The sequence below is a fragment of the Passer domesticus genome, chromosome 2 (genome assembly GCF_036417665.1).
Source record: "Passer domesticus isolate bPasDom1 chromosome 2, bPasDom1.hap1, whole genome shotgun sequence".
Classification (NCBI taxonomy): domain Eukaryota; kingdom Metazoa; phylum Chordata; class Aves; order Passeriformes; family Passeridae; genus Passer; species Passer domesticus.
This window is the reverse complement of record NC_087475.1, coordinates 18,916,610-19,196,412: the sequence shown is the minus strand read 5'-3', so window position 1 is coordinate 19,196,412 and position 279,803 is coordinate 18,916,610. Positions and strand designations below refer to the sequence as shown.

General features: G+C 40.8%; 6 protein-coding genes across 36 annotated transcripts; 3 read left to right on the top strand and 3 right to left on the bottom strand.

The window, feature by feature from the left end:
• Nucleotides 1-8,387: 8,387 nt before the first annotated feature.
• TCEANC (transcription elongation factor A N-terminal and central domain containing) lies at nucleotides 8,388-20,403 on the top strand. 7 transcript variants are annotated; one of them, XM_064407675.1, is made up of 3 exons: nucleotides 8,905-9,064; nucleotides 10,686-10,786; nucleotides 19,076-20,403. In XM_064407675.1, the coding sequence occupies exons 2-3, from the start codon at nucleotides 10,774-10,776 to the stop codon at nucleotides 20,164-20,166; spliced, it is 1,104 nt and encodes a 367-aa protein (XP_064263745.1). In that variant the 5' UTR covers nucleotides 8,905-9,064; nucleotides 10,686-10,773; the 3' UTR covers nucleotides 20,167-20,403. The 7 variants fall into 7 exon arrangements, with proteins under 7 accessions (XP_064263743.1, XP_064263747.1, XP_064263749.1 ...); XM_064407673.1 differs by lacking the exons at nucleotides 8,905-9,064; nucleotides 10,686-10,786 and adding an exon at nucleotides 8,388-8,514; XM_064407677.1 differs by lacking the exons at nucleotides 8,905-9,064; nucleotides 10,686-10,786 and adding an exon at nucleotides 8,521-8,649.
• Nucleotides 8,494-35,421, top strand: RAB9A (RAB9A, member RAS oncogene family). Of its 4 annotated transcripts, XM_064407680.1 has the most exons (3): nucleotides 26,234-26,374; nucleotides 29,538-29,625; nucleotides 34,343-35,421. In XM_064407680.1, exon 3 carries the CDS (start codon nucleotides 34,377-34,379, stop codon nucleotides 34,980-34,982), a length of 606 nt encoding a protein of 201 aa, XP_064263750.1. In that variant the 5' UTR covers nucleotides 26,234-26,374; nucleotides 29,538-29,625; nucleotides 34,343-34,376; the 3' UTR covers nucleotides 34,983-35,421. The 4 variants fall into 4 exon arrangements, with proteins under 4 accessions (XP_064263754.1, XP_064263753.1, XP_064263750.1 ...); XM_064407684.1 differs by lacking the exons at nucleotides 26,234-26,374; nucleotides 29,538-29,625 and adding an exon at nucleotides 8,494-8,514; XM_064407683.1 differs by lacking the exon at nucleotides 29,538-29,625 and having other exon boundaries at nucleotides 26,210-26,374.
• Nucleotides 35,422-38,974: 3,553 nt separating this feature from the next.
• Nucleotides 38,975-44,836, bottom strand: TRAPPC2 (trafficking protein particle complex subunit 2). 3 transcript variants are annotated; one of them, XM_064407685.1, is made up of 5 exons: nucleotides 44,703-44,836; nucleotides 43,780-43,890; nucleotides 42,036-42,178; nucleotides 41,231-41,318; nucleotides 38,975-40,376 (listed from the first exon to the last, which is right to left on the bottom strand). In XM_064407685.1, exons 2-5 carry the CDS (start codon nucleotides 43,870-43,872, stop codon nucleotides 40,278-40,280), a joined length of 423 nt encoding a protein of 140 aa, XP_064263755.1. In that variant the 5' UTR covers nucleotides 43,873-43,890; nucleotides 44,703-44,836; the 3' UTR covers nucleotides 38,975-40,277. The 3 variants fall into 3 exon arrangements, with proteins under 3 accessions (XP_064263755.1, XP_064263757.1, XP_064263756.1); XM_064407687.1 differs by lacking the exon at nucleotides 44,703-44,836 and adding an exon at nucleotides 44,132-44,271; XM_064407686.1 differs by lacking the exon at nucleotides 44,703-44,836 and adding an exon at nucleotides 43,992-44,109.
• On the top strand, nucleotides 44,187-79,900 carry OFD1 (OFD1 centriole and centriolar satellite protein). 4 transcript variants are annotated; one of them, XM_064407653.1, is made up of 23 exons: nucleotides 44,187-44,327; nucleotides 45,005-45,106; nucleotides 46,889-47,089; nucleotides 47,861-47,929; nucleotides 48,015-48,042; nucleotides 48,839-48,946; nucleotides 49,666-49,802; nucleotides 51,824-51,997; nucleotides 53,891-53,997; nucleotides 54,884-55,003; nucleotides 57,333-57,406; nucleotides 58,063-58,154; nucleotides 58,300-58,489; nucleotides 59,153-59,283; nucleotides 59,672-59,783; nucleotides 61,209-61,844; nucleotides 64,029-64,164; nucleotides 66,938-67,038; nucleotides 70,461-70,580; nucleotides 71,686-71,840; nucleotides 72,441-72,605; nucleotides 73,229-73,299; nucleotides 74,251-74,437. In XM_064407653.1, the coding sequence occupies exons 2-23, from the start codon at nucleotides 45,011-45,013 to the stop codon at nucleotides 74,294-74,296; spliced, it is 3,069 nt and encodes a 1,022-aa protein (XP_064263723.1). In that variant the 5' UTR covers nucleotides 44,187-44,327; nucleotides 45,005-45,010; the 3' UTR covers nucleotides 74,297-74,437. The 4 variants fall into 4 exon arrangements, with proteins under 4 accessions (XP_064263723.1, XP_064263724.1, XP_064263725.1 ...); XM_064407654.1 differs by lacking the exon at nucleotides 44,187-44,327 and adding an exon at nucleotides 44,784-44,889; XM_064407655.1 differs by lacking the exons at nucleotides 44,187-44,327; nucleotides 74,251-74,437 and adding an exon at nucleotides 79,102-79,900 and having other exon boundaries at nucleotides 44,896-45,106.
• GPM6B (glycoprotein M6B) lies at nucleotides 74,850-181,111 on the bottom strand. Of its 14 annotated transcripts, none has more exons than XM_064407658.1 (8): nucleotides 180,619-181,015; nucleotides 98,974-99,093; nucleotides 88,707-88,893; nucleotides 85,281-85,437; nucleotides 82,018-82,189; nucleotides 80,060-80,133; nucleotides 79,677-79,742; nucleotides 74,850-78,988 (listed from the first exon to the last, which is right to left on the bottom strand). In XM_064407658.1, the coding sequence occupies exons 1-8, from the start codon at nucleotides 180,998-181,000 to the stop codon at nucleotides 78,908-78,910; spliced, it is 1,239 nt and encodes a 412-aa protein (XP_064263728.1). In that variant the 5' UTR covers nucleotides 181,001-181,015; the 3' UTR covers nucleotides 74,850-78,907. The 14 variants fall into 14 exon arrangements, with proteins under 14 accessions (XP_064263728.1, XP_064263727.1, XP_064263731.1 ...); XM_064407657.1 differs by having other exon boundaries at nucleotides 74,850-77,352; XM_064407661.1 differs by lacking the exon at nucleotides 180,619-181,015 and adding an exon at nucleotides 134,879-134,987 and having other exon boundaries at nucleotides 74,850-77,352.
• Nucleotides 181,112-196,048: 14,937 nt separating this feature from the next.
• Nucleotides 196,049-223,976, bottom strand: GEMIN8 (gem nuclear organelle associated protein 8). Of its 4 annotated transcripts, none has more exons than XM_064407648.1 (5): nucleotides 223,887-223,976; nucleotides 223,077-223,126; nucleotides 219,517-219,556; nucleotides 216,283-216,748; nucleotides 196,049-198,063 (listed from the first exon to the last, which is right to left on the bottom strand). In XM_064407648.1, exons 3-5 carry the CDS (start codon nucleotides 219,517-219,519, stop codon nucleotides 197,813-197,815), a joined length of 720 nt encoding a protein of 239 aa, XP_064263718.1. In that variant the 5' UTR covers nucleotides 219,520-219,556; nucleotides 223,077-223,126; nucleotides 223,887-223,976; the 3' UTR covers nucleotides 196,049-197,812. The 4 variants fall into 4 exon arrangements, with proteins under 4 accessions (XP_064263718.1, XP_064263721.1, XP_064263722.1 ...); XM_064407651.1 differs by lacking the exon at nucleotides 223,887-223,976 and adding an exon at nucleotides 223,687-223,771; XM_064407652.1 differs by lacking the exon at nucleotides 223,887-223,976 and adding an exon at nucleotides 223,546-223,562.
• Nucleotides 223,977-279,803: the final 55,827 nt, after the last annotated feature.

Here is a 279,803-nt window from a genome sequence, read left to right as displayed (position 1 = left end):
TTCTGTGTATCCCCTTCCAGGCTGGTTGCTCACTGTTTATTATTAGTGACCTTCTTATTTTGGTTTTGTATGAAGAAGAGTACATCCAAAATGACTGAATAGAATTTTGTACTCTAACACTGAAGAATTTTGAAGAATTCAACCTTTATGAACCCAAGCTTTCTAACAGAAACACTACACCGGTTCAAAAACCTTGAATTCAACCCATGAAGCAAGTCAGGAATGCTTGAGAGATTTCTTGTTGAAACAGTATTTTTGCACTGTGCACACAGCTGAGGATAAGGGTAGGCAAAACTGAAATATCTGGAAAGTTTATAATGGCTATGCAACCAGGAAATGCGGCTTTTTTGTTAGAACTGGTTTGTGTTACAAAACAGATGCTCTGGGAATTGTACATGCACTTCAGCTTTGACATGGGAATCTGTTTCCTAGTGTCTTTGGAGTTGCTGAGGAAATTGCAGAAAAAGGACTTGGGTAAAGCAAACTCTTTATGTTAAGAGCAAAGACTCTGGTAGCTTCAAAATGAGGGAAAAGTTTCTTCAGCATCAAATTGAATGCTGACTGTGATTATGTCAGAATGCCTGAAAAACCTGGTCACAGTGAGGCAGAAAAGTGAAACAAGTGTTTTTCTGGATTCACTCCTCCTTGTCTGACTGAAGATCAACTATTCTTACTGAAGAACCAAAAAATGAAAGTTCAGTTTTACTGAGGTAAAATTCTGTGTCTAGCTTCAAACAGCAATAACTTATGCAGCACCTATATAAAATACTAAGAAGCCTAAGAATCATTCCAGTCTTGCTGCAGTGTTTGAAGTGCAAATGATGTATATATGTGGAGCAAACTGGGTCCACCTAAAAATGCATCTGGGCATTTCTTGCATGGGCAGTTACTGGGCATAGAAAGATAAATACTGCCTGTGGAAGGCATACTATCTAAAGGGTATTCGCTCAATACACAAACAACAGAGAGAAAACACAATTAATATGGAGCTGATATTTATTTATTTATTGGTTGAATCATAGCCCACCATGAATTATCACTTATACACTTTAGTGGGACCAATACTTCAGTGGTAGAATTCTATCCAAAAGTCAAGTCAACAAGATTTTGTATTTCATGGAATGAGTAAGAAAATTATTTGCACAGATCAGGACCAACTAACTGCAATAGCTGCCATAAGGCTTTCTGTAGTAGATGCAGAAGTGATTTCCCATTTGTTTGCAATGGATTATCATTCACAAGATAGCTTGCATCATAGCATAATTCTAGCATGATAAGACCTGAATAGAAAAACTGAAACCTTTTTTTGTTGTGAATAAATTCAAAGATGGCTTCTGCAGAAGCAACAAAATAAATCCATTTTGTACAGACAGTCATACAAACCACATCAGTGCATCAGCAAATTAACTGGTACTGTTTGCAACATTCATTCTGAAGATGGAACTGCTAAGAGCAAAACCTACATGTTTCTCCTTCAGATGAAAAGAGCAAAAGGACATATTATGCCTATAATCATTAATGCCTCAAAATGTTCCTGACAGTTTTCCATTACTGTGAAAGCCATTATCTGCTTAATTATTTCAGAAAGCAAGGAAACTGCACTGGGAGTATTTGAGCAGGTTAAAGTTATGCTGTAATCAAGTGGCTTGAACTTTGATAGCATCATTTGTAACTCTCAAGTCTGATAACACACTTTAGAGACTAGGCTGCCTGCAATTTAATGAAAAAAAAAGAGCTTCTAGCTAATTGCCCAAATCTATACTGCATCCTTCAAAAGCTACTCAACAGATGTGATCACTTAATCTTGAATGTTGTAACAAAAGGTTTGAATCACTTTTCTTCAGCTGCCAAAAGAACTAACAGAGGCATTTCATTTTGACCACGGTGAATACATGGAAATGCTGAGGCATGTTCCCAAAAGATGGTTATCTTTTAACCTGCAGTTGAAAGGAACTTAAAACATTTTCCAGCAATTAGATGTTATTTTATATATTAAAAAATTATTCCCAAATGCAATTTTTCAGGATCAAAAAGATCAAGATAATTAAGAGAGGTTTTCAATAACTGCTGCTCCTATTTACTTCATAATTGGTATATTGTTAATGACAGATTCATACAAGTGCATGTACTGGAGGTATTGTAACTCATGACAATATATTAATGAAAAGGTAAATAGCAATGAAGCGTGAGTAATTTACTTGGTCATACGTGCAACTGTTACATTAAAGCTCATCACAGCGAAAGACTTTTAATAGCAAAGAATTTCTAATTTTAATAATAACTAACCTCTCAAATACCTGATTTTAAAGCTTGATTTCAACAAAATTAGACATATAGTCTCTCTGACCCTCTCCAGTTCTTCAGGAAGGGTACATTATACAACTGTTGGGAAAACTGATTATTAATTTTTTATTTGGAAAATACGAAGCTGCGGAATATTTAGCCTTCTGTGATTCGGTGATTTTTTTAACAGCCTGACACTCTGAAAACCTCTCCATTTCTCAATATTTCTGTATTGCCTTATACCAATTTCTATTTCAGATATACACTGAGCAGAAACTTCTCTTTCAACAGATTTGCGAAATCATTTAAAAAGTGATCCTTTGAGGTCCTCAGATAAAAGTTAACTTCAATCACACATTTAGTGTTTGATTAATTAATCTAAAACGAAAGGGAAATATTTCAAAGCCAAACATTATGTAAAATAATAAAATATATTATAAACAATTAGTGTATTAAATTCTGACAGAAATAAGGTCTGAATTAAAGGAAACAGCATGTTTCTAGACATGCCGCAAAACAGCATTTAATTTTTTTTTTCATATGCTTCCTTTTACCTCCATGAAAAGATATTGCTTCTCCAACACAGAGGATGGTTTGCAGGAGCACGAAATAGCTCCTCAGGTATGTTCTGACAGGACCCAAGCTCCAGCTCTCCCTCAAATGATTCCCATGAAGAACTTGGAAGTCAAAATGCTCCAAGACTCCCACTCCAAGAGGGAGTTCATGTCCAGAAGTGCCACTTTTTTGTTGTGTAGAGGAGGTGACATGTTTATTTTTCTGCTGTTTGCTCTTTAGAAAGACAGAAGCAAAGTTAGCAGCTCATTCAGGCACTTGAACTCTTAGTCCAGAGCTGACTGCCCAGCTCCATTGCTTTCTGCTGCTGTACAGTGCTTAACTGTGATGCTCAAAACCTGCTTGCTGAACTGGACACCTCTGGGGAGCATTCAGTAAATCTGACTTGGGTGGATAAAGCAATCAACCAGAGTCTGGCTTTGATTTCAGGTTGATAGCAGTTTAATGTTAAATCCCTGGGGTTTGATTCACTGCAGGTTATGACAATTATTGTAATCTCTGTGCTTTGACTCACTGCAGTATTATATTTTCTTGCTATATTTGATATCTTAAATCATAGTATTTTTGTGTACTGCACAAGGATTTGCCTTCCCACTTGAAAAATTACTTAATTTACAATTATACAATACCATAAAAACCAGAAGTCACAAATGGGATAAAATGGTACAAAATAATGATAAAATCTTTTAGAAATACATGCCATAAAGTAATCAGAAGCAATATATTTAAAAATCATCCACAAAAAAAATATCCTTCCCTCAAGCATTAATTTTATTCTAAACTAAGTAATGTTAAATGCTGATTTTAAAAGTGCTAGAAGAGATACTGTACTCAAGAAAGCTACATGTTCACTTTCAGTGAGTTAATCATTAGCATCATCTTCCTGCCCAGGATGTAAATACATGGGAGTCCTAATTTTCCCCGTCTTCTTTGAAATTGCCAGGATTTTAAAATAGTCACCCTTTTTAGAGGCAAGGGGGCACTTGTAGACTGGTTCAAGTATGTGCACTATTGGAAATGCATGTGAAGGTGTGAAAAGCAAGATAATAATGTTTGCCTTTATGGTTCAAGAGAGTTAATTTGAAAGGTGGCTGCAAAGAATCTTGTGATACTGAGTGACTGCGCAAGCAAATGGGATATGAAAATTAATTGTGGGTCAGCACAAGTAATGGAATAAGAAAAAATAATCAATCCTTTTTACATCAACACAGTCAGTGGCTCCAAATTAGCTAATACCTCTAAGGAAAATGATCTGAGAATTAATGGATTTTCTTCTGGAAACTCACTTGCACTGAAAAAAATCCAATATATTTTTCTCATATTTTCTGTACTGGCATTGCAGTCCACCAAGTTGTGTAGTGGTGAAACACAGGATCACTTTGTAGTTGATCTACTTGCTGGTTCCTTCAGAAGTAACTATTTCAAGAGCACTGTGTGTATATAAACAACTCCAGGGCTGCCACAACAAATTCATATTTGGCTCATCAACACCAGACTGGTTCACTGCCTGTGCATAGCATAAAAGGAGACACAGAGAGAGCTGCTTGTCTCAATTTCCCTCAAATGAAGTATTCTTCAGTGCTTAACTAAACAAGTTACTCAGATGGCTTCATAACACTCCACTGACTCTGACAGAATTTCTTCATAATCCTCCTGGCAATTCAATTTCGAGTGTTCCAGGTGGTGTGATACCCCCACCATGTACTGGAACTCCTGCCAGGAGGAAGAGCCAGGAAATACATGGGAAATATCTCTGATCAACACTACCCAGTCAACTTTATGTGCATCATCCTCATAATCCTAAATTCAGCACATTCCAGTGTTACAGAAAATGCACAGGAATCTCAAGACATGGAAATAAACAGCATGGGCTGCCATATCAGGAGAGCTAAGCAGCACTACTGCCAAGCTGCTCAGTGCTGGAGGCTTTATCTCATCACACAGAAGCTGCATCAGTTCAACACCAGCCTTAGGAAATCCAGCCTCTCATCCACCTCCCTCTCAGAACTGGATCAGAGCCTGAAAATGTGGAAGTGACTCTTGAAAGGAACAGCCACCCAAGAAGTCTGTCTTTGTGTATCAACAAACTTCAGTGTGATTGAAAGTGCTCTCGTGAAATGAAATCTGAGTCCCAAAGCATGGCCCAATTCTTGGATTTTCAGAGTCTATGAAAATGACATTTATACAGGATTCCATTCCACATCTTATTAAAGATGGAGGGAGATGACTCTTCAAAACACTTTGATCCCTATTTGATTTAATTTTATTTCTTTATAATGCTTTGCTTCATGGTTCATATTATGTTTTTTGTTTTTCCTCACTTGCTAGTAGGTAGGATGCCTTTTCAAAAACAGAATTGCATTTCTAAATTTTGGCTTTTTTTCTGGGAACTCTATAATCAATACAAATTCAGACTTATTGACAGGATAACCTTTAAATAAAGAAACCTTAAACTGAAGAAAGCTCTTCAGGAAGAATTACAGTGGTGGACCATGAAATTAATGCCATAGGTCCTATTATGGCATTAAGATAGGACACAATTTTAAAAATAAAAATATAAATAAGTATTTTTATGAATAAATAATATCCATGCATTTGGTTTTATTGTTTTGTTTTGGTTTGGTTGGGGTTTTTTTTGGGTTGTTTTTTTTTTGTTTGGTTTTGTTGTTGTTGTTGTTGTTTTTGGGAACAATTGTTTTAGGAAAAAAGCCAAATTACAGAGGCTTATTTGAAGCATATACTATTCTCTACAGAAACTTTATGATGGACCAACATTTTTCAAAATAGTTCTCTGGATACTCAATATTTTACCAGCTGGTGGAATATCTCCACTTGTTGAATAGAAGCCTATGTTTCTAGAAATGCAGATACTTATCACAGCCAATACTGAAGTTTCAAGGAAGTTATCACTGTTACAGTAGCACTGATATTATCCTGGAAAACCATACAAACACAAAGACATGCACATATATCATTACACATGTATACATATATGTGTGAATTTACTGAGTGTATAATTTTAATAATTTTTAAAAAATATTTGCTTTACTTCAGAGGTAATTGAGAAGACATTATTGCATCCATTCTATAAACGGGAACTTGGAATAATGATCTCTTATTCATTAGATCAAAGACAATTTAATGGAGATGCCTGAGCAGTCCTTTGAGTGAGAAACCAGTCTCCAGGAGGGGCATCCTCAGTTTTGATCCCATCTCAAAGGAGGGCTAATCACAAGGAAAAAGCCATGCTTGTTTTTGCCTCCCTGCCAAGGGAGCTCTGTGCCTGTGTAGTAGGCAAGGCACTTTCAGCTGAGGACATAAGGAATCCAACGTGTACTGTTTCATGATCACACAGAAAGGCTAAACAAAACCGGCATTTAAAGACTTGGAGCCCCAAACTGAAATGAAACTGCAGACTCCTGGATATTGCAAGGACAGCTGCTGCTGAATTCCTGACATAGGCAGGCTGCAGAAATGCTTCAAAATATGTAACACAGGCCACTGGATGACATGCCACGTTTGAACCTGGAAAGTTCTGATCCTGTTCTGCTAGTATGTTACTGTGGACAGTCATGCTTCAAATTCTTAATGTCTTGTTTCATAAAGCCTTTGGCATAGGGTTTGTCCCACACTTTTTTTTTTTTTTGTTGTGTGAGACACAAAAACAAGGCAAAAAGGAAGCCTGATTTCAGCTGTGGCCTTCAGCTACTCAGGGCTAACCATTGTATCACATGTTCAATCACTCACGAATTCATGAGTCTGGCACAAACACACTGTGAGTGAAGAATTGAACAGCACTAGCAATCAGTGTATAATGCAACCACTGCAGCACTAGCAAGGAAAGGTTTGAGATCATTCAGAGCACTGATAACATGGTTCACTACAATAATTTAATAAATTGTTTATCTTGGTTTTTTACATCCTATACAACAATGCAAGACTTTTTCCCCGTGTGGTTAGTAATAGTGATGTTCATTATGTCAAAATAAGGAAAAAGAGGTCTGCAGTACATTATATTCATGCCAAAACACATTTGCTGCCTTCAGGTAGGTAAAATCAGATTCCTGACAGCAGAGGGCAACACAGACCTCATTAGTGAATAAAACCACAAACATCATACCAGCATTTTACTGTATTGGAGTATAAAGCCCAGCATCATCTACAGATTTAGAGACAAAATTCTGGAAGTAGTAATCTCTTAAAAAAATCATTTTGGACACCTATGTGAAATACATGAAAGAGGAAATACAATTGAAAGAGGAAAGCACTACAACAAAGGCAATGACAAACACCTTTAATTTGATTAAACTACATTTACTTTTAGATGTTTACTGCATAATGACACGTCCAGCAGATTTCATCATATCAAAAAGCTGTAAACTTGTGAAATTTTATATTTATTTTCTTCAACTCTGTGTATACCAATAGTCCATTTAGCATCCAAAAGACTAGCTGGTTATACCAAAAGTAAAGCAGTACTATGTTGAAAACAAGAAGCTTTTACACTGATTTTTTTTCTGTTCTCTGTTAGCCTTGGGCGTGATTTACCTTGTGTGTCATGTTGCCTTTCCAAGCCCTGTTTGTTCAAGGACCATATCATGACTGAAGTTAAAGTTTAAAACCACATGAATATAATTTATTTTTCATTCATTTTAGGGCTGAGAGGAGCATGGTGGGGCTCAGCCACACAGACAGATACCAGAGGAAGGCCATGCCGTGCACAGGAGTCACAGGGCAGCATCATGGTGTCCCTTTCACCCACGGCCACATTATCTGCCAGATCCATGCCCAAACAGCTGGCAGCCTCAGTGGAAACTGTGCCCTCCACCTGAGGCTGCATGGGACAAAAAAGTTATTTCCATGGCTGCTGCCCTCTCGGGAGTGTTTTCACCATGCAGCAGCCCTGGGGACAGCACAGGAGCCCACAGCGAATGCACCTGCCGCGGTCATCCCACGGCAGAACCACAGGATCAGGTAAATTGGAAAAGACCTCCGAGATCCAGCCCCTGACCCAACACCACCACCAGCCAGACAATGGCACGAGTGCCATGTCCAAACTTTCCTTAACACCTCCAGGGACGGTAACTCTGCCACCTGCTCGGGCAGTCCATTCCAGCATCTAATCACTCTCTCTGTGAAGAAATTCTTACTGATGCCCGACTAAACCTATCCTGGCACAGCTTGAGGCGATATCCTCTCATCCTGTCACTAGAGCGGGGAGCAGAGGCCGATCCACAGAAAGTGATAAGGTCACCCCTAGGCCTCCTTTTCTCTCGGCCAAACAACCCCGCTCCCTGGCCGCTTCTCACAGGATATATGCTCCCAACCCCTCCCTGGACTCGCTCCACCACCGCAGTGCCCTCTCTGGAGCGAGGCGCCCAGAACTGGGCACAGTACTCGAGGCGGCCTCAGCGGTGCCGAGTACAGGGGAAGAATCGCTTCCGTGGTCCTGCTGGCCACAGTATTCCGGGTACAACGGGACGTGGTTTCTCTTTCCTGGTTTCTCCGCGGAGCCCACCGCGGAGCTGCCCGAGCCCGGTGTCCGCCCGCGGCCCGGCAGCGGCGGGAGCAGCGCGCAGCCGCCTGGGCCGCGCCGCGCGGCGATGGCGGCGGAGCAGGAAGCGGGCGGGCGGCGCCATGCCGGGCCCCGCGGCGGAGGTGAGGGCGCCGGCCCGGCCGCCGGGGCGCGGGGCGTGCGGGAGCAGCGCTGGGTCTCCGCGGAGGGCAGTAGGAGTGCGGCTTCTCCGCCTCAGCAGTGTCCGGGGAGCTGCCGCCCGTGCCTTGGCGCTGGCGGTGAGGTCGGGGGAAAGTCGCAAGAGGCACGAACCGCCCAGCTGCTCCGCAGCCCTGGTTTGCCCTCTGCAAGCCCCGGCTGCCCTCGGGACAGAGGGGAACGGGGAACAACGGGAAGAGCGCCCTGAGAAGAGGGGGGTTGGTAGGTAGGGCTGTGCTTGCTTTTCCTCCCGCCCCGGCTGTGCGGGGCAGCATTTCGCCCCTGAGCAGGACAGCAGCGGGTCAGAATTAAGACGGGTCCGGGGATGTGGAAGGGGTGTGAGGAGCCAGGGGAGGTTTAGATTGGACATTGGAAAGGATTTCTGCACCAGGGTGATTAGATTCTGGAATGGACTGCCCAGGGAGGTGGTGGAGTCACCGTTCCTGGAGGACTCCAGCACATGTTTGAGGACATGTGCTATGGTCTGGTTGACAGGTGACATTCGGTCATAGGCTCGACTCGATGATCTCAGATCTTTTCCAACCTAATTCCTTCTAAGATTTTGTGAAGTTTTAATGAAGAATTTGGAAAAAACCCCACAGAGTTAGCATGGCATTCTGGATCACAGTTAGAGTGTGTGCGGGCCCGCCCGTGTCCTGGGAAGCAAACACGGGCAGATCTGCTGGCTGATGTCCCCCAGGTTTTGTGGCCTGCTGACCGAGATGAAGGTTCCAATGGGGATGCTTGGCTGCTGGGGGCATGAGCCTGACCCCAAACCCTGGCCAGACAAGCTGTCACCTGTGGCTGGCTTTGATGCCAAGTGAATGCGAGCTGCTTCCAGATGCACACAGCTGGGCTGCTGCTCCCAGGTGCCCTAACTTCCCTTCTGATTTGTATGGAAAGGGGCTGTAATTCCACTCACAGGAGAGGCTGACCTTGGAAGCTGCAGGATGGATATCTGTAACGGTGCTATTATGGGAATTCTTTATGTATTTTTTATATTGGTCTCCATGCAGCATTAATGTCTTGAAATAAGATATACCCTGGCATAAATATAGAAAAGAGTTAGAGTTCACACTTTTAAATGTAGTATTATTTTAATAGTTAAATATATAAAAATCCATTTCATTACAAGTGTGTTTCACCCTTTGCTTGAACCAGTACATCATGGGTCTTTGATCAAGACTGTAAAGTATTAAGAAATTATGTACTTTCACTTTTAAGTGTTCATATTTTAGCATAAGGAATGTCAGCAGACACTATAATACTTTACAAATACCATTTGTTTAAATCATACTCTTTTATCAATTCAGGATGGATGGCCTTTTCCCAAGCATATGTACTCTCCTGCATACAAAAGATTTATTTTTAAAGGAAAAATGTTTTATAATTTTTGGGTGGAAAACCTGTAAAACAACAACAAAATGATACCTAATCTAAGTATGGTCCTGGCAATGGAATGACAAATAGAAATAGTGTAGCACCAAGACTTAACTAAAAAAATTAATGTTAAAGCAATGAACAGACAGTGTTCACCTGATAAATGATGAAAAGCTTGCAGAAGTTCATAAAACATCTTTTTATTACTTACATGTTCCATTTTTACATTAATTTGTCAGCACAATTTTCCATAAGAAGATATTGCAAAGTAAACATTTACCTTTGCTTGTAGTGTGCTAGAATTTAATTTCTTGCTAGCTGCAGATGATTAAGAACAATCTTTAAAGCTATTTTGTCAAGAAAATGTGTTCAAGAGAAAGCATTGTGTATTTCTCTTCAAAATTATTAATATTTTTGTTCTGAAGTATTAAGTTAACAAATGTACTTTGGATGGATATGTCTTAAGTACATTTTTCCTCACTGATTTAGGCTTCTGTCTTGAAGATAGTCTGTTTTGTTGGACTTCTGTGGCAGTGCAGAGCTCAGTGAAGCAAGGAAGTGTGATCCACCTTGGGAAAGCTTTGTTTAGATTGAGGTTGTCCAGGTTTCAAATAGGTACATCTGCAAGAGGTTATAAACAATATTTATGGAGACTAAAAAATAGATGGAAGGAAGTTTGAGATCTCTCACTTAAAAGCCAATGTTAAACCTGCAGCTCACATGTTCTTTTCTGTAGGTTTAAAAAGTGCTAATTCTCCTTGGGTAAATGAGCAAAAAATTTAAGATGAAATTACACAATAGCGGAAGAAAGCTGTAAACCAAGAATGAACATGAAAGGTAACATCTTTATAGGGAAACAGGAAAAGAATTTTCAGTGTTTTGTAGTTATAATAGAATATGTAAAAGTCTGAATTTTTTTCAAGTACTGGCTGTTGGAACCATGTTGTGCATAATACTGTAACCTTTCCTTTTTAAAAATGGTATGAACTCCCAATCATTTTGTCTGCGGTGGAAAGATGAGAAGATTAGAGGTTTACAACTTCAAAAGACGTGCAGCACAGTTCCCATTTTTTTACTTCTAAGAGCATCATAGTGAATTGTCATATACCCCAGTCTTTGGGGGACAATGTTGCAAATGCTTCTTGTGCACAGATACTGAGTAGAGGGAGCAGAGCTGAGTGATACAATCCCAGTGGTGTTGAAAAAGCACCAAAACATAAAATGAACTGAAACTGTTACCTGTATAAGGCAATACAGTTAAAGTATGTTGAAGGAACTGGCTTCTACTTGGAGATACCAAAGCCTTCCTGAAATGTTTTGGCTGGCTTGGTGTCTGAAGTGATTGGAAATATGAAAATGAACATTTGCATCCATCCAGATGAACAGTTAGGAGAGTAAACTATATTGTATAAAAGTAGTTATTTAACAAATGATTACACAGATCCACTTAGATCATATTTCTATTGCCAGGTATGTTTCTTGAGTGAGGGACAATGTTTATAAAACCCTCTTGCTGTGGGAAAATACTGAAACATTGTTCATGTTGTCTGTCTAACAGCAATTCTTTTTTGTTCTAAAATCTGTTACTGTTGAAAAAACAGGAATGTTAGGAAATGAGGCAGTAATTTCACAAAGTGCAAAAAACTTTTTCACAGAGTGAAGTTTTGGTTCAGTACTGAGGCAGGTGATGTTAAAGGATTGATATTAGCATTTTCTGCTTGGCTCAGCTTAAGTTTTGCTCTTCATAGAGACATGTTGGGAAAATGCCAGATGTATTTCTAACAAGCCTGGATTTTTATGCAGATGATAAGATGTACTCTTTAGCTCTCAGGAGATTCTATTAATATATAATCACTAAAGTTACTGTATGGTTTGTGGAAAGCTCTGTGCAGCTGCACCAAAAGCCTGAATCTCATGATAAACTTTACTGTAGCAGCATTGTCATGTCTGAGTCATCTGCTGAAATTCCATTCAACACTCTTTTCCTATGTACTGCCACTTGAAGCCAAAATGGGAGTTCATATTTAGAAAATGTGCCTTGCATGTCAAAAGCCTGACTTTTGACCTGCTTGAAGCCCCAGCTAGCACCTCATACTGACAAGTAGTGGAAAGTGGCTGAGAGAAAAGGGATTCCTCTGCCAGCTTTGCAAGGCTTTGTCATGAAAATTTGAAAAACCAGAGAGCTCCATGGAATGTTTCTGTGACCTTGTGCCCAAACTAGGAAATGGATTTTAGAATAAAGTTAGTTAATATTGAAAGTTAGTTAACTTAAAGTTAGTTAATATTGAAAAATAATACAATAGAGAACCATGGAGAAACCCCACAAGTGTTTCTTTATGTGAAATGGTACAAATTTTAAAGCAAGTAGACATCCACTTTATTTATACATAATTGCCAATAAAACTGTTGATAACAAATCCCTCAGAACGATATATACATTTTATTATTGCCCTCTGAATCATAATGTATTAAAATGTATTGTGAGTCTGTATATCTGTCCAGTTGTGGAAGAGATTAACTAATATCTCCACTTGAGTCTTGTAACCTGTAAAAGTAAATTTTGTGATTTTTTTAACTCCATAAAATGATTTTACTAACAAAGTCAACAATATCAATAAAAATAAAGATTTCATATCAGTGGAATAATGCATTACTTGTAGCATTTTCAGTGTTTCAAGTAGTTAACTACTTCATTCAGTAGAAAAATTCACATGGCTAAGGAAGACAGGATATAGGAAAAGTGAAAATATCTTCAAATGTGAATCAGTTTAACTGTAAATGAAGTTATTGAAAGGAGCCGTTAGCAAGGGAATGTGTGCTGGGACAGACATTCTCTAACATCAGCAGAGCATCCTAGAACTCGAAACAGCAGTAACTGTTCAATTTGTAAAGTATTTTCTCATTTTGTTTTTGCCATGGAGCTAGTCAGGGTTTAATTTATCTGGTGTAGCTGCAATATATTGAACCTTTTCATGAGCTCTGGCTTACATACTGGTGTCAAACGAAGCCAGTGGCTGAGCAGTCTGGTTGGGACAACAGCTTTTCCTATTCCATTCTCATTAAATCCATGCATGTTTGATCTTATTAAAAAATGTGCTGACAGCTCAGCATTGGGATTGATCCCTGAGGCTTGAGAATTTCATTATGTTCTCTATTGATTGTTTAATCTTTTTTTTTATTAAGAATATAAGAATTCAATTTTAATTAAAAATTGAGGGGTCTAGAAGAAGCAACTCCAAATAAGGATTAAAAATTGGCCTTGTAAAAGAGGATACTCTCTGCATCTTCAGATGAATGAAGATGCCATCTCTGCCTTCTCTCCTCTTCGCTTGCTAATTTGGGAGGAAATCTGTGGGAGAATGATTTCACTAGGAGAAACACAAGGTCGAGACAGGATAGCTCTAGATTAGTTGAGAGTGCTGTAGTTCAAGCAGTCACTGATGCAAAAGATGCAGAAGAAAGCTACTTCTCCATATTAGTGCTGTGTACTCCAGTGCTTCTGGATCTGTGAGTGAGAGGTGACTCTTGGTCAGTGAGATGTCAGTGGTCATGGACAACTGGAAATTATAGTGTTGTATTGCCTCAGTTCTCATTGTATTCACTTAGCTTTATTCATGTGGCTGTTCTTTGACGATGAACTTCTGTCTAGTTCTAAATTTTTTTAGGTGTGGGAGGCAGTCCTGGGGAGAGGCAGGAAGAGCTCTGATTTTTGCTCAGATAAAATAAAAGCTCCAGTAAAGGGTTTCTTGGTGACATTGTTGATATCTGCTCTCCCACTGTAGACAGGATGAAAAAATGTTTTTGAGGTTGGAGACTGGCTGGGAGAATTCTCTGATTTCTGCTTAGGCTCCTGAATTTAAAGTAGCATATGGTAATTTTTATTGTTTGTATGGGATTTAGGTGCCCAAAGTAAGCTGGTGTTTCCAGGACATTGCTATGCACCATCTCTGCTATAGCATTAAGATTTTTAAACACAACATCTGCAGACCATTTATTCCCCTGTGTCATTGTTTAACCCCAGCCAGCAGCCAAGCCCCACAGAGCCTCTCACTCACTGCCCCAGCAGCGGGACTGGGGAGAGAATCAGAAAGATAAAAAACAGAAAACTCATGGGTTGAGATAAACACAGTTTAATACGACAAGTAAAAGCTGCACACATAAGCAAAGCAAAACCAGGAATTCATTCACTCCTTCCCACAGGCAGGCAGGTGTTCAGACATCTCCAGGAGAGCAGAGCTCTACCATGTGTCACAGTGACTTAGGAAGACAAACACCATCACTCTGAATGTCCCCCCCTTCCTTCTTCCCCCCACTTTATATACTGAGCATGATGTCAGATGGTCTGGAATATCCTTTGCTCAGCTGGGGTCACCTGTCCCAGCTGTGTCTCTGCTCCCAGTCTCCTGTGAACCCCAGCTTCCTTGCCAGCATGGCAGTAGGAAAGGCAGAAAAGGCCTTGGCTCTGGGTAAGTCTTGTTCAGCAATAATAGAAACATTTCCATATTATCAGCCCGTGTTCAGCACAAATCCAGAACACAGCCCCATACCAGCCACTGTGAAGGAAATTAACTCTACCCCAAAGGAAACCAGGACACATGGTTATGAGTACTTGATTTCTGATCCTTGTCTGGGCTGTGGTCTGGATTTTTTTCCTAATTACATAGAATTTCTTGGAGAAAAGCTCACCTACAGTGGAGGTTGGGATGAGGGAGAAAAGGACAGGTATTCACCCTTTGAAGACCTTCATACTCACTTTCTTGGGTGCATTCTGAGTTTGTCTTGGTTTTTCAGGGACTATGGCTCTGTGCAAGGTAAGGTGTAAAGCAAAGACAAAGCATTTATCCCAAATGCTTTTGGAGAGGGCAGTGTTTTTACCAGGGTCTGAATTTGCACTTAACAGCAAGTGTCTCCAGCTGGGTTGGTTTTTTTTGTTGTTGTTTGTTTGTTTGTTTGTTTTCTCTTACGTAGTCTTTTACTGTTTAAAAATGTTCTGATTCAACTTGGCATTATTACAGGCCATATTTTTAAACCTGAGGTAGTCTGATGTTTGGGGTTTTTTTAGAAGCAAACTGGCTTACAAGGTTTTTATTGATTGTCATCATTTATTCTTGTACACACAAGTGACTCATTATACCATGCAGCCAGAGTGAGAGCTCATAATGATTTGGCAAGAAAGTGCCTCATCAGCACAGCATTACCCAGTCTCATTGTAAATATGAGCCTTGTAACCTTCTGTGTATGCTTGGAATTCAAACTGATGTTCTCATGTATATTTGGAAAGTCACAGCAGTTAGGTGAAGTCCCTGCTGACTGGAAAAAGGGAAACATCACTTCCATTTTTAAAAAGGAGAGAAAGAAAGATCCAGAGAACTCCAGACCGCTGAGGCTCACCTCTGTGCCTAGGAAGAGCCTCCTAGAAGATGTGCTAAGGCACATAAAAGACAGGAGGGTAACTCAAGGTGGCCAGCAGGGCTTTACTAATGGTGAGTTGTGCCTGATCAATCTGGTGGCGTTCTGTGATGGAGTGACAGCAGGGTTGACAAGGGAAGACTTTACCAATGTCATCTATCTAGACTTCTGTAAGGCCTTTAGTATAGTTCCACATGATGTCTTTATCTCCAGATTGGAGAGAAATGGGTTTGATTGGTGGACTCATTCATATTCAGTGGATAAAGAGTTTGCAGGATGGACACAGAGAGTTGTGGTCAGTGGCTCTATGTCTAGGTAGACGCTGGTGGTGAGTGGTGTCCCTTGGGACCCTCATGGCACTGGCACCCCTTCATATTTTCATCAGTGATGTGGGCAGTGGGATCCATGCACCCTCAGCAAGTTTGCAGGTGACACCACAGCAGGACAGGATGCCATCCAGGAGGCCCTGGGCAAACTTGAGGAGTTGGGCCCATGAGCACCTCATGAGGTTCAACAAGTCCAGGTCCAAGGTGCTGCTCCTGAGTCAGGGTGATCCCAGACATGAGACTGGGAGGGGAAGTCACAGAGAGCAGCCCTGCAGAGAAGGACTTGGGGGTTCCTGTGGGTGGAAAGCTGGACATGAGGCAGCAGTGTGCTCTTGCAGCCAAGGAGGGCCATGGCACCCTGGGCTGCATCCAAAGCAGCCCAGCCAGCGGCTCAAGGGAGGGCATTCTCCCACTCCACTTTGCCCTCATGAGACCCCACCAGGAGTGCTGCATCCAGCTGTGGGGTGCAGCACCAGAAAAACCTGGACCTGTTAGAGCAGGTCCAGAGGAGGACCACAAAGATGGTCAGAGAGCTGAAGCACCTCTCCCATGAAGAGAGGCTGAGAGAGCTGGACTTGGTCAGCCTGGAGAAGAGGAGGCTTTGGGGAGGCCTTACTGTGGCCTTCCAGTACCTTAGGGTGTTTATAAAGAGGGAGAGGGACTTTTTATATGGGTAGATAGTGCCAGACCAAATAACAATGGATTTAGATGGAAAGAGGGCAGATTTATATTAGATATTAGGAAGAAATTCCTTATGCAGAAGGTGCTGAGGCACTAGAACAGGTTGGCCAGAAAAGTTGCGACTGCCACATCCTTGGGAGTATTCAAGGCCAGGTTGGATGGGTCTCTGAGCAACCAAGTCTACTAAATGGCATCCCTGCCCCTTGCAGGGGGTTGGAACTAGGTGTTCTTTAAGGTCCCTTGCAACCTGAACTATTCTGTGATTCTGTCATTGCTAAACTGAAATGCCCTGTGCAGTTGTGGGAGGGTTGAGGATGCTTGTTTTCTATTGCACAAAATTGTGACACTGTCATTTGTTCATTCTTTTTCTTACAGCTCCAGGTTAACAAAGGTGCATGATTCTTTCATAACTTAAGAAAAAAACTAGTCTTTCTCAGATTTCTTGTCTCTTAGAATTAGGAACACAGCTGAACAGTGCTGACTGAGCTCGATTCAGTTAATTTTATAAATATTTGCTCAGCAGCATTTGTCAAATTGCATTAAATCAGGTAGAAAAACAGTCAAGCTCCCAATTAAAAAAAAAAAGAATCAAAGTGCACTGTGCAGACAATAACTGGATAAGGGATATACTCTTTTCCTCCTATCTGTATCCCAGGATCTATGGACTCTGTATGGTTTGTTTGCCAAAGTTAGGCAAATATGTACCTTAAAAATGTGAAGTCTCCTAAAGTTCTTAGTGTAATTATTTTATCTTTTCACAGGCTGGAGTTTCTCATGCACATTTCAAAAGATTCCATGGGTTTGCTATGCCACAGCTCCCTCAAGTGGTAGAATAATTTTTCATTTGGAATTGCAGCTAGATTTCTGTGACACTTGCATTCTCTTCAAAAGGCTTTGGCTTCTCCCAGCTTACTGTTCCATCTTATAACAGAAACATCGGAGTTCAAAGAACAGGAGTCTGAGCAGGGAAGAACTTGGGCTTGCTATACTTGGGTTCCCAGTGAGCTTTGGCTAGAAAATGCACTGCGGTATTACCATGGCATCAGTAATTTCAATTTTCTCCCTATAAGAATATGAAAAACATGTTTTCTACAGTTGTCTGACATAATCATGTTGTGCCTTGATTAGGAAAGTAGAAAAGGTGCTTGGCATTCAGACTATGTGAAATGCAATGAACATTCCCCAATGTTAATGAGCTTTGCTTCATCCTTTGAAAGAAACCATGGTAGTAAAATGAACTGTTGGATTACTTTGTATGTTCCTGATAAGTTTAGGATTCATCTTTTCTGATGTCAACTTCTTGGTATTCTGGAGACAGGGAACTGTTCTTGCTTTGTGATGGCTCTCCTTCATGACAAAGCTCTTCTTTCTGTTCACAGCCTCTGTGTTCCTGTAGAAGAGCAGAGGAGTGGATGCACTGACATTCTTTTTAGTGTGATGATGCAGAGGGCTCAAGTATATGAAAACTGCATCCTGTTTCTCTGAGTTTGAAACTTCTTAAGTAATAAATTGGTTTCTGAAATTGCCATTCTTGAGGTTTTGTAGGACTTCAAAATGTAACATGATGTATTTATTAAATACAGCTTAAGGAAATGCTGAGAACATTTACTGTGGAGGATGGGTTGGTTCTGTTCTTATAGGAAAAAGTGAAGTCTTATCCTCTCTGTCCTTCTCTTTTGTGGAGCTCTGAGGTCTTACCTAAAGTTTGAACTTGTTTCTGTCATGTAAAAGACAAGTTAGCTGGTGGTGGTCATAGAAACAGCAGTGTGTAAATTACCCAGCTGTATCTCTTGTCCCTTCTCTATGTCTCAGGAGTTTTCATCATGGAAACAATGATGCTGCAAGTAACCAGCTTATGACTTCTTCCCACAGGGATGTGTGTAGCCAGCCTTGTCTCTGTCAGGCAGAGGAGTTTTTCTGGAGTAGAATCAGGATGGATGCAATTTCAGACAAAACACTGATTTCATGCATAAACTTAGAAGACTAACTGCAGAAACGAAGAACGCAACACTTATAACACAGTATTCATTTCTGCATTCTACATTTAATTCTCCTTTTCAGCAAGAAGAAAAATAATGCTAGGAATATAAATTTTTTTTGCATGTGAATTTGCAATAACAATGCACTGAACATTTTTTTATCAAAGGGCTTAATGAAAATGAATCAAAAGGAAATACTATTGAAACCAGGAGATTCTGCATTCTGAAGACCCCCTTTGATTTTCCTTTATGTGTGAGACTATAAGGGAGCATGCTTTAATAATGCTACAGCTGCAAGAAAATATAGAGGGATCTGTCTTTAACCTTTAAGAATTTTCAAATTTGTAGATGTCAGTGTTTTGAAACACTGCAGGTGTCATTGTTTTTGAGCTGTCCCATCTTGATAATCCATCTGTAATACAATGCCAGAGCTAGCAAGGGGAAGGGCAGCAGTGGGAGCTCAGGTAAAAGTCATGACACTGACCTGCTTCTCTGATAGCTGTAAGGAGAAACTTCTGAAAGAGATGATCTCTTGTACAGCAAGTGAAAAGTTGAGGGTCATGTAGGAACCAGAATGGTGTTTTTAAGAAAATGGTAGGAAACCCTGTGATATATACAAATAAAATAGTGTAAAATAACATAAAATGAAAAGAAGACCTTGTGTGAATATACAGAAGATGAATTAATATCATAACTGCAGGAAAGGTGATGATCTTTTCTTTTGTTTCCAGGTTTAAAGATGTCTGATCTGAAAGATATTGTACACAGAACCCATTGTATTGAAACACTGCTGTCTGAGAACAATTTGCAAGATATTGAGGATCATCTTAAAGAACTTGCAGATGTTGATATGACTGTAGAATATCTTCAGGGGACAGAAGTTACCAAGGCTGTATATAGAGTACTCAAGAGCTGCCCTTCAGGAGAGTTGAAAAAGAAAGCAAAGCAGTTATTGTCAAGGTGGAAAACACTTTACAAGAATAACTGTGCTCAGTCAATGCAAGTTAAAAAGTCAGTTTCTGTGTGTGTGAAAGAAAAAATTGAGCATCTCAGTGTAGTTCCTAGGGAGCAGTCACTGTCTGAAGGACCATGTCAGCAGGAAGCATTAGATGGTACTACTTCCAACACTTTGGTCCCATCACAAACTGTTAAAAATGTGGTACATAACAATGCAGAAGGCAGTATTAATCTGCATTCTTCTTTTGAGGAACAACACACTGTTCATGAAGATTCTAAATCTGTTGTTAGCGAAGCAAGTCTGCAGCAGGATCTGATGAGAACTCTGAGGTGTAAATGTGTGGATCTTCTTTACAGAGCTTTGATTGGTTCTGCCGAAGATGAAGAAGAAACTGTTAAATGGCTAGAGTTAGCTAAAGAAATTGAAGAACATATTTTTGCTCTTCATGCTAAAAATGACAAAAAGTATAAAAATTGCATCAGAAGTAAAATCTCTAACCTTAAGAACCCTAAAAGTTGCCACTTAAAGCATAACCTTTTTTCAGGAACTTTGAGCCCAAAGACTTTTGCTGAGATGACAGTGATGGAAATGGCCAGTGATGAACTGAAACAGCTCAGGGCTCTGTACACAAAATCATCTGTTCAGGAACATCAGCTTCCACAGGTGATTAATGGCACACAGACAAACAAAATAAAGTGCAGGCGCTGTGAAAAATTTGATTGCACTGTCACTATGATTGCCAGAGGAACTCTCTTTCTTCCAGCTTGGGTGCGAAACACAAATCCAGATGAACAAATGTTGACGTACGTTATTTGTAATGAATGTGGAGAACAGTGGTATCACAGCAGATGGATTTGTTTGTAATATTGTCCCTCTATAAAAAGGGGCTTGGAAACATGTATGACAACTTACCTCTGTTGAAACTCTGTAATTTAAAATTCTGTGCTGATATTATGTGGGTGCTGCCATTAAAAACTGCAAAATCAGTTTGAAAAAACTGCTAATGTGTTTATAAAGATGGCTTGAATGAATAATGTTTTTTTAAGTAATGTAAATATGTAAAGAAATAAAAGGGTAAAGGGAAAAAATGGTTACACTGTATCTGAGTGGAATATTTGCTAGTAAATCCATTAAAATTATTCCAAGTGCTGAGTTTTTTCCTGAAGGGTATGGATACTTGGAAATTTTTTTTAACTTGAAGAGGATTTCTTTCATGGAAGGTAAGTTTCATTTACAGTAAACAAACTGTTTCCAAAACTGCACTTCACATACTTATGTGCATTGCAGAATGTTCAGCATGGATTCACTCCTTAATTAAAACACTTTTTGCAAGCAAGTTAAGTTGGTTTGAGAGGTGATTTCTAACAGGGAAAAAAGAAACTAAAAGTAGATAGTTAACGGGGTAGAAAGCAGCTAGCAGATGAAAGCAATAATGAGATTCTGCTTTAGAATTAGTTATGAGTAGGAAAACAGGACTTGAGACAGTCTATCAGTATGCAGGTTGGATTTACAGTGTAAGATAGTGTGTCCTGCTGCTGCAAAGAAATTAATGCAAGATCAAACAATGGATTATTTCAGAAAATGAGAGTCAACAGGATTCTTACTCATCATTCACTAGAAGTATTTATTAAAAAAAAATCTTCTCACTAAAGTAAGTGACCTGTATCTTTTACAAATGCACTACAGACATTTAGCACTTCAAGGTTAAAATACATCAGCAGAGAAACCTGCTTGAGTATTTGCTAGAGAAATTGAGGACAGTTCTGCACCCATCTGACTGTGACATAGCTGAGGCTGTGACATAGATGCATGACCTCTCAGAGAAAGGAGTTGGGGCCATGAGATGAGAAATTAGATATTGGTGAACTAAATGCCAGCTAGGACTGAAAGACAGGCCTTTATCTGCACATGGGGAATTTTATATGTAACCTGACATTGCAAAGAGACACTTAAAGTATTCTACTGAAAAAAAAAATAAGAAAAGTCTTTCTATTCTGTGAAGGGTTAGCAATTACATTTCAGCAGCATTAGTTAGATTTTTAGCGTGTAAAAACCTGTGGTTTTGGGGAATTGCACTGGTGTAAAATACACATTAAAGCTTTAGGCCAGACCCCCAGTGTTCCTGTGTAACCAAGGAGTTACTATCTGGCCTTCCTTCCCAGCCCTTACTTGTGTGCTGGAATTGATGCTTATGAGTAGTCCTGCCTAAGTGACAGTACTTTTGTGCAAAGTATTATTGTTAGCTTTCAGTGAAACTACAGGAAAGCAAACACTCCTGTGTTAGTGGATCACAGCAAGCACAGGATTGTGTGCAGTCATTTTGAAGGTCATGGTCCTGTTGAGGAGAGCTTTATCCAGCATTGTGCTGTGTCAGAACACCATGTAGCAGAAGACTTTATTTTAGCTCTGAACAACTTATAAATAATTTCTGCCTGCAGTTGGTTTTGAAGCCATTCCAGTAATGTAAAGCTCATCCAAGTTTTATCTTGGAAAAGGGAAATATTACAAGGCATGGAGGGTGTTTCTGACAGAATATATTTCAAGGGTAAAATTTGTATCTGTAACACTAACTACATTTGTGACATAACATGTAACATCATTTTCTTTTGAACTGCCCATCACTAAATGTGTAACTGTGCAGGTATAAAATATTTGTCTGGCTAAGATTATATGCTATATTATATGCTTTGTCTCAAGATGTCTTTAAAAAGAAAACTTGCAACTACATAGTGTGTACAAGAGCAGGAGGGTGTAGAGCACTGGAGTACAGGAAGTAGAATCCAGAAACAAAGGAAAAGCTTTGAAACATGAGATTCTTTTATACTGTTGACGTCTTTTTTTTTTTTTCAGTTCATTCTGGGTGAGAAAAAGATCTCTGAACTTTTTTAAGCAGAGACCATTAATGTGGGTATGATGTTTAGCATGTCTGTGCTGCTACTCCTACAAGGAGTGTGTTGGTAGATGTGATCCCCACAAACATAGGACAAATATATGCTTAACCAGGCTAAAGTCTGTATTTGTCTCCATGGGGTTTTCCAGAAATGCTGTAAATTCAACTTCTTGAATCCTGTGATTTAACAGCAGCAATAAGGTCTTAAACATAAATTGCTCTCAAAGATCAAGCAGCCTGTAGCTGCAGAACTTGTGATACATATTTCAAGAAGAAGAGAACTGAATTAACAATGAATTTCACACAATTTTCAATGTAAAAAACAAGGATGCTATTCTGTATCTGAAATGCTCTATTAATTGTAGTCATTGTCGCTCCCTTAACACCAATAACAAAACTCCTTCTGGTTCCTGGAGATCCCCTGCCAGATCCACTTCCATCTGTTCTGTTGAGTGCCTTTTCTATCTCTGTCATATCCCTCTTACTGTTCACTTTTTTGGGGAAGTTACTCAGCTGCCATTTGTTGTTGATAACTCTTCTTTTCAAAACCAAAAGGAAATTCTTGCTGTTTATTTTTCATTTAAAGTGTATTCCTTTCTGTCTGCTGTGCTATCTACATTTGCTACTAAAGCAAAGAACTGCAGCTCTTTAAACAAAAACTAGCTCTTTTTTTTGTGCCAAGAAGGAAAGTTAGCTGGTAACAGGCTGTGGTTAAGGAGCAAATATTACAGTCCTTCAGGGAATCTTCAGGATGTAATGGTCCAATTCACTGACTGCCTGGAAGATAAGGAAAGAAACAAGAGCACTTTGATAATTTCTTGGATTGCTTGGGAGCTGGCTTGCTGCATTCTGGTTTTAAAAGAGTCATAAATGACTTCATATCCCCTTATTTTGTGCTGTTGTAATTCAGCCAAGAGGTGACAAAGTCATGTTTTATTGAGGCCATGTCATCTCTTGCCAGGATGGGACATAGTCTCCTTGCCAGCTACAGATAGTAAAAAGTATTATTCACAAGCTCTTATTGTAAGAGAGCTTTGCTGATACAGAACTTCCTCCTACTCACAAAAAGTTGCCCTTTATTTGCCATTGGATGTTTTTTGTGCTGTTCTCTCTGACATGGCATAACAGCATGAATACACCTCTGTGAACAAAAATCCCTAAAGTGCAAAGTCAGCTTTCAGATGAAGGTGCATGTGAGGGAGCAGCAAGGGTGGGTTGCTGCACAGGGGGAGGCGAGCCAGGGGAGGATGGTGGGTGACAAGGCATGCAGGGACAGTGGCTTCAGTTGTAAGGGTCACTGTCTGGCAGCACCCAAACAAGAGCAAGGCAGGTCTGGTGACAAGGGTCTGCCAAAACTCCAGTGGGAAGCAGGCAAGCCTGGGGACGTGCTGTTGGACGGAGATTGGAGCACAAGGTGGGGTGCAGGAACGGGGCCACCAGTCTTGTACAGTGCCTGAGCCAAAACGGGGCTCTGCCCCAGCCCTGCTCCCCCACACTGGGATGGTCAGACAGAGACCTCCATTGGGACCCTGCCTGTCTGCAGAATGATTAACAGGAGTGATTTTGGTGCACTTGTTTCAAACTGTTCCTAGCTGGGCGTGTTCTTCTGTCTGACCTCAGGACTGGCAGGTGTGCTTCATGTGACCAGCCCCATTATTTGTTCTAAAATTTGTGTTGTTCTTTAGCAACTATTACATACTATATATGTATATACACTGTTACATACTATATATGTTTGTTACATATATAGTATGTAACAGGGTGGATACAAGGAAAAGGGCCTTCAGTTCCTGATCCTCAAGCACTCATGCACTCATGCATTATCCATGAGAGTAACCCTACGATGCTCCATTGTGCCTATAAAATCATAAGCATAGTAGCCATGGTTACACCATAGTTCTTTTCTATTTTCTTATATGTTCCCATGTAAAGGAAATAAAAATACATCCTATCTGAGAAGTTCAAGAATTTTGTTTCTTAATAGGACTTGAAAAAATGAGGTATCTGGACAAGATGAAGAGCTGGGTTCAAGTGGATCCTCATGAGGATCAATGAGGCCAAGTACGAGATGCTGTACCGGGGTCAGGGCAACCCCTGCTGTCAGTACAGGCTGGGAGTTGAATGGATTGACAACAGCCCTGAGGAGAAGGACCTGGGGGTGCTGATGGATCAGAGGCTGGACATGAGCTGGCAATGTGAACTTGCAGCCCAGAAAGAATCAAAAGCAGCATGAGCAGCAGGTTGAGGACGGTTGTTCTACTCCTCCACTTTGCGCTCATGAGACTCCACCTGCAGTCCTGCATCCAGCTCTGGGGTCTCCAGCACAGGAAGGACATGGACCTGTTGGAGCAGGTCCAGAGGAGGCCACCAAGATGATCAGAGGGCTGGAGCTCCTCTTCTGTGGGGAAAGGGTGAGACAGCAAGGGTGTTCTGCCTGGAGAAGACTGTAAGAACCTCATTGAAGCCTTCCAGGACATAAAAAGGAGCTTATATGAAAGATGGGGACAGACGTTTTAGCAGAGCTTGTTCCAGTAGGATGAGAAAAGAGTAAAGATCCAGACTGGACAGAATGACTATATTCAGGCTAGGAATTCATTTTTTTTACAGCAAGGGTGATGAAACCTTGTACCAGGTTACCCAAATTGAGGGCTCTGAGCAATCTGATCTAGTTGAAGATGTCCCTGTGCATTGCAGCGTGATTGGACTAGATGATGTTGAAAGGTCCTTTCCAAGCCAAACTATCCTGCAATTTTAAATTTCCTCACATGTATCCAATGTGTTTCAAAACAAAATCCAGTGTTGTTTCAAAACAAAAACATGGTAGCTTCTCCCCAAAAGATATTAAGTGCAAAACAGAGTAATGATTTCCTCCATTTCTAAATGCAGCTTTTTCTTCTGTATAAATAATAAAATAATGATTGATAACTGATCAGAGCTTATATACCTTAGAATTACCATAATTTAAAATCAACTTTCCTACCCCTCCAGCAATTGCTTGTCTTTTATTCTAGAATTGGATGAAAGCAGATTCCAGGAAAAAAGCACTTAAAAATTTTTGAAGTCCAGCTTTGTTAGATAAAAGTGGGTCTGGTATCATCAAATTTGCCTCTAGCATGGCTTGCCTTTTGATAATCCTGTTCGTGTCAGTAGGAGACATCTCCTTTTGATGATACTGAGATCTTTTCCATTCCTTGGGCCGTGTTGCTGTCTGATCCAAAACAAGACGACTCCACAAGTGGCAATTCCAGTCTGGTTGCATCTGCCTTATGATCAGAGCATGTGATGACTGCTTGAGCAAATGGGTGTACTTATGCCTGTCATCACCTATTCCTCCTGATGGTGTGGGAACCTCTTTGATTTTTTTTTTTTTTAAATTTTAATTATACTTTGCCCTCGTGAGGAGGTTGTAAGAGCACAGAAAAGACTCTTATTGTCTCCTTTAGCTTTTTTCCCTGTCAGTTGGTCAAGTTGGTTTTATTCTGAATTGCTACAGGAAAAAAAGTGCCTGGCTAATTTTAAAAAATAGCATGCTTTGTATTTTGATGAATTCCTTCATTGACACATTAAATGTTTCTACTTTTGAAGTGAAGCTGCCTTACAATTGTGAGTTTGCATACCCGGGGCCCTTAGTGTGGAGCACCGTGAGGTTACTGCCTTCAATAAATAACTTTGACCGGCAAATACTTTATAAAGGCATTTTCGGGCTTAATAATGCAGGGCACTCTAGAGCAAGTAAAAGTGTTGGTTTTTTTTTTTTTTTCCTCCCAGGGGAGCGCTCTGAGGCGGCGCACGGTAGTGATCGCTGAGAGATGGCCCTCGACGCGCCTTGCCGGCGCTGTGTGGCTGTGGGCACGGTGTTTCCCGTTGTCCGTGTTGCGGGTGTCCCGCTGTTCCCGCAGTTCCCGCAGCTCGGGCTGAGCCATTCCCTCGTTCCCGTCGGGGCGTGGCCTCTGCCCGGTGGGCGGGGCCGGTGGGCGGGCCCTGGCTCACGTGGTGCCCGGCCCCGCCCCCGGCCTGTCCGCCATGTTCGTTCCTTCCGCAGCGCCCGGCGGCGGTGGCGCAGCCCGGGACCGGCACCGGCGGCAGGAGCGGCCCCAGCCCCTTCCCGCGGGCAGGGATCGGCCTCCCCAGCGCGCCCGGCAGCGGCGGCACTTCCCTTCCCGCGGTCTGGAGCCGAGTCAGGTTGCGTTGTTTTCCTTTCCTTGTTGGCGCGTTCCCCGCCGCTGTCCGAGTTCTCCGGCGCGCTCCCCGGTGTTCCTGGCGCAGCCTCCGGGGAGCGGGAGGCAGCCCCGGCCGGGCCCGCGGAGGGAGGGGGCCCCGGGCGCTCCCCAGAGCCGGGTGGCGGGGAATGTGGCGTGATCCGGGATCCCGTGACTCCGGGGCAGGCGGCGCTCCTTTGGGAAGCGGCTCCAGCTGGCGTGTGGCCGGTCGCGACCCCGGCGCGCTTCCTCACGCCTGAGAGACATCGCTGCTCTGTCAGGGCGAAAGTCGCTTCGTGCCTGTGTCCGCAACACGCCTCAGACTGGGAACGGAAGAAGTATTGAGGCTCCTTTGATCCCCTTTCCTCGCTGCTGCGTGCCTGGAGCGGCTGCCCGGGTGCGGTGGGGGCTCGTCCCTGGCGGTGTCTGAGGAAGGGCTGGGCGCGCGCTCGGGGCCGTGCGCTGTGGCAGGGAGCTGCTCGGCCGAGGGTTGGCCTCGGTGATCTCGGAGGTCTTTTCCAGCCCAGTGGGCTCTGTGCGGGAGAGGGCCCGCCTGCCCAGCGCGCCCTGGGCTTTCAGTTCTCCTTTTGGAAGCGGTGTCTGGGCTCGGCCGCGCTGCGGGCCGGGGCAGCTCCCGGGGCGGCAGGTGCCTCTGCGGGCCCGGGGTGGGATGGGATGGGATGGGATGGGATGGGCCGGGACTGGGAATCGCTTACGTGGTTAATGGGCTACTCTCGGTCCAAGGAAATCCGTGTTACATGTAACTTGTTCAGAACAATTTAGTGCATAGCAGGATAGTGCAAGAAATACAGTTTTAAAATCCTTCATTAGTGCCTTTATAGCAGGTTACGTGTAACTAGATACGTGGAGAGCATTTAAGTTCTATTAACTTGGGTGGGACGGTTAAGTAGGAGCTTCTTGGCGAAGTTTTGTTCAGGAATTGAAATGCTTGTCTGCAGATAGCAGTCATGCAGCCTCCCGTCCTGCGTGTTGTTTTCCTTCTTGTCCATAATAATTTACAGCTACACTAAATAAGCATGTGGGTTTTATTTGTCTTTACTTTTAACGTGTTGTGCAACACTGAAGTTGTCAGTGCTAGCTTTTTTTAGAGCAAGGGTGGCTATGTGTGACTGGGTTTTGGTTTGTTATTTTTTGTTTTTTCAAAGTGTTTTTCCATTACTTTTAATAGCTTTGAAGGTAACAAGCTGTAATGGCAGACTGGAGGGAGAGCACACATACCCAAAATAAAAACATTTTTTTCTTAGCACTTTTATTTTCAGAGAAACCTAATCAAAGGATGATACAGCTCTGTGTTTCATACCATCAAATTTATACTGAACTGTTACTTTTCTGTGTCTTCATTCAGGTTGTATGGTGCTGTCTTAATTTTAGTAAGGGCTTTTCCAAAAAGTTAAAAAGAGACAGTGGGTATTAAAAAAAAAAAACCCGAAAATCCCCCTGCTCTAGCAGTCCTTGTTTTACTTTTGAGTGCTCAAACACCATCAGTTTCCTTAAATTGAAAATATGCGTAAAAAAAGAATTGCAGAGGGTCAAATAAGATATTTAAATTTCAGTCTTTATTTTGCATCAATTTGGTAGTGAATTATGGGAAACAGATCTTCCAGCTCCTTAAGATTGGAATTTTACATAAATGTTTCACAATGAATAAAAACTTCTCAGCAAAAAGGCTTGCAAGAAGTCCTTAGGGTTTGTCATTTTGTTGTTTGTTTTTTTTTTTGTTAATAGTGTTCATTCTCCATTGTGTTTTGTTTGTTTTCCTTCTGAGCAGAGCAGAAAGTGTGTTGGCCTGGTACAGTGTAACCCACTTAATGCCTTAGGGATGGGCTTTTGTCACAAGAGTTACATGGGGAAGAATGTGAATGTACGAGGTAGCCTTGAACCAATAGAGGCTGCTATTACTAAGATTCCCTGAAGGAAAACTAATGCAAGGGAGAAAGATGAGCACATTTGGGCAGAAATAATTGCTGGATATTGAAAGAGTGGGAGCAGTAACAGAGAAGTAGGTTGCAGGGAGAATGTCAAATAGCTCGGGCATTGTTAGCAATGTTGGACCAGGAGCAGCAGCACCGAAGGGTGCTTTGAAATTGGCTGAAAGTAATAGAATATTTAAACTGGAAGATGTTTAACTGTGGACTGCTGAGAAATGTCAACTTTGATTAAATTGGAATAAATAAGTTTGCTCATTTTACTTGAATTTGGGAATGAGGTTGGAGGTGAAGGTTAGGCTTATGCAAGATTAAACTGGCAGAGATATAAATGTAGGTGTTTCTCCTGACAAATTTTGCTAATTGTCTTTGTCTAGCTAGAAGTTGGAATAAATGAAGTGATTCTGGCAGTGGGTACTGAAATGATTTAATGATCCAAGGGTTATGTGAACTTCAGGATTTCTTCCCTTGCCCACTGGTTCTTTCATAGTCCTGAATCAGACAACTGAACTAGAATCCTCAGCTTCAGAGGAGTCAAAAACAGCCTTACAAAGAAACCCCCAAATAAAACTTTTTGTTATCCAAATGAGTGGCAACAGCTGAGTGACAGTTCATTTTGGGTTGGGTTCATATAAGAAATTACAAGTAAATTCAGTTGATATTCTGGTGTTAGGTTAAGACTGCTTACAACTAGAGGCAATTTCAAATAGTCTGTGTTTTCTTCTGGATAGATGTTTAATAATTTGCTGACAGATTATCTTCATAGTGCAGTGGTGAAATCAGAGGTACAGGAAGGAAGACTTGTGAGGAGATTAGGACTTTGGTAGGTCGAGCTGTGGGACTGAAGGGCTTTGAGGCAGCTGACAAGTGACTGTCACTAAAGGGGTGTTCCTGATCCTCAGCTCTTGCGTCAGTGCCCCATGGAGGGGAGGGTCACTTTGGAGGCTGACTAATGTCTCTGCTTGTAACACACTCAGGAGTACAAAGCCTGTAGCATCTTGGCTTCATATCTGGTGATTTTCCTTTCAATTGAGAAAGAAGTCTTTCAAGGTCAAACATGTTTGTGGCCTCTTATGCACTAAAAAGTAATCTTCTGCCACTTAATTGACCAGGGTATAAACCACTACCTCCCAAATATAAGAACAAGGATTAGCTAAGGGGAGAAAAGTGAGAAAACGTGCTTCTGTCCTTTCTTTTCAGATTTTTGGGAACTTGCAGATCTGCTATAGGCAACAAGTTTAACCACTGTAGTGATTGGGGGCTGAGAAATGTAAATCCTCCACAAACAGTAAGTGTTGAAAACTGTGTAGTTTTGGATTCTGCCCTTTCTGCTGCAACTCTTGTAGTTCTTGGGGCTTCTTTTCAGACATTACACAGAGAAGCAATTAATGTCATTCTTTGATGGGCTGCTGTAACTAACAAACTACATTTTCTATGCTAGCCTGGCAAGTATTGTCAAATGCTTTGTTTCTGTGAAAAAACCCCAACTACTAATGAGGGAGGGAGTTTACATTTCTATTGAAAGGCAAGTGGTTTTTTTCAGTCAAAATACTTGCAGTGGTGTGCCTTTTAAAACTTCTAATTTGATACCAGTGGCTTAACAAAATATGGTGGCTTAGTAAATAAAATTGTGAATAAGCTGAAATGGATTTGCTTTTATGTGTAAATTTGAGAATAGGAAGTTGTGAAACATGGTCAATGTTATGCTTGTAGAATTACTAATTCTGCTTGTCCATAACTTTGTCTTTTTTTAAAATCAAAGATGAACCCTTTTTGGCTGATGGCATATTAGGTTGTAAGTAAACATGATTACTTACATGATGGGAACAAACTTGAGACTGTTTCACGTTTAACAGCTTCATTTAAAGAGCAGTGTACTATATATCCTCAAGAAAACCTTTAGGTTTAGTCTTGGTTTTGTCTAGCAGGTGATTCATCAAGTGACTACTGAATGACAGTGATAACTGAAACAAATTTTCTCACCTGTTTCCAAGTTAGAAAGTAATACAAGTGGAGAAGTAATTGTCTGGAAATTTTAAGTGTCCCTCACATCTGTTTCTTCAAAAATGCTAAGGCAGTTCAGTGGTGGTATTACAATAGGTCCAGGTTTTGGTGCCCTATTAAAAATGGGGAGTGGAGGTGAGATTTCAGGGGTTTGTTTTTTTTTGTTTGGGTTTTTAATGGTGTGCTGCAGTGGCTGGTATCAGCATGGGAAAAATGAAACTGTAAATAGGTCAAATTGCCTTGGTTTGATTAATAGTTTGCAGGGGGTTTGCAGCTTGCTGACATTATAGATGCAATGCAGTCACTGTGTTGACTAGCACTGTTTTTCCATAAAACTTGAGTTCAGCATTTGTCTTCAGCCTTCAGTACACTGGTGTGAGCGGGTCCTCCTTAATCTGTGAAATTATTTTTATAGTAAAAAAGAACAAATTCCTAGACTTAAGTTTACATGTTGCTGCTATGGTTTTCTAGACCAAGAATCTTGCTTTTCTTTGAGTGCTGCCTCAGTATTTATGCAAGAGAGATATTTGCACTCAAAATAAAGAGAGATATTAAGCTGACATATGGAAGTAACACAATCTAGATGGATAGACTGGACAAGGCCATGGTATTTCATTAAGCTTTGCAGGACTGGATTTTGTAATGCAAACTGATTTTTCTGAGGCTGCTTAGCTGTTTGTCTTTCGTTGTGACAGCAAATATTTGGACTGATAGTGGAAATAGTTGACTTGCAATTCATTTTACTGTTTAAAAGGGACATCCTGAAAGGCAACAATTAATTTACTTTTTTGTGTTATGGTATATGATCATGTCATAAATTACATTTAGTAGAATACATTCCCTGCTTTTAACAGGAATATTGAAATCAGTGATTTAAGCACTGTAATCCTTTTAAGTTAGGGGAAGCAATTCAGAAGTGGTTATCAAAATGAACCATAGTGTGGCTGGTTTTTATTTGCTCTGACTTTCTTTGAATATTGAAATGATTGAAGAACATGAGGAAAATTATTCTTGTTACAGACCCTTTGTCTACTAGGTTAAGATTACTCTTACATTAACTGTGTGGCTCACTAAGAAATAACTATAGCAAACAGTTAGATGTAATTCTGTACTGTCTTGTGATTCCTGATGCTGGGTAAAACAATCAGATGCACATTAGGAATCAGGCTTTTGTTTTGTTTTCAGATCATGAATGATGATTTAAACTGAAAAATTGATGTAGTAAATTTTCAGAAACATCATATGGTATGTTAACCATCCCTTCCAAAAACACTGTGAAAACACACATTGTACAGATAAATTGTATAATAGGAGAAATAATATAAATTCTTGTAGTGTCTTAAGTATTTTATTATTGTGTTATTTGTTTGGAGTGTTAAGGCTTCATAACTTCAGAAAAAACAATTACAAAATTCCAGTCATTTAAAAATTTTAACTTATTTAAAGATGTACAATCAGAAAATAAATGCAGCGGTCTGCTGTTCTGAAAAATACAACTCTGATTCAGCAGATACTCTAAATGACATTATCAGTTGTGGCTGCAGATGAGTCCCTTATATAGTAATAAAGCTGTAAATGTATAAAGTTTTAGCTGCTTTCAAACAAAAATACTTAATACTTTCAAACATGCTTCTTTGGTGTTTCAGATACAGCTTGTCAGTATCTATTTAAATGACTGAATGTATATGCCTTTATTTTGAATTAAAAACTTCACAGAAACTTAACTCCAGCCTAGCATGGCATCTGTGGAAACTGAATGTCCGAAAAGCACCGAAGCAAAAACCGAAAGCAACATTGCCTGCAATATCACAGAAGACTCTTTCTGTAGCTTTTGTGTGAAAGGACCAGTTTGGTCCACTTTTAATAGTTTGTGGTTGGTCTGTAATTGTCTGCCCAGTAAAACTAATTTTATGGTCATCAGTCTCTTAGACCTGACTGGAATGACCCACATAGTTGAAATTGTGCAAATTAATTTAGCAGATTCTAGATGCACAAAGTAGTAGGTACTGTTAACACTTTCCTTACTTGTATTTTGTTTAAAATGTGGCCTTGTGGACAATTTCATGATAATAACTGCCTTTGACAAAAATGCAGATGCTAAAGAAACGAGTGCATAGTACCAGTCAGAACTACTTAAGCCAGTTATTTATGCACATTAGTCTTTCACGGAACTTCCGATTTCTGCAGGACTGGAAAAATAAATTATAACTTGTTCCCTGCACTGGTAGCAAAGAACAGGAGAACATTCAGTACCCTCTGTTCCCATGAAAGCATTATTTATTGAGAAGCAGTTCCTATCTATTGATGTAGAAACTGGAGACATAAATAAACACACCGGACCATTTTGAGAGTTAAGCATATAAACCTGCAACTCTTATGCAAGTAGTCCAATGACTCTAATGAGGCTTTTCACATGCACTAAAATGTATGTGATCATAACCTGAGCCATAGCCATTATCCTGTAGCTCTCTGAAGGGTAAATGAACTATCTTCTTGTAGCCTCTAAGAAGTTTTATTATCATACAAACCTGTACAGAATTAAGGCTTTATAAACATTGTTAGTTATGCAGTATGAATGAATTAAATTATTTGCTCTGAAAAAATTGTTAGTGGAAGCAGTCAGTTCCTTGTATTTTGACTTTTTTTTGTGTTGAGGTTTCAAACTACTCTTTTTGTCTTACTGTAGATTGTGTCTAGCAAGTAAATATTCAAAGATGGAAAGTCACTAATAAAAAAAATTCCTGAAATTTCTTGCTCCTACTGTAGGCTTTGATTGTAAGGCAGCACAGAGTCATATGACTCTCACACCAGCTTGTATCAGGTACTAATTCTACAGCCACAGTGTGGGTGATGTATATGCCAGTAATGCTAATTACAACTAGCAAGACCACATTCCTTCCTTCAAAGAAAGAGAGGGACTTGGCAACTTATGACCCATTTCCATTTTAAATAGCTGCTGTTTTCAGAGAAGCCTGTTGGGGCTGAAGCCCAAACTATCAGGTAGGTTTAGGAAAATAGTTCTCATACAGAAACTTCAGTTTGGGCTTGATAAAATGAAACTTTACCCCCAAGCAATTAAAACATCATTTTACAGTATTAGATGACACTGCTAGTTGTGAGGGCAAAGGTTGGGTACAAAGCACTAATGAGCAAACTACTTAATGCTAAAGGATTTTTTTTTTAAATTTCTTTCTAAGTCTTAAGAGTTAAAAAGCTTTTGGTGTCACTAATTTGCCATCCCCATGCTGGCAGCCAGACTATTCACTAGCACTTCCAGAATTTTTGACAGTTTTACTATGGGAAGTTGACACCTCCTGACTGAACTGTCATTGCAGGCTTGGGCTCGGTATGTGGCATTTTGAGTATCCTTGAAGTAGTAACAGTAAATTTTCTTTTGTGGTAGTTTTTACAGTATTCCATTCATCAATGCTGTTCTGCAGGGAGTAAACTATAAACTATTGATTGCTCATCTAAATAAAATTACAGCATTTGCATTAGTTCCATAGATAATTGTATTCATAGTGCTTTGGTTTAAAAAATAACTTTGGTAATAAAATACAGCACTGAAGTGACTAGTTCAAAGCACATGCTCTATAAAATTCTCTCACTCTGCTTTTTTCCATGAACCTTTTCCAGTGAACATAAATGAATTACAGCACTTGCTGAATATTATGTGATAACCCTTCAGTACAAAGTGGGGGGTGGTTTGAAGGATTTGGGAGTTTAAAATAGTTTAAGTGACAGACCAGTAATTCCTGCAGCATATTGCTTTGATGCAAACTGCAAACTTCTGTCTGTGGAAGAGAAGCCTCTTTAATTTGATATTCTTGAGTGGGAACTCTTACTGGAGTGTATCTACAGTTCACGTGTTTAGTGGAGTCCTGTTTTTGTACATGAAACTTGACGTTGGTGGAATGTAAAACACATTCTAGATATTTACATGTACAAAATTTGGTGCTCACAACTATTTTCATTTTTAATGATTTCCTTACTCTTTACAGGTCTAGGAAAACAGGAGGATCTTTTCCTGTAACGATGGCAACAAAATCATCACTCCTTAAAGTAATACTGCTAGGAGATGGTGGAGTTGGGAAGAGTTCCCTCATGAACAGATATGTCACCAACAAGTTTGATGCACAGCTGTTTCATACAATAGGTGTGGAATTCTTAAATAAAGAGTTGGAAGTCGATGGACATTTTGTTACAATGCAGATATGGGACACAGCAGGTCAGGAACGGTTTAGGAGCTTGCGGACTCCTTTCTACAGAGGTTCTGACTGTTGCCTGCTGACCTTCAGTGTGGATGACTCTCAAAGCTTCCAAAACTTAAGCAACTGGAAGAAAGAATTCATTTATTATGCAGATGTCAAGGAGCCTGAAAGTTTTCCATTTGTGATACTGGGTAACAAAGTTGATATCGATGAAAGGCAAGTATCTACAGAAGAAGCCCAAGACTGGTGCAGGAATAATGGCAACCATCCCTATTTTGAAACCAGTGCAAAAGATGCCACCAACGTTGCAGCAGCCTTTGAAGAAGCTGTTAGAAGAGTTCTAGCTTCTGAAGATAGATCAGATCACTTTATTCAAACAGATACTGTAAACCTTCATCGGAAACCGAAGCCCAGCTCTTCTTGTTGTTGACTTAAATTTCTTTTTGCCAAATTACTGTCAACTAGCTTGCTCTATAAAAGAATGGAGAAGGTGTAATAGATAGAATAACAAATGGGTTTCACTCTAATATTAAAATCGTAATATTCTGCTGCTTTCATGGGGGAGAAAAAGAAAAATCTCCATTCATGAGTGACCTGTTATTGAATTAGTGATGCTTTCTGTTTAGGAAGACATTGAGGAAAGAAATAATATAAGAATGTAATTTGCCAACTTTATTCAAATGATAAATACTTTGAATATAATTAAAACTTGAAAGTTCTAGAAGCACTACTTTGGAGAAGGTGTTCTGGAATTCAGGCACAAAGATACTTTTATATGTGTATATTTTTATGAAATCAGCATTCCACTTTTGTTTCATTAGATGTCAGTCTCTTAACAATGCTAGATATTAAACTTCAGTCTCACTACATTCCTTTTGCTGTCAGTGGTACTTCATCTCTAATGTGGTTATTATAAAATATAAATTCCATCCACATCTTCTAACTGCCTAATGTTGCTGTAATTTGTGTAGGTTTGTAAGTAGGAAGTAAATTTCCTACATATTTAATGTCCATTTTTTCCCCCATACTATTCTGATGCTGCACTAATTTTTCCAGTGGTTTAATGTAAAATGCTAATGATTTTTAAAATTAATGTGTGTCCTTGCCTTAAGTCCATTCTAGCACGTTTCTGATCAATAGGGTGAAAAATCTGAGTAACTGAACTATAACCATTTTTTGAAAAAGAAATGCTTTATTCAGTCAGCTTTAATAGCACTTGAAAGGATCCACATTGTGAGAATTTTTTAGGAAAACTTGTGTACAGCCTTAGAAGTTCCAAACTTCTTGTTCCTGTAAACCTGAGCTATGAATGTGTTTACCAGTCATATCTGCACTGTGATATTAAGGATTGGCAATACGTGGAGAACTCAGGAAGCTCTTGACTTTCAGTAGATTTGACAGCTTTCAGCCCTAATACAGGTATATAACTATAGATAGTATTTGAGCTGAATTTGATCATTATTAAAATTGCTATTTTAGGATATGGACTTGTACCTTTAAGAGATAATGTCTTTTATATTATTGAATTCATTTCATAATTATGAACCAGAGCAAATTCTGTATTTGTTGGACAGTTTTTTTGCAGTCAGGCAGACAAAACTACAGGTGTTTCTGAGAATTTCAGCTGCAGTTTAAGTGGTAGAATACTTGTATGAGAAATGGTTATTGGCTCTCAGAGTAACCACTGTCCTTTCAATAGCAAAATTGCTAGTGCAGTAGCAATTGCTTCCATCTGTAATTGACTGCTAACAGGCACACATGTGCATGTGGTCTGAGAGAGGAAGTCTGATGCTGCAGGACAGGCCATGTTATTCATTAAACAACTGCTTTCTGTACAGAAACGTTTCTGTTTCAATGGAAAAGCCTTTCTTGAGAGTATATTACCAGCAAGCACTTTATCTTAAAACTATCTGTACCAGGTGTAATTATTTGGAAGTAAAGCTTGCAAAAACAAACCCTTCTTGTTGCTCTTAGTACACTTTTCTGAATGTATTTTATTCTTGCTCGAACCTGTCCAGGACAACTTTAGTCTGCAGATCTGTTACTCCTGCTTAAAACTTCCATCTTTTTATCTTTTATGCATTCCTAATCTGATTCATTCTTGCAGTCCTGCATCTACACCAACAGAACTGTGTTTTAAACTTCAGTTCCCGAGCAGTTAAGAATAGGCTGAACTGCTACTTATGTTTAATTACTAGTTAATGAGTGAAAGGATCTGTGAAGAAAATCTTGGCTAAATCCCTCTTAATCTTAGGATGGGAGAGCAAAAAGCTTTAGAAATTAAGATTACTTGTGTTAGGGGCTACTAAGCTAGTGATATGAATTGTTGTAAAACCACTACTTTAGTCATTAAAGCTTCTTTAACATTCATTTTAGCAGAGATTAAGGTTGAAACAAAACAGGAGCTGAAGATGCTGGGACTAGAGTACTATAGTTACCATTCAGGTAAGATTGCTAAAAGGGAAGAATGAAGGATGAGAACCACTGTGGTCTTTCTTCTGTGCAGGCATCTGTGTTTTCCCATCTGTCCCCTTTCCATTTCACATCATGGTTACCAAGCATCCATCTCAGAAGTAGGTTTAATAAAGTTAAAACATAATCCCATAGAAGTGTATTACTCGTGCCCTGGGAGCTGCTGTACCACAACTGTACACATCACAAAAGTGGCCAGTAAAGATAAACAGGTGTGTACATGCTGTAGTAAATAAGACAGTATAGGAATTAGATTTAGGTCAGGAATTGATCTCACAGAGAACCTACTGAGTGCCTACAGAATCAAAAATCTTTTGACAAGCAGTTATAAGTGACAGGTATAAAATCCTAATGCTTAATAACAGACATTAATTTCTGTACTTTGTAAAAGTAGGTAGGTATCATTCCATATGGATGTAAGGTAGGCATTTGTGGCTTATGTTTCAATTCACTGATTTGTTTCAAGAGCTAACACACCTCAGATATTTCAGGGCTCTGTTAGCAGTATGTAGATTGTAGATTGACAGAGCATACTGTGTAAGATGCGTGCAAAGTTCCAGTGTAAAACCTACTGCTGTGGCAGGTTGGTGGGACTGCTGAAAGCTGTGCTTGTTAGAGAGCAGAATGGGAAGGGGCAGAAGAAGCTACCCAGGCCAGCTGACAGCTCGTGTCACAACAAACTGTATCAATGCTTACATAAGCTGCTTTAACAGCTGCTCCATACCTCAAATGGATCTTACTTTAAGTCACCTGACAGGTTACCTAAACAGTAATGGAACCTTGCAGAAAGTGGAGTCCGAGTTGCATTTCCAGTCCGGATTTACTAAGGTTGATTCATGTTAGCTTGTGCTAATGGTCTCATAGCCTTATTCTTGATTTTTGAATGACTTAGGGTAATTCTAGTCCCTTTAACTCATAAACTTTTTATTGCCTTTATTGCATAATGCAGATTATCTCTGTTTTCTTATACTGCAACAGACTTTATTTTGAATTCTTACTCTTAATCCCCTGAGAGGATAGAAACATAATTCTTGCAAAGGTGTCTTTTTACTGAGAAACTGTTCACTGAAGCATGCTGGAACTGCAGCCTTCAGAGCAGATTTGTGACTTGAGCTGACCACAAGGTAATTTTCACCCATCACTTCAGCTAGTGGTCTTTCAGCTGACTGAGAAGACTCACAAACTAAAGCACAAACAAGTGTTTGTCCATGTACAGAGAACTTGGAGCTACCTCGCCAAGGCCTTTGGAGTTCTGTCACAAGACAATGCTCCTGAACCACAAACTCTAGGACAAAGGTGATGAGTTAGGACATAATTCTTCCATTCCTGTGGCCAGTAACAGTCTGTTTTCATAAAGCCTGGGTGGACCTGAGTCTGCATTTCCCATCTAAAATTCCAGCATTCAGTGGAAAGAGGGAAGGATGGGGAGGCATAAGAACAGGCACCATTTGACTGCCTTCAGAAATCGGGCAAGAAAGAAAATGCTTTCATTTTACTTAATGCCCTACTGCAGCAGCAAATGCAATTATAAAACAACGTAGCTTCTAAAAGTGGTAGAAACTGTTAGCACTAATCCTTCATATTTGTCAAGCCTTTTCTTCCTGCTAAGTATATGGTTAATTAAAGTACTTCCTCAGTGAATCTTAACTGTTAGTATTTTTCCAGCCATCATGCTACAGGGGAGGAGGCAGAAAATAACTGCATCTCAGTGGCTCCTTATCACATGAGCAAGAATGTTTTACCTCAAGTGTGTTTGTTATTTCCATGTACACAGAAAAAAATTGATTTATATAAAATTACATGACTATCAAAGTGCTGTACAATGCAGTTTATATGCAAAAACATTGCAAAGACAGGTATTCCCATCTTCAGTGGCCACCCCACCAGATATGTTACTGTGGTTATCTAGTTTTCTTCTAAATCACTTCAAGTATACTCAACAGGCATCCATACTACAACATTTCATGTTTTATTTAAGGTAAATATGTTCTTTTTTTCTTATGGAAAGTTTTACAATGACAGTTTAGCAGTAAATGCAGAAATAATGACTGACTGTACACTTACAGCACATACAGATGTGGTCCCCTTGATTATACAGACTATGCAAAATATTTCTTAGAATAGAATGTCACTTCCTTTGGAAATTACTTTACAGACATTGAAAAAAAAAGTAAAAGATAGCTTATACAGATTGGCTGCAAAAAGAAACAGAATACTTAATATTGTAAACCCAAGCAAAGTATTAGGTACATATATGACAAATGATCTATTCAAAAGTTACTGGTTTGGAATGATGTTAAGCTTTGCAAAATGGTTCCTAAAACATTTTACAATGGAGTAGGAGCCAGACAGGCCAAATGATGCCTTTCTGAAGCCTCATCAAATGCAGTTTCATGGTGCAAAGATCCTCCTCTAAATTTAATTACAAAAAGAAAGTTTCAGCAGTTGAAGAAATAATGGGAAAAAACAGTGGGTTTAAACATGTAAATTCAGTTTGGGTTGTTTTCATGTGTGAGTTAGAATTAATGTCAGGGCAGAGCCAGATCTGCCCTGACATTCATTGATGCAACACTGCAGCTAAATGTCTATTGCACTAAATACACAGAAAATTTGAAATTAGACACTTTTAAACTTTAGGGGTTTTCCTCAGAATTTCTTGATGTACTGGAGACAGCTTTTCTGATTTTTCTATTTTTTATTGAGCACTTTATATACATACAATTACACATCAATAAATAGAGGCTTGATTTACTACCACAGAGTGTAATGTTAGTCTGGTTAGTCTGCAGAGTGAACTCTCTACTGAAGGAATACAACTAGGAAAGTTTATTATAAAATTAAGCACTTAGGCCAAACAGTCAAGAATTTCCTTTTGCTCATATTAAACCAGGTGACTGGTGAACATCTTTTGCATTTAGGTCTGATTTCCTCCTACCCTGTGTCAGAGGCTTACACTTTGCATATGCATTAATATATAATGACTCACTTTCTTCCTTTGTACCTCTGCAGCCTCTGACAGTTTAGAACTTTATTTTCATATCACATAAAAGGAAACTTCTTGAGATACACCTTTTTTTAGCTAGAGAAGCTTGGCTTTTCTTATCTATATCAGCAAAAGAAAAAGCTGCTTCAGCATCCAATTAGTCAGTCTTCAGAAGATGAATATAAAACATGCAGGGGACTAACCAGACGAAGTACAGTTCAAACAACCAGGAAGGCAGGGAAAAAGCACTCACTCAGGAGATTTATTTATTCAGCTTAAAAGGTGTTTCTTCCCAAGGAACTGGACTTTCCTTTCAAAGGCAGTGGATCGAATAGGAGTATTGAGTTCATAAAATGGATTCATTGCAAACTGGGGAAAGAAGAAAAACCCATCAGTAAGCATAATGCCCAGCCCTGGAAAATGTCACTTCAGGTGACACCTACTACTAGCTTTCAGCCTGTTTAGTGTCATTAAGAGCACTGACCTCCTAAACAGTCCTTGCTTTCCAGGCCCTTGCATTCTTCCCATGCATGTGCAGAGCCATCCCATAGCACCAGCTCCTCAGAGCAAACCCAACACACTGGTGGAAATTAGGATCATTTGAGTGCCTGTGGGAGGCTAGATGGTGATGCTTCCCATGACTGTTTGCCATGACCCTGTCTAGTGGAAGTACCACCAGGATTTGGGCACAAGGGCTATGTGTTCCAAGAGCAAAGCTATCGGCTCTATAGAAGAGTCCTCTCATTACCATCATTAATGATACCATATTCCCACAAAATGCATCACAAGAAGTTGCCCCACAAGTTCTCTGTTGCCCAGAGATGTTGTTGATTCCTCACCCCTGGAGCTGTTCAAGGCCAGGTTGGATGGGGCTTTGACCAATCTGGTCTAGTGGAAGGTGTCCCTGCCCATGGCAAGGAAGCTGTAGATGGTTTTAAGGTCCCTTCCTACCCAAACCATTCTAATCTATTCTACAAAAAAATCATGGGACTAAAGTGAAGAAGTCTAAAAGAGCACAGTTTATAAAACTTAAAAAACCTATTCTGTTTAATGGAAAATACAGCCTTTGTGTCACATATTACCAGCTCTAGCTGATGTGGACTGTGCAGGTGCTTGCTTATACAGGCCCTCAAGAGAAAACATGCTAATACAGCTGTGCCTGAGCACAAACAGCAGAACACGCTTAAAAGTAGTGCAGCAAAATGATAAAAATGATTTCTTACCTTTATATACAGCTCATATACATCAGTAAAGAAGTTCTTAATTCCATCTTCTTGCCTTACATCATGAAGCATTATAAATCTCATATGTACAGTAATTAAGGAGAATAAAACTTTTACAAAGAAAAGAGACATTATCCTGAGATAAGCATGTACACCTAATATATACCTAAAATGTTCAGCTGCACACGAAATAGCAGTGACTCATAGGAGGAAGCATTTAAAAAAGTAATCGAAGCAAAGAAATTTGGAAAACATTACCTTTATATTTTAACATCCCCCTATTTGAAAATAATCACCTCTCTATCCAAGGTTTCTTTTTTAAAACAATGTAATTCTGAACGTGGATGCTCCCTGCATCTCAGCCACCTAAAGTTAAAATGTCATTCAGTGTTACTTGCTATGTGTAACAAATGTTTCTACCTGTACATAGTATCAAGCCTTAAAACTGCATTTTCACCACTGGAGTGACTGACACCAGGCATGTTCACTGCCGCTTCTCCTCTCCAGCACGGTCAAAAGGGTGGGAACAGAGAATCATAAAAGCTTGCTCAGAGCCTCTCATACCTCTTTACTCCATGTACCACATTTCAGTATGCTATTTTAGCTCCTACAAAGGTAAAAATCCACCTTTCCAACTGTTCCCAGCTGCTGTGCCTCCCAATACAGCTCTTCCTGAAGCTGATGACTCTAACAATAATAGCGAATAGCCAGAGAAATCTGTTCCAAACTCACTTTATGCTTACCTCTTTCTGGGAAAAGGCTTTTCTTAAATAAATATAAGGAAAGAGAACAGGGAAGGATATGTCCAGCTGTGACAAAAGCAGAAACAAACCATTCATTAAACTTGTCCACAGTCTTCAAGTACATGTTGTTAGAAAGCCACATGTTCTCATCTACGAGGTCGAGAGCAGCATGGGCAATGAACTGGTTGAGGTGGCGATGGTCATCCTAATGCAGTTCCAGAAGACAGATCCGTAATTCAGTGAAAGGAATGAAACATGAACAAGCATTTGCTCAAGTTGCTCCAGAACCAATGTTCAAGTTACATAATGTTACATATACCCTGCTTTTCTGTCACCTGTGCCATCCTGTAATTAAATGAAACTAGCATATGTTTTCATGATACTTGGTTTCAAGAGAGAAAAGAAGCCATAATAAAAAGATCATCACAAAACCAGTCCTGAGAGCAACAAAATCAGTAAAGCCTGTATTACATCTCAGGAACGAACTCAAGCATGAATTCTTTTGTTTATTGATGGGCAAACTCCCACTGCTAACTTATTCCACAATATAAGCCCTCATATGTCTTTTTCTCTTCTTTCCAGACATCTGGTTTTGTGATATTTACATAGCATACATAAAATGTAGCATTTTCTGGACTATAAAATTTCAGTCAAATTTGGCTGAAATTGACCCATAGGTTACAATGTGTAAAAGCTGGGGGACAGATGCAGAAAGCATAAATACAGAGGGCAGGTATGCTGATATAATCACCTAAAGATTCTGTTTTTCTCATGTTGTTTACCTAGAAACAGGATTGTTTTATTGGTTTTGGGGTCTTCTTTTTTCTGCAACTAGTATTAAATATATGCCTGCAGATGTAAACTGCACCTCTTGCAATAATAAACACAAGATCACGGTGTTTGGTCTGTGTACTTTGTAGGCAGTCTAGAACACCAGAGGACGTCTGCCAAGAAGAGATATAGGACAAAACCACACTGGAAGCTTTTATTAGACTGGAAGAAGAAGTAGTTTTGTACTGTTTCTCATAGTAACAGGATGCTGTTACTGCCACTCTCACCTCTCAGGTTTTCCCTGCAATCAGCTTTTACACATCCTCACAGAAAGTCTAGCCTAAGTAGCCTTATTTATGAGCTTTTATGGGATATTAGTTCAAAATACAGATGATACCATGCAGTTCCAATCAGTGACAGCATATACTTCCACTCACAGATACATGCATTTTATTCTGAAGTCTATTTTTTCTTTGATGTAATGCCACTTACAGATAGATTTGTTCTTTTCCCACTGGAAACAATACTTATTGAGTAGTATTCCATTTACCACATTTTCAAAGTCTTTATTTATCAATATTCCTTACTTAAAAGCAAGTATGACTAATGAAGATGATTTAAAAAATAGGTATAGCATAAGGAATAAAGGACTGAATAGAGCTTTCAAATTTATGTTTCTTACTTTACCTTATTACCATATTATGAATGTCTTAAAAGTAAGTGGCATTAAACAGTGAACAGCTACTATAAAACCTTTGCACACTAAGAGAAATTACCAAAGCAAAACTAAGATATATATAACATACAGCAGGGAATATATAAGGAAGCTGTGTTTTGTGAAGAACTAGTACAATCTGTCAAAGATTTTTTAAGAGACTTGGGAAATCCAGAGTTCTACTCCCTATGACAAAATTTCTGTTCAGTAAACCCCAGAAAACAGTAGATACTTCTTTTAACAACAATGCTGGTCAAGCTTCTAATACACAGTAAAATTATAAAAGAATCACAGGAGTGTCAAGGGGGGAAAAAACACACCTTTGACTCTACTTTTCCAGGAGGCAGAAATTCCATTTCAAATATGGGATTATCATGATGACCAACTATCACAAAGTAGAAACTCCCAGACATTCTTCAAAACAATGCTCCCTACAAGAAAAGACAAAAATGCTGATGAGTCTTTATACGAACTCTTAATCCATGTAGAAGAGCTCCTAAAAATCAGCCAGTGTGCTCCCATCCATATTTACCAGAGGGAGATAAACATTTAGGTATGCACACGACGAGGATGGAGCCGAGCTCTTCTTGGTGCAGCCACGCACCAGGATGAGAAACAACGGGCAGAAACTGATGTCCGGGCAGTTCCACCTGGACACGAGGAAGAACTTACTGCTGTGCGTGTGACTGAGCACTGGAACAGCCTGTCCAGAGAGGCTGGAGTTATTCCAGAACCGTCTGGACACAATTCTGTGTCCTGTGCTCCTGTTTGAGCAGGCTGGGCCGGATGCCGCTGTTCCCTCCCAACATGACAGATTCTGGGGGAGCCGGAGAATATCCCTGGGAAAGGGACCTGGAAGTGAACCCAGGTGCCTGAAACCGACTCGTGCCGTGCATCGGTGGATGATTTACCCCCGGGAGCCCCTGGCCACCCGGACACAGCGGTCCCAGGCCATAACGCGCAGCCCCCTGCTCGCCTGCCCGTCCCCGGGCCCTGCTCACGGCCAGCAGAAGGGGAAGGGCGGCAGACGGCGGGCGGCTCCTCCCTGGCACACGGCGGCCCGGGACAATCCCACGGCTCCATCCCCGGCCACTCCAGAGGTGCCCGGAAAGGCCGACCCGTCCCGCCGCCGCCCGGCCTCCCCGGGGGCAGGCCCTGACTCCGCGGGGCTGCGGTCCCCAGCGGCACAGGCGGGCAGGGAGAAGGGGCCCGGCCCGCAGGTCCCCCCGGGCCCGCCGCCTACCCTGCGCCGCGCCCCGTCCGCCCGCGGCCGCCGGAACCGCCGCGCTGCGCCCGCCCCATCCGGCGGCCCCGTGACGCCTCAGCGGCCGCCGCAGCGACGCCCAGAGCGGCCCTGCCCTGCCCTGCCCTGCCCTGCCCTGCTCTGCTCTGCCCGCTCCCGGCCCCGCTCCCGGCCCCGGCGCCCTCCCGTGGGTAGCGGGAGCCTGCTCGGGGAAAGCCCGAGCGGCTGAGGGGCGGCGAGAGCTTCTTTGGCCGTGGGTCGAGCTGCGAGTCAGTAATGCCGCTTTTTGTTCGGTGCTGCAGGACAGGATGGCATCGGTTGCAAAGGAGACGCTGTCCCAAGAGGAGCTCCGGAAAAGGCTGTATCAGACTTTTAAGAGCCGAGGCGTACTGGACACACTTAAGGTGTGCTTTGTTTTCAGCAGGTGCTGCCGTGATCCTCTGTGCTGCTTTAACGTAGAGGGCCCTAAAGGCCGTGCCGAGTACAAGCGTCTCGCTCTCTCCACCATGTATTATTTTTGCCACAATTTAACTATTATTTGGGGGGTGGGGCGTGTTGTGTTTGGGGTTTTCCCCCCATTTGCGAGGTTCTCCCTGAACAGAATGGCTTTTCGTTATGCCTTGGCCTCGGAGTGTTTTTCAGGAAGGTTAAAAGCCTGGTTTAGGTCTTTGAAAATACCCATAATTGAAAAAAAATAAGGCAGGGGAGAGAATAATAAATTAGAGTATAAAATAGGAAAGGATCTCTCAGGTTACAGGGTGTGCTTATTACCTATGATATGTTATATAAATAATACTTCTAAAGTACTACAATCCTGTTTTAAAATAATTGAGCTGTTTTGTTCTTGTCGGCTCGTTCAGAAGAACATATAGGGAAAAAAATCAAGATCAGTATTTCAAAAATATCATTGACAATTCCAATAGCTAAGAATTTCCTGTTTGGGACAATTTGTTTCTGCGTTACTGATTTCCATACCAAGCTTGCAGTGCTTGAACCATTTCTCGTTTGACTTAACCAATATTCTATCAGATTACTTCATGTTTAACTCAATTTTTTTTCTTTGTTTAACTTGTCTAGAAAGTTATTTCTGCTTTCCTTTTCTGTACTAGGGGTAGGGATTTAGCCCTGTGCTTTCCACCTTCACTTTGCCACAAGATGAATAAGAAGTCACTGTTCTTCGTTCTTTTTGAGACAACATTACATCTGTTAAAGTTGGTTAAAACTGGACAAGTTCAGAAATTAATAAGGAAAACAGGTTTTTTTGAGTTGTGTATGACAGTTAGACTCAATGATCCTTTCCAACTCAGAATATTTTGTAGTTCTGTAATTTTGTTGTCAGCCTAATTTCTCTTGAAAACCATGCTAAAATATCAGGCTGGTCTGATAATCTGGCTTTGTTAAATTTTGGTAATTATTTTTTCACATTTTTGGTGACAGATGGCCTCTTTATTCAGTTGTGTCACCATTGCATACCTGCTGTTGAAAGCTTAAAACACTATTTGTGCCATGATTTTTCTTATAAACTATTTGAATAACTGCATAATTAAAATAATTCCTTCTTCCTTTCATTGAGATGAAAGGAGATTGTCTGATTTTAGGTTACTTTTTTCCTCTGTTTTAACTCACAGAATGCAAATAAATAATTTTAAAATGCCATTTAATTATTATTAGTGGCTGTAGGTCTCTTTGCTTAGTACTCTTTTGCTTCCTTACAAAATAATTGATATTAAAGATATTGAGTTTTTGTTTATTTTGCCATCTACTTTTGTGATGGCATGAGTGGCTTCATGAGATGAGACTCAAAAGAGGACCAGTGGGGGTTCCAAGAACACCTGAGGTGGGGGCCACATCAGGAAGGCTTTATTTAAGCCAAAGGGAAGGAAAACAGGAAAGCAGTGATCTGAAAATGATGGTAACAAGAGTAGTGTTTATGTGAGCTCCTGACTGGGAAATTATTTTTAGTCCTACATTTGATACATTTTGAAAGTCGGAGTTCATTGTAGCCACGATTAGAGGTTTTGAAGAAGGGCACGGTGTTCATTGTGCTCTTCCAGATGTTGCCAAAATTAGTCTGCCCTGTTCTGTTTCTAGGTTGTGTAAGTAAAATGAGGCTCCCTGTGGATTTTGAAAAAACTCATTGAATCACATGTAAACTGATAATACAATGTCTTTTTTTTCTGTATTAGACACACCTCCGAAACCAGCTAATCCATGAACTAATGCACCCAATTTTGAGTGGAGAGCTTCAGCCACAGGTGGTTCCCAGTGAAGACAGTTCACTTTTGATCACAGCTTCCAACAGTTTGGTGGCAGATCATCTAGAGAGATGTGGCTACGAGTATTCACTTTCTGTTTTCTTTCCAGAAAGTGGGTTAGAGAAGAAGACGGTAAGTTCAATATTTTGCCTATTCCACGATGTCTGAGAGCTTTGTTCTCTGGAGGTTGTCATATTCTAACAATTGAAAAGATCATTTTTTTGTGATAGGAAATACAAACATAAGTACAGCTTCTGGTCATCTCCACAAAACATTCTGTCATTCAGGATAATTTTCATGAATACTTAAAACTGGCAATAAGCCAGCAATGCTGTTGTGGAAGGGCGCAGCCACAGTCTGGCTGTGTGGTAGAGCACTTGGGAACTGAACCTGATAAAAGCTTGTTTGGCCATTCAATTCCCTGAAAATGTGGTTCTTGGTCAGTCCAAGCTGTTCTAACTACAAAGTGTGGCTGAAAAGGGCAGTCCTTGCCTTCCCTTTGCTTCTCTGTTAGTGTGTGATAGGGTGAAGGTGTTTCTAACTGAAAATTAATTTTTTGACCTGGTGAGTAGTTAGTCATCATTTGGGTTAGTGAACTCATCTGATTTGGATGATAAATCAAGAAAACAGACAAGGAAAGCAGCAAGCACATGTTGATAGTGGGGAGAGAACAAAACTCTTTTCACAGCTTCAGCTAATGATGAAGCTACATGCTGGCTGCTGTATGTCTGAAGTAGTGAAGATGAGTAAATGTAGAACAGCAGGCTTCTGAAAAGGATTTTACAGGGAGTAAATAGGTCTTTCACAAATGGAAAACATTTACAACTATGAAATAGTGCCATTTGCATACTTGAAATTATTTTAAATTTAACCTTTTCCAACTGATCTTTCTTTTCCCCACAGCTGTGGACTGTGCAAGATCTTCTTCAATTAATGAGGATCAATCCAGAATCCAGTCTTTACAAATCACTGGTAAAGTTATTTTAATTTTGAAAATAAGCTTAAATTACAGTGGTGATGAAAATAGACTGGCTAAAACTTCTTTTCTTTCTTACAGACTTCAGGAACTCGGAAGGAAAATAAAGGTACAAAATATTTGCATGCAATGCAGACAGGGATAATTGTGTTAACTTCATTTTTATTAAGATGTGAGCAATAAAAAAGCAGATTTCTTAAATGTGTGTTGGTGTGGAGTATTTTGGATTTAGTTGGATTTTGAAACTTGCAGTACACCAGGATGATTAATGTTATATGTCAGGATTATCCAACTCGTATTTGTGGATTAACTGTTGACATTTATTTATAAAATAAATTACTTGTACATTAGAAATATGAGAAAAATCTGTAATCAGGTATTACATATAATGCTCTTTGGAGGCTTTTCATACTAACTTTGGAAAACTCAGGTTTTGGGTTGTCTTTATAACACTATATTAGCTTGCAGAATCTACCTCAAAAACTAGTTACAGATTAAATTGATTTTCCATTGTATTATATAAGAACTAATTCTTATATCTGCATAATGAAACCTAGCTATACTGTATAACCTAAAGGAGCTGGATCTTCAAAACCCCCTGTTGCCTAAAGGCCTCATAATTAAGTACTAATAATCTTCACTCTCAGCTGACCTTGGGAGTCAAGAGACATGGATGGGAGGAAAAGTTGCAAGAGGACAGCTTTTGCTGACTGAGATGGACTGGATTATGCTTATAATAAAACCATAATTGTTCACTAGTATTGATTTCTACTGAAGTACTTGTTCTTTCTGTAAATCAAATAGGTTTTCTTGTACATTGAAAATTGAAATTGCTTTGTTAATTACAGGCACAAATTCCATTTTGGTATGAAATCAGAACTAACTAATCTATTGGATCTTGCTAGGTTTCCTTATGCAAATTTTAATTGGACTTACTGAACATCATCTAAACAGGGAAACTCACAACACAGGAACTCAGACCACCTCAGTGCCTCCTTACAGAGAGTCCCTTGGTAAGTGCAACCTGTGCAAACAAGTCTCCCCAGATATTTTCGTACTGCTATATGGTATGGCTTTAGATGTATGTTGCGTGAGTGGTGTTACTTTGTTACTTACTCAAATGCAGCCTAAAGTTGCAATGAGTAAAGGTCATGTCTGTCACTAGAACATGGAATTTCTAAATTTTCTTAAAATAAGGCAAAGTCAGGATAGGATTTTTTTTTTAAAGCACTCATGTGTTTCCTTAGGCATTTAGCTAAGACCTATGACATATGGACTGTAAATGTGTTGAAATGTGTTCTGGAGAACAGAATTGTAAATGTGTACCCTCTTTCTGTAAGCAAGTTCAGCACAGATTGGGAGTCCTTGAATGTACAATATGCCTGCTGTTATTAATATATTAATACAAAAAAGTTAAAGGTTCACAATTAATATATTAATCAGAAAAAGGTACGAGTTGCATACAAAAGGAAATTCTTGTTCACCCATCATAAAATGGATGAATGACTATGTAATACCACAAATAGTGCCTAAACAGTCAAGTGCCTCCTCCTAGCTATGTGTTCATATGTATATATGTCAGATAAATGGCATTTCTGTGTTTCCTCTGTTTTTGTGTCACACAAGTCTTTCTAAGATAGTGCTGCTTGAATAAGCTGAGGAATGTCCTGCAGAGTGAGGTTCCTGCAGCAAATGTTTTTAAATTATGATGGATGTGTTGCTTTTTTTATAGCTGAGAAGCTTCAGCTGATTGATGAGCAGTTTGCAGACTCCTATCCTCAACATCAGAAATATGAATCTTTAGAAGTAAAACTTAATGAGTATAGAAAAGAAATAGAGAAGCAGCTTCAAGAAGAAATGCATCAAAAGGTATAACTCTGGTTTATGAATTTGAGGGAGACATTGATTTTGACTTTACACATTGTAAACTTTTCATACTTAAGGCAAATTGAAAAAATCTAATACTTAGTAGCAACAAGCACAGAAGGCTACATTGCTCCAAAATCTGTTGTTAATTTGATGATACAGCATGTATGTTTGTCATCCCCCTTTTTTGCTAAATGTGCACACAATGTTAAGCTTTGCATTCTGATGTTAATTTGTAACATAACATTTACTTTGGTTGTCTTAATTTGGTAAATTTTATTTGCTATTTGATTATTTTGTTTTATGGAGAAATGCTTATACCACAATTTTAATTTTCCTTCCCAGCTAAGATTTTGATGCTTGAATTTCAGTGTGGTGCATAGCAACTGAGAGGTGTGAATTGCTGTTGTGTAGCTTGACAGATAATTAATCTTTAATACTGATGAGAACTTGCATTCTATTTCAAAACACTGCACAGAAACACTAAAGTCATAAGACAGTATTATGAATAATTTCTAACTTATTTTCTTCCTATAATTGAAGACAGCTCTTTTAGAGAATTTTCCTTCATTTTGGAAATAAGATTAAAATTTTGTCACATAATCCTTTGATAATCCTTCTGTCTGAAAAATAGAGCAGAGGGAATATACTGCATTTTATTTTAATACATCTTTTTTGTTTTCCATGAATTTCAGTGAAGATCATCTGTTTATTTAGGTAGAAAAAAAGTAAATCAACTGTATTTATTTTCAATATATTTTTCATTAATTTCTGTCACAATCAATAATTCACTGGGATATAAAGATGATAATCTGATAATCAGAATTCTTCCACACACTTTTCAAGGCACTCAGTCATCATTTATTTAGCCAGACAAGTAGAAGGATGGAGAGTGAAACCTCTCTTTTATTGTCATTCTTCATTTAGTCTTTATTCCTCAACTGGCTCTGTCTTTTTTAGCATGTCAAACATATTCATTGCTGTGTTGTTAGGTTTGTATCAGTTTAAGCAAACCAGTTAAGGAGATGGGAGGAGATGGGAATCTCTTCTACATTCAATTAGCTTTGCATTAATTCCTTAGCAGCATGATGTGAATTACTGTAAGACATTTCTGATCAAATTTCTAGACATACAAGTGATGCTGTATTGTCTCACTATTTCTGTAATTTTTCACAAAATTTGTGCTTACAGACCTGAGTTGCTTGATCAGACATTCCTACTGTGCCTACTTTTCCACTCTTTAATACTTTCTCACAATTTTTCTGTCATTCTCTTTTGATTCTTTTGCTCAGTTTTTCCTCACATTTTTTGTCTTGTATGCTTGCTTTCAATTTTTTTCCAGTCTTTTATTGTAATTCTTTATAATCACATTTGCTCTCACATATATTGTCCTTCACATGCTGTATGGAGTCATGTTCACAATGATTCTTCTGTGCAGTTGCAAGATTTGTACTTTCCTGTTTGTGTGCATTTACTTTTTTAAAAATTGTGCTTAGAAGTCAGTGAATTGAGACTTCTCTTTTTGTAATCCTCTTTAGATGAAGTTACATATTCTGCATTTTTTTTACATTTCTGGCACTTCTTTTGTGTCCAGGTGAATTACTGTGGTTTCTGAGCAATTCAGGGTGTGGGTGTGCTTCTGCCATTTCTTGAATCACTAGTCAAAAGTGGTTCTTTGGGAAAGGGACAAGAATGAAGACGGCGTCGGAAGAGGAATAAAAGACTGTGGCCGTTCCAAGCAGAGTATCACTCCTGCAGTGCATTTTTCTTCATAGGCTTCTCTTCTGCTCTTGTCTAAAGCTGACAGTTTTATGTAAGATCTGCTTTGGGCTGCCAGATAAACACATGAAAACTATGTGATAGTATATGCTGCTAAGATACTTCTATCATGGTAATTATTTATTATCAATTTGTTGTTTCCCAACATGAATTTCAAGGTGAAATTTTGAATTGACTTAAGAGGAATTGTCTTTTTGAGTTAAAGATGGCCCTGTTTAACCCTCTCTTTCTCCTTTATGTAAAAGCTTGAACATTTTAAAGAAGTTGAAATAGCAAAGATTAAAATGGAGGAGAAAGTGCAGACCCAGAAAGAAATCTCTGAGCTGCGCCATGAGTTAGAGAAGATGCATCAAGCAAAATCTGAAGCCTTGATTTCTCGTGAAAAGAATGCTATTGAGAGGCTTCAAAAGCAACAGGAGGTAAAGTTCCAAATATTTTTCCCTAATCTATTGCAAAATGGTTCAGTGAGTTGGTTAGACTGTTTTTATCTTTGGGAGATTTACCTTCAGATCTTACTTGGCTGATTAGGGAAAACTTAGGATTTACATTTGTTCTTATAAATAGGGGCATGCATTTAGCAACTGCAAAAATGAGTATGGTTAAACAGCCAAGTAGAAATGGCTGGAAAAGGAACAGTTCTGCAAGCTGGGATCTAAATATAATAAATGCTTTTAAATATGTTTTAATAATTTTGCTGAATCCAGATCACTGGGTTTTTTTGACAGAAAGTTGAACATAGCTTTTAGTTACACTCTTAAGTTCTTTTAGCTGCTCAGAAGACTCTAACCTAAATGGAATAAATAGCTCGTATGTTACAGATATCCTGTTTCTCTTTGTTTTTATATATTAAATGTTATGAATAACCACCATCTTTACTGTAAGCTAGCATCTCATTTCATTTTTTGAACACTTTTGTGTTGATGAGTTACTCCTCTGAGCTGTTAACTCTTGGTGTTTTGCCAGGGTAGTAACTGTTACTACAGCACACAATAATTTGTGTGTAGTTCTCAACTGCTTATCCTGATCTCAAGCTGTTCAAAACTTCTCAGCTTTTGAAAGAATAGTTTGTTTGCTCTTCTGTTGCCTGTTTGCCTTGACACCTCCCTGCTGTCTGCAGTAGGCCTTCATATCCAAATAATAGTCATTCACAAATGCTAACTGTATTTTTGCTTTGGTGTGGTGGCATTATGGTTTCGTTTGTCTTGTGTTTTTTTCCCTGAGAGCATGTGGTATTGGTTAACAAAGCAGTTGTGCAGGCCTCTATATAAATTACTATAACATTAAACATTTTATCACCATGCCATGAATTTATTTCACGGTTATGTACTTTGAAGCTGACAAGAAAACATCTATGTTATGCTGTCAGTCTTCTTCTGTGGGCATAAAATTAATTCAGTAATTAAAAAAAAACCCTGCCAACTACTAGATCAACATTTCTATCAAGTATTTTGTATAAATATTTGATTTCTCTTGTCAGCTTCTGCACTCACTGAGAGCTTTGTTTCAATTACCTGAGGATTCTTTTAAAAGAGTTCAGGTATATTTACATTAAAGATGTCAGGTCATTTAACCCTCATTATGATGACTAGGTCTAAGAAATGTGGCCTGAGAAACTGGTCTATTTTTTGTACCAGAAGCAGCATCCAAATCTGTCAGCACTGTTAAATGCACATGGCTTTCAAAGTTGATATAAGGGGTCCATATGTTAAAACCACAATTTTCTTCTTAGACTTTTTGGGGGCTTTTTGAGAGAAATAATGTCTTTTGTGCTTAAGGGCAAAAAAAGCCATTTTTATTAATATGAAGATATGTGGGTTTTGATGTCAATATATTCATCACTTGGAGAATTTATTATGAGTTCTGTAAATGAAACTGCAAAAACTGAAAGGCTGTTAGTTTAGTCAGTTTTAGTTTTAAGTCATGTTTTATCAGTAGGTTTTGATATTTTTTTTCAACTACATTTTTGTGAAGAACATACAAAACTTGTTCACTAAAAAAAGTCAAGTTCAATTAAAAAAATTCCTTTTACTTGTGTTTTAATCAGTGCTATTTCTTAAAGGAAGGGTGTTTATGGGTAGGCAGAAGTGACTCCATCTAAAACATTTTTACTCTGAGTGAAAGTAGAAAGGAAATTAAAAAAAAGATACTTAAGATTGATTCCAGATATTATATCATATAATAACTATATAAATAGTATTTATGGGAGTAAGATCAGTCAGTCCCTGAAGAAGATCCTTTAAAGTTTGAGTGTGTTAAACAGTAAATGAAGTTTTACAGTGACGTAAAGCTAAGAATAATATTTTGTGATTCAGATAGAAGCAAAGGAAGTGTATGCTCAGAGACAAAGTCTATTGAAAGATATTGAAGCTGTAAGGACCAGGGAGGCAGAACTGAAGCAAAGGATGGAGGCATTTGAAATGTAAGTTCCTGAAGGATATGCACAATGCTAAATGATGCTTCTGCAAAACTTGCCTTAAGATGTTACTGCTTCTGTGATGTTGAAATAGATAATATATCCCAGAATTTTACCTTTTGAGCAGTATTGTGTACTGTCTCTGTTAGGAGGGGTACCCCATGCAAAAAGATGTTTCTGGTTTTTTTCCATTCCACCTCATCCAACCAAAACAGTTCAGCACTGCTTTGCAGGCAAGGAGCCAGACGTTCACTTTCAAATGCTTAAATTAAAAAAACCAAACCCCTAAAAAACACAGTATGTAACCCTAACACTCATGAGATCTACACACGAATATTTTGCCTCATTAGTACTATGTTTTGGGGGTGTTTTTTTATTATTATTATTTGTTCGTAATAAGATCCGTTTTCTTTAGTTAAAAAAAAAAAAGTAACTAATCCACTTTTGGCCAAATTTTCAATACTACTTTATGCTGTTACTTTGTCATCTGTTTTTCATAGCGAAATGAATATCCTACTAAAAAAAACTTGGGGTTTTTTATCAACCCAGCAGAGGGTGCTGATAGAATAGCATTCTCAGCTATTCTAGCTATTCAGCTCATTCCTCTGAAGTGTGTTTGGTGTGGGAAACTGAGCCAGGGTTAACCCGGGATAGCTGCATAATCGACTGGTACTGAATTTTAAATAGGGCAATTTAGTTTTGTCACATCACCATGTTCTTAATGAACTACAGTGACAGAGTCTGATGCTGATTTCAAATTGCAAACAAGTATTGCAAACAAGCACATTGCCCTTTGATGTCTGTAAATGTTATTGTGAAAAAGAAATAGAATGCCAGTCTAAAACTTTGACTTTATAACTGGTCATTGTCTGTATATTTCTGAATATTTCAGCACCCAGAAAGTTCAGGAGGAGAAAAATAAAGCTGTAGAAGATGCACTTCGGCGTCGTGAGGTTGCTGTGAAGAGCATAGAGGAGACATATGACCAAAAGTTGAAGACAGAGCTCTTAAAGTAAACTTCTTTTGTCTCTAATAGGACATAATATTTCCTATGAAAACAGAATAATAAATTCTATAGGATTTATTTTGAAAAACGTAGCAAAGCAAGGACTTTGAAAATGTGCATTTATGTTTTTGTTTTAGTGAAGTTGAATCTTTTACATTGCTGCTTAGGTATTTGCTAGTAAGTTTACTATAGAAAATAATTCTCTTTTGGTTATAGGTTATATTGTTGCTATAGTTTGAATTCTGTGTTAGTATTGGGAAAAGAGATCCGACATTAGCTTGTATATTTAGACAAGAGGATCTGAAGCAGTCTTAGTTACTTCCTTTGACCACAGTTAAAAGAAAGTGAGCATTTTATAAATGCAGAAGAGGCATGAAGGGAAAATCAGCATTAAAGAAATGTTACAAGATTCTTGGAAAAGGGGTGAGAGACATACTAGTCCATTGTACAGACAGACTGGCTGTTACCTTTGCCCCTTCCCAGTTTTGAAGAGGGATTCTGTGATCTAGATCTCCCTGTTATTGGTTACCTTCTGTTTGAACCTGGTCTTAAGGAATTGGCAGTCATCTGTGGCTTCTTTTGGGGTGTTGCAGTGGGTATATCCTAACTTTACTCTAGCACTTCCTTGTAGTGCCTTGGTCACTTAAATGGTTCCTCAATACTTCAGTGCAGACAAGAGCTCTTGCCATGTCATGAACCTGTCTCAGTTAGGCCATTAAAGCCAGCAACTGATGAACTTTTTAGTGAGCAGTGTTATCTGTGCCTTTAGGTCTTTAAATTAAAGAGCAAAGATGTTGATAGTAGGTTTTGGTAAAAATAATCCCTCAGCATTTGGTGATTTTGTTAGAGACCAGTGAAATGCAAATAATTGACTCATCTTACAGCTAGTTACAAATAGTGGTTGCAAAGTCCTTTCAATACATGAGGAGAAGCAAAACATTTTAGGGATAATCCGCTGGTTTGCTTATTTTATCAACACACAAAATATTTTAAGGCATGCTGCAGGCGTTCAGAAAGACAAAATCCATGTCCTTTTGTCCTAAATCATTGATGAAAAATATTAAAGAACTACTGTTTCTTATACAGAAGTAGTGATGCTTGCTAGCAAATCAGTCTTTTTATTTCTGCAGTAAACATTAAATCCCGTTTTTGAGAGAAGGATTTGAGTGGTCTGGACCATTTGCAGAAATGCAGGAGGATGGATTTGGCTGTGTCTGTAACCATTTATAATGATGTCCCAGTAATGTAGAATGCTGAGCTTTCTTAGCTCCTGTAAATTCCAGTTCAGTGGAATGGCACTGTTGGATAACTACTGGGCTATGAATAGTGGTGTACTTGGGCAATGCTCAGAGTCTGGCTGGTGACTGGTGGTGTGCAGAGAATCCCTGGGGCCAGTTCTGGGGCCCTTATTGTCCAGCACCTTCATCTGGATATTGGCACAGGGCATCCTCAGCTTTGAACACGAGGCTTAATTAAGAGGAATAATTTCCACAGTGAGTGACAGAGTTTCAGTTCAGGCAGATTTTGACAAGGTTGGGAATCGTGCCAATGCAAATCTTAGGAATTTTAACAAGGAAAATGGCAAAGCTCAGTGCTTGGGGCAGAATAGCCCCATGAGATTGTATAAATGGGAAAAAGGAGTTGACTGGGGAGCTACATTTCTGAAGAGGAGGTAGATGAGTTACAGTGAATGCCAGGTTGATTATGAGCCAGCAGCATGCTCTGACAAATAAGGCAAAACAGTATGATGGGTAAGATTAGAAGCAGCATAGCCAGCAGACTGAGGGAACTTATTCTCCCTTGAAAGGTACTGGGGAAAGCTATGCTGGGAATGCCATGCCCAGGTTTGGGCTTCCCAGTTCAAAAAAGTCATGAAGAAACTGGAAAGGGCTTGGTAACGTCTGCCAGGACAGTCCATTTGAGTTAGACTCTCAAATGTGACCTCTGAGTTCATATGGCAGGGGCTGGAAGCTGTGGCTTGGGAGATTTAGCTTGGACATAAGGAAAAAATCTACTGGGAGAGTAGCACAGTGTAGGTACAGATCATCCAGGGAGATGGTGAATATATGTCCTTTGAGGTTTTCAAGACTTGGCTAGGAAGAGCCACATCTGCCCTGCTGTACAGGTAGCAGTAGTCTGGCTTTCTGAGGAGGTGGTTGAATGAGATGATTGGCAGGGCCCTTTCCAGTAATTTTGGTGGCTCTGTGATAGTTAATTTTGTTAATAAATAATTGTGGGATTGTAGTTTAGTTTGGCAAAGAGTGGAGTTAACACAAATGCCTGTGCATGTGTTCACACACATCCTTTTGGAGTACATAATCCTTTTTGTTTCTAGATACCAGCTTGAATTAAAAGAAGAACACATAGCCAGAACCAATAAAGTTACTGAAGATGAGAAAAAAAATAAAGGTAACCATCTGTCTGAGATTGATAAACCTGTTTATCTCTAGAGCTTTTACTGCCATATGCCAAACCACTACTGTTCCTGAACAGTCCTGGTGTTTTGTGGTGTAAGGGACAGAAGAGCCATCAGAGCAGGTGACATTCAGCAACAGTGACAGTTCAGCATCTTGTTGCTGTTCAGAATGCAGTGGGAATCATAAAGTGCTGCTTTGCACAGAGGCTGCAAAGCATTCCTGGTTTTTCACTGTCCCATTTCCATTGGAAGTCCTACTGGCTCATTCAGGCTTTAACTGAGTCCTGGTACTGTACCCAGGCACAGTTGCCAGTTTCTACATTTATTGTGCACAAAATGTTTAATTGGAGCTTGTGGAAGAGAGCAGGACAGATAACAGAGTTAGGCTTTAAAGTTAGGGACGTATAAGAAATGATGTATCACAGGCATATGAATTTGATTTACTTAATTCTAAATGTGTATATATGCATGTGTATACATTTGTATATACAGCATGATTTAGTTAATTTTGAAGGCGTGTGTATGACAGTAATTTTTATGTCTTAAATTGAATTTTGGGCTTAGCAGCTTAAAACTGTTTTCTGCTGATACAGTTTTTTACTGTAATACTCTACTAATTTTAATTCAGCATTTGTAATCCTCCCTGCAGAGAAAGCTATGCTTTTGGAAGAAGAAGCCATTGCTATTAATTCAAAAAAGGAGGAATTCAAGCAAGCTGTATCACGTGCCAAAGATCTTGAGGTAATTGTAAATATTAATTTAAAGAAGCCTGTATTCTAATTGGTGCAGTTGAGGTATGTTACAAATAAAAAAGAAAATGTGACATAAAAATAATTGTTGAGTAGTACAGCAGTTCATAAGTTTCTAAACTCTTCTTTGTCTGCAGCTGGACTTGGAGTCAGTGAAGGCCCAGGTTCTGTTGGTAAATAAACAGAATGATTTGTTGACAGAAAAACTGAAAGAGGTATCAGACTATCCTTTGCTAAAGGAGGAAAAATCGGAGCTCCAAGTGCAGAATAAACTACTTAGGCAACAGCTGGATGAGACTCGGAGTGAGAACCAGCATCTTCGAGACAGTCAGTGTGAATGATTTAGTTATTTTCTTGTTTATGTTTCTCTACAAGTATTTGTTATAAGTAAATTTTCATTAAAATACTTTCTTTGTATTATGTTTGGTAGTAGTTAGCATGAAGCCCAAGCTAGTGGTTATATATAAGTGAGCAGTCCTTGGCATAAGTTTATTTTCTTTTTTATGTCTGTATGTCTGAATTAAGTGGTAGCGGTAATTTGGAAGGATATCCATTTCACCCTCTGAAAGAAGCAGTGCAATATTTCTAACCATTGCATTAGTATGGTTAATAATGGTAAAAGAACATGACATTGTTATTGAAGTGCTTGCCTGACTAAAGTAATAAATGCAAAGTATTTTTAATGTGCATTTCAGATTTTAATGAGCATTTCAGGAGAGTAGAGATGTATGTGCAGTTATGTAAGATAAGGATATGTATTTTTCTTCCAGTGTAGGATAGTCTGGCTCTAGTTCTTAAAGGACTACACCAACAAAGATTTTGGTTCTTTGTAAAAGGAAGAAGAAAAATATCCCCAAGTACTTATTCACACAAAGCCTTGTTATGTTCCTAAAATCAAATCAGCTTTACATGTTCATGGGGTATCGTGTAGAAAAGTGCACACTTGTTATTCTTTGTCTGAGTGTCTGGTCTTTCCCTTTTTTGCGGTAGAGCTGTCCCAGCCCTCAGCGGAGTACTTGGCCTGCCAAGTGGAGCTGAGGAGAGTGGAGCATTCTATGAAGTTGGTGCTGGATGAATTTGAAAGTCATAAGCAGATGTTGGAAAAACAGCTACAAAATGAGGTAAATTATTATTTCGAAATGGTTTGAATCTTTTCTTCTTCCTATCATCTCTTTCACAATTACCCATCTGCCTGTGCAGGCTGTTTGGCGTGCAGGCTGTTTGGCATGCAGTTACAAGGATTGTTTGTACTGTGCTCATTTTTATGTATACAACTCTAAAGAAAACAAAATATCACCACACCAAAAAACTACCAAAAAATAAAACCAACCCAACATTACCAAGTCTTTCTGAGTCTCCAAATTGTCAGTGCTGAATTTCAGTAGGATACTAGGTATATATGATCTGACTAGACCTGAAAAACATTTAGAAACCAAGTATTCAGCCAGTTGGGATTATTCTTGTTGTTTGAATTACACTGGTTTTTGTTTTTTTCTTGATTTCCTATAGATTGAGCGCTGTGCCCAGTTGAAGGCCCAACTGTTAGACTCTGAAGCTACTGTCAGGAAGTTAAATGTGCAGGTTGAAGAACTGAAACTGCAAGTGAAGCAAACACAGGCAGGTTTGTATCTTACACCAAAGCAGTCCTTTATGAAGGACAAGTGTAAGAAGTTCCAGAAGCTTAAAAAAACTGCAGTTGTATAGAACCAACACATCACCAGGGAGTAGACTTTAGTTTAAAATCAAAATGTATTTGAAGCCCAGTTTAAAAAGGAGACTAATTTTAACCTCCTTTCAGAAAACAAACCTAGCAGAGGAAGAAAAATACTCCTCCCTGAGCATTTGCATATTTTTATTGTCTGTTTTTCCTCAGTAGAAGGCCATTAATGTTTGCTGATAACATAAACAACATTTTCCAGCAGGCAATTTGTATTTTAATGTGTTTTGATTCTTGAATGTTCATAATAAAAAGGATCAATTTGAAATTTTATTTTGTACCTCAGAAATTTAAGTCTAACTCTTAAACAGATTTAGTCAAGTCTAATAACTTTTGCTTAACTTATGCTTATCTCATAAGGGCATTAGAAACAGGGGCACTTATATAAAGCAGTTCAGTGTGCTGAAGAAATGTTCTTTTAAAGATGCCTGTCAGTTTGTTAATATCAAGTATTATAAATAAAAGCTTAGTATGTGTATTTAATGTAAAAATATGGAATTCAATTCTGCAATGATTATACATTACATACAACATGTTGTCTCATAGTTCAGTATATGCAATATTTTACATTTCATACTATCCACTAGACTTACACATACATTTATGGTACACGTATTGGTACCATTTGGAATTGGAAATTTGTTATATGAAAATAGCAAATATGTATTTTAATGAAATGACTGAAAGTACTGTAGGAACTTTCATTTTACATCAGAGTTAATGAAGCCATTGAAGAACCATTTGTGTAGAATAAAAACAAGATTGTAAATTTGCTGAAAAATACAGCAGATTGGTCTTTTGGGCTTGTTGAAGCATGCAAGTCCATGAAAGCAGGCTGTCCCAAAACATTCAATTTAACTGACAGTTTTAGAGTACTTTTAATGAAAAACAAAACAAAACATTTTCTATGTGCTGTGTTGTTTTTCTCCAGAATTATTTTTTGATTTAAATAAAGGGCAACTGCTAAGACTTCTGACATGCCCTATGTTCGTTAGGTTTTACCAGCATGATGAGATATAACATGTCCAAAATGGTAATGTTTTCATGTTTATTTATTTACTTGAACATAAGTATGTACTCTGCAATGTTATTTTTAAAATTAACGGTGGTTTTATGTGAAAGAACTATATATTTAAAAATAGCAGTGGTAATTTGCAGCTTTGGAGCTGTATTAAGAATACATTTAAATCCATTTCAATTAAAATTAAACTATTAAATTCTCAAAATGTAAGCCAATTCCATGGTAGAATAGTTATGATCAAATTGGAATTTAAATGCCATGTTTTACTATTTTTGCTTTGCTGTGGGTCTCCCTGTCTCTCTCTTTAGTGTCACTCACTCCCTCTTGCTGCCATTTAGCTCTGGAGAACGAGGTGTATCGGAACCCAAAGCCGTCGCTCGTCGACCGCTCCGTCCTCGACTTCCTCGGGGACAGGGTGGTGCCCCACGACATCTACGTGGATGGCGCGCTCCCGAGGAAGCTGCTCCTGCCCGACGTGGGGACAGCTAGCGCCGTGCCAGGGCCTGGCTGTCACCCACAGCTGCAGCCACGCAGCGCCTCCCCGGACTCTGACCTGGAGTGCATCGCGCGGGCCCGCGCCAGGGTGAAGGAGCTGGAGAAGGAGGCCGAGTACTTGGAAGAAGCCTACAGGAGTTACCAACACAGAGCCATGCTGAACGCAGCAAGCAGAACACCGAGCAAGATGCAGCCTCCTTTAATTCTGCAGTGTCCTCTTAGTAGCAACCCTTTGACTACCCAGCAGGAGCTGCTAGAGCATAATCCCAGCTGCCCACACTCCCCTCTGAGCAGTCCAAGAGGTGAGGAACACATCAAAAGGGCTGGGCAGGTCGATATCTTTAAAGCTCCCTTCACGCCACCACGCAGAGGAGCATCTTCAAGGCGCCTTTCTTCTACTCCCATTTCCAAACCAAAGAAAGACCTCAGCAACAAGAATGTTCCAGATGGTAAGACTCAATTGTTAATGGGGTGTAGTAACGGGTTTTGCTTACTGTTCCTCTTGTGCTCTGGGAACAGAAAGGTTTAGCAGTGTTAATCACTGATTCGTTATTTGCTAAGATGCAGGAGAAGTCAGGAGATGTGGTTTTGCAGGAGACAGAATATACCAGCTGCTTGGAGTATTGCTTCTTCCTGGAAACAAGTAGTGGAGAAGTATGTTGAGGGAAGTTAAATATGCTCTAGGGAGCTTTGAAGAGAAGACTACACCATATAAGTCCCTACAGGTGTAACTTTATGATATACAGAGTTTAAGTCAAAACTTGCTGTTAACTACTTTGAACATTAATTGTCATTTCTTAACCCTCCTATATTTCTAACCTTTCATTTAACTGTTGTAGCTAAAATGTGTGACAGAAGATGTCTTTGGTATGTCTTAAATCGAGCTTTCCAGTTCAGATTTCCTTTTGTTTGTTCTTTTTGCTGTGACATCTTTATAAAATACTCCTCAGCAACTGTAAGGAGGAAGGATCTAGTGTTTGAAAAATTTAAATTTGCCGTTAATATCACAATTTCTAGTAATTGTTTAGCCTTTTTTTTTAAGGGCAGTACTCAGGAAAAGCAAGCAAAATAGAAATAAAATGTAAAAAAAATCTGTTGCTTCAAATCTGCAGTACATCTGCTTCTTGAGTAATGCAAATTTTTTTACCCTGGCTCGAAGTGGATTTAATAGGATAAAAAAGAGACAGTAACAAAAAAAGAGATAATGATCAGCTGCTCCATGACAGAAAGTTAAATACAAGGGCAGCTTAGTTTGGAAGAAAGATGGCTGTGGGAAATCTGGAAAACAATGAGCGATGTGAAAAAGGTGAAGAGGGATCAACTGATTACTGTTTCACAGACCCCAGAATCCCATGACATTGAAAGGAAATAAAATTAAATGCTTCTTCATACCATGAGTAACTTGTGTAATTCATTGCTTCTGTGAGAACAGGAATAGATGCAGGCATACAACTTCTCTGTCAGGATGATCCAAAAAAGTATTGATTGGAGAAAGGTTGGGATGGGTGTTGCCAGAAGTAAGATACAAGTATTCTCCTTTTTCAATTCTAGTTTAGTTTTGTTTGGTAATGGGCACTGTTAGAAGCAGGTTATAAACACTGATTGATTGTGGCTGTCCCTGTGTTTCTGTATGTAGAGCATCATACTCTGTTACTAAAAACATCTTTGAGACTTGAACTTCCAAAGCAATCTTTCATGTTGTAAGCTCTGTCAGCTTCTGTATAAAATACCTACAGACTGTTTGTTTAGCACTGCACACAGACAAAAGTTTTCATAATACTAGGGTTTTGTTGAAAAATTAAGAAATGTTAAAACTAGTTGTGTGCATAACCTGGACAATCCTTCCTGTCTTTGTACTGTTCAGAAGCTACTTACAGGATGGCAGATCTCTGTTTTTCCATTGGGTCTGTTCTTTGCCTAATGTACAAAACTGACTGTTTTTTTTCAAAACCAAAGGAGCGCATTACCTGACTCAGGAGTTACAGAAATGAAGTGGTATGGATTGTAGGACATCAGGCTGAAGCTGGGTGATAGGATATTAAGGTTAGCTTCAATGCTAACTGTGCTGTTAGTGGGATTTGTCAGCTCGCACTTAGAATGCTTCCCCTCTGAGATGTCACTTCTCCCTCATAAGTCTTCTAAGGAGTGCTTTAAACTGGTGTGTATATATTATTCTTTTCTGTTAGAGATGGCTGAAGCAACAGGTGTAGTTTTGCTAGAAAACTCTTAAAGTCATTCTGGAAGCTTCTGTGGAGCTTTTTGGTGGTGTTGGAAATACCAGTCTGAACAACCCAGTGTAAATTTAAAGAGGTAGAAGAGACCATGCATGTGAGTCTGAGATTTGTCTTCTCCTTTAAATGAGGTTAAGTGCAGCTCAGTTATCAGCAGGAAGAAATATGTTCTCCTCTAAAATACTTACAGTTGGCAGTTCCAACAGCTGTTTTACTGCATAATCTGCAAGTGGAAGGATTGTGCAGTTTTTTATTTTCCTTTAAATTAGCTCATGCATTTGACTGTTTTCCTTGCTAGGTCCATGCACATTGAACCGATAATGCATGTGTTGTACAACCAGCCTTGTCTGAGAAATAGTAGGACGAATGGCTAATACAAATTGTGGGATTTTTATTCTGCAGAGAACATCAAGAGCTCATCCCTTACCTCTTCACAGCAGAGTGTTGACCAGGTTCTTTCTCCTATTTCAAAGCGATGTTTGCTTTCATCTTCTGAGTCTGTTCCTTCCTCGCCATCCAGTCATGGCCAGAAAATCAGGTAACATTGTTTACAAAGCAACACTTTTAACCTGCTTTTTAAAGAAACATTTGTCTAATTGTTCACAGTGATAGCTGCTTTTACAAATCAAGCAAGCCATTGATTTTATAAGTGAAAGCTTTTCTAAAGATGAATAAGGATTTCCATTTTAAATATCATGCCTCAAGTGGAACCTAGTTATGAATAAAACCTAAACACTTTCCTCTGAGCAAAACCACATCTCTTTATTTTGTCTCTGTTTTTCACATCTGTGACCTGACTGATGAGCTTTTGCTAATTGAAGCATTTGAATTTCTGCTTCCTGTTTGAGAATTTAAATCAAGGCAATTGTACATTCTCACTTTATTCATTAACAAGCTGTAATGCTAAATTTATTATTTTTCTCACTCTGAAGAGCTTGTTCACATGCCTGTTTTCAAAGTAGGATTTTCCAGTCTTCTTTGCATGTGGGAATGGGATGGGTAGCACAACTCTTCTTTTTTTTTGGGGGGGGGGGATCTTTTAAAGGTAAATTAATAACTTAACAAAATTAGGCTGCATTAAAATGACTTGTCTTTTGTTTCTGTTTCTCCTATTTCTATGTCTGGAGTTCTTCTGTTCTTAATGGCCAGTGTTGCCTCCACTCTCCAAAACTAAGTATCCTGAGTATGTGTCTTCAGAAGCAGCTCTAGGACTTTTAATATTGTTTTTCTTCAGAAGAGACAGCTGAATTGTCCTTAACCTGCTAGCCATCATTCCTGGTTTGGTGGCTGAAGACAGCTTGTGCTGGGGCAGCTCTAGCAGGCATTTGTAGGCCTGTCTTATTTTGTTTTTATCAAGGCCTCAACATACATTTAATGCAGAGAGGATCTCTTATCTGGTTAGAATTTTGGGACAGCCTTTATGTTTTTTGTGTTCAAAATGAGGGATATTTAGGGACTGTGAGGTCAGTTTCCTTTAAGCATTCCCTTGAGGCTGTGTCTCCTTTCCCTAGCCATTCACATTTTCTGTGGTACGTCTCAGATTGCTTGTACTTCTCTGACAGACCTTAAAAAGTGGAGGCTGAATGTTAAACTGCATATTAAGGTGATAGAGGAAAATACTGTAATCCTGTGAGGGACTGTACGTCTTGAAGGATTTTGTAGACTCCATCCTGCTTGAAGAGTGAACAAGTATGAGCAAGTTGTGTTGCAGAGGACAGACCTGGGTCTGGGAAGGCAGCTATAGTTTGTTGTTGCTTTCTTGGGTTTCTTATGACAAAGCAAGGGTATAAGGTCCCAATAATTGTCTTGAACTTGCTGCTTTCCCAAGACTTTCTCAAAGGAAAAACATTCTTTTGTTGCGTATTTTCTAATTTCATGTGACTTGGACTGTTTTCTGTTACATGAAATATTTGAGAAATGCTTGTGTGGGCTTTTCCAGTTATTTACTCTTATTATTAGGCAAATGCCACATCACTGATGTGTATTGTGGGATTAGTTTATGACCTGTAGATTTTAAGTGGCAATGGGAACCTCACTGAAAAGGCAAGACAAGTGAATATGATGCTGTGACATCCGTGACAAGCCGTTAGAAGTCAGACCTTGGTCAGTGGGGAAGAACAATTGCTTCTGCTACTACAGGAGCTCCTTGTTTATTCATGTTCCAAGATATGAGTGCTGTGAAGGAAACTGTAAACATGGACAGGAAGACTAGTGTTGTAAGGCAGATTATTACCTAATTGTTTGTTTGTTTGTTTGTTTAGGCCTGAAGAAACCAGTTGAATGTTGTTACTGAGGCAGTGGGTTCTCTGTCTTTCTATCAGTGTTGCAGGACACAGTATTGAAGTGACATGCGTGTCCTTGAAGTTTGCACCCTTAAGAATTATTTAGCACTTACCATTTCTGTGAAGGAAAGACTCAAAACATGAAGTAGATTTCTAAAAACTTGAAATATAATTTACTCTGTCCTATTTAATTTATAGGGTATTTTTCCACACTGACATCACTGAAGTATCCTTCTGGCAATGCAGTTTTATTTATCTGTGCCCAGATTCACTTTTTGTTTGTGAACAAATGTCATTGTTGGGGGTATGTTTTGTATTGTCTGTTCTCCACTTTTGCCCTATGGAAGACCTGTATTCCTTAGAAATGGTAAGCACAAACAGGCTGTGATGAAGAGCACCAGCTGGTGTGAAGTAAGCTCCTTTATGAAGTGCTGATGCTGAATTTCATTAGTGACCTGCACTCTTTTTGCTGTTCTGGTTCTGGTCAGAGTTTAGTAGCTGGGTCACGTGGGAGACATTGTTCTTTCACATTATCCTTCTGATGAGATAAATGGGGATTTAGAATGAGGGCACTAACCCCATTTTGATAGAACTCAGATTTTCACCCCTGCATCTCTTGTTTTGCCAGACATCTAATCCTAATACATGTCAAACACATCTGTTAAGATGACATCGAAATGGGAGTTAAACTGTAACACAAACCTTAAAAAGGCAAATTTCTTAGTTTCAGTTGACTGTCACAATTTATTGTATTTCTCATTTTTTTATGTTTTTTGTTACTCTTTTTATTTTGTTTTAATGTAATAAAATTATGTCACATAAAGACCTTGGGGAAAGGCTGAATGGGAATGCAGTGGACTTTTGGTAAGAACTGGATTGAAATAGCTTAAATTTCAGTCAGAAAGTTTCACAGATTTTAGGTTTGGTTAGTCTGTTGCTTAGCATGTGAGTGAATTTCAGATGGCTATTTTGTAGAAGTTCAGCAATTATATTTATGTACTTGTTTATATTCTTCCTTATTTTTTTCAGACTTCAGAGTCAACAAACAGATAAACAAGATCTCAGTGAAATTCACAAACCAGAGAAACTAAGGTATGAGGATCTTGAAGAACACATTTCTACTCTTGAAGGTAAGTTTTAGTGCATTTCAGACAATTTGTTTAACACCTTAGGGCTTAACAGTTACGGGATAACTGTCTTCATAGTTTTAAGACTATGGAGAGAAAAATTTCTGACTGATTTTGGAATTAGGGAAGACCAATGTCTCAGATGATGGGGTATTAAGTTTCTTCATTCTTGCATCTTTAGGTAAGTGTATATCGTAATAATCAGACATTAAATTGAGTTGGTTCTGAAATTTATAACATAAATTTGTTCAGAAATCTTGCATCACCTTGTTCTGATTAATGCTGAAGGTCTGATGGTTGCTTTGGAATGTTTTAAAATGGTGTAGAATTTTTTTTTAAACAGAAAAGTGTATTAGTATGTGAACTAAATTGAGGCTTAAATTATATTATATTATTATATTTGCTGCATAAATTAGAACCAGGTCATAAGCCTAAAGACAGGTTTCTGTAGCTGTTGCATGCAGTCTTGACTTTTCCTTCAGTAACTGAAGCTTAAATAGTAGTATGAATTAGAAGTTGCTTCAGGTTGCATGTAAATGTGGAAAGAAAGAACTCTTGCAGTTATACTGTTAATTAATCAGCATCATTAATCAGCATCTCTGAGTAGCTTTGAAACATGTGTTTCAGTTACTGAAACCTAAATTTTGTCCTTTTTTTTTCTCTGCAGTCAGTATTTCATTTATTTGCATTTCTTCTCTCTGTTGATTGCAGGCTATGAAATGTTTCATTCTCTCTGTATGCTGCAGGGTCAGTTTTCAAAAATCTTTGATGTAACTAAGGTAGTGTAGAAAGAAGAGGGTGATCAATCTTGATGTCCTTTATAGCCATTTGTATATGGAGTGAGAAATAGAAGCACAGTTATAGAACTTACTTAGTTTTGAGTGGCATCCTAATGTTGAACCTTAGCAGCCTTATCTTCCATGAAACTGTGAGTTTAAAGTATATGAAGTGGTCAATGAGGAAGATGTGAACAGCCAGCTAACCCTTCCTATTTCCAGATTTCATGAGGTCTGTAAAGTCCTGAGGCTTGGTGGAAATGTGGCATTGTGTGGTGTAACTAAACTCATGGCTGGTGGAGAGATTGTGGTTGTTGTCTGGGAGAGTTGGGGGTATTTTCTTTGAAACCAGTGGTTCTGTCTGGTGTGAATCCTTTCTTGGGTCCCAGACTGGCTTATTCTTTGGGTTGTGGTTAGGTCATATGGAAGATGGAGTGGAGCCCTTGTTCCTCACTCCTGACCCTGTGAGAATATGGCTTTCAGTATTTTAAAAGCAAGCAACCAAAAAAGATGTTTGTTTAAATAGCAGATGTGCTGATAGTGTTTAGTGATAACTGGCAGAAGATAATGCCTCATCTGTGCATTTCTCTGTGAAGCTTTACTCATTACTCAGCTGGTTTTATTTCTCTCATTTATTTCTTTTATAAGCTTTAAATGCATTATTTGAATGTGAACCAAGCCTGTAGCCACTAATGGCTTCTACTCATCTCACATTTTAATTAGACTTATATTTATTTGTTAAATTTTGTATGGGAGACTTTTGGGAATACATTACATATTTCACTTTTCTTTTATTACATATGACAACAGACTGGCATTTTCTTGGCAATTAGGGCTGAGTAGATGCTGTGCCCAAGTAAGGTATTAATGAATCATTTGGTGATGTGTGGTGGTCAGTAATTGTAAGAGCTCACACATGCTGATGATTTCTCAATCAACAGTGCTTTAGTTGGGTGAGCCTGCATCAAAAGACAATCTTGGTATGTAGGAGGAAATCATATTGGCTGAAAAGGGGAGGAGGTGCCTCAGGAGAAATTGCAGGGAAAGGTGGGTAAGAAAGTAAAATCTAAGAAGTAAATACAGAAAAAGATATAGTGAAGGATGAAGTTGATAACAGTAAAAAAAAAAATCAATGACTTAAAGGAGATACCAGAAAATATGGAAGTCTTTTAGTCCTACTGTGAGTGAGCTCTAGAAAGAAAAGATCATCAGATTATCTTGGCAGCAACTGTTTCTGGGTGATGTGCTTGTCTTAAGGGCATAATGCATCTCTTGCTGTCCACCCTTAAAAAGGGAGTGAAAGTTACAGAGTTACCTTTTTTCTCCTTTGCAGAGTAGTTAATTTAAGATGTTTTTTATTATTAATGGTTCTGGTTTGGGTTTCTTTGTTTATGTTGTTGGCAGTCATTTTGAAGTTAGAAGTAATATTTAACTGGGACAAGTTTATGAAAGGATTTTTTTAAAATTTAAATATACCTGATGCTTATTGGTGCCTCATATGGAAATAATGTTGTTGTTGATAGCTTTATAATTAAGAGAGAGCAACAAAACAGAATAGACTTTCTTTTGAGTGTGATAGCCCATTATTTTGGTCTTACAAAACACCCCATATATAGAACTTATTTTCCTAGGTGGAGCTGGTAGGAATTCCTCTTGCTTTGGTAAGAAACTGAAAACATTCTCCTAACTTAGAATGACAGCTTGACAGAAATTTTCTGTTATGCTTTCATCTATAGTTCCTCTAAAAGAGTTTTAATTTAAAGATATTTAAACCATTCAGAGAGAGAGAGAGGCTGATCACTTTGGTTGACTTGGGCTTTTTAATGTAAAATATTTCAGTTTTATTATTATGTGGAAAAGAAAAAAGCTTGAGACATTGCTAGTATATAAAGGATGAAAATTGATGTTTTCTAAAGATTTACCCAAAACCTAAAGAGATATATAGAGTATCTGTGCTCTGTTACACAAAGTGCTTGGGAGATTAGTTCTGTGCATTTCAGGTTGGATATCTAGAGGTAATGGCCACATCTTGTTTTATCTCTTTTTTTCTGTCTCACATCAAATGAGATAAAAGCAGTCTGCATATTTGCAAATCAGTAATTTTAAAGCAGTTGAATATCACAGCAATGATCAAAGAGGAAGGACAGTAATTGTGTTTTTGTGAATTCAGAGCCAGCCCTGCACAGGGAAAAGATAGTACAATATCTGAGTTAACAGCATCCACCCTGTGCACTGAAGAAGGGAAGGACCCCATTAAAGAGTGTGTGACCAAATAGTTAAAGATTATTTTTTATGCATAAAAACAGTGAGCTGAACTTGGATATCCAATTTTCCTGTTACTTGTATCTTGATTATGCAAAGAAATGAAAACATCTTGGGTTTCTGTTGTATATTTCTACAGTTTGGGCTTTATAAACAAATGTGTTCCAATAGCTAATTTCAAAACTAACAATTCTGTAATTAAGGAAGCAAGTACAGCCTATGATAATTCTTAATTCTCAGGGAGATGATCAAGTTGAAGGGAAAAAGCTCAATTAGTGCTGATATTTTTGTGTTCTAATTTAGCCATTCCCACACTCTCTGTCCATTGCTGTGCTCTACTTTTGCAATTACAATATAATGAAGCCATTGTTCAAATTTCTTCTCCAGATCAGGGGGACATACCAGAGGAGTGTGAAAGTGATGTCTTGCATCCATCTGGGGACATTGTCGATGGAAACTGTGTCACAGCCCCTGTGCCAGCAACAGCCACTTCACTGCAAGACTTATGTGAGTTCTCAGCTCAGACACAAAAGAAAGTACCCTTTTAAAATGTCAAATGTGTAACACAGCCAAATATTTAAGAATCTGTAGGTATGTAGGCTGGTGTGGTTTAAAAATTTTCCAGAAAGTGACATTTCTGCAATAAAGAGAAAGAAGTCTTTTCCTTTGGGGGTTTTTTTTTGTTGTTTTTTTTTTTTTTTTTTTTTTTATAGGGATGAGTTTTTTCATCCTGGTTTTAGTTAAATTTGCTTTTAATTTAAACATTCTTGCCACCCATCTCACCCCCCCATCAGCTTCTTGCGAGATGATTATTTTTTCTTTAGGATAATTATTAAATATAATTTCTGCTCTTGATAGGAATGAGACATTAAATGTTTTGAAGTATTTTATGTAGTGCTTGTCTGGATTTTAAAAAATTTATTCTTGACTATGTTGGTGAACTGTGTTATCACAATGCAGTTTTAATTCTTTGGCTAGATGAGAATAATATCTCATATATAGTCAGCATATGCTGCCTTTCTAATTGTTCTGGATGGAAACAATATGGCTCTTTTTTTTCACAGAAGGGCTTTCGAGCTTCTTATGATTGCCAGTCCTTAGTTTGCCCATCTCCCATTGCTATCTCATGCTGTTCTTTGTACACAGCTTTTTAAATACATTAAATACATTGGTCATATCAGCTGCAGGTCCTGCAATAATTTTCCAAGGGGTTTTAAATACTTTGCTTTATAAATATAAAGAATTGTATCCAACCACACTGTATAGGGGGAAAGAACACAGTAACATGGACTTTGGGATAATAAAGGTTTGTTTAATAAGAACAGCCATGACAGGAGTGAGAAGTGCAGATCTGTCAAATCTCTGGCCTGTTCTTTGGCTCTCTACTCCTTAACTCTTGGTGAGTCATTTATCAGACTAAAAAATGTTTGGAGGTGGGAAAACACATTACCCCACACCCAAGAGTAAGTTTGGTGTATGTGCAAACAATATATGCAGTTGTTTTTCCTTTGCTGTTAACGTTATGCAGGAACCTGGGACTGATTTGTATGCTCTTGTAGTGATCACTGAACTACATAAATCAAACTACAGATGTTGAAATCATTTTTCACAGTGGTGCTGGATCAAAGGCACATTGAAGAACACAACAGAGAAGTTGAGAAAAACTTAGAAGAAGAAAGGAAAGCAGGAGAAGAAAGGAAAGAGAAAGAACAACAGGAAGCTTTGGAAAGCGAGCAAAAAGAAGTGGAAAAACTTAAGGAAGAAGTGGTAATTTAATTTCTGACAGTAATGCAGCTTTGTAGTGACTTGCATTTTAGGACTGTTATTTGTGTTACTTGGATAAAATTAGATTTTTATTCTGTGAAGTGAAAGTAGTAGAGGAGACAGTAAGAGAGTACATAAGTTATTTTATGTACTTGTGTGATTAACCAGAGCCTCACTAGAGTGTCTCCTTACGCCAAGTGACTTTTTCACTGGAAACAGATGCCTTTCTTTCCCTGCCTCATGTAACTGGAAGCTACAATTTTATGGCCACTGTCACCATGCTGTTGGAACAAGCTGAACATTTGCTGTCTCTGTGGTGTGGCCACTGCAGGTGGGGACACCATCAAAATATGTTCAGGTCCATCTGTCAGGACTTCCAGGGTACTCTGGGAAGCAGAGAGTATAAGGAGACCTTGAGTTTGCTTAAATCCCTTTGAGCTTAAACACTTAGTGTTTAGTGTTCTGGATTTTTAGGTCCTGTTTAATACTGTTTAGATTGGTGTGTTTTACTGAGTTTAATGTGATATTATGCATGTATTGCAGGTAGTAAGGTATAAATGTATTTTTTTAATCAGTATTTATATTTATTTTTGCGTCTTAAAGTATATCCAAGACTCGATGAAAACAGATGAAGAAATAGAAGAGGGAGTAAAATCTGAGCATAGTAAGACTGCTGCTGAAAATAATGTAAAGGATCCTCCTTCCAATCCATTAGAAAAATACATGAGAATAATTCAGCAGAGCAGAGAGCAGGAACTGGCAAACAAGGTGATTATTCTCAAAACATGGTCCCAAAAATATTATTGACCAAATCTGTGTCTTGCTAAGCATGCTTAGAATGAAAACCATATTCACATTTATTTTTTTCTTCATTTATAAACTTTATGTAACATCCTGCAGAGCAGTGTTTGGATTTGTATTGGAAAAGTGTGATGATCTAAAAGAAAAACATGGAAAACTTTGTTCTGTAAGGGTTGCTGGTATCCTCTGGGTGGGGGGTTTGTTAGTTTGTTTTTTAAGGTACTAGGACAGTATTTAAAAGTCCTCAATTTTTAGCTTAAACTGTGTTTAAATACAGTTTGAACCTGTCAGGTTGTGTTCCTCTAACACAACAAATTCATTCTGGCAAAATGGAAAATCAGACTATTAAAGAAGAGGTATGGGTGGACATTACTTCAGTGAAGGAATGCAGGATGCTTTTGTTCAGACATGATCCCAATCTAAATTTCCAAAGTTTTACTATTCTAGATCCAGTGTAGCATTTGTAGAAATAGGGTTGGTCCTTCAGAAGACTTTTATTTTCAGTTATGAGCCTTAAAAATCCAGATGCTATTATGAGGTCACTTTGACCTAACTGGTTAGAGAAAGTGTATTTTCCTCTTGGTTACCAGGATTCAAAAAAAGAAGAAATAAGAGAAGCATCACCTTCAGAAGGACTTCTGTCTACTGAAAATGATGACAGGTAAGGCTCATGTATTAATCATTCCTACTACTCCATATTAACAAATAATAACTCTAATATAGCGTTGTAATAGATTTAGTATGAATTATGTTAAGAGACACCTGCCTCCTTAGAAACCAAAATAAATTATTAATCAAAAGCAATTGTGTCAGAAAAATTTGGGATCCTTCCAATTCTTGTATATGCAAGTTAAGCACTGTAACTCACATCTGAGAGCTGCACTTTATGATCTGTTCCAGTCGTTGTGGCACTCACAACTTTTTATCTGCAATTGAGCAGCATCCAACTTCCTTCACAGGGAGCTGGAGTTTGAGGGATTGTTCTTGGGTGATGTCACCCTGGGTTTGTCTGTGCTGCACCTCACCCATAGTCTGTTCCTAGCTTTGATTTTTCAGTAGCATTGTGGACTTTTATTCAGAGATTCTGTCTGCCTGCACTGAGTCACAACAGCCCAGGCAGTTCCTCTGGTTCTCTGTAGGCATTGATAAATACAGATGTTTGTTTTAGTTGCTTGCCAGAGAAAAACTAAACAATCCTCCTCTAAATCTTTCAGTTTATTCCAAGATGTAGAATTGAAAATAAGCAAAAAAATATGGAGCAGTTAGAAAACAAAACCTGTAAAGGTTCACTGTAACCATAGTTCTGATTCACTACTGTCTGTGCTGTTAAACATAACAGACCCTACCCTGCTGCTCCTGAATTGGCAGCAGTTGTGTTGTTTTCACTCAGTGAGCACTACAGAAGATAGTTCTGCTTTTTGAGGTATAGGTGATGGCTTTCAGTTAATGAAGCCCCACATCTTCCTGCTTTTGGGTTGGTTTTATTGCCAGCAGTTCACTGAAACAGCAAAGGCAGTCTCTTAACTTCTGTTTTAAAATGACTGTTAAGATTTAAGATAAACTACATTGGACTCATACCACTTTATTTTCCTCCCTCCTATAATCAATACAGTCTTGCAGACATTTCTCATGGAGATGTGGATGAAAGCTTCTGGTGAACAACAGCAACTGATTTTTTAATTTTTATTATTATTATGAGAGATATTTTTAAAGTAGTTTTGTGCCTTTAATAAATGTTAGGCACCAACACTGCAGGCTGTGTAATTATAAATTAATAAAGTGGATTTTGATCTGTTTCATTACTTCAGTCATTTATTTCAAACAGGGAGTCCTGATGTTACTAGTCCAGGAGGAAGCTCTTGGGTGGGGTGAGAGAAAGAACAAAGCAGGGAACAGAAACTGATCAGTATATTTGGGTAGATTTGTGTTGGCACTGAATTCCTCTAAACTTTGTCAATTTTGCCAACCCCCGTCCCCCAGTGTTTCAAAGTGTGGATGAAAGAAAAAAATTCCCTCATCATCACCTGCTTTTAAAGGTGTCCCGTGGAGGCACTTGGCTCACACAGCTTCAGAGCACTGAGTGTGACAGACCCAAAATAAGGTGTCCCTTCTGCTGCACGGCAGGGGCAGGAGCCACTTTCAAAAGCAGCCCCTCTCATGTATCACCTCGTTGGTATTAACCAGCCCAGAATGGAGAGATTAAAATAAAAATGCTATTTAACTCATCTTTATTTAAGCTTTGTATTTTGTAGGTAGATTATAGGCAAGATCATTAAACTTTATTTACAGTATAAAATACAGTAGTTTTTATCAATGAAGTAATTTTGGGTGGCAGCATATATTACAACTTGCACTGCATTTGAGGCTGCTCATCTTGACCTAACTACAAGAACATGAAGCCAAGTTTGACAGAATTTAGGGGCAAAAAACCAAAGTTCTGTCTTGAATTTTCTGGATGTTTAAACACAATGTACCAAAACTGTGACAGATAGAAACTTTGCTTTTTGAAATGAAGCTAGAATGTGATGTGGTGGTTACTCTGATTTTGCATGCTGCTTAATTAGCTGTTGCAGCCACTCTGGCCTTTACAGAATTTCTGAGTGGCTGCTCCAGTCGGATGTGGGGAAGGGGTGGTGCTTGTTGCATTATGCTGGCCTGGAACAACTACCACTAGTGCATGCTGCACACTGCTGCTGCTGCAGCTGCACCTGCAGAGCAGCCCTGCCCATGCAGGAGGGCAGGCAGCTCTGGAACAGAACGTGTTTCACCTCAGATAGAGACATAAAGCCTAGAGATGCACTGCCATGGAGTAGCTGTAGGTCTGGGTTCAAATAAGCATACACAAGTGTTGGCTATTATCTACAAATATTTATTTTAACACTTGGATGTAACTACAGGAAGCCCTTGGCACTGATAGAAAATATTGATTCACTGTTAGGTTACAAAAATTTATACATAGCAAAATTTAATGCTCTTTACATAAAAATATTAGACTACTTAAACAAAACTTCAAAAACTCCCAGTAATAGCTACACTGAATTAGAAAAGAATTAGGCTTTAAGACACTGCCTCCATTATTACCCTTATGCAAACACTGGGCTAGAACATCACCTGCATTGCTGTAGAAATGTCTCCTTCATGCAACAGGTAAGAACATACACTAGGCTATTTTGTCATATTTGCTCTACATCAATCAACTTTGCCCCTTTTTTGAAACTGTCAAATTAGACTTCAATAGTTAACTTTCACTAGTTAACAAAAGAAATTATATTTGAAGTTAATACCCCCCAAAAAATGCCTTTTCTCTTAATACTGATTTGAAGGAATTTGTGCTTCCTTTGATGTATATTCAGCAAACAGTCAAAACTACCAAACCACATGTCAGCTTAGCAGGGGTATGACTTGAATATTTAATTTTTTTCAAATGAATGATGTATTTTTACTTTTCCCCCCCAACATTTATATATATATATATATATCATATAGAACAAACACCAAATATACCATCACTAATACTCAAGATATCACTGAATGCTTCTGAAAAAAAAACATTAATTAGAAGGCAGACTTCTATGGGAAATGACTTTAAAATGGCACCAGTTTGTTTGTTGTTGTTTTTTTTTTCTGAACACCACGTTTTCTTAGTGTACTAATTAATTTGTAAAAAGGAAAACACGTAAGCACTGACTATAAATTTGCTAAGCACCAAGATAGAGAAAGGTGGACATCCTGTATTATTTTTATGGCTGCAAATTTTATTGTTTGTGTAAAACTCTGCAAACTTTCTCATCCGCTCATTTGGAATTGTCAGATCAGTGTCATTTTAATAAGGTAACACTTTCACTTACTTAAAATGTAGGATAATGGTCTCCTGCCACTATATAAATGCTACAACATTTATAGAAAATAAATATTAAGGCAAAGCTGACATTTATTTTCAAAGAAGGGGATCATTATCCAGATCCAGGGATCTACATTCCATTAAAGAGTTAATAAAAAGATTAGAACTTGGGCGATGTGCCTGACCCTCAGGTGAGCACAGGGCTGTGAGGTGGCACAGGAGCAGAGCTGCTCCCATGGCCCAGGTGTGGGGCACTCCCAAACACCCCCTGCACCACCTGGAGCTGCTGCAGCTGTGCCATCACACACACAGGAGCTCCTCCCAGGAATCCCAGCTGGGCAGGGCTCCCTGGGGAGGGGCTCAGTCACACCCTGCACTGCCTGAGGTCTGCACAGATCTGCTGCCTGCTCGGCTGGGGCAGGGCGTCATGCTCTAGAACAAGTCAAATATTAAATACCAAGTCTCAAAGAAGAATAATTTGGTCACTTTTTGTAAAGTGTTGCCTTTTAAAATGCCTGGAATAAACCCTCCATTCTCTTTTAGAAAGGATGGAAGATTACCAATGGGATGATTTCCCTAAAAAAGTTTTCCAGGAGCTGGAATGTGAAGCTTTTACACTTCTCTCTAATTTTGTTTGCTAGACACACATCTGTACTGCAGAGCAGCTATTTGCTGATTTGTCAGAGCTACAGAACTCTTCTGGTGAATTATTGTGGCAAACATTTATGTGTAAGAATTGAGTTGCTCTTTTGACCGAGACTGGATATCCTGAAGCTCCTGCTCTTCTTTTGCTTTGATATCTTGGTAGGCCTGCATTTTGCTTGCATCCTTTAAGTAGGCCCAGTTAGAAGACAGTATCATGAGGAAGTGGATCTGGAAGAGAAGGGTGAGCATGATGGCGAGTGAGCATGTCAAGAGGCAAAGCAAGCTGCTAGTCAGATTAATAGACGCTCTTTAAAATAACGACCAAAAAATAGTTATTCTACGTTAATAAGCATTCTGTTATGAAAACAAGCACAGAGGCTATTTTTCAAAGATCTCTATAATTTGGCATGCTAATAATTCAGTTTGTTATTCACAATTTAGAGAAAGTTAGTACAACAATATTAAAATGAGCTACAGAGTTGTACGGGTCAATTAAAATGCAGAATGGGGGGAAGCAGGAGAACAGTTTTGTACGTGGCAATATACGGAATCTGTAAACTACGAGGTGCTCAGAAGAACTGCTCTCTAAGGTCGTGGTGTTTATGCATATCCAAGCCCAGAGCCCGGCAGGTCTTTTCCCCCAACAAGCAGATGAGAATTCCACCCTCCCCCTGGAAGAAAACCTGAAACTGTGAACCGTTTTATTTACGTGAACAAGGCTACATTAACACATCGAAAAATTAAACATCAAAACATGAGTCCAAAACTAAGCAAAAGCATGCAATGTCTGGGTTAAGAAGTCTTAATCCTGTATTTTTATAGCTACATTTTAAACTTCCATTGTCCAACTTCAGGTGAAGAGTTGTATATAGCAAACGGTTCTCTTTTTAAAATTATTACGTGGTTGTTTTTCTAGTTTGTGCATTCGTCTCTTGCCAACTTCTTTTGCCCATACTTCATGCAAAAACATCTACATCTGAAAACATTGATTCACTTCTCCTTCGTTCTTCCCCCCAACACTGTGAACAGGTCCCTGTGATCTATGCATGGTTTTGCTTCCTGTGCAGTCATACTTACATTTTTGAGATCTGGCTACTGAGAAATCAGTTACTAAAGTGCAGCCATACAAGAACAGAAGCTATTTATATGCTGTTTCTTACTAGTTCAGGGTCCAAAAGAAAAAATGTGATTGTTTTACGCAGAGCTAAGACAAGGATTTATTTTCTTAGATTAAGAGTATCATTTGGCATGCACTTAAGAGTAAGAGAAAATAATTGATTTCATCATCCATGGAATCACTTGGAAACACAAGCAAATTAATTCATAATACCTGGGCTTCTGACCTCTGCCAACACAGACTGGCACTACTTGATTATTCCTTTTCTTTCACACCATATATATTTTGCATGCTTAGGGGCATTTGTATTTGGTGTTCATGGTGAAGAATAAATTAATGCGTCTGACCCTGAACTGTTCCAGTATTTGTTTGAGATGACTGTTAGAAATCAAGTGGAGACCTGAAATTAAAACATCCCCTTTTCAGAAGGATGCTTTATAAACACCCCTAGAGTAACTGAATCCTCTCAACATGAAAAAATAGCCAGATCTCATCCACATCATAGTTCATATACAAGAAGTCATTTCATTAATTTGATAAGCTAAACGATGCTTACTGAAGCTATTTACAATTACTGTAACAAAATCCAAAAAGCTAGACTTTTAGTCTAGGGTGTCAGTGGTATTTCAAGCTACGCAATGCAGCTTTTTACTGGGCTTATACAATTTAGAATTTAGTGCAGCAATCTTCCCGACTCTTAAACTTCAAAACAGCATAGTTATATGTAGTAGCCATCATGTAGATCAGCTGGTGGAAGAGAACAAAATACAGGAGAGTAAGATACAACAAGGTGACGGCTCAAGCCCACTTGGGCAACTCTCGATACTTTTACAACAGATGTTACTCTGATCTCCTTCCAGGGTGAAGATGCAAATAAATAACCTGCCATTTCTCTGGGGAGGATAACCCAGTGCAAGCCCTAAGGCCATGTTGTCAGCCAGTTGTGAGTGTTACACCAGGGCTTGGCTGGCACGAGGTTAGAAGCTGGCCACTAGAGGAAGCGTTAGCCATGGGAACGAGTCATCCCCGCCCGCCGCTACCTGGACCGGGCACTGCAGGGTTGGACCAGTCAATCTGCCTGGCTCCAGGCAAAGGAAACCAAGAGGTTATAAGCAGCTGATCAAATAAACTACAAAATGAAAATAAATAGTGGAAATAAAAGCAGAAATAGTGGATAGAAGTAGGATTTTGAAAGGACATGCAAATCATCTTTTTCTGAGTATGGGGGAGGTGGGTTAAAATGACTTCCTAAAGCAAAAGTTGGGGACCTGCTGACTTGTGATGACCAAACCATAACAGCAAATAATGTTGATTACAGCTCACCACCCCCCATGTCTAGTATCATTATCTTTTATATATACAAAATTTAATAATAAAGCATCTTAAGCCTAAAATGAACATTTTTAATTATAAAACAACAAAAAATACTACCCACCAATGCTATGACAGTGGCACCAGCTCCAGCACAAGCCACAATGAACAGGTGATAAGACATGTAGAACTAGAGAAAAAAGATGTTAAAAACATTGAAGTCATTCATTAGGAATGCATTAGGAAATGCATAATAAAATGCTTTTCAAGTGTTCAAGAGAATAAGGATAACAAAACCACCTTTGTAACATGGTAGCAAAGCTTTAGAAAATAAAAATCTGAAAAGAATTTTTTTTGGATGATATAACAGTTACTTAATTGTTACAGTTAAAGCAATCTCTTTATACTACTAGCATGAGTTCTCTACAGAAACTTTAATAAAGTATTTATTACATGACGCCCAAGTGACTTGTGGGCAAAAGGTGCACACAGGTTACATTTCTGTACCTCATTCGTGTTGCAGATGTTCTCTAAAATTGGGCCACAGGCTTTGCCAGGTACAGCATTCCAAGGGATAATACCTGAAATACCACAGAAAAGAAACCACTAATTTTAGCAATCAACACATGCTGTCTATTCCTCTCATCTTTTTCACCCACTTGCCAGTTGTGTTCCCATTCTGGGCGTCCCTGCGTTGACCAGAACAGCCTGGAGCTGGCAGCAGGAATTCAAACAAATCTCTCAGGTTATGCTTTCTCCTCACACTGAGGGCTGCTGCGAAGGCATGATCTCAGATGTGGTTTTCCCATCTGGCAGCCAAACAGTTGGTTGGGTTTTTGCACTTTGGGTCCAGTTGCACACTCTGCCTACTCCCTCACTCAGCACAGAAGAGAGAATCTGCATCTCAGAGGTACTTGGCGTCTTTCAGGGTAGCACTTACTAGATGAGGTTCTACTTGAACAAGAAACTACTGTGGAAGGGTGTGAATACAGAGCTAGAGGGAAGAATTACAGGATTTTTTTCTGATTTAGTTCCAATAGGTAAAAAGCATCAAGTGAACACTGCTACAAGAAAGTTCAGTCTGCTGCACCTCATATACTCCCAATTACTTTTCTTACATGATTGCAAAGTCTGAAAAGTCAACAGAATCTAGCAGATTCAAAATGACATAAACTTCTAGGCCTGTAACAAATGTAAAGCTTAAGCAAAACCTATTTGAATTAAGAGAAACCCAGTTTGTTTTCCCATGTAACTCTGCATTTCAACCCAGCTGGTTGGAATTAGCAATTCTACACGCGGGAGGTCATTGCAATTATCTCAGGATGGCATGGCTTTCAAAAAGATTGTATAGGATTTTCTTCCAAGTCAGCTTCTTCTCTGCAACTGCTGCTTACAATTCCAGCCTTTTAGTTACTGCTTCCACCCAAAAATGTGAGGAAAGTTCAGTGTTGTCTGTTAGGAAGCTGCTGTCTCCCATCACGCACTGAAACCCAAATGGTTTTACTGATCAGGGGAGCAACACAACCCTGTACAGCACTAATACAGCTGCAAAACAACCAGGAGAAGCAGGAAGGTGGAGGAGCACATCTCCCTTCACTCCTAGGCTTTGCTGCTGAAGAAAATGTCTTCCCAGCCTCTTGCTGTGAGCTGCTAAAATAGAATGTATATGTTTAACTGATTTGAAGACTTGCTTTTAAAATTAGTGCATCTTTTCTTCCACTGCACTTACCTGGACAGGAGAGCAAAGTCAAGCTTTCTTACTTTTTCAACTTTGAATCCATTTTCTCAGCTTTGAATGACTTAGTCCAAAGAAAGAAACATTCCTAGAAAATGCTAGCTAGAATGAAGCCAAAAGTAATGGTGACAGAAGATCTTCTGCACAAGGGAAGCTGAAAAGATTAACTTCAGGAAAAACTCACCATTAAGAAATTAAAAGCCTGACCTTATTTTAAGTTATTGTCCCAGCTCCCTCAGATTTCTGCGTGTCATCAGAAAGTGGTATTAATTCATTATTAGTTATGGCAGACTTTTAATTGCAGGTTTTTGTTTGTTTAACTGAAAGTAATTGTAAGAGCAACATCCAGACATTTACTTCATCTTTAAATGTAAAACAGCTTTCTGAAAGAACAGAATATATGCATATGGGTTCAAAACCCACAATCTGGTTATCTGTTTCTCAGCACTGTGTCCAAGCAGTTTATTTTGAGGCTGATCTATTTTCAAACCTAATATTGCAGTATTGGAAACCAGTACAAAATCATTTCAGATAAGTGACTTGTCAGTTCAGTTAAATTGATTGCATCTGGAAAGAGATCAGTGTAATGTGAATTAATTAGAAAAGTAATAGCACATTCAGAGGCAGAAGATGCTTTTGCATTTGATTCATCTGATAAGGCTGAGACAAAACTACTGAAGACAGAGCGGGGAGGATGGATAAAGGATTTAATCAGGATTAAAACGAGTACCGTATTGCCTGATGTCCACGCAGATCTGGTCCCCTGGAACTGTCACATTGCTCTGAAAAGATTTGATGACTTCACAAGTTGACCAGATGTTATAGAACATAAAGACAGGCACAGCAGAGAAGCCGAAGACCCCGAGCCAGGCCACTCCAAGTACGTAGGTGAGGAAAACAAACTGGGCAGAGAAAACACAAACATTTTGTGTTTATTCTTTGAAAAGACTAAAATTATCCTTAAAAATGCTTCAAAGTAATCTTAAGCATACTTTCAGAATTCAAGTGAGAAAGCATTTCATTTTCAAGCGCACAAAATCAGTATTCTGATTGCTTACAAATACTTTGGTAGTTTAAGTACTACAGAGAAAGTAATTCAGACATTTCCTTTTACATCAGCCTGCTTGAGTAAACAGATTGCCCTCATGTGAAAGAGCAGCCCATTGATTTCTCAAGATTCTCAGCTAAGCAGGGATGCTGGTTGTAGGCTAAAACCAATAAATTCCAACAAAAATCAATTTAAGGTTTTTTTTTTAAATTAACTGTAACATACTAGCATTTCTATACAACTTGCAAATCAAAACCATGCAGTGAATCAATGCTCATAGAGCTTCCCCACACTCCCCGATGTATTGAAATCAATTTGGAATGTAACATTTGAAAATACCTATTTTTGCAAACATGCCATGACCATTAAGAGCAGATCAGAAGGATTCAATTGGTCTAATACTCACTGCCAAGCAGAAAATTAATTACTCCACCTTAGAATATCATGGATTTATCCACTAAAATTTGCTGGTTTGGGATTGCTCTTTAAAAAAAAAAAAACCACTACATTACATGCATTTTCTTTGGTTAGATTAAAAGATGTGGCACTGATTGCTTTGCAAATCTCCAGCTTCCTCCTCCCACTAAGCTCCTTCCCTCTTCCCTCCTCTTCAAAGTGTTATGGTGAAACAGTAGCTCTGGCATCAGTTCCTAGCTCCCTCCTCCTGGTGAGAGCAGGGTTTGGATCCCACTTGGAAGGTGGGGGAATGCTGTCACATCTCCTGGGCTCTCTTTTCACTGTTCGCTGTGGCTGTTCTCTCAGCTGGAGGTGGGCTGGAAAGGCTTCACTTTCAGTAAAGCACTGGTGCCCTGCTGTCCTAAAATTTGTGTGCCAGAGGACAAGAGCAAGGAGGGGAGAGGCTCTCAGGGAGGAGCATTCTCAGCCTGACCCCAAACCAAGGGACTGAACTAATGCTGCAGTGGTGAAAAGTTTGCATCACCACAGTTTTTTTTCCAGAATAACCCTACAAGTATTTGAGCAAAAGCTGAACATCTGGTTAGGTTTCAGTCAAGGGAGGTGGTGTGTGGGGAGGTGGAAGTTCTTGCAAAACTGTGGCCCATAAAACCCCAGACTTTAATTTATAGACAACTCAAGTGGAATAACCTATTTCATATTAGACAGCACCAAACACCAGACCTTTATGTTTTGTGTGAGAATTGAAAATCCTCTCTTTGGATTTTGGGAAGGACCAAGTGGTCCAGTTTAAAGGATTTCTGTAGATACACTACCAATAAAACATAAGTTTGCATATGTGTATGTGGAAGTGTGCATGAGAGGAAGTGCACAAAGCCTTTAAATCCTAAAATAGCCAGGAAAAAATACACTCACTCTCACATTTAATGTGATAACTGTGGGAAATGGCTATTCTGCATTACCAGAGCCAACACAAATAATGTAGGGAAGATGGAAGTCTGTCTTCTGTAGCAACCTTGTGCAAGATGGGACTGCCTTTCAGGACTTTGCTCAGTAATGCAATGAAAGAAGTAGAGGAGCTCTTGATCAAAATGGCAAAAGGTCACTGTATGTCCAAATGCCTGTTGCCTGTATTCAGCTGCAGTCACTAGTCTGTTAAACATTTTCTCTCCTCACAAACCTTGTTCTAGCCCTAAGGTTTTACACAGCAGCAGACAGGCACTTTTCCTGTCACCACCAAACATTAATGCAGCTTATCAGAGCTCCAAGCCATTCCTCAGCTGGTAAATTCTCTCCTTCACTGTATGGACAAACATGAAAACACATTTTTCTGCCCTATTTCCATGTGTCACACTGCTATTTGTATAAGCAGCTGACAATCATGTGCCTGCCACTACTCAACTGCACAAGCAATTGTCTGCACTAATGAGATGCATGGATGTGTATGTTTCTACTTTATTTTGGATCTTTTGAAAAGATCCAAAAGATCACTGCTTTCGATCTAAATTTGCTCCTTGGTGAAGACCATACTTGAGAGAAAAAAAACAGAGCAAATAGCTGCTTAACTGGAAAATTATCAGATGCCTTATTTTTATTAGCTCTTGAAAAATTCAGTAAGTACCCAACAGCACAGTGGAAAATTGCTAACTCTCATGAAAATAAACATGCATCTCTTTTGTATTTAACCAGCTGAAAGTACATATTTTTTAAGTTCAGGATATAGACTGTATATTAAAATGCAACAATCACATCAAAAGCCTCTTCTCTTTTCACCCACACTTTCCCGTGGGCGATCTGTCATACTGCTTAGCTTCCTCCATAACTACGAGCTTTGAATTCAGATTTTCAGTAATAGCTTTGAAATCTTCTCTCAGAAACATAGTTATGGCTGTTCTTGCAGAGTGTGCCCTTGGGGACAACGTGGGTGAGAATCTGAAGTTTTATTTTTAGTTAAACTTTGCTTACAATTTTGTTCTAACACAGAAGTATGCTGAAGAGAATATGGCTGGTAACTTCAGGGCTTTGCGAAAAAGCCTCGCTATTCTATCTGTCTGCCTTTTGCCATCTGCAAATCAATACTTGATTCAAGTGCAAAGATGTTGTGAAGCTTCATTCATTCATTACTGTTTGTTGAAGGATCCAGACACTCAAGCAAAATTGACTATGGAAGTCAGAGCCATTACAGTTTGATATTTAAATAGCTCTGCAAACCACAGCCATTTTACAGTCGGCCTTTAAGCATCACTCAAGTGTTCCATGTTTAAAAGTATGAATTTGATTTTGGCTCATATTAAGTGCTTTAAAATTAGCAGTCTCCTCAGTTTACTTTAGACCAGTGGGTTCAGCTTTATGACAGGGGAGGCCATGGCAGCCCCCACCCAGCCTATCTGCAGCATTTTGATTTAACCAAGCACTCTTGAAGTTCAGAGAACCAAGCCATGGATTGACCCTGATCACCCACAAGGAGTCAAACCAAGCCCAACAGGTTTTAGCCAGCAAAGACTGATGTTCCCACTGCTGACCCCACTCACCATTCCACTGATGCAGCGGCCACAGGCTGTTGTTTTGAACTCTCCATGCAGCTCCTTCACAGCACTTGTTGTATAAAAACCTTCCGCCAAAAGGATTATGCCATATAAGAAGAAAAATGATGCAATGCCATAAATTACATACTGCATTAGCTGTATTCTAAAATGGAAAAGAAAGAAATTATGTAATTAGATTTCAGTCCTATAAAAACAAAGTCAGTCCTCTCAAATTATAATAAATGAGAGACAACTCCTAGAAACAAAGTTCAAGGCTCCTTAGCATTTTAAGCAAGCAGACTGCAGGAAAACACTGTTACAACTGTGCTCCTTCCCAGGTAAGCAATCCTGATGTGCATTAGTCCTACATCCACCTGAGCATCTCCTGTTGGTGCTGCAGTCCTTACACTGGTGTTAGTCACCATGGTAAAGCTGCAATCTCACACCTCCACCATGGAGGTTTTCCTTTTTCCTCTTACTGCTCCTAACTTGGGACTGGCTGACAGGGACAATGCAGGGCTTTGAAGAGGCAAAGCCTGGAGCTGCACCCCTGACTGAACTGCCAGGCTCTGTGGTCATTCCTCTGGCCTAGGGAAAGGAAGCAGTCCCTGAAATTCACCATCTCCACCCATGAAATCCGATTAACTTATGTCTGCAAAAATTTCTGAATTCAGCAATATTTGTCTGATACAAAACTCAGCAAACTTCATGCAGTGACTTCTCCTGAGGCTGCTCTACAGCCTGGAAGGGTAATTCCAAGTGAGCTGGTAGTTTCAGTGCTTTAAGTCACAGCACTGCTGAGTGCCTCAAAATGTTAATTTTTTATTTTTTTTTTAAATGGAAAAGTTATTTAGGAAATGCTGCCGTTTTAGGTACTCTGGAACCACTCAGAGGAAGATCATCCCAGGGCACATGGTATAAGCACTTCCCTCAGATGTTATTTGAGAAAGTTCTTGATTTTTTAAAAAAATCTACCATCTGCAATGACACTCTAACAGTATTTTTCCTTTAGCTAGAATAGGTAGATGAAAAGAATACTCTCTAAATATTATCAATCAGATTCTGTATCCAAAGCTAATTATTTTGGAGGACCAGAATTCCAGATCTTCCATACAACATTTCTGGTCCTCAAAAGTCATATTTTGTTATTAGCAAAATTTCCCTGGAACTTCCTAAAATGAATTTGATTGTTGGGATGGTTATTTTTGATGAAGTTGTTCACAGAACCAAGAGGTTAATTTTATACATCCACACTACCAGTTTTCTGAGCATAAATATTCTTTGCTCAAGATATTTTTTCTGATTCTTGCCACTCTCCACCAAGTAGGTGCTGGCATAGATCTCCAAAGAGCATCTGAATGTTTTACCTTAAGGAAAATTGGTGACTACCATTTATATAGTTAAATGTTACCCTTGTATCAAAATAGGACATTGCTCATTTAAAATTTTATGTGGGAAGTGTTATCTTTGTTTTCCAAACTGATTAAAAATAACTGGATAAATCTGTTGCATCTATGCTGTAAAGAACAAAAAAATTAACTCAGGATTTGAGAGAGTATAGAAGAAATCATTTCACCATCATTAATAGTCCAGGAGAGACCCAATGCATGCTACCAGAAATTAGTAATAGGAAAACTGGTTTAAAAAGTCTATTCCAAAGGATGTGTTACTAATGTATTTTTCTCCCCCTTGGCTCCACAGAGCCAAGCCCTGAGCTGCTTTGGTAGGAATTACGCATTTCCCCAGCTGCTGGTGCTGACATGACAAGAAACATTGTCAACAACTCCCCAAAACATAAAACTTGCTGCCTGTGACTGCTGCTTTTGCAATTTCTTCTATTTTGCTCAAATGGAAACTGATGCAAGCACAGGGTGTTTTGTTACCCAGTTGCTGAAGAACAGCTGCTTACATTTTCTCACTAATTTTGTGTCTAACTGCAGGGCCCTGGTGGCTCATGCCCTGGAGCTGGGGACACACTGCCAGCCACAGCCAGGGACTGAGTGTGGGCAGTGCTGGAAGGGGGAACCCCAGTGGGGAGCAGTCCCAGAGCAGGTGAGGGTACAGAGGGTCCTGTGGACAGGGGAAGCCCTGAAATGGTGCTGTGAGACCAGCACCAGTGCTCAGAGGGCATGCAGCAAACTGGCAGGTCTACGCCTGCAAGCGTATACAGGGAGTCAGTGACAACAGAAATTTAAGAGAAAATAAGAATTAAGTGTGCTGCATAGGGCCCTGATACCAGAGTCTTCAAATGTCACCTGTCAGGCTTGCTGCCTGTGCTGTATGTGCCATGCTCATCACAGGGGCTCCTCAGCACAGCCAGGCTGGCTGCTGGACATGGGACCTGAGGCAGCACCCCAGGCCTTCCTCTGACCTCACAGAGAAGCCTTGGGAATATAAATGGCCCAAATATTTCACTTGTGCTTATATATCTAAAGGCTACATTTGTAGATCTCTCCAGTTTTTTCTCTCTTTTTTCTCATATACCAGTCCAGCTTCTTCTGAAGAGGGATGGTCAGAACCATGCTTCTTTTGTTATTCCTGACATACCTTCCAACTGTATGTCATCAACAAAAACTAAATCTACTCTTAAAGTACAAGTGTTACCCCTGGTTCTGTTACAACAGGCCCTGCTACAAGTCACTCTTCAGCTCTCTTGTAGGTCCCTTTAGATGTTGGAAGGCTGCTCTGAAGTCTCCCCAGAGCTTTCTCTTCTCCAGGCTAAGCAGCCCCAACTCTCAGCCTGTCTTCACAGAAGGGGTGCTCCAGCCCTCTGATCATCTTGGTGGCCTCCTTTGGAGTCCCTCCAACAGGTCCATGGCTTTCCTGTGTTGAGACTCCAGGTGGAGTCTCACCAGAGCAGAGGGACAGGAACACCTCCCTCACCCTGCTGCTCATGCTGCTTTGGATGCAGCCCAGGATATAATTGGCTTCCTGGGCTGTGAGTGCACATTTCCAACTCCTGTTCCGTTTCTCATCCAACAGCACCCCCAAGTCCTTCCCTTCATCTGTCAGCATGTATTGATACTGGGCATTGCCCTGACCCAGGTGCAGCACCTTGCACCTGCTGCTGGTGAACAGCATGAGGTTCACACAGTCCCACTCCTCCAGGCTTTCAAGGTCTCTCTGGGTAGCATCCTTCCTTCCAGGTAAGCAAAGTGCACCACTCAGCTTGGGTGTCATCTGCAAAGCAGCCGGGGGTGCACTCAATGTCTGCGATACTGATGAAGACATTAAATAGTGCTGGTCCCAGTATAAGCAGGTGTACTGGGATACACACTTTGGCTCTTTAATGTGAACACCAGTAAATGACTGAGCGCCATTACAAAAACAAGCAACCTAATACTCAGGGATGGAGACTGAGGTTTGAATCCATCTCTACTCATTTAGCATGAGGGTGTTATGATGAATAATGGGAATGGGAGGCATACTTACACTTCACTCAGCAAAGCATGGTCACTGGCAGTCGTGGAGAAGTGCTGCTCGAGGATAGACACGGTTCCCGTGAGCGCCACGTGGCCGCAGCCACAAAACAAAGCTACCCCAGAGAAGCAGAGAATGGTTGCCACGAGTGAAGCATATGGCACTCCTCCTAGGCACTTAATGCAACATTCAAAGCAACCTAAGCAGAAGAGAGAAAGCAAAAGAAATGTCATGAGCAAAGAGCGAATTATGAGGAAAAGAATATTCGTCCTGCACTTGGTAAAAGCCAGAGGGAATAAAAGGCTCAGGCACTGACATGCTAAGCAAAAAATCTATAGGTGGTACAAGACAGCATCACCCTCTAAAGCAGTGACCTACAGATCTGTTGGTATGGACTCAAAGCCCAGAAAGTGGGCTGAGTGCTCCTGTCTTTACAGGATCAAGAGGAGATCGATGAGACAGCCTATGAAATGGAAAAAGCAAAAAAATCACTGTCTAAAGTGATCCATTGCAATTCTGCTGCTCATCCAGAGCTTACCATGTTTCAGCTTTACTAATGGCAGCTATGCTGGCAACACTCTGGGAGCTAGACAGGCAACTGCTTAAGACAATGAAGCCTTTTGGAAAAGTAGGAGGTGCTTTGCACTTTCATTAGAAGATGAATACATTTAGGTCCACAAAACTTAACTACCCCACACTCTCCCAGTACTCCCAAGTTACCTTTTTATATAAATCTGCATGAGGTTATAGGGATACAGATACTTTCACAACAGAAAAATTGAATGGGGTCCAAAGAGTAACAATTTTTGTCGAGAGCAGCTGTATGAAGCTGTATTACATAGACAATACATTTCTAGCTTTTTATAGGATACACTGGATTTACAGTGATCCCTGAATACAGTTTGCAGCATCATGATCAAGTGAAATGCATTGTTTAACTGCTCTGAGTTTAACAAAACACCCCCCTGGAGCTGCTATTTGTATGAACACTGTAATAAGGAGGTTGCAGCTGAATTGCCAGGTTCCTTCCAACTGCGTGGCCTGAAAACCCATCTGCTTACAAAGCTGGGAAATGTAAATCGGAAACAAACACGGCTTTTAACTGCGCTATAATGGTAATGGCAATCCATACCAATTCATTACTTCAGGGTGATGGCATTAAGCTGTCCCCATTAATGTGCATTTCATACAACTGCAAAGAACACAAGCCATTAAGACAACGCTTAATGGAGCGGCCAGCGTCGCAGGACAGCCACTGCTGCTATGGCAAGGCACTACACGGGCAAAGCATTTGAAGGCAAGGAGACAGTTGGCAAATGAGGACATCACATCTTCCCACCCAAAAAATTCCTCACAAAGATCAGCAAGTCTCCAGCCACCACAAGAGGCAAGTTTATTTTTATCCCCTTCCCTTTCCCAGTAATCAGTGAGTTGCAGAGCAGGCACTTCCGTGAGGCACTGGGGAATAATATGCATCTGATAATTGAAAGATTTCCCATTTCATAAGTGAGAAACTCTTCTTTTAGAGAGTCACTAGTAAATGCCCTAGTCAGGCTTAAGCAGCTATCACCATCAAAATTACTTCACTAACTGCAGACAAGATTTGATTGTGTAGAAACAAGACTGGGAAGGTTTTATAGTCTAGTCCACAGCTGGAGTCCACTCAGTAGGAACTATCTTCATGACAAAAATACTGCCAAATGAACAAACACTGCAGCTCGGCAGTGATGGGCCAAACAAAATCCAAATGCACGCTATCAGAGGAAATCATCTCTGGGTTTCATTTTATCACAGAGGTCCAGAACTGAGTTCAGACAACAAATCTTGCAGAGCAATCCTCTGCTTCGGGGAATCTGCCTGAGATCAGCTCACATGCAAGAGCAGCCACAAACGTGTGCCTGGCTCTCCTCCGCAGCATCTGCTCCCAGGTCAGGTCCAAACTCCCAGAGTTAATCCAAGGAATGCATGCACCTGGTGCAGGATTAGCCATGAAAAACTATCCAAAAGTAACCATGCTCTGACCCAGCAGACAACACACTTGTGGTCACAACCCAGAACAAAACAAACCACCTTTCAAGCCACATTCCTAAAGCAGGAGAACCAACACCTGATCATTGCTCAGTGTGGAGAGGTTGATCATTTAAATTGTGCTGATCGCACAGACTGCTTTAGAGAAGGATCCTATCAAAGACAGAAAATAAAAACAGCTGAAAGCAAAACCAAGAGATTGACAAGATTCAAAAGAAAAGCTGTTGGTTTCAGAAAGTGGGAGCAGCCTGACAAAGCTAAAAACAGGTGTAGGCCCAGAATTGATGTTTAATACCACATACAGCCAAGCCAGCTTTCCAGGCCACTGGCAGGACGTTTGCCCTGAGGAGTTTGTTGGATCCCTTACCCAAACACAGGACAGCATCTGCCACTAATCCACAGACCCTCAAACACAAGGCAACAGTGGCAGACCCCTCTCACCTCTCAGCAACTGGCAGCTACAAAGATTGTCTTTGTGGCCATACTCTGTCTTCCTCTGCAGTCCAAGTAAAAAGGCATCACAGAATTTGGGTGGCCTTCATTTTCTCAGTGCAGAACAAAGCCAATGGTATCTTGGCTTTAGACACCCTCAGAGGGGTCTAAAGCAACCACATTATTTTGAACAAAGAAAACTGCCCAAATGTGGAACTGCAGGAACTACTCACCTTGACCCCAAGACTAAAGCAGGAATCAGAGAGACTTTGGCACACCTGGAAACAGCACACAGCCAGCTTGCAAACACATGAAGCATCCCAAACCAGCATGTTTCCAAGAGACAGCATCCATCCATACATAGTCATTCTGCAACCAAACTGACAGCAGAGCTGCATGGGCTCCTGCCAGAGGGTAACTAACTGCAGGATGCAACCTCATCTCAGTGCTGGGGCTGCCAGACCTCCCCCCAGATCCCACTGTGAACACTCTTTATGAGCAGATTAAAGCCATGCCTAGCCCAAGCAATACAGCCCATTTTACAATTTAACACAAGCCTAAAACAGTACTGCTAAGAGCAGCTTTCAGAACCAGCCACAATTTGAAGCTCATCAGGAAGTGAGATATGCTTACCAAGCTTCCCAAAGAAGAACTGAAGCAAAACAGAGGATTTCTGAAAACAATTAGAAAGTTTTCCAGGAAACCTTTATGTTCTCTCTCTGCAAGTCTAAGTCAGCAACTATCTTCACACAGTACAACTGAAACCCCAGGAAGATGTTTGCCTAGCTCATGTTCACAAAATAACTTGCTAACACTCTGATGACAACTGCAGGCTAAAGGCCTGTGAACTCAAGCTGACAAAAATAAGTAGTATTAAAACAAGTTCAGCTCCAATTTTCTGGTAGTTTTTACTTTTCATATGGCCAAAACGCTGCACTGTTCAGCTGTATATCTACTTCTAACGAAACAGTGTAAAACGATTTAAATATGAAACTGTACAGCACAAACACACATCACTGCATCTTCCCTTTCAATGGCCATTTTGTGCAAGGCATCACTAGAACCTTTTGTGCAACTCAGCAGAATAAAAACATTTTTTGTCCTCAGGCTGGTGAGCAGCAGTTGCCATGGAGGCAGGTTAATAACAGCCCAATGATTTGCCCAGAGCTGCCTGTGATCTTGGCTACAGATTTAACACACTCTCAGAAGGAGGCCAGCTAAAACAAAGACTGAGATTATTCTCTAGGGAATGAATGCTATTAAACACACACACACACACAAATATTCTTGCTAAAGGACAAAAATAAAGAGAAGAGAAAGAAACAGGAACTGGCTATTCTTTTAATCTCCTGGCAGCTATCAGTCACAGGAAATTGGTAAAGGATGAACCTACATATGTACATAAATCGGCAATTGGTTGCTTAATGTTTGATGAACAATTATACAATCTGCTCAGCACTGTACAGCCTACTGCATGCATGCAGGGGCTTAGCCATTCAATCTCCCATGCCAAATGGTGATTGTGTGGCTAAACCTCCTTTGGTACTTTAAGTACAGCTTTAAGATTTAAACTCGGAATGGCAAGGTAATAGAGAATTAATGGAAAACGGTCTTAAAATAAAAAGAAAAAAGAAAAAGAGGCAGTTCTCACACACTACCTCATCCTACAAAGGTAAAACATGTGTTTTGGAAATTACAAATGACAGTGCAATAGGATCAGGTAGCTTCCTTGAGTATTCCTAGGGCTTGCTCTAGTAAGATCATACATCAGTTCTTGAAGCCCAGACTTGAAAAACTGAGACAGGCTGATGTTCACAAAGCCATCCCTTAAAGCAAAGCATGGAAAACATGCTGTAAAGAAGGAATATTCACACCTCTTGGACAGAAAACCAGCCTATTGTCTAATGTTCCAAACACCTCCTAGGTTGAACTAGTGCTTCAATGCATCTCAGGTTCTAACCACCGGCCCATAGTCAAGGTCACTATGAACAAAAAACCATGGAACCAATAAAGCCTGAAAGGAGGTTTGAAAAGTTTTCCATTTCAGGGAGCTAAACCTCCAGGATACTGTGGCTGTCTTTGAGTTAGTTCCCACTTTCTTTTCCTTAGAAGTTTGGTTTCTTCCCCTCCCATGAAAGATAAAGCAATGGGCATCATTTTCTCCTTGTCACTTACTTCCCGTAATTGTGTAACACATTTTAAGAAATGCTGGCCTGTCAAACACCAACCCAGTTAATACACAGCAGAAATTGCACTTCATGTTCCACCAAAGAACCACAAAAATCACGTGGGGAGGAACTGTTGTAACAAAAGGAAGGTTGCACGAAATCCAAGGAAAAAAAGGCACTAGATAACATCTTAAATGAAAGCACTAGATAACATCTTAAATGCAGCCATTGAACTAAATCGGGCTCATTACTACACATCCACAGGAGCCCAGTGTTGGTAGTGTCACTCCTAATTCACAAATAAATGTAAGAGGACAACTCAGTACTTGACATTTGCCTCCTGCTTTCCCCAGTGCTGAAGACTACCCAATACCAAGCATGAATAATACCCTTGGAGGCCTAAACCACCATGGATTTTTGTCAGAAAATGAACTTTATGTCAATGAAAGCAACTGCCAATTTTACTGTCTGCCACCCACTGTATGTTTGAAAATTTCCATTCTGACTGGCTTATGCATGCTAGGATGTACATTTTCCTACCTGCTGCATGATTGGCAGCCACAGGAGAAGCAGTGAGGGATGTGGTAATAGGCTAATACCTCAGAAGCAGAATTGGAATTTACCTCTTTCTTCTCTCCATGAGACTAAGCCAGCACCTGGCAATACGGTAACTCCTCACATCTGTCACCCACACCTGCAGCCAAGGATCAGTGGCAACCACACAATAATATAAAATATTTAACCTTACCAGCATAAGTTTAAAGTCTGGGACAAATTTCTCTCCATGCTTTGGTAAGTGACTAAAATAAGAAGGGTCTGCATTAAATCACATGGAAGTCTTTGTTCAAGCCCTATCCTTACTCATTCCTGTTCATCTTAAATTTTGCTTCTTTCAAGTAAAAACCTGTGAGATCTGGGGTAGTCTGATCCATCCAGTAAACTTCACCCCAACCTCTACAATTGAAGAGCTACCTGAAGAACAAGAAGCTCCTTGCTGAACGTCATCTTTAATTGTAACTTCTCCAGTTATTCTTCATACAGATATAAGATATTTGGTTTCAGCACTGTCATACAGCTAATTCCCCTCTTCTGAGAAGGTATTTATTCTCTGTTATCAGTTAGATGCTTCCATATTCTTGTGCAGAAGAGAACTAAAAGTCCTTGCACACACCTGTGCTGGAAACCAACACAGAGAATGCAGAATTGGTGCACACTAAGAACAAGCATCTCACAGCCTGGAGGAACCATTAGCAGACCCTTCTTCAATTCCACAAAGCACTGAGTATTGCTGTGGTACTGTAAGAGTAATGATATCAAGTGCCTTCTGAATTTGTCTGCAAAAATACAGTAAGCACAGGTTTAAAATCAAGCATTATTTTTCTTCTACCATGAGTAACAAAAAACCCCACAAATAAACAAACAAAAAAAGCTCAAACAAACCAAACAGCCTTTCAGAGGTTATCAATGTTCCTCCACAGCAAAAGCTATTTTTTTCCTCTCACTAAGGAAAAAATTATGTTTAAATTAGAGAAAAGGCTGTTTCAACCAAGGCAAGATTAGTTTCTTCTGGATGGTGTTAAATGATGCAGAGAAGACTAAGAACAGATAGCAGCAATCATAACCCTCTTTTATTTTTTTCCTCCAAATCTCTTCTTCCCAAATCAGCAGTTCTTACAGGAAAAAAATTGCACTCCTGTTGCTGAAACCAAACCTGTTTCATGCAAAGATAGATGATCTGAATGTGTTTTTTACATGCCTTATCTACTTCACCTTCTCCAAATTTAGTGAAATACACACACTCCCCATCTATATCATTCCAACCTCTGCAAGGCTCATTAAGCTCACAGGTGTTCTGAAGTCATCTTTTCCAGACAGTAAAATCCTCGGAATAGGAATCACTACATCCATAATTATTGTAAGTGCCCATCCCAGTGTTTGCTGTATAAGAGAAAGGAGTCAGACCTGCACAGGAAGAACACTGCTGCCCCACAAGATGGTGGGATGACAGAATAGCTCCTGTCCAGCTTTATTGCTTTTGGACAAAGGTCAGGCAGAACTTCATTTTACTTCATGTCTTCTCTGTTTTACTTTTGGCCTAAAGAACAGTGGAATCCATAGCAGAAGAAAAATACCTAATTTATACCTTGGAAAAGGCCTTACTTAAAATAGGTTTCAATGGGAATTCCTGAGAGATATTTCTTAGCTCTAAGCTACTTCTGCAGGAAAAAAATTAGGCTGATGATTTAAAAAACAGACTTTTCACATAAGGGACAGATCAGGCATTATTGATAAAAGCTTTGGCGTTATTTCTCCTAGACACTTGTTCTAGCATTTACTATCCAAAATAACCCTTGGGATTCAGGGCAGCCTGAGCATGTGGAAATGCTCACTGGCATGCAGAACTCACAGTTCAAACACACTGCACCAGCAAGGGCAGCTTCTGGTCCAAACTGGAGCTGCAACTCTCAGCTGAAACATCAACAACTCACTGCTCAACAGGCCTGAAGACCCTCCTTCCTTTCTGCCCTTGCTCTGGCCTCCCTCCCTTTGCTTCCCTTATTTTTTGCTCCTTGAAGAAATGCTCAGGAAGTTCAACATGCTGGAACTGCAGCTTCAAAAGACGCCAGCCCAGGAGATAATTCTGGACAAACTCAAGGCAGAAAGGTAAAAGAGATGAAGTAATGGGCAAACTGCCAAAGATATCCAAATGCCTGAAGGTCTAGACAAGTTCAGTGTGGAAATACAGAGGCACCTAAGCATTTCGGTTTCATGAGTAACTTCCACAACTCTGTGAAAATATGTAAGGACATTTGAGTTTCCTTGATCCAACCATCCTCCAGACCCACCTGTATTTTGGTTGACATGATTTTGAAAGCTGACTTTTACTTTAAACAAAGGTGAATATCTTACCTGGAAGAATGGAGTTGAAACTCTTAGCTCCACCTTTTTGCCAGCTGTAACTCACCTCACCCTCCACCAGCCTTCAGCACCCAGCAGGAGAACAAGACTTTAGCCTCACTGGATTTCAGCCACCGCTATTGACTGCTTCCCCAGTTGACTCCTCCCTAAACTATAAAGAAGCAAACAAGAAACACAACCTCTCTCTCCCTAGAGCTGACAACAGGGCCAAAACCTGTGTGTTTGTGCATATGCGTGTGTGTGTGCTTATGTATTCCAGCCTGACAGACCTCAGATTCAGAAGGTAAATTCTCAATTTAAGAGATAACTGAAGATGCAAAGATCTTCCCAGACATTCATCCAACTATGGAACAAGAAGAGTAATGAGAAAACTGAACTGTAACTGTAAAAGCCCTTTGCCCTGCAACAGTTTTCATGCTATTATTTCCCCAGCTGAATCCCCACCACATCATTTCCAAAACTTGAGCTTGTTTCAGCAAAGGACCAGTAGGGCTGTTTCAGTGAGATACTCCACCTTCACATGCCCTTATGTCTTCACAGAGCAGCTGAAACACCTCCCAGCATCTGGGGGAAGCAAGTTTCAAAAAAAAAAAAAAAAAAAAAAAAATTCCATAGAGCAAACAACACCCACCCAACCTGGAATAGTGCCTACAGCTCAGCTCATGTTAAACAACTATTGCAAAGTTTCTCTTTCTAGAGAAAAAGATGGTACTTTGCTTTCTGGGGAAAAAAGTTGTTTAAGCATTTTGAAAGGCTCATTAAGCTTGCAGGTGTTCTGGGGATGTCTTGGCTCCAGCACTGCAATGAATCTCCCACACTGATTCTTCCCTAGTTGCTCAAGAGCTGGATTCAAGCTTTAATTGAAGTGAGATCATGTTGTACATGGAGATCTTGGGAGAAGAGGTGGATGCCATGAGGACTGCCACAGAGGTGCTCTCACAGTGATACCCATTTAGACATTGACAGAGGAGACAAAGGCACCCAAGAAATCCTGTGGTTTGTTAAAGGAGCAGAGTTTATCTTAGCACAGCAGCCAGTGCCACCCAGGGAGGCATCTTATAGCAGGAATTTGTGTTGGGACTGAAGTGACATCTTCCCTGGGACAAGAGAAAAGACCAGCATTTTCACAGTGGCTCATCCATCACTGGCAGGTTGGTTTTACTCAAGACCTGTTCAGAGAGGTTTCATTTTTGCCCAAAAGACTTTTAATTTCTTTAAGTGCAGCCATTAAAACACCTTCCCTTGAGCTAGCATTTCTGGGCTCTGTGAGAGGGTGGGGTGGTTATGCCATCACCAAGAACCCTTTCAACCTCAACTCCTTCATGTCAGGCATATTTACCTACATGCTAGTTCAGAAAGATTCCCAAGGCAGACTGAAAAGGGTTCAGTTGCCTAAGCAAGGGTTTCTAGCACCATTTTAGGTGCCAGACTCCCAGCTGCTGCAACAGAAGGCTGTGCATCTCCGTGTCCTGGCTCATCTGTGCCAGCACATATGGACATGTTTCATCACTGGGGACAGCTGAAGGGGCCCAAGACCCTGATAACCAGGGTCTAGCCTGCTCCTTCCACATCCTTCACAGCCCTGGGAGGCAGCATTCATAATCTACCACTACTCCCTGAAGCATTTCCTTTGTGTGTAAAATATCCCATGTGCACTAAGCATGGGGTTTGGAAATGTCTTCTAGCAGCCCCAAACCTGTCCCCAGGTAACTTGTCATAAAATATGGTCAAATTAATATTGATACTGAATACAGAGATCATAATTTGAGACCTATGTATTTTTTGGGGAAAAAAAAGCCATTTGAAATACACAAACATTTGAATCCTAAAGCACAAGAGTAGGAAAATATAATGGAAAGGGGAAGGATGAGGCAGCAAGCTTTGGTGAATATTTCCCTGCATTGCTATTAAAGTCTCTGATGCGGAGGCAGGCCTCTCCAGCAAACAAGCTGTCAAGCAGGCTTCAGTCACTCAGCTCCATAAAGAGAAGAGAATTCTGGATTGAGCTAGCTGCAAAGGCTGTCTCTGAGCATATACACCCCTTGCTGTGCTATCCATCAGTCAGACTGGAATTTTCTAATGTGATCAATCATAGGCTTGATTTCAGGTGCCTTTCTGAGATGCTTCAAAATTCAGTTCCCCCACAGATCCTTAAAATAAAGCTTCATGAAAAGTAAACAGGATCTTCTTGAGATCTCAAGCCAGACATCAAAAGGACAGGCATGTAGAATCACCAAACCATTTTTACAGGCTCATTTTTACGGTCCTCCTCTAGACTCTCACGTATGCATTGAGTGCTTCTAGCAGGGGAAAAATGCAAACCAAACCACAGAATATTGTCTAGGAAGCATAAGCTACCAGTGAGTCAGATGTGCTGTCACTGCTGTAGTGTAATTTTTGCATTTGTGGCTGATAAGTCTGATAGATTCATCCCCATAAACCTCCAAACTATTTCAGCTCATCCGTAAACAATTTTGAAGCAATTGGGAGCACAGTTAAAAGGAAGCTGTCCCTCACACCACGCATTATTGTCTTTCAAGCATTAACAAGGAAATTCAAATTTATGTCAAGTATTCATACAAAAGAAGTACACTCCTTACAGCCTTAACAAATAAAACAAGAAAAACAGAGGAACGTTTATCTTAAATTGTTAGGACTACTGCAAAGCATTAAGTTTATGCTACTACCATTTCTGAACTCTTCATTTCCCTTTCACCCAGCCCTTTATTTACCTTGAATCCCCAAAGGACTAATATTGCCTCTCAATGCTGGCACATGATGGTACCGGTGTGGCCTTGAACTCCTGTACATCCAGTGGTACCTGCCAATTTCCATTTCTGGTCTGGTGATCACTGCCAATTTTAGGTGGTAAAAAGTCAGTGTCACCAGCAAGTTTTAGTTCAGTACTTTCAGTCATTTAACTTTAAAAACAAGAGCCCAAAAAACACACTGTAGTTTCAGAACTGAAACAACATAACCTTACAGACTAAGGAAAGAGATTAGGAGGGATGATCAAGAGGAAAATGCTCACACAGGTGTTAAGAAAGGTTGAATAGCTGAAACTCTACCTAGGATTTGAGTTAAAACACATAAGGAAGGGCTCTCTATTCCTTGTTCCCACCCACTCTCATGTCTCCCTCTCTTTGTCCATGACAAAAAAAGCTCGGCTCCAGCAGAAAAGGAAGGTAAAGTAATGGAAAATCACATTACCTGTTTTTTAAAAAGACTCTAATGCTGTCAAAGAAAAAGGTTATTGCTTCATGTCAAGGTAGGGCAAACACAAAGGTTTGCACTGATACTTTCTTACATTAAAAAATAAAAGTTTGATTTTATTTCACCTAGGCTTTATTTCACCTAGGCTCTGCTCACATCCAAAAATCTGGACCAACTGTGTTAAAAACAATTTATTCCAGGTTCATGTCCAAGAAGAGCAGTTCTGCTTCTCCTTGTCTCTTCGGAGGAAGCCCAGCCACAGGACCCCACATGCAGTAACTCACCTCACCTACTCACACACTCATGGCACACTCACTGGCACAGGGTTTCTGTGCCCTGAAGAGGTGGGAGACAGCATCAAATCAGTTTTGAGCCTCCCTGTCCCCATTGCTACCACTATGACCTTGTCAAAGCTGTCAGGGTGAGACTGACAGACCTTTATTCAAAATGCACCAGAGTCCCCCTCTGCAGAGGCTAAATGAGAAAGCAACCATCATTTCTGGCTGAAACAAATCCAATTCAGCAGCGTTTGGGCTCGTGGAGAACGAGAAGGTTGTGAGGATGATAATCCCATTTACTGCACACTAGATTAGACACAAATTTCAAGGGGCAGGAGAAGTAGAAATGCCATACATTTCTAGCCTGTGAGGGGCTCCGAAGTTCTGGACCCAGTCCTTTTCATATGGTTTTGCTGCTTGTGCAATGAGGAGTTTGGCACAGCCACATTTGCATATGTCAAGAAGAGAAAAAAAATCTCAGCCTTGAATCCAAATGCTGGATCTAGAGATTTAAACCAAGGATTTGTTGGTCCTCTTTAAAAGCAAGCAAACTCCAATACTAAGAGTCTTTTGAATTTTGTACATAAATTTACTATCCATGGCTCTCTAAAGGATACTTTGTGACTTGGTAATTTTCCTCTCTCTGCATCTCACACACAAACCAGCAAGCAGGTATCAGTAAATCTTCCACAGAAGACATGATTCTGTATTGTATGGCTCACTCTTCCTTTTAGGAAAGACAAGTTCCACATCTTATGAGCATAACAAAATTCAAAATGTGTTGAAAGTACTGTTCCAAAATGACTGCACATTCTCAGGATGATATCATCTCCTTCTGGCTCAGAGAGGAACAATCCTGCTTGGGAGATCACAAGGAAAGCCATAAAAATTGAATGTGGTACAAAATGGAAAACAAGATTCTTTGCTAGTACAGCATACCTCCCCTTCTGTGCCTCCCCAATGTCTGCCCCCTGCCTTTTTGAGGCTACTTACTGGACACTGGTAACAGATTCAGATTAAAAAAAAAATAAATAAAAACAACCAGCTGCAAAGACTTCTAAAAAGAAAAGAATTATTCATTTGTACTGCAGCCACATCTAAGCCAAACCTTCGACATCAAGATTTTATCCCACTAGCTTGAACCCACTGTTTTGAGATTTCTCCTGCAGTGGCCACAAAAAGCACTTGTTCAGAGCAGCAGAGCAGGCAGCTCCTTTTCTCCCTTAGCCTGGGGGAATGCTGGTGAAGTCACCTGTCTGCTGTGGTACAAACATCAAACCCTGAAACACAGAGACATCATGTAACTTTGTAGCATCATTTCTGTAACTGAAAATATTCTGTGGAGTTGGTTTCTTTAATTAGCAGTTTCTCTAATTAGCAATTTCTGGTTTTGTAGTAACAGGGCTCCTTTCATTAGCAGGCAGCTCAAACTCCAGAAGGAATCTCAGTTTTTCCACTGCTCTGCAAAGAGCCATGCAGCAATGGCTGTTTGGTAGCCCTTAGGGCTCTGAGGCTGAAGAGTGTCTCTGGGTGACTTTGCTGGGACCCACCCAGGCCCACTCATGTAAAATCAACACCAGGTCAAAAGCTCCCCAGGCTTCAGTGGCTTCACAGCTGCTGCACACAGTCCATATCCACTGGACTTTAACTCTGTACCCTGAATAGCTGGGAAAGGAAACAGGCTTAAGGGTGTCTTTACCTTTTGCTTTTTGAGTAACTAACTGCACTAACTGCATTCCCTGGTCTAGGTTACAATATCCTCCACCCACAGACAAGCTCGAGGCCTCCTGTCAGAACCAGGTTGTCCTCAGTCCTGCACAGACACAGCAGCTACAGAACTGACAGTGTTTTCATGTCACACAAAGCAGGCACACGGATGGTGACTGTGGTGTTCAATATTCATTGGGATGAATCATCTTGCACACCTGTAATCAAACTCACAGTGCTCAACATCCTCATGCTGCTGCCATTATCTTATGGTTTTAGAGGAAACACAGTTTTGGTATTCATCTGTCTCAGCTGATGAAGCAGTCCATGGGAGAAAAGTGAGGGTGTTCTTTGGTCACTGATGGTCTGGTGATGAATACTGGACAAGGAGCAAGGCTAGGCAGAAAATGGGGAAGGGTCAGAGTAACTGAATGAGACCTTCCCCCCTTATTGCCCCCTTTGCTCCTGCTGCAAAATCCACTGTGCACGTACAGTGCCATCTGGGTTCCCCCCACCCCCGTTACCATATCCCATGGCACATATGTCTAGGTTTTCTGCTTTCACGAGGTTGTTCAGACCACTATGAGTACATTCTCCGAGTATTTGTCAACCCCCTCCTATTTAGAAACCAAATCCTATTCATTAAAACCTAAATCACTAAGCCTGCCAAATTATTATCCCCAGAATATCGCGTGTCCCAGATTCTCCCAGGGCTGGACCTCTCTTCCTACAGTCGTATTCTTCAGGGACTTAGAGCAGTTATTGTTGTCAGTGGATCTGAAACATCAATCAGCTGCTTAAAATGGGGGAAAATATGCAGCGTACTAACAATCTTTGAATGGCTTGACAGCTTTGATACCACTGTGTGAACCTAGCATTAGGTGGGTACCTTGGAAATTTTGATTGATGATCATAACACATATTTTTAAAAATACTTTTTTTTCCAATTTGCTGTAATGAAAAATACATCTGTGATGCATCAAAATTCATAAACTCACTGTGAAAAAATAACTTCACTAAAAGTGAAATAAACTGCATGACAATCCATTCCTTTCACACATTGCACTTTACAGTTTCATTTAAACACAACTGTACAACTGTGTGCAGTAGTGCAAGAGAAGCAAAGTATTTTCTTTCTATTTTTGACTGGTATATACTTGCCTGTTTAGAGTTTAAAAGCCAAAACATGGTTTCATATACCATAAAAATAATAAAGCTCACAGCTATGACTGAGCACAAGGTCTTCTTTTATCAAGAGAACATAAGCAGGGAAGAGCCAATTAAAAGGGACCTTTGGTACAGCTGCTCAAACTGCTCTTCATTATTCCTCGCAGAGCATAGGCAATTTGAACATCATATGTATTCATATAAGGAACCTAAACCCCAGTATCATGGCTTTCTTCCATCCTGTGTGTAATTGGTGAATTCACCATGGTCATCCACAGTTGGGGTTTATTTTCTTTTTTTAAATATTTTTCTTTCTTTTTTTTAATTTTGCAACTTGGTAGTATTTCTCACAGTTAAATGAAAAGGGAAACTTCTTGTCTCTGTTAATGTGTATCAGGATCTATATCCTTCACTGCTGATGCAAAACGGCATTTCGTTTTTCTTATTTATTCCACCTCAGTAAATCTGCCTGCCCAGTCCTCACGTTTTGATTTAATTTAATGCCTGCAAGATAAACCCTGTCATTTGTAATAATTTGTAAACCTTCATCTTTAAAATGCATCCAATCTGTCCTGCAGCCCTGCAAAGTATCTGTTAAACATTTTGCTTCAGCTTTCATGGTGTTTTCCTCTGATAAGGGCTGCTGATACACAGCATAAAGCTGACTTATTTCTTATCTCCATCAACATGAGGGTTGCTCCAATTCCAATTATAAAAACTGGGACAGCAGCCACTCATCTGGGTGCAGAGAAACAAATGTCAGATAAACACTGAATCCATCAGCTGGGTAGTATCGCTGCCTGAATCAGGCAGGGGATTCATGAAAATTATTAAAAGATAGCACGGGAATTCTATACAGTTTAGGAAATTTAAAAAGTCTAAATAATTTGCAATTATTTTCATTTATCAATCTGTGATTATTCATAAAGCACATTGGCTTGTACAAATTGTCTCAGCCACACTGCAGTCCAAAACAGTTGGCTGTCCACATTTGCCACAGAGATGGGAAACACAACCCAATACCTGTGTGGCACCACTGCTCACGTACGAGTGCTTTAGGTGCTCAAACTGAAAATAGACCTTGCTATTCATGCCAAGTGCTCCAGCAGCATTGCTCTCCAGGGTCCTCCCAAGTATTGGGAGACCTGTACACAGACAGCATGTAGTCCTAGCCCAAATTCCTCCAAGTATTTATTCCACAAAACTGCAGCACATCATCAAGAAGGTCTTTGCATTGAAAGCACACCCCAAAAACATGCAGTTTAAAATTCTAGCTAAGGGAAAATACCTCTTAGCTTAAAAGCACAATTTGCTATTAGATAAATGCAGATGCTTTTCCAGAACTTGACAGTGAAAAGCATACTGAGTGTGAACTTGAGTACCTAAAGCAAAATGCTCATGATCTTCCCTTGCTCAGTCCTAACAATAGCAGCATCTCCCAAACCCCTTCAGATGATGGTTTATCTCCTTAGGTTTTGCAATTAATTTCTAGAAGGAAGAGTTAAAAGACCCTGTGATAGGACTTCAACTGCTTCAAGCTGTGGCAGTTGCCTTGATCTGGTTGCACTGGATCTAGGGCATCTCATAAAGGATGGCCATTACCAAGTCCGGGTAGGATCCTAGAGGAAGAAGAAAATGTTGCAAGGCTGGCAAGCATGTGAGGCATAACAAGTAAGAGATATGATCCAGAGAGTAAATGAAATCTTCTGTTCTGTACCCCAAAATAAAGCAGCAGCATTTTCATGCAAGTTTCTTTACACGGAGAAAAAGCCCATTTTCCTCCACAGGAGCTGCTGGTGAAAGAGCCCTATTGAAAAATTCTGACATTTGAGAGGTACGTGACGCCTGCTGAGCCCATCTGAAAACCCAACTGGACTTGACAGATTTAGCACTTTGGAAAATCTGCCCCTCAAAACCAAATAAGTCTCCTCCATGATCACTTCACAGCAGTAACTTTGCAGGGGATCTGGTCTATTTGTTTTGTTATAGAAATTAGGAGTAGGACTGTTTCAGCTTTCTGCATTTTAATTTGCTGTGAAGCATATTGAGAATTTAAGTGAAGAGAAATATAGAGCATAATGTGAGAGACCATGTGCTACTTTCAGGAATCAGAGAACCAGCAAGAACAAAGCCTACAAGTGTTACATACATGTACTTATGTAAGAGATCCAAAGTATAAAATTATCACAGAAAAAATAAGAAATTGTGATAACATTGGGATAGGAGGCTCCCTGCTTGCATTTGATGAAAGCAACAGATCAACCTCCTTGACTTGGAAGCAGATTTACTGTTCTACATGTTGTTCTTTCATCCCTGCCAAAACAAAAGGGAAGCCATAAACTCATCATAAACACACTCAGCAACACATTTTGTTTTGCGCAGCTGCTAAAGCATACGGATAACTTTCTTTAGTGTTCACTGTAACATGAATTCCATTGGTTTAGAACCTCCTCAATCAGAAGAAAGAATTGCTGTAATTTTTGAAGAATGATCTATCAATTCAAGGTGGTTTTACAGTCAATCTATTCAGGACATTTTGTACATTAATTACTCAAAATCTGCATTGAGGTGGGTTATTGTCCGTATACACTAATGGCTTTCAGAGTTTAATCTCTCATCAGTGGACCTCCTTTTGTGAAATCCCTAAGGGATTATGTAGTACTATGTCTAATCACTTGACAAATTTCATTTACTTGAAACTGAAGCTTGTTTTATATGAAGTGTGTAGCAGGAGTCAGACTCAAAGCAGGAAAACAAAATCTGTTACTGGACACTACCGGGATTTATCATGTTTATATCTGAACTGCTTAACAATCGATGAAAGAATTCTGCTTGGGGAAATGCACTGGTTGTTTATCAGCTGCTTATGCCTATGAGATACTCAGATGAGATACTCAGATTGCTTATAAACGATAGACAACAGGTTAAAAAATTGTACTATGGCTCAAGTAAAAAGACAGTGGAAATTTAAATAATTTTGTTGCTGCTGTACCATTCCGTAAAAAACCCAACAAACTGCTATGATCTGTAGAGTAGTCTGCTACACTGAAGAGGAATGGTTATTTGACACAAATTATACAACACAGAAAGAAAATATCCCTTGCGAGTTGAATTTTTGCTCTGAAGTTCAGCACTCCAGACCAAACAGAATCAACCTGTAAAGCTGGGATGGATGAAGCACCTCTCTTTCAGCGCTGCCATCTCCCTACAACAGAACCATTACCATGGAATTGTTCTCTCCATTAAGCAGCAAATCTCACTGATTAACACATCCTGAAATCTAATGTTGCAAAACTCACTGCATTGTTCCCCCTTATCATAGTGCAGGCAGATAGCTACGAAAGTAAAATTTGCCAGATGACACCATAGAAAAGGAATTTTAAAAATAAGAGTAGCATTTGGCATCGAGCTCGCTACATGAAGGTTGTGTGACATTACAATCTATTATATGTTGTTATAACCGAGGTCTCCCACACTGCATTGCAAAGCCCTGCTACATGGCTAGTCTCGATGAAAACACCAGATTACGGCTCCGAAAACAACATGCAAACACACAGGCACACGCTACCTCTGTAAACCAAATTAACCAAAATCCGTCAAAGAAGCAGCAATAACGAGACTTCTTTTGCAAGCATCATTTCGGGTAGGGTTAGGACAGATTCAGAGCAAATACAGACGCAGACAGAGAGGTTGATGCTCTATTAATTTGTTGTCAAGCCATGCAGGAAAGGACGGCTGAAAGCCCGAAGACGCAGTAATGATTGTTTAAGAGCTATTTGAAAAAGTGACAAAACTGGCCTAAACCTCTTTAAGCCCCCTGAATGAAAAGATTTAAACAGGCTATTGTTAGACCCCTGGGTACCTTTTTTCTCTTGGCTTTGTTCTGCATTTTCCTCCGCTGCAGTTTCCATGGCTGGCTTCATACCATCCACCAAAAATGCCGCCCCCCCTCCCCCCCCAGCAAGCACTTTTTCTCTTCGCCTCCTTTCTCACTCCCTTCCGTCTCCTATTTACAGCGGCGGTGATTGAGCGGCTCTGTTCTCCCCTACAGTAGATTACAGTCCTTTCCAAAATGCCAGAGAAGTCTTGTCAGCTTCAATTTCGCTCCGCTGACTGGTCCACGAGGAGCCGTGCCAGCTCGCTCAGCTACACGTCACCAGGGTCCCCAGCTATAAAATAGCCATCCTGCGCCTCGGCGTGCCACACCACGGGGACCAGCACCGCGCCCCCTTCCTCCTGCCCTCCGCTCTTCCCCTCTCTCCCCGTCTCCCAACAAATGTTAATCAATTCTCCGGGTAGTGAATGGATTGGTGACATCGGGAGGGGAGAGGCAAGGGAGAAAGAAAGGAGCCCCCGGCCGCGGCGAGGTGAGCCCCCCGGCCGCCGTCTCTAAGGGGAGTGCACGCCGGCACACAATCACAAGGCTCCCTTTCCCATGGGACCTTGTTATTATGCTTTGCATTTTGATTTATTCCACATGCCCTCTGCTCTTTCAAGGGGTGGGGGGTGATGGGTCTGCTCTCTCTGTTTGCTTTCTTTGCCGAGAGTTCCGCTCACCCACGGTAAAAGACTGTGTGAGAGAAGCATAAAAGCAAAAGCGGGTATATATATGTATGTACATGGAAAATTTTAATTCTTTCTGTGACTCCTGAACACAATGGGAAAAAAAAAGAAAAAACATCCAAGCAAGGAGACAGGAAGCCAGTTCAAGTGATCTAAAATGCACGTGCAACACTCTAAAGGATAAATTGTTTAAGAAAACACAAGTTGGGCTTTAAAAGGAGGTCTGCCACCAGAGACCTAAAGCCATGCTTGGGAGTGAGCACAGATTTGCTGTTCAGCACGTTTGATCAGTCCCCCCAATCCAGACAGACTGCAGCATGATCAAATAAGCTGCACTTGGGAGCAACAAACTCAAGACATGCCAGCGTTACACTGCATGAGGTGACTTCAGGTGTCCCCAGCCCATTCTTAGGCTGGGGAGCCACAGAGCAGGGTGACACCACACAGGGGTATTGTTCCCCTCCCAAAACCCAGCACAACTGACACATTTAAGGCTGCACTGAGGCTAATTAACCTTGCCTGTCATTTTACTTGTCTCAATGCCTCACAGTGCACCACACTGCACAGGGCACAAGTGCCCAAAGGCACCTCTTTGTGTGTTGAGGATGGTGGAGCAAGCATGGAGTAATGGCCTTTGTGGTCCAGCCACTGCAGCCAGCTCTGCAGCCTGCAAAGATGCCCCGCAGATTCAGCAAATGCTGGGGATGTTAAAACCTACATCCTGCATGTTCCCTGTAACAGATTCAAACAGGAGAGTGGGAAGAGGGAAGCAGTCCAAAGATTTGTAGCTGAAATTTAGTCTCTTCTGGTTGAAGTTACTACAACCTGCAATTTTGCTGTGCATTTTTATTTCTAGATGTCAAGTGAAAAGCACAAAAGCCCTCAGACCCAATCATTAGAGAAGGTTCCCGTCTCTTTCAAGAAATTAGTGCACAAACCCTCTTCTCTCTCCACAGCTAACACAGCTTTACTTTGCTTTGGGCATTACTGCTCATACTTCAGGCTTCAGCACAGCTGCCAGGAGGTCTTGGTCATACCCTAAGGTTTTGTATCACAGCATCAAAACTTGATGTCAAGCATTTGCCTAAAATGCTTCCTTGGAGCCCAGGAAAAGTCTGCAGTTGAAGCTCCCACTTCAGCAGACATCAGTGTAAGCAGGATGATGCTAATTTGTAGATGGAATGCAGTATCCTCAGAAGCCAATGTGGGGCAAGGGGTTGGGTTCCTGAAGGTAATCAAATCAGTAGGCACAGCAGAGACCTCAACCCAGGTGGCAAGGCATAGTTTCCCCACCTTCCTCTCCAGTGCTAAAACAGCAATCCACACACAGATTGAAATCCCTCCCCAGCAAGACCATGCACTGCAAACACACTCCCTGAAACAATCAGCCAAAAGGTGAAAGCATGGCTGATGTGTTTGCTATATTCTTTTAACCATTACTAAAAGTTTGATTATAGAAAGAAAAGGTTCTACGAAGAGTGGGGCTTTTCCCTGTTTAACATCAGTAGGACTGAAAATCCATACCAAAACACCCTCCTTGCTGAAAGTCACACAAATTGTAGTAATTGGTCAAAGCACTTGATTGCTTCTGACATAAAATTCTCCTCGCGGAATGCCTCATTGTGCAGTTGGTACTTCTGTCACAGTCTAGATCTCTCTTAATGATCTTCGCTTTTAGACTGGAAGGTCTAAAACTTTAAAAGGCTGAAACCTCCCTTCAGACTGTCCTAAGTTACAAAAGGCCCATTCATAACTGAATTAAAGTGGTGCAATACCAATGCACTTATCAGTGTAAATAACCAGAAAATACAAACATAATCTGGAATTTCCTTTATTTAAACAGAAAATATATTAGACATAACCTCTGGTTACAGATTGTCCTGGAGGAAACCCATGACTGTAGCCCTCCCCTCTTTAGCAGTGAGACCTACTCCTTCAAAGTGACGCACACTTTCCTACTGGTGAGCAGAATTTTAGGCAGGCTCAGGACTTCAGAGTTTGTGATGTTTCAGAAACTCAAAACTAATAGACTGGGAGACTATTTCCTCAACTGTTTCCCCAGAATAATCCCTTCCCCAAACAGCCAATGAAAAATCAGTGCACAATACCAGAATCAACTTCACAAGAACCCAAAATGAACACTTCAAAAATCATCAAACCCAAAATTCCAATACAATAATCCTACCAATTAAATTATCCTCTAAAAGCTTCAAGTGATATATGAGTGTAAAATTCTCTGCCCCCCCTTGTTACTATTTTTTGGATTGCTGCAATGTTTGACAGGTTTTAAGCACTTATGATCCTAAGTAATTTCTTGATTTTCAAACTTTTACACCATTATTGATAAATACAGCAAATAAAACAAACTGTACTATCTCCTCCAGTGCTAACATGGGTGCTGATCTTGTGCTTCAAGCACTAATTTCAGCCAGCAAGTTGTCTCATTCAATGTTCCCTCCCTTGAACAGATACATCCTTGTCATAATATGTGATGAGACTGGAAGACATCAAGTTTATGCCTATGACAACACAGCACAAGATTAAGCCACAGCACAAGACTAAGCCACAAAGGGAAAAATTTAAAAACAACCCCAAAATCTTTTAAGACTGATATTCAGCAAAAACCTGCTTGTACAGACCAAGCTGATTTAGATAACCAGAAACCAGAGCAGGCAGCTAGTTACATTTGAGAAGTTCTGCCCAGCATTTTGTTTTTTCAGAACAAGATAAAAGTGAAAATGAGGAGAGGGGCTGAGCAGCAAGGGTTTCTGCTGCTAAAGCACCACTCTGAGTCTACTGCCAAACCTCAGGATGAATAGCAGTGGAGGAAACTATGTGAAGGCACTGCAGACCAAGTCGCATTTACTGCAGAAGTTTTTTTTTAAAGGCTTAAATCTATTTTATCTAGGTATTAAAAAAAACCTCAAACCACACACTTAATCATTTTGCTCAGTCAATTAAAATAGCACAATTGCAGAAGTTAAAAAGTACATTAGAATTCCTATTCTGTTCATGTGCCAGTTCCTTTTGAACATCTAGCTTTAATGTCACTGAATCTAGTTTACATTCCTGCAGGCTGAGAAGCTCTACCATAAGCTACAGCAAATTCTTCACAAGCTTTCAGGAGATGAATACACACTTGCCATTTCTACAAAGGCTTCACAGAGCTGTAATAAAGAGTGTTCTCACATAGCTGAAGAGCAATTTGAGATTATCTATGAGATCCAAGACTCAGAAGTTAAAATACAGAGACTGTCCCTCAAACAAGACTGACACATAGTCCAAACAATTAATTTTAAAGACAACATGTAGAATATTTTTTTAATATTTAAGAGAAAGAACAAATACACGTGAAGCCACTTGGTGCAATGTAATTGCTCGTGTTCAGCTTTAAACCAGTTACCAAAGACTTGCTTATAAAACCCAATCCAAACACTTATGCAAAAACAGGCAAACTTTCCATGTGGATGAAATCAAAGCATGACTAGTTTTCAGTTGCGCAGCACTCATACATCTTGCAAGTACTTCACAAAAAATTAAATACTGGGGTTCATTCTTTCAGATACACCAGGTTACTGGGAAAATGGATTACAAATTAACAAATAACAGCGGAAAATCCCTGCACTTATACCACAGTATAAAACACAGACATGAGTCTGCAGTGCACTTAGGGGTCTCAATCTCAAGTTTCTCTAAGAGCAAAAAGGCTTAAGCATGGATAGTGGTTATCTCTGCAGCCAAAGAAAATCACTGAGTTAATCAATGGAGCTAAGTACAGGAGGGTAAGCAAACCTTAACAGTGTGAAGATGCCAGTGCTGTGACTGCCTTAACAAAGCCTGGTGAAGACGTCAATGACTGCTGCCAAGCTCAATGCCTGGTGACAAGCAGCAGGCAAAGGAGATGTCACTCAGTTGTTGGGGCACATACAGTTCTCTGTCCAGCCTGCCTGTTTCCAGCTGGACCACTACAGTTACAGCCACGGCTGAGAATCAAAGGTAACAAACAGCCCAGATCCAGAACATACACCAATAGCTAACATTTAGTTGGAACACAAAAGGAAAAAACAAATCCCTTAGAAAGTGAGCAGATGGTTCTGTATGGCTTTTCCAGTAGCTAGGTGTCATCAAGTTCTAGTCTCAAAGATGGCTGCAGAGATGTCAAGTCCACCAAAGAAAAAAGCCTGAAGAACTATGATTAAAGTCAAAATGAAAGAAAAAGTTGATGCCTTTTTAAGCAGGTGGGAGCTCCATCTCCACTTATAAAAGGCAGTCAACAGCAGAGAAGGAAATAATTTTTAAAAGTGATGGATTTTATTTATCTAATCTAAGGGCCTTAGTAACATTTTCCTGGATTTTAGAAACTCGTATTTAAAAAATAAAAAATCTGAGGAAAATAATACAAAACTCTTGACAGACAAAATAGAGGACTCTCAACCATTCCAAAGACTTCTAAGGAAAGGCAATAAAAATGAAAACAAAATACAATTCGTTTGAAACTTAGCTGGAAGCAACATCACCTATTGCATTCCTCTCCTGTGAGGCTGCCTGAAATAGCATCATGCTTTTAGCAAGCCGTAAAGAAATATGGTGACAAACTACAGCTTGTTTAGACTACAGTAGAAATGGCATGGAAATACAGAAAATAAAGCAAAGACTTCCTAGCATCTCCCCTGGAAGGAACTTTCATTAGGCAAATGTTCAGAGCTCCAGCTCCAGTGGCTGTCCTCAGCTTCTACTCCAGCTCCACAATTTTATGGCATAGTTTTCTACAAGTGTACTGCAAGACAGGTTTCAAATGCTTTAACTTTACAATGAAGCAGCAAAACAAGGCTTTGAGTTACCCAATCTCCATAAATTTTTCTCTTCATCAGTGGCAAGATCCTCATATACATGACTAATACATGAAGCCTTCAACAGTACTTCAAATGCTCCTCCATAATTTTAAGGGCTATATTTTTTACTTTGGCACATATAACCACCTTTTTTTGCTCCCTCAGTCCATCACAATTGAGGGAAGATTCTCAGCTATCCTGCATCTGCTTTGTAGTGCAGCAGGAAAAAAATACACTCAAGTCTTTTGTCTTTGTTGCCTTAATTCTGCACTTTGAAGACAATCCAACATACTTAGCTTTTGCTGTGAACCCTCTTCTCCAATACTGTTGTCAAAGCTTACTGCCATCTCAGAAAACTAACTGGAGCTTCTGAATACTTGGACATACTGAAATAGCATCCTAGATATTTATGTCACACTTGCCAGCACTCAAGTAGAAGTGCCTCTTGTACTTGCAGAAGAGCTATTTCTGCCAGCAATTTAGAAGACAGCAAAGGTATCATTATAATATACTCCATGTTAATACAGCTGTTCCATCTCAAAACACAAGAGCTTGACACAGGACTGGTATTGGGAGGCAACCTGTTGATTTCTTTTTTGGTCTATAAATAAACGTCACTGAGTTCAGTCTTGACACAAACTTAGCCTTTTGCTCCACAAAGTCATATTTAATCAGACGATTCTCTGTTAACTTTACATCCAGTTCTGATTTTCAAAATTGCCCTCCCACTCTTCGCATAGACTTCAGCATCCCACCTACAATCTCTCATCTATTCAGTGCTCGTTTTGTTCTTCAGTCTTGGCTTCAGTCCAGTCTTTTCACAAAGCGTGGAAAAAAGCAGGGAAATAAAAAGAAGTGCAAAAGCCTACAGCTCCCCAAAAAGAAACCAGGGGCACTCATTATAGAAGGGTACCTCACACTGAGTACTGGGGGTACATGGGGAGTGACAGGGATGAAGAATCTTCCTAGAATGTCACAAAGGATTCCATGCACAAACCATGGATATAGATATGTGTGTGTATGTACACATGCAGAAAACACATATGTGTGCATATTCATATGTATATGAAGAAAATCCATACAATAAATATATATGTTTTTTTATTGAACAGTAAACCATATGGGCACCATTGGAACTGCTATGAGGAATACATACTAAATTACAGAGTCATTCAGTAGGTATTCAGTTTGATAGTAAATGCACTATCACACTGTACAAGTGTACAGACTGCTACAGACTCTTGCAGCTCAAGGTTTCAGGGCCAGGAACCAAGTCAGCCAAGATCAGACTGGAGTTCACAGCACAGCTAAGCCACACCTTGGGAGCACTGTTACCCATTTATCTTAGTATCCTGGGTTGGAAAACCAGCCCCAGGCTCTGCCATACACTGCTCCTAGAGCAACTCATGGATTGTTGGGCAGGTATGCATCAACTTTTTGAAAAGCCCACCGAACTCAAAAGTCAAAATGTTGCAATAAAAGAAAGCATCACAATAATGACTGGCATGAGGTACTGAAATTCACTGTTTGAGGTTTCAACACCGTGTAAGTCACGACAACTGTAGCTGTTTCCCCAAGACAGAAAATTCTCATTCCAGTGTAATTAAACTATACTTTGGAAAGATCCTGCACCAGCTCTGTCTTGCAGTGCTGGACTGCCTGTTGAATTACAAATGTAGTCTCTGTTCACACATAAGACACTAGTCATGAAATCCTCAGTTAAGACACTAACAAAACAGTCCCCGATTAATCACTGTATTCTTTGCAACAGCAGATATCCTCATTAGGAAAGCAGCAGGACATTAACAAGTCCAACGTTGAGAGTGTCCAATTAACTCATCGACTAAATATGTGCCAAGCAACTTCTCCAGTCTAGCTTTTCCAGTCCCCTCTTTCCAGCTGCAGCGATTGGGATCCCAGTCATGTCGAAAGCAGTGGCTCTTTCGCGCTGTGCAAAGCCTTTGAGAGCGCCGCTGTGAACAGCAAACAACGGCCGCTCAAGTGCTCTGAGGTCTTTCACTTGCGCCCACAAAAAGCTAAGTGTGCACTCAGGGAGTTCAGCACAACTCAGAAAAAAACCCCACCCCTCTACCTTTGTAAACAAGGAATGACTTAACCTGCTAACAACGAGTGTGGTTGGAGCTCCGTCTGGATCATGGCATGCCTCAATTTTTGCCGAACCTCAGCAGTGGGTGATCCTGCATACAAAGTGAGCTCGGAGACAAAAGTGCTATAGGGTGAGTTAAGGACAAAGTAGCAGCTTTCAGCCTGGATTCCCAGTTAGGCTGTCAAGTAAAATCCCTTGCCAGGGCAGGATTATTCCCTAGAGTATATATTTCCAACACTTTGTCTTGCCTAATTTTCTAAGTGTCTCCAGCTCGGAGCCTTTCAGGGTTTGGCGAGAGGAGCCATTCTGTGGCCCGGCAGGTTTTGAGGCTGGGCACAAAGGAGGGCTTGCACAATGGCCAGGGCCCCGCTGCAGTCAGGGCAGAAGGAGCAGCTTCTCCACAAGGAGCAGGGTCCCAGCCTCTGAAATGGCCTCCATTCCTGCTGCCTGAAAACCACCCTCTCTTTTGAGCAATGCCTAGTTACATCCCCATTTCTGTTTCTTTCCAAACGTGACATTCACTTGTTTTAAACAGCTGAAAGGCATAATTTCTGCACTTTGTCATGACTCAGAGTGAAATGCATCTACTTTTCTTCATCTGTTCCTTGTATCATCCCCATGCCATTTTATTTCTACTCTCTGTTTTTCAGCAAATTTGTAACCATTTCTCTTGCACTCGGAGCTTCCCAGGTGTAAACACTAAGCATTCTCATTGTGTGCTTCCTCTGACATTAGTTATTGAAAATGCCCCGGGCATTTTTGATTTCAGTAGTACTACAGACACATCTCCCACATACTATTACATATTCCTGAAGTGCAATTATCTCCTCCACCTTTCTGCACCATTTGGAGAGGAGAAGAAAGGAGCTAAGGAGCCAGGGAAGGTGAGAAGGGATGTATATACTGAAAAAAAAAAAACAACCATAACATTAAAACAAGAGAAAAGCAGAGGGCAGAACCAACACCCAAGGCTCTGAGTAAGGTTTTTTTCTGTGGTCTGTAAGAACACTACGTAGAAACAAACTACTATGTCAAGTGGAGGTGGAGGTGACCAAAGGCAAGTTGCTCAACATGGGACATTGCAGCTCACAGACTTGCCCACAGGTTGCAGAAAAAGATCATAGTTTCCCATGTTCAGCCAAAATGACCCAGCCCAAACCACTCGTATACAAGTTTATTAGTACAGGGAAGAAACTGAAGACCAGCCACAGCTTTTAAATTATTTATAAGTACTTACTTCCACCCATGGTCCTCAGAAACTAATTGTGTGTTCAAGTGTAGTACATGCTTCTATTGCAGAGAGAACATCACCACATTGCAAACACAATCAAAAGCCGATTTTCTTAGCTTAATCTGCCATTAGTACACTGCAGGTTTATAGAGGCAAACAAACTATAACTGATTTTTCACTGCCACTTCAAACTGTTTCCAAGCAAATATCATAGCAACATTATCAGAGCATCAATTTCACTAAAGCCCTAATTCTGTACAATAAAACAACACACGCATGTTTAAAGGAAGACAGAAAATGTATTCCTGAGTAAACTGAGCATCTCCCTAGTTCTGGACCAACAGGGTCCTGGGACAAATTCCATCATTTAAAGACCTTTTAGGAGACAAGGGAGAAAAAAAAAAACAAACAAACAAACTCTAGGCTTTTATACATATCAGTCAGTATTTAAAGACTAGTGTTTAGAGGTTTTTAGTATATACCAAACACTTACGAATGCATTTATTTCAGCCTTAAATATAATCATATAGATATGGTAACAGACTAATAATTAAGTGGCTTTTCACAGACTCCCTTGTGTTGCATAACTGAGAAGAAAAAAGTCTTGCCAGTAGCAGCATCCCCCATTTCCCGAGCTGAAGGGGGAGCTCAGCGCCACTGCCCTGCACGCATCAGCAACTTGGAAATGAACCGATGGAGGTCTTGCCACAAAAATCTGTTATTTCGGCTGAAACTGCACTTCAAGTATCTGTCCGTGTTACCCAGAGAGAAGCCCCGTGGGCAGCAGCCCCTCGGCCCGTCAGGCCCGGGCCCTGGCGGGGGTCCCGGCCCCTGGGAAGCCGCCCGGGCCGGGCCTTCACGGGTGAGCGGGCTGGGAGCCGCATTCAGCGCACAATGCCCGCAGCCGCGCTCCCACAGCACGGGCCTCCCCTGCTCCCCGCTTTTATCATCCTTCATATCTCCGCGATGACAGGCCTGAAAGGGCTTCTGATGGGAAATGTGCTTTGAATTAGCATATTTCCCCCTGCATACAATGGAGGCATTAAGCTGCTGCGTTTTGCAAGTCCAAACAAAAGCAGCCCAGGCTGTTTTTAGCAGCACTGTTTGAAGTTTTATTCCTCCTCTCCTTCCCGAGTTGCAAGCATATTTAACAAATTTTCACTCTTTTTGTAAAGCAGGAAGCACGACCGATAAAATCTTATTATTTGATCGGTTTCAGACTTTAAAAGACAATCTTTCGATACTGCAAAGAGCAACACAGTGTCTGTGCAGTGCTTGCACTGAACTGCAGCCCAGGGTCCCCCAGAGAGCTGGCCCGGCTGCCCTCAACACTTGCACAGACCCTGTCAACGAGGATTTCAGAACCTGAACACATGTACAGCAATCCAGTAGAAACGGTCCTGTATTCAAAGCTCAATTTTACCCCTGTATCCTGGGCTCACTGTTGAAAATATCTGTTTTGAAAATGAGAAAGTGAAGCGCTGCTGTAAGAAGGAGCAAAAAAAAGCCTTCCGTCCATCCTGGATTATCCTTTGGTTTAATGGGAGAGCTGAACCTCAGAAGTACCACCTTTATGAAATGGCTTCAACCTAGAAAATGAATTTCTATTTACCCAGGAAAAGAGGGCAAGAGGAAGGAGATGGAAATGAAGAAGCACTGCTGCATCAAACCATCTTTGGGTAACAGCTGCCAGGAGAATAAATCTACCTCAGCTCAGTGTGTTTGTCTGTAATTGCTCATTAACACAGCTGGACCATTAGGAAGCCAGTTTGTGGTTTTCTTGGTAAAGAGGCATGTCTGCCTTGCTCCTACATTAAACAGAATTTCCTCTGTGAGGAAGACATAAGATTAAAAAGTCAAAATTCTTCTTAGAGGAAGGGTTTGGTGGTTTGGGTTTGGTTTTTCTTCTTCTTCTTCATTTTCCCTCTCCCAAAATTTCCACAGTATTTATGTAATCTTCTATATGTGGCGCAGCTAAGAAGAAAAATCACACTCCTTAACAACGTGAGATTACAGCAGAAAAGCAGAATGCCAATGAGATCCTAGGCAGGCAGCTTGCAAGTGAGGTGGATATAAAAGCTCTTCAGAAAAAAGCCTGGGCTGCAGCCTGCAGAAGGAGTCTTGTAGGAGAAATGTCTGCTTTGTTCAGACTCTTCTGTTCTGTTTCAGGAAACTTTCCTGAGAATGAGGATCCATCTCTCCTCCTTGATTTCCTCTGCAGTAAAGCTCAAGATACTCAACAGTGTCTGCTTTGCTCTCAACCATGCCCTGCCACGTGCCAAGCAGCCCACGCAGCACGGCGCTGCCTCCTGCAGAGCGCCAGCCTGCGCAGATCTGCACGACCTGGCAGGAGAGGCATGTCACTCTCTGGTCCCCACGGCAGTGACAGAGCTGCTGGCACTGCCACAGCACCGTGTCCATATGGCAACTGCGCAGCAGCGACTGAGGTGTGACCACAGACATCCTCCTCCTTCTGGCAGGGACCCTCCCTTCTCACCACAAGGTGCTCTGCAACACTGAGCGTCTGCAGCCCAAGGGTCTGACCCCTAGCGACTCACACTCTTCTCTGATGCACTGGCTCTGCCAACTTGACTCCCAGGAAAGCCTTTTCATAGTCTCCAGTAGCCACAGGTTCACTTTTCATGTGTTTGTTCAGGGGCATTAAGGAATCTGGCTGGAGAGGACTACACATTATTTGGCACCACAACCTTTAAAGGCTGGACATGCATTTTCCCATGTTCTGAGGCATTTCACAGCTTGGTACCAAACAGTAGACAAGGCCACCATGTTACCACAGGAAGCTCTAATGTCAAAGCAAAAGGAGAAGGGACTTAAGAAACCCTTCAGAGGCTTTCATTAGGTCATGAACAGATGGGTGAGAGTAACAAAGTAGTCTAGGTAGGAGAAAAGAGGAATTAAAGACCAAAAGTGAGAACTTCACTTTGCAACCATTCCTTCTGAGATAAGTCCTTTGGAATCAAATGCCACAACAGCTTGACACAGAAAATGAAATAAAACAGATCTCAGCTCCATTCATATATAATTTTCCTTATCTCAACCCGTGAGACTTGTGCTACATTTTCTCTGCATTACCCAGTTGAGGAGCACAGTGGTTTTGGTGGGCACCTAATGTTCAGCCAGGGTCAACCCACCACAGGTGGTAAGAGATATCGCCAGTAAACTCGGCAACGAGATTTTAGGCTTCTTAGGAGTGAAGGTCTATAAAAAAAAAACTTCAGGTAAAACAGTGTCATAACTTTGAATTTAAACCAAGAAAGTTGAGAAAAAAAAGCCCTCCATGTATTTAGAAATACTATGTCTCACCTGCAGAATTTCTCTTCAGCATCTTGGGGTGTGAAGAAGAAAGGAAGTGAATGACTCAGACCAGGGTAAAGCAGTGCCTTTCATGTTGCTGACACCCAATGGGACCTGATCACAGCACTCCCCAGTCCAGGAAATATTCTTAAATTTCAATTATTCTTCAGAATCACTGGATTCAGCCCAACGATGAATAGAGAGCACATGGCGCTATCCGCTGTGGTGTTCTGGCACAGGGCAGCACCCTGCCAACAAAGGCACCACTCTTCCTTTCAAAGAGCCCCAGAAAGAGAGCTCTGTGCTCTCATGTGATGAGGCAGGCTTTTACAACTTGGATCACTACAGGGTATTGAACTCTGACAGTATGCTTGCTGAGGGCTCTCTAGCTTTATCTCAGACCTCAACAGGTATGTGTGATATCTAAGCTAAAATAAACCAGCCTCATCGCATTCATTTTGGCATCATGAGTCACTCTATCTTGCTGAAACAAAACTACCTTGTCACCTCCACATTGAGTAAGTGCTATTAACTTTTCCAATATCCCACCTACTGTTGTTTTCAGCTGTGCAAGTGCACAGCATAGAAACATCTCAGAGTATGCTTCACGCTTCAGCATTCAGAGGAGGAAGACACAGAAAATGCAGGATATACTATGCCTGCTCCTGTAGGCAGAAATAGTTTCTGGCCTTCTATATTAATCTCATGAAAAAAACCAAACCCCAAAACTACTGGCACTCACACAAGAGATGATGTGCTATGAAGCAGGACAAGCTCCACACATTTCCTTTCCTGTCCTTTTAACTCAATCTAACAAAACCAATTTCAAGGATCATTACTATTTTTGCTACTTTTTAAACACTGCCCTGACTTGGGGAATCTTGTTGCAGGTATCAAGGCAGAGGTGATTTTCAGTCCTTTCAGGAAATGGTAGAAATTTGCTAGTCTGAATTTTCTGCTCCAAATGCAAGAGTCCCAAAACTTATTCAGACACACAGATGTTAAAGAAAAGAGTACTATGGCTTTCAAGTTTGCCCTTGGAGAGAGGATCAGGATCATAAAACAGAAAATTCCTTTCAGATCAAGGCTGGAAAGCAGAGAATGCCAAATAGTCAAGAGCTGGGCCACCAGCTACATCACAAGCAAGATCAGGAGAGTGATGCAAGCAGGCATAGAGCAGAGTGAGAGAAATAAATGCTTCCCCGTATCATCTTACTGAATCCTAGTTGCAGTACACTGGCTGGACAGAACCCATGATTCTACAGCACTGCATTTTCCACAGGGATCCTGCATGGTCCCAGACATGCTGCACAAGCTGATCCCAAACCAGGGAGAAACAGCCTGTGGTCTGCTACAGAGGCGCTTCCTCACAGAGCTGCACCACTGAAGCCATGAAGCCCAGAAACACTCAAGGGCCTGGATACTTATAAACACTTTTCTCCTCCAAAAAAACACTCCTTTCTATCTGCAAAGTAACATCACTTCAGATGTTGACAGAATTTTATCTCTCTTCTAAATAGATCAAAGAGAAAAAGAAATTATATATATGTGTGTGTATATATATATATGTGTGTGTGTGTATATACATATATCTATATGTATATTTTTATATATATATGTGTAAAAGAATCACAACTAAGCCAAGACATAGGAACTAAGTATGTGGGATGCCCTACAGAAGCGAAATGTAATTTTTCCACAGTTTGAATCATCTGGTAGTGTTATGCTGATCCTTTCTCATATATATTGTTTAAGATTTTTCCTTATGGACACAAAAGATATATTACCCTCTACTTCCCACCTCTGCAAGTTGAAGCACTGTTATGGATATGTTCTGTAAATAAGGCCTGTGCAGTCCCACAGAAAAAGAGATTGCCCTAAGGCTGAGGAGATACTAGGAACTGCAATTTTAAGATGCAGCCATGTGCATCTTAAAATATTTGTCATTTCTACTTCACAAATCAACATTTTATTTAAAAAAATACTGCTTCTCAGTGCTGGTGTAAGCCCTAAATTTAGAGACATGGGGAAAGAATTTCTATTCCTCTGCAGTAAGAATTACAGAAGGTGTTTCTGCCTCCATTTCTCCTTTGGACCACATTTCAGCCTGAATTACCCACTTTGCTATACCAAATAGCTGATGTATATCTAAATGAATGAGATTAAGGAGGAAAGTATGTTTTTGCTTGGAAACATGCCATTACAATATAGTGTTGAAAAAGTAAGTATATAAACTCAGTAGACTATCTTTTTGTGTTTGCTGAGGTACTTCACAAACACAGGACAGGTGAATTATCCTTTTTGATGCATAAATTAAGCCACAAAAATTGCTTTCACAAACAGTAAAATCACTTCATTGATCTTCCTCAGTATATGCCTACATTTCCAGATGGACTCTTAGCTACAGGGGTCAATTAGATACTGCAGATATCTTTAAACTTAACAAATTATCTGAACAGAAAATGTTAACAAATAAAATAGGTTACCATTCATGTGAGCTACATCTTTAAAGAGCAGGAAAGCTACTTTCAAGTTGTGCTCAGAGGAACATTTCAGTAATTCTCTGAATTTTTAGCTAAGCTATTTCTTTCACATTATTTTTGAAACTTTATAAAAGTTTTTAAGCTCTGCATGCTAATTAGATTCTAATCCAAGTCACCAGATGTGGGCAGTCACTCCTCGCAAGGGAGCGCTCTTCAGCATTTTGCTCTTAGCAATGTATCAACCAGGGCCAGAATTGAGTAGCACAGGTTACGTTTCTACCTCACACTGAGTTCCTCCTCTCAACAGTTGTAAGATTTTCTGTTTATTTTTGTTTGTGACTAAATGCAACATCAAAAGCACGAACTATTTTCATATACAACAGCAGTATTTTAATTCTTACCAATTTACTTGACAATGCTCCCTTTTAGAGGGGATTTTACAGAGTGAGAGGCAAATGGAAATAGAGTTTAAAATGTGATTTGGTTAAGACTCACACTGCATTTAGGAAACATCCATACAGCAGGGACAACTAGCAACTATGACATTACGTTTAAACTCTGGCACCCAATACTTACTCATTAGCATCCTTCTGGAATTCTGCTCCTTTTAAGACGTTTCATTCTTTTGCTTTTAAAATAGCTATGATTTCCTAATACATGATATGCCTGAAACGCCCTCTGACAAGCTCTACCAACACAGATTTTTCCCACTTGCACTTTCACTTTGTTTGAATGCATGCATTGTCAGCCTCCTCTGCCTCCACCTCTCCTTTCCTACATTATGTGCAGCACTCATTTGTTTCAGATTATAAAAAGCACTAGGATTCTGAAGCCATTAAAAAGAAGTTGCCAGCATATGGGATCTATGGGAAATTTAATCCAGTAGGTGAAATAAGACTTAACTTTAGAACTGATAAATGAAAGTTTCAGATATTATTACTATAGAATTGGTTGCTTTTTTCCTTTTACAGTTATGCAGAAGAACTGTGGCCATTGCCCTTGCAGAAAACTGCAAGAAACCTTTTTTTTTTTTTTTTTTTTTTTTTAGCATTGAGACAGATGGCCCTGGCTTCAAATATAGAAGACCTTCCTACACAAAACAGAGGTGCTGGCACATGATACGTGGGTGAAGGATATTCTGGATACTTGCCTGGGAATGTGTGTACCCAAGAGGTGAAATAGTAGGATAAGAGAGAAAAAAGGAGATAAAAAAGAAAGCTAAGAGGGAAGAGGGAAGAAGGAAGGAAGCACCAAAGCATTGGGTTTAGAAGGCATGGTGAAACATGTCAGTGACAGAAGAAAATGCAAAAAGCCTCACTTTCTGAGCAGATGGGGAGTGCATATGTACCTTTACATGGGCGTTCAGATTACTGCATTAATCACTATTTCCGAATATAAACAGGGCTTGAGACTGAGAGGAAGAAATGACTTTAGTCCAGATGCAGGAGGTGGCAGAGCCCTTCAGACTCCATCCACCTCCCACATGAGTGGGAAAGCAACACTTCCAAGTGCTGCAGCAGGCAAGGTCATGCCAGACCTTCACTGGGTTTCACCCCACAACTGGACCACTTCAGGAACCCTAACTGGAGGCTCTCCCATGCAAGCAGCAACTCCTGGCAGTCCTGTTCTTGCTCACAGCCTTCCGCCCCTGTCGCCTGTCACAGCCCTGGGCTCACGGTCTTTGTCTCCCTCCTGAATAACTCCTCCTGCTTTCAGCTTGCGCTTAATCCTCCAGGAAACCTCATTCTCCAGAGAAGAAGAGTGCTTCTGTACGTAATCTCCAGACAGCAGCTGTGACCTCGGCACCCAGAAAGGCGATCATTGTGCATGACTGTGGTAGCAGGGGTGAACTTCCCCTCTCCCCCCCGCCACTCATTTAAGGGCTGCTGGAAGCGCGCTGTCACTTTATAGGCACACACTGCCAGCAGTGATTTTTTCTGGCAGCTGTGGGTACTTGTCCCTTCACCCTCATTGCAGGCTACCCTCAGAATCTGCACAACCATCTATTTTATTATTTTTTATTTTGCTTTTTAAGGGATTGAACTTCCCACCTGCCAACAGAAGGAGCACTTGTTTTTTGCATTTGGTCCTTGAGGCTATGGCAGTATTACTGAAAAGTGACTTTGTCCATTTTTAATATCCAAAAATACAGAACAGCTGTGCTTTCTCGAAGTCCTTTTGTATAAGAGTGGCTCTGAGACAATACTAAATTCAAGGCTGCCAAAGCTCAGACCTGAACGGCCTGAAAAATTGCCTTTTTTTTTTCTAGTAGCTCTCAAAACACTATACTACCAGCATGTCAGTAATGCAACAGGTGTTATTTCAAGACAGAAAATTTTGAACAATGTAATTCTTCATGGCATGCTTATCAGCCTTTTAGTACACTCAGCTTTATTATTCTGACACAAGGCAAACTTACGTAACAGCACAGTGCGTGCTAATTTACGGGATAACAACATGGATGTTGAGTTTGGAACAGTGCACTTTTGTTCCAGACTGTGGATATTTCCCATACTCCTAAGAAAGGCATATGCTGCGCAAACACTTTTAAAAGCATCCAAGTGGAATTCAATATATTGAAAGAAGCTAAAGTACTCTGGAGTGATTAACAAACATGCTTCAGCAGAATGGCACAAAGGGATAATTAAGAACTAAACCCACAGAGATACTGAGACAACTAAAATCTCTCCAATTTCTTCTGCAATTGATCAGAAAAGCCCACTTGCCCACTGATGGTGTACAGCCAAGTGTAAAAGTGGTTCCAGATCACTGACAAGTACCTACAAACCTTCCCATCTTCTAATGCTAATCCTCTAATGCTAACTTTTGGAGGATTTAAGGACTCCTGTACGGAGACAGTGAGGATATATGTGGCCACAAAGCTGAACAATATCCCTCCTCTGACTCTGCCTAATGTTTCTTCTTCACAGGCAGAAGAGCACTGGAAGCCATCCACCCAGAATGCTGCTCTCTGGCAGAGTAAGAGTCAGAAGAAAAGAAAAGACAGAAGAAAACAAAAGACAAATGGCAAAAATACCAGGTGAAAAATGATGTGACTTCTTAGTTTTCCAAAATTAGCCTGTTTGACTTATCCTTCATCCCAGAGGACAAATACAAAATTCCTCAATGACAAAGAAATGCCTTTCTCCTCTAGCTCAAAAGAGTTTCTCCAGACTCTGCCTATGCAATCCAAGCCATCATGTCCCCACTGAGACAACACAACTCTGGTGAAAGGTAAATAGTCACCATTCATCTTAGCAAAATGGATCACAGCAAAATTATTTTTTTTCCTCTGGCCCTTCCCAAAGTCACCTGTTCAGTCCTTGAAACATTATTGATGTCAACATCTTCCACCAGAAAAGAAAAACAACTGAAAATCACTCTCCGTACCTTCTCAAAGGCTGACAGAGATTTCCAGGACAGATTTTACACTGAACTATTATTTGAACACCTTTAAAAACACTTTCCCTTCCTTCATTAGCTAGAAATATACTTAACAGAAGTACATGCACACACAGATTCCTGCTAGCTATGGCACACATCTTCAGGACTAGTGGACTTGATAATGAAAGATATTGCCTTTAAAAACAAACAGTTGTACACTACCTGCCACATTAGTGCCCACACACAGGTTTCCCTGAGTATCTGAACATTTATACCACAACCCCCTGGTATACCCCAGATGAGGTACCCCAAACCAATCAGCATGCTGAGGACCCCATCCCATAGTGACAAAAGACTGCAGGCAGCAACACACCATGAAAATTCACATATTATCATGTACAATATGTGAGTATCAGTGCTACTTCAGGCAGCTGGCATCAGCAGTGCCTTCCTCATCAAGTGCCTCACAGTGAGTAAGCAGCTCTGGGGCAGATCTGTAATCTCTGCAGATGCTGTTTGCCTGTCTTCATCATGTCTACACAAATGAACATATGGCCTTCTAGCACAAGGCCAGCTTACACAGTCATTAATTAGATATAATTTCAGCCTGTTCGATGTATCTGATACAAAAATCTGTCCTCTGGCAGGATTGCCCTTGTGGTATAGAAACTTCATCTCTTTGTGAACTGACTCATCTGATGAAGAAAAGCAACAATTTTGCCTGTGACTGGGGAAATACCTGTTCATTACAAATGCAGGTACAGCAGTGTAAATACACCTGAACTTGCCAGTGGGTTTCTTCTCGCTCTCCCTAGTTCTCATTATAAGTAGAAGATGGGCACTCCTCTCTCTCCCTCCAGCATATGATACCCAAGATATTCTCCAAAAGCACCATCACAGGCGCTCAGCAAGGCATTACAATGCCATTAAATGCCAGTAATTCAGTCCTGCTGCCAGGCCTAGAAAGCTAGTCACAAAACTCCTGGGAAAGTACATGGAAGCAATCATCCTATATGCAGATACACCTCATGGCTCTATGTAATAAGTAGACTTTGTAAATTGTTGCACTTCACTCATTTTTAAGTGAATAATCACGAAAAAGTATTAATTAAGGCTGAAGACTCAGAAAAGTTGGTATGAAAAAATATATTTTTGGTAAAAGGTGGTAATTTTTTGTTCAGATCTTGCCACATTGCTTCATTTTCTCACACAGCAGCACAAAACAACACCAGGCACATATACAGCCCCAGATGGGGGGCTGCTATTCAGAAACAACCTGAGCACATGATGGCCCAAAGGAGAACTTTGAGCTGTGCTCTCTTCCTTCATCATGCACAGCACCATGCAGAAGTTTGCAATGCAGCATTGTTTGCAGAAAAGCATAACAAGTTAAAGAAGTTTGTAACAACTTCCCAATAACATATGAGGTGCCAACTGCCAGTTTATAAGGAGAGAGACCTGACCTACAGGCACAGCCTGGAGGTAATGGGGGAACAACTTCTTCCGTGTGAAATGTGAGGAATCTTCAGTAAAGCAAAGCTGGTACTTCAGAAAAAGAAGAGAGGATTTAACAAAAACAACAGAAAAAGCATTTGAGGGATAGCATCCAATTAAATGACTCATCTTTGATGATACTGAACTACTTATGAATTACTATAATTTTTTTTTTAATTTCTATTAGTAGTTCTTGATTATACACCAGAATGATATACTCAATAATAGTGGCCCTTCAAAATATGGTAATAGCTAGAGGTGCTTTTTTGTGGAAACAGATAGTCAATAAGATCTTTCTTTTGGATGCTAGCTGGTCCATTGGTTTCCCTTTGAACCCTACAATGTTTGCACATGCTCATTTTTTGGCTGAGCATAAATGTACTTGAAATGGCATTGATACCCACTTTCATATGAACCTTGGTGGCTTTCCTGAATTTTTTTCCTAGAGATCTAAAACTCTCACAGAACTGAACAGTCACAAATTACATATAAATATGATTATTATGATAGAAAATTAATTATAACTTCTTTGCTGTGTTTTACTGCAAAGGATTATGTTTTAAGACTGACTTCCAGCAGATTCTCAGTACTAGCAGGAAAGTTATATTTTAAATATTTGTGCTATATGAACAATGCTGTGCTTATGTAGTATATCCATCCTTCCTCAATTCCTGATTTCCAATTGATTAGAATTAACTTAGCAGTCACTATTTTAATGTAAGTCTTCACTATCAGCTTGTGAAGTTGGGAATGGCTGACAGTTATCTCTGTTGACAAGCACTGGTATCCTTCCTCATGCCTCTCTCAAGATGAGGCACCTTCAAGCAGGAGCAAGACAGTGCTCAATGGTGTCTGCACAATCTAGGGTTCCTTACTGTTACCCATTTTATGTCCATAGACTGCATCACTGTTTCTATAAACTGAGGAATTCCAGGTTTTTTTAATGTCTTTGACATCTCTATCCCTTTCTCCTAAGAAAGTTGAGAAGAGTGACAACAACAAACTGGTAACGAAGCATCACTAAACATATTTGATATTCACATGGAAGGCTCTACAGGAAGACCTGGAGACCTCAGCCTGTCCTAGCAGGCAGGAGACAAACCACACCACCAGCCCAACACCTGCTAGTGATACAGTGATGTAACAGCCAGGGTGTCACAAGACAGGTACAGGGACGAGACCGACTTGCATCAGAAGATTACTTTATTATTGGAATTTTAGTGGAAGTAGCATGTCCACATAAAGACCCATCAAGCTAGACTGAGTCTGGTACTCCTTCCAAAACCCACAGGACACATGCTTAAATGGTACTGCAGAGTCATGAAGAAGATGAAAAGGTTTGAAATACAAGAGATTTCAGTTTCTCTCTCAATATTTCCATGGTCTACATTTTGCAGCTCAAGACATGTGCATCATGAGGGAGTAAAGCCTCCAGGAGACTGGGTTTGAGAAAAGTGGACACCTACATCAGCAGGAAGTTAGCATCCATTTGGGTGTAAAGCACAACATTCACATCTGACACTTGTGAAAGGGCAGTAGCCCCAAACTGGCACAGTCTAAGCAAGGAGAAGAAAGGCTTGCTGGACAAAAGGAACTTAAAAGCAGACAAATTTCCCATCTCTAACCTTGGTGAGTCCCGTAGAAGCTACTCTCAAGCAATGATGTATAACAGCTTCAAACAAGTCAGAACTGTCAGCAGAAAGTACAACATGATTTAGTGATCTGCTTCTAAAAGTTATCCAAAGAGTGAAATTTAACTGCAAGTAAAAGCCTCCAAGACCTAGTCTTACTCTCTCCACAGGGCACTGATCTGGATTTTTGTCCTGTATTTTCTTTTGTTTCCTCTGGTGCCCAAACAAATGCTCTGCTAGAACAGATTATAATGTGCATCATCCCTTCCTGTGGTGAAAAGACTATGAAGCAAGCCTGCATTTCCTTCCACTGCCAAAATCACTTAGACATTCTGGCAACGCAGGACACATTCTTTATGTTATCTGGCAGCTAGTGTCTGACAGCTGTTCAGCAGCCTATCTGAAAAAAACCTGATGGCCTCACTCCAGTTCCTGACAGACTTATTCCAGATCAAAAAGCTTCCAGATTATTACAGCCCACAAGACTTCATCCAGTGAGTCCTCCATCATCTCACTGTCTTCTACCTTTCCTACAAGGCTATGACATTTCTTCTGGAGAAAGACAGCTAATCTGGTATCTTGAAAGAATTGGCCAGATGAGGGACCTACTAAATTTATGGGCTAGTTCTTTCATAAATGAATCATCAGCATAATAAAGAGTATTACTTATTAGTAGCATTCATTTTGTGTTGCAGCTTCCAGACATTAGAACTTGTTATGCCACTGCTTTACGAATCAAACTCTGTCCACTGGTAGAAATATTCTCCCACACAGAGACTGACCTGCTCTTGGATCATAGCAAAACCTCATCCCTCACAGCTTTTCTACAATTACTGCTCTCCTTGCAACTTGTGTGAATCAAACCCTTTCACACAGTACTGAATCTTCATCACTCCTGTAACTGGGGATCAGCTGCATCCCTTCCTCCAGTGCTCTACACCAAGAGTTTACATTCCATTATCCATCACTCTGTGGGCCTCAAACTGCAATTTATTACTAAATTTATTATTAAATGTAGGATTATGACCTACATTGGGGTTCTAGATGCAATCCATTTCTCAATTATTTTTCAATCCCTATTTTAGCTATTTTATATCCCTTTTTCAATGCTCTATCTTAATCTCCTATGCCTGGTTAAATTAATTAAAAACCAGATTCTCCTTCTCCTCTATCCATGCACTGCTTCGTCTGCTTCAACATCTACTTGAAGCCCATTGGATTTTTATGAAGACATTTTATGTCGTGTATAATTTATTCACAATAGCATTTCTTTACTGTTTCAATGGTGTGACCAAAATTTTATTATGCATTTTTTCCTCTTATTGGTTAATAGGAATGTAACAGTCACCCTTAATTAGACTGGTTGGACTATGCAGCTTGGGTACTTCATGAACAACTAATATTAAAGGAATTACTTTTCCACTTCTAAGGGTGGTGGGAGAGACAAAAAAAATCCAGGGATTTCTTTTTGAGCTACAGCTAACAGCCACAAAGACTTTCATCTCAGCTCTGCAGTGTGACTGTTTTAAATAGCTTCTGAAACTTTATACAGCACAGAAGATACATCTCAATACTGTTTGTCTGAGTTTTCTCAAAAAAAAATAAAAATTCTTCAGATCTATCTGAAAATGAAAAAGTTTGTCTTTCATGAACACTATGCAGTACTTCCTGAGGACTGAAGTCCTCCTTGTCACCAACCACCTTAGAAAATAAGCATTAAGGACACCAATATGAAGAATGTGACCAGAAATTAAATTGTCTTACCTATCTCCTTCCAGCCTGGACCACAGAGCTCATTGATACAGAATTTCTTTGATGTTTATAGCTCAGAATTTCTATGGACCTGCAATAGGACAGCACTGACACATCCATGTTAAAAACTAAAGATAACCTGAATTAATGAATTACTTCTGAATAAGCAAGGAAGGAAACACAGAACAGAGAATACAACATTTTCTGGAAACCATAATGATTTTCTGCTGAAATATTTAAACATAGTTAATGCCAAGGAATTTTCCCTTTTTGATCTGTTGGGTTGGGAAGTAATACATAATACATGTCCTTTTGATCATCTTGAATCTCTCCAGCAACAGGCAATCAATAGCCTTTCCAACAACCACAGAATAATCAAAAAGATTACAGAGGATTAAAACTGAATATCCTTGATACTTTAAATGTTTAGTGTAAATCATGTGAAGGTTTAACATTTAAACATGCTCTGAAGCACATACTTACTTGGGAAAAGTTCTGGAGTTTTGCTGGGAGAAGACATGTTAGAAAGCTATGCTATTTGTTTCTCCCAGCATACAGGGCTAGTGGTATGAGACAGGATTCTTCTACACTGTTCCTGGCAAAGGGAAAGTTAAGCTATACAGTACTTCAAACTTACCATTTCCATTCACCAACACATTTTCATGTGCATGATGAAAACTGAGGCTGGGCATACTTGTTCAGAGATAGTTACAACATGACAGTCCTCACAAAGTGGCCAAGGAGCACTGGCACCCCACCCCATGGATCCATGGCTGCAGGATAATATCCTGAACAAGCAGCAGCCAGCTGCCCTGGACTCCTGACTCGAGCTGCCACTAGATATCTGCTGCTGGTGACTTCTCACTTCTGCCAGGACTGCCCCTCTCCATTTCTCTGCAGTTCTCAGCAATCATGCAGAAAATACAACTGTATAATAGAACAGCAAATTCATCCAATACCATAGATATTGCATATCCAAACAAGATTAATATCACTGAATAATTTAGGTTGTAGGGATTCCTGGTATTTCCAGTTCAATGCCCAGGCCAAAGCAGGGCCAGTTACAGCACATTGCTCATGGCTTTGGCCAGTTTTGCATTGAGTATCTCTAAGGATGTTCTCAGCCTCCCCAGACAACGTCTTCCAATGCTTAACCACTCTCACAGGGAAAAGAAAATATTTCCTTGGATCTCACTTGTAATTCTTGTGTTCTGCCTTGAGGACACGTTTTTTCATCCTAATATTATGTATCTCCAAGATGAACCTGGTGTCTTCTTCAAACTCTTCCAATTAGGGCATGGAAGATTATCCACAAAAAAAGCAAAAAAAACCCCCACAAAAACAAACAAACAAAAAACAAACAACAAACTTTTCTTTCCCCTGTTTAAACCATTTCAGCCAAATCTGAAATTGATACACTCTTTGAAGCATTTTGCAATCATATGTTTTTTATAGAGGACTGGAAAACACTTTAGGGGGAAAAAACTTTAAGAAGATGTACAGAAAGAGCCTGTTGAAGATCTTATTCTGCATATTCACCCATTTCAAAAGAGAACTGACTACTCTGTATTAAAAAAATGAAAGGGAAATTTTCCTTTGTTAGTACCAAAATCTTCAAGTCTTTAAAAAAAAAAAATCAAGGCAATCACATCCTGTAGTTCTAAAAGCTGCTGCAAGAATTAACACAGTATTTTTTCTCCCAGGAAGAAGAAAGTTCGTTTCCCATCAGGCGATCACGACTGAAACAATTCATCCGCATTGTGATTAAATGAAACTTTCAAAATGTACTCAAAAGCTACATTCATTGCTGTAAGGAGGAATGACCTCCCTCATAATGAACTCTGAGACTAGCAGCCAGCTTACAGAGGTTTTATAATGGCCAGTTTTGGCTTCAGAGTAACTGGTAGCTTCCTTTTGCAAGTTGCATAGCAGATTTGGGGGCCTGCTGAGGCATTGAAGAACCAGACTCAGAAGTCTGCACTGAGGCTGGAATATGTTATTTTTATATTAAATGTACTATAAACCTGAAATTTAGCTTTTATTTCAATTTTGTATTTTCATAAGCACTAGAACAGGATTACTTAAGGCAATTTCAAATGCTATGTTTTAAATAAATAAGATGTTTTAGATGAATGAGAAGAAAGCTCTTGATGTACCAAAGAACATGAGTTGGATCACGGATGGGCTACACTCCTGAATGCAGTTTGCCTCCTAAGATTCTAATCCAAGAGCCAAAAGACATCCTATCTGCACAGAAAAACATAAGATATGAAGGAAAGCTGAGGAAAAGCTAGGGTGATGAACTACATGACCAGAGGGCTGTACAGATCGGCTGCAGAATGGATCTGCCATGAGAGGTGCACCCCACAACTGCACATCACACAATTAAATGTTATGAACGGCCTTTCCCATAGATGGATGCACAACTGGCAAAGTTGAGATAATAGTTTGCTAGTGAAAGATATCTCTGAACCACTTTTGGGGTCAACACCAAACTAATGATCCTACTCCAGAGACCTCCTTTTATCTTAATCATCAAGAAGTCATTCCATTAGTGAAAAGACCATTAAACAAACAAAAAATGAGTTTTGTTTGTCTTCTAACACCCAATGTTTAATTTTGCAGGACTCCTGACTAGAACAATCTGTTAGCCAAAGAATGAGTCAAGTGGGAGTGGGGATGGCTGAAGTATTCACCATGACTTGTACAGTTTCTATACATTTTTCTCCAGCACACATTATTGTCAGAGGTGCAGAGGTAGAACAGGAGGACATGCACAAATTTCATTCTCTCTAGCTTGTGTTGCTATTAACCACAAGCCAAGTCAGAAGGGAAGAGATGCAAGAACAGCTCTACAAATTAGTTTCATCTGAAATGAAGGGTGAAACACCACAATTTCACTGCAGTCCCCATAAAACCAAATCTGCTTTGATGAGTCTGACTTGATGCCCCTCGTTCTGGCCTGCACTTTCTCTTCAGGCATATCCAGCAACAGGGATTGCCACAGCCCTTCAGGCATGACAGTCTCCCCTCCACTGCCTTGTATCTGCATCTGTCTTACTACTGTTTGTAGCACAGTAATGGAGATAAGCAAAATATTTGCCATTTTCTTTCCTCTGTAATTTAAATCTACTTTCTGGCTGCAGAAGCAAGTGCCTATTAACCACACAAGCACCATAAAGACTTAGGCATGATGAACTCAAGGGAAGAATGTGATTCTGCACTAGCATGAAGTACAGTATGCAATTACAACCACTACAAATATTTTATGTAGAAGATTTATTGGCAAACCTCCACAGAGCCTATAATCCCTAGCACAATTTCCTGTGCGCTTATTAGAGGAAGATAACCTTTTAGCAATTGTTTGTATAAGATGACAGTAATTGCTCACGATAAAGACCTTAATTGGTGAAGATAAAGTATTACATTAAAGGAAATGACAGCAAAATAGATTCTGTATCATTCTCTTTTTTTTAATAGTTGATGAAACTAAAAAAGTCTTATAATTGAAAAGAGCACAAGAAATTTTTAACAAAACAGAGAATGGGGATTGCAAAAACACTTTCCAAACAGCTGCAACTAGCTGGACAGCACATTTGACTTTCCCTTGGGTTGTTAGTGGGTTTCTTATTGGAAACAGAAGCAACTGTGATATACACAGACTTCTAATGAAATGTTGCAATGGAGTCCTTTGTTACCGTGTGACTGGGACACTGCATGACCACGTGCTTAGCTTTACTCAGAAAAGAAGCCTGAGGAATTTTAATCAAACACAATCACAACACAAAATACAGCGTGACCAAAAGTAATCTATGACATCTTGTCTTAGACAAACACCTTCCTAAAAATTTAGCAGTTTCTAGTCTTGGTCAAAAGAAACCCCAAATCCTAAAACATGTGATAAATGGAGAGGCAAAGAAATATGAGGATTATGAAGCATGATGGCAAGGATAGGCAACAACAGCTCCATGCCTGTAGGTACTCCGAGTTGCCACAGCAACAGAGATAGGCTGGAGGAGGCAGGAAGCAGCAAGGAGATATCTAGGACTGCATTGCAACCCCCCATCCTGCAGCTCAAACACACCACTCAGTGTTGGCAGCTCCAAGACATCTACATTGCAGAGGGACGACCACCAAGAAATATGCAGACAGACCCCAAAAATATCCAATATTAGGTGGACTTTGCACTGGCTTGCATTCTGCAAGTACCAGCTCCTGGATTGATTTCTAGACACTTCTAGCCATCAAAAGAAAAACACAGGCTTAAGAAACAGGGCACTGAACAGCACACCTCAGCCAGCAGTTAAGTGCTGATCCCAGCTCTGCCTCAGGTCCAGCTTTTCCTACCAAACCATGCCAATTTGCACACAGGTATTGTCAGGAGCACACTCACCCGGGAGGAGAAGCAGCTGCACCTGAGTGACATCCCAAATTCTCCCTCAACAACAAAAATCAAGACTGATGCTTTAAACATAAGCATCTACCAGGCAGCCAGAGACAGAACACAAAGTCACAGCTTGCCACGTTCTGGCCAGCCCCTTAATTCCAGGTTAACAGCACACATTAATGAAACACTTGCAACACTTAGAGCTCAATTCCTTTTCAGCAACTGCTGCTCCAGAGTAGAAAAACAGAGTAAAGCCAATCGGTGTTTAGAAGCAGAAGATATAGGTTTAAATAAAAACATGCAACCACATTGTTCATCTGGCTGAGGGGAAAAAATTAAGAAGAAAAACTCTCTTTAAAGCAAGAAGGAAAGTGAGGAACAACAAAAGACTAACTCATCCCAGAATAGGAGATTATGTGTAAGAGCTCCCCACAGCTGATGACTACCTGCACATCTGGCAAAGAGAGTGCCACTGGGAAACATGGGAAAGAAACAACTTCAGGGAAGTGAAGTCACACCGATGCAGCTGAGCTCTGTTTTTCATGATTTAGATCCTGAATTGGCAAGGTGCAAAAGCACAAGAACTGAACTTGGACACTTAGGTCAGGCATGTGCATACACTTCAGCAGTGTAGTTCATGCAGTAGTTTCTGCAACACTTAATCACAAAGAGAAATATCACCCCATTCACTACAACACTTACTGACCAGAAAAATCCACCTGGGTATGCCTAGGGATAGAAGATGCAGGCAAAGGCTCCTTCCTGGCCCCATTACGAAGAGGCTCGCCTGGCTGCCCTGAAGCACCCACCACCCCACGTGTGAGCAGGAGGGTGCTGCTCCCCCAGCTCTGCCACCACAACCCCGCGAGCGCCAGGAGCTCAGACGAGCAGCTGAGCAGAGCTTAACAAACATCCGGGTGAGGGACGTGGCCTGAGTGCAGGGTCCACATCTGCCTCTGCCCAAAGGGAATAAGCATTTCATGGAGCATTGTCTCCAGATGTGAAACTGGTTTCTAAAGCCAAAGGGAACCCGGAAATGTATCTCCCAGCTTGGCCTGGCCTCAGAGCCTAATGCGAGACACTCATGGCAAACCTGGGCTGGTGCCAGCAGCAGTTTGAACGTGGAGCTTTCTTCCTCCTTTACATAGCAACAGGCTTGAGGTTTGCATTCATGATCCTAAGCACGCACAGACAAAGAAAAGGAACAAGGAAACCAACCTGGTTAAGGAAGGTGGTAGAAAGAACTGGAATCCCATCCCTCCTCCTCTATGGAGTCACCAGGTCTCTCTGAGAAAACAAACCGGCATCTAAGGCAACACACAAGCCTTGAGACTTGTATTGAGCACAAACACAGAAATAACACTGTCAAAGGGCCAACCCAAGCCCTGCTGAAGCCCAGGTGATTCCTGTAAGGCTACTAAAAGTTCATTTTGCAAACCTGTGAAAAACTTCAAGCTCTAGCAGGATTTTGATCTACAACAAACAAAATAAGTCCTGCTCATCTTTGTATGTCAGTAAAGGCAGCCAGTAATATAAAGCACAATACTGTGTATATGGACAGCTAATTTTCATCTAGCTGCTTTCCTCCAACTAAATACATTTTTTGTTCATTGGAAACCATCCAGAAAACAAGTCATAGATGAGCACTGTTACTAGAAATCACAAGAACAATTTACTTCTGAAATACAGCATTTCAGAGCTGGTCAGCACATGTGTATGTACATGTACACTATATAGAGAAATCATTTGTTCAGGGACTAACCAGCAGTGGTAAATAATACCTATGCACCACTGAGCTGTACTGAGCACTTTCCAATCCCCCAGTTTTCCTCTCCTTCAGCCAAGAATCTGTTCAGAGCAATTCAATGACAGGGATCCCAGCTGAAAAAGCTCTCTCCTCTTTGTAGTGCACCCTTAAGCACTACCCTTGAATCACATTCTCTAAATGGCTTTGCCAGCTCAGAGGCAAACCAGGCAGCAAAGACAGCGACATCCTCAGTCTGCATATGACATCAGCTGGGCAACATATGGCCCAGTGTGGAAAGCCAGTAGTGCAGAAATTTTTTGCACCATCTCCTGTGCACCTGAAGAATTTGCAAGTTGGGCTCCTGTGAATGCACCTCCACTGGAAGGAACTTTGAAACAAAGCTACAGGAGGTTGCAGAGATGGTTTTACAAACCCCGCTTGCCTGACTGGAAACACAAGGATATTTTTCTTAGTAACTGACATCTCAAGAGACTCGCTGCTTTCTGAAGTACAAAGCGTGTGTGCAGGGAAATTTGAGGTGTCTCATATGACCTTCATGTCTTTCATAACCAACCCAGGGAAAAAAAAATGCATCAGCCTGCGGCACATCTTTTTCTGATTAAGATGGGATGTCTGTTTTGTTTTCTTTTAACAACTGAAAATCATCATCTTTCCAAGCAATTGGAAAAAAACCCAATTTTTATACTGTCCTTGTCTCTTGCATCTTTAGTCTCTACAGTGGTAAACAATGGCAGGTAAGTCATGGAAGTATTAAATCCACTGCTATCCCCAACCCAAAACAGTTGACTGAGCTCAGCTCTCTTCCTCAGAAACTTTAAACCAGCAGTTTAAATTAACATGAATCATCATAATTTATACTGCGCTATTTGTCACAAGCGCTACCACATTTCTTTTCGAAACATTGCCCCGTTAACTGCAAGTGGATGAATGAAGTATTTTACATGCACAAATCCCAGTCTTAGATTAACACTTAATGGCCATACTCCTCCACTGCTCATATCATGTGTGTGAGGGAATGCCTGTCATAACATGGTCCACACTTCAGGCAAAGCATAAATAAAATTTAAATTTAAATGATGTTTTAACTGTGCCATTTAAGATGGCTTGTTTATGAGTCTTCACTGAAGAAATAGGCCACGGTTTTAAATACTGAAAAAACCACAGAGATCCGCTTAAGAAACATATTTGCCTTATTTTAAGGTCAGCATTTAAATATCTGCATCTGGTGAACATTTTATTTCATGGTGCAGCATACAAAACACTAAATACAGATCCAGTTGCTATTTTAATTCACTTCAGGGCTTTAAAATACAGCCCTATTTTGACACAATATGTAGTCACGTTTATTAAGAAAACCATTAGCAAGGCTAAGGTAGTATTGCTATGGCTCTAAAGCAATAGGTGAAAATCTTCAAAGCAGGTAAAACATGTAATACACAGAGCTGTTTATCATTATATAATATTATTTATAGTAATCTATAATATTACATGAAATTATTATATTAATCTATAGTGTTTTTCAGTAGCTACCATACAACTTAACCACCATTCATTCTTAGTTTAATCCTGTAGAGGACAAAACTCTTGAACTCCTTGATACCTGAGTCAGACTTTTTACTTATGCTGCCATGATCTACTGCTTTCATTACTACAGTATTCCACTCTTCTGGGGATGACAGCAAACACAGCTGCAGTCCTGCAAGTCCTCTGACTTACTCCACTTCCACAGACAGTGGGTGAGTGATACCTCCACCTCAGGTACTCTCAGCATCCCTTCAGAAGACCCAACCACCCAGGAAGCAGATGAGTGGTGGGAATGTGCACTGGCAGGGACTGAGAAGTTAGGCTGCTGGGAGACCACTGAGTGTTGTTCACACTTGCTCCTGTCCCTGCTGTTCCTTGCCAGGCCCCCCAAGCCAGCTGATGCTGCACCAACCACACAGCCCGAGCTGGCACCAGCACAGGGTGCTGGGTCCAGAGCTGCACCTGCTCAGAGCAAAGCAGGGGTGTGAGAGGCTTTGCACACCAATGAGGTCTGCATGCACACACCTGGGGACCGAAACACCTTGGCATCCCTGTGCTGGACATCTGCTTGTTAAAACCATAAGGAAGACATGTCACTGTTCAGCCATTTGTTCCTCAAGTTAGGAGAGGAGGAGGTGAGCTATCTTCACTTTCCTTACATTAACTTAGCACTTTTATAATGCAGCAAGTCAATACAGGACACAGAACATTACCATGTGCAAATGTGGCTCACACAGTTGAGTAATACCGCTATTTTAAACCCTCTGCTGCTAAGCAACACTGACAGTATGGGTAGAACATTTTGGATATACCGAATGCTTCAATTTTTCCCCCCCACACACGTGTAAAAAAGCTGCTCCCGCACTGCACATATATCCAGAAGCTATTCAAAGATGGGGGCTTCAGTTTTTGTCAGGTTTATTCTCCTCGGCATTGAAAGGACCCTGGTCATGTCTGTGCAAAAACAGCCCCTTAAGAGATAAACAAATGTGGCCTCTTGGTTTGTACTTAAGCACCCCAAAGGCACCATTCCTGGAAAGCTCAGCCATCAGCTTCTTGTACTGGATACTTGCAGCTAACAAGGAAATGGAAAAAAAATTACCAGTTCCATTAATTCAAGAAAAATGTCCAAGGCTGGGATCCTCTCCAAATATCATACTTACCTGAACTGTCTAAAACAAGGCAGGTTATGTGCCTTCCTTTAAGAGCTAAAAGGGTATTTGTGACAAGCACCACAACCCAAAGAGCTAACATGAAACATTTCCAGTCCTTGCAGAGCAACAAGGACAGAAGAGAGCATGGGGAAAGCACAACATTTAATGTCTTTAAGAGTAAGATTTGGTGAAAGACTTCTGTGAAACTGCATTTACTACACAGAGGAACACTTATTTAAAACCTTTCTATTTACTTACACTTCAGTAAAAGAAGGGGTGAAACCGAGCTTTGAAGTCTCTCGCCCAGGGCTGCCAGCATTTAGTCCCTTTAAACTGATCTCACTTTGTGGAAGAATTTTCCTGTACCAAGCAAGCATTGCAAAATGGCCCATTAATTGGGTTTCCTCTTGGATGGATTGTTTCACAAGGCTTGATTGTGTTTTCTCAGGCATAAGTGTACCTCTGAGATGCGACTGGTTAAGAAATGCTGCCCAATTCTGACAGAATATACTTCAAACTTTCCATAAGCTTATTCTTCTCATTGTTATTCTAATTTATTCCAGAGTACTTCATTTTGCCACAGACATTAGCAAGGTTACAAATGCTCATGTCTCTTCAGCTATTAATTCTATGGCATTTTTCACTTCATTGTATATTTACCCGTCTATTAACCTACATGGATGATTTCATAGCTAATCATTTCTACTAACACCCTTTTAGACACTTGTGACTTCAACCCTGAAGATGTAGGTGGTTGGAAAGACTTGCTTGTCTTCCTCCTCCCTCCTGTGATCTAAAATTAAAATGATGTGACCAGGACAACATATCTCATATCTTATACTTCTCTGACAGACAGCACAGGTCTAGACCCAATTTCCACACAAAAAAGTGAATCACTGAAGAGCAGCAAGGCAAAGTGTCTCATAAGTAAGAACATTACAGCCTCCCGGAGAGAGAGCAAGCGAAGACAGATGTAGAATATGCATTTGGGTATCAAATAGGTACCGTTTAGTAAAATGCTTTGGAAAAAAAAAGAAATTGCTTATCTTCCCGTTGACTGTTTTTTACTGGAGCAGACCTTAAATCAGATGAGAACTGCAGTAGTGCATGATTATGCAGCAGCTGAAAGAGGTAGTCTTATTTACAGAAAAAGCATTTAGAATAGAGTCTCTTTGGACCATTCTCTGCTTATTCCCAAATGAGATCCAGCACTTTCTGCAATCAACAGGAGCTGGTAATTCTAATCCCATCATGTATGTCTCCTCTGATCTGCAAGACAACTGTCTCAATGATCAAACGCTGTAGAAGAAAACATTGTTCAAGCACAGCAGCCTTCAACCTGCAGTATTTAAAAGCCCTCTGCAGCTATGGAAAGGCAATTCTTTTTTCTCATTTCATCATGACAAACTGCAAAACAAGAGACTACAGCATGACTAATGAATCCCTCAATTCCCATCTGCCAACACAAGTCAGTCAGTGTTTCACCCGCTCGCCCCCAACCCTTCGCGCTCGCGAGTCTGTTGAGCCCTGCACCTGATCCGCCTCAAAACAGGATGGCAGCACACACCACACAGACAAATCTTCCTGGCAGGGCACTGGTCACTCTCCCTTGGGAGACAAAAGGGTATTTCTGATAGCTTTCTCTTCTCCTGTTCCATTGTCAAGTTTCTTTGGCTGTAAATCACAAAGACTGCAAAGAGTTCATCTTCATTTCCATGTCCAATATCAAGGTCTAACTTCAGGATGGTATGAGACAGGCACAGATCATTAGCTAGTATGTCATTTAATGACTTGCTTGCAATTTTTCTTTTTTCATTAGAAATCTCTTTTTTTTTTACACTATAACCACCAATGTCAAAAAAAGAAGAAAAAAGGCAGCTTTTTTCTGAAGCATTTCCTGCCAAATTTAAGGATGAAAAATTGAGCAAATAATTTAGATATGCTTAAAACAATGTACCCTCAAAGGTCCAAATTACTGAAAGGAGAAGATAGAGTGGGAGTGATGCAGTTCATTCTCCTCTATTTCAGTTGTCACTCAAGAACCTGATTTGTGAGCCCAGTAAGTCAAAATGATCCTCAATTCCTCTGTTCCCTCTCCCTTTTCTTCAGTTTGTTAGCAGTGAGTCCTACCAAATCTGAAATCAAACACTGCTACAGTTTTGCTGACAGGTAGAACCCAGAACACAGATATTCAATAGCAGCAGGATGAAAATGGACTGAAGGTACAAAGAAGGGAAATCCACAGCCATTTTGATGCAAGTTTGCTCCAGCTGGTGAAATGCAAAAATGCAACCGATCTGCCCACCCTGCAGCTCTGCTGTGTGAGGGCATTCTTGTTCTGCTGAGAAGCAGCCATATGCTGTCAGCTGTCACAATCAGCAAAGATATTACTGCATTAGCACCTACAATGCTCAATTAGGGTGAAGGCTCCTGCTGCGCCAGGCGAAGAAAGCAGACTGCTGTCATTGTAGACTGAATCCTCTGCCATACAGATAAGTAGAGCTGAACACAGAAAAACCCAAAAAACCCAAACCAAACAGATGGGAGGGAATATCCCTTGACTAAAAGGACAAAGCAATAGTGAAACCAGGGCACATTTTATCAAAATCTGAGACTTTAGAAGTTTGAGATAACGGCCTGACAGGAAAGGGATATTTAGTTAAATATCACCTTTCCAGACAAAGAGCTCTTTCCATCTGCACATGGCACCATTATGAAGAACCAGAAAGCCTGTGCAAAAAAAAGGCACAATGAAAATCAACAGAATTGTCCGAGTAGCAATCCAGCTCATATCAGAATACCTTGTTTCACAGAATATTCTAAGTTAGAAGGGACCTACAAGGGATCATCGCAGTCCAGCTCTTAGCCTTGCACAAGACAGCCCCAAGAATCACACCATGAGATTGTGATTTGATGCCTGAGAGCACTGTCCAAGCGATTTTTGTGCTCTGTCAGGCTTGGCGCTGTGACTGCTTCCTGGGGGAGCCCATTCCAGTGCTCAGCCACTCTCTGAATGAAAAACATTTTCTAATATCCAACCTAAACCTCCCCTGACACAGCTTTGTGTCATTCCCTTGGGTCCTGTCACTGGTCACCAGAGAGAAGAGATTGGTGCCCTCTGCTTCCCGCTGTGAGGAAGATGTAGACTTCCCTGAAGCTCCTCTTCTCCAGGCTGATCAGACCAAGTGACTTTAGCCATCCCTCATACAGCTTTTCCCCCAGACCCTTCAGTATGCATAAAAAAGGTTTGCATGCATAAAAAAATTGCATTGTTCACATACATAAAAAAGTATAAACAATTTAATAGGCTTTAGTGCTTTTGGGAACATACTAAGTAACAATCCAGCAGCAAGTTAGCTAAGAGCAGGCAAAAGTTGGCATTGTGCCACCATGAATCCCACTAGTGCATGCACAGGATACCACAGTTAGGAAAGGGATTGTTTTTTCCATTCATCACTTCCTGTTCACAATGATGCAAAGAACTCGTTGGTGAGAAAATGGTGCTAATAATGCCAGGGATGTGGATTTGCTACCTGTTGGGCTATTCACTTAAGAGCTGGACTCAATGATCCTTGTGGTCTTTTCCAACTCAGAATATTCTGTGATTCTGTGAAGTAAGTAGTGACTGCCCAGTGCTGGCACAGAAAAAGTCAATGGAACACACTAGTCATACTGTCATGAAGGTACAAAGGACAAGCAAAAGACAATGGCAGTCATTCATTTTCTAAAATGACGTGTTGCTGCAAGACTTTTGGGCAGTGCTTCCCTTAACAGAATGCAGCAAATATGATTGAACACCCATCCCCCACCTCTTTCACTTGATTTTCCAAACAGAACAAACACCAAATGTTAGGCAGCATCACCCATCATGCAAAAACTCTTCCAAAAGCACGTGGCTATAGAGAACAATGCCTGGACTCTCAATTTTTGATGCATCGTAACCGAATCACAGAAAAAGTAAATATTCTTCCTATGAAACCGGGAACAATTTGTTTCCATAGCAGCAAAGACAGTGATGAGCAACTCAGGCAAACAGCTTGAGAATTATTAGGAGCACAACATGGATCAGATGATTTACATACAACATAAATAGTGCAGAAGGTGACAAGAACAAGCAATAGCCTTTGAAGTATGAGAATTATACAGCCAATCAGCAGATCTAGACTTGTCTCCTTCCCTTTCATCCCTACACAGAGTCAGGAGAAAACTGTCAGCACAGATGGATAAACAGCACTGGAGGAGATAGGATGGCACCTCTGAGTCATAATGCTGTAATCCCAAAGCACCTTTGCAACAGCCAACATCTGCATGAGAACAGCAGCAATTTAAAAAATTTTAACAATTTTCAAAGTCAGGCGTAACCCTTGTTTAATCTATGCTCTGTGGCACTGTCACCTGTTACCTGAAACAGTCTGACAGACATTGTACTGATCTGCTTGTGGAAACTGCACATCAAAAACAACATCCATTCAAAGCTCCTTTTCACCAGTGAAACAAGTCTTATCCATCCTCAGCTTTGAGGGGGCTGATACTTAAGTTCAACACTACACAAACCCATGAGGTGAACCCAAGTTAGGCTCCCAGTCATTTGTCCTTAGCACAGAATTTCACACCCTTCCTCCCCCAGTTTGCTCATAAATACCTGAAGTTATTAGAGGATCCCACTTTAATATTGCTGTGTCTTGGCTCTTTAAAACCTTGAACTAGAATTTTGGTTCCAAAACTAACTGAACCAAACACCTAGACTGTAAACCAGCTGCAACAGTTTCTGAAACAGGACATTCGCTAAAAAAACAGAATTCCACCACACCAAAAGCACAAAAAGTTACATATCAGCTAGCTAACTAATGTGATAGATTAAACTACCTGTAAAGTTTTTTCTACATGAATTCACTTAATTTTGTTTATCATTAATGCTGAAAATTGCTAACAGGCACATTTTGAGAGCAATATTGTTAAAGCCATTATGACACTGCAACCTTGAAGGCACCTTGAAGACTGAGTAGCATTGCAGCTATGCCAGGGCTAATCCACTTAAGAAAATCAAGATGAAACTCCTCACTTGACATTTCTGAGAACAAGGTGAAAAAGTTTTAACAAACCTGTCATTGAAGGTATTTTGTGTAAGACTACTTAAAGTTTTCATGGACATTACATCCAGCCAACAGTACAGATTGTATCCACACAGCCTGATGCAAACACATAAATGAAAAAATTAGGTGAAGCAACTTGGAAAACAAAATTATTTTCTTCTATGTGAAACAACAAAATATTCTGCTGTCTCCTTCAGGTTTCTCAACCCCACAGTATACAGGCAAGAAACCTCTCCTTTAACTAATGAGCACTGGGCCCAAGACAAGCTTTGAAAGAAGCTAGATCTGGTATCTTCCTCTTTGGGGAATTATCTTTTGCAACCATCAACTAGTCTTGAAATAACAGCATGGGAAAATAAGCACAATGAGAGTCCATCCATCCCCTAGGAAATAAACATGTCCATATGTATATACAGAAAAAAATATCTATAGCATGATGTTTGTGGGAACACTGGAAGAGGAATTTCATGTTGCTTAAAAACATAAGTAATGATGCCCAGCTGTGTCAGACCAATAACCTGGTATTCTGACTCAGTGACAAAAGCAGATGTTAGAAAGTTAATCTGGCCATTTTTTGCATCTCTTTCTCCTTATACTCCCTGAGGGTTTGGAAATGGTATATTAAAGCTGTTAGGGGGTACTTGGAACATTGCTGAAATTTTCTCTGAAATCCTGAATCCTTTCTTACCTGTAAATTACAGCCTTCCAAAATTAACCCTCACCATGACAGCTCTTACAGACCTTGAACAGCTGCACACAAGTCTCAGTGACAAAAAAAAGCTCCCAAACAAAACACAGGCAAGGATCAGCCATTCATTCATACAGATAATGAATTTTTCTTTTGTTATCTCTATCTTTCAAAGGGAGAAGAGTCTTTTAAGTTAATTCAACTCCTGTTTGCTCATTTGGAAGCGCTTGAGGTTGAATTCTATTAAAAATTACTGAAGCCAAGCCAACGTGCACTGGGGATCTTGGCAGAAGAACGCAGGCGCATCTCTTTTCCTTTCTAAATGGCATGAAGGCCCTTTCCAGGAAGGAATATTTTTACTTTTCATTGCTCTGCTTCAACCCTCCATTTTTGTAGTTGCTCCTCCTGAGTTCACACTGTTAGGCCACATTTCATTGCTTCCACAGTCTCATGGCACTGCAAAGGACCAAGAGGCACCACCAGGGTATCACACAACCAGCTCAGCCCCCTGGGTTTGCCATAGCTCTGAAGCAGCTGCCACCATCGCACTCAGCCACAACCAATTCTTCTTCTCTAGGACATATTTGTGTTGATTTCCATGCAAAGATTCCATATATTAAAGTTCCCATCCTTGCATTCCCTGGAGAAGGCTGCCCACACAGCATGCAAGCTGTTTAAAAGCTTATGCCTGTGCCAGTTTGGTTTGCTGTCTAGCCAGGAAATGCTTCTGCCTCCCCCTGCTCAAAGGACATCAGTGTTATTCAAGTGCAGCAAGAGCAGCCATTATTCCAGTGAAAGGAAAAAAAATCACCCTTTGAGGATACAGACTGCAGGAAAGCTTTGGGGCAAGAAGAAAAGACCCGGGGAAAAAACTCCAAGTGCCTAAAGGGCATAGCTACTCTTTGATGCACAGAGAAAGATCTTGCTAAGGACTGGATCCTGTTTAAAGGGCTGCATAAGTAAGCTGAGACCTTTTCCAAGCTCAGTATGGAAGCACTGCAGTTATTACAGTGCCAGCAGACCACGGTAAGCAAGCAGCATGTGACACTGAATTCACAGAAACCTCTTCTGGTGGCAAGTGTTAGCTGAGTCTTGACGTACCTGGCAAGCCCAAGGAGGCAGGGTCTCACACATTTAAATCTCAAATACTTAAACACAAACTGATAAAGCACTGCCGGCCAGACCCACGGGACCCTCACATCCACTGGCAATGCCCTCCTTCAAAGCATGCCTAAATAGACCCAGGCTAAAAGCTAAAGACAGAAGCAGCCAGAAGGAGTTTAAGGATCACTTGAACTTGAACGGGAAAGCTCCCTGGTTGCTCTTAGGCCAACAATGCCCTTGTGGTCGAAATGGATTGGATTAAATTGAAGCACATCAGTCAAGAGGCCAGTCCCTCCAGGCGCTCTTGACAGCCAGCGCTGCCAGAGCTCCCTCCTGCCACCCCACACGGTTACAGAGCCTCCTCAGCTACCAGGCTAAAGTTAGCTGCTAACATGGAAACCTGTTCTCACTACCCACATCCCCAGATGTCAGATTAATTTAAATACATTTAACCATATTCAGAATCTATGTGTTGCCAAGAAAACAAGTGCACTAATTTGTGCCTGTGAGAAATCCAACTGACAAATCCAGAAACAACACAAAAGTGATAAACAGGTTAGATAGTGGAAATAATCATGCATTTAGCCTTGGCTGTAATTTGTCAATACAAGGCTTTTAGCAAGCAAAAAGCATTTGCACAGAGACCTAGAAAATGAAGCACTGCCAAAGAGATCAGCTGCTAGAAGCAACACTGCCATCTCATGATTTTATTTCAAGTTTCATGATATTCAGTGCTTGTAACAGGGCTTCAGCTTTTCAACTATTAAACACGAGCTATAAAATGCTTAAAACAAAATACAAACCCAAATTTTCTAGCCTGATTTTATTTCTGATAAAAAGCCTATTTAACTATTGACCAAGAGTCAAAATTGATAAACTCAAAGCTCAACATTCAAAGTGAAATCATGTGCTTTTGGGTTACGACTTTCTAGCAGCCTGACTTTCTGCACCAGACTGCCATCCTCATGAGCTAGATAAGCATAGCAGCTCAGTTCACAGACACATTTGAGCTGCTCTAACAGCTCGAGTCAACTTTTGGGCATCCACGGGGAAAAAACCAACCAAACAAAGGAGCCTTCACCTTCCCTGGACTACAACTGCCAGGAGGGACCAGAACATCCCAGAGCTTGGAAACTTCTAGTTCCTAGAAAAAACTAAACACACCTGATGGACAAACTACGCATAGATCCCCTCTCCCTCACTGAAAATTTACTGGCAAAAGGTTACAAACAGGTCCTAGTGTGTTCACAAGCATCTGAAGAGTCATTTAAGCCTGAAGCAGGAAGGCCTTTTGCTGCTCACAGCAATGCCTTGCTCTTCAGCTGAGAAGGAAGGATGGAGACACAACCTAGACAATTCCTCTCTTGCCCTGCCTCCAAGTTCTCCCACCATGCTTCCCTTGGTGTGCAAACCCACTGACATGCTTTCTCTGGCCCAGCAGGAGCAGGGAAAGCCCTGTACTCACATCAATTCAAAGCATCCTCTCACTGACACATGCTCAAGGCCTCTCTTGATTTTATTAATTTTATTTCATCCACGACAGCTGGAAGCTACTTCTAAGTGCTTTAATGATGTGTGGGATCAAATTGTTCTGGAGTGGCAGGAACAGGTTAGGCCTGAGTGCAGATACTCATGATCCAAAGCAAGTGAAGCTCACTGAGGAGCACACAGGGCAGAGCACCCCGACTCCCCCCACTGCCTGACCCCAGCTGGCCTGCAGCTGCAACCCAGCCCCAAAGCTGGCAGGAGCTGCTTCGAGGCTCAAGAGGAGTTTCTCCCAGGCCACATCTGCTCTTGGAGGCAACAAACCCGTAATGGTCAGCAGAAGAACACTCAGCTTTGAGAGCTGCACTCTTGGTGGCAGGTCTTGATTCAAAGGGGCACAACAGCACATGCACTAGAAGAGCTTTTCTCATTTTCCCTCTCCATAACTTCACTCAACAAGGAGAGATTTTCTGGGCTATTATGTTTTCAAAGGAACAAATTAGAACAGCTGGGCTTGTGACTTTTTTCCCTTGCAGAGGAACACCAGTAGAGGCCACCACAAACCCAACTGAGCAGACTTTCAGCCACAGAGGCAGGTGTGCAGGTTCACCCACACCAAGGGGAAAAGGGACTGGAGACAGGATCAGGGTTTCAGTTATGTCTTGACCAGTGTTTGAACAAGGCATCAAAGCAAGCTTCATCACCGGCATCCTTCAGAATCTCTTCATGTATTATTCAGTTTTGTTTTAACTCCTCTCTTCAGTCTGAAGTTCATTATTATACTCAGAAAAGCACAAGTGAAAAATCAGTAAATAATATGACAGTATTCCTGGGTGTCGTGTAAAGTGCTGTGGCATTCAGCAAACAGAAATCCCACTGAATCTCCACTAGGAGGCTGGAATTAAGCTGTCATCCCTACAGCCTCTTGCAGTTCACAATAAAACCTCATCTACTGATGTCAAATCCCATTTCTGATAGGAGAAACTAACAGAGGCCAGCTGTTTTTCCTATTTTCTCCCCAGTTAAATCATCACCTCAAACTCCTATATATACAAAGGTCCCATCCTTATACCCACTGCCTCCTTAGAAAATTACTGGCTGATGAAAGTATGCAGAAAACATGCAGGAGGCCACATCTGTACCCCCAAACAAGATTCTTTCAATTTAAGAGTTATAATTTGACTAACAAATGCAGCTCAAGCCAAGACTTATTTCAGAGCTTATACACACCAACATAAACTCCACTCTGAATTGGATTAAGCTTTTGCTTAATCCAAAAGAAGCTTTCATTAAAAAGCCATTTTTATTTCCTGAACAGGAAGATTTTCAGGCAACAACATCTAGAACTTCTGTAGGCAGTCTGCACTGTCTACCTCATTAATACACTTTTTAAAGAAACCATAAAATCAGATATAGTCAGGCCAGGCTCTCTGGCACTGTTTCTGGATCCCGGATGGGGATGCTTACCTCTCTTTGCCGTCTGCACTCCATAAAAATGACAACAGCAGCTTCAAGCAAGGCCAGATTAAAATCCCCCACTCTGGTTCCAGAGGAAGCATTTCATTGCAGGTGTTGTGGAGACCAACCCAGGCATGAGGAGCTGTCAGGTCTGGGCTGGGTGCACAATCACAAACCCAGCTATTGCAAAGCCAGCCCACCTTCCCAATTCACCTACAGGCAGTGCGTGGACTGGATGGGCAAGAATAAACAAGCAACTGTAAGAAACTGCTGCTCCCAGCAGCTGTTTCTAAGTCATTCCTCTCTGTTCTTATGTGCTATTGAGCATTATGGGTCACTAATTGACCACCATAGATAAAGGCCATGTAAATCAAGATAAGAGTGGTCAACAGAAGGATGGTGTATGCATGCTTTTCTTTTTCCCAACTGCTTATGCTACATATTGGTTACTGAACACACCTGTGAGCTCACAGATATCTTCACTTTTTAAACTCTGATAGACCTCTCCCTGTCACTAGATTGATAGTCTATAAAGAAAAGAAAGAAGCATGACAGAAGATTTTGATGTCTGAAAGGTTTCTGCAAAGAGGATCAGAGTGCAACATCCTCTCTGTTCAGACAGTAAAGTTGGCTTGAAGTGATGATAAAAAGAAATTTAGACTGGTTATTAGGAACCTATAAGGAGATGGTGATTGAGGGAAGGGGGAGAAAAGAAAAAAACAAAGACAAATGCCCAGCTGAGGTGTAAGGACAGGAACAGGTCACCTAGAGCTGCCCTCAGTGTCAGTCCCGGAGGTTTTCCAGAAGGAGCGACACAAATGTGTGCTGGGATTGCACAGAGACTGCAAGGAGCTGGGGGAGAACCGAGGGGATGATAGATATCAGTGTGTTTTCTCATGGTGACATGATGACCAGATTTAATTCACCTTGTTTTGTTTCACACATGCTTTCACCAACAGCCATTTATCTATTAGGGAGCTGACAGGAGATTACCACTTAAAGGAAATGCATTCAGCAAAGGTGAACGGCAATTTAAGACATTTCAAAGGTCTGAAGAGAGGAGGAGAAGCTCTCAGCCTCAACAATTCACCCCTGCCCCATCTCATGACTTGAACTACCACCATGAAGCAAAGACCCATTCAAAGGCATTTGACAGGGTTTTAGGAACATCAACATTGCAATTTCCTTTTTGATGCAAAGAGTCCGTGGGAATAAAGGCTTTCTCCACCAACTTCAGCTACCCAGATACCTTTTACTGGATGGTACATGACAGAAGAGGGTAATTCCTTTGGCATTTTGTTGTTTAGCTGTAAGGAACTGCATTTTGAAAGCATAACAATTATTTCTCATCAGGTCAGTAAAATAAGATCGATCATGCTAGGGTTTTTATTGACTCAAGAATAGTACAACTAAGCTCTTTTTTTCCTGTTTTATGCTCATATATGCTAATCCTTTAAAATGAAATTTTGCAGAAGTTACTTTTCTTTGTTTAACTATGAAGTTAAAGAAATGATACTGTAATGCTCTGGATAATGTATAACAGCTTTTGATCACAGATTTTTTGGCATCTCTGTCCTTAAAGTTGTCACAAAAAGCAATAAAAATATTTTTAAAGACCAGGAATTTCTGAAAATCTTTTATAGTTCATTAGTGACCAGATCTTTCCAGTATCTCCTAAGACTTATGCAATTCTTTCCACACACTGGTATTGGCAGCACTCCATAAATGTAACTATTCAACATACATATTTGCTCTGTTTGGTCATCAGTTTCTTGAAAGCAATTTTTCCATTCAGGAAAAGTTCAGTTCTGAACCTATAATACAACAACCTTAACCACATAACCGTGGCAAATTTCACTGACAGTTGTCTAAAACCCAACAGATATATTTTAGACACACCTTCACAAGAAGTGCAAACCCAGTCTGATGGCTCAAAACACTCAGTAGTGCTCTTCTGAATGTCAGACAACACTTCAATAAGTGTCTATGGAAATACTTCAAAAATACACACATCTTTTATTCCAGTAACACCCAATAATAAATTCAAATATTTTGTGTGCCTATGAGATCAGTTCAATCACACAATTCATACATGGAAGTAGCTGAAGAGTTGGGCGATTCCATGGTGACACAGAGGATTGAGGTGCACCATGGCTCCCTGGTTTATCCCCCTGTTAAGGAGCTAATATGCCTAATGAGAGACTGGTGGCACTGACAACTTTGATGTAGATCCTTTATGTGATTGAGCAGGGAGAACACACTCCCAGCTACCAATCAGCACGGTAGGAGGCATCCTGTTTATTTTTGTTTGCTTTTTCTGTTTAATTGAATCACAAGAGTCACTGATTATTCCAAGGGGCAGAGAATGTAAAAAAACCTTAGCTTAAACACAATAGTTTTTCAAACAAATAGCTTTTCAATACCTAACACTGGCTATACTACTTATTCTGGCTTCTTAAAATAGTGACCTGATCCTTGAGCAGAGGTGGTGACAGGTAAAGCAATTACTTTTACTACCTAATGTATAGAGAAATGATTAAAATTTCATCAACCCTTTAAAATAAATGTTTGTTATTTCAAGGTGAAAATGGAAAATCATCTTGTGTTGACTGATGCCATTTCCATCACCCATCTATGGTTGCCTAGTTTCAGCATTATGCAGTGATCATGTGAATGAATACTCATAAAATGGCCTGACTCGTTACATAATGCTTAAACAACAAGCACTTGGACTAAATCTCCCTTTAACTAAGTATTTGAAAATGTTGGCCATCACCAAAATTAGTAACAGGCTCTAAGTCTGTATGATAAGGGTGGATGAGATACCAAATGTGTATTAACTGAGAGCTGAAACTTGACCTCATTGCAGTCTTCACCTCACAGCAGGACATTGCAAAACGTTATGTATGACAAGTTATATATGACTGCAAGGTCACACAAAGCTATTAAGAGTTATAGGAATATATTCCCACTGATGTTTAGCATCTATTTAATATCTATTTAAAATTTGACTTGCATCTTTTTCACCTACAGCATGGTGACAAATCACAGAATTAAGTTCCCTGTGAAGTTTGGCAGCAGTTTGAAAGACCAGTTGTCTGAAAGGACCTTCTCAACTACTTGATAATAAACCTACAAAGTATTTTTCCTGCCAGGGATTTCTCTCCCACAGTTGTGTGTCCGTATTTCCCTGGAGGGGATGCAGGAGAAATGGGTGAAGAAACAACCCACAAAGGTGTGTTATGAACTGTGCAAATTAAGCCAGTCATTTGGAAGGGGCCTTGGGAGGTGAATAAATCCAATCTCTTGCTTACAAAAGGGACAGTTTTGCAGTTAGACTAGGTTGCCAGGCCTTGACCAGTTGAGTTTTGAAAATATCCAAGACCAGTTTCCATAACCTGACTTCCAGCGCTTAGCCACTCTCACTACAGTTTTTTCTTCTTGTGTCTAATTTAAAAATTGCTTTTATTGTTACAAGTGACAACTGTCCCGTCCTTGTGGTGTGCACATATAAGAAGTATTTACCTCCACTTTCTCACACATGTCCATTATGATTTGGGGATTAGACCAGCCCCTCAGCCCCAGCCTTCGTCCTTCCCTCTGACTCCTTTCTCATATGCTCCAGTCCCTAAATATTTCACTGGATTTCTGCTGGATTTCCCTCTCTGATCTCTCAATAAAGCAGTTACAAAGAAGTGACAGATCAAGGAGCAAAAGTCATTGTTAATCTGCTTTGAACATTTTAGTGGTTTTCACACTGACAGAACGGAGCAGCACCTTCTCTGAACAAGCAGTGATCATAACAAAGCACCCCAAAGGGTGTGCTCATCTTTTCCTGCAACAGAGGTTTTTCAGTAACTTCAGTCTCAATTGACCTCTTGCTAAGAGCCACCACACTTGTCAAAAGTCTTGTACCATAACAGAGAAAAAAAAAATTAATTGCACTGTAAAAACAACCAAAAGCCTTCAAGATAGCATTCGGATAAAAACCAAACTTGCTGGACATGAAGATTCGATTTCTTTTTATTATGTGCAGCAGCAGACACTTAGCAAGTTCAACAGCAATACACGTAAAATATTCCAGCAAATCCAACATATGCATTTCATGGTAAAACAGAAGGATTACAATGCTAGATAAATACTCTGACCATGTAGAAGAGATTTGTTATATTTATATGCATGTATATAATGTGCCAGTGCACATATGTGCCCTAAGCATTTTCAAAGGCTTAGAAGAGGGAAAACCCAAAGACTGTGTTCTGACTGATTTTACAGGAGCAGTAATCTGTTTCAAATAAATACAATTTAACTGTTTAAGCCCCGACTCAGCTTCATAAAACCATCTGAGAAACAGCATTCTGCCTCCTTCCAATAAACTAAACATTCCACATTGGTGTAGAATTCTTTCATCTCAAAAACAAAACAAAACAAAAAAACCCCAACAAACAAACAAAAAAAAAAAACATAATAAAAACCCACCCCAACATTTCTCAGGAAGTGCTTCTCTTCACATGAGCCATCTCCCTATGAGAAGCCTGCATGAGGCTTCAAACTGACCACACCAAATGAAAATCATGTAGTAGTCATTTATAGTCTAAGAGTAAAATACTTTTGAATGATTTACTTAGTAAGTGCATTTTAAAAATTTTAAGTTAGCAGTGTGCTAAGTTAGCTAAATTAAGTTGGCAAAGAGAATACAGAAGAGTGTATAATGCTAATCACAGCCAATGCACTCATGCTGCTTTGCAGCCTGTACAAGTAGAAAGGTTGTCAAGAGATTACAGAGCACTGTAACGTGTGTCCAGAGAGAAATTCAAATATGCAGCTTCCCCCATCAAGTGCCTGATCAGTTTGGCTCATGAGGGTATAAAGCAAACACCTCTGTTTCCACTTCATGGGTTTCCACCTCACCTACCCATCTTCCAAATGGTTCAACCAACAAACAGGTAAGTGGCTTGCCCTTTGCTGGAAATGGATGAGGTGTTTTTCAAAGTCATTTTACAAAGCAGAATAAAATGGAGAGGGTTTTAAGATAAGACTATAGATAATTGCAGCAAGTTCTTCTCTGCATCCCAAGCAAAAAGGAGCAATAATGTACAATAATTCAGGTCAGGTGACAAACAGCAAGTTATCACCACCCACACTTCCCAAGGTCTCTCTAACATTTAGCACCTGTTTTGACTGGTCCTGGAAACATCACTTTCTTGAGCATTCTATCCCAAGAACTGCTAAAGCAGCAAAGTGGTAACAACTCACAGCAGCTGGATCTAGCAACAATGCAGACAGAAATTGCTGGGAGGAGGTGAGACAAAAAGTATTCTCAACCAGTCAACTGAGAACTGAAGAAGGAAACAGAGTTCAACAACTCTCAGTAAAAGACACTGTACCTTAAAAAACCCAGAAAGGTTTTTTACCATACCTCCATAGCACAGGTAAGTATTCAAGTTCATTGCTCAAATTTAATGAATAAATTATACTTCTCTCTTACAATGATTTATAACCAAATTAATATGGATTGATCATTATTAATGAAAAACTAAGTGGACTGATCCTCCTAGAAACTGCAAAAGGTAAACAGGTACAGCCTTAACATCTTCACTCAGAGAAGATGCAACAGCCAAAGATACTACCAGTGACAAGGCGAAAAGCTGAGCAGAGATAAAAGATGCAATTGTGGCCAAAAGGCACCTTCCATTTCTCCTCCATCACATATTACTTAGAAAGAAATACCAAGACCTAAGCCTGCAAGGGAAAACAAATACTTTCAGTTTATTATCTTAAGTCTTTAAAATAGAACTCTGCTGAATCTGAGCATCACTGAGACATACACCAGATCAGTAATTATCTTTGCACATGCTCCCCTCTGAAATTGGCCTTACTAATTGAAACACATCCAAGTGAAACTCTATGAGAAAAAAATACCTAATTTTGCTTTTTGTGAATCAATTTCTGGCTCTCCCAGACAGCAAAAGTCCCTTTTCCTAGCTTTATTTCAAGAGTATTGAAACAGATTACAAAAAGGTTCCTCAAGTGCAGGACAGAGAAGTTACTGGTACTCATGGGCTAAAGTTCAATTTTTAAATTTTTCTCAATTTCTACACCTGCAAAAAGGTATGCAATTTAAATTTCTACTTCAGCTTATTGCTTTAATTATACAATATGTATCTTCAGCTTAGGTAATAATTATATCCTTGGTAAGCAGATGCTAAAACTAACACACAAGTTGTAGGATGTCAGACTTTGGGCAAGTGGCAGAAGAAGGGGAAGAAACATATCAGGATACAGAGTATTGCCATAAATCTTTTTCACAAAGCAGTCACAAAGAAAGCATTTATCTGAAACTGAGTAATTTAGTGCTGTGTCTGTCTGCTTTACAGCTGCAAACTGAATTCTAAAACAGAAAAGAATGTTCTAAACCTGTTCCAAAATGACCAGATGTGCACACTCAAACACCATTCACACCACTCTGGTGAACAGCTGGAGCCAAGTTTTGACAAGGGCAACGCTGCAGTTTAGCAATGGCAGACAATATCATGTGAATTATAACTAAGTGATATGCTTCAGCCAAAACCAAACAAAAAGCTAGGGACACTGCAGTCATCCTTTCAATAGCCAGGGAACACTAATGCTAAATTCAACAGGCAAAATCAGCAGTGACCTCTTACAACAACACATGGAGACTGAACAGCTGAGGAGCAAAAAACCCTAACAATTACTATTTAGATGAAGAGATAAGTGCACTTCTGACACATTTTCCAGTCATCCCCCCTTGCCACTCCTCTTGTCCCACACTGTGGTGTAGCTTCAGAGCACACAAACTGACTTCCTTTTTAGTGCAACTAAACCCAGACATGTGCTCCAGGAGCACACAAAGAACCCCAACCAGAGCTAATCTGACATGACTCCCCACCCTTCAGTAAAATGTTCAGCAGGGACACTGGGACCTTATGAGCAGTGGCTTCACTCCACAGAACCAGCCCTAATGAGCCACAGTACTGAAGACACAGCCACCTGTGGCTGCACCTGCTGGTGGGCACAGCCCTGCCCCATGCACACCTGGACCTCCTGCAGAAGAGCCACAGCTCCCACCTGGCCCAGCAAGAAATGTGGGTTTCCACTGCTGGGCTGCAAAAGCCATGGCATGTCTCCATTCTGACTAAGAGTATCATAGAATCACAGAATGGTTTGGGTTGGAAGGGACCTTAAAGATAAATTAGTTCCAGCCCCACTACTGTGGACAGAGACACCTCCCACTAGAGAAGGCTGCTCAGAGCTCCAGTCTGCCCTTAAACACTTGAGGGATGGGACATCCACAGCTTCTCTGGGCAACCTGTTCCAGTGCCTCACCACCTGCACGGTAAAGAGTTTTTTCTTAATTCTGATCTAAACCTACGCTCAGTTTGAAGCCATTCCCCCTTGTCCTGCCACTACATGCTCTTAAAAAAAGTCTCTCTCCATCTTTCTTGTAGGCTCACTTCAGGTACTGGCAGGCCACAACTGGGTCACCCCAAAGGCTACTTGTTACCAGGCTGAACAAATCCAGTTCTGTCAGCCTTTCTCCACAGCAGAGGTGCTCCATCCCTCTGATCAACTTGGTGGCCCTTCTACCTGAATAAACTCTCTCCAATCTCAGAAGCTGTGCTACAGCCTATTCAACACCACCATTTCAGCATCACTTGATTGTTTTGCTTGTTCATCAAATCTGCTCTGACAAACCAAAACACAGTTTAAAGGGAGAACTACAGAAACTAATTAAAATTTTAAAAAGCATCAGATCTAAAGGCCAGAGTGAAATGAGTCACAATAACTTGACTCCCTTGTGACATAACTTTTACCTCCTGATTTTTTCACATGCACCATTTCCTTGGCACAGACACTACTCTGAGCCCTGATCAGCTGTTCAAGCACAGCTGGGGAGCTGTGGTGGGTGGAAAGTGATGTGCCATAAAAGCAAATCAAAAACTAAATAAAATACTTTCTTAAGGTTTCCTCATAAGCAAAACTACCTCTGAAACTTTGAAAACCTAAGCTGAGGTTTACACAGATTTATCACCTACGTGATTATTCAGTGCAGCATATACTCGAGGAGCTTATGCTTTTGGTTAGGTTTCAAAGAAAGACAAATCAGATTAGCAGCAGTCCCTAGCTAAGTACCCACAATTAGAGACTACTGAAATGACTTTTTGTTTTTAAACTCTCATTTTATTTATTTACTAGCCCAGTTGCTTAGAGAGTAATTCAGATTTGGGGAAAAAAAACCCAACTGTAGCCACCACCTTAAACCATGGGGCCAGGAAGTGCTCTCCAGAGCTGGACCTGCACAGCCCCTGCCAAAGCAGCACACGGCCAGGCTGCACCACACAGCCCAAGTACAAGTGCTCTGTCCTCACCAAGCCTGCAGGACTCCTCAGGATGCTGCTGAAGGCAGCCAGGTGAGCCCACGGCTGCCCTGGCAGCTACAGCCCACCCTCACTGCAGAGAGAGGGACAAGCATGAGCTCCCCAGACCTCCCAGCTCCTCAGAAGGGCTCCCCGCTCTCCAGCTTCCCTCAGAAGTGCACCTTCTCACAAAGCCTTGTGCCAAAACGAGTGTGGATCACTGGCAGCATGTGGCAGATCATGTGCAGGTTTAAAATACAGCATACAACACATGGTCAAGAGTGATCAGATGCAACTATTTCTGCTTACTAGCTCCACACGTGCTGGCAGATTTGGTATACAGTTGTTTTAGCTAACTGATAAATACTGAAGGTTTTGGAGTGATTTAAAATGATGGGCTCTTCATTCAAACTAAGAACGACTTTAAACTGACATTATTTATCCTCCATCTTTTAATAAATTAAAAAACTTAGATTATGCATCTTCTGAAAATAGACCTGGATATTGAATGCATGACAAAACCATGTGCAAAGTTACCAAAAAAGCTATCTATAGCTTAGTCAACATGTTTTAAGTAGTCACTGGAGGTTCAGCAGAAAAGTAAACTTGCAAAGCAATAGCAGCAGACTTGCAGGGGGAACAGTCACTGCTGAGGTCCCAGTACCCATGCACTTTCAGGAGAGAGGAGGTGACTTCAAACCAACTCTAACCTGATCCCATGAACTGAGCAACCCTCAATGGTGGGAACTTCCCAAGTGCCCTCCTGGAGGGCAAATTTCAGGCCATTTTCATCCAAAAGGAAACCAGGTCATGGACTCCAGGACTGCTCTGAGATTTGAACCAAAGCACAGTGCACAAGGATAAATGAGATTTACTCCAGAGCCTCATTCCTGGGTCAAAATAAAATGCAAATGCAGAAAACCCTGCCATCTGTTATGGTCATTTACTTGACTATAGATTTCCCTTTGCTCTCTACACTGAAAACATTTCAGCTTATACATTCCTCTGGTACCATTTTCACTGTCAAACAATTTTGCCTGCAGTTCAAAAGCATTACAAGAATTCCGTTCAGCTTCACAGCTTTCAGCTTTGTCTGCTGACTCCAACTCCCATGAGTTTAGCCCAGCTGAGGAGCACAGAGGGCCACCTCCTCATTATCCCCCTCTCTCATTAAAGGGTTGGCTTATTTGCACACTTGTTCACAATTCCTTCCTCTTTGGGGCGCAGTACTGGATGCAGCTACTAGAAGCCAATTGATTTTAGGAAAACATCCTCATTTTAATCTGAAATTTTCTCTGTAGGTAGGCTGAAATGACACATTGCATTAAATGTACCAGACAAACATTTTTTCAGGTGAGTAAAAATAGTACCTTAATGGTGATTTGCAATCAATCATACTGTTTGACCAAAGTAAAACACGGTAACAGCAGGTCAGAAGGGGCTCTTCACCTACCATTTTGTCAATAAGCTTACCAACAGTAAGATAGTACTTTTCTTCATGGGTAACTGCCTTTCAAGGCCATCAGATAAATACTTCCACAGATCTCTTTCAAGAAGAATAATTCTTTGAGCTTGACACTTCCATTTATTTATTCTTCAGAAAATTAACAAGAAAAGCAGCACAAACAGTAATATTTAATAAAATGCTGTTTTAAAATGTACCTCAAAGTCTCCCAAACCCTTAGTTACTATGCTCAATAATAACCAATATTCCTAACCACGACATGTTCCACTGCATACTCAAAAAAAGAATCCCAGAATCACAGGATCAATTAAGCTGAAAAAGACCTCTGAGATCACAGAGGTGTGAACATCACCTTGCAAACCAGACCATGGCACTGAGTGCCGTGCCCAGTCTTTCCTTAAACAACTCCAGGGATGGTGACTCCACCACTCCTGGGGCAATCCATTCCAACATCTAACAAATCTGTCCATGCAGAAATTCCTCCTGATGTCCAACTTGAACCTCTACTGGCACAGCCTGAAGCTATGACCTCTCATCCTATCACTGGTTTCGTGGCAGACGAGGCCAACCCTCACCTGGCTACAGCCTCCTTTCAGGCGGTTGTAGAGAGCAGCAAGGTCCCCCCTGAGCCTCCTTTTCCCCAGGCTGAACATCCCCAGCCCCCTCAATCACTCCTCATATGACTCACCCTCTAGAGCCTTTATCAGCTTCAGTGCCCTTCCCTGAAAGAACATGTGAGTGTCAAAATTTTCACATGCTCGTGCTGGGGTACAAAGTCCTGGAAAATTAGCATTCAAACATCCTATGAAAACTGAGCTGCATTCTGTACAAAAAGTTGTGATACATCTACACTGTTCCTAATGTTAAAAAAAAAAATTTAAATTATACACAGGTAATCAGATACTCAGGAGTGTGACTAACTTAAAATGCCCAGCTCTCCAGCTCTTTTGACAAATTTGACAGCTGTTCTGGTATACATTTTTTCTGCCCTTTTCATCCCTTCTTTCTTCTCCATTTTCACTCTAACAGATGCTTTTATTCTGTTTGGGGTTTTTTTTTTTTTTTTTTTTTGTTTCTCCTCCTCTCTTCAGTGGCAGCACTGGGGGGAGGGAGGGAGGAAGCGTAGGGTGCTAATGCACAAAGCAGCGCTTGTTAAAAACTGGACATATCCAGGCAATTCGCCAACTTTAATTCCAAAGACCCTGCTTGTGATTCGACGCTAAAGCGGAATATAGCATTGTTCTATCTGTCTGTAGGACACCGCGTCTTCTGTGGAAGAGGAGTTCAAAACAAAGGGACAAAAAACAGCTTGACACTCCCCCCCAGCCTCCAAACACACACTTCATTCCAGAAAATACCATATTCATTGGCCTTCAGAGTTGTTAGAAATAAATCAAGCAGCAAAAAAAGGGATTATCTCACAAACATGATGAAAAAACATTATTCAAGTTCACAGTGGACATGGTTAAAAGCCAAGAAGAGTAAAATTCTGCTGCTTTTACTAGACCTGCTATATTCAGCCTTTGGATTTGGACCTTTCTGCAGTGAAAATTGTTGATGAAGAAGAGATATCAGAAACTGGCCTGAAAATACCATGATGACCTGTGTCCTTGAGAAATGTAAAGCACTGACACAGCTTCTCAAATTCTTTTAAACCAGACTGTGAATTCCATATTGAATTAATGAGAAATTCTTCCATAAGGCTAGAGAAGAGGCTACTCAGGTGAGAAACTGCTCATACATGTAAATCAGTGGCTCTAAAGCCAAGATTGAGATTAGTTTATGAAATGAGGGAGGTAGAAAGACAAAGAGAAATTAGCTAAACTTAAAATTGTAATGAGTAATAGTCACACATGCTTTCCCCTCTCACAATTTGCCATGTAGCCCAATTTGTCCCAACAGATGTTAAACCATAACTCAATTTAACTGTGGAAAGAAGTACTAAATTGTGAAATGGGCACAACACGAGTTTAAATTCCAGATGATTTATGCCACATTGCATTACTAGCATTACGTATCCAAAATAAAATGCATACACTGACATCTATGGCAGTAATAATATATTGAACCACATACAGAAGTTGTGTGAAGAGATAAATCAAGATTTCACTGACAGGGTCCCAAGCACAAATTTTAACTCACTTCCCGTTTAGACAATTTTTTTTTCTTTATTAACCTCATGTGCAAGGAGTGCTTATTTTCCCACGACTTTCCACTTTTCCATGTGCAGCCTTTCCCATCTCTGAGTGTAATCCCCCTGCTCAGCACCGGCTCCCTCTCCTCTTTAACCCAGGTCACTCAGTCACCAGTGGAGCAGGGACTAGGGCCCCACAGCAGATGTACCTCTTCCCTGCTCCAGCTGTGGGCTCTCTCCCTTCCTCTGCATGGCCACTGACAGAGTACACTGACTTTACTCGCACAACACAAGGAAAAACTCAATCTTTAAAAATGGGTAAACAAAGAGGAAGGGACTGCATGTCTCAAGACCAGGAAGGAGTACAAGAGCTTCTCCATTCAAGAGTAGCCAAGCATACGAACTCCAGGAAATGCAGCTACTCTTTTCAAAACCCTAAACCCTGTCTGCCACCTTTTCTCAGTCATGTAGAAGAGGCTGAGGTCCCTCTGTTGTCTGGATGACCATGGAACTCAGCCTTCCCATGTGAACAGAAAACAGTAACAGGTTGGTTGGCAGCTGGGACATGCTTCATATTTATGAAGCCCCAGAGGTGGAAGAACCCCAAAAGACCTTCATGTCAAAATTCTGAAGTGGCAATGGATTTCTTCATGGTTTTTTCTTGCTTAGTTTTTGGGGGTTGTTTTGTCATTTTGTCTGTCTCTAAAATGATAAAAAAACTGTAAGTCTTTCTTATTTAGACAAGCACACATAGAAAGAGAGGACAGTGCCATGAGAATGCTGGAAGGAAACTAAACTTCAGGAAAAATGTGCCATTGGTTTCTTAAAGGCGAGGCAATGCCTCTTTCTCAGCTACAGCTCTTTTTGCCTTCCAGTCTTCCACTTCATGGTTGCAAGAGAAGAAACCAAAGGGATGTGATTTATGAGCCCTGTCAGACATCAATCTTTTGGAGAGTGCAAACACACACAAGGTGATAATGCTAAGAACAAATACGAATAAAATCTGCAACTCTGAGTCACATGTTTCCACAGAGAAACTTCTTCAGCATCACCTTAGTTTAGGCACTGAAGCATTTTGAAGACAATAATTGCCCATAAAGCACCTTGAATACATAAACAAATGAATGAGAAGTGGGCTAAAACAATTCAACTCACTTGCTCAAGCCATAAACCCAAGAAGAAGGTACAGCTATGACTTCAAATTCATGTAAATCACTTGAGGCTGGCAGCTACAGCATATTGCCTTAATGAACAGCTTAGCATTTTGCTAAGTCAATATGCTTGTTCTTATAAAGAAAAGCTCTTGGGAAGATTCTCAAGAACATTTTAATCAGACAGCACTTCCTGTAGTCAAAAACATAATGCTCTCTCAATAATATTTATGAGTAAAACCGACATTAAAAAGCAAAAGTGACTGAAAGGACTTTACAATAACCCTACAAATTATTCAACTGCCATGTAAGACTTGTGTTCCTCAATGTTTAATATACGTAAGATACGCTAATCCCTCTCACTGCCCTTTAGGACACCCTGCTCTTGACAATATCAGCTATGAGGAAAACTTGCATGTTGTCTTCTGAGTCTAGTAAAGTTATACAAGCCTGTTTAGTATCCCATTTAATGAAGGTTAAACATCACAATAAATGAATCACCTTGCAGCTCATGTGCTGCAAATTCTAACCTACCTGGCTGTTAAGAAATTAAGCTTTTTGGAAAGTTAGGAGTTAAGAGAGCTGTTGCACATGAAGTGTTCATTTAGAGAGGTCAGAAGTTCTGCATCCTCAAGCATTTTCTTAAATACCCCATTTTGTAACAAGGCACTTATTTCCCAACCCGTCACACAAAATAACTTAGTCGTTCTTCAGTAAGTCTACTAGACTCTTAAACTAACTTGTGTAACTTTGATAAGATGGTGCACACTAAAATATTACTTGCTGTTGCCACAGCACAGGGAGTTCAAAGATTAGACAGCACCTTCACACACTGCTGGGCCAATGTTTTATGCAGAGGAAAAACCCAGCAGACTGGGCCTTCATTGATATACAAACCCATGAAACAGTCCCTGCTTTTAAACAGTTAACAGCCTAGACTTCTGTTCTACAGGGACACATTCACATGTTTAATTGTTCTATGTTATAGGTGTGCAAGGTATGACAGGTAAGTGACATAGCAGACACTGAGAATGCCACAGTTATAAAAGCACAAGGTGACATCACTCAGCTATTTTTCTTTTATAACCACATAGATGGAAGGTATACAACAGAAGAATGTATTTCTGACCACTCAGACACTTAGAGATAAGATACCATCAATAAAACTGAAGGAAGTTGCTTACTGTTGTCTTCTCAAAGGATACATTTCTGGCAATACAAAGGTATCACAAAATTTTTTTCTTTTGAAGAAACTGAACCGTCACTACAAAGCAACGCTGCTGCATTTATAGTACCACTTTATCTTAAAAAGGCACAGTTTCTGCCACCTAGCTGCTACATGTAGGTTTAAGTATGGTTGTATCTAAAGGATACAACAGCATTTCAGACATGAAAGTTTATTCACAATATAATGCAGTTTTGAAATAGTGTATTACAACATTAATTGATACCATTAGATGCACATACAAGGGGAGTTATCTAGAGAAGAATTATTACCCAGGAAGGTTGTAGTAGAAGTAATTGCTAGCACTTCATTACTGAAAAATTAACTCACATCTGGGTGTGTTTCTGTGTTTTTACAAAAGACTGAAAAATGCAACTCAGAAAAGCCTGCTCTGCTGCAGTCCTTGTGATTCATAATCAATACAGTACTTCCCAACACATACGTGACTGTTAGAAGCCCTGGTTTTCATTAATGTATTTTGCAACTATGACACAGCATAACATTTGAAATTATACTAAAATTTTCACCACAGACCAAGTTTTTTTTTCTTATTACAATTGGTTACTAGATAGAAAACAGTGGTAAAAACAAAGCTGGAAAAACAAAGTGTTGTGTGGTTCTGGAAAAAAAAAAATTGCAAGTCAAAGTTTGTTTGCACATTGCCCCATTACTAGCCTGAAACATTTGTTGTTAGGGACCAGTAACCATGCTTTCATAAATAATTTCTCTGCATAAGTTTGTATCCAAATTGCACTGTACTTCATTTCCATGGTGGTGATCTTCAATCACATTTCCAAGATTGCGCTCATAGCATAAATCATGTTTGGCAGATTTCATTATAATCAATTGTTTCCTGGATTATCACATACCAATGCATATTTCTGTAATTACTTACCCAAAAAATGAAGCTAAGGAAATCTTTCATTTAGTTTTTAATGCAATGTTTCAGCCAAATAAAAATTATTCCAAGTCATGCTTTATACACTGCTCCAAACCATCTTCTTTCTGCTTCTAACACAAAATATGACTTTTCCTGTCCATTAAAGCAAGCAAGCATTTGCAATAGCAATAAATCACTACTGCAAAGTCCCAGATCAGCTAAATTCTGCCTGCTGTGCACGGGTGTTTTCCGACACGTCTTTTAACACGAGCATGCACACAGAGACCCTGAGCAAGCAGACTCCTTGTATGTTCTGCTGCCAAGTACACCAAGTATTCCCTCTCAAGCTCACAAGGCTGCTTGTTGGTGCATCTGAGGAGACCTGTCTATCAGTGCACTGCTGAACTGGGACAAATTTTCATACTAATCAGGATGTGACACTAACAGATTGTACCCTGAAGCACAGCTCTCCTCTGAGAGTCAGCTATTGAAATAAATGTGCATTTGGCTTTGTGTTCTAGCATATTTGGGTTTTTGGTTTTTTGGGTTTTATCAATATGCATTTTATATTTCCATTTGTACCCACTGCCTCTCTGCAGCTTGCCATATAATGGGAAAGGAGAGGCCAACACTGAGCATTATGAGAAGACAACTAGTCCACGCTTCCCAGAGAGGAGTTATCCATTTCAGTCTTCATTACCTTTAAAACTGTTTGGCTTTGGACCTTTCAGAGGAAAGTCATCCACTGCCATATTTTGTAGAAAACCACCCCCTAAAAATAATTACTGCTTTTATTTTTTAAGCTCTTCACCCGAAACAAGGCAAAAGCAAATTAACTCTCCTGTTATTTGCAGCAGTAAAGCAACAGCAGGCTACAGCTTCCTCATGAAGGAAAGCACAGGGCAGGCTGTGATCTCTCTTGTCTCTGGTGACTGGTGATAGCACCCAAGGGAACAGCATGAAGTTGTGTCAGGGAAAGTTTAGAGGATATTAGGAAAAGGTTTTCCACCCAGAGGGTGGTTGGGCACTGGAACAGGCTCCCCAGGGAAGTGGTCACAGCACTGAACCTGACAGAGTTCAAGGAGGGACTGGACAACACTGTCACACACAGGGTGTGACTCTTGGGGCTGTCCTGTCAAGGGCCAGGAGCTGGATTTCAATCATTCTTGAGTCCCTTCAAAGAAAATCCTCATATTTCTTCTCATGGAAGAGTGAATTACTTCAGAACTTTAAAAAAGAAAAATACCAGTTTTTGCTCTTATGTTCCTCTGCAGCAACCACCAGTAAGTACCCAGTAAATTGTGATTCTTAGCTTAAAATACAGCACAGACTCAGCCTGCTTTGGGTGATTAATTTAATAAACTCCCATTAATTGGAAGAAGTTCAGCTGAGCTTAAAAACTTAAAATCAAAGATGCTTGCACTATATGTTCACTGAGGCTTTTTAACTGCCATGAACTTTAAAAAAGTTAAACTGGCCTCCATGGAGCCTTTTGTCAAAAAATGCCTGCACCAAAGCAAATGGAAACTTATCAGGATAGCCCAATTAACACACAGTCTGTGGTGCAGAATACATAAACTCTCTAGACAAGAGAGGCCAAAGCCTCTGTCATTCCTACCATCACATTAATTACTTTTACTGGAGACTGAACAGGTGGCAGCAGAGAGATTTGACAAAACGATTCTTTAGTGTGAAGCAGCCTAACACCTAAGGAAGCTGAACAGGGCAAAAAGAAATCTATGCAATTATTTCAGAGCGCTGCAAATTAATTGCACTTCCAATTTTCATGACACAGTTTTATTGGAATTTTGCAATTGTTGTAAAAATGCAGCACACAGTCTGAAAGGAAATTCTCCTTTTCCTTCTAAAGTGGGGTTTGAGGACTGCACAGGGATTTTCATCTACAGCTGCGAGTCCCAGACCGCCAAAGCCACGGTGGTGAAAAGATGCTCTAACAGTAGCTATAGCAGCTTCTCCTCCCTCACTGGGGTACCTCCCTAACTAGTTTAGTAAAGGACAGATGTTGTGCATGACCCAATTGAACACCCTTTTTTTTTTTTTTGTTATGGCTTTGGGGAAGGAAGAGAATGTTGCACGCAAAATTCAGCGTTGATTAAAAAGCACTAACATTTGGCTGAGCAAACCCCAATTTAGCCCCCTGGGCCTGTCTGACCCACTAACCACTGCTTCCTAACTGCTCTGTTATGGCAAAGTTTGCCTGAAAAATGCAGAGCTTGCAGAGCAAAAGAATATGACCCTTACATCAGTCTTGAAACACTTCCTTAATGGCATACTATGAAAATCCCCATTCCCACACTCTGAAATTTATTGGTATTAAACTACACATTTGTAACAAAGATGTAACAACTGATGGAGCCTCTTTAATGACTGAACAGGGAATGCACTGGAGTATCAGACAAACACATAACATCACTGAAATAAAGAAAATAAATAGCAAGATCTTGTCTGACTAGGTGGAAGAGATGGGGGAAGAAACCCACTACAGAGTATTTTCAGAATTCAAAATGTACTGTCCCTGTAGTATACCACAGTACTTCTTCTCCAGACAGCAAACAGGTACCACCTACCAAAAGAAGAGATTCCTGTTTTGTTTCCACAATTTCCTTTCACATATGCTTCCTTAAAACATAGGTCTCTCACAGGCTCTGGAGGCTCAGTGTTTGCCTAGGCTTTGTGCTTTCCTATAGATCTGCAACAGTAATCCCTGCACAAAAGAGAAGAGCATAAAAACCAGGGGCAGGTAGAGTGGAACACAGTGAGCCTTTTTTTTCCCAACAAACAGCCATGGTACTAGAGTTTCATAAGAAACTACTGTGCTAGCTACACTTGAACTGCCTCTTGCAATACCATCAGCAAGTTTATCAAGATCTGGTGCTCAGCTCAAGTCCTAGTTCTAAAGCATACATGAAAGCCTTCATCTCCTACTCCCACATACAAAAAAAAAATTGAAAAAAATACCATTCATCACCATGGAAGAAGGAAAATTTGAAGTAAGTACCAGCCACTAAATGCTCAGAAAACAAACAGCAAACAAAAGCCTCCAAAATAATAGCAAGTCTTGTGATTTTTTTTTCAGCATTCAAGGACTACAACAGACAATGGCTGGATAGGAGCAGGAACCAAGAGCAAAGATTTTGCAGTGTTAAAGAACGAGGGATCTGCAGCCCTCTGAAGGACACTGATCCTTGCACAGAGGGCAAGAAATGAAACAGATGCTCTTTAGAGAACATGAGACACCTTACAGCTAGTGGGGGTTAATGGTATCTTGCAAAAATGTGGTTCTTCAAAAAGGGAGAAGGGACTGCCATGTTTAGGTGTTATCAGTGGTTAATGATTTTGTAGGAGCACAGAAATTATGTTTAGCGACCTCTAATTTCTCAAGCTTTCTGAAGATAAATTAGAACTTCAAAGGAAGAATCAGGGAAAACCAGAGCCAAAACCACAGCCTCTCTGTACAACTCACACATTTGCTTTACTTTCCAATTGTTCCCAAGCTGAAGGAATGTCCAATACAAGTCTTCAAACTATGGATCAATTTCATTTCACTGCAGAGACAATTCTTTCAGAGGGAAAAAAAAGGCAGCATAACACAATGTGCATATTAAACTCTTTTTTTTTCCCAAAAAATATTTCAGTTTTTTGAGAGAAAGACCTTTCTAATTCAAATATCCTGCTTGTTTGGATCAAACAATAATCCTACTGGTTTTTGTTTTTCTGCCAACATCAACTTTTTAAACACTGTAAAAACAAACAAATGGTGAAAAAAGAAGAATATTGACTCTATCACCAGAGATCAGTCATGGAGGACCTTACCACACCACTGTATGGCACATCAGAACAAGGCAGGAGCATCAGGGCATCCAGGCACTATACCAAGGAAGAATTTGGAAAAACACTTCAGCAGCTTCCAATGGCTCCTGTCTGAAAAACGCCTTGGAAAACAAATAGCACAGCTACCATATGAGAGACCTTGAAACTGGCACTCTGCAGCTGTGACCTGATGGAAAGACAACCCGATGCAAAATGCTCCTTTTCAAAAAGGCTTTACTGCATTTTTTTATGAAAACTCCTGTTCATCTATTACGCAGCCAACAAAGAGGGCCTGAAGAGACATTAAAATGGTGTCATCCACATATAAAGAAAAAATAGGCACATCATCTAGCTCATGGGAACAAAAATCACAAGCAAGGGACTTTGAGTCTTCAAACTGATGAAGCCTCTATGGTTTGAAATTAGAACTGTGTTGCACTCTTGCTTTTCTTGAATTTCCCACATACAAATATAAAAGACAATGCCCTTAAAAGCTCAGAGGACTTGAATTTAATGCAGTAAACTCCAAGCAGCCCAATTATGTTAACTATTTTAGACACCCATGAGAAGAGCAGCTTTCAGGTCAGTTATGCACACAAAGTTATCTTTTCACTCCCCATTTTCTACTCCCATAGTGCTGGCTTTCTGGAGATGGGACAGCACGAGACCCTGTCAGTCACCAAGCTCTGTGCCCTGACAGTCCCACCAAGGCTGGTGCTTTGTGTTAGCCAAGCCCTGGTCTCCTCACAAAGATGAGGGGTCTCATATAAACAGATACTACCCCAGTCACTGAGCTGATGGAATGGCAGGAAATGAACGATGTGCAAGCAAAGGGAAAGATTTAGCAAAGCCAAATACTGCTAGAGTTAATAATCATGCCCTAATTCAAACCAGGCTCCTCTAAAGCAGGTCAGGTTAATTTTAATTACTACGCAGTTTTTTTTTTTCTTGGCATGAGCCAAAGAGGTTCACATCAGAGCCACAGGAACCACTTGGGAGGCAGGAAGCTGCTGCACTTATCCTGGGAGTACCATGACCTGAATCAATTAGTATGCAGTGCTGCACATTTCCTTAAATCATCTCCAGTGCATCCATTCCTGCTCTCACATCCAGGGTCACCATAGCTAGGAGGGAAACAAAAGATGCTGGTGATGCTTGCTGGCAACTGCTGCCCTGCCTTCTCCACGTGTCTGCAAGGAACACAGCTGCTGGGGCTGACATTTGGGAAGGTACTTCTTGAGCAAACTCCTACCATACAAATGCAGGTAAGCCCACACACAGCTTCATGAAAAGAGAGTGAAGAGCTGGCGTTCCCAAGCAAAACTGGAAATGAAAAAGTCTGCATGCGTGATGGAGTTAGTGGCAAATTTAAGACTATGTGAACAGAGGTTAAGTTTAGGTTACTACATAACCCTATGTTATGGGTTATGTAGTAACCATACATAGTTTCTGTACAGAAGCTACACTGCCAGATTTCCACACTCTGCATCTTGTGCCATAGCACACACAGGGGCATTGTACCCTCTGATTCAAAGCCACCTACTCCACAGGGCTTGATGTAACCAAAGAGTATGTCAGCAGCCCCCACAAACACAAGGAGGAGCCTCTTATGCAATGTTGCTGTTACATCTGAAAAGCGTATTTTCCTTTGTACTTCATTAATAAAACAAACAAATAAAAGAACAAACAAACAAAAGACACCAGGAGCAAAAAGAAAGCTTGTCTTCTTTCACACTAAGCCCAAAAAGGCCATATGAGGACCCTCCTCAAAAGCCACTGCAGAAAGCATCACAGCTGTCCAAGCCATGACCTACACTTCATCCTGCAGCTACAAAATCTCCTGATCATTCTGGTCTCCCACAGAAGGGACACTGACAGCGAGTACACAGCTAAGAAGTGCTGGAATCCTGATCTCCTCCTCTCAAGCTTCATGTTTTGTATCATTAGCTTCAGTGCTTAAAAGAAACACAGCTGCCTTGGCAGGTCACTCTCAAACAAGAAAGGCAGTTTCTGAGTAAGTGCAAAAGCTCCTTAAAGTCATGATGACCTAAGGGAAGGATTTTAAATTAATTGCCAGTATCTCCTAGCAGGAAGCACTGGCATGGTACATCCAAGTGCTGTGGAAGGCCTGAGATGCAGGCTGCCACCAGGGTGCCCTTCCCAGCTGTCCCCATCAGGACAAAGCAGGGCACACAACAGCTGCCAAGCCTGCTGGCTTCAAGTGTCACAGTTCCATCCGTGTCTGCCACAGAAGAGCACAGGTTACTGCTACAAGTCCACTCATGACGTGGAAGTCACCTGAGTGCACAAAATGTCTATCCTGAATGTCTTTGGGACCACACGCAAAAGGTCAGGATAAAACAAACGTTTGGGATATTGCTGTGATGTCAGTGATTTAGCCTGACACAAGAAAAGTGTCAAAATGGCAAATAAAGGCAAGCTTAACAAGGCCAAATGCAAGGTCCTGCACCTGAGACAGGGCAATCTCATCATGCATACAGGCCAGGTGATGAATGGACTGAAAGCAGCTCTACCAAAAATGACCTCAGGTGTTGGTGGAAGAAAAACTGACTGAACCAGCAATGTGCACTTGCAGCCCAGAAAGCCAACTGTTCTCTGGGATGAATCAAAAGCAGCATGGGCCAGCAGGTTGAGGGAGGCAAGTCTGCCCCTCTACTCTGGCAGTGTGATACCCCAGCTGGAGCACTGCAACAGCCCTGGGCTGCAGCATCCTCAAGGCAGGATGGACATCGACCTTATAGAGCAGGTCCAGAGGAGGTTACAAAGATGATCAGAGGGCTGGAGCATCCTATGAAGCCAGGCTGAGAGAGTGGGGGCTGTTCAGCTTGGAGAAGGTCTGGGGAGATCCTGCAGCACCTTCTAGTACCTGAAGGGAGCCTACAGAAAAGATACAGAGGGACCCTTTACCAAGGAGTGCAGTGATGGGACAAGGGGTGATGCTTTAAAATGAAAAGAGGGCAGACTTCGATATTAGGATGAAATTCTTTACTGAGTGAGTGGTGAGACTCTGTAACCACTTCTCTCAAGAAGTTGTGGATGATCCATCCCTGGAAGTGTTCAATGCCAGACTGGATGGAGCTGAGGTCTAGTGGAAGATGCCTCTGCCCACGGCAGAGGAGTTGAAACTGGATAATGATTAAGGCACCTTCCAATCCAAACCATCCTACAATTCCATGATTTTTCTCCTATGTTTAAACTTGGATAGGGAGAATAAATCTCTCCACAGAGATCTAAGAACCACATGCAAATGCAAAGCACAAGTGTCGGAGCAATGAAGCATATGTAACAAAAAGCTTGACATATTTTCTGAGTAAGTCAATAGAAAACACTTTATTTACAAGGTACAGGAGCCAACATAAGGGATGTTTCACACATGCAGAAGAAGACAGACTACTGACCATGTGGGAAGTGGGCACAGCAGTCACGCTCACAAACACATATGGAAAGAAAAAGGCATGCTTCCCTCCTACTAATCTTACCAGTCTCTTCCCTAAAAAACAAGAGTTTTAAGGATCAAGTATTTTTAAAAGGATTACAGTAGACGAGAACTTAAGCATGATGGCATTTTCTGACTTGATAAACCTGCCTTATACGATGGCAGAGAGGAAGAAGTGCTTTGGGAACTCACATTTTAGCTGGAGAAGTGCTTTTCCCCTTCTGTGTCATCTTATGAAGTCCACTGTCCTGGTTTAGGAAGGCACTCCCCAGTACAGTACTCCCACTAAAAAGAAAACAACAAGCCACTCCTGTCCTCCCCCACTCTGGTGGGAAACAAAAGGAAGAGATTATGGGTTGAGATAAGAACAAGTTACTAGAAACAACAACGAGATAAGAAAATGAGCAGTACCAGTAACAACACAAATAAAAGAAGTGTATAAAGAGAGGGTGATTTACAGGCAAAAATGGTCACCAAGCCTGGGACAGCAAAAAACAGTGGCAGACACCCTCCACATGCCACGCTTCCCCACCCTGCAAGCCATGCCCACATTCCTCCCAGGAGCAGGAGCCTCTTACTTCCATCCCTGGCAGTGATGTGGGTAGTATAGAACAGCAACCCAGATGTACACACACAGCTCCAGGCTCTGCCTCCTTACGGCTACTACAAATAAAATACCTCTGCCCTGGCCAAAACCAGGACATCCTCATCAGTCTCTTCTCAGGAGTCCTGCACAGAGCCCCGTTAGCAAGCCAGAGGAACAACTAATGAACAAACATGCCACACTTCCAAGTAACTGGTAGGGTTTCTTTGGGTTCTTTTCAACAGAAACTCAGGGATTGTTTCCCTTCTCATCCCTCAGTTAAAGCCAACAACTCTGTGGCAAATAAGGAACATTTCTAATTTCCTAACCATTTTGAATATAGCTCTTTCTAAGAGGGTAGGTAATCTTCAGAAAGTAGATAGCTATCCTACAGCCATCATACTGACCAATTTTGCAGGTATCTCTACAGCCAAAAAATACCAATCGAAGATCAACTAATCAAACATGAAGTATTTTTATTAACTGTTTTTTTTAAGGGGGACAAGTAACTAGTGCTGACTGTAACTACCCTGGCATTTTCCTGAACCTTTTTTTTGCATGTTCTTATAGGAACGGAAGACTCAGTGTGCAGTAATTAACGCAGTTATATGTCAGGTTTTAACAGCAGCTGGGGCATTTCCATTAGCCTTGGCAACAACACTTAATATTCCACTTGTACCATGCCTTTTTTGTTACTGTGAAAATAGAAATCTAAGACTCCAACCTCCCTCCAGTAAAGCTCTTAATTTTGCTTTAAGAAAGTGTCTCTTAACATTCTGTTTATTTTAAAGCTGTTGCTTTTAAAGTCTCTCCTGTTTTCTGCCTCTCAGAGAGGTACATCACTTACTTGGAAGCATAGTCACAGCCACAGCTGTGCTCACCTACCATGTGTGAAAAACCAGCAAGCGCTTCTGGATGTCACTTCATGGAGAAAGTCTTCAGTGGAGGATCAAGTGCCAGCAGGAATAAGGGACTCAGGGAACTATCTACCCACACACATCCCTGCCCACAAAACCTAGGGAAGGACAAGGTTTGACCATGATATCCAGCACTTCCTCCCTGTGAGGATAATGGAAAGAGCCTAAACCATTCTGGACAATCTGGAAAGCTGATGGTTATGGGAAAAACATTCAGCAGATTTTATGATGACAGCCATAGGAACATCAAGAAATCCACAAATAAAATTTTACAAGAAAATAGAATCATTTTAATGAAATCTGCAGACTGTTTAAGGATGAAACCAGTTGAGTCTTGACTGGTGCTGCTACCTCATTTGTGTTTTGTTTCAGTTCCACCCACTCCTCAAATACCTACCTTCAGTCTGCCACAGCTACTTTAAATTAGCATTTTCAAGAGTTTTTTTATTCCTTCCTTGTTCTTTTTTTTTTTTTTTTGCTTTTCTGAGGTTTCCACTGAGGAGTAAGAGGAATTTAGTATGTGGTAGATTACAACAATTTCTCAAGCATGGTGTTGCAAGCATATCAGTGGCAGATAACATGAAAAATGTCAAAGAATTTCAGGAGAAGGTTAAAGATTAAGTATCTATTGTATGCGTCTCAAAGATAAAGTCTGTGAAGAAAAACAGGTATTTTCAAACTGTTTAAAAATAATTTAAAGGGAAAAAGAAAAAATTGCATGCTAAACCCAGCAAAAATTACTTAACTGGATATTTTTTATTGCACATCATTATTTCTTTAAGTCTCCAGACATAATTTGAATTGGGAGATTTTCATCAGACAACTACCAAGCATGAGGAATCACCATTTCAATTTCAGCACAGTATGGGGGAAATGTCTATGAAGTGAAGATATACATTGCATAAGGGAAATAATTACCAACACGGCTACATCAGTCACACACAGCAAAGCCCCCTCTGCACTGCATTCCTCGCATTCGCTTGTGCAAAACTTTGGCTCAATGTAACTGTTATCAGCTTTAGTACCTAATAACTTCCCTGTCTGGAGAGCAGGCGGTTGTATGGACTGGATTCTGTTACATTCCCTTGACATGGCATGACAAATATCTCAGAGATTTCAAGGCTTTTGTACCTGTGCCCGTCACAGAGCACGAGCAGATGTTGCATTAAGTGTTCCTGTTTTTACACCTTGCAAGTCGTGGGTTCTTGACAGATGTGCTGGAGCAGATCCCTGTGCTTGCACCAAAAGAACTCCAAAATACTCCCACTAGACATCCCCATTTCCTCATGACTTCTTTTTTTTTTAATGCACGCCTAAACAGCTCAAGAAAAGCATTTAATTTCCCACAAGGGAAGTTCCATGTGGCAAACTTATTTTCAGCTGCTTGCTTAACAAATACAAAAACTCATTTTACGCTTTTGTTTGGGAAAGTGCCTGACATTTATGTCAACGCAGTTTTGGTAACAAAAGCATAAGTTTAGACACAAGTAGCAATCACTTAAAACCTTCCAAAAGTTATTCCTTAAAAAAAATAAAACAAAGAAAAAGAAAAGCACAAATATAAGATACAGAAAACACAGAGAACAAGAAAATTAAAACTACTTTAGTCAAGAATTTACAAAAAAAGCATTGAAGATCCAGCCAGTGTTCTGCACTAGTTCAGACTTGCATGGTGTTTGTTGGCATAGTGTGTGCCAAGGACTCCATTCCAGAAAATCCTTACAGAAATTCGCAGAACCTTGAACTTAAGAAATTTTAAAAAGAAGTCTTCAGTTGACAAAAGCACTGTCTTATGCCATGAAACATTTGTACCCAATCAGAAAACACTATAAACCCACAGAATTAAAAAAAAAGCACATGAAATCTCTCTTGAAGTGACAGCTAGGACCCAACAGCAGCCACACGGCCAAGGGGGCTCCCAAAGGGTGTCAGCAGGCAAACAACGCTCACCTGCACCAGCAGCTCCACGGGTACACATTCAGCATCAGCACTGAGAAGCCTCGATCAATTTGTTAGCATGTAAGCTGGCAAAAACACAGACTAAAAGGTAAAGCCAGACATTGGAGAGTGCCAGTCAGCCATGCCTTGCTGGCAGCATGAGGGAGCCAGATTCCTCCCCATTTAGCCACCGGGGCAGGCTCCTCTGCTCCAGCTCAGCAAAACAACCAATAAGCCCAAGTGTATGTTTCCAATATTGAGAAAACTAGCACACTATTCAGAACATAAACCTCCTCTGGCTGAACTCCCATCATTTACTCGGGGTTTGGATCTCTAGACCAGCTGCATTGTTAACACAAGGTGTCCTTTCTCTCTGTTTATCCACAAACCAGCACCTGGAAGGCAAGCCAGCTGCTTCCTTACTCCTGCAAGACTTTTGCCCTGTTTGCCTTCAGTGCAATCCAGCTCTGATTTATGTATGGTTTACACCAAGGCAATTCTTCTATTTCCACTGGCATTGAAGGAGTGTATTCAAAGACAAGAGCTTTAGGCTGCAAAATGCAACGATTGCTCTATGCACTTAACAGACATAAAAAACCCCAAACAAAATTATGAAGGCTGTATCTTACATTGGATACTTCAAATCAGTTCAAGAATCCAGTCTTGCTCCTGGTTCCCAGCTAGCTTTGAACCATGGTCCTTTTCAACATCTCCCCACAGGAGAAAAATAAATATTAAAAAAATCCCAAACATTAAAGTACAAACACATTTCTGAAAGACCTTTTCTGTACATATAATTCTAGGCTAAAATTTCCAAGTGTGACATGCACACAACTCAAAGCATAAAACAAATATGCCCAAAAGTGATGCTGAGAAAGGCCCTGAGGTTTGTACCTATTGATAGCTCTGTGGCTGGCACATCCTTCTGTTAATGAAACATAAGCTCCATTCACATTTTGAATTGCTGCTCATCAAAGAGCTCCAAAACCAGGGAGAACAAAAGATGTTGAATTCTCATAGTTATTTGTGTTGCTTGTAAATGTTTCCCAAGCCACAACTCCCCATGCAAGCTTTTGAGCCTAAAACCCAAGAGACAAATAATTATGGAGAGGAAGACTGCCAAAACACCAAGACAGAGCAGCAATAGAAAGCAACAAACAGCTAAGAATTAAGTGGTACATAGGATGCTACCTATTTGTTACACTGAATGGTGACATCTTCACTGATGCCCACTGTCTTTACAGGGGAGTGGTGACAGGATTTAGACTGGCACAGCTATCCCTGCACCAGAGCTACCTCAAGTCCACACTTGCATGCAAAGTGCTGGAAAATTATCAGGAGACGTGGATTCCTCTCTGGGTACTGTCAAGCCAAGTTTGCTTCCTTTGGGCCACAGGCTACATTGCACATGACCTGGAACAAGCCAGCTTATGAGATGGATGTGATGGGCTCTGTTTTGTCCTTTGACCACTGTGGGTACTGACCCAGTAATCCCCCCCACACAGGATTCTGCATCTCTACAGAGAGAAGCTTGCAGGCTCAGCTGGGACCCATCACTTTAATACAACCATCTTTGATGTTCCACATGGAAACTAAACTATCTCTCCTTACATTTGCTCACACCAATGTAAACCCAGAGGCACTTGTACATAAATGGATTTTAAGGAACCAGCCCGAAGAACAGAAAGAATCTTGATTTCTATTAAACCAATGCAGCCACAAGAGTGCTTAAGCAAACCCTGGAAAATGACCTCCCAAATGTTTCAGCACATACCCCACCAGACTGGAACCCCAGCGAGATGCAATGTGCTCCATCATCTTCCAAAACATTAACACTGTGGGGCCACAAAGAGCTGGAATTTTCCACAGGTGGGCTCGAGGAAGGCAGCTCCATGGCTCTGTGCAAGCGCTCGGCACCTCAGCAGGAATGATGCCAGAGGCTGCACACAGGAGCAGGTGCTGGGCTGCCTGGGCAGGTGCAGGACAGGCACCCATGGGGACCAGCTGTGTGCGTGTCTGAGGAAAGGCAAAGGGCACACACAGCTGGGGTGCCCAAGGGAGAGGTCAAACAGAAGAGAAATCCATCAGTGGGAAGAGCAGCCACTGCAGGGAGTGAGGTAAGGCAGCAACACACAGCAGTTCCCTTACTTCAGGGAAATTTCACTGGATGCAATGCTCTCCCACTTCTGAAAAGACAACAACACATTTCTAACCAAAAACTAGCAGTGGAAATACAATAAGAGGAGTTATTTTGCATCTGCCTTCAACAACTGTGTACCTCAGAGAAAAGAAAATCCTCACTCATGAAAACATGCACCACACAGACAATGTGATACCACTGTAAGAGGAAAAAAAGACATACCAGGAAGGAGGCTTCACTGGTTTGGTTTCAAGGTTTTTTTTTCACCTGATCATGAAATGGACACTGGACTTATTTTTCTAGAGTAAAGACTTTAGCTATTACTAAAAATTGTTCAGATGAGTTGTGGATGCCCAATCCCTGGATGCTCCTTCCGTGGAAGTGTTCAGAATGAGGCTAGGCAGGGCTTTGAGCAAGTGAAAAGATGTCCATGCACATAGCAGAGGGGTTGGATTCATTGATTTTTAAAGGTCAAACCAAAATATTCTATGATTAAAAGACACCTGGAGATTTCAACTGGTTTTAAAAATTCTATAAACACTCTGAAAAAGACAGGCAATCAGGCACTGACAATTCAGACCTCCCAGGGATGTAATTTATCATCCAGTATGTTTTTCTGAATTGTAACAATTCAAGATCTATCAGACACAGAATTAACACACAGGACGGAGAATATCCTGTATTACAGAACCACACACTTAAAAAGAGAGGATGAGGAAGAACCTGTAAATATAGTGAAAACACATTTTTTTTAAGATACATAACATTTTCTCCTCCACCTCCTTCTCAGACAAGAAGGATTACAGTGAGAGGGCAAATTAAGTACCTTTTAACAGCACAGGTGCTGTGGAGATAGAGGAAGGACAGCAGTATAAAATTTTGTATTTCACAGGTTTTATGAGAAGACAAATTGAGTATTAGTTTCTTTTCTTTTAACAAAAATAAGGTTAAATATGTTTAAGAGGGGAATGATTTAAGAAAATATGGACTACACCACATGGCAATTGAAATCCAGCCACCCTTAATGACCAAAGCTAATCAGATTTTACTATTAATGTCAGACACTAAAGAATTCAGCTCCTACTTGAATGAAATGTATATCTGAATAGTAAGAAAGAAGACTGATTCTCTTTCAGGATTTGCCCCCATCTGTTTATAAGAAGAAAGCCTGGTTTAGGGAATATCTGAACCTACTTCAGACACATTTAGTGTAAAAGTAAGGAGCATTTCTCCGGGTGGCAACAGCCCCTAAGCTGGAACTCCTGAAGATAATAATGAAGAAAGTGAAGCTCTGGGATTCAGGGAGGAACTACAGGGACACAAAAGCAAGTTCTGGTGATAGAGCTGGATAGGCTGGAGAAGGTGTGAAGGGCAGGACATGGCCCCAGTGTGATACCTCTGGGAATTCCCAGGCCTTTAGGCTCCACAAGGGAGTAGTTCCTGCACAGGGACTTCAGAAAAATGGGACTAGAACCCACATAAAGACAGGCAAAATTTCATCCTCTCTTTGCAGACAGTGTTCTCCTCAATATCTCTTTTCAAAAAACCAACCAACCCAAATATATGTACCCACCCTGCTGCAATCACCTTTTTTTTTTCCTTTTAAGTAAAAAGCAACAATTTAGAGAGTACAAAGAAGAAAAAGCGTAAAATTGCGAAGACACACAGTTCCTAAGAAATTACATTGTATCGTGCTTTTTGAACTTTTAGGAACCAAAACTTTTTGCATTTTTTTGTTCATTTTGTTAAATAACAGCCCCACTCCCCACCTTCTAAGTGAAACACTATGTTTTAGAGAGTGTGTGCCACGATGCCCATGGGAGGGATTTCTCACAGGAGATGCACAAAGCAATGCACTGGTCATTACTGAGGATCCTCCATCCAGCCAGTGCAAACCCCATGCAGTGCTGGGAATAGGGTGCCCAAGTTTCAGAAGTGCTGAGGGAGCCAAAAGCCCAAAGAACAATAATGGCTGCAGAGGGCTCTCAGCCTCCAAAAAGGAAAACAAAAACCAGCCTGGGTAAGCCAGTCCTACACAAAGGTTTTGGGTGAGCAAGGACAGCTCCAACTGTCTTAATGAGAAGCAGTCCAACACATCCCTGCCATCAGGTCAGGAAGCTCAATAACAGCACTGGGGCTCCACTCAAGGCCTGGTGAGACAATCACATCAGCCTCAGTCTACCTAGTGCCAAGGCAACGGTTATGCAATGACAGAAACAAAACGTTGTATTCATGGGGGACTGGATCAACAGCTGACAAAGGCTTCTTTTTGTGACTTCTTTTTGAAGTACTTCATATGAAATTTCTGCTCCAAGTCCCCTCTCCTGACTGACCAAACTGCCATTAACTCAGGCACAGCTTGGTCATCCAACAACACTTGTAAGCAAAGAACTCGGCAGACCTTGGAATTTTGTGTTGTCATTATCATCATTATGAGCAAAATGTTCAAGAAAAGTTTTCTTGTCTTTACTCCCCTTTTCCCAACTGCTACATTCAGGACAACACATTCTATATGGACATAAATTATATATTCACACACTGTTGCAGACCCATGGTGTGCAAGAGTAACTTTAGTGGTTTTAAGATTTTACAACTGAAATAAAGATGGGCTTCTCTTTAAGGTGAATCACTCACAAAGATTTAAAACAGCGTTTTGATTCCAAACTGCTAGCAACTTAATTCACTGAAGGAAAACCAATTTCACACACTTAGCAGCAAAGACATTTAAGAACAATTTTACATGGAAATCAATACTTTTCCCTTAATAAGGCAGTAAAAACATTCCTTTGTTTCTATCCCTCTTCCCTCCCCATTCCAAGATTTATTGGACATCAACCCATGCCAGTAAAAGTGTAAGTTAGGGGGAAGACAGTAAGTTATAAACAAGAGGAGAGGCTGCCCACTTTGCAGTTTCATTTAATATCAAAAATTCACACAGGAAAAGAATAGTCTAAAAAATTAGTATCAGACTGTGGATATAAAAAATAACCTTATTCTGATGCTGCTAACCAACAGCTGGTTGGTTTGTTTCAACCACAAGAGCTGCTGAGGCTACAGGAATCAGTACTTTACTGTGCACTAAAAGGGGTGTAGAAAACTTCTAAAAAGCTTAGTAAAAAGACATTAATACTAGAAGAGTCTGATCCTCACTAAGCTAGGGAACAAACCAGTTAATAAGCATTTAGAAATTAGGGAATTAGGTGATGCGAATTAATTTAACAAAGTAGCAACCATAGGAATTCCATCAGCTTCCTTTAGCTTTGGCTGAGTAATTAATTTTTTTTTCTTCTTAATTAAACCAGAGACAGTGCCAGCATCAGTATGTGCATATTAACACTCGGGCACGCACTGATAGCTCTGCTTTAGCAGTTGCAACCTCCAAGCATTAATATGCCAGTGGCAAACCAGACCAAAGATAGAAAAAATACAGCTGTATCTTTTCTTTTCCCAAACCTCCTAACTTTCAGTACTGCTTAATTAATTTGGGTGTATTTATGGTTGAGAGTTCGCTGGAAGCAGCCCATACACTCAAAGTCCCATGCTAGAAGGATGGGAATGCTGAAGATGAGCACTGACTGCCGACGGACCCATGTGCGTACGGATCTTTCCCTCCCTAGGGCCCCACTTCTGCTCCCGTTAACACACTCACGCAAGCGCTGCCCTCCCCGTGAGCTCGGGAACAGAAGTCGCCACTTTCCACCCCCCGCTGCCGAGGGAACAGCGCACCACGTTATCCCAAGGGCCCGCGGGATTCCCTAGCGCTCACACCTAAACGCATCGCGCCCGGCACACGGAGTACTCAGCACTGCCCGCTCCACCCTCCTGCCTGTGTCCCGAGGCTATTCCCCCTCTCCCGACCAAAGTTCCCAGCCCGGCAGGAGCTGACCCGCGCCCCTGGGGTCTGGCGGAGGGGCTGCGCCCCCGCTCCGCCGTATGCCGCGGGAAGCCGGGCGAGACCGAGCCGGGCGGCGGCACCGAGACCCGCGGAGAGCCCCGGGCACGCTCCGGCCCCACGGCCGCCCCTGTTCCCCCGAGTGCGCCTCTTCCTCGGCGTCTGAGGGATGGACCACGGGATGGAGAAGCTCCGGGCCGGCTGCCTACAACCGCCTGCGAAACTACAGATCCCGCATTCTGCATTATTATCATCATCATCCACATCAATGATTTACTTTCAGAGGAAGGGAACGCTTTGCAGCTGGCGAGCAAGGTCCCGTTGTCCCGCCGGACGCCCGTCCCCGCTCCCGCTCGCTGCGCGGAGTTTCTGCGGCAGCGGCGCCGAGCGAGCCGGGCGGAGGGGCGGCCGCTCCCGCTCCCCGCGCCGCCGGGGCGCTCAACAGGCGGCTGCCGCTGCCCCCGCCGCGGCTGCCCCGCACCTGCCCCCGCGCCTGCCCGCCCTGCCCGCCGCCGCGGCTCCCCTGCGGCCCCGGGGCGCGGGCTCTGCCGCAGCCGCGCTCGCTTACCCATGGCTGGTTCGCGTGGTCCGGGCGGTGCGGAGGGCGCAGGGCAGGGGCTCGCTGTGCTGTGCCGGGCTGTGCTGTGCCGGGCTATGCCGGGCCGGGCTGGGCTCTGCTGTGGTGTGCCGGGTGAGCGGGCTGGCGGAGAGCAGCGGCCGCAGCTCTCGCAGTGGCGGGCTCGCCTGCGGCGGGAGCGAGGGGCGGGAGGGGCGGGGCGGCCCCGCCTGCGCCGCCTCAGGGGCCCGGCCCGGCCCGGCCGCGCGGGGCAGGCGGCACAGCGCCCCCTCTCGGCCGCCGCCGCCCGGGGGCTCGCCCTCGGTTCCGCCGCTGTCCCCGTCCTGCTCCAGCCCGACAGACATCCCCCGTCCTGCTCCCGCCCGACAGACATCCCCCGTCCTGCTCCAGCCCGACAGACATCGCCCGTCCTCGGGGGCTGCCAGGGACGAGCCGCCGCGGGCAGGCAGGACCCCTCACCCTCTCACCTTGGGAACCTGAGCTGCGGGCACCCTTGACCTTCAGAGGCACCTGCCCCCTAATGTTTCTCTGTGACAATCAATGGCAAGGGCACTGCGTGCTCAAACACATCATTTCATTCATTACTGGCTGTACCCGTGCTCAGCAATGTGATTCTTATCTTCACAGCCCCTTCCGAAGCGCCTCATGCCGCTTCCCAGCGTCACGCAGCACTGCGGGAGCTGCCGCCTCAGCGGCGTTCCAGCCACACAGCCGGGCGCGACCGTGCTCGCAGGGACTCTGTCACTCTTCAGGCACTGCGAGGAATGTGGCTTGGCTTTGGGAAAATTCGGTGAACGGGACCCTGGTAGTAACAGACTTAGTTCGGGGGCATATGGGTGGCTTCTCCCTTAGGACGTTACCAGCAGCCCCTTTCGCATACCGAGATGTTGGAGGTAAAATAACAGTGTCACACAGGAGTGATCCTTCACAGACGCTGAAGACAGGTATGGAACAGAGCGGCAAAGTCAGCTTTTTCAGTTTAGTTGCTTTCCTGATTTGGAGTTTTACCATTAGAGAAATTTGATTGCTTCAGTTGCAAAGGCCCATGCTTTAGACCAAATAAGTGCATCTACAGTGACTAGTATCAATCAGATTGTGCTGATTTACATTAACTGGGTATTTGGCATGCATTTCCTTTGTCATTGCCACAATAATAATACACTAATCTTCTGTTATTTATGTGTAGTGTAAGGATATACTTCATTTCCTCCTATGATCATTAACACATCAATCTATTCAATTATGTAACAATATTTTTCACCTCAAATTGAGATTGCTTGCTTAAGAACATATTAATAACGTTCAAAAGCAAAAGAGTGACAGAAGTGTGAACACTAATTTTTGGGGAAATTAGTTCATACTTTGGAAATTCAGGCCCCTGCTCCCAAAATGGCATGAGCACTCATTATTAAAGTTGCAAGTTAATGTGTGGTTTCTTGTCCATTAACAAAAAAATCACAGTCTCCTGGGCCAAAATGATCTGAGGCTTTTGCATTGATTAATGAATATATATGTTTTTCCAGTAAGGTCTGTGGGCTCAACACCATGCAAGCACCATGGGACCAAATGCCTCTCCTCTAACAGGAAATAAGTGGATTGATGGAGTAAGCCATTTTATAAAGATAGAAAAAAAATAAATAGCTAAGCTGATCACTAGCAGGCTGCTTCCAGACCCCACTGGGAATTAAAGTAGATGGGCTATACACCTTCAAAAAATCAGATTAATTATGGAAATAGCACATGACCCTTAACTAGAGTGGCAAATAGCATTGAAATATGGCAGGAACAAGAGGCAAATGGTAAGAGCATTCCACTGTGTGCAGCACTATGTGCTGGTGAAGGTGTTAGTTTCCTTTTTAAAAATAAAAATAGGTTAAAAATTTTATGTTCTTTGAAGTTGGTACAGCATGCTGCTTGATTTATAATAGAATCAGCTGAAAAATGTCCCTTAGTTCTGACTCTACTTGCACTTATGGGTAACTCTACATCACTGCAATCCATAGGATGAGTTTTTCAAGGGAAGTTGGTCAGTGCTGTCCAGACTGGGTTTACGCACTAGCACTGAAGTACGAAGCAGCTATTGCTAAGGGAGTGCAGAAGAAGTCCATATCAACACATTTGCAGTGAGAGGAGGGACTCACTTTCTGCCATTCTCAGAAATGTTGGTCATTTTTCTCTCCAAAAGGTAAAGCAAAGAACAGCTGTCCAAATATTGGTTATGGCTCCAGTCAGTGGGGATTTCCACTCACAGAGGTACCAAGTCTCTGATAAGTGAAGAGAGAAGTTGACAAAAGTTTTGGTTCCTTAAGCAAAACTACACTGCAATATTCAATTGAGGTCAAGGAAACAGGAATACTTGAAATTTCTGCTCGGAATAGAATCTAATGTATTTCATTTCAGAACCAATATGTCTGGAGAAACAGATATTTCCCTGTTTAGGAAAGGCTTATGGCTGGTTTCTGGTCCATGCTCTTGCTCTTGTATCTAGCACACAATGTAGAGGACAAAGGCTGAAGCGTGCAGCATTTCAGCAAGTGTCCCTGTCTGAATGGTTCCTTGGGTGCCACAGCTGGTAGATGTAAGGAAGGGATAAAGGCCTGCTGTAAATGATGCTGGAAGCCAGACTGATCCAAACAATCTCTTATCAAGGGGTTATAAAACGACTGTTGCAGATTTGATCTACAAAAGAGAAAGCAAAGGTTAGAATTCTGCATTGATTAATGTCATTGTCTATGTTGGGTGCTTAAAACTTTTTCCATAGTTTAGGTGACAACCTGCAAACATTTTTCTGCGTGCAGAGTTACCCTAATACCAACATCATGATACCAGGTGTTTCAAAAGACACCTTCACTCCCTGTAGCAATATGCTTGGATTACCTCCTAACTTATTCTGGAGCAGTATGTTCCTCTCTGGAGATGTTTGAAGGAGACCATCTGATGTTCAGAAGAAGATTTAACTTCAGTCTCAAGATTAGTCAAGAAGAGGAAAGATGGAATGTGGGGGGTGTCACTAGTTGTAACTGAAGGCATGGCATAAGTATGAAATATCATATTTTACTGTATTTGACCATTTCCAGCAATTAGTGGAGAAACAGATTTCTAGATTAAGGGAAGACTCATTGCATATAAATTTTTTTTGCTGTTTTAGTTTACCAGACTCCATCTGGTTCTCCACTTCTCCACTGCAGAACATCCCAGGTCTAATACAAATCCCTTTTCTGTGGATGGAATGGTGTGATAGCTGCTGTTACCTGTTTGTCTCTGTTTTCCACTCCCACTCTTTCCTCAGTCTATCTAACTAGACAGATTGCCCTAGGCAGGAAACCTTCCCAACTAAAAACAGAATCAAAGGCAGTGTGTTTCCACTTAACGTTTCAGCTTTGACTAAACATTCTGGTGCATTAAAGACAGTGGTTTAATAAAAACATGTGCTAATGGGTTGTGTGTTTCAGTGGGTTCTCAGCTCCCACATCAGCTGTATGTGAGGCCCTATCCCATGGCTCCCTCTGCTAACAGTGAAGCTAATGGTTAATCATGAAATTCCTTCCTCTCACTATTACATAGGCAGTGTCAGTGGGTACCAGTCATGGCCACTTTCCAGAGGATTAGAATGAGTGTATGGGGTGCTACTCTGCTTTTGCAAAAATCCTGCAAATTTCCAAAACTTTTTAAAATCAGGGACCCATAAAACAGCCTCCTTTTGAATGTTAACATGAATGTATTTTAGCTTTAAGGAAATCAGAAGTGATAAAAACTGGTTTTAGTTGCAGTGAGTGTTCTCTGAGGCCTTTCTCAAGGGGGGTTCAGCCATCCTCTCTGTACTGAGCTTCTGTGATTCCATGTACAGTTCAGGCATACTGTGGTTTTTCTCTCCCATGTGATCTTGTGTTCACAGAGGCCGTGGATGTTAAAGAGAAGCAAGGTGACAGCTGGATTCCTTTGTACACTTTGTGCACTTTATATCTGTGTGTAAAGAAGAGGTGACCTGTGTGGTCACCTCTCAGCATCTCGAGGCACATCAAGGGGAATGACTCATGCACTCCTCTGTCTTTGTACCAGTTATGTGAAGCTGATCCACTGTAGACTCCAACTGCTGCTACCAAAACCACTTTTTAGTGCTCACTGCAGAGAGGTGTTTGCAAAGCTCGTCCAGCAAAATGCTGAACAAAACGGTTCAGATCATTGGCACTGTTTAGTCCAGGGGAAAAGAGAGAAAGGGAAAGACAAAAAGTGAGAAGTAATTTGATGCAGTTTAGCCAACCTGCTAAACTGCATCAACTATCAAAGATAGTTTTTTATACTATCATACCCCTCAGGTATGATAGTATAAAAAATAAATAATCTTCAAAATGAAAAATGCTTTTTATTACCAAGTAGGTCACATTTCCAACAACTGTTTCTCAATATGTAAATATAAGCAGTGATTGCTTTGAAAAATATATAATTATATATCCCACAAAATGCATATTTTTTCCCAATGCATCACAGTTAATTTTATCTGAAAATTAGTGATTACCATTTTGGTGTTAATTATGGAGTACTAAATACATCTTCAGTGTTAAAAGACAGACTCATGTCTATTTCATATACCCCTTGTGGAACTCACTTGTGGAATTAACAATGTTGTTTTATGATTTTAGAAGCCCCCAAAAAATAGGAGATATCATTGGAAACAAAGGATTAATATATTGATTAGATCTCTGCTTTTGCTTAGGCATACATAAGGGACCTTACCCTAAGCACAGAATTTTTCAATTACATGCAAGGATATTCTGTGAATGCCCCTGAGAGATCCAGGTCTGAGGGGCACCTTATATCACGGTATGAGCTGTTTTTATTCTGGATACACACAGTTGCTTCTGTGCCTTTCTCTGTCTGCATGTCACATATATAACCCACACCTGGTAGGGAACCATGGAGGAAATAATATGTGGTCTGAGAGTGCATGAGTGGTTTCAGTAAAGCATATATAGAGCAGAAAGCTTGCGAGTGAATGAGTGCACCAACAATCTGAAAACAGATGAGTGTTATACAGAAAAAGCCACAAGTGGATACAACCTTTCCTTTCATGTGCAGCCCATCTCATTTCAGCCTCCTGAATGGATCTGTGAAATGTAGAAATGCTGACAACCCTTTCTCCTAGTGAGAGAGAGAAAAGTCTTACCTCCTGCTATGTGAATCATGATACAATAATCCCATGAAGGCATTCTTCCACATACCTCATTCTAAAACATTTGGGCTAAAAAATTCACTTGAGATTGATCAGAGATGATGAGTTCAGTCTAGAAGTCTTGGCTATAAACACTTACTGAAGTGCTTTGCTATTGTGAGGTATGATCATGTGGGCTGGAGAGGCCAGCCTAGGGTCTTTAGGGGGAGCTGACTTAAATGTATGGATTATCCAACATTTTCATTAGTACCACCAGGGAGATTTGAATGTGGAATAATTTGCAAATGAAGAAACGAGAGGGGGACAAAATGCATACCCAAGAAACATTAGTATTCAACTTCAGAGCAACCTCTGTGTGAGCATATATGCACTCATTGCAATATTCTGAAAATAATTGCATACATATGTATGTTAGCCCCACCCTCCAGTGGCATCAATAGATTTAACCTCAGTTTTCTGTTGCACTGCAAATTAAGGGAAAAGACTTTATTTTGAGAGCATTGAACACATGGCTGCCATCCAACAACTTCAGCATGGCAACTTCCCAAGAAAGTGCTCCAAGGCAGCCTAATCAGGACAGAATTCCTGGCAAAGTACATTTTGAGACAAGGCTCTCTCTCTTTTTCCAAAGTAGAAAACTCCTTTGATGGCAGGCACAGAGAGCATTTAAGAACATTCTCAGGTGCCTTTTTTGCAAACTGAAAAATCAAACGCAAAAAAACTGGGGAGGAAAATTGCAGGACTCATTCTAACACTTTTCCTGCTTTAGTTGGGCAGTGGAGACTGAGAAACAGCCAGCTGATTTCACTTTAGTTCTCATTTTTTTTTTACTTCTGTCAATAGGTACAAGCTCGTAACTGATTACAGGTTTTTATGCTGCTCTGTAAACATGAATAGTGTCTTAACCTCTATCACAAAGCTTAGTTAAATTATCTCCTAAAGGGCCACTCAGCTTTAGTTTTCTACTCACACACATTCCAAGATGCTGGTTTGGGTTTTGTGTTGGGATTTTCCCTCCCCACACACAGTATGTTTTATTGCTTCTGTACTGCTCTTCCTGCTTTGCACAGTGCACTTCTGGCAAGTGGCTATACCCAGAGCTGTGGTTTGTGGCAAAAATGTGATGTGTTGGGGGAAAGATGGGAAAGACTCCATTAGCCAGCAATAATGTAACATCCTTGCTGTGCCCACAGTGCCAACAGGCTGCAGAGGATGGGTGTCCTGGGCTGGGGGAGCTGCAGGAGCTGGCACAGCCCTGCAGGTTTTTCACTGGGAGGTAACAGGAGCAGCTCGAAACACAACATTCTCCATCAGAGATGTAAGATGTGGTTTTGGGAGGAAGGTGTAGCTTCAGATCTGCTGACATCATGGAAATGCTTCACCTTCTGACTTCACAGAAAGCCAAACACATTAGACCTGCCAGAAATGTGACACTTGGGAGTAACAAAGCTCAAGCCACTCTGGTCAGATGAGTGAAAGCCCTCCCAGAAAGCCCAACCTGATAAATGAAACTGAGGAACTTTAAAAATAACGAGATGACATTTTGATATTAAATGTTGAGTTTGGAAGATTAATGTAACTTTTCATTCCCTAGACTAATAAACCTGGTGATTTTTTCCTAAAAAAATCCAAACACCTATTCTAAACAAAAGCATTTTTGTCCTACTTTCAGTACAGACAGCTAATTTTTTGCAAATGCACAAGTACATGATTAAAACATAAAAGCAGAACACACTAGTCACCCATAGGTATCCATTCTTCAATTAGGAGAGATAAAAAAATAAATGAATGTGTCAAGTATCTTCCATTGATAATACTCTTATCCTTTATTTATAGCATATATAAATAGAGAGGAGTGCCTGTATTTTTTAAATAAAGAACACTTTTTTAAGACTCTTGTTATTTGATTCTTGTTCTCCTGGATATCATCTTCAGCAAATAGAAAAATAATATTCCAAGTGAGGAATGTAATAAAACTTTTTATTAAAACTATATTAAACACGTTATACTGTCATAGGTGAATCTGGATTCTTACTTTTAGTACTTCTTAATAAAATTCAGGCTGAACATGAGTGTTTTGTAACTGCCAGATAGCCTAGAACATTAATTCTGCCATCCAATATTCCAAGGAAATAGCTTCTTTGTGTTTAAAAGATGAAAGGGCCACAGAAAAACCAAACATCACAAGAACCTGGCCGACAAAATGCCCCAAGGCCATTAAAGAAGCTACAGAAACTGCAGCTTGTACAATTATTGCCAAAAGACAACATTATTTCTAACACCTTTTGGGCTGTTAGAAGTGACACTGTTTGAAGTCCACCTTGAAAAGGAAGCAGGAGTGCATGTCCAGGCCTTGAAAGAGTGTGCAAGGGCTCATGCATATGAAGTATCAACAAGGTGATGCTGGATGAGCTCAGAGGTGACTGCCCAGAGCCCTGGTGGCAGATGATGTGCAGGAGAACCAGAGAAAACACCCACCAGGGGTTATCAGAGCATTTCCTGCAGTTCTGTAGGACAACACAGGTTGAGGCAGAGTCAAATGAGCCTAGCAGGCTGGCAATTAAGGCAACAAACCAAGCAGGAGCCAGGGAAAGGTACAGAGAGGGAGGCAAAGCTCTGCAGGCAAGCCCACTGAGGGAAACAGGGAAAGGAAGTGATGAGCAAAACAGGAGACAATATCTTTCAGAAAGGAAAAAAAAAAGGTCCTACTACAGCGATTTTCTAAGGCACCAGGTGCTGCTCTATCTGCAGTTTCATCTAAACACATCTCTGAGGGAAATGGGTGGTTTGGCTCATGTCCTTTCTTTCCTATGACTCCCACAGGTTTTGAACCCTACTGTTATAGACTTTCAGGTTGAAAAATTCCAGTGGTTAAGTTAAGTTAGAAATCTGTAGTCATTAGAATAATGGGAGATCCCTAGAGAGAGCCAACACTGCTATGCAGAAAATTTATTAGCAGCAGGAACAGAGGCCTGTATCAGCACTTTACTGGTGGATAAATCAGTGGGTTTGCTAATGATGTTTCGGTTCTCTTGATTGAATTGGATTTGTAAGAGAAATGCAGCTGCAGACTGAATTGCTTTATATGACAAGAGAATAATGAATAGCCAATCCTGAACACCCAGGGTTTCTGTATATATGGGATAATTTAGCTTCCGTTCTTGTTGTTATTATTTTATATGCAAATGAAATTATCAATGCCTTTATATAATAACTTCCTGGATCACATTTATTCTAGAGCTTTTGCCTGTTTGTGTGCAAGAGAAATTTCTTTCCCTCATTTTAGCCAGGGTTTTATAGTAAATCCAGCTCCTGCTGGAGCCTGTGGGAGTTTTATTGTGTTATGGATATGACCCATCCAGAGGACATTGAAAGTGAACAGAAAATATTGAAACTGCCTGTGATTATGAGGGTGCTATTATTTATTTGGAGATAGGGTCCATTACCTTGTGCTATTATTTGCATGTTACATCTACTGGGTTTTGCATATTTGATGTTTACTTAACATGCACATCAGGTTCTTTTAACAATAGTGTTTCAGAGATGGTCTGGCTAAGTGCCCTCATCAGCCTCTTGCTAGGTTGTTCTCTGGGGTTCCAGCCAGTCAGTCTTTATGTGTTTGAAGCTCTAAATAGGCTACTGCTCCCACTCTGAAGGATCACGCCAAACTGAACCAATGCCTGCTGGAAAAGTAAAAACTGGGATGCCAGCTGGCCAAGAGGGCTGAAAAGAGAGAAAAAAGAGATAAAATCATTCTTACATCGAGAAACTGCCTTAGCAACGTCCTCATCTGCTGGGTGGTAATAGATCACAGTTGCCTGGTTGGTCTTCCAAATGGCTGAGCTCCCACATTACAGTTACTCCTTGCCCTTGGAGGTGCAGTTGACTGAGATGTACTGTTGAGACACATAAATTTAACAGATGGATTGTGCAGGCCAGGCACTGTATCCAGCAATTGTTTCTCCCACTAGGGGAAAGTCTTACAAAAGCTTTCCCTGGTGTTCAACAGGATTGTGGTGGTTCATTGCACTGCAGCTTCAGAAAGGTTTTGGGTGACTGGCTGCAGTGGAGAGAAACAAACTGGCAGTGACACAATTCCCACCATTTGCACAACAGTGAGAAAATTTTCTTTCAGGTAGGAAAAGAGGAGAGAAAAATCTTCCCTTGTCCACTGACAGGCCAGGGGCAATGCTGTGGGAAGGGTCTTGGTATTTTCTGCTTTCAGCATTTATGGTGCCAGAGGCATTGACCAGAAAATCTGGTCATCTCCTTTAGTCCTTCTTGTGTGCTCTGCTGGCAACTGAGTGTCCAGGCAACAGTTTCTGCCCTCCCTGTGCGAGGCAGACAGAAGTGTAGGAGCTGAGAGAGCATCATCAGGCAGCAGAACAAAGTGTGCTGGGGTGGAGAGACACAGTCAGGAAGGAGTCTTTGTGAAAAAGAACATGAGGGAGCAAGAAGAGAGATGTGCTGAAAAGAGCTGAGGAAATGAGAAGCCCAGGAAACCGCTCAGTTGGATTCTTGGACATATAAAGTGTCATGGATGTGGCCAGAAAAATGCAACAGTGCATATTCATTTAATTCCAGGTAGCATCATGGGGGTGGCAGTGGTGGGAGAGACAGTGTAGGCGTTTTTCCTGTATTTAGTATACATTCAGATGGTATTTCAGGCCTTGAAAGTGCAGCTGCTAAGCCACTCAACGTTTTAAAGGTTGCTCAGCTAAAAATATATTTTTAAAAGTCTCAAATTTTAATCCTGGAAACCAGGAAATCAAAATAATGTTGGAAAATCAAGAAACACAACACAATTTTTGGACACTTTTTTTTACAATTATTATAATAATTTTGGGCACCCTACTAGAATGAAAAAAAACTGCATTGTACTTGAGAATCTGCTGAATGTTTTTAGCATTTTAACAATTTTACATAAACTCAGACTTCAAAAGCCTGTCACGAAGGAAGGTGAACTAGCAAAACAAAATTGTTTAATTACTGACTTTTAGTAAGGTATTTAAAAATTTCCAACAGTATAAGCAGTTGGTATGTTTTATTCCAGTAGGACATCCTATCTTTTTGCATTGAGGTGAGCAATTCTGTCATGCTGATGGGGACTATCACACTGCAGGCTGTGCCTGGAATGACAGTTACTTCCAAAAGTAACACAAATCACTAGTGCTCTAATTATTATCAATGTATTTACCACAAAAAAGCTTTAGCTCTAACCATGCGAGAGAAACAGATTTCATTTTGTTAGACTTGAAAATGCAAGTAACACAGCTAGACTAAAAGAGCTATTGAAGGGAAGAGACAGGAAGGCAGCTCTTTTTCTGCTTTTAAACAAATTTAACTGCTGTTGACAGAGAAAGTACAGGACATCTTCCTAAAGCAGGTCTGCATAGTAAAACACACTCAGGAAGGGCAAATAACTAATTTTGTTAACAAGTTCTCTATAAAGCACTTTTGCACTCTGGAGATACATGTTTATGCTCTCACACTGGAGCTCTAGGTGACCTGAAGAGAGATCTGCTCAACACAAAAAGCAAAGGAGGGAAAATTTTGTCTGCCATTTTCTCTATTTTCTGTGGTGATAGAGAAGAGCAGTTCTGGAGTAAGGATTTTCTATAGCACAACACAGCTGTTCTTTCTGATGTGTCCCTGAAAGAATTCACCATCTGGCATTGATGATATCACAGCCTGTTGCCATGGGACCATCATGTCATCACACATATCCCACAGTCAGCATCCTTTCAGAGCAAGACAGTACAGCTGGCACATCCGAGTCCAGCAGCCATCAGAAAAAGGTGACAAGGACCACAGAGCCAGGATATAATGACAAAACCAGCTGCCATGAGCATACCCAGCTACAGGGCTTCTCTGAGGAGGAAGGACTCTCAGTGTGTCCCCCACACCCAGGGCAGTTACATCAAAACAGGACAGGAAATCAGCTGTGGCACTGCTGACACAACTCTGCTGCAGAGCACTATCAATGAAAATGTCAATGTTTTGCTCAACAAATATTTTCTTGTCTCTAGTGCAGTGTGGTCTGGCATTACTGGAAATCCTAAATTCATCAACACATGTAGAAACAAATTGATAAAAAGTAGTGAATACTACTACCTTCCCATTAAGCAGTCTATTATTCATTTGACTGCTCTTAGTTTAAAGTGCATTTCAGATTTATATTCTGCAATCATGTAAGAATTATTCTGTTTGGAAAAACTGACATAACTTTTGTTTCAAGTGCATTGCAGCATAACTGGCTGAAGTTTCATCTCAACCTCACCGCTTTTCAGGAAAGGACAGCAGAAGGGGAGCCTTCAGCTGTTACTCAGCCACTTCATGGAATATGCTACAGACCAGAAGTGTGGCCTTTGATGAGTTATTGCTTAAATAAAAACATACTTCAAGCATTCATTTCTGTGAAGTCCCCGCCCTCTGTCCACATAGAAGATATTACAGGATCTTAATTCTAAAAAAAGCCCAATATACATAATCTGTAACCACGTTTACATTTTTTGCAACTCTCTGACAAAGGAAAACTTAAATTTCCTGGTATTTTTTTACACTCTGCAAGTGAGAGCAGGCCTTGCAGTCTTAACAAGCAGACGTGGAGGTGACAGGAAATGGAATTTCCTAATTAGTTTCTGAAATGTATGAGATGATGTTGCTGGAGGTAGCAGAAACCAGACATAATGACCAAGATCTTTTCCTGTCCAACGCAAAGGATGGGAGTAACACAGCTATGTGAGTATCAAAATTGCTGAAATACAATGCAGAGACTTTTTCATGCTGGCTACTTGTACAAGCCTAGACCAAAAGAGTTTACTGAATCTCGGGCCAAATAAGAAGTAAATGAGATTACATTACACAGCTTAGCACTAGGTGTCTTCCAACTTGAGTCCTTTTGACATCAATAACAGTAAACTTTGGTGGAGCTGAGTCACCAAGCAGGAGGGGTTGCTGTAACTAGAAATGCATGAGATAGCTGAAAGCTGAACCTCAGGACTGAGATTTCAATCTTCATCTGCAGTAGAAGTGTGTGGAAAGGTTCTAAACATCCCTATAAACAGATCAGAAATCTGGTTATTTTCCTGTGTCAACAGCTGATGGCAGCTGTCTAGGGGACATGAATAAAACACTATTTTTTCAGCCCTCCCCACCTATGAGTAAGGTCCAGATTATGGACATCCAAAGACAGTGATGTAATTTATTTTTAACAACTCCTCATAGACTTTTGCCTCACTTCTTATTGAGTCAAGAAATTGTTGCTTTTATTTAAAACAAACTGTTAAGGAGTACCACTTGTAACTCTATTTAGAAGAAATCCCCACCAATCCTTTCCTCTTTTCTCATTCCTTCCTCCCCACAATATATGTTTTGGGGCTGAAAACAACAGTCATGGGGATAGCAGTTATGTGTATTTTGGTTTTTCAAAAGGCTTTGCAGGCAAAAGATCTCAATGTAGTTTAGGGAACCAGCAGTGGTATTTGCACTATTAGGCTGAAAAGTATTTTCTTTTCAAAAACTATGTATGTTTGCATTTACTCTGCTTGCTTGCCTTCTTAGAAGAAAAGGATTCATGATTAAAGAGAAAAAATTTTCTTCTGTCACTATATAATGAAATCCATGCACAGATAATCTCCATTACTCCCTGCAAGCTCAAGAGAAGTCTTTTTCCACTTTTGGCCAAACAAGACAGTGCCATTCCTGGCCTCTCCATATTAATAGTTGAGGCTGAGCAATTCCAAACAATGGAATGAGTCCAAGCAATTCCTCTGCCATGACAGCCAGGTCTCCAACACAACACCCAAATGGCAATGTCATGGTCTGTCACCCACCCACCCTGAGCTCCTCTGCAGTGTCACTGTGTGCCAGCTCAGCAATTCCAGCTTTGTGAGAATACAGGAAGAGGTGTGAAGCCTTGAACACCCTCTGGCTATAACCACCCTTCAGAAGCAGCTGAGACTCCCTTACAGGCTGCTATTCTACCTAGAAAAGAGCCCACAAGAATTAGTGTCCTTTGGACTATCCATGCAGGAACACAGGAGACAACAGGTTAGACAGAGTGGACAGCTGATTGATTAGCACACAAGCATTAAAAAAGATTTCTGTCACAGCATCAATGCATTATTTATAAAATAATACATTTTCCAGGAGCTTACACTTTTAAGAAACCAGAAGGAAAAGTTAGGATCTTTCCTTTTGACAGACTGTATTTCACATTTTGGGCAATAATCTTGGCCCCTCTCTAATTCTTTCAGCCAAAGTGTTCAGCCCATCATGCCAAAAATCACACTTAAAATTCAAGCAGCTGAATCTGTGTCTTGCTTTTCTCAATTTCTACACCAAGAGCTAGACTGCTATTAGTGTAACAAGAGATGAAGATACCAATATTTACAGCATATTTCACGTAATGAATGAGAAGCTTTTACTAAGAGAAAGACACAAGTGACCAAATCTATATGTGTTATATATGTGATGTTTATCCTTCATAAAGGCTGTTACAGAAATTGAGGTTGCTTTTTATTAATGCTTTTTGCAAGTGTGAGATGTTTGCTGCCAGCCATTAATGAGACCCCTGTCAAAAAGGATGAATACTTACCTGTAACGTTGATTGAGAAAATGATGCTCATCAAAAGGGCTGAATCTCTTCTCTGTACAAACAGGCACACTGAGCTGTCAGCTGCTGTATGGGGAAAAAATTCTAAAAGAACAAGAGCCCTTGACAACATCCCTATAAAAGTAAGCAATTTTTCTTTCAGAAGGAAACAGGTCATTGCTTCATTTCGATATTACATTTATATCACACCAATTCTGAAAGGGTTTTTTTCTCATTCCTTTTAAGAAGGCTTTTAGTAGAAAAAACCTATTACATTTTTCTCCTGTCTTCAAAGCATCTTCAACCAATCCCAAACTTTTCTCCTGAAAATAAGGCTGATTTGTTTAACAAATGAGGAAACCAGGTTTTGAAATAAAGACTGATTGGACAACAACTTTTGACTTCAGGGTATAATTCTTTCCACTGGAGCTGGGAAAAGCTCATGAGAAACAGTACCACCAGCAAGCGAAGAATTCCCTTTGGGCAGGACTACACCAGCAGTTGGCATAATTGAAAGTGAAGGTGCAACCTTCTGGAGAAGGGAGAATGAAGTCTGCAGCACCACAGTGGCATTCTAGCTAAGGAACATTGTGTCTTTGGGCAAAAAAGGTGTCCTCCTTTGGGCAAAAAAGTCCTCCATGACTGAGGACTGCAGCATAATACATGTGTGCAAGAAAGGTGAACGTTACAGACAACTGAAGTGCCATTTCTGAGTTGCTGCTGCATTTCCTCCATGATCACATGCTTTTATGTGAAGTATTTATCAGAAATGTAAAATGACATGGAAGATAGAGTAAAAGAACTGCAACACAGAATTTTCAAGTTCTGCTGCATTTCCAGCAAAATGGGACATCTAGGTGTAGTTGGACAGATGTCCCAGTTTGGTGGCCCATCCCCTGAAATGAGATTATTTGGCAGCAACATTTAAATCTGCAGTAGGGTATTTCAGGAGTTAGTACATATCTCCTAAGAAACAATTCATCCTGTTCTCTCTCCTTCTAACCTCATACCATATTTAAACACATTAAACCCTCTTAAAATACTTGAAAGAGCTAAAGGCAAAGCAATTTCCTTTATATATTTCTTTTTATAGATTTATTTTACATTTTACATTTATTTTACATTTTATGTGAAGTAGGAAAGGTATTGTATTCAATGTTTGTCTTATATGAGGTCTCCACAAATACTTTTTGAGACCAGAATTTCTGCTTCTGCTAGCAGAACTAGTTGAATGAAGAATCAACCACAGCAAGAACTGGAACTTGTGTTGAAAAGTAAGAACAGCCCAGCCCTAGCCTACTCATTCTTCTTTTTTTTCCTGAACTGAACTATACAGGGAAAACACCATCACCACACTGGAAACATTTCAAACAGGAAGAGAGAAATTTATGTATGTTAATCTGTGACAGGGTTTTCCCCCAGTGGATACAGCAACCCTCCCATTCATTTTGCACCACACCATGCATGTGTGGTATTGCCTGACATTACTGTGAAAGTCCTGTCAACACTCCTCGTGCTTCTCCATATGTTAAAACCACTCCTGCTCTAAGTTCAATCTTCCTTAAACAATACAGCAGCTAAAAGAAAGCTTTACCATCTAAGAACTGAAGTGTTGTAAGTATGGAGGTTTATTTATATAAAAAAAGAAAAGTAAATTACAAGGTGTTAAGAAGAAAATTTATTTGGTCAAAGGAAGGAAACCTGAACAAAACACTGAATTTTTGACAAAACCCACCACAAACAAGAATAACAACAAATGCATGACTGTTAATAATCCTTTTCTCTCTCCTGTCTCACTGAAATTTTTCAGATTAATCACACCAGAAGTCTTGGAGACTGGAACCTTTTCATTTCAGTGTTCAATTTAACTTCATCTGTGAAAGAGGTGGAACTGACATGGAAATTCTGCCTTGAAAAAACAGTAACTACTACTGAAAGCAAAGATAATCCAAACTGCACTGCAGACTTGCTTTATTGCAGCTGCCTGCTGCAGAGGGCACAGCAACTGCTGAGTGTATTACAATGACACGCTAAAGAGAAGCTCTGGATACTCAGTCAGCATGAATTGAAGTTAAAATTTTAATTGTAACCTTCCTCTGTGGCCAGGAAGGCAGATGAGGATGTCACTGTGAAACCAGAAGACGATTCCTTTGCCCTGGCATGGAAATGCTGCAATGTCACAAACTACTGCCCTTCAATACACAATGATATTTATCAGCAGAGCTTCACAGAGAGTCCTTTTAAGCATTCAGGGTACCAGTTTGTAAGGAGCCACAGGTTTTGAGGGGCCAGTTCGGCCTCTCTTACACAAACACCAGTGTGCCTCACTCAGTGAGGGGCAAACACAATTGGCCCAAAGTAAAGAGTGACAGAAGCAGAACCAAAACAGCTAGTGCAGATGGATGAGCACATACAGAGGCTCATCTCTGTGCAGATGGATGAAAACACATCTACTTGCTTATGTTTAAATTTTCTGCGTGTCCTATGCACTTGGCCATTGGAAACCAGCACCTAAAATAGAGATACAGCCCACAGGGCTACCTGGCTTCCACAGCTCTGTATACATTGGGCAGATATAGTCTATCACTCTAATAAGCCTTCTTTAAAGATTCAAGCCTTCAAGCCCATTGCTGCTTTTTATTAGAATGGCAAAAATCACTCTAGGCACTGGTTCAATAGCACTGTGTCCTCTTAAGTTTCTCTTCTGCTAAACAGATCTCCAAGAGACAGGACCACATCAGACTTTTGCCCGGTCCTCCCACCCCTTCATTAAAACATTTTTCTATATAATGTTGCTTTAGAGTCAAACTCCTGCCAGACGAGTATCAGTCTGGAAGAAAAACTTCCTGCTTTATTATAAACCTTTGAAAAAGAATTCCAGTGTCTGGGCTATGGTAATTTGATAAGTTGTATGTTGGCCAGTGGGCTCCTGATTCTCAAAAAAATCCAAGATTAGCAGACATAACACTTCAAGCTATGCTGTGTGAAACACGATCCTAATACTACTATGTCAAATAAGACTAGAAAATGAGATCACTCAAATTCCTAAACAGGAAGAGCAGACAATTTCTAAAGTCTTTTTCTTCTCTGCATTGCTTAAATTTTCCCAGTTCACTGGGTATGGACGTTGTTATGTTTCTTGCACGTGTGGTCAAGGCAAGCGGGTATCAAATGACTGAATTTTAGACAGGTTTGATATCCCTGTCCCTCCTATTACTACTTGACAACTGTATGTTGAATGGACTGGGAACATCACCGACAGACACTGTAAAAGAAAAAAAGGCCAAGGAAATACATGCTGTCCTTGCAAGACTCTCCCTCAAAGCCCAAAATCAAAACTTGCAGTTTGTTCTTTCAGCAGCCCAACCTGAGGCACCTGACTGTATAGCACTGTGCCCCGTCAGAGCACAGTCCAGTACTCACAGCTTAAGGGGAATAATGGGCCAGTATTTGGGCTGCTTTTTGTCACAGTTCCTATCAAAGATAAGCTGCATGGCAGCCTCCATGGCCTGGATTTTGGCAGCTTCAGCACCATACAGCTTCTTCATTTCTGCCATGCGCCTCTCCCCAGGTCTTTCTGTGGGCGGCTCCACAGAACGCTCCACCCTCCTGAGCAGGTCTTGATCAGCCTCCACGTAGGGGTCCTCAGCTTCCAGCTGCTGCTGCCTCCCTAGACAAATAAACCATCAGAGATGTAAATTACTGGGCTATCAACCAATCACGTTTTATTTTAACTTTAAAAATATTATATATTCGTATTTTTGCTGGGTCTAAAAGGAAAAAAATCCACATGTTCTACGATGCAGCTGCACTATTTTGCATAAAGAAATTCCTACTAAATATCATGATAAAACCAGGCTGGAATAAACGGGGAGAAATGAAGAAGATCCTGGAACTGAATCCTAAAAGTGTAGGAAACCTCTGTATTAGTACTACTAAGCAAAAATCAACATTGCTGCATTTCTCCCCTAAACACACATGGCCCTGAAAAAAACTCAAACAACAAAACAACAAAAATCTAAATCACAATCCCTTCTCCCTCCCAAGAAAACTGAAAAGCCAAGCAAAAAATCCCAAACCATTCCCCATACAAAAAAAAATCAAACAAAAAGGAGAGGTGTTTCCAAAATAATGACTTAGCAGCTGAGAAAGGAAACAATATACAGGACAATGCAACTTTAGCTGAACGATAGCCAAGAGAAAAATGTAATCAGTTACTACTCTGTGAAAATGAACAAATGGGTCTGTCATGTCAGCCATTAAGTGCAGTCAATGAAACACAGCTGTAAGCATCGTGTTTGGATGAACTGTCCAAATTCAGTCATTTCTCAAGACTTGCAAAGTTCAAAGCTGGCAGCCTTACTCTATTGCTTTGAAAACAAACTAAACAGCACCAACAAAAAGGCATGCATCAGCTCTTTTAAAGAGGATTTAAAACAATTCAAGAGGTGAAACATTTGGACCAATCTGTCAACAAAAATGCTCTGTGGTAAGTCTGACTGGAAGCAAGAACTTGGTTGTGCATGCCCAAATTTACCTCTGCTTCCTGGGTCTGCTATGACGAAAGAAACAAAGCTTTGTGCAGTTAAAACATCACAGTGCTACACAAAACTCCCCTCTTATGGGGACATTTCTACAAGAGAGAGAAAATCACCCAGCAGCTGAACTCCTCAATAACAAATGACCATCCTCAAAACCATGTAAAAGGCACAGTTCAGTACTACTGACAGCAGTTGGGTTTTTTTAAACATCAAACAGGACAGTGTCCACAGGTCAGGATGCATTGGTCACACACAAGACACGCTTCTCAGAGTTTGGTGCCATGTACTTCTGCCCCCTTTCACCCTAATGCAGAGATTTAGCTTCCACAATACACATGACATCTGCAAACCCTAACCCAAAGTTAAATATCCTGACATTTGTGTGTCAAACATCTGCAGTTTATTTTTATACTGGAAAGTACTGTACCGAGCAGCCAACTGACTGTCAGCCTTCCTAAACGAATTATCCCCTGAACGGCATTCACAGAAAACAGATATTTTAAACTATATGATCAGAAACTTCAAATTTAGGATCTGTTTGTCTGACAGACACAGAAAGCTGTTTTGTCCTGTCATTTGAAACACCATTTGTGTTGGTCACAGAAGGGCTTGGGGAGTTATTAGCCATCTATTCCAGAAAGCCATTTCTATGATTCTGCTTTAAGGGCACACCCCTGCATTAGGCTGCACTGCCAGAATTCACAAGGAAATGTACATTAGAGTCCATATGTGTTTTTGGAAGAGTCAGATTTATTTGGTGTTGGGCCATTTTAACCAGAAGGTCTGAATTAAAGGAACCAACATTGCCTACAGAGGGCTCAGCACTTCGAGGACAATGTACAGCACTCAGGCTACACCTTGCACCCCACTGAAACCAACTTCGTGGGACACCACGCTGCCCACAACTACACAGCACGCTTTTAAGCACAAACTTCATGCAAAATACACTGTATAGTTTTAGACAGATAAAACCAAACAAGACTATGCTGGCAAACCAATGTCTCCCACTGTAGATTACACAGCAAAACTGGCAAGGCAATGAATTGGACCCATATTTGTTAACCCTCTTGGGACACTAGATAATTCCTTGTACTTCTGTACTGCCCATGGAAAATTTTACTTCTTTAGTTCCATAGCTCCATGCTAGAGGCAGCTGCTTCCTCGCTTATTTGCTGTAGAATGCTGTCTGATAGCTCACTGCTGATCCTTAAGAAAAAAAATTCTCTGGAGGTAGATAATGAATTCTTCTGTTTAGAAATTAAATGGATCTCTAGCAGAAGATTCATGATGGATGAGTGGATTACAGTTTAGTGTGCATCAATCTCCATTCCTCAATACAGACTAGTTCATAAATCTGCAGATCCTAATTGTAACAATCAAAATAATAATACCAATTTAAATTCCATTCTCAGAATTACCTGATGTACGTCTGGAGCGTTTTACTTTACACTAATCAGATATAGTGCCCGTAACTTCCTAACTTGACTTCTGCTATTCCATAGCTACTGGTTAAAAAAATCCCAGAGTGATTGTATTACACAGTTTTAGACACATAAATCAGGTCTAGAATTCAGGCAGAGGCTCAGGACAGAAATGTGCTATAGGGACCCCCAGTTTTTTGCACCAAAGGCTGGATTTGAGCACAGAACATGACAGCTGTTGCTGGTAATACTACTGCAGCTGTGTGGGATACATTGCAGTTTCAAAACAGTTATCTGTGCAGAGATACCACTGCAACAAACTCCAGAGTCATAGACAATCATAGAATGGCTTGGGCTACAAGGGACCTTAAAAATCATATTCCAACCTCCCTGCCACAGGAAGGGACAGTGTCCACCAGATCAAGTTGCTCAGAGCCGCATCCAGTCTGGCCTTAAACACTGCCAGGGATGGGACATCCACAGTTTCTCTGGGCAACCTGTTCCAGTGTCTCACCACCCTTACAGTAGGCAGCATTATTTGCTTTTACAGACTATCAAGGAAAGAAGTCATGAAACTAAATGGTCATGTAAACTACTGCTTTTCCAAAAACAAAATACTTCCAAAAATAGACATAAGAAATAGATAACAGAGAAAGTATTGTCCTGTTGAGATGCATACTAAACTTTCTTTGGTGGGGCAAGGGCTGGGAAGTAGAAGTGCTGTAATTTCCAGCAGTCTGGGTTCTATCTGTTACCTCAGAGTTTAGTTTAAAAACAATACAAACCAGTACAACTAAGCTAAATGTGCAATTACCTCTTCATCAAAAAGCTGACAACTAGAATCTGACAATGGAAATACAAAAAAAAATTAGAAGCTGTCTATAACCACAAGACTATGAAGACAATCAGAATTTCTCTGAAGCAAGAAACACATACTCATCCATGAAGTCCCCAGCTCACTCTCAGATCAGTTTCACTTTCCAAATTCTCAAGTAATTGGGCTGCCAAGTTATAAATGCAAAACAAGCAATTTTTACACAATTCTAAGTAGTTCCTCCTTCTACTTCACACAGACTAAAATAAACATGCTTTCTTTTACAGCATTCATCTTCAACCACTGCCAAGCTTCCCCCAGTCAAGGAACAGTATTTTGCAAACGTTGACAAGGCTGGCAGGCAGCTGCAGTGGTGGTTGGTTACCCCACAAAGGAAAAGCACTGCTGACGTTTTCCCAGTTGGTCAGTTTTATTTCTTTTCCAAGATGCTCTTTCTCTCTCTTGAAGCTCTCTTCAAAGTTAACTTATTCCTACCAAGTTCAGCTCTGCTGGGAAGTCATCGTTACCTGGCCAAAACCAGATGGGGTATCTTTTTCCAAACACAGTAAATAGAATTCTTTAACCACTAAGAAAAAAAAGTCCAGCTGTGTCATGCACCCAGTGTCCTGGGTTACACCAAAGGTTATTGTATTCTGTATCTATCTGTGCCCAGAATGGGAAGTGCCTCTTTAAGACACTAGATCTGGAACTGGACCTTGGGGCCAGCAGGTGCCAGCTGTTTTGAGGTCAGGGTTGCACAGGCAGAGCTCTCTCTTGCCCACAGCTCTTGCTCTTTGCATTTCATTCTCACAAGCACAGAGCTGAGGCAGCACTGGTGGAGGCTCCCCTCTGGTTTTCTTCTGGGTTTTTTTTTACAAGGCAGGAAGTTGTTCAGCCATGTCCAGGAGAGCAGGGCTCCATCACACATAGCAGTGACTTGGGAAGACAAACATAATCACTCCAAATGTCCCTGCCTTCCTTCTTCTTCCCCCCACTTTATTTACTGAGTATGATATCAGAGGGTCTGGAATATCCTTTGCTCAGATGGGGTCACCTGTCCTGGCTCAGGTGTCTCCTCCCAATCTCCCATTCATCACCAAGGTCCTCACCAGCACGGCAGCAGGAAAAGCAGAAAAGGCCCTGGCTGTGTGTAAGCGCTGCTCAGCAATAACAAAAACATTTCTACATTATCAACCCTGTGTTGAGTGTAGATTCAAAACACTGCCCCAAACCAGTCACTGTAAAGGAAGCAAACTCTACTCCAGCCAAAACCAGCACATCTACCTAACTCATGCTACATTTCTGGGCCATCATTAGTAATTCTAGGCCTTATGAAAGTAAGTTTTGGATTACTGTTTGTCCCTTCACTTTTCCCACTTTTTATGAATGACTTCTAATCTGGTGTGTACTAGCTGAAAAGAAAAGTGAACAAATACAGACAACTATCTCCATGCTCTGGAACTGCCAAAAGAGGAGACTAACTACTGTTTTACCCATTCACTGCATTTGGGCCTTCATATGCACACAAATGACCTCTTACTTACTTTCAGCAAGACTATGACCTAAGACATAAGCTATTTTCCCCCTAGGTCCTTAGAAACTCAGATGCCTTGTTTCTCTTATTTTGTAAAAAGGGAAAATGTCTCACCCTTTTTGCAAGTTTGATCCACTTTACATTTCTTTCTTTGTCATATCCTTTGAGAAGCTTAAGTAATAATAAAAAAAATTCCTGTCCAGAACTTATCCTCTTTTATTAAAAGAAAAAAAACCCCAGCAAAACCAAGGAAAAGAAGCAACTTCAAAACCAAAACCCAAATAAATTCCCTTATTTAGGAAGAAGTCTCCATGGAGAGACTTTGCAACATTAAAAGGAGATATAAGTAGGGAGGGTAATTATCTATGTCAGATTTAAATGAAAGATTTATACCCAGCATTGTGTGGTTTCTTGTACCATTTTTAGCTCTTGGTATTTATACATCCAACGCTCAGCTCACTGCAGCCAGTGATAATATTCCATCTGACAACATTTCTTATACAGACATTCTTCCCCACAGGTCTGGAGGTGCCCACACTCAGCAGCCTGCCATGTGCTGCCCCACACAATGGTAGGTGTGGTAAGAGACCAAGGGCTTGCTCCTCCCGAGTGTTAAATGCCATTACTGACTTTCAGTTGCTTGCTTAGTTAGCACAGCATTTTTCAAGGAAATACTGCACTTTCTCCAGTCTTGGTGTTTTCCATGATTTCAGACTGTGTGTTCACATAGTTGTCTGCTTATTTGAAATGGTTAATTATTTTCTGCTACTGCTGCGCGTGCACTTAGTGAGCTTTTCATCTTAAATGCTACCTGAGCTGATCTTGAGCAGCCCACACTAACAGTTAAAACCACTACCCATTTCTACTGATTAGAAACTCCTAGTTCTCTCTTTGAATGCCACTTCCCACGAGCCTATCTGCTGTGATATGTGTTCTGCCCACACAGGCTTCTCCATGCAAAATGCCAGCTTCTTCATCTTCCTAGAAAAGCTAAATACCTTCACCATAAACCTACATAAGAGGTTTTTTTTGATGTGATAGAATCAGACCATTTTATTGTACCCATACTTGCAGGAACTGGGCATAACATGGGGAAAATCAAAATCTTTGCCTCAAGGAATTCCACCGAAACAGGGATTTAAATCAGGATTTGTACACAGGATATTCAAGGAGTTTAATTTCTGCAGAGCTCTGGATTTCCACAGGGCTGGAATCTCAAGTACTACTCTTTATCAAGTGCAAAGTTTTGCAGAACAAGTTTCCATCAGTGGGAGTCTACAAGATACAAACAATTGTGACTTACCCCCACATCTGTAAAGAGAAAATATTCTTGGTTGCTAAAACCATCGTGGTCCTGCTTGCTGGGAGGTTACTATGGAACACTAAGTAACTTACTGAAATTGTGGAAACATACTGAAAGAGAATGATGATTTTATAGCAGAATGAACAGCCTTGTTCTAGCTGTAAGCTGGCTTGGGGAAAATAGACTTCTTTTAAAACTTCTTAAATTTAAAACTTTGTGCTTCAAAAGATGTGACAAAGGGATTCCCCACGTGACTTTCCCCCTCCCATTTTTAGGAGAAGTTGGATCTCCAAGGACAGCTAGGCCCTATCTTACTATGCAAGCATTCTCTCCTATACAGAAAAATCAAATGCTGTAGCTGACTGGAAAACACTAATTCAGAATAAAAATTACTTTTGGTGGAAGTAATTGCTTGCAATGTTAAGCTTTCAGTTATCAGTTATGACAATCATGAAAGAGAACTACCAAACATCCTGAGGATATTAACACCCCAAATATCTACACTGACAAAATTTCCATCTGCTACTTGAGGAGAGAATGAGTTAAAAGAAATGGACTATTTCATCACATATATCTACAAGCAATGCAATATTCTCAAGAAAAAGGAAAACACTCCCTTTCAGAAATGTTTCAGGTTTTGAAGTAAGAGCAGATGTGATTCCTTGGCAAGCTTGTGGCAGCCTGAAACCATGGTTCCATGGACATTTTTCCTTCCTCAGCTACAAAACCAGCTTATGCAATTTCTGCTCTTCTCCCTTAGTTGCATACTCCAGCTCCCAGGTTCCTCATTCTACAGTTGTCTAAGGGGCAACACAAGAATCCTACAAAAAACAAAAACCCCCAACCAAACAAAACTTCAACACATTCTGTTTAGTTCTAGTACAGTTCAGTGCCCTGGAAACACCAGAGCAGGAACGAATGTCTATGAAGAATAATTGCTTAGCCTGGCTTTGGCACCAAGATGTGTTTACTGAAGCACAGCCCAACTGAAACCTATTGCTAAGAGAGGAAATAATCTCAGGTAAGAGAGTGCACTCCCTCAGACATAGTTGCAACAGGCTGTCTAAACAGACAGCAAACAGATTTTGCACATCTGACATACCCCAATACCTTCTTTCCCTGTAATCCAATTTTTCTACACAGCCTGAAGAGGACAGCTCTCTAGAAACAGGGCAAAACTACTTACCAAGACAGAAAATGGAGAAAAACTACCTTTGAAATAAATAAAAAAAAAAAAAAATAGAAACCAAGGAAGTAAGATTAGAATTAAGGTGTTCCACTTTCAGGTTTGGTACTTAATGGTATGTGTCACTCTCAAGTTAATTAACCACATGCCTCACTGTAACTAATCTGTAAAATCAATCTAATACTTTAAAGAATTAATTATCTCATATTATTTTGTTGTTTGGGTTAAGCAACTGGCACAAAGTTATACAGCTAACTGGAGAATAAAGAAGCCGATTTCTGTTTTAGAAATATGATTAAAAACCAAGGATTGTTCTGTGGTCTCCAAAACAAACTACACAGAAACAATATAAGCCTTCATGTCCATGTTTACATTAGCACTAGGCTACACTGGTTACTGCCCAGCTAAACATCAAATCACCTTTATTTTCTTCTATTACCTTCCACAATAAAACCCCTAAAAAGGAGTATTTTTAGTCCAACCAGAAAATGCACTGAAACAGTTAAACCTCGTGAATATGAGACAATCAACAAGTCAATGGAACCTCAAGTGAAAGCCTGCTCTAGAATTTGATTGCTTTAAATCTAATTCACAATCAGGGACTTGTTGATGAAGAGGAGAAAACTCAGAGGTGAGCCCTGTGCAGCACACCACAGACACCAAGGTGTCTGTACCCTGGTGCCATCTGACACAATTAAACTGATAGGAAGTTGCTGAACTACCACTGCTAAGAAATTAGAACAGGATCAGGCACTGGCAGCTGCCTCTAGTAAGGATCAAGTCTACTTCAATAAGATTAAATACACACCAGCTGACTCTGCATTCCCATCCCCCAAAACAACTCCAATCTGTCACTGATGGCAACAATGCTGACACCAGACAAAGACAACACTGCTAGAGTAAACAGAAGGATTACTTAAATCTATATATAACTGTGTCTTCACACACATTTATGGCATAGTCTGAATTTACAGAGACTGAACAAGGAAATGTTAAAATTTAAAAGCGCTACTTTAAAAGCAAACCAGAACACAGAAGAAACATGAGTTTCACAATAGTTTTTTATGTGTGCTCTGAACAGAAATTAAACACATCCTCGTGGAAGAACATGGTTCACGATGCACTGAGCAGCTAGACAGCTAAATAATACTGAGTTTGGTACTTTCAGGAAAAAAAAAGAAAATAAGTAACCTGTGTCAGTCTTTAGATCAAATTCACATTTGAACTTCACAATGAAATTTCTTTCTTGACTCCAGACACAATACAGTGCTGAACTCAAGTTTTGTTTATTGCTTGATATGAGAAAGCTATTTTATCAAAAAGTCTTGAAAAAAATTTTTGGAGAGCAACCTGCAGCCATGTTACTGATTTTCTGGAAGGAAGTATAGTCAGGCAATGAACTGACCTTTCAGTCAACTGGCAGGTCCAAAACTCAGTATTACCACAGACATGCAGAACTAAATAACAAGGTCTAATCCAGAGAAAATTAATTTCAGTAAGTAAATACGCATTTTCTCCATGCTGCTAGTAAACAACGTGTGCTGCCTGACCAAGCATTTGGAAAGAGACATCTGGAAAAAGGGTCAAACTAAAGGAATTGGTTAAACATACCACAGGTTTTGGAAGGAAGGGTTGAAGGGTAACTTTGGAAATATAAGTTTCCCTCTGACCTTCTGAATTTCTCATTGCTCTCTTCAGCACTCTAGTAAATAAAATGTAATATACTTGAACTCATGAGGGTAACTGCTATGCCCAGTATTAAAAACACAACAAAACCCCCTGGGGACATATGCCAGAAGAAACCCACAGATATGCATCTATTGTACCTTCCACAAAATGGGAATGTTTGACTTCTAAAGTAGTTCCAGGATTTGGTGCTGGAGCACAAATCTGAGCACTTTTTTTAAGAGAGACAGCTGGCATTCCACTTGTTAGAAAGTTAAGTTGTACTTCTTAGCACTTCGGAGCTTTCTGTCTCCTCTCTGTCACTTCAACAGGATAATTCCTACATTAAGTATTTCAGTGACTTGATGAAGACTTTACATAAAGAGAGCCACCAGACTAAAAGCCTAGTCTGACAGCCTGCTCATGACAGAGGTCAGTACCTAATGCAATTGAAGGATGTAAAAGCAGAGAATGCAAATGTCTACATGTCACCAGCATCACCTAGTGAGAAACAGAGAGATCAGAAAAATGCAGATGCTTCTCCAAAGCCAGCCAGCTGCTCTGCAATCTACCACCTCAACACCTCCTCCATCAGCATGTTGCACATGATGCAATCTTCACAGTCTGGACACTTCTACATTTACCAGTGGCCAAAAATCGCAAGGAAATGGCAACTGATGAATTTTAGAGTGATTCCGCCAACACTCTGTTCAGCAACCACACCAGAAACTGCAGCCCTTCTAGAAATCAAGGTGTTCTGCAAGGCTCGTACGAAGTGAGAGCAGCAGCATTAGTTTCAGCATTCGAACAACCACAGAAAAACTGAGGCCCAGCACACTCTTTGGAGACCTACATTCCTTTCTACAAATTCTGTGAATACAGAGCTGACTTTCAGAGCAGCAATCACTTCAGCAACTACAAATGAACTTAAACCCAGGAGGTTCTTATGCAGCTAAATGTGAACAGTAACACTCAATGGTGTAACACCAGCATTATTTATTTCAGTAAAAATACCCATTTAGTATTTGGCCTTCATTCTTTTACTTTACCTCCATGATTTCAGTGTACTAGAGCAGCGATCTGACAAAATCAGACATGTGTCCTTGAAAATATTGTGGAAAGTTTTGATAGTCACATAAACAGCTTTGGGTACTTTGGAGGTCAACAACAACTGTAATAATTGTAGCACTGATGAACAGCTGGATTGCTCTGTACAGGGTACTTTATAGGGTTACAGCAAAAGTGTTTCTCATGCTGCTGTATCAACCTTCTCTATTTCTCTGAGTAACAGGGAAGTGCTATCACCCCTAAAGGTCTAAATAAACAGAAAATGGACACAAATTCCTAGAGCAGGAGGTGTTCTAGATTCCTTGGAATGAGCTTCACAGCAGATGACATCACATGGTGGCATAGGTGCTCAACCCTGACACTGGAAAAGACAAGAAGGACAATGTTCCCTGTATCCTTAGGGTTTAAGATGTATCATCCTTTGGGTATAAATGACTAGGTTTTTTCTTCCTGGCAGGCATATGGAAGACAAAGACTATTATATGGGATATTTGTTTCTGAATTCTACCTACACTGAAAGCTTTTGTGGATCTAGTCACAACCAGCACATCCAAGGCTGTGACAGAAGTCTGTACAGGCCACCCAAGTCTGAGATGGGTGGCCTAACAAACTCTGCCTGCCTCTCTCACTTGATTTTCAACATCCAAGGAAATGAGTTTTGAAAAGACCCAGGCAGATGGAAGTCTCTGAACTGTCAGTTTCTGCCATGCCAGCACCCACATTTCCCTAATGACAAAGGATGTGAACTCCATCTGGATGCTTCTCATGACACTGAGGCACAGTGAGAGATGCTGAAAAGCAAATGGTGCCTCTGAAGTCTTGGCACTAACAACTCCCCATTAAAATGAGCCGGGGTACATTATCTGTCTCCAAGCAAATCTGTCTGTAGAGGGGATTTGCTTTATAACAGAGAGACCTAAAATGTGTTACACTCGAGGTATTTTGCTGCCATGCTCTGTTGGAGCTTCTCAGCAGATATTGTACATCATGCCTGCAGAAAGAAGACATCATCATTACATCCATTTCTACCTGGTTCTCTGGCATTTGCTTTTCACTATTACTCCAGTGCTGGACACCCTGAAACTTTAAACATTCTTTCTACAGCAAATGCTCCCCCTAGTAGATAGCTTGTGTTAGAAAACACTTCACAGTCCACAATGTCACTGTCCACTTACAAGGTTGAAAGTATCACACTAAAGGCAGACAAATCCAGATTTATCATCAGAAAACTGAGACACAGCATTTCCCTAAGATCATTTAGATCCAGAAATGCTTCATGTGGCACCCAGATAGAACCAGTAATCAAGGAATTTTAGGGAAAAGTGCATCAACTGTGAAGACAGACTGCCCAAGCTGAGTGATTAGCACAGAGGTGCTTTTACGCCACTTTTCTCTAGAGCTGTGTTTGTCAGCATGGTCTCACCTGCTCCTTTGCACAGCAGCTGCAGCTGCTTTAACAGCCTTCACTTCAAAGACAAAGAATGAAGAGGAGACTAGAGGAGCCACTCAGAGCAGCTGCAGATGCTAATGGAATAACCAAGCAGGCAAACCTGCCTTCAAAAAATTACCAGCACCAGTTCTGAGTCTAAGTAGAATCTTCATCTTCCCACACCAAACTGCTCCCATATGAAGCAATCTTCCAGAACAGCATTCTGAAAGGAATGCTTGCTCTTACAACAAGACTGGGGAAGGATTCTTGCTGCACATGTGGCCTCAGCCCTGGGGCCCAGCTGTTAGTTCTTTACCAAAACTTTGCAGAGCCCAAGTATGTCTCAGCAATACGTTCAATCCTTGGAAACCTCACGGACACAAAACAGGCGCTGACACTCTGTGTGATCTAAAACTGAATTATCACATGTATTCTCTTTGTAAAGAGAAAATTCCAGTGGCTGATCCATCAGAGCAAGCTACTGACCAGTTTCCATGGGATCCTTCTGCAACCAGCAACTACCAAAACCAGGTATCAAATGGATCTCAGATGGTGAGGGACAAAGCTGCTGAGGGAACAATGTCCTGTCTCTCCTGTTTTTATTCTCGTATCCTCAACACAAGTCCAGTCAGAAGGAATTTTACTGCATTACTGATTTATCAGGGCAGCAACAATACAAGATTACCAGACTTCTCTTACTGAGTCATGAATAACTTAGGGATAACAGCTTCCTGGGAGAAAGAGTAGCTCATATTCTGTTTATTCAGCAAAGGTGTTGTCAACAAGATGCATTTTGGTGACAGAGATGACATCTAAGTTAACTGTTAAGCAAAAGGTCTGTAAAGAACACTTAGATCAGATTGTTCATTATTCTACCATTTGAGGCTTTTGCTTTCTTCCTGAGGTCCTCAAAACCCCTTATAACATGAATAAACTGAACATCTCAACAAGCCCCCTAGTGTATGTGCTGTCTCACTACAATAAGAGGAACACATCAGGCAGACAAATAAAGGATCACTACTTCAAACACAGGTTTCTGAAGTTTAATACATATGTTCATTTTAAGAAGCATTCTTAATTTCCATCAAATTTAAGAGGAAGTAGAGGTGTTTAACATCTTGGCATTCCTCTTAAAGCAACACCTACACTACAGTCACACTGAACCACATGAGCTTCTTTTCCCACGCTCCCACCTATAAACCTGCTGTAACTCAAATACCAATACTCCACAGCATGCTTATTAAAAAACAAGACCAGTATAGCTACTGGCAAATAGGGAACTGACATTCCAGGTCCCAGCTCAACCCAGCTGTCCAGGCTGCACCCATGGGGGCTGGTACACAGAAGTCCCAGATGCCACCTAGGAGCTGAAGCCAGCAGCATCCCTTAGCAGAACACAAGAAGCCTGGCCTTGCCCTTGTGTACTTTCAGGGGTTGGCAACATTGTCAAACAGACTCAGCCTGAGGCACATACACATCAGAAAGACTTTATATATAATTTCTAGTACATGTATTAACTCCTCTGCAACTCTCCAGAGCACACAGCTCAGTTTCCTCAGTAGTACCTTGAGCTTTCCAATGTCTCTCTTCCATTACTTCCAGCAGCAGCAAGCCATAGGTTCACAGAGCAAAGACACACATTCTCTTAAGCTCAAATTCTGTCTTTAGCATAGGATCCAAGGACATTTTCTTGACAATATTTTACAAATTGATATGCTTTGTATAATGATAACCTTGTCTGTCATGAAACAGATCTAAAACTGTGCCAGTCTTGCTCTTCAGACTCTCTAATTTTGCAAGTAGAGATTAGTTTTCAATATTAAAGCAGCGAAAATTGTGGCACTTTTCCTTGTTTCTCTAGTAAGGAGGCATTCTCTCAATTGTGGGCTTCTGGTACTGAATAACACAACCTCTGCTGGACACAGTGTGTGCACTTGGGAAGATTCTGTTGCCACACAGCAAAAGGTTCAATCATCAGGATCAGAGATGTGGTACAAAAAGAGTAACTTTCATATTTCTTCTTCAGTTCACAAAACAACATGTTTCTAAAGCATTTCTCAAGCACCCACACATACTGCAGAGAGCACTCTTATTTCACAGGCATTTCTCAGAAGCTTCAGCATCTCAGCTTCTACAGACTGTGACTGGAGTTCATGCCAAACAAGGCTTTTTGGTTTGTCAAAAAGTTTGTCAACAAAGGCTGTTAAAGGCGGGGAAGTTGAGCAGATATTTAAAAGTTCACCATCCACACTGCTTGGACAGCTCAGGGTAGTGAAGAAGAAAGGAAAAGAAATGGTGGGGAGTTTGTAGTTCCAAGAATTTGAGCTACAGTCTTATGATGAAAAAGGCAGATAAAAAACTGGGAAAAGCATTTACCAAAAATGAAGGAAAGAAGGAAAACATTGTGGCAAAAACCCTGAATCAAAGGCATGCAGGCTTTAAACAAAACCAAAAGCTTCATGGATATGGTACGATTCAAACAAGTTACAAAACATGGAAAATTCCATTACTTCCCCTTCACAGAAGAGGCAGTGGCAACTACATCTTTCAGAGAAAAAGAAACCTGAGGGGAAAAGCCTGCAGACTGCAGTTTTGAAACAAACATCTTCATTCACTATTTCCGTTCATTTCTAAAAAAAATATTTTCCATCTAGCATAAAAAAAATTAAGTTCAGACATTATTTTTGGGAAAAGCTGGAGGCTATGTGTGGGCAATAGAAAGAGAGGCTTTGATGGAAAAATTAGCCAGAGCATTAACAAATGATAGGCTATTATCCTTCAGTAATGAACTGACATGATGGTACTTTCCCTTGCTTTTCTTTGTTTTTAAATAAAGGATTCTGTCTATGTCCTGTTAACTACTACAGAATGGTTCTCAATGTACTAGCAATGCTGTACTCACTCAAGTTTAGCAGCGACTTTCTCTTATATGCAAAAGGAAATAAGGAAAAATTGTATAAGGACAAACTACATGTTTCAAAGGCTAAATTAAAAAGTGTAATAACTATGTGCAATTAGACAATTTACAGAACTGTTAGGGTTGTGATTCTTCCTATCTTGATTTTTGCCCTTTTAATTCTTGCAAATGTAAAAAGGCAACTTACTGCATTCTATGCTTTACATCTAGGATGCCTGGAGAATCTGCTACCGTACTTAGGTCTGACAGGTATGGTAACCCAGGAAAACAACTTCATGATTTTCAGCTGCCAGAGGGAAAACTTAAATACAGCCATTTAAACATTCCCAAGATGCATAGTATGCTTGGATCACCAGCTACATGAAGAATCTGAATGGCAGACTAGCCTGACAAGAAAACTGTCTAAAAAAGAGAATCACTGTATAATTACGAATGCACGTGAAGAAACAACTGAAGAGGAATTAAAACTGTCTGTAAGGGTTTTAACCAAATGCCATTTATCTAAAACATGAGATAAGCTGGCAGTGTATTAGCATGTCTGAGTCCATACATCCTCAGCCAAACTTTACTCATATTTACATCTTGGCATTCCAGGAACATGTAATTGACTACAACACATGATAAAAATACAAAAACTAGTAAGAAATTGATGTGATTTCAAAGACAAAAAGAAGATTGTTTTAAAAGAGGTTGGTTGTGAACTGTATCACTGCAGAAGTGTTAAATCATTCAGCAAGTTTGCCAGTTTCAAAGCCCTTACTTTTCAAGTTAGCCAATCACCGCAAATGCCCACTGAGAAAACCTACAGAAATCCTACAGAAGTTAGAGATCTGCTTGTTCTTCAAGTTTGTGGCAGCTACCAAGAAATGAAATAAAGCTTAAGTTTTCTTCTTTGTCTAGTCTGACACAACATCTTTTTTATCTGTGGAGCTTTTCTCTTTGCAATTAGCAGTAAGAATTGTATGTCGCCATGTAAGCTCAAATGCCTTTCACAAAGCCACAGAATCAGAGAATCATTAAGGTGGGAAAAGACCTCCAAGATTGAATCACCTCATTCCCACCTACATCACAGGCCTATTTAAGTCTCTCACAGTTAAAGTTTGCAAGACCTTATCCTCTGATGTCAGCAATCATGATCATTTACCTCCAGCAAGCTCTAGATGAGGCACTATAAGTGAAGAGTCTGCCATCAGGTAGGATTCCTTTTAATCTATTTGATTATCCTTCTACATGTTGATGAGACATCTGTGGATCAGGTGTGGGAACCAGCTATATCTCACATGAAAAATCAAGACTCAGTACATGCATCCAAAATAGATGCATTAATGCTGTGTAGTATTTCCTAACTTTGGACAGGTAGAAAAACACCAAACTAATGGAGGTCATCCTCCACAAAGATTGGTATCCCCTTCCTTACGTGCCAAACTCCCATTCCTATTTGCCCCACTGATGCTCGGCTCCCTTGTGACTCCCCCCTCATTAAGCTGCTCATAAGCGTGTATCTAACTCTTGCAAACTCTTTTAGAAGAGCAAGCTGTGAGTCTCCTCCCAAGAGAACATCAAGGTGCAGGGCTAAGAGGCTGTGAATCCCACCCGGAGCCCCTTATTGATGCCAGAGGAAGACAACATGAGACACAGCCTTCCCCTTAATGTCCCCTAAGGACTGGCCTTTACTTTAACTGATCGTCAAGGTCCCTATTGGTATTCTACTGTGGCACACCCAAACAATCAAATTTTCTTTAAGTGCTATGTAAAACTCTTGCCTCACCCTTACAAATCTCTCTCTCAGAAGTGGAGGTGTAAATTTCAGGCATTACTGAGATTTATGCTACCCAAGTTTCTCTATAAGTCTGCTCCTAAGGACATTCAGTTTGGGATTAAAAGGAAAAGTCATTAGAGAGAAAATACTCAAGTCACTGAGGGTTTCTTTTGCGGATGTGTTATCTCAACCTTCTCAAGCATCAATACAGAATGACAACTGTTAAACAGTATGAAAGACATAACATGATATAGCATCATTATGGATCACAGCTTAATGATCCTCTAAATTTAATTTTCTTCATAAACAGCAATCAGGAAAATTAATAAAATTACCTCTTAAAGCAGAGTACTACTGCCTTCAACCACGGTCTCCATACCAGCTCATTTCCACACCATCAGACAAACAGGGATTTTCCCCTCCTCCTGCTGCTTATGTTTCTTCTTTTGAGAAACTTTAACAGATTAAAAAATTTCTTCTATTCTCCTTTTCCCTCACCTTGCAAGAAAAAAATACTTCCAAACAAGATCATACTGCGTTTTTAATTACTCACAAAATTAGCATTTAGAAAGCAATATTCACCCTAGATTCCTATGTCACTTCTAAATTTCATTTAAGTCAAGTACTTGTTTACTTTTTCATGCTTTGAGGAATTATAGATGTTTACTCAGCACTATTCTTACTTCATCAGGAAAGCTACTAAAGAAATTGAGGCATGCAGTAGTGAAAGACAGAGCCTGCTTGAATTTGCATGAAGATCTGCAATAGTGCCACTGAAGCACATGGAGTTACACTCATCCAGAACTAGGTTACTACACAGCACAGAGCAGAGACCAAATCATTCCAGAAGGCTCTGAGTACTGCTGTGGTGGAAGGAACAAAAGTAAAATCTGTATTCTGAGTCATAAACTTCTTCCCAATTCACCTGCTCATCATAAAGAACAAATCATATTTTTAGCAAGCACAGCCAGTGAGGGGTCAGGAAGAGACTAAATGGCTACACCAAGGTCATACAGGATATTTGCAACAGAGAACATCTCTAAGACCTGATCTCCCAACTTCCAGGATACCACCTTTAATCACTCACATACCTTTAAATACCACTAATCATATTGGTCAAAAAAATCCAAAGAAAATGTTCTGCATTCCCAGAAGTAGCCCAGAGTCTTAAAGCACCATGTATCTCATCAAGGGAACATTTCAACAGAGAACACCAAGCTGATTCTGCAACAGCACGATGAGAAAGGGATTCATATCAGGCACTATCACAGAACTCCTTAACTCACTTTCCTGTGCTAACTAGATCAACTGTACATCACATTGATGAGAAGTGTGAAGTTAAGCTATCAGCTCACCCTCTGATACCTGCTGATCAAAGAAATTAACATGTTTTTTCTTTCTTTCCCTTTCAATCATTGCCTTTATTTTATGTTTTTAGAATGTTTTCTCTTTCACAGAAGCAGAAAAAGCTCAAAAGCTCTATTAAACATTCTTTACACTTATTTTCTACTGAAGTCATGTGAGAAACGTTATTTTTATTAAACTGCATTCTTAAAACAGATAATTTTTTCGGCAACATCTGTATATGAGTAAAGTGTCAATAAAGTACAGAAAAAACCTTTATTCTGTTAAGGATTTCACAGAAACAATACCTCTGAGGATCAAAACCTGAGAAAAATCTTAAGACTTACGTTCCCTATCAAAGGACTTGGGTCCAGATCAAGATGCTCAACAAAGAGAAACTTGTGATATAGTACAGAATGAAGAGGATGCAGGAGGAGAAGAAAAGGGTAATGAAATTTTACTGCCAGGTTAGCCAAAGAATAACAAACAAAATGGCTGCTCCATGTTATAAAATATATTGAGGCTTACTCTAGGGTTCAGTGATGTATTCAAGCATTTCCTTTGGGTTCCCCCCTCATACATATAGCATATTAACTAGATTTAACCATAAAAATTCTGGAGCTCTTTTCCTCAGCACTGAAGATTAATACTGTCTTCTGGACAAAAGTGTTATTCTCCTCTTTGCAGTCGTATTTCTCTCTCTCACCAAAAACTTTTAAGCATCTTCTGACACTTAAGTTCTATTGAGTGGTACTTAAGTGCACCCATCAGTTCTGCCTATTTTAGTCAGTTGGCTTGCTCACTTGCAGCGCCTGTTTCTGTGAATTCTTACAAAACCTGTAAATGTTGAAGCCACCCAGCACTCCGTGTTATGGCCACCAAATACCACAGGACAAGCATGGACTTACGCAGCTCTTCTCGGTGCCTCTCTGTCTCTGCAAAAAACTGGCGAAGCTCCTCTGTGATCTCCATGTTACTCAAGTCATATTCTATCTCTCCTTCAGACTCAGACTCTTCCTCCATTTCAGAGTCCCTTTCAGCATCCTCTTCCATTTCGGAGCCTTCATCAGCATCCACCCTCTCCTGGTAGGCACCTGTGTACTGCTGAGCTCCCCCATGGCATGGAACTCTGACATCTGGTCTATAGCTGGGAGAATACTTTTGGTTATGTGGGAGATCATTCCCATGCCAATCTGTGTAGTGGCTGCTGGGAGAGGCTGCAGCAGGATGCCACGGATGCCACGGCACGCGATAGACGGACTCCATGGCTTTCCTGTAGGCTCTCTGGTGCCTGCGCATCCAGCGCATGGCTAGGTCATAGTGCCTCCAGTACCTCGCGTACACCTGCTGAGAGAACCACGGCTCCGTGTCCTCCTGCAGGAAAACACCAGGGAAAAATCAACCACACATCACAGCACTGATGCTCCCCCACTAAAAGAAGGTATAAAGAGAGAGAGAGAAATGAAGAGCAATTGAGGGGAGCAACTAAATACAAGCACAATGCTGCCTTTTAATCTTTAGTCATCCTTTAGCTATGACAGAACACAGAGATTTGAAAAGCATGTATGAGCACAGTGTACTTGCACCACACCTCATTACTCCTACAAGAGACTCCTTTGGCATCAACTACCACTGAAGAACTAGAATCAGAGAAGTTGTAGTGTCCAGAAGTTAGTTTCAAAGTGTTAATGCTAATACAGTAAGAATCTGGCTTTTTTAGGAAATATGCAGTGTGGACATAATCCACAATTCCTTAGACACTCACAGGAGTTTTAAGAATTGAGTAATTCCAAGGTGTAGATATTACACCCTGTACCTAATTTCCAACTCCACAGACAGAAAACACAAGGGATTAAGATTCCTCTGCATTAAACAAATGCATTCATTTTATCCAGTAACGTATTTTCTCCAGTAATGTATTTCCTCCATCTGTCTGCCAAAGTTTCTCAGAAAAGGTCAAACAGCAATTTAGACAAGTTCATATATCCACCATGGCCACAGTCAAAAACAAGACTGTATTTAGCCAAATGCAAGCTGCCAGTAAACCTCCCTTTTGTATCCATCACCAACCGAAACATGAAAAGAGGCAATGTAGTGCCACTGATAAAGTACAGAGAAAAACAATTCTATAGAAAGAAACATAGTGTAACACACCTTCTCCTGTCTTCCACCTAATCACAGTTTTCCTTAAAGAAGTTTCAGGCTGTTCAGATTTCACCAGTAACTACAAAGCCTCACAGTCCCTGTAGCCTTAAGCTCCCTTCATACAAGCCATTTCATCTCCCACCTCATCCTACTCTCAAAAAGCAGGATAATAGAGGATCTTAAAAAACAAAGCCATAAAGTAGACTAGAGCCTAGAACAAGTAAACTAAATATCAAATATTTTCTCCCTTTCCCTCAGGTCTTAATTTCCATAGATAATACTTTATCTGGAGTAAAACAGAATGCCTCTACTTTAAATAGGAAAATTTTAATTAAGCCATGTTCTGGCAAACACTCAAAACTATGGCAAAACTAGCTGACGTTTTCAGAGATGAATGTGACATTTGCAGTCCTTTATTAAGGTGGTTTCTTTAATTTTTTTTCCTTTTAAGGACATACAGGACAAAAATCTTTAAGTCTGTTTTCTTGATCTGCCCTGGCACCATTTGGTCCCTTTAAAAGAATGATTCTGTAGGGCAAAGAAATCCCAAAGCAAAACAGAAAACTCCAAACTAAAAAATACTTCCATTTAACACTATCCAGAGAGGTTCATTTAGTTTACTTACATTTGTTTCACTTTCTGGTTCTCAGACAGCAAAGCAAATGCTAGCGAGTTTGGAAAAAAAATTGCAACTCTCAGGCTGCCCTTCTTTCTGGAAACTGAGCCCATTATTCCATAAGAAATCAAGGCTGTATCTTTTTAGGTCATTGCTACATGCTGTCAGAAATAAAATATCTTCAGCTAACAGAGTACATCAAGAAAACCACCACAAATTTGCATTCCTAAAGGTATTCCTGATCAAAAAGTGCAGCCCATTTGTGAAGGGCTGTATAGTTCTGCTATGTGATCTAAAAGTGGAGACATCTTTCTTGAAAAGAAAGAATTCATGGAGATGAAACTTCACTGCGACTCTCCTCTTGGTCTAACACTGCACTGCTACAAGACCATGCATTTGGAGCTCCCAAAATGCATCATTCCAAGATGAGTGGGTAGAAGGAAAGCATCTGCCTTCCATATGGAATTTCTTCATCCTTAATCATCCAACTACCTAACAGCTAGGATGAACAATGCTTTATTTACGGTTTCCCTTTGCTTAAGAATGTCATACTGACTCCTCATCCTTCAGGAGACAGATGAGAATATCCTATTGTCAAACCTGATACATTAACAAGTTACTTTTAAAACATTTTGACTTTTTTTTTCCTTAAATATTAAAATACTTTAAAATCCAGTTTTGAAACACCATGAAGCTAGACAAAAGCAGGTATCTCCTACATTCTATATATCTGTAAAAAAGACAATATATTCTTTTAAAGCTCAAAAATTATCTCCAGTTCTTATAAAATGATGACTTTACTGAAACCTCTGGAATCAAGTCAGTTGATTTGTCTGGCTGACTAGCTCCAGTTGTTAATTTCGGGGAAAGGAAGACAAAAAGCCAGTTCATGCAGAGAGAACTGTGATGCTGGTGCTTGTCCAACTACTTTTTGTGAGGGTTTTTTGTTGAAAGCGACCCTTGAAAACCACTCTTATATTTGAATTTTAAAAATACATCTGTTAAAAAAGAAATTACAGAAATGTTTTACATTTGGGTGGAAAAGGGAAAGGAACACTTTTAGTCTCATTTAATTCTGTGTCTGTGCTTTTTCAGCTGTGGAATAAATGGAAATAAGAGATTTCCTCAAGGAAACAAAAGCTATAAATCTAAGGCAAATGATCAGAGTCCTCTGTTACTCTCCTGTTATTTCTCTGGAGTCTTCCCAGGAGTAGACAAATCACTCATTGTTGTAATCTGAATTCTATTTTCAAAGCAATTTAGTGACTTTTACATCTAATTTTTACATGTCTGCACTCACAGTTCAATGAAAGTGTTTATATGCATTTTATATATAAAATGTGACTAAGTTATTCCATAGAAACCTGTGAAGACCTCTTACCATCTCTTGTGGAGTTTGTTCTGGTGATGATCAAGGTGAACTAGAAAAGAAAAGAGTAGCTTTTTAATTCATAAAAATATAGGTATTAAGGTGGTCACAGGCACTGAATTATATTTTGAGTACTGTTAAGTATCCCTTCTCTGTTTGGGCAAGTTGAAATCTCTTACTGAAAGATTTTGATTAGCAGATGTAAAAATCCTATTCCTTAAAATTCTCCACTACAGTAAGAAAGTTAAAACAGAACCTTCTGCAAAATGCGCCTGAAATGCTGGAACTGAACACTTCTCCCATTGCTCTCTCTTTTTTCATGCTTTCCCAGCCTTTATTCTCCAAATTAATGCCAAGTAAAAACCATAAACGTAAAGGAAACAAACTGTTCTCACTTTTTAGCTGTGTCTGCACAGGAACTTGTATAGAGTAAGCAACTGCCATAAAATGATTAAACCCATCCCGATTCCACTCATGCAGTGAGGTTTCTGTTTAACCTGTGGTGCACTTTTGACCACATACTGTCCCTTCTTTCTCTTTGCTTCTCTTTTTTTCTCCTCTCCAGCATCTGATCCTGCCTCCCATGAAGAAAACACAGGTTAATTCAAGTTGCAACCACAATTTTTAAATGTGAGGAAAAGGCATAAGGAAGAGGGGCACCTGGACAGGAAGAAAAAATAAAAAAGGAAAAAACGGTTGTGGGGGTAGAAAGGGAGAACAAGAGCTCTATAACCACCAGGCAGGATATATAATTACCAACATATCCAGGGTGGTTTACCAGTACTTATCATTGAGAAATATTCTTAATCTCCTCTTATCTGACAATTATTTTATTACACTAATAGTTAAGCTGCTCTGTTCACATATTTCTCCTGACATTCTCACCCTCAGCCTGAACTTCATTTTAAGTACCTGTGAAAGGTAACAAAAATAGAGTACACTAAACTACCTATTGCTAATCTTAAGATATGGTCAAATGCTATTCCCAGAAACACTGGAATATAGCCAAGACAGCACTTAAAACAGTTATAGATTCAGACCAGGATAAAGCCAGGGATTTTCAAAATGCATATGAGTACAGTTGTGTTCTGCCTCATATTTAGCAACACTCATTAAAGAGTAACTTTTTGTCACTTAAGACAAGCCATACTGCATGAAAGGAGAATGGAATGGTCAAACAAAAAGCAAATCATGCAGCAACCACAAAAGCAAAAGACTGTCCTTTCCAAAGCCCACACTAAGCTGAAACCCCTGGTAACACCATAACCCCGTGTCTGCAAGAAGCTCTACATACAGGAGCAGTCCCACTGCAGCTGATGGAACAACTCATGCCAACAAAGGCTGCAGATTCAGCCATAAGGCAACTAAAGCATGTTGGATTCTCTCCTGCCTGCATGGAAGAAGGAAAGCCAGCACTAAGATCACTGGAAAACACTGCAGAGAATTGTAACACTCAAACCCCAGGCATAGATGGAAGATTGTTGTGCCATCCCTCTTTGGGCATTTCAAACGTCTCATTACAACCATTGCCTTCTTCAAAACCTGCATCTCCACTCTCATGATGTACACATATACTTTTTGTCTCTTCCCCATAGATATCTTTCCCAGATACATCTGGATACTGTCAAGGTTGCCGTAAAGTATTTTTCTCACACTTAAAAAACTAAGCCAATGATATCCAATTCTTTAATTTTCTATTTCAGAAAAGAAAATGCGTGTGTTTCATTTTCATGTTCACTCTAATTCCTACAGGACAAAAAATTCTTTCAAACAGCTTGAGAATAAACAGAAATCAGGACTGATCTCAATGTAAATAATTTTTTACAGCAGTAATTGGTAAAGTCTGATACTTTATTATTAACACACAACATGCACCTACGTTTTCTGAAAAGGAAGGAGGGGAAAAACCCTGGCAAAATCATTCAAGTGCATTAGTTTACCAAATATGAAAAACCTGTTTTGCCAAACACATAAACTTTAATTATTTTCATAAATTATTTATGAAACATTAAGACTACAAATATAAAGCAGAGCATAAAAATGCTGCAAGCGAGGAAACTAAATTAAAATGTGAGTTTATTTTCAGTTGAATTATTCTTCCAAAACAAACTACATCAAATTAGAAACATGACAAGAGCAGAAAAACAAATGTAATAGTCCTACTTCTATAATTTATACTTAAAAAATGAAATATGTAACCAATTGAATATACGAAACTCATGAGCAAATGTACAATAATTTAAAATGGGAAAAAGATTTGTTTGCTTATACTGATCATTAATGATGGACATTTTTTCTACTTTCTTGTCCAAGTTTTAAAATATTTCTCCACTGATAATGAACCAGGGATGCACTCCCTTTTATCAAAACATGTCTGTCCCCCTTACAAGCTTGAGGCAGGTGAGCATTAGATAATAAATAAATCCCATAAAAGTAATGACAGCATTTAATTCCCTTGGAGTCAATAGAAATTGAGACACTGTCTGTCATACCTCAGACTCAACTTCAAGGCACTGGGGTTTATAACTTGCTAAGTAAATCCCACTCTGGGATCACTCTGGGACTAGTGGTGTGTTGGACACAGCGTGGCCACATGAAGGAAACAGGGACAATCCAAGCCCAGCGCAGGATCAGGGAGGGCTCCACTATTCACAGTATCCACCAACACAAGTTAACTAACCTATTGCACAACATTATGGTAAAACCACAGTATGTTATTAAAGGAAGGTGGAACTTCAATAAATTCAGCAGGTTTTAACAAAACACATTTTTACAAAGCTTTCAGGAAAAAGCCAACTACATTTCAATTTGAAATGTCCCTAACAACAAAGAGCTGACCAGCCCGTCTGCCCACTGCTGCTCAAGAGCTGTGAAAACAATCTTCAGTCAGGCCAGAGCTGCCCTAACTCAGTATCCAGTTTCTAGCAATGGTTAGTTAGTAGGAGATACTCAGTAAAATGTGATGCTAACATAAAGGAATTACTTTTCCAGGTGCATTTCTCCTGATTTCAGCAAGAGTAGTTCAGACACGTTTTTTTTTTTTCCCATCCCCAAACTGGTTTTGGCATTTAAAGCCAAAACCCCCATGAGTAACAGGTGTTTCCAATAAATCCCCTGGCATTAAGTTTCACAATTTAAGGGATTAAACATAATTTTGTGGTGTATATTTTGAACTCACCTTAGTACACACTAGCTAAAAAAATGTGAACTTAACATCAATAGTGTGCATCCTCCCACGAACACTATTTCATTTTATACTTCTGATGCACAATTATCACCAGAAGAGGGAAAGGTCTGAAAAGTGGTCTGACATTCTGTGCCTCAGATTAACACTGCGCATTGCTGTGACGTTAACTTTAATACTGAAGTGCCCTAGTTACAGTCATGCAGAAGCACAAGCCTGTGATTGCTGGGACAGCTGGCAGCAAAAGTTATTTCTCTTCAAAAGAAGAGGCAAAAATTCCCAGCACTACACCCTGTATTCTGGTTTGCAAATGGCTGTAAAGAGTGTCCAGCACTTAGGATAGTTACAGCTCCTTCTCATCCCAACAGGAATGCTATGAAGACCTCACCTATCACTATGATGTTCACATCAATATCCTTGAAACAACAGCAGCAACTCCTGTGAATAGAATGGAAACAAATTAGCATAACGCAAAACAGTGTTCTCAAACTTTAGCATATGTATTACAGATTTTTTGGCCCTATCAGAAGCCGAGGCAGTGTGGCTCCCTAAAAGAGGGTCTTTATTCTCTGAGCTTCAGGACATAAACCCAAAAGCTATTTTGGCCAAAAATGAGAGGGAAGAAATACAGTGGTGAAAGCTGTACAATTATCAGTAGACCAGTTAGCTTATGTTTCATATATATCTGGTCAATTTAGTCATAAACAAGGAACAGGATGGAACTTCTCTGGTACAGCCTTTGAAGGCGTAAGTAATTTCCTGGTCTCACAGATCTCGTGCCCAGACTCCGGAAAGTGACTGAAAGCCTGGAGAAGCGACGAGCAGCTCCCGCCTCTGCTAGCAGGGCACACAATTACATCCAAGGGCTGGCAGGAGCTCGGGCCCTGTGCCCCGGCTGCCCCCAGCCACAGAGCGCCGCTCCCGCCCGAGCTCGCCCATGGCCGCCTCAGGCCCCGGGCCGATAAACTGCAGGGAACGGCACAGCCCCGCGCCCGTACCGGTACCACAACCACCGCCTGGGGCCACAGTCCCCGGCCTTGGCCCCGCCAGGCGCCCGGGCTCCCACATCTCCCTCCTGAGCCCTTCGCTTTCCCGCTCCCGCCGCCGTTTCGCCCCGGCTGCCTCAGCCCTCAGCCCGGTCCCCTCCCCGGGCGGGAGGCCGCAGCCTGCGCGGGGGCACCGCCGTCCCCGCACCCACCCGGGCAGCCCGGGGCTCCGGCGGGCACGGAGAGCCGTGCACTCCCTCCAAAGCTCCCTCGCTCCGTTCCGGCGGGGCCGAGCGCGGCTTCCCCCGCCGCTTCCGCCCGGCGCTCCCCGCGCCGGCGGCGCCATCTCGTGGTGCTCTGGGGAAGCGCGGCTGGAGCCCCGCTCCCTGCATGGAGCTGCCGGCTCCTCATGGGGACGGCGCTGCGAGCCCACAGAGTCACAGGATCATGGTTTGCGAAAGACCTGCGACATCATCCAGTTCAACCTACGACTGAACAACTAAACCGTGGCACTGAGTGCCACGTCCATTCTTTCCTTAACCACCTCCATGGGCAGTTTATTCCAGTGTCTAATGACCCTTTCTGTGAAAAACTGTCCTAATGTTCAATCTAAACCTCCCCTGGCACAGCTTAACATTACTTCTTCTGGTCCTGTCACTTGCTATCCCAGAAAAGAGATCAAGAAGAGGCCTCACTACAGCCTCTTTTCAGGGATTTGCTGGGAGCTTTAAGGTCTCCACTGAGCCTCCTTTTCTCCAGGCTGAACACCCCCAGCTTCCCCCGCTGCTCCTCGCAGGCCTTGGGCTCCAGACCCTTCACCAGCTTCATTGCCCTTCTCTGGCAAGTTCTGAGCTCCTGCTGTCCCACCTGACCCTGGTCACCATCTCCAGTCCCACAGCACACACACAGTGCTCACCAAGGTGACACATTATCCAAAACGTGTGCGCTGAGTGGTGGTGGTGTGGCACTGCCATACTTTACCCTCTGCTTATTATATTTTCCATAGTTAATATCTTAATTTTCTGTTCAGGTTCTGCACTGAGCCAGTATTTTCACAGGACTGTGAATGAGCAGCCCCCTGGGGAACTGTCACAGCTGGCAGAGCAGGGATTGCTTTTTCCCCTGTGTAGCATTTTACACTCTCTGTATTAAATTTACCAGCTATTACTTGGTGCCATAATGTTGTTGTGTGTTTCTTCATGGTCAATAAACCACTCAGCTGTACCATACTGAATAGCCCAGCATCCTCAGCAGACCGTGCCACCCCATTGTCTGTGCCTTTCTCCAGATAACTCACGGATGGGCTGTAACACACAAGTATGGCTCGTGCTCTGATCCCACCAAGAAGGGAACCCTAGGGCTTCTCTCCACTAAGGCTATTTCTCTTCTCTAATTTTTGTGCTTTTAATTAATACTTCCGGCACGAGATTATCGATGTTTTTCAGCTCTCCTTGTGTGCTTACTGCTCTAGCTGCTTGCCTGCTGAAAATTTCAGCAGATCGTATTGAGACAACTTCCTTTTGTTACCCGCTTTAATTAAAAAAGCCCATTGTGAAGCGAAATTTCTTATTGAGTCTCATTCATATGGCAGATTTCTACATTTATTTCCCATATATCTACTAAAGTTATTTTTAGAACTAATTGTTACTAATTTGCCTGGTATGGGCAACACATTTAATAGTTCAAAAGATCTTCTTTAAAAGTGGTAAAAATGGTAGGATGTAAATGTATTTTCAGCATATTAAAAGCACTACATTACCGCTTCTGAAATTCTAGTGGCTTCTCCATTATCTTGTGTATTCTTTTCCTCCAGCTACTGTGTCACTGTATGGTTTCCTATGGAAGTCAGGCATCTGTGCAAATCTGAGAAGTCTAGAAACTGCAGTGGATTTTAACTGTGTCCCATTCAGCCCCTGCATCCCAAGTGTTTTGTGATTTCCCTGTGTATGGCCAAAAAACTCATAGAGAGCCTCTGTCTCCAAGAAAGAAGTGTTTTATACAATTACCAGCCTGCTTTGTCTGATGGGCACCCAATGCACTCAGGGACTCTTCCGGCTTTTCTTGCTGTGATCTGTGTATTCCTAGAGGCAGATCTGGGTTGCTTTAGGCTCACACATTGGTATCTGCTTTTACACATGGCACATGATGGCAGAAGGCTGTGGACAGCAGCACATCGAGGTTATCCTGGAGAGTCAGTAGGTGAAAAAAGGAATCAGGCAAATCATAAGTGGAGTATCTACTAGTCAGTCATCAAGACACACTTCTGGCTTAAGAAGTCCTGGTGCACTAAGAAAGAGCTGCTCTGTGCTTGCCCTGTTCATTCCTGAGGGCACTGACATGGGTCACTCTCAGAAAAAGTGGTGATGGACTGTGCAGATCTTTAGTTGGAGTAAATTATGTTGATTATGGTGATTCTGTTACATATATATTAAAATCAAGGCATACTTTGTTGCTGAACTGCTGCACTTTGTATGGGAGAAAGGCATCAGAGCAACCAGCACAAAGGCATGGCATATGTGTTGGTTTTGTTAAACTTATCAGTCTCAGGCAAAGACTTCAAGTAACGTCTTACTGTTGGTGCTATGTAGATTCTGAAAATGCAGTCAGAATTGTTTTGTGGTTTTTTAATATTGCAGTTCGAAGTACTACTTTTTTGGGTAGTCTTACTTATAAAATGTACGTTCTCCTGGTTCATTGCTTCTTGCTTATTTCCTTCTCTCTGCCTTACTTATGCATATTTGTACTTGCTCAGTTATTGTCTGGAAGCACAGGGAAAGTTATGCTATGGGATCTACAGAAATATCACAAATAAACTTCTAATCATACACATTTTTAAACAGTGAAATCAGTACTTCTTGTCTGCTGAAAACCAATTTCTTCCTCTGTGTTTCACCTGATCACTTTCCTGGGATCACTTCTGAATTTTTCACTTCACAAGATATCTGCTGCTGTATGAGCTGTGTTTTCCTTGGAAGACCACGTAGATATTTAATGAGTTTAAAATCCGTCTTATCATAAGGAGAAGGAGCACCTGGCAAGATTTGGTTTTAAAGGAAGCCCCCTTCATGGTCCCTCCCACAACCCAAGAGTAGAAAAGGTGTCACATTAATTTTGATTGGTAAATACTTTTTTTCTACACTCATGAAACATAAAAAATGTAAACTGAGTCTGGAATGAAGTGAATACCCCTGCAACTTCTGTCTCAAAAATAATGATTTGGTGATGAAAGCATAGCTCCTCTTGATTCCAGCATGACATCTCTTACAGGCTGAGGGCCAGAAGTATCACAGGGGAGCTTTGGTTTTATTGATCAGTTTTGTCAATGGTGTCCCATAATGCAGTTCATCTCTCTTGAACTACTTTCTTCCATGACTGTGTTCCTTGCAGCTTTCAGTGTTGCTCCAATAGGCTAAAAAGAAGGACTCTCTTTGCTGGGAAATGTTTCCTGGCAAGAAAACAAAATGTTGCTACCTATTAGAGTACAGAAATCTCTTAATAAGAAACATCATTTCCAGTTGTCAAGTCTTAGAGAACATTTGTCAGCTACTCAGATATATTAATTAGCCAATTAATTTCATTAACTTATTCTTTAGGAAGCTATGAGTTCAATGACTGGAGGTTGGTAAAAAAAGAGGTGTAGAAAGTTTAAATTTGCAGCACACTTACATAAGCTGAGAAAGCGTTCTGGGCATCGGATCTGAAGGGGAGGTCGTTTCCAGCACACAGTGGCAATGACTGGAAGTTGGAAAGTAGGCAGTAACCTATTTTTCTTGTTCCACTGTTCAAGAATCGTACATCTGTCACACCCAAGTGTGTGATTCTGCAAAACTTGTGCAAATTTGTGTGTAGACCATTATTTTGCAAAGATTGTGTTACTGAAGTGAGTTAAATATATTTCAAAATAAGTCACATTTAGAGCTGCAGATTGCCCAAGGTGTTGCAATTATAGACTCTACTTGTTCAGACAAAATCATATTTTACGTTGTTTCTAGCAGATTTTCAATCATTAAATATAATATTTGTTTGGATTAAAATAAATCCTTCTCAGGTCTAGCTCCTGTATAATGTGAACCTGCAATTCATAAAATTTACAGTAAAAGATACCCCTTTTGGGGTGGTGGGGGAGGGGAAAGGTGTGTGGCTGTGTTTGTGTGTAGGAAACAACATGTGAGAATTCTCTTCCCTCTGCCTTTCTGAGGGACAGGCTACCAAAGGCAGAGCTGGGGAGAGGTAGAATATCTTTTAAGACAATTTTACAGCCAAAGACAATATGAAGTGGAGGTAGACTTCTAGACCAAATGCCAATACTTTTATCCAAAGTTAGATGTAGCTCATAGCTCTGTTCTGTAGCTCCTGTGGCCCCATTGTACATGGATACATGCCGATAAATTAAAAAATAGCAGGAGCACCTCTAAAAGCTTCCCCCACTGGGACAGGGGGTAATATTCCTTTTGCTGTCTTTCTGTGCTCACTTACAGTCTGACAGCGATCTCTACACCTGAGCTAGTCACTCTTCAGATATCATCATAGCCACGGGCAAAGCACAGTAATGCATTTTGGGTGCTGTTCATCTGGTATATGTTGGTTATTTACTTGGGGGAGATGTGAATCACACCCCAGAAGTGCTTTTTTCTTCCAGTGATTTTCAAGGAAGCCTGAGGCAATTCTTACATGGTGCTGTTACTGCAGGTGTGTATGTTTAGTCAGATAAATCCCATCGAGAAAAATACAAGTGCAAATACAAGTGCAAAAAGTTGCTAAAGGAAAAAATACTGCCTCGGATTGTGAGGTAAAAGCCCACCGAGGTCAGTAGATGGCAGCATTGTAAATGGTAAAGCAGAGCCTTCTGTCTGCAACAGCGGCACCAGGGAGTCTGAGCTGGATGCTCTGGAGGAGTAAAAGATCTGCCAAATAGCCCTGCCTCGTACCTCTGGCTTGCTAAAATGTGCTATCTCCTGTCACCTTCCAGATGCCACAAAGTCTACCTTTTTCTTGAAAGCTAACACAAGAATATTGAACCATGCAGATTTCCCGAGTCTGAAAAGCAAAAGAAAATGCAACATTCAGCTAACTCTTAAATTTCTGTTCCTGGACACTTAACACTGGAACATGTAGCATAGTAGCTTATGATAATTTATATGAGAATTTTGTGTGGTAATAGTATCCAGTATATACACACAATAAAACGTTATAATCTTACATTTTCATCTTTCTTTCAATTTAATTATTTCGGTCTTTAGTAATTGGATTTATTTCATGTGTCATTGTTATTTTGGCATTATAATACAAGAGCATTTAGCAATTTTTATTGAGAAATACAGATGGCATAGTGCTGTTTCTTTTATATGAAAAAAAATGTGTTTCACATTTGTCATAATTTTTAACTGGGAAAACATTAATAACACCAGAAGTGCTTTAAATTCAGGTACTCAGCAGGTAACATGTGGAAAGGTCATGGGAAGACTGAAGACTGTAAAGACATTAGAAAATGTGGCCAGGTTTTGATTCCTTTGCCCCCAGAGAGACTGTGCCTTGGATCAGGTAAGAGTTGTGTAGCCAAATGCTGTGACCACGGCAGTGGGGAATGGGACTGGGTCTCCTGGTAAATCCTGTTGCTCTCTCTAGCTTCCACCCCTTCAGCAATTCCCCTGGCTTTAGTGCTGCTGCATACAAAGTGTCTGATATCAGCTTCTCCTGCCTGAATGTAGCCCCAAGAAAGAGTGCTGAATCAAACTGCACTGTACCTATCTTCATTATTCCCCTTCTCCTTCAGTTCTTGTAACATTACAAACTCTAAAAGGGTCCCAGATGCATACAGGATGCACACATACTGAAATACCACCTCCCCTAATTACTAGAATCTAGTCCACAGAACTCATACAGGTTAGTTCCCTGGACTAATATTTAGTTCACTAAGTTGTCTGTTATTGGTGTAAGAATTTTCAAATTACTCATAACCAGTAATGACTACATAACCTTCAGCATTTTAATACAGCATTGGTCAGGGGTTTTTTGTTTTGTTTTGTTTGCTTGTGTGTTTGTTTTCCTCTCTGATAAACATGGCATATTATGGATACATGTGGCTTCTTAAAGTAATTTATAGATTTTTATTGGTTTTATTTGTTCATTGAATGTCTTTATTTGTTTTTGAAATATCATGAACTGCCTGAGAGGTATGGATAAGCAGATTCCACCAAAATGAATATGCATCTATGTGTGAAAATTGTTTGTATAAGTCCTGTGTCATGGGATCAGTTTTTTTCCCTTATTGTACAAGTGTTAACTTCTGCATAACCTCAAAAATAAGCCTTTGATTGACCAGAGGTTAATCACAGAAGAGCTGAATAACACCTTGAATCCAATTAAAATCTCTCAGTTACATACTTTGTCAGGCCTTGTAAATGCTTGATTTCTTAGCACTGCCCTCCATCTTTCCTCTTTTCTTCCTTTCTTCTGTTACTTGTAGCTACCTGTTGTGTTGACAGCTATTAATGATGGCTGCTTGTTTGTGAGCCATAGCTCGCTCTCACCATGAGTTGTTACTGCAGACTGCCCCATTGATGGTGTTTCCATAACCCTTTGCATTTCCACATTTGTAAATGGCTGTTCTCAATACAGTGGGTGATAATAATTCTACACAAAGCTGCAGATCCAGAGGCAGACTACAGCATGCTGGCCAATCTCCCTGCTACAAGAGCTCTTTCACAAGGTGTTATCTGAATCCTCAGCTATCAGTGGCTTTAGTCACAGAGGCTTTGAACTGACACTAGAAGTGCACTGGGAAGGAGTGCAGAGTATGGGTTGGGTGTGTACTCATGTTCACCTGCTCCAAATAAGGGGAGGCTGCCTGAGCCTGCAAATGCATTGCTCTCAGACTGAGAATGACAACATGCCTGTTACACTGCTCCAAAAGCTACAGAATGTTCTGGACACAAGGACGGGAGATGGCAATGGCTCTTGAGTTAGGTGCAAATGTGGATTGTAACCCAGCAAAGTCAGTCTCAGCAGCTTCTTCTAGCAGCCAAGGATTTAGATAACCCATTCACTGTGGGGCCAGCAGAGCCCTGGCAGGCACAGCTTTCATGTAAGAGTGACTTCTGAACTGCTCATAAGTATCCTGTAGCTGAGGAGCTACATGTGGCTCGTTAGTATCAGGGATTTTGAGGTTTTCCAGGGTAGTTCTCTAGGGATCAACATTAGATCTTGAAACTTGAGGCTGAGTGAGGAGCTGACTATCAGGGAGGAGAAGAGAAAAAAGACAGATGTAGTAGAAGACAGGTGCATGTCTTTTAAGTCCTTAATTCACTAGGTGTGGTCTAAAGCTGAAAGCCATTTCTGTGGTTTTCTGTTCAAACCAGGAAGGCAGTTGGGTGTCCCAGGGAGTTTCCTGAGAAATATTTGCACTGCTACCTGTGTTTATTCTATCAACTTTAGCCTTCCAGCTGTAGTGCCTGTACTTCCTTTATAGTCATTGAAGTCCTGCATCTCCAGGAGACAGAGTTCATACCTAACGTCTGAGCTAAGCTCTCTGGCTGCCTCCAATGACCCTTGAGCAGACAGAGATATCAGCTTAGGTACTTCTGCTGTGTATTTAAAGGTAGGTGAGAACAAGTGAAGAAACTGCTGCATGGAAGGATCTTTATCTGCAGCTGTTCTCTCAAAAAACAACATCTCTCTTTCTTTTAGGTGGCAATGAAATGAATGTGCCCCCTCTGATTATCAAATAGCTTGCTGAGTACATCACTTCCTTAGAAAATGAAATGTCTGGGCTTAATTCCCTTCTAAGCCTCAGAGGCTTAGTACTTACCCCCATGAGAACAAACAAATCACTTACCTCTCGCTGACCTTGAAAACCTGACTCCTGTTTATAGGCCAGCATCAACATTTTGCTTTTCATTGCAGCTTTTGTATGTGTCCACAGACATTATTTGGCAAGCCATTCTCCTGGCTTAGCCAGGGATACTACAGTGCTCCAGACACAAATATTTTGGCCAACATAGAGAAAAAAAACAATTTAGGGGAATAAATAGCATGTTTGTTGCAACAGAAATAACTATTGGAAAAAAGTTAAGTGTTTTGAGCATCATCAGTTTGTTTTACTTCATTTTTCTGGTCATGAATTATACAGCTCCTCTGTATAATTACCTCCATTATGTTCTTTCAATGAGAATGTTCTTCTGGGTTGTTGTTTGCATGGAAACATTGGCTATTGCTCTCTCAGTGTAGTTTGTCCTTGTGCAGAAGTACCTGAGTACCACAGTGATGGTCTCCATAGGAATGAGGGCATAAGAAGAGAAACAACTTTTCTCATAAAATCTTATGTGAGTGCTGAAGGAATTGAGTCATGTCAGCCTTGCCTTCAGTACATTCTCAGCTCTTAGCCATGGGATCTGACTGTTGGTGATCTATGGGAAGCTGATTTCTGCTTCTGGGAAGGAGAGGTGAAATCCGAGTCTTGGAAATGTCAGAAGTACTTGTTTATGCATCACATGGTAAATGTCCAGGAAGATCTCTGCTACTGAGGTCTACTCAGGTTGGATCAACTGTTTATGGGGATACTGATAATTTATTTGTGTATAGGAGCACCAAGGCAGTTTGGAAATACAGGATTTGCACTACAGCAGATCTCCAGCAGCCTATCTGTTCTAGAGTTAGCTAAGCCAGCACTCTAGAGTTGGGTTATGCATAGACAACACCCCTCAGGAACCTTTGTACTTACAGCAGTACAGAAACTCCAGACCAGTGACTCTATCCCTCAGATGTCCTCCACCAAAATTTTTCAAATCAGAAAAAAGAGCTTTTCCAGGAGATCCTAGCTGCATGCAAGCCAAAAGGAATTGCCTATGTGTTAACATGTAGATCCTGTTCGTTTGTGAGGCATAAGTTCCCACAAATCCTGAAGGCTTCACTTAATCTTTCTCTTTTAGATATGAATAAAAGTTGCAGGAGAACCTCAGGTATGGAAAATACTGTATAGAATAGTGTTGGAAACCCTCAAAATATTTTGGCATATCTAAATCAAATGTCTTTGTACAGAAGCTGGTTTTATAACTCTAGAAGCACATGTATTTTCCTTTGAGAAATCATTAATTTCTGCTTCTGGGTCTCATTATCTGGGTTGCATTTTACTGAGACATTCTGAGGATCTTTGAAGGATGGAAAAATGTGATCTTTTAAAGAAGCTGGATATATGTCACATTGCTGGGCTGGCTGCTGTTGATCTTCTGTCCTTTTAAGCTTTCTGCCACTTGAATAATTCTGGTATAGTTTCTTTGCTCTCTGATAAATGTTGTCTATGAAACCTTGGCATCTTTCTCAGAAACAGGTCTTAAATGTCTAGAAGCCTGAGCTAGCCAGGAACAATATGATCCCTTGGTGTCCCTCAAACACTATTGCTCGCTCCTTCTCAAAGTTCTGGCTGTGTGAAGATGCAAGTGGCAAATGGTCTAGAAAATGGTAACGCTTTGTTACCTTGCACAGGAAATCAGAACCAGAATGTCTCCATATATACACATTCTCCAGTTTTCTCCTTTGGAACTGTCCTTGGGCTTGCAGTGTCCAGAATTCTCTTTCTGCAGCAATGATATCTCTTTTCCTTCAGGGTCTCTGTTCTGGCATGTAACTAGATTTCTGCCTCCTCTCCTGGATTCATCTCTATCTCTATACTCAAACCAAAATTTTCTGTGTCAGTTAAAACTCTTCTTGGCCTTTCAAGGTTATCTAGATCCCCACTCAATAATTGCCTGCTTGGTTACTTCTCTCTTGATATTCAGCTTTAGGAAAGCAGCTTACCAGTGTGTTAATGAACATTTTGGACCATGAAATGTCCATGTGAACAGAGGATGAAAAAATGGTAATGAATAGAAGAGTTAAATCATTCTGTGATTTTCATACTGACTCTTTTATGGGGTTAGCCTGGAGATGGGGAGAGCCTGAAGTGGACTGGATGAATTGCTCTGGGAGCTCATAGCCTCTTCCCTAACATTCTCCCTTCTGAAGATTCAGTGGGCTCTTCCATCATGAGACTGTGAATGACATGTATTTATTGCAGCTGACATGCTCAGGATCTCTTTCATGTGGTCTGAGATGTGTGTGAGAAGTTGCTTAGAAGACCTGCACAGTCTCATGCCATGGCCAGACATCTGATGTGCACATGTGATGGTGCACATAATGATCCTGGTAGAGGAAGGGCCTTGGTAATGCTCCTGAGATGCTGCATGTGTAGTTTTATGAGTGACAAAGTTAGCAGTGAATAGCTGCCCAATATCTCCATAACAGTTTATGTGACACATGCTGACAGAAAGATGGCATCCCTGCTCAGCTATTAGCCCTGAATCACCATCCTTGAGAATTGCAGTACAAAATAAAAATTAAGAGATAAAACAACCAAGGGTGAGCGAAGGAAGACTCTGCATGTGAAATGAAATTGCAGCCTTCATGACACAGGGAATTCATAATATCAAACTATTTTCAAATTGTACCTACAGAGATTACACAAATCATTGCATAACAATTTACAGCTAGTCACACTGAAATAATAAATAGGCACAAAGTTTTAATTTCCTGGTCCTTTTATCCGTAAAGAACTGAGCATTTAAATGATTACTGACATCATCCTTCATACAACTTCTGCAGAGCAGTCAACAAAGAACTAATGCCCTGACTACATCTGTCATACTGTATTGGATTGGCCAGCATTCAGTAGTGACCCTAAAGACTGTAAAGACTGTAAAAAGCATACAAGTGCATGTATTGCCTTTGCAGATGTATGATGATAAATTGAGGTGGCATTAATTCCCAAATAGTTAATTATGAATTGTTCATTCATTCTCTTAATTAAAAAGTTCTTCACAAGTTTTATCTTCCTTATTTGATATCCTATGATTTACTGCTGAAGCATCTCTGTTAAAAGAGAGCTTGCTATTTCCAGAGAGAGTCATATAGAATGAATAATGAAGTACTTTTTATTAAATGACTGTGAAAATCAAAAGCTCACTACCAGTATTTCATGGAGGGTTTATCTTGGAAGAAAGGAGATACACATGGGATTGAACCAGTGTGACAAGAAATCTTCAGCAGCAGAGATGATAATCTGCCTCTACAAAATGAGAGACGTGCTGGTGTGATAAATAATACTTGCTTTGAAAAGCAAATGCAATTCTTGTCCATTCAATTTTCCAGGCTTGAATGTACACACAGTCTTACCAAACAAACCACTTGCTTCACTTCTGTTATTTCTTATTATATTTACTGTAGGTTGTACCCAGAAACAGCATCAAGCTGCCATACACACTATACAGACACCAGATACACAAACCAACCACAAATATGAGCACTGCCCTATTGTGGAAAAGGAGACAGAGATTATTACTTGTACTGTAAGTAGTTGGAAGGTGTTCAAATGCTGCTGTAATGGATGCAATATGACATAAGTAGATAGATCCAGAGGTAGTTCCAGAGATTTATTCCTGAGAACATAATTCCAGTCTACACATCAGCATCCTATGATACACTTTAAAAAAAGAAAAAAAGCTTCCGCACTTGCATTGTTATTTTACAAGTTTATGGGGACATTAAAAAACTCCTTCTTCAAGACTTTTTTTTGGCTGTATTTAGAATACTATTCCTAGGAAGTAACAATTTATGGGAGTACAGTGAAAATCCTCTCAGAATCTTTCTGGCTGGCTTAGCTTCTTAGCTTGTACAGAATTACCAAAGCTAATTTTATTACTATTGATTTAATGGTTTTAGGTTTTCAGAAGGTATTTTCATGAATGAATGCAACCATATTTATAGGTTTTATCCTTTTTCAGAACAGCTAGGGCTTGTTCTTTGAACAGTATGGAGGCCATGCTGTCATCACCTAAAATGTTGACAGTTTCCATAGAATCTTTGTAGTACTGCATTAATCCTCTGGTAAGGTAACACCTTTCCTTCCAGCTGCAGTTATGACCTGATGTCATTTACTCTCCCTGTTTCAGAAGGTGTCTGGGTGAGCCAGCCCTTGAGGACTGGTCAGGAGAAAGCAAAGAGGAGAAGCATGTCTACTTGCAAGTGTGAGTATGAGAGGAGAAAAAGGCAGCAGTGTGACAGCACATTTATAGGGCAGCAGTAGGAGATGGCAACTGTTGGTGCTGTGTGCCAAGGTCTGAGTTATTTGAGTATGAGATGATCCTCAGAACAGTTTGTCCTACCACGCAGAGCTGCTTGCTTGGAAAGAAATAATTTTTGATGCATCAGTCTAGTTCCAGCCTTGTGAGTTGTTAACAGGATACAGCCTGTACTACATACTTTCATTATCTTTGTATCCAGGAGTTTCAGGGGCTGTGTGGCCTAAGGGTACCTCTGATCACTTTGTTGGCTAGGAGAAACACTGCCACCTTGACATCCTTTTACTGCCGTTACAAAGGATGGGTGCAGCTGCAGTGAAGATGGGGTAGTGATGGTCACTGTGATGCTCACACTCACCGTGCTGAGCAGTGATAATGCACGGGGCTGCTGCCTCTCCCTGGCCATCAATCCAGCCTGGAGGTGGGCAGTCCACCTGCTTCCAAAGGACTTTTTACTGCTCTCAAAAGGACCCTGACCATTGTTTATGGAAATAGTGGGATGTGAAACGGCCAAGGGAAGCTTACATCCTGTTGTGTGAGGTTGTTCAAGTGAGGCACTGCTTCTGCTAGAGCATTTCCTATGGTCACAAGGGAGCCCCAATGTTGAGTTTCAAAAGCAGAGTTCTAGGGTGCTGCTCTGACTTCTCTGTAAGAATGTTCTTCCTAATGTCTGTATTGCAACAAGCCTTTCTAGGTGAAAACATGCTGTATAGGTTATGTAACATCTTCACAGAATTCCTTAAACTTTTCCAACAAAAGTGCTGGTAAAACCAGAAAAAACTACATGCAAATCATTGTATCATAAAGTTTTAAGAGATTAATTTCTTCCCCTTTCGCTTCTTTCTTCTAATTTATCTCATTACTATTCTCATTGCTCTAGAATTTTCAGAAATCTGTGATTTGATATTTTTCATTTTGAAATAGAATGCTCTGTCTTTTCTTGGCATCTAAATACTACTCAAAATTCATTGTCTTACATTGTCTGGGCATTGCTTGTAAGGCATTACATTTTTCAAACTCTCAAGACACATAGCTTTCAAATTTTTTAGTTTAGATAAATTTTGGCTCATTATATCTTCCTAAAATAGATGTAACTGAGATCACAATGTCTTCATTATCTTGTAATGATTATAGAAGTCTTTCCTTAGCACATTAATACAAGTAACGGTCTTTGACACATTTATAAGAGTTATCAACTAATGAGATACAGTTTTCACATGTATACAACTGAGCCACATTTCATCAACCTTCATAAAACAAGAAAAATAGGAGCACAAAGCTAGTTGGGTTGTGCTGATGCACAGCCAGAATTTCTTCTCTTAATATTCCTCCCTCTGCTACTTTGGGAATTTTGATGACAGAACTTAGAAGATAATAATATAAAGGATATTAAATGATAAGCTACAATAAACCTTTAAAAATAATTGTGAATACAAGTTCTGTTTAAATATCCAAGGTGTGAGTGGGGCCATGAGGGGCAGCACAGGTGTAGGGTGTGGTGACAAGGGTGCATTTCTGCTGGGGGATGTTGATGCAGCTGGCAGGCCACACCAGGAATGGAAGCAGAAAGGGATAAGCCCCAATGATATGTGGAGAAGAGTGGGTTTTTTGAGTGATCTGAATAGATATAGAGGGAGCTGACTAAAAACAGAGAAGATGTTAAGACCTGAGGAGAAGTGCCAGGAGCTCCTCCAGGAAGCTGCAGCCCTGACAGGGGTCCAGAGAGTTGGGATGGACAGGATTGGCATGGCTTGAACTGTAAGGATTTATTTGGAAGAAAAGAGGTAAGACTTGCTACATTTGAGAGGGCAGACCAGCAGTTTGGAGGGGCAGAAGCATAAGCCTGAATAAAGGTAACTATATTTATAAAGGAGGGGGAAGTAGGAAGGCAGACAGACTAACACAAGGAAAGAGGAAGGGGACCCTGATGTAAATACTGCATAACTTTGGAAATGCATTTGTCACCTCTTGAAAGTTTTTGCTATAGCTGCAAAAATAATAGCATGCTAGCTTTCATCACATCTTTTTTGAGACACAATTTGACAACAACTGAATTTCAGAGGTTTAATTTCTTTAAACCGGGAATCTCACTACTGTCTTTTTGTACTTTTCTAAAATGTCCAGTCCTGTTGTAGGATACTATAGGTCAAAGTATCTTTCAACTTACATTGACCAGAGAAAATTTTCAGCTCTGATGGTCATTCAAACAAATTATTGTATGACCCTGCAACAAGAATGGGCATAAAATATTCCATCTGTTTACAGTTGTTTCCTTGACCATGAACAAGAGAGTTTTCATGATCATGCTCCCAAACATAACAAATAAGCTGCACAGGAAACTACAATAAACGATGACATCAAAGAAGGAAAGCTGTAAAACAAATATTCATTTTTCAAAGCCTTATTATATGAAATCTGCTGTTCAAGTGCTTGAAAACTGTGCAATATATAGCTAATGTTTAAATACCCTCAAAGTAAGCCATCTCTGAGAAGTGCATGGATGTGTGTTCCTGCATCAAATTCAAGGACTCTCACAAAGAGACAAAAAACCCAAAATGATTCTGCATCTAACTAACTGGGGGAAAAAGTTTTACAAAATATCCGTGGGAACAGCTTCCAGTCTGGGTAAAGAGGAAGAAGACATTGATGCAATTATCATTTGATTTTCTCTGTGCTCTGCCTTGTGGTTTCTAAAGAGTTTCTTTGCAACTGAGATATTCCTGGGGCAGAATTGATAAAGTCCGACTGTTTCAAAGCAAATAAACATAGGGAATTTCTGCCACAAAAGTTTTTGTGGGTGTTTTTTGTTTCTTATGTTCTTTTCTAGTAAAGGCATTTCAGACTAAAATGGCATGATTCGTTTTTGTGGATTAAAAAAACCCATAGCAATTCAATGAAATTATTACAGTTCCCAGCAAGAACATGCTGGTGGGTTTTTTTGTGTTTCAATCAGGCACAATCATATCTTGCAGCAAACACTTGCAAGATAATCTGCTGGAGAGCAGTAAAACAAAGCAGAAATCATTCCCATCAGAATATTGTGCAACACAACCTGTTTTATTGTCATTACCTATAGCAGTGGTTGCAGCTTATTTAGAAGTGCAAATGGGAAGCTGAGCTATGTTAGATATCAAATGTTGGAATACCTGAGTTATTTCCAAATGTTGTATTGCAGAGGAATTGCTCTGGGTATGCTCTGTCAAGGTCTGGGTTTTACTTTTGCTCATATTGTGAGTTTATTAAAAAAGAATAAATCTCCATTTGCTCCAGGTAAACACATAATTGCTTTTGAAGAGCTCCTATTTTCTACCCAAGCAAGCAATTTCCTTAATAAATATTTTGTTTACTTTGGCAAACATCAAGATTTAAATGGCAATCCCTCTACATCTATAAAAAGTGCAGCAACCCAGGGCTTGTTTTTCTCCTATGTCCCCTCCTGGACCTATCCTACTTTTCCCTTCTGTTCTTGCTTTGCTTCTCTTAGTAATAACTTCTCTAACTTCTAGATCCTCAGAAAATCAGGCTTATTCCACAGATGTTCCTCTCTGCTTTATAAAGAGGGAGTAGAGGCCATGGTCAGCACAATATACAGCATCCTCCTGAGCAAACTGCCTTGGCTGCAGACTGTCCCCTGGAGCATGGAGGCATTTGAGAACAGAGATGCCGATGGAAACAGCACAGCTGAGTGCTTCCTTGGAAGTGGGAGCGTTGAAAACTGGCTGGATCAGTCTGGTAGGAAATAAGGTTAACACCCCAAGGGCATCAGTCCCCACTCTTTTGTGGTGTCATTTACACAGGGTGTAGAAGAATGCAAAATACTGAGGACCTGACTTTGTTCTTACTTGTGGCATTGGAGTCCCTGGGTTGATGGACAAGGACCTTCACCTATCATGTTCCCTCCTGGGCTGCAAACATCTCACTGGTCAGGAGCTGGGCTGTGTGTGAGAATCAGACCAACGAGCTGTCTGGACCTGGGAGTGTTGAATTCCCCATATAAGAAGTCTCTCAACAATAAATAGGCTGTTTGTCACATGAAGCATTGGGGGGTGTGTTGTCCCTGTCTCCAATCACTGACCCCATGGAACACGTGAATTTATTAGCACTATAGTTACTAATATTGATGAATATCAGAAAATCAGAATCAGGCCTTTATTACTTTATCATGTAAGATAAACCATTGTGCTCTGAACCATTTTTTTGCTATGCTTTCTGGTGATAATTGCAGTAAGAAGAAGGTGATGGAAAACTTTTGCCTGAAGCATTTTTCTCCCTTTCTTTTTTTTCCTTGTCTTTATTTAGCACCTTTCTACAAACACTGAGTATTGCATGGTGAATTTTAAACAGCCAAATAAAGGCTTATTTAGCTAGGAAATGGCAGTAAAACAGTATTTATGTGGCAGCATAACATATATCTGTTCAATAAACACTCAACCAAGGGTCCTGTCTGCATGTGGAAGAGCAGCAGATGGAGACACTCAAGGTTCAAAAATCAAAAAAGATCCTTAGAAGGCTGCAGAGCACAGCTTCTTGAAAAACAAGGACTATTTTCTTCCCAGCTCTGCACAAGAAATGTAAGAGTGGTGGTGATCCTAATAAAATATTTCTAAAACGCAATTTGAGAGAGAACGTGAGGAACTGTGTTTACCCACTGTGCATTTTTTTAATAGCATTTCACTTTTCCCGTGGGTACAGAAGTATGTAATTCCCTTTCTTTCTTTCTTGGTGTTGGATTTCATTTTGTGTACTCCCTAAAGAGGGAGTTCAATTTTATCTTAATAAAATTTTGACTTGAGGACTCCATATGGAGTCCAAAGTACTTAATGTTCCCAAGAGCTGATCTGAAAAAAAACAAATGAAATAAAGATGACCACGCGAATAGTCTTGTGACACATTCAGCTGACATTTTTTCTGGTTTTGATTTAATTTCTTGTAAAAACTTTGACCATACACCTAGAACTCAGCACTGTAATAAATGTCAGTGTCTTGCACTCTCAGAGTGTCTTGGGGCAGAAATTCATCACCTCTTGCTGTCTTTCTTCAGGAGCAGAAATGAGGCCAGGTACAGCTCTTAGGACTGGAGCAATAGAGATGGAACTTCCAGCTATATCTACACCAGTTTATGGAACTGCCTGTGAGTGCTGCAGGTGTTGCTGCTGCATGATGTGGGCACTGCATCCACCCTCCTCTCTAAGTCAAGCTGCTGTGTGCCAGCTGATTACCCCTGCTGCTTTTTGAGCCATAACAGGAAACTTTTGGATAGCGTTAGCTGAAATGCTCCTGAACTGTACCAGAGATCACTAACAATTTAATGGGGCAAAGAGTGGAGCCTAGCAGTGCTAAACCTGAAATGTGCCTTGGTGCTGTTTGATTTAGAAGAATAAGCATTTCTGATTTTCTGCTCTCCACCATTAAACACCTCATCAGTTAAATGTTAGATTTATTTGGTCAGAATTTACTTCTAAACTCAGGAACTTCTTGCTCTCTTTCTTTTCTCATAGACATGGCTCTTTTTCTAACACCCTAACCTCAGTTCACCTGTTCTCTTTCTACTTTGACAACTTATTTAGCAACTGTTGAATTAAGAAAACAGTTTTTCCCACATCACTTAAAATATTGCCATGACCCATGGATAGAGCTGAACTCTGCTTTTCATTCACCAGCAGTTTCCTGGTTCTCAGTGTATGAGAATGCTGCAAAACTCTTATTTTCCCTTTCTTCTCTCGTGCTAGTAAAGGGCAGGCTGAAAAAGGCAGAGACATATATTTTATTTAGGCTAACATTTTTTAATGCTGATTAGAATGATCCAGAGTGAAAGACAAGCTCCCTTTTTAGGACTTTAAATAAATAATGGCACACAGTGGCCTAGCCCATCATCATTAAAAACACTTTCACAGAGGGTCATGAACTCCATACTGGCCTCATTAAAGCTGTGAAAACTCCATCAGTGCTTATGTTTCTGTGTAATGATTTAATTAAATTTTCTTATTGCTGGAGCTTGTCATTATGCCAGTGATTTTCATGCTGACTTCTAAACTCACAGAGTTTTGCTCAAGTCTAAACAGGCCAAAATTGGTTATGTCAGTGTGTAGTCTGCTGGCAACATATGAGGCCTGAATAAGGCAGTGATTATTTGGAGGGCTGGGGGAATTTTCTTAGTTTTGTCTTTTTACTTAAGGATTTAATTTTCCACTCTGTTTCTTTTATTCTTTCTTTTGAGCAGAATACACAGTAGACTTTCCAGCCTGTGATGGTAGCCTTAGAAAACTCCTGACATGTAAACAGGAGAAGCTTGGACTCATTAGTATGTACTAGATAAAGCTGGACTTAATTTTGCAAACAAAAAAAGCACATGTGACAAGAAGCTGAGCAACACTGAAGTGTTAAGCTCTAATCTAACATTGTTCTGGGAAGGCACAAACCTATTCAAGACACAATAATTTCTGCATTAACATGGGATTGTGGCTGAGAATTTAAATACTGCAGAGCCAGAGGAATTTCCACAACAATCAAATTTTAGACCTCTGTGGCACTGAAGATTAATATTAGTCTGGGCAACATTTTTCTGTGATGAACCCATTAAAAGCTTGGATGAGGAAAGACAGCTGTGAGGTGGAATAATTGAAAGACTTGGTGCTTACGTGTGAGCAAGCAGAGATCACAGACACAGGAAACTGACACTGAGGTGTTGGCACAAAGTATGCAACAATGAGGGTGTGATCCCCAGCAGTAGGGTGATTCATGCCTCAGCTGGGCATGGCTGAAGTGGCAAATCAGTGAGCCTACAGGCAGAATAAATTCACAATATTTATGTCTTGGAGTACGAGCCACACATTTCAACTGACTCTGCAATGACCAGATCTTCACCTAACCTCAGCTCAGCTGCTGCATACAGCCTTGAACACCCAGGATGCCTTATAGATGATGGAGGAATAAATAGCAATTGCCAATCTTACATTTATGACTTAATTTTCAAATGTAATTTTCTTTATTTACCACCTCTCTAATTTGGATGGCATGATTTAAAAAGTTATAGCCTTCCCTCTGCAGTAGATGTGCTACATTTTGAGGGCAAAACAACTTGTGCCACTAAGCAAGTGCACAGCTAAATTTTGTATCATCTTGATTTTTTTTCCTGACTTCTAGTTCTTGTCCCTGATACAGTGAATTTTATTTATGGTGCCTGGAAGATATTGAGCCCACAAATGATTATGGCCAGATATGTGGAATGTCTGTAGTTGACAAGCAGACATTTATCACATCTGGGCATTTGGGAATTTTTGTATTTACTGATGAGGCCAGAGCCAAGCAAGTAGCTGCCTAGGAGAGAACATAACCTATGACTGAAAACCATAAAATCATACACAACAGCTTTGATACTGACACAGATGTTCTGATATTTTTTCCTGAAAAAGCCCCAACTTTGCAAGGGAAGAAAGTGATATTTCATGGGAAGATAGAAATATGAAAAGAAGTTCTAGAAAAGATGCAGTGAGTGACTATAAGAGGACTAACACAGGACAGAGAATATGTCACATTTTGCATACTTTACTTTTGAAGAAAATGATTGTAAATACCGTAGCCTTCTCTTTTTGTCATGCTGAAAGAACCTGAAAAATGTTTGTGACTTCATGAAATGATCAGAATACTGCTAAAGCTTAAAAACATTAGGTGTTCATCCACATTCTCCACTTGCTAGTGATGATATAAGCTTGGAGTACCCATTGATTCCAGTAAATTTTTTCTATATTTGCCTATACTGAATGCAATTCACTTTGATATTTACAGGCTAATATTTGGCAGAGCAGCTTAGCTTTAGCGTGACTTGTAACTATGAATGAAATTTATTTGTACATTTTACAAATTTTTAATTTACAATGCCAGAACATTGCACTGAATAAGATTAGCAATACTGAGAAAACCAAATGAAAGTCGCAAAATGAAACAAATTAAATCAAAAATTAGAAAGATGGGATTGCAGATGCCGCAAGACTTATGGTTGTTCTACATTTATGTCACATTTATTCATACTTTTAAATGCAAGTAGAGGAAGTAGAAGTTCAGTTTGACTGATTGCTTTACATCATTCCAACTCTTCAGAAAATTTTCACTGCAACACTATATTTTATTAAAGCCCATTATTAAATTTATTGATCCCATTCTGGACGGTGGGATCAAGATTTTCTTGAAGTGTCAGATGCTTTAAAGAATGCAGCCCAGAAAGTCTGAAAGCAACTTCAAATTATTATTTCTTGGAATGAGTAAGAATTCAGTTTGTATGCATTACTAATATAGAATGCATAAATATTTATAATGAATGCAAGTTTCTAACATGTATGACATAATGTTTAATCTACATTTTATATATTGTGTAAATATATAGTGCACATACTTGTATTTTATGGTGTGCATATATAGCTGTAGATGCATATATGTCACGGGATGTATCGAAACAAGGTTTCATTGTGCTGCCAGGAGTGCATCAGCTCCTGGTTTGCAGCAGGGGCACTGATATTGTGTTCTTCAGTTACCTGACTGCTTAGGAAATGTATCTGCTCTTCTGCTGTGGTGTGTGGGATGGTGTGAAAACAGGCTCTGCTAGATCACCTCTAAGGAGGTAACAAAGGGCACCCCTGGGAGAAGAGAGCAATGGGCTCAAGTCCCCAGTGACTCCGTGTTTGGGTGCAAGGCATCAGGTCTGGCTTGTGCCACGCTGGGCTCCGCTCCACTGGGGCACACAGGAAGCAGAAACATCGCTGATGTTTCAGGAGAGGGCTCCTCTTTCTGAGCACCTGCAGACAACAAACAATGCAAAACTTCCAGAGAAACACCTGCTAGAAGCGCACTCTCTCCTGTCCTTCAGACAATTGTCTATTCAGCTACACTGCAGTAGTCCCAGGGAAACTTTCAGGATTGGTTCTTCACTGCTTAGGGCCTTTGTGGCCCAGGGGGAGGTTGGCATCCTCTTAGTGCTTTGAATCATTCTTCAGGAGCCTTCTTTCAGGCCTGGCTCTTTCTACTGGCTAAGTAGCCCTAATCTGGGTACTCGGAGTTATCTTTTTAATGATGCCTGCTGTGGACAGGCATCCAGTTTTGAGATGTTCAGCACTCGTGTTAGGCAAGTAAAGCAGGCAGTCTGAATAGATGCCATTGTGCTGGAGGACTGCAGGGACAGCAAGTGCCAAGTTTAAGATTATATTCTACAAACACGAAGCTTATTGCTGCTCTCTAACTGAGCAAGGCAATTGAAAGCCAATCCCTTGAGCCAAAAGTGAACCAGTTCTACTTATTTCTAATTCCAAGTCCAAGTACAGAAGGGAAGTAATTTGTTTTGGACTTGGATTTGGAGACGGGAAAACTGACATGCTGCATCTGGATGTTTACTTTACATATTTGTCATTTTATTTATGAAAAGTCATGGAATCTGAAAAAACCAGTTAGTGAATTGCTTGCAAAACTTGCTTTCAAATTTGTATGTATTTTATCTAAGTACTGAAGTATGGGTTTCAGCATGTTCCTCTTTCCGTTTTCATTGCTTTGATTTATTCTGTAGAAATTTCTCTGCCTGTCCTGTAAAATCATACACTTGGAAATGGTTTATATGCATGCTTTCAATGTTAACCTTTTGTTTTCTGTTTTTTTATGCTTATGACTGCCAGTGAACATTGTGAAAATAACCAGTCTTCAAAAGGGTCTCTCCTATTTCCATCCACAGTGTATGCTTGACACTTGTGGGAAGGAGGAAAGGATGAGGGAAGTTAATCTGGAGTACACAATAATAAAGCTACTTTAACTCCTTTCCCCTTCTTCAGCAGGCTGAATCAATTTTAGCCAAACATTGGAGAAACATTGGAAAAAAACACATGCTTTGGAATAAAACTGGTCTTAGCTGGCCTTAGCTCCTCCTCTCAGTGCTGCAAGGCATCTACTATGGCATGTGGGGAGTGTTGCAATCTGAGCTCAGCACTGAATCCACAGTTCTTCACAATAGCATCTGGTAGGGAGGTGACACTCCAGACTTTCTTACCCTTTCCCCCCTGCCTTTAAGTACAAAAACTGCAGGTCTTTCTCTCCTGTTCAGAACTGTCCCAAAAGCTTTGTTTTTCTTTCCATGGACAACCATGTCTTTATTCTTGTGCAAATGATGTAACTGGGATTATCTGCCCTCTCCCTTTGCAGGTGACATAGACACACGATTGCAAAGATGGGTTGACAGGAAAGTTGTCCAAAAACACCCGACACGTTGAAGAAGAAGGTGAGGAGGCATTCACTGTGGCTTCTGGGCAGCTATGTTTTTACTAAAAAGAAGAAAAAACCTGAAAGAATAATGGTCATGGTGGAAGCCATTTTTCTGATGGTGCAGAGGATTCCCCATTTCCACGGGCATGTTTTCACTGTAGCTATGGTATGTTCCTGCAACTGTATAACTGTGCTATGGGAAGGTAAGGGCTATCCACAAATAACTTTACCAGCTTGAGCTGAGGGTTTGGTGAATGGGACTCACAACTGAATTTGTATGACTGAATGGAGAGCTGGTTAAGGCAGAAGAAATCTAAAGGGCACATCAAGCTTCTGACATAATGAAGAAATTATTTCTAAATGGAAAAAAGTCTATTTTTTAATGGTTTGCTGTAAAATTAAACATTAATAACTTTCTTGCTTTATTTTCTAGACCTTTGCAATCCTTTCAAAAGCAATGTGGACATGAACTGTTGCAAGAGTTTGAGGTGAAATGGGTTCCACTGTGGAATCAATAGCTGGGCATTATTTTGTTTGCTTTCTATGCAACAATTAAAAAAGTTTGTCCTGTGGTTACTTTACTGTTCTGCTGCTTTTCTAATTTGCCGTTGTGGAAATACAAAATTACTTGTCCAGTTCATCACTCAATGTGTAGCAAAAAGCTTGAAATTACTACTATTGAAAAAGCAATTAGTTATCAAGCAGAAAAAAACCCCAAAACATGTAGATGTCATGGCCTTTTTTTTTCAGAAAAAGCTGCTTAATGACAGAGCAATGTTCATAAAAAAAGCAATAAGTCTATTTTACAGCCTTGTTGTACATTGGACTTCTCTCATTTCAGAATTCTTACTCCTGAGGAGCTTTTGTGTATGTGTGGGTGGGTGTGTGTGGGTGTGTGTGAGAATCAAAGGAACATGGTGTCCTTTGCTTTAATAGTTTATTTTATGTTATTGCTTTGTGTTATGCAGTCCCTCTAGCCAATCTGCATTTACGAACTGAAGAGAATAGGAGCCAGGGGCCTAATATTACAGTAAATTAGGTCCTGAATTTCTACTCAAGCGATTTAGTTTTGAATTTAGCCTTTATTATAACTGCTTAATGTACAAAGATATCACATTGGGAGAAGAAGGTTTGCCTCTTTCCTCAGCAACAAGAAAATGGTAGTCACGGAGTGCAGAAGAATGCTTCCCTTTTAAACTGTTTGAGCTGGGCTTTTGGGATATCTCTCAGATCTTTCTATGGTCTGCCAAAGACTTTCAGTAGTCCTTACTAGGACTACTGGGATCTTTAATTCTACATAGAGAGGAGGAGAATTATTTCTATCTGGGGAGATGAAAAAACAGTGGCTGTGCTTTTCACATTCATTTGGAGCAAGAGACTGTTTATGTTACCAATATTAAAAAATGTTATTCTTTTATAATTCTATTTTCCACAGTTGCTAAAAGCAAACTGGGTTAGCAGAAAAGAAATTCATGGAGTTTACCTTTTCCCGTTTCACAGTTTATGAGACACTTACTCTAATATGATCAGATTAGACTGCTTCTTCTGTTCCTTTTTCAGCAAATGTAATAACATGTTTATGGGCCAGTGTTTATTCAAATTCCTAGGAATACAGCCTATTTTAAGGAAAACTCTGCTCCCATGTGACTGAGACAGATTGGACCAATCTAAATAATTGTCTCCTCTTTTTATACTAAAAATATTGTAAAATTAGCTCTATAAAAAATTCACTACTTTTGATTTTTCAGTGATATTGTGCATCTAGATTCAAATTTTCACAAGAAATTGTCATGGTTATTTCATATATAAATTTCACCCTCTCATTCTTACTGCTAGAGGTCATGTCAGCAGGATTTTTAATTGTATGAAATTTTCAGGAATTACAATAACATGTTTCTGCTGGAATGATTAATGACCTTGGTTAAAAAGATACTCTGGTCCCATGCAATTACAGAAACTTCCAAGTGCACTCTCAGGAGCACAGTCCCAGACTTAAAACTAACTGCTTAGGTAAGAGCAGTGCTTTTGCCTGGCATGAATGCAGGTGTCCCTGCTAACAGATCCCCAGGATCTGTCCCAGGACATCATCCTGAAAATCCAGAGAATGGCTTGAGCACTTGGGTGTTTTGACTTTTGCTTTTTTTCAGTTGACTTACCTTGGTGTTGGTCTGTTCCAGTGGTCAGGATGTCAGGGAGGTGAAATCACCCCACAGTTTTTTGCTGTGGAGGCTCAACACAGAGCTCTCAGGACACAGACACCTCCATCCACAATGCCCTTATGGCCTTTAAGCTATAAGTCCTTCCACTGGCTTAAATGCAGCCTAGCTCCAACACACTTTGTGTCATAGGTGTGCATTCAGTATCACTGGATTGTTCCATTTTTCTAGTTATTTCAGCCAACACAAGTCAATCTGTCCACAGATATCAGCAGCCTGAGGCCAGCCCCACATTTTGCAGACATTATCTAAGGTCTGTATTACTGGTTTCAGAAACACATCCTGGATCCAGGTGAATCTTCAGGCCCCATCCTACCATGCCATGGTGGCAAGTTTTCATCAGTCCCTCCACACTCAAACCTTTTGATCCTTCTGTGGAGGTAGGCAAACTCTGAAGGGCAAGCTGTAACCTAAACAGCTGTAACCTGTGAATGCAAATGAACAAGGATGGGGAAAAGGTCCAAACAAACGTTTATCCCACTTTTCATTGGAGCAAGGTAAAGACTATCTCTGAGACAAGCTGCTGAAGACATGTACTTAGCTTGGCATCCATGCTGCCTGTCTCAGACAGGTTGGCAGTGGAGGTTGCCAAAAGTGAAGACTTTTGTAGCAGGAGGTTTGAGTCAGCTGTCCAGGGCGTGATGGATGTGAGGCTGGGGTCAGTGATGAGTGATGAGGGTCAGCCCTCAGGTGTGGAGGAGCTTGGAATCCCAGTCTGAAGAGGATGATTGACAAGGAGTTGAGGCCCATGGCACGTGCCTCATCTGTGGAGGCTTAACAGTGAGAGTGTTGTGAGGCAAATGAGGAATGGCTGGTGAATTCCTCAGGGCTGCCTATTTAATTCCAGACAAAAACAGAGGGACAGACACAAAAGAGTTGCATTTGAATCTCACATTGGGAACTTGTCTATGCATGGCTGCCTTGCATATTTTTTTAATTTTTTATGTAATTTAAATGTTTGTGGTTTAGTTCATTACAATTCTTAAAAGAAGACTCTTGAAGAAAAAGTTGGATTTTATCCAGTGACCTACAAAAAGTAATTGCTGTCTTTCCAGATATTCATTAAAAATTAATGGTCAGAGTAGTCCAGTAACAGAACTATTCTATTAAAAAGTAGGTAATTTTTGAAAAGTGCACACTACAGATACTGACACTGCTACTCAGGAGGAAAACAAACCACCTGTTTTGAGATCTGCACTAAGAAATGTAGATTGCTGTAAACAATGCAGTCCCTCCTGTAAACCTGTTTCTGGGTTTTTCTTTTTGCTGCAGTACACCAAGGTCCCAGGAGCTCCCTCCCTGCTCCTTGACAAGCCTGTGCCACCTGGAAAAGTGATTCCTTGGTGCCCAAGCTCCCTTGGATCCCACTGCCTGTTCCCTTGTGGTGGCTGCACACTGCACCCTGGCAAAGGGCACATGTCCCAGGCTTGAGCTGAACTCTGCTTCTCAGCAGAAAAGGATTTATACCTTTTTATAAATCAGAACAAGATACCAAAGCTTTTGTTTATGCTGGAGTAAGCCCCAGCAGCTCAGCAGGGCCCGGAGGCACCCAATCTCCACTGGTTTGCCTCTGACCCCTGGGCACAAGCTGCTGCTTGTAGGGGACCACACCATCCCTGCTCCCTCCTCCAGTGCCCCAGCAGGCTCCAGCAGCACCTTCCAGCGCTCCATCAGCTTGGGAGCAAGCAAGGGTGGTTTGTTTTCCTGCAAGGCCCTCAGAGGTGCTGGAAGAGCAGCTGTGCTACCAGCAGGAGCCCTGCTGGCGCTGCTTCCAGCAGCTTTCCCTGGCCCCTGCTGCAGCCCTGCATGCGCTGTGGCACTCCTGCTGCAAGGGCACAGCCGCCCAGGCCATCTGTGCTTTCTCTGGGCTAATAAGGGATCAGCAGCTGGCCCTGTCAGCTGCGTCTGCTCTAATAAATTAAGCAGTACCAAGGCACATCACTGGACATGATTTTTTATATTGTTAAATTATTGAAATGCCCTTTGGCTCTCTTTTGGCCAAGTAGTGCTCTCCCAAATGATTCTCAGGCACAGTCCAAGAAACTGGCTTAGGCCAGGGACTGCTCCCAAGTGCGATGTAGCTGCAGCCACCCTATTTTAGAGTAAAAGAGTTTAATAGTATAGACTATGCCATTTGGTCTCAGTGTCAGAGAGCAGCTTCAGGCAAGCTTCATTCAGAAATCTAGGCATATATTTTGGGTACAGATATTCTTTTTGTCAATAGTGGAGCATGAGCTTGAATATCCAGTCCTGAAAAGTAAATCCATTTCATGCAAACAACTGGGGGTGTTTTTTTCCTCATTTCTGTTTGTTTCTGAAATATTTGTCCTATTTACTTTGAATATTTTTTTTCCAGCTGCTCATATTGCTATTCTGTTTGTAAGAATCACATGGAGGCGTTAGCTTTTGTTCTTTAGATTTTAGGGGGCCTCTTTCAGAAAGGAAAAGTGAGCACTAAAGTTGCAAAAAGAATTTAGGTGTTTTCTTCCATCTGTGTAAGAATCCATAAATAATAGCTATTTGAAAGTCCAGTTTCAAGCACATTATGTATTTATACACCCATTTTATATATATATATATCTATATATCTGTATATATATATCTATATATCTGTATATATATCTACATATCTACGTATCTATATCTATATATCTATATCTATCTATATATATATATCTCCATGCACACATAACATTCCCATAAAGATGAAAAACATCTTATGGGCTCAATATTCCAATGAGCACCTTAATGTGCTTACAGATAGTCACATATCTAAGTTTTTCTTGGATTTCCTTCTGCTTTTTATTTCGCTGTTAATTTATTTTTCCAAAGGAATAAATATTTCTCTGCAGCACATACATTTTTTATAAAAAATACATTTAATTTATTCTCTCTTGAATCAGCCCAAATGTTCAAGCTTTTCTTTCTTGGTTACTGTTTCAAGTCTAAAATGATCTGTGAAAACAGAAGACTTAACACCCGCTGTTTCTTGGACAAACTTAATATATTTCTGTGTTCCAATCCAGGAATAACAAAAGAAGAGCAAACAGTTCTGCTTGTGTCCTTAGTCCCAGCTGGAGCCACAGAAGTGTGCATGTTGGGACTGTGAATATTTTGATAGGGATTTCATCCTTATTTTAGGCATACATTTAGAAAACTTTCAACAATGAGAGAGACTGCATCTTGTCAAGCCACAGCAGAGCATTCTCTTGATATATCTAAGCTTCTTCTTCTGCCCTGATCCAGAGGAAAAATTTCATAGCAAAAACCCTGATGGAATCATCAAATGACAAACATTTGTTTGTCTCAGCTTTGGTTTGCTACATTCCCCCAGGAGAAACTTGAGTCCAAATAATGATTCTGGGGTGAAAGAGGCCACTTCCTTAAGTTTCCTTGGGTTCATTTGGGAAGGATAAGGCTTCTAAACCTACCCTGTTGCTCCTGGAGTTCATCAGCAGCTAACAGAAAGAGTTTTAAACAGCCTTCTGTTTTGTACCAGGAAGAAATACTGTTTTTCAAGGATGGAATCAAACATCTAATTTTAGCTTTAGATCTTTACTTATTTTTATATGATATCATATATCTTACTTTCAGTGTGAGAGTGATGTTTGAGACCTTTAGAAAGTACTCTCAGCCCCATGGATTTGGATTTTCTCTTGTAGTGCTTCTGCTCTTGGCCATGGCAGCAGTGGAGTGCCAAAGAGCAGAGCTGGCAGGATTGCTGAGCTTGAGAATGACATTCCATACAGCTCACAAGAGAAAAGCAAAGATGTGGATCTCCTTGATAGCGCACTTGAGAGTGAAAAATACAGGAGACAAGAAGAAATTTAAGATCTATGACTGCATGATGCTTTGTATTTGAACAAATAGCCAATTTAGAATTAAGTGCTTGGAGGGAAAACAAACAAACAAACAAAAACCCCAACATTTTAGTTTCAAATATTGAGTCATGCTGTGGAAAAAGCGTTATGCCTCTGATGACAAAGGGGAAGAGAAAGAAAGAAGACACAGAAGGAAGAGCAGAGGATTAAGAAGGAGTCATGCTCAACAGAAAATGATGAAGTCCAATCACAGAGTAAATTCCAAATCACAGAATATGCTGAGTTGGAAGGGACATTCAGCTCTCTGTGGAAAGCTCAGTGTTTGCCAAGATGCTTCCATGTGGGTAATAGGAGGAGAAGAGAAAATATATTGGGTTTATATAATCCTGAGTATGTGAAACAGGTGTATGGATGATTTAGGCTGGAGAGAGCAGCAGAGGTTTTGGGAGGCTTAGAAAAAGAACAGTTGTTTTGGAGAGCAGAGATGGGTGCAGGAGCCATGGGGAAATTCTTCCCCCTATTTTCTCCTTAAATACAGGTCATCCACTTCCCCCTGAGACCTGACAGGCAGCTGAGTACATGCCCTGCCTCCTATGGGGGCCTGCTGCTTCTCCAGTCCCCTCACAGGTGGTCCCCACTGCTCGCCTGATTGTGCCTCATCCTCCTGGGCAGGGGAGGGATGGGGCCAGGCAGAGATGCCAAAGGAGGGGCTGGGGACCCACAGCTTTCTGCTTCTCCTGCTGGAAAAGACTTTTTTTTTTTTTGTCTTCAGCAACCATGCCATGGCTCTCATATCCTCCCCTGCAAGTGGTGTCTTCCTCCTTGCCTCTTTGCCCTGCGTCTGCAGTATCTGTGAAGTTAGATTTTGTGGGAGGATAGAATATAAGGTAATCTTACCCCTGACGAGCTGCAGCTGTACCAACTACCAAAGATTAAGAACAAGCTACAGCTGTAACCAAGAAGCATGCTATAAGAGAGTGGGTTGGCTATGCTGAAGAGGAAATTGCTGTTTGTTGGCTGTACTGCGGGGAAGGTGTCAGTACTGCGAGGACCTGGCCATGAGAAATCATGAAGAAGGTATGGAACTTTTGCAAGTAAGGAGACAAGAATTGGACTTTTGGAAATAAGAAGACAACAAGTTTTGGCATCTTTTGGTCATCTGCACTGCAACTCATACAATGCTGGTCCATTTTGTTGTAGTCACTACATTTGCAAATTTTTTTTTTCTTCAGCAAGCATGCCATGGCTCTCATATCTTCCCCTGCAAGTGGTGTCTTCCTCCTGGACTTTTTTGCCCTGCTTTTGCAGCATCTGCGAGCTTAGTTTTGACATCTTTTGGTCCTTTGCACTGCAACTCATGGAATCCTTGTCCATTTTCTTGATGTCACTAAATTTGTAAATTACTTTTTTTTTTTTTTTGTCTTCAGCAACCATGCCATGGCTCTCATATCTTCCCCTGCAAATGGTGTCTTCCTCCTCGACATTTTTGCACTCCTTTTGCAGCATCTGTGAGCTTAGTTTTGACATCTTTTGGTCCTTTGCACTGCACCTCATGTAATCCTTGTCCATATCCTTGATGTCACTAAATTTGCAATTTTTTTTTTTCCTTCAGCAAGCAAGCCACTGCTCTCATATCTTCCCCTGCAAGTTGTGTCTTCCTCCTGGACTTTTTTGCCCTGCTTTTGCAGCATCTGCCAGCTTAGTTTTGGTACCTTTTGGTCCCTTGCGCTGCACCACATTTCCTCCCACACCACTTTCTTGTAGTCACTAAATGTCCCCATCTTCTGGATTTTGGGATTTTTTTCAGCCGCATTTCATTTGATCATATCTCCTTTCCAGAGCGTTTGTAAGCCTTTCTTTTCAGGGTCGCAAGATTTCGTTTCCCTTCCCGAAAGGAAATTTCATTTCCTTTCGGGAAGGGAAACGAAATCTTGCGATTTCAATGGGAATCAATTGGGCAATCTTTGGAGCAAGTCCCAGCACTTGACAGCATCCCATGCCTTTCCATGGCTTTGAGTTTGGTGAAGATTTTATTTTTTTTTTTCCCAATATCCATGCCACGGCTCTCCTGTCTTCTCCTGCAAGTGGTGTCTTCCTCCTTACCTTTTTGCCTTGCTTCTGCAGTATCTGTGAACTTAGTTTTGGCATCTTTTGGTCTTTTACACTGCAACTCATACAATGCTGGTCCATTTTGTTGTAGTCACTACATTTGCAAATTTATTTTTTCTTCAGCAAGCACGCCATGGCTCTCATATTTTCCGCTGCAAATGGTGTCTTCCTCCTCGACATTTTTGCACTCCTTTTGCAGCATCTGTGAGCTTAGTTTTGGCATCTTTTGGTCCTTTGCACTGCACCTCATGTAATCCTTGTCCATATCCTTGATGTCACTAAATTTGCAATTTTTTTTTTTCCTTCAGCAAGCAAGCCACTGCTCTCATATCTTCCCCTGCAAGTTGTGTCTTCCTCCTGGACTTTTTTGCCCTGCTTTTGCAGCATCTGCCAGCTTAGTTTTGGTACCTTTTGGTCCCTTGCGCTGCACCACATTTCCTCCCACACCACTTTCTTGTAGTCACTAAATGTCCCCATCTTCTGGATTTTGGGATTTTTTTCAGCCGCATTTCATTTGATCATATCTCCTTTGCAGAGCGTTTGTAAGCCTTTCTTTTCAGGGTCGCAAGATTTCGTTTCCCTTCCCGAAAGGAAATTTCATTTCCTTTTGGGAAGGGAAACGAAATCTTGCGATTTCAATGGGAATCAATTGGGCAATCTTTGGAGCAAGTCCCAGCACTTGACAGCATCCCATGCCTTTCCATGGCTTTGAGTTTGGTGAAGATTTTATTTTTTTTTTTCCCAATATCCATGCCACGGCTCTCCTGTCTTCTCCTGCAAGTGGTGTCTTCCTCCTTACCTTTTTGCCCTGCTTCTGCAGTATCTGTGAACTTAGTTTTGGCATCTTTTGGTCTTTTACACTGCAACTCATACAATGCTGGTCCATTTTGTTGTAGTCACTACATTTGCACGTTTATTTTTTCTTCAGCAAGCACGCCATGGCTCTCATATTTTCCGCTGCAAATGGTGTCTTCCTCCTCGACATTTTTGCACTCCTTTTGCAGCATCTGTGAGCTTAGTTTTGGCATCTTTTGGTCCTTTGCACTGCACCTCATGTAATCCTTGTCCATATCCTTGATGTCACTAAATTTGCAATTTTTTTTTTTCCTTCAGCAAGCAAGCCACTGCTCTCATATCTTCCCCTGCAAGTTGTGTCTTCCTCCTGGACTTTTTTGCCCTGCTTTTGCAGCATCTGCCAGCTTAGTTTTGGTACCTTTTGGTCCCTTGCGCTGCACCACATTTCCTCCCACACCACTTTCTTGTAGTCACTAAATGTCCCCATCTTCTGGATTTTGGGATTTTTTTCAGCCGCATTTCATTTGATCATATCTCCTTTCCAGAGCGTTTGTAAGCCTTTCTTTTCAGGGTCGCAAGATTTCGTTTCCCTTCCCGAAAGGAAATTTCATTTCCTTTTGGGAAGGGAAACGAAATCTTGCGATTTCAATGGGAATCAATTGGGCAATCTTTGGAGCAAGTCCCAGCACTTGACAGCATCCCATGCCTTTCCATGGCTTTGAGTTTGGTGAAGATTTTATTTTTTTTTTTCCCAATATCCATGCCACGGCTCTCCTGTCTTCTCCTGCAAGTGGTGTCTTCCTCCTTACCTTTTTGCCCTGCTTCTGCAGTATCTGTGAACTTAGTTTTGGCATCTTTTGGTCTTTTACACTGCAACTCATACAATGCTGGTCCATTTTGTTGTAGTCACTACATTTGCAAGTTTATTTTTTCTTCAGCAAGCACGCCATGGCTCTCATATTTTCCGCTGCAAATGGTGTCTTCCTCCTCGACATTTTTGCACTCCTTTTGCAGCATCTGTGAGCTTAGTTTTGGCATCTTTTGGTCCTTTGCACTGCACCTCATGTAATCCTTGTCCATATCCTTGATGTCACTAAATTTGCAATTTTTTTTTCCTTCAGCAAGCAAGCCACTGCTCTCATATCTTCCCCTGCAAGTTGTGTCTTCCTCCTGGACTTTTTTGCCCTGCTTTTGCAGCATCTGCCAGCTTAGTTTTGGTACCTTTTGGTCCCTTGCGCTGCACCACATTTCCTCCCACACCACTTTCTTGTAGTCACTAAATGTCCCCATCTTCTGGATTTTGGGATTTTTTTCAGCCGCATTTCATTTGATCATATCTCCTTTCCAGAGCGTTTGTAAGCCTTTCTTTTCAGGGTCGCAAGATTTCGTTTCCCTTCCCGAAAGGAAATTTCATTTCCTTTCGGGAAGGGAAACGAAATCTTGCGATTTCAATGGGAATCAATTGGGCAATCTTTGGAGCAAGTCCCAGCACTTGACAGCATCCCATGCCTTTCCATGGCTTTGAGTTTGGTGAAGATTTTATTTTTTTTTTTCCCAATATCCATGCCATGGCTCTCCTGTCTTCTCCTGCAAGTGGTGTCTTCCTCCTTACCTTTTTGCCCTGCTTCTGCAGTATCTGTGAACTTAGTTTTGGCATCTTTTGGTCTTTTACACTGCAACTCATACAATGCTGGTCCATTTTGTTGTAGTCACTACATTTGCACGTTTATTTTTTCTTCAGCAAGCACGCCATGGCTCTCATATTTTCCGCTGCAAATGGTGTCTTCCTCCTCGACATTTTTGCACTCCTTTTGCAGCATCTGTGAGCTTAGTTTTGGCATCTTTTGGTCCTTTGCACTGCACCTCATGTAATCCTTGTCCATATCCTTGATGTCACTAAATTTGCAATTTTTTTTTTTTCCTTCAGCAAGCAAGCCACTGCTCTCATATCTTCCCCTGCAAGTTGTGTCTTCCTCCTGGACTTTTTTGCCCTGCTTTTGCAGCATCTGCCAGCTTAGTTTTGGTACCTTTTGGTCCCTTGTGCTGCACCACATTTCCTCCCACACCACTTTCTTGTAGTCACTAAATGTCCCCATCTTCTGGATTTTGGGATTTTTTTCAGCCGCATTTCATTTGATCATATCTCCTTTCCAGAGCGTTTGTAAGCCTTTCTTTTCAGGGTCGCAAGATTTCGTTTCCCTTCCCGAAAGGAAATTTCATTTCCTTTCGGGAAGGGAAACGAAATCTTGCGATTTCAATGGGAATCAATTGGGCAATCTTTGGAGCAAGTCCCAGCACTTGACAGCATCCCATGCCTTTCCATGGCTTTGAGTTTGGTGAAGATTTTATTTTTTTTTTCCCCAATATCCATGCCACGGCTCTCCTGTCTTCTCCTGCAAGTGGTGTCTTCCTCCTTACCTTTTTGCCCTGCTTCTGCAGTATCTGTGAACTTAGTTTTGGCATCTTTTGGTCTTTTACACTGCAACTCATACAATGCTGGTCCATTTTGTTGTAGTCACTACATTTGCAAATTTATTTTTTCTTCAGCAAGCACGCCATGGCTCTCATATTTTCCGCTGCAAATGGTGTCTTCCTCCTCGACATTTTTGCACTCCTTTTGCAGCATCTGTGAGCTTAGTTTGGGCATCTTTTGGTCCTTTGCACTGCACCTCATGTAATCCTTGTCCATATCCTTGATGTCACTAAATTTGCAATTTTTTTTTTTTCCTTCAGCAAGCAAGCCACTGCTCTCATATCTTCCCCTGCAAGTTGTGTCTTCCTCCTGGACTTTTTTGCCCTGCTTTTGCAGCATCTGCCAGCTTAGTTTTGGTACCTTTTGGTCCCTTGCGCTGCACCACATTTCCTCCCACACCACTTTCTTGTAGTCACTAAATGTCCCCATCTTCTGGATTTTGGGATTTTTTCAGCCGCATTTCATTTGATCATATCTCCTTTGCAGAGCGTTTGTAAGCCTTTCTTTTCAGGGTCGCAAGATTTCGTTTCCCTTCCCGAAAGGAAATTTCATTTCCTTTTGGGAAGGGAAACGAAATCTTGCGATTTCAATGGGAATCAATTGGGCAATCTTTGGAGCAAGTCCCAGCACTTGACAGCATCCCATGCCTTTCCATGGCTTTGAGTTTGGTGAAGATTTTATTTTTTTTTTTTCCCAATATCCATGCCATGGCTCCCCTACCTTCTCCTGCAAGTGGTGTCTTCCTCCTTACCTTTTTGCCCTGCTTCTGCAGTATCTGTGAACTTAGTTTTGGCATCTTTTGGTCTTTTACACTGCAACTCATACAATGCTGGTCCATTTTGTTGTAGTCACTACATTTGCAAATTTATTTTTTCTTCAGCAAGCACGCCATGGCTCTCATATCTTCCCCTGCAAGTGGTGTCTTCCTCCTGGACTTTTTGGCCCTGCTTTTGCAGCATCTGCGAGCTTAGTTTTGACATCTTTTGGTCCTTTGCACTGCAACTCATGGAATCCTTGTCCATTTTATTGATGTCACTAAATTTGCAAATTACTTTTTTTTTTTTTTGTCTTCAGCAACCATGCCATGGCTCTCATATCTTCCCCTGCAAGTTGTGTCTTCCTCCTCGACATTTTTGCACTCCTTTTGCAGCATCTGTGAGCTTAGTTTTGGCGTCTTTTGGTCCTTTGCACTGCACCTCATGTAATCCTTGTCCATATCCTTGATGTCACTAAATTTGCAATTTTTTTTTCCTTCAGCAAGCAAGCCACTGCTCTCATATCTTCCCCTGCAAGTTGTGTCTTCCTCCTGGACTTTTTTGCCCTGCTTTTGCAGCATCTGCCAGCTTAGTTTTGGTACCTTTTGGTCCCTTGCGCTGCACCACATTTCCTCCCACACCACTTTCTTGTAGTCACTAAATGTCCCCATCTTCTGGATTTTGGGAGTTTTTTCAGCCGCATTTCATTTGATCATATCTCCTTTCCAGAGCGTTTGTAAGCCTTTCTTTTCAGGGTCGCAAGATTTCGTTTCCCTTCCCGAAAGGAAATTTCATTTCCTTTCGGGAAGGGAAACGAAATCTTGCGATTTCAATGGGAATCAATTGGGCAATCTTTGGAGCAAGTCCCAGCACTTGACAGCATCCCATGCCTTTCCATGGCTTTGAGTTTGGTGAAGATTTTATTTTTTTTTTCCCAATATCCATGCCACGGCTCTCCTACCTTCTCCTGCAAGTGGTGTCTTCCTCCTTACCTTTTTGCCTTGCTTCTGCAGTATCTGTGAACTTAGTTTTGGCATCTTTTGGTCTTTTACACTGCAACTCATACAATGCTGGTCCATTTTGTTGTAGTCACTACATTTGCAAATTTTTTTTTCTTCAGCAAGCACGCCATGGCTCTCATATCTTCCCCTGCAAGTGGTGTCTTCCTCCTGGACTTTTTGGCCCTGCTTTTGCAGCATCTGCGAGCTTAGTTTTGACATCTTTTGGTCCTTTGCACTGCAACTCATGGAATCCTTGTCCATTTTATTGATGTCACTAAATTTGCAAATTACTTTTTTTTTTTTTTGTCTTCAGCAACCATGCCATGGCTCTCATATCTTCCCCTGCAAGTTGTGTCTTCCTCCTCGACATTTTTGCACTCCTTTTGCAGCATCTGTGAGCTTAGTTTTGGCATCTTTTGGTCCTTTGCACTGCACCTCATGTAATCCTTGTCCATATCCTTGATGTCACTAAATTTGCAATTTTTTTTTTTCCTTCAGCAAGCAAGCCACTGCTCTCATATCTTCCCCTGCATGTTGTGTCTTCCTCCTGGACTTTTTTGCCCTGCTTTTGCAGCATCTGCCAGCTTAGTTTTGGTACCTTTTGGTCCCTTGCGCTGCACCACATTTCCTCCCACACCACTTTCTTGTAGTCACTAAATGTCCCCATCTTCTGGATTTTGGGATTTTTTCAGCCGCATTTCATTTGATCATATCTCCTTTGCAGAGCGTTTGTAAGCCTTTCTTTTCAGGGTCGCAAGATTTCGTTTCCCTTCCCGAAAGGAAATTTCATTTCCTTTCGGGAAGGGAAACGAAATCTTGCGATTTCAATGGGAATCAATTGGGCAATCTTTGGAGCAAGTCCCAGCACTTGACAGCATCCCATGCCTTTCCATGGCTTTGAGTTTGGTGAAGATTTTATTTTTTTTTTTTCCCAATATCCATGCCATGGCTCCCCTACCTTCTCCTGCAAGTGGTGTCTTCCTCCTTACCTTTTTGCCCTGCTTCTGCAGTATCTGTGAACTTAGTTTTGGCATCTTTTGGTCTTTTACACTGCAACTCATACAATGCTGGTCCATTTTGTTGTAGTCACTACATTTGCAAATTTTTTTTTCTTCAGCAAGCATGCCATGGCTCTCATATCTTCCCCTGCAAGTGGTGTCTTCCTCCTGGACTTTTTGGCCCTGCTTTTGCAGCATCTGCGAGCTTAGTTTTGACATCTTTTGGTCCTTTGCACTGCAACTCATGGAATCCTTGTCCATTTTATTGATGTCACTAAATTTGCAAATTACTTTTTTTTTTTTGTCTTCAGCAACCATGCCATGGCTCTCATATCTTCCCCTGCAAGTTGTGTCTTCCTCCTCGACATTTTTGCACTCCTTTTGCAGCATCTGTGAGCTTAGTTTTGGCATCTTTTGGTCCTTTGCGCTGCACCTCATGTAATCCTTGTCCATATCCTTGATGTCACTAAATTTGCAATTTTTTTTTTTCCTTCAGCAAGCAAGCCACTGCTCTCATATCTTCCCCTGCAAGTTGTGTCTTCCTCCTGGACTTTTTTGCCCTGCTTTTGCAGCATCTGCCATCTTAGTTTTGGTACCTTTTGGTCCCTTGCGCTGCACCACATTTCCTCCCACACCACTTTCTTGTAGTCACTAAATGTCCCCATCTTCTGGATTTTGGGATTTTTTTCAGCCGCATTTCATTTGATCATATCTCCTTTCCAGAGCGTTTGTAAGCCTTTCTTTTCAGGGTCGCAAGATTTCGTTTCCCTTCCCGAAAGGAAATTTCATTTCCTTTCGGGAAGGGAAAAGAAATCTTGCGATTTCAATGGGAATCAATTGGGCAATCTTTGGAGCAAGCCCCAGCAATTGACAGCATCCCATGCCTTTCCATGGCTTTGAGTTTGGTGAAGATTTTATTTTATTTTTTCCCAATATCCATGCCATGGCTCTCCTACCTTCTCCTGGAAGTGGTGTCTTCCTCCTTACCTTTTTGCCCTGCTTCTGCAGTATCTGTGAACTTAGTTTTGGCATCTTTTGGTCTTTTACACTGCAACTCATACAATGCTGGTCCATTTTGTTGTACTCACTACATTTGCAAATTTATTTTTTCTTCAGCAAGCACGCCATGGCTCTCATATCTTCCCCTGCAAGTGGTGTCTTCCTCCTGGACTTTTTTGCCCTGCTTTGCAGCATCTGCGATCTTAGTTTTGACATCTTTTGGTCCTTTGCACTGCAACTCATGGAATCCTTGTCCATTTTCTTGATGTCACTAAATTTGCAAATTACTTTTTTTTTTTTTTGTCTTCAGCAACCATGCCATGGCTCTCATATCTTCCCCTGCAAGTTGTGTCTTCCTCCTCGACATTTTTGCACTCCTTTTGCGGCATCTGTGAGCTTAGTTTTGGCATCTTTTGGTCCTTTGCACTGCACCTCATGTAATCCTTGTCCATATCCTTGATGTCACTAAATTTGCAATTTTTTTTTTTCCTTCAGCAAGCAAGCCACTGCTCTCATATCTTCCCCTGCAAGTTGTGTCTTCCTCCTGGACTTTTTTGCCCTGCTTTTGCAGCATCTGCCAGCTTAGTTTTGGTACCTTTTGGTCCCTTGCGCTGCACCACATTTCCTCCCACACCACTTTCTTGTAGTCACTAAATGTCCCCATCTTCTGGATTTTGGGATTTTTTTCAGCCGCATTTCATTTGATCATATCTCCTTTCCAGAGCGTTTGTAAGCCTTTCTTTTCAGGGTCGCAAGATTTCGTTTCCCTTCCCGAAAGGAAATTTCATTTCCTTTCGGGAACGGAAACGAAATCTTGCGATTTCAATGGGAATCAATTGGGCAATCTTTGGAGCAAGTCCCAGCACTTGACAGCATCCCATGCCTTTCCATGGCTTTGAGTTTGGTGAAGATTTTATTTTTTTTTTCCCAATATCCATGCCACGGCTCTCCTACCTTCTCCTGCAAGTGGTGTCTTCCTCCTTACCTTTTTGCCTTGCTTCTGCAGTATCTGTGAACTTAGTTTTGGCATCTTTTGGTCTTTTACACTGCAACTCATACAATGCTGGTCCATTTTGTTGTAGTCACTACATTTGCAAATTTTTTTTTTCTTCAGCAAGCACGCCATGGCTCTCATATCTTCCCCTGCAAGTGGTGTCTTCCTCCTGGACTTTTTTGCCCTGCTTTGCAGCATCTGCGAGCTTAGTTTTGAAATCTTTTGGTCCTTTGCACTGCAACTCATGGAATCCTTGTCCATTTTCTTGATGTCACTAAATTTGCAAATTACTTTTTTTTTTTTTTGTCTTCAGCAACCATGCCATGGCTCTCATATCTTCCCCTGCAAGTTGTGTCTTCCTCCTCGACATTTTTGCACTCCTTTTGCAGCATCTGTGAGCTTAGTTTGGGCATCTTTTGGTCCTTTGCACTGCACCTCATGTTATCCTTGTCCATATCCTTGATGTCACTAAATTTGCAATTTTTTTTTTTCCTTCAGCAAGCAAGCCACTGCTCTCATATCTTCCCCTGCAAGTTGTGTCTTCCTCCTGGACTTTTTTGCCCTGCTTTTGCAGCATCTGCCAGCTTAGTTTTGGTACCTTTTGGTCCCTTGCGCTGCACCACATTTCCTCCCACACCACTTTCTTGTAGTCACTAAATGTCCCCATCTTCTGGATTTTGGGATTTTTTCAGCCGCATTTCATTTGATCATATCTCCTTTGCAGAGCGTTTGTAAGCCTTTCTTTTCAGGGTCGCAAGATTTCGTTTCCCTTCCCGAAAGGAAATTTCATTTCCTTTCGGGAAGGGAAACGAAATCTTGCGATTTCAATGGGAATCAATTGGGCAATCTTTGGAGCAAGTCCCAGCACTTGACAGCATCCCATGCCTTTCCATGGCTTTGAGTTTGGTGAAGATTTTATTTTTTTTTTTTCCCAATATCCATGCCATGGCTCCCCTACCTTCTCCTGCAAGTGGTGTCTTCCTCCTTACCTTTTTGCCCTGCTTCTGCAGTATCTGTGAACTTAGTTTTGGCATCTTTTGGTCTTTTACACTGCAACTCATACAATGCTGGTCCATTTTGTTGTAGTCACTACATTTGCAAATTTTTTTTTCTTCAGCAAGCATGCCATGGCTCTCATATCTTCCCCTGCAAGTGGTGTCTTCCTCCTGGACTTTTTGGCCCTGCTTTTGCAGCATCTGCGAGCTTAGTTTTGACATCTTTTGGTCCTTTGCACTGCAACTCATGGAATCCTTGTCCATTTTATTGATGTCACTAAATTTGCAAATTACTTTTTTTTTTTTGTCTTCAGCAACCATGCCATGGCTCTCATATCTTCCCCTGCAAGTTGTGTCTTCCTCCTCGACATTTTTGCACTCCTTTTGCAGCATCTGTGAGCTTAGTTTTGGCATCTTTTGGTCCTTTGCGCTGCACCTCATGTAATCCTTGTCCATATCCTTGATGTCACTAAATTTGCAATTTTTTTTTTTCCTTCAGCAAGCAAGCCACTGCTCTCATATCTTCCCCTGCAAGTTGTGTCTTCCTCCTGGACTTTTTTGCCCTGCTTTTGCAGCATCTGCCATCTTAGTTTTGGTACCTTTTGGTCCCTTGCGCTGCACCACATTTCCTCCCACACCACTTTCTTGTAGTCACTAAATGTCCCCATCTTCTGGATTTTGGGATTTTTTTCAGCCGCATTTCATTTGATCATATCTCCTTTCCAGAGCGTTTGTAAGCCTTTCTTTTCAGGGTCGCAAGATTTCGTTTCCCTTCCCGAAAGGAAATTTCATTTCCTTTCGGGAAGGGAAAAGAAATCTTGCGATTTCAATGGGAATCAATTGGGCAATCTTTGGAGCAAGCCCCAGCAATTGACAGCATCCCATGCCTTTCCATGGCTTTGAGTTTGGTGAAGATTTTATTTTATTTTTTCCCAATATCCATGCCATGGCTCTCCTACCTTCTCCTGGAAGTGGTGTCTTCCTCCTTACCTTTTTGCCCTGCTTCTGCAGTATCTGTGAACTTAGTTTTGGCATCTTTTGGTCTTTTACACTGCAACTCATACAATGCTGGTCCATTTTGTTGTACTCACTACATTTGCAAATTTATTTTTTCTTCAGCAAGCACGCCATGGCTCTCATATCTTCCCCTGCAAGTGGTGTCTTCCTCCTGGACTTTTTTGCCCTGCTTTGCAGCATCTGCGATCTTAGTTTTGACATCTTTTGGTCCTTTGCACTGCAACTCATGGAATCCTTGTCCATTTTCTTGATGTCACTAAATTTGCAAATTACTTTTTTTTTTTTTTGTCTTCAGCAACCATGCCATGGCTCTCATATCTTCCCCTGCAAGTTGTGTCTTCCTCCTCGACATTTTTGCACTCCTTTTGCGGCATCTGTGAGCTTAGTTTTGGCATCTTTTGGTCCTTTGCACTGCACCTCATGTAATCCTTGTCCATATCCTTGATGTCACTAAATTTGCAATTTTTTTTTTTCCTTCAGCAAGCAAGCCACTGCTCTCATATCTTCCCCTGCAAGTTGTGTCTTCCTCCTGGACTTTTTTGCCCTGCTTTTGCAGCATCTGCCAGCTTAGTTTTGGTACCTTTTGGTCCCTTGCGCTGCACCACATTTCCTCCCACACCACTTTCTTGTAGTCACTAAATGTCCCCATCTTCTGGATTTTGGGATTTTTTTCAGCCGCATTTCATTTGATCATATCTCCTTTCCAGAGCGTTTGTAAGCCTTTCTTTTCAGGGTCGCAAGATTTCGTTTCCCTTCCCGAAAGGAAATTTCATTTCCTTTCGGGAACGGAAACGAAATCTTGCGATTTCAATGGGAATCAATTGGGCAATCTTTGGAGCAAGTCCCAGCACTTGACAGCATCCCATGCCTTTCCATGGCTTTGAGTTTGGTGAAGATTTTATTTTTTTTTTCCCAATATCCATGCCACGGCTCTCCTACCTTCTCCTGCAAGTGGTGTCTTCCTCCTTACCTTTTTGCCTTGCTTCTGCAGTATCTGTGAACTTAGTTTTGGCATCTTTTGGTCTTTTACACTGCAACTCATACAATGCTGGTCCATTTTGTTGTAGTCACTACATTTGCAAATTTTTTTTTTCTTCAGCAAGCACGCCATGGCTCTCATATCTTCCCCTGCAAGTGGTGTCTTCCTCCTGGACTTTTTTGCCCTGCTTTGCAGCATCTGCGAGCTTAGTTTTGAAATCTTTTGGTCCTTTGCACTGCAACTCATGGAATCCTTGTCCATTTTCTTGATGTCACTAAATTTGCAAATTACTTTTTTTTTTTTTTGTCTTCAGCAACCATGCCATGGCTCTCATATCTTCCCCTGCAAGTTGTGTCTTCCTCCTCGACATTTTTGCACTCCTTTTGCGGCATCTGTGAGCTTAGTTTTGGCATCTTTTGGTCCTTTGCACTGCACCTCATGTAATCCTTGTCCATATCCTTGATGTCACTAAATTTGCAATTTTTTTTTTTCCTTCAGCAAGCAAGCCACTGCTCTCATATCTTCCCCTGCAAGTTGTGTCTTCCTCCTGGACTTTTTTGCCCTGCTTTTGCAGCATCTGCCAGCTTAGTTTTGGTACCTTTTGGTCCCTTGCGCTGCACCACATTTCCTCCCACACCACTTTCTTGTAGTCACTAAATGTCCCCATCTTCTGGATTTTGGGATTTTTTTCAGCCGCATTTCATTTGATCATATCTCCTTTCCAGAGCGTTTGTAAGCCTTTCTTTTCAGGGTCGCAAGATTTCGTTTCCCTTCCCGAAAGGAAATTTCATTTCCTTTCGGGAACGGAAACGAAATCTTGCGATTTCAATGGGAATCAATTGGGCAATCTTTGGAGCAAGTCCCAGCACTTGACAGCATCCCATGCCTTTCCATGGCTTTGAGTTTGGTGAAGATTTTATTTTTTTTTTCCCAATATCCATGCCATGGCTCTCCTACCTTCTCCTGCAAGTGGTGTCTTCCTCCTTACCTTTTTGCCTTGCTTCTGCAGTATCTGTGAACTTAGTTTTGGCATCTTTTGGTCTTTTACACTGCAACTCATACAATGCTGGTCCATTTTGTTGTAGTCACTACATTTGCAAATTTATTTTTTCTTCAGCAAGCACGCCATGGCTCTCATATCTTCCCCTGCAAGTGGTGTCTTCCTCCTGGACTTTTTTGCCCTGCTTTGCAGCATCTGCGAGCTTAGTTTTGAAATCTTTTGGTCCTTTGCACTGCAACTCATGGAATCCTTGTCCATTTTCTTGATGTCACTAAATTTGCAAATTACTTTTTTTTTTTTTTGTCTTCAGCAACCATGCCATGGCTCTCATATCTTCCCCTGCAAGTTGTGTCTTCCTCCTCGACATTTTTGCACTCCTTTTGCAGCATCTGTGAGCTTAGTTTGGGCATCTTTTGGTCCTTTGCACTGCACCTCATGTTATCCTTGTCCATATCCTTGATGTCACTAAATTTGCAATTTTTTTTTTTCCTTCAGCAAGCAAGCCACTGCTCTCATATCTTCCCCTGCAAGTTGTGTCTTCCTCCTGGACTTTTTTGCCCTGCTTTTGCAGCATCTGCCAGCTTAGTTTTGGTACCTTTTGGTCCCTTGCGCTGCACCACATTTCCTCCCACACCACTTTCTTGTAGTCACTAAATGTCCCCATCTTCTGGATTTTGGGATTTTTTCAGCCGCATTTCATTTGATCATATCTCCTTTGCAGAGCGTTTGTAAGCCTTTCTTTTCAGGGTCGCAAGATTTCGTTTCCCTTCCCGAAAGGAAATTTCATTTCCTTTCGGGAAGGGAAACGAAATCTTGCGATTTCAATGGGAATCAATTGGGCAATCTTTGGAGCAAGTCCCAGCACTTGACAGCATCCCATGCCTTTCCATGGCTTTGAGTTTGGTGAAGATTTTATTTTTTTTTTTTCCCAATATCCATGCCATGGCTCCCCTACCTTCTCCTGCAAGTGGTGTCTTCCTCCTTACCTTTTTGCCCTGCTTCTGCAGTATCTGTGAACTTAGTTTTGGCATCTTTTGGTCTTTTACACTGCAACTCATACAATGCTGGTCCATTTTGTTGTAGTCACTACATTTGCAAATTTTTTTTTCTTCAGCAAGCATGCCATGGCTCTCATATCTTCCCCTGCAAGTGGTGTCTTCCTCCTGGACTTTTTGGCCCTGCTTTTGCAGCATCTGCGAGCTTAGTTTTGACATCTTTTGGTCCTTTGCACTGCAACTCATGGAATCCTTGTCCATTTTATTGATGTCACTAAATTTGCAAATTACTTTTTTTTTTTTGTCTTCAGCAACCATGCCATGGCTCTCATATCTTCCCCTGCAAGTTGTGTCTTCCTCCTCGACATTTTTGCACTCCTTTTGCAGCATCTGTGAGCTTAGTTTTGGCATCTTTTGGTCCTTTGCGCTGCACCTCATGTAATCCTTGTCCATATCCTTGATGTCACTAAATTTGCAATTTTTTTTTTTCCTTCAGCAAGCAAGCCACTGCTCTCATATCTTCCCCTGCAAGTTGTGTCTTCCTCCTGGACTTTTTTGCCCTGCTTTTGCAGCATCTGCCATCTTAGTTTTGGTACCTTTTGGTCCCTTGCGCTGCACCACATTTCCTCCCACACCACTTTCTTGTAGTCACTAAATGTCCCCATCTTCTGGATTTTGGGATTTTTTTCAGCCGCATTTCATTTGATCATATCTCCTTTCCAGAGCGTTTGTAAGCCTTTCTTTTCAGGGTCGCAAGATTTCGTTTCCCTTCCCGAAAGGAAATTTCATTTCCTTTCGGGAAGGGAAAAGAAATCTTGCGATTTCAATGGGAATCAATTGGGCAATCTTTGGAGCAAGCCCCAGCAATTGACAGCATCCCATGCCTTTCCATGGCTTTGAGTTTGGTGAAGATTTTATTTTATTTTTTCCCAATATCCATGCCATGGCTCTCCTACCTTCTCCTGGAAGTGGTGTCTTCCTCCTTACCTTTTTGCCCTGCTTCTGCAGTATCTGTGAACTTAGTTTTGGCATCTTTTGGTCTTTTACACTGCAACTCATACAATGCTGGTCCATTTTGTTGTACTCACTACATTTGCAAATTTATTTTTTCTTCAGCAAGCACGCCATGGCTCTCATATCTTCCCCTGCAAGTGGTGTCTTCCTCCTGGACTTTTTTGCCCTGCTTTGCAGCATCTGCGATCTTAGTTTTGACATCTTTTGGTCCTTTGCACTGCAACTCATGGAATCCTTGTCCATTTTATTGATGTCACTAAATTTGCAAATTACTTTTTTTTTTTTTTGTCTTCAGCAACCATGCCATGGCTCTCATATCTTCCCCTGCAAGTTGTGTCTTCCTCCTCGACATTTTTGCACTCCTTTTGCGGCATCTGTGAGCTTAGTTTGGGCATCTTTTGGTCCTTTGCACTGCACCTCATGTAATCCTTGTCCATATCCTTGATGTCACTAAATTTGCAATTTTTTTTTTTCCTTCAGCAAGCAAGCCACTGCTCTCATATCTTCCCCTGCAAGTTGTGTCTTCCTCCTGGACTTTTTTGCCCTGCTTTTGCAGCATCTGCCAGCTTAGTTTTGGTACCTTTTGGTCCCTTGCGCTGCACCACATTTCCTCCCACACCACTTTCTTGTAGTCACTAAATGTCCCCATCTTCTGGATTTTGGGATTTTTTTCAGCCGCATTTCATTTGATCATATCTCCTTTCCAGAGCGTTTGTAAGCCTTTCTTTTCAGGGTCGCAAGATTTCGTTTCCCTTCCCGAAAGGAAATTTCATTTCCTTTCGGGAACGGAAACGAAATCTTGCGATTTCAATGGGAATCAATTGGGCAATCTTTGGAGCAAGTCCCAGCACTTGACAGCATCCCATGCCTTTCCATGGCTTTGAGTTTGGTGAAGATTTTATTTTTTTTTTCCCAATATCCATGCCACGGCTCTCCTACCTTCTCCTGCAAGTGGTGTCTTCCTCCTTACCTTTTTGCCTTGCTTCTGCAGTATCTGTGAACTTAGTTTTGGCATCTTTTGGTCTTTTACACTGCAACTCATACAATGCTGGTCCATTTTGTTGTAGTCACTACATTTGCAAATTTTTTTTTTCTTCAGCAAGCACGCCATGGCTCTCATATCTTCCCCTGCAAGTGGTGTCTTCCTCCTGGACTTTTTTGCCCTGCTTTGCAGCATCTGCGAGCTTAGTTTTGAAATCTTTTGGTCCTTTGCACTGCAACTCATGGAATCCTTGTCCATTTTCTTGATGTCACTAAATTTGCAAATTACTTTTTTTTTTTTTTGTCTTCAGCAACCATGCCATGGCTCTCATATCTTCCCCTGCAAGTTGTGTCTTCCTCCTCGACATTTTTGCACTCCTTTTGCAGCATCTGTGAGCTTAGTTTGGGCATCTTTTGGTCCTTTGCACTGCACCTCATGTTATCCTTGTCCATATCCTTGATGTCACTAAATTTGCAATTTTTTTTTTTCCTTCAGCAAGCAAGCCACTGCTCTCATATCTTCCCCTGCAAGTTGTGTCTTCCTCCTGGACTTTTTTGCCCTGCTTTTGCAGCATCTGCCAGCTTAGTTTTGGTACCTTTTGGTCCCTTGCGCTGCACCACATTTCCTCCCACACCACTTTCTTGTAGTCACTAAATGTCCCCATCTTCTGGATTTTGGGATTTTTTCAGCCGCATTTCATTTGATCATATCTCCTTTGCAGAGCGTTTGTAAGCCTTTCTTTTCAGGGTCGCAAGATTTCGTTTCCCTTCCCGAAAGGAAATTTCATTTCCTTTTGGGAAGGGAAACGAAATCTTGCGATTTCAATGGGAATCAATTGGGCAATCTTTGGAGCAAGTCCCAGCACTTGACAGCATCCCATGCCTTTCCATGGCTTTGAGTTTGGTGAAGATTTTATTTTTTTTTTTTCCCAATATCCATGCCATGGCTCCCCTACCTTCTCCTGCAAGTGGTGTCTTCCTCCTTACCTTTTTGCCCTGCTTCTGCAGTATCTGTGAACTTAGTTTTGGCATCTTTTGGTCTTTTACACTGCAACTCATACAATGCTGGTCCATTTTGTTGTAGTCACTACATTTGCAAATTTTTTTTTCTTCAGCAAGCATGCCATGGCTCTCATATCTTCCCCTGCAAGTGGTGTCTTCCTCCTGGACTTTTTGGCCCTGCTTTTGCAGCATCTGCGAGCTTAGTTTTGACATCTTTTGGTCCTTTGCACTGCAACTCATGGAATCCTTGTCCATTTTATTGATGTCACTAAATTTGCAATTTACTTTTTTTTTTTTGTCTTCAGCAACCATGCCATGGCTCTCATATCTTCCCCTGCAAGTTGTGTCTTCCTCCTCGACATTTTTGCACTCCTTTTGCAGCATCTGTGAGCTTAGTTTTGGCATCTTTTGGTCCTTTGCGCTGCACCTCATGTAATCCTTGTCCATATCCTTGATGTCACTAAATTTGCAATTTTTTTTTTTCCTTCAGCAAGCAAGCCACTGCTCTCATATCTTCCCCTGCAAGTTGTGTCTTCCTCCTGGACTTTTTTGCCCTGCTTTTGCAGCATCTGCCATCTTAGTTTTGGTACCTTTTGGTCCCTTGCGCTGCACCACATTTCCTCCCACACCACTTTCTTGTAGTCACTAAATGTCCCCATCTTCTGGATTTTGGGATTTTTTTCAGCCGCATTTCATTTGATCATATCTCCTTTCCAGAGCGTTTGTAAGCCTTTCTTTTCAGGGTCGCAAGATTTCGTTTCCCTTCCCGAAAGGAAATTTCATTTCCTTTCGGGAAGGGAAACGAAATCTTGCGATTTCAATGGGAATCAATTGGGCAATCTTTGGAGCAAGCCCCAGCAATTGACAGCATCCCATGCCTTTCCATGGCTTTGAGTTTGGTGAAGATTTTATTTTTTTTTTTCCCAATATCCATGCCATGGCTCTCCTACCTTTTCCTGCAAGTGGTGTCTTCCTCCTTACCTTTTTGCCCTGCTTCTGCAGTATCTGTGAACTTAGTTTTGGCATCTTTTGGTCTTTTACACTGCAACTCATACAATGCTGGTCCATTTTGTTGTAGTCACTACATATGCAAATTTTTTTTGTCTTCAGCAAGCATGCCATGGCTCTCATATCTTCCCCTGCAAGTGGTGTCTTCCTCCTGGACTTTTTGGCCCTGCTTTTGCAGCATCTGCGAGCTTAGTTTTGACATCTTTTGGTCCTTTGCACTGCAACTCATGGAATCCTTGTCCATTTTCTTGATGTCACTAAATTTGCAAATTACTTTTTTTTTTTTTTGTCTTCAGCAACCATGCCATGGCTCTCATATCTTCCCCTGCAAGTTGTGTCTTCCTCCTCGACATTTTTGCACTCCTTTTGCAGCATCTGTGAGCTTAGTTTGGGCATCTTTTGGTCCTTTGCACTGCACCTCATGTAATCCTTGTCCATATCCTTGATGTCACTAAATTTGCAATTTTTTTTTTTCCTTCAGCAAGCAAGCCACTGCTCTCATATCTTCCCCTGCAAGTTGTGTCTTCCTCCTGGACTTTTTTGCCCTGCTTTTGCAGCATCTGCCAGCTTAGTTTTGGTACCTTTTGGTCCCTTGCGCTGCACCACATTTCCTCCCACACCACTTTCTTGTAGTCACTAAATGTCCCCATCTTCTGGATTTTGGGATTTTTTTCAGCCGCATTTCATTTGATCATATCTCCTTTCCAGAGCGTTTGTAAGCCTTTCTTTTCAGGGTCGCAAGATTTCGTTTCCCTTCCCGAAAGGAAATGAAATTTCCTTTTGGGAAGGGAAACGAAATCTTGCGATTTCAATGGGAATCAATTGGGCAATCTTTGGAGCAAGTCCCAGCACTTGACAGCATCCCATGCCTTTCCATGGCTTTGAGTTTGGTGAAGATTTTATTTTATTTTTTCCCAATATCCATGCCATGGCTCTCCTACCTTCTCCTGGAAGTGGTGTCTTCCTCCTTACCTTTTTGCCCTGCTTCTGCAGTATCTGTGAACTTAGTTTTGGCATCTTTTGGTCTTTTACACTGCAACTCATACAATGCTGGTCCATTTTGTTGTACTCACTACATTTGCAAATTTATTTTTTCTTCAGCAAGCGCGCCATGGCTCTCATATCTTCCCCTGCAAGTGGTGTCTTCCTCCTGGACTTTTTTGCCCTGCTTTGCAGCATCTGCGATCTTAGTTTTGACATCTTTTGGTCCTTTGCACTGCAACTCATGGAATCCTTGTCCATTTTCTTGATGTCACTAAATTTGCAAATTACTTTTTTTTTTTTTTGTCTTCAGCAACCATGCCATGGCTCTCATATCTTCCCCTGCAAGTTGTGTCTTCCTCCTCGACATTTTTGCACTCCTTTTGCGGCATCTGTGAGCTTAGTTTTGGCATCTTTTGGTCCTTTGCACTGCACCTCATGTAATCCTTGTCCATATCCTTGATGTCACTAAATTTGCAATTTTTTTTTTTCCTTCAGCAAGCAAGCCACTGCTCTCATATCTTCCCCTGCAAGTTGTGTCTTCCTCCTGGACTTTTTTGCCCTGCTTTTGCAGCATCTGCCAGCTTAGTTTTGGTACCTTTTGGTCCCTTGCGCTGCACCACATTTCCTCCCACACCACTTTCTTGTAGTCACTAAATGTCCCCATCTTCTGGATTTTGGGATTTTTTTCAGCCGCATTTCATTTGATCATATCTCCTTTCCAGAGCGTTTGTAAGCCTTTCTTTTCAGGGTCGCAAGATTTCGTTTCCCTTCCCGAAAGGAAATGAAATTTCCTTTTGGGAAGGGAAACGAAATCTTGCGATTTCAATGGGAATCAATTGGGCAATCTTTGGAGCAAGTCCCAGCACTTGACAGCATCCCATGCCTTTCCATGGCTTTGAGTTTGGTGAAGATTTTATTTTATTTTTTCCCAATATCCATGCCATGGCTCTCCTACCTTCTCCTGGAAGTGGTGTCTTCCTCCTTACCTTTTTGCCCTGCTTCTGCAGTATCTGTGAACTTAGTTTTGGCATCTTTTGGTCTTTTACACTGCAACTCATACAATGCTGGTCCATTTTGTTGTACTCACTACATTTGCAAATTTATTTTTTCTTCAGCAAGCACGCCATGGCTCTCATATCTTCCCCTGCAAGTGGTGTCTTCCTCCTGGACTTTTTTGCCCTGCTTTGCAGCATCTGCGATCTTAGTTTTGACATCTTTTGGTCCTTTGCACTGCAACTCATGGAATCCTTGTCCATTTTCTTGATGTCACTAAATTTGCAAATTACTTTTTTTTTTTTTTGTCTTCAGCAACCATGCCATGGCTCTCATATCTTCCCCTGCAAGTTGTGTCTTCCTCCTCGACATTTTTGCACTCCTTTTGCGGCATCTGTGAGCTTAGTTTTGGCATCTTTTGGTCCTTTGCACTGCACCTCATGTAATCCTTGTCCATATCCTTGATGTCACTAAATTTGCAATTTTTTTTTTCCTTCAGCAAGCAAGCCACTGCTCTCATATCTTCCCCTGCAAGTTGTGTCTTCCTCCTGGACTTTTTTGCCCTGCTTTTGCAGCATCTGCCAGCTTAGTTTTGGTACCTTTTGGTCCCTTGCGCTGCACCACATTTCCTCCCACACCACTTTCTTGTAGTCACTAAATGTCCCCATCTTCTGGATTTTGGGATTTTTTTCAGCCGCATTTCATTTGATCATATCTCCTTTCCAGAGCGTTTGTAAGCCTTTCTTTTCAGGGTCGCAAGATTTCGTTTCCCTTCCCGAAAGGAAATGAAATTTCCTTTTGGGAAGGGAAACGAAATCTTGCGTTTTCAATGGGAATCAATTGGGCAATCTTTGGAGCAAGTCCCAGCACTTGACAGCATCCCATGCCTTTCCATGGCTTTGAGTTTGGTGAAGATTTTATTATTTTTTTTCCCAATATCCATGCCACGGCTCTCCTGTCTTCTCCTGCAAGTGGTGTCTTCCTCCTTACCTTTTTGCCTTGCTTCTGCAGTATCTGTGAACTTAGTTTTGGCATCTTTTGGTCTTTTACACTGCAACTCATACAATGCTGGTCCATTTTGTTGTAGTCACTACATTTGCAAATTTATTTTTTCTTCAGCAAGCACGCCATGGCTCTCATATTTTCCGCTGCAAATGGTGTCTTCCTCCTCGACATTTTTGCACTCCTTTTGCACCATCTGTGAGCTTAGTTTGGGCATCTTTTGGTCCTTTGCACTGCACCTCATGTAATCCTTGTCCATATCCTTGATGTCACTAAATTTGCAATTTTTTTTTCCTTCAGCAAGCAAGCCACTGCTCTCATATCTTCCCCTGCAAGTTGTGTCTTCCTCCTGGACTTTTTTGCCCTGCTTTTGCAGCATCTGCCAGCTTAGTTTTGGTACCTTTTGGTCCCTTGCGCTGCACCACATTTCCTCCCACACCACTTTCTTGTAGTCACTAAATGTCCCCATCTTCTGGATTTTGGGAGTTTTTTCAGCCACATTTCATTTGATCATATCTCCTTTCCAGAGCGTTTGTAAGCCTTTCTTTTCAGGGTCGCAAGATTTCGTTTCCCTTCCCGAAAGGAAATGAAATTTCCTTTCGGGAAGGGAAACGAAATCTTGCGATTTCAATGGGAATCAATTGGGCAATCTTTGGAGCAAGTCCCAGCACTTGACAGCATCCCATGCCTTTCCATGGCTTTGAGTTTGGTGAAGATTTTATTTTTTTTTTTCCCAATATCCATGCCATGGCTCTCCTACCTTCTCCTGCAAGTGGTGTCTTCCTCCTTACCTTTTTGCCCTGCTTCTGCAGTATCTGTGAACTGAGTTTTGGCATCTTTTGGTCTTTTACACTGCAACTCATACAATGCTGGTCCATTTTGTTGTAGTCACTACATTTGCAAATTTTTTTTTTCTTCAGCAAGCATGCCATGGCTCTCACATCTTCCCCTGCAAGTGGTGTCTTCCTCCTGGACTTTTTGCCCTGCTTTTGCAGCATCTGCGAGCTTAGTTTTGACATCTTTTGGTCCTTTGCACTGCAACTCATGGAATCCTTGTCCATTTTCTTGAGGTCACTAAATTTGCAAATTACTTTTTTTTTTTTGTCTTCAGCATCCATGCCATGGCTCTCATATCTTCCCCTGCAAGTTGTGTCTTCCTCCTCAACATTTTTGCACTCCTTTTGCACCATCTGTGAGCTTAGTTTTGGCATCTTTTGGTCCTTTGCACTGCACCTCATGTTATCCTTGTCCATATCCTTGATGTCACTAAATTTGCAATTTTTTTTTTTCCTTCAGCAAGCAAGCCACTGCTCTCATATCTTCCCCTGCAAGTTGTGTCTTCCTCCTGGACTTTTTTGCCCTGCTTTTGCAGCATCTGCCAGCTTAGTTTTGGTACCTTTTGGTCCCTTGCGCTGCACCACATTTCCTCCCACACCACTTTCTTGTAGTCACTAAATGTCCCCATCTTCTGGATTTTGGGATTTTTTTCAGCCGCATTTCATTTGATCATATCTCCTTTCCAGAGCGTTTGTAAGCCTTTCTTTTCAGGGTCGCAAGATTTCGTTTCCCTTCCCGAAAGGAAATTTCATTTCCTTTCGGGAAGGGAAACGAAATCTTGCGATTTCAATGGGAATCAATTGGGCAATCTTTGGAGCAAGTCCCAGCACTTGACAGCATCCCATGCCTTTCCATGGCTTTGAGTTTGGTGAAGATTTTATTTTTTTTTTTCCCAATATCCATGCCACGGCTCTCCTACCTTCTCCTGCAAGTGGTGTCTTCCTCCTTACCTTTTTGCCTTGCTTCTGCAGTATCTGTGAACTTAGTTTTGGCATCTTTTGGTCTTTTACACTGCAACTCATACAATGCTGGTCCATTTTGTTGTAGTCACTACATTTGCAAATTTATTTTTTCTTCAGCAAGCACGCCATGGCTCTCATATTTTCCGCTGCAAATGGTGTCTTCCTCCTCGACATTTTTGCACTCCTTTTGCAGCATCTGTGAGCTTAGTTTTGGCATCTTTTGGTCCTTTGCACTGCACCTCATGTAATCCTTGTCCATATCCTTGATGTCACTAAATTTGCAATTTTTTTTTCCTTCAGCAAGCAAGCCACTGCTCTCATATCTTCCCCTGCAAGTTGTGTCCTCCTCCTGGACTTTTTTGCCCTGCTTTTGCAGCATCTGCCAGCTTAGTTTTGGTACCTTTTGGTCCCTTGCGCTGCACCACATTTCCTCCCACACCACTTTCTTGTAGTCACTAAATGTCCCCATCTTCTGGATTTTGGGAGTTTTTTCAGCCACATTTCATTTGATCATATCTCCTTTCCAGAGCGTTTGTAAGCCTTTCTTTTCAGGGTCGCAAGATTTCGTTTCCCTTCCCGAAAGGAAATGAAATTTCCTTTCGGGAAGGGAAACGAAATCTTGCGATTTCAATGGGAATCAATTGGGCAATCTTTGGAGCAAGTCCCAGCACTTGACAGCATCCCATGCCTTTCCATGGCTTTGAGTTTGGTGAAGATTTTATTTTTTTTTTTCCCAATATCCATGCCATGGCTCTCCTGTCTTCTCCTGCAAGTGGTGTCTTCCTCCTTACCTTTTTGCCCTGCTTCTGCAGTATCTGTGAACTGAGTTTTGGCATCTTTTGGTCTTTTACACTGCAACTCATACAATGCTGGTCCATTTTGTTGTAGTCACTACATTTGCAAATTTTTTTTTTCTTCAGCAAGCATGCCATGGCTCTCACATCTTCCCCTGCAAGTGGTGTCTTCCTCCTGGACTTTTTGCCCTGCTTTTGCAGCATCTGCGAGCTTAGTTTTGACATCTTTTGGTCCTTTGCACTGCAACTCATGGAATCCTTGTCCATTTTCTTGAGGTCACTAAATTTGCAAATTACTTTTTTTTTTTTTTTTTGTCTTCAGCATCCATGCCATGGCTCTCATATCTTCCCCTGCAAGTTGTGTCTTCCTCCTCAACATTTTTGCACTCCTTTTGCACCATCTGTGAGCTTAGTTTTGGCATCTTTTGGTCCTTTGCACTGCACCTCATGTTATCCTTGTCCATATCCTTGATGTCACTAAATTTGCAATTTTTTTTTTTCCTTCAGCAAGCAAGCCACTGCTCTCATATCTTCCCCTGCAAGTTGTGTCTTCCTCCTGGACTTTTTTGCCCTGCTTTTGCAGCATCTGCCAGCTTAGTTTTGGTACCTTTTGGTCCCTTGCGCTGCACCACATTTCCTCCCACACCACTTTCTTGTAGTCACTAAATGTCCCCATCTTCTGGATTTTGGGATTTTTTTCAGCCGCATTTCATTTGATCATATCTCCTTTCCAGAGCGTTTGTAAGCCTTTCTTTTCAGGGTCGCAAGATTTCGTTTCCCTTCCCGAAAGGAAATTTCATTTCCTTTCGGGAAGGGAAACGAAATCTTGCGATTTCAATGGGAATCAATTGGGCAATCTTTGGAGCAAGTCCCAGCACTTGACAGCATCCCATGCCTTTCCATGGCTTTGAGTTTGGTGAAGATTTTATTTTTTTTTTTCCCAATATCCATGCCACGGCTCTCCTACCTTCTCCTGCAAGTGGTGTCTTCCTCCTTACCTTTTTGCCTTGCTTCTGCAGTATCTGTGAACTTAGTTTTGGCATCTTTTGGTCTTTTACACTGCAACTCATACAATGCTGGTCCATTTTGTTGTAGTCACTACATTTGCAAATTTATTTTTTCTTCAGCAAGCACGCCATGGCTCTCATATTTTCCGCTGCAAATGGTGTCTTCCTCCTCGACATTTTTGCACTCCTTTTGCAGCATCTGTGAGCTTAGTTTTGGCATCTTTTGGTCCTTTGCACTGCACCTCATGTAATCCTTGTCCATATCCTTGATGTCACTAAATTTGCAATTTTTTTTTTTCCTTCAGCAAGCAAGCCACTGCTCTCATATCTTCCCCTGCAAGTTGTGTCTTCCTCCTGGACTTTTTTGCCCTGCTTTTGCAGCATCTGCCAGCTTAGTTTTGGTACCTTTTGGTCCCTTGCGCTGCACCACATTTCCTCCCACACCACTTTCTTGTAGTCACTAAATGTCCCCATCTTCTGGATTTTGGGATTTTTTTCAGCCGCATTTCATTTGATCATATCTCCTTTCCAGAGCGTTTCTAAGCCTTTCTTTTCAGGGTCGCAAGATTTCGTTTCCCTTCCCGAAAGGAAATTTCATTTCCTTTCGGGAAGGGAAACGAAATCTTGCGATTTCAATGGGAATCAATTGGGCAATCTTTGGAGCAAGTCCCAGCACTTGACAGCATCCCATGCCTTTCCATGGCTTTGAGTTTGGTGAAGATTTTATTTTTTTTTTTCCCAATATCCATGCCATGGCTCTCCTACCTTCTCCTGCAAGTGGTGTCTTCCTCCTTACCTTTTTTGCCTTGCTTCTGCAGTGTCTGTGAACTTAGTTTTGGCATCTTTTGGTCTTTTACACTGCAACTCATACAATGCTGGTCCATTTTGTTGTAGTCACTACATTTGCAAATTTTTTTTTTCTTCAGCAAGCATGCCATGGCTCTCATATCTTCCCCTGCAAGTGGTGTCTTCCTCCTGGACTTTTTTGCCCTGCTTTTGCAGCATCTGCGAGCTTAGTTTTGACATATTTTGGTCCTTTGCACTGCAACTCATGGAATCCTTGTCCATTTTCTTGATGTCACTAAATTTGCAAATTACTTTTTTTTTTTTGTCTTCAGCATCCATGCCATGGCTCTCATATCTTCCCCTGCAAGTTGTGTCTTCCTCCTCAACATTTTTGCACTCCTTTTGCAGCATCTGTGAGCTTAGTTTTGGCATCTTTTGGTCCTTTGCACTGCACCTCATGTTATCCTTGTCCATATCCTTGATGTCACTAAATTTGCAATTTTCTTTTTTCCTTCAGCAAGCAAGCCACTGCTCTCATATCTTCCCCTGCAAGTTGTGTCTTCCTCCTGGACTTTTTTGCCCTGCTTTTGCAGCATCTGCCAGCTTAGTTTTGGTACCTTTTGGTCCCTTGCGCTGCACCACATTTCCTCCCACACCACTTTCTTGTAGTCACTAAATGTCCCCATCTTCTGGATTTTGGGATTTTTTTCAGCCGCATTTCATTTGATCATATCTCCTTTCCAGAGCGTTTGTAAGCCTTTCTTTTCAGGGTCGCAAGATTTCGTTTCCCTTCCCGAAAGGAAATTTCATTTCCTTTCGGGAAGGGAAACGAAATCTTGCGATTTCAATGGGAATCAATTGGGCAATCTTTGGAGCAAGTCCCAGCACTTGACAGCATCCCATGCCTTTCCATGGCTTTGAGTTTGGTGAAGATTTTATTTTTTTTTTTCCCAATATCCATGCCACGGCTCTCCTACCTTCTCCTGCAAGTGGTGTCTTCCTCCTTACCTTTTTGCCTTGCTTCTGCAGTATCTGTGAACTTAGTTTTGGCATCTTTTGGTCTTTTACACTGCAACTCATACAATGCTGGTCCATTTTGTTGTAGTCACTACATTTGCAAATTTATTTTTTCTTCAGCAAGCACGCCATGGCTCTCATATCTTCCCCTGCAAGTGGTGTCTTCCTCCTGGACTTTTTTGCCCTGCTTTTGCAGCATCTGCGAGCTTAGTTTTGACATCTTTTGGTCCTTTGCACTGCAACTCATGG

What these genes read in the sequence shown, in the direction of transcription:
- TRAPPC2 (XM_064407685.1), bottom strand. Translation starts at nt 43,872, where the DNA reads ATGTCTGGGAGTTTCTACTTTGTGATAGTTGGTCATCATGATAATCCC. An exon ending in TCTGCTTTTGTCACAGCTGG is followed by an intron (nt 41,319 to 42,035) that starts ACATATCCTTCC and finishes CTTAATTACTGT; the next exon opens with ACATATGAGATTTATAATGC. An exon ending in TATATGAGCTGTATATAAAG is followed by an intron (nt 40,377 to 41,230) that starts GTAAGAAATCAT and finishes TTCTTTCCCCAG; the next exon opens with TTTGCAATGAATCCATTTTA.
- TCEANC (XM_064407673.1), top strand. Translation starts at nt 8,460, where the DNA reads ATGGCGGCGGAGCAGGAAGCGGGCGGGCGGCGCCATGCCGGGCCCCGC. An exon ending in TGCCGGGCCCCGCGGCGGAG is followed by an intron (nt 8,515 to 19,075) that starts GTGAGGGCGCCG and finishes TTTTGTTTCCAG; the next exon opens with GTTTAAAGATGTCTGATCTG.
- OFD1 (XM_064407655.1), top strand. Translation starts at nt 45,011, where the DNA reads ATGGCATCGGTTGCAAAGGAGACGCTGTCCCAAGAGGAGCTCCGGAAA. An exon ending in CAACAAGAATGTTCCAGATG is followed by an intron (nt 61,845 to 64,028) that starts GTAAGACTCAAT and finishes TTTATTCTGCAG; the next exon opens with AGAACATCAAGAGCTCATCC. An exon ending in TCTACTGAAAATGATGACAG is followed by an intron (nt 73,300 to 79,101) that starts GTAAGGCTCATG and finishes ATCTCCTTCCAG; the next exon opens with GGTGAAGATGCAAATAAATA.
- GPM6B (XM_064407657.1), bottom strand. Translation starts at nt 181,000, where the DNA reads ATGTCTGTCGGGCGGGAGCAGGACGGGGGATGTCTGTCGGGCTGGAGC. An exon ending in ACCACGCGAACCAGCCATGG is followed by an intron (nt 99,094 to 180,618) that starts GTAAGCGAGCGC and finishes TAAAATTGGCAG; the next exon opens with TGATCACCAGACCAGAAATG. An exon ending in GTGCCACTGTCATAGCATTG is followed by an intron (nt 77,353 to 79,676) that starts GTGGGTAGTATT and finishes CTTCTCTTCCAG; the next exon opens with ATCCACTTCCTCATGATACT.
- RAB9A (XM_064407684.1), top strand. Translation starts at nt 34,377, where the DNA reads ATGGCAACAAAATCATCACTCCTTAAAGTAATACTGCTAGGAGATGGT.
- GEMIN8 (XM_064407648.1), bottom strand. An exon ending in GAGGCACCGAGAAGAGCTGC is followed by an intron (nt 198,064 to 216,282) that starts GTAAGTCCATGC and finishes TTATTTGTCTAG; the next exon opens with GGAGGCAGCAGCAGCTGGAA.